This window comes from Phalacrocorax carbo, chromosome 5 (genome assembly GCF_963921805.1).
Source record: "Phalacrocorax carbo chromosome 5, bPhaCar2.1, whole genome shotgun sequence".
Taxonomy (NCBI): domain Eukaryota; kingdom Metazoa; phylum Chordata; class Aves; order Suliformes; family Phalacrocoracidae; genus Phalacrocorax; species Phalacrocorax carbo.
In genome coordinates, this window is record NC_087517.1 from 64,507,659 (window position 1) to 64,796,016 (window position 288,358).

Below are 288,358 nucleotides of genomic sequence, written 5' to 3' on the forward strand. Positions count from 1 at the left end.
GTACAGATATGTTTCAATTTTATTTAAAGATTTGTGTATTGGTGTATGCTCTACTTTGAAAAGTAGAAAAATAACAAGACTGTGGTCTACTGTGCTGAAAGACTTAGCCACAAGTTGTTCCAATATCTCACTAAAACATAACAAAATTGTAATTCCCGAAACATGTATGTAGGGCATTAGTGGTTTAAAGTAAGTGGTGTTTATTGACTTTAAAAGACCTCTCCTTTCTGCACATAGCACTTGGCATATTCACCCACAATCCATTTTACCCCCAATAACTTCCCTGAAGAAAAGTGACCACCTCCAAATTCATACTATTATCATTACTAAATTAAAAAGAATATTATTAAAGGCTTGAAGATATGTACCTGCATGCAGATGGCTTTGAACAGAATGTTTTGCTACATTGCAAATCTATACATTCTATTTGGCTTTATTGCGATACACATGCCATTAAACTCCTCAGCATATTTCTTAGTGTTGTGTGCTAATTTCAATTCTGTTCACATGTCTTCTCAGTAAACTGCATAAAATCAGATTTGCCTTTGTTTTATTACAATGTAAAATACCATTTGTAGCTTAATAAAAGTGACGCATACATTAAAAAAAAAAAAAAAGAAAAAACCCAAAGAATAAAATAGCACAGAAGTCTCCACTCTCTCCTCACTGCAAATTAAAACTGCAGTTGAGGAGGAAAAAAGAAGAGAAAAATCTTATTAAGGGTAATGCTATACACATTTATGTAATAAAAGTATGTCTGACCTTTTTGCAGTCCCCAAAATTGCCAGCTACTGTGAGGCTTTCCATAAACTGCCTGCCAAATTGACAGAAAAACTGGCCACTTTCCTACAGTTCACATCTGTGTTCAGTTTGCACGCAGTAAGAACAACGTAAGACATCAACGATATTTGATTTGCGCCAATCTGTGACATTATTTCCAATGAGAAAGCTACTTTATCAAGGGAAACCAATAAAAGAGGTGACCAGTACTCTTGATAAGGAGTATTTTATTAATAATACAGAGCTTACTTCTCCATATTTAAGTCAGTTAAATCACTTTGCAATGTCTGATACAAACTTTTCCACTGCAGCGACATTAGAGAGAAAGCACCATCTCTGTCTTTATATTGTCCAGAGGCTTCAATCCCAGTCCAAATGTGGAAAACATTTGCAAGGCTTGGTTTCACTATTAATGAGCATTTAACGACACCAGCAAACCACAACATGAGCTCGCAAAAGCAGCAGACTTTTCTAAGGAAAGGAACAACACTACGGTAGTCTACTTTGGAGCCTGAACTTTGCGATTTGTGTAGGTGCAAGATCTTCATTACGTGACATGATCTTGCAAAAATCCTCATTATTTAATGAGTGCATTTAATGAGTGCATTTGTGTTAGCTCACCAGACCTTTTTCTATAGCTACACAGCAGCAAAGAAGCAGCTCAACTCATCCTCTGAGGCTGCCATGATATTCCTCATTTTTTTCTGGGACGCGGCTGCTTGAAACAACCACCACCGCAGCGTTTTATGCCCTCTCAGCGTTCCCAATTCAAATCTAACCACTTGAGCAGTCTCATGACTCTCTAATCCTCAGCACATCTAGCATTAAATATGAGCTTATGATCTTCTGCAGGTAGAAACACTTGCTAAATTTTGGTAACCGCTGACTCGGAACTAAGAAGTTGTGTCATGTGTGTCACAAAGAGGTAAATGGTCTAGACATGATTCAAAAACCTTCACATAGCCAAAAGAGCCATGTAAAAATGTTTAAAACATTCCTGTAATGTTTTAGCTTATGACCTTAACCATTTCCATCTCTACAAACACCACTTTTACTCTAAAACATTTTCCAAATCTAGCACAGTGCTCAAAGACTGACCGGCAGAAATACAAATTTAGTGCAGAGCTGCACTGCAAAGTGCTGCCGCCATGTGCAGGCAGAATGCAACCTGATGTTTACTAATGTCAAAATTGCCAAAGAATTGGCAATTACTTTTAAGATATAAAGAATAAATTAGTTGGAAAAAACGCTGCACGTGAAGCCCTTACCTTCTCTGTTCTAGAGACATGCCATTCGATACCACGTGCAATGGCAAGCCTCTGCTCCCAGATCTCTTTGGCAAAGCTGATAAAGTTGCACTCTTCCTCTTGGGTGGCCAAGGTCTCTGCCACCTGCAGAGATGAACACAAAACAGAAAAGTATTTGTGGTTGTGGGCATTCCACCTGGGGCATCCTGAACAAAACTTCCTATTAACACGTAGGAAATCACCACTTTCTGAAAAATGAATGCCTTTTTCCATTTACTAAACTGATTAATTTACAATCACTAATTCCATTTGGAGGCTAGCCACCGCTATCAATTATAGTATCTAAAAAACAGTACCAAACTGAAAGGTTAATTGAGATAATTTTTTATTTATTTTTAGCAAAGTGGTTGAAATATAAAAGGTGCAACTGCATTAAACATACAAACATGAAATTAAAACAACACAAGTCTATCTTGAGGCCAGCCTTGAAAATTGAAAACTCAGAAGATTTGTTTCAGTGATAATTCCTAGCCTTCTATTCACAAAACTAGAACAGAATACATCCTGTCCTTGATACATATTCTTAAAAGATATAACAGCAACAAATGCCAAAGCACTGAATTACAGACAAAATGCTTTCTTGAAAAATGTGGGGTTTGTTATCGCATCAAATATAAACTAAGGGTAGCTCTTTCCTAAGGAAAGCAAAAAGTATTTTCCAGTAATTTTTACTGGAAGATAATTCAAACATCAACATGTCTGTAAACAATGGCCTTCAGTAAATACTTTTTAAAAAAATCATATTTCTGTCTTTAATAGTTTGAGTGTTCTTGAATAAACTTTGGCAGAGAACAATGGGAATGTCCACATTTGCCCCTAATTCAAACAATATCTGTATATTCTCTTTCCCATCATTTTAATGCTATTCCAGGCTACTGTTTAATTTAGGAGAGAGTATCTCATATGAGAACGTAGTCAGGATATCACTAAAAAAAGTGCAAGTTTTTCTGTGTGTTTTAAATGAAGAAATTATAAGAAACATAGTTAGGATTTAGAGTTTGAAGATTTTATGCTCAACGTGAATGTTAGGCCACAAATGTTTTCACAGCAATTTAAATATTCCAAGGTAGGCTTAATTTCCATCCCCGTTTATTTTCTATAAGTTTAGCCTCTACTGTTATTACTTTGAAAAAGATTTTTTTTCTTTCCCTTCCATATTAGAAAAAACAACATCTCTGAAAGAGAAGTGGGAATATCCATTTGTCTTTTGGGGATTTATAATTAGGCAGAGGATAAAATCAAAGCATGTTAGTGACAGCAAACTTAATGCAGCAGACCAAGAAGCCAGACATGAAGTCTCTGCCACACATTTAAACAAAAGGAAGAGAACAGCCATGGTTATTTTACCATTTAAGCAAGTACAGATATTTTCCAACTTATATTTCTCCAATAGAATTGTCCTGTTCCCACAATAAACCTAATTAACTATCAAGGAAATATGAATCAGCTCACATTTTCTGTGAGCCTCAAATAGATTGCAACATGAAACTGTCTGAACGTAAGCTTTTTTCCTCTCGGTGGTGTACATCTCTACATATCCTTGTTCTGTTCCAGTGCTGAAGCACAAATGGCGTGAAAACAGAATGAGTTAATTTCTGGCTCTGTCATTTTAGTCTGCACTTGGGAGAAGTTTGAGGGTTTCTCTTTGTCTGGTTGGGGGATCTTACCCTCTATAAAGAAAAAGCTACTGCCAGTTAATAACCAGGACAAAACTTCACAAAAGCAGGTGGGTCAAAGAAAACTTTTCATTTCACGTCAATTGGTCTCATCTCCTTCAGGTAACTCTAAGATCTTACAGGGCACTCCAGACTCAAATATTTGGCTTAGGAGGACAAGGAAAGAATTGAATTTGACCTACCAGCACTTTCCAAACTCAGTCCTGTCCTCACTCTTGACTCATTGCTCTCCATGTATTACAGTATTCTCATCTAGTTTTCACATAAACTATTGCACATAGTTGCACCTGCAAGCTGGTCAGTGAGGAATTTAGAAAGCCACAGAAAAGGAGACTAGTGCCAACATTTGTGACAGGTTTTAAGTGCCAAAGCGGTACTAGACAAGAGGGGTAGATTGGCATGTTAAGCAGGAAAGAAAATAAGTCTCAGGAGTATCTGACAAATATTAACCTTGGTGAGTTGGACTACTGAAATGTACTTTTAAAGATGCTATTCATTGTTTCACTGGAGATTTGCATTTATAACATGGTTAGTATATTATACACTACTCAGTCCATACCTAAACCAGCTAAAAAGTAATTAGCAAGACTATAACCAATAAATAAAATACAAATTAAAACTCAAGTGATTTCTGGCATGCGAACAGACTGTAAAAAAGGCTGATGCAGTAGAAACAGCAGCACTGGCTTCTCAACACAGCCAGCAAAGTGCTCTGGAGTTATTTGTTGCCAGTATGGGACAGGGTCCGTCTCTGCGTTCGTTCATGCTGTAGTCCTCTCTACTGACATAACCTGCGAGGCGAATCTAGGGACAGTAAGGCTTCCAGATGCACAGAGGCCCTTCATGGACTGTGGATAAAATGTGAACTTAGGAAAGAATAAAGGCATTTTTGAAAAGGTTTCCCCGCATGAATTTGGTTCAGTTGCGTTCACTCAGCCGGGGCTGCTTCACAAAAGAAGCATTTGCAAAAAGTGAACCTGAAATTTCTCTTTGCAACATCTACTGTGTCAGCTGAATTGTCAGATGTTCAGCTTATACCAACGAGGAGAATAACAGCACTTTCTGGCTTAGGCTATTAGTGAACACAGCATGAGCATAAATACTTCCAAACAAAGTGGAAAGTCATCCTTACCCCTAAACAAATAAAATACAGCCCTCCCCTCACACATATTCAATTAACAAACTTAGAAGCAATTTATATTTCTTTGCCTTAAAATCTACTTTATTAGTAACCACCATGCCCACTTTTTAAGAATCTTTTTCAGATCTGCCTTTTTTTGGTTTAGTAAACCTCAGCTGAACTTCACATTTCAGATGTCGCTTTGTCTGTCCCTTAAAACAACTTCTAAGGTATTACACACAGTTAACTTCAGCCTGCCTGATCTGCTATTCCTGAGTCTGTCTCAGGTCCATACTGATAAATGTTACATTTATTTTCCGGGTCCTCAGGTGGTTTATTTTGACCTAAAATAAACCACAGAAAGGTTCACAAAAACCTCTTCATTTTCCAGCATTTTCATTTCCTTCTGTACACTAGAGTGCACAACATTTGGGTTGCAAAGATATCTGCTCAATAAATTAAATGCTTTTCCTAAGATTGCCTGAAGGATTATTTTTAAAGCCTCCTCAGTTCATCCCCTTCTGATAGGGATAACTTGCTGCTTAAACCGGGTAAAATACCTGGCTTCATAAAAGTAGCACTCAATGATTTTCTACCTCTCATTCATTTTGCATTGTGTTTTCAATCTTGTGAAATGGGCATATAATTTTTTTTCATAGCCTACATCAGAAATAATCGCGCATCAGTAAAACGCATCTATGCCATTTTGCCAGTAGTTACTTCTCTCTACTTAAATTTCTTCAAACACATACAACACAACAGATCCTACTACACATCAACTAGAACCAGTCTCTTCCACCTTTTTTCACATGTTAGCAGGCATATAGCTGTTTAGACTTTTTATACCCAGAAAACACACCGTGATCCACGTGCTGGGGTCAAAATGCAATATTTAGAATTTGAATTAAGATGTGTAACATAGGTATTTTTCCCATGAACTGTGGTTCTATCCCTACCTTTTAAATGTGGTCACTGCAGTCACCTGGAATGGTCTCTAGGCTAGGTTTTGTACAGTATGAGCAATGATAAGAAAATACAGCCTACTCCCAATCCCCACTCAGCCTACAGCATGACAGAATCTTAGTCTCAAATGATCATGGGAAAAAGGTTACTACCAACTACCTCAGTTCTTCCTAATTTGTAATGCCTAGAACAAGTAAGGAATTCTGTTTCTCTAGCACAGAAAAATGTAATTCCAGAAAAGAGCAGAGATTACACAGACAGCAAAAAATAACCACTCTGCAGAGCCTTTTTTGGGGCTGTGGTTTTTTCCTTCCCCCTGCGAAGACCCTTTTTGCCTGATAGGATAGCCGTTGTGTTGGTGGCGTACAAAGGACGTCTCCGAAATTCAGCTCACTCTCAATATTGTACCTGTGGATTCATGTGACATGAATGCTCCTGCTTCTCTACTCCAGCTCCATGTGACATTGACTGTAGTATGGAACACTAAGCTCTAGAGTAAATCCACCAAGATCAATAGGCCTATATGAATATAATATTAAAGTGGTATGGGGATAAGTGACAAAAGGACCAAATCTCATATTCTTACTAAATCAACTTTTATGTTTATTTTAATCTAGACGTATATAAAATATAGTATATAAACCTTATATATAATTACACAGTAATGACAGCTGCCACATTTTTAAGGAAAATGTTTAAATATTATATTAGTGTCAGATGAAGACTATGAAATTTGATGTTCCCATGGTCTTCACCACACTGAACTTTCATCAAATTACTTCACAGTGCTCCTTGAAAGCTCTGCAGTATTCTGAGCTGCAACAGGAGAAAAGAATTCATAATTAGTAAAACCTCCCCCACACCCACACTTCCTCACAATAATCTCCAGAGCAAGGCCCAGAAAAAAACTTTCAAATGCAAATGTTCTCCAATGGGAAGTCCAAAAAAGATACAAATGAAGCTAGACAGTGGCAGAACATATTTTTAAGTGACAAAAAAAAGTTAAAAAAGAACGATCAAAAACATGTAAAATGAAGCCTTACAAGATTAAAATCTGGTGTCTAAATGACCCACCTAAATACAAAGGAGAAAGGCCTAACACCCTTTTAAGCAGCTTTCATGTGTTTTTGAAATAATAGTGGTTAAATGACACCTTATATTATCATTAGTTTAGGAAGAAGAATTACAGTTCAAATGTATATGTTTAGGAGCAACTAGCTTTCATACAAAAGCAGTGGGCAGACATTTTCCCTAGTCATTTGGTAAAAATTAAAAAATTAGGTAGTTTCTATCAGGGCGCATCATTAAAATAGGTTCAGCCACCATTGATTGGGAGGGAGTCATCGTTTCCACTGAAAGTGTGTATTAATAAAGGTTGTGTCCACTTCACATAGTCCAAGACCAGACACTGAGAAGACCAGTGGGTACACTGAGCCTCTGTGACTGTGCCACAAATCCAAGAAAGGATACAGAAAATTATCCCATTCACCAAAACTCACTTTAAAAAAAATGAATTCTGCATAATTAGGTGGAAACAGAAGGTTAAAACGCTCAACATGCTTTCTCTGCTCTTATCTACCCCTCTTGCTAATAAGCTTAAGAAAGCATACACTGGAGAATAAGTATTACCTCAAAGTGAAGCTACTGAATGAAGATTCTGGAGACCTTCAGCCATTTCCCAGGTAGGCCACAAAACTTTTGAGTGTTCCTAAGTCAGTCACTTCATTTCCATTGACTTCAGGCAAAGGTATTTATCTTATTTTTGGCTCACTACCTGGTATAGACTTGACATGCTCCCGCTTCAATTTCTTTGCTTTTTCTCTGGTTTGCTGTTTCTAGAACCAAAATTAAGGATGGTTCCAGTATTGTCCTTTAGGATGTTTTCTAGTACAAACACTTAATAGTATTGCTGGCTAGTGGTGTCACAGTATAACCCAAGGCCCCAGTTGCCAAAAACCCTCTTCTGGTAGGCATTGTACACACCATAAATGGTGTTTGACACACTGTAAAAGGTCAGCAAAAAAGCTAGAAATAACTCAGAGGATTAACAGAGGTTTCTCATATTAACCACAAATATATTATAAAAACATTATATGGTGCATGTCTTACACAGGGGGTGGCACATGCCAGCAAGTGACTGCTCATCTTTACCACTTGCAGAGATATTGTTGATAGGCTTGGCACTAAGTCGACTAAAATTTCATTTGGAAAGATAATTATTTGACTTTTCTGGACATGTTATAGAAAGTTTCCAAGGTTTTGGTTGGTCTAATCTGGGAACTTCACTCTTATCCATGTTCAGCAAGAAGGTTCATCAGCTGAAGAGCATGCTTGAAACAAGTCATGTGCTTACCATGTTGTATCATCATCTTTACACATTTGCATCACATTTATGTTTTTAGCCTTACCCTAACATACGCATTTCAAATCAGTTGCAATCTTTTCAAACATAATTTTATTCATGTGCATAATTATTTAGAGGATCAGGTCCCTGAAGTCCTCAATGCATTTCTCATCAACTTCCACAAGGTTTGGTTTGTTGTTTTGTAAATTCTTTTATTTTATATGTACTAAAAGGCACAGAGAAGAAATCAAACTTTTTTAATGAATATTTATTACTTTTATACTGAAAAATATCTCTTACTAGAGAAACTCACTTAACCAAACTCATTGCATACTAACTTCTTATGAGGAAGCACTTTGCTTCATTTTCTGTATGTATTTACACACATATTGGTCAGAAAGCTCATACAGAAATGAACAATCATCTATCTACAGGATGAATACTTAACATACGATAAAATTGACTTATTTACTATTAATTACCATAGAAGAAATATGCAAACACATTCAGAGGGACTGGAACACGTAGTGCCACCAAAATGGATAAATCAGTGCTTAGGTAATTATTTTAACAGTGACGCTCTTGCAGAAGCATTTGTCAGAAAAAATGCAACATGCAATTCCATTCTATGAAAGCCGAGCGTAATGGCTACTTAAAGAAGATAAATGGAAGGTGGCTTAAGAGAAGTCACGTTGGGTCCAAGACTAAATCTTGCAGAAGTTATTCTCTATGACTAAATGTGAAGCACTATGAGGTTTCTAGGAGATTTCAAATTCCTCCTGTTTGTGAGAATCACCAGCTATTTCAAGCCAGCTGAAACTGGATGTTGCACAGGAGGTTTGGATTGTAACTCCCTGGTTTACTTTCGCTATGTAAAAACCGTGCACTGCCTGAGTGTCGATCCCCTGGTCACCTTGAAGCAATGTGTTTCTTTTGGTCTCTCTTAAGTTTTAGAAACACCTTTGACACAAATGTTAATGAGAGATAGGGGAAGTATTTCTGAGGCAGAGTGCCTTTCAGCAGGCCTGTTTGCAATTCCAAAAGGTGTCTGCACTTAAATAGTTTGCTATGTTAAGGCCTGTATCAGAATCATGTATCTAATTGCTGTTGCTTCACAATCAGTTCTGTCACAAACCCAGCAGAGCAAGCACTGCCTCCAGTCTATTAATCTACCTGCTACCATAACATTTTTGTGCAAGATGCTGAGGTAGGATTTATATCTAGAGATGGGTCTAGCTCCCTCATAATTTTAAGATTTAGCTTTTCAGATACCTGTCAGGAGAGATGTTGCTTAGCCAGTGAAGTATACCTGTCCTGAAAAGCTATGAAATGTATTGCCCAGTGGGGTCTTTGCCAAGAGTTTCATTCTTTTTTCTCTTAATTCAAAGAGTTCTTATTACTAGATATGCAGGATGTGCCCAAATGAGTACAAACAGAAGCCAGATATAGAAGATTATTTTCTTGATAAGCCATTGAATGTTAATTAGATCCTTGGTTCTGTCTTACTCTCCTTTGTAACCCTAGATGCAGAGCTTGAGTAACTTGCGTGTAAAATAGAACAATACGTCCCTGTCTCAGCACGTAGTGTGTGCACGTTCACTTCAAAGAAGGAACTGTCTTCTTTTCAGAGCCCTCTTCTCCCTGTATTCATACGGAACTAACAGTCTTAAAGAAAGTATGTCAACAACATTCACTAGGCATATTGCATTACACAGCACCAAAGTGAGGTTCAAACCTCAATCACTAGTGCATATATAACTTTAATGAGCTTTTCTTCAGTAGGTCAGAATTATTATCCTCATGTCACAGATGGAAAACCAAGGTAAGGAAAGGGAATGTCATCTCCTTTACAAGTCACCCCATGTGTCACTGGCAAACTTGGGTACAAACTTAGGAGTTTTTTGGGTAGCACTCAGTGCTCTATTGTAAGCAGCACTGATTCCAATCACTTGAAGAACAGCCATAGCCAAACCCATCAAAAGCAAGACTCAGTGCTTCCCTAACACAGGATTCTAGCAAGGGGCACTTAACGTCACAGGATAAGGGTGACTAATAATGAAAATACTGAAATGGCAAAAATAGACTTTGTAGTAGTAAAGAAAGTCAATCTATTTTTTTAACATTTATGCATTCTACTTGAGACATTTCTCAAAATAATCTCCTTCTTGCTGTTGGCATTGCTTTTCTTGACTCATGGGATGCCGAGGTGGAAATAAAGAATAGCTAACTGAAGCTTCAGCTGTGATGGTGCCTAGAATTATTGACACATGGTTCTTACTTCTGAAAGCTCACAGCCAAAATTAGCCACAACAGAATATATCTTTAACAATAGATAAAGTACAGGAATGGCACTGGCACATTAGGATTGCTTTATATCCAGAAGAGTCAAACTCAAAATGCTTAAAATTAAGAACTTCACTGTCACAATATTTGTTTGTTTCCTGGTATTCCTCTTACAAAGATACAAACACATGGGAACATTCATGATTTCTCAATTCTACCATCAAATGCTTTGCAGAGACCTTTGACTATAAGCTTGAGTGGGAGTAAACTGAAGAGCTACTTAAATAGCAATACCGAACTTAACAGCTCAGCAACGTGTGAACATTCTTTAATCTTGATCCAATAGTCAAATCGCGGCCAAGATAATAGCACCATGGGTTTATTTTGTATTCATTTAAGGTTCTACACCAGTACTGGAAAAAAGCCACTTACACTACTCTATCATAAACACATTCTTTTTCCCTTAATCTCAGTGTTCACCTCTCCCAGCTCTCTAAATTTCCAGAGAGAAAGGCAGAACTTTCATTAGACGCCAAGGATAAGGCCCCACGAATCTCCATCTTGTCCACCAGTTTCCTGAGAAAGACGCAGTGAGGCTGTGGTTGTAAACAACAATGCTAAAAGAGCTGATCCACAGAAAATAATGTATTGAGAAGGAAAGCAAGGAAAAAAGAAAAATAAAGAAAAAAGGAAAGCAAAAACCTTGTCTTTACTCAGGTAAAGACTGAGTGCCCACTAGCTTGGTATGCAAACAGTAAAGACAGCTTTCCTTTGAAGTCAAGCCTCTGGTGGCTGTCTGTAAATTGCCATTTCACAGCAGGATTCCAGGCACATAACCACTAAGCACATACCACATGGTAAACTATAAACACGTATTTATATAGGGCACAAATAGCGATTTGGAGCACAGTATGATTAAAAGTATTCAGCTGAACATTGATAGTCTACTTAAGAAAAAGAAAAAAAAAATTTTACAGAGGTCCTGATGAAAGTATTTGCCAAACATCAGCCTTCACGTGAATCAATTATATTACGACACTAAGATGATAAATAAAGCAAACACTTTTTCTTGTTCTATTACAAACTTGATACATAGCAACAAGTTCATTACCTTTCTCATGAGAAAATGGTGAAAACATCAGGCCATAAAAAATTCAAAATTGTGTCACATTTTTCGCCTTCATAACTCAGCACATTCGTGTACTGTTCTATTACATAACAGCTTCCTTTAACAGTATTGGTGTGTCCAGCCTTATGAGAAAGAAAATACATTCCTTTATAGACCCATGGAATACCAATGATTAATTCATACCAAAACCAAAAGACCCTCTGTTGGAAAAAAAAGCATGTGTAATTATTTTTGTATTGCATATACACAAGATTACAATAGATCAAATGAAAAAGAAAGCCTTCATTTGTTCAGGATATACTATCCTAGCTCTATTTAATGAATTCTTAGAAAAATGCAGTGTTACGTTTTCGTATTTCAGACTGGATAATCAATATTTCAGAGTATGCACAAGACGTGATGTAATATTACAATACAAACATCCTGAATATATGTGAATACTAAATACTCATTCATTTTTACATTATTTCCTTCAATTCCTTCACACGTCTTTCTCCACAGTATAAGAACAGTATCAGATCTATGTTCAAGTTTTTCTTACGCAGAATATTCATTTATGGGATCACAATTCTTTCCATAGCAACCATGTGAGAGACTCAGGATGTGTGAGCTTAATGACAGGTGAATAGGCACAGAAAATGTTAGCGGGGTTGAGATGGAGAGGATGGTGTAGATCCGTCCAGTCCTCTAACTGAAAATTGTTGTAAAATTCTGTAAAATAGAGGCTTTGACAAACTGAGAAATAAAAGATACTTTTCTCATGTTCATTATTGACATAATAATAAGTCAAAGCATGATACATGAAAACAGAAAACATTGCCCAGTTCATATAAATAGTATAAATAAACTTTTCACCTCGTATATCTTTGTGTGGTGTCATTTTAGTCAGCATTAAAAAACAGGCCCCCTGTAGAACCACTTTACACACAGGGAGGTCACACGGGCGTTTCAGGTGAGGCCACCTTGGGCGAGCACAGCGGCTTGTCAGCGCTCAGCGCCCTGGCTGCGTATGACGCCCACCTGCCTCCCACAGGACACACCGAAAACAGGGAAAAGGGGCGTCTTCCACCTACTTCTGAAACCTGCACTGCTCCTTTCGTCACTTTTATTTATCCGGGCCTGCCTGGGCACGTAAATGCTAGAAGCCCAGGGCAAACCATGGGCACCCCTGACAACACCTCGAGCACACGGGGGATCTTCTGGAAAGAGCAGTAATGCTAAAAGCTAAAATACTCCTGGAGGAAAGCCTCTAAATCAGTATCACTGATGAAACAGATCTGTAAAATGGTGATATTCATAGTCACTAAATAGAAAGGTGGGTGCTAAACTGTTAGATATCTAAAGAAATTAATTTACCCTTAACATGCTTGTAATGGTGCGCAATCACTGCTCCACACAGTGATAAGCTTTTCCAAAGAAAATAAAACTATAATAATAATATTAATGAAATAAAAAATATTGGTTTGTCTTCAAAGCCAGAAGCCTGGGATAAGCACCACAAAACAGGGAAACTCTTTCAAGAACTAAATGTTGAACTGAATTATTATACTTTTGCAATTGTCCTTTTTCTTTGTAATGGACTGAAAAGCAAAAAAGCCCTGATACAAACAGCCCCAGTCTCAGTTCAGTTGCCAACAGCACCCTGTTACAAGTCCACACCCAATATATTGAACTCTCTTACAAGAAGCTGGGAGAAGCTGAGCTCAAATTATAGTCCCTCGGTTTAATAAAGATTAAGTTTTCAAAAGCCTGGGTTGACTCTAACCCTAGTCTCAAACTGGACAGCATCAACTGTTAGGGAGTGTGAAAGTTGTGCCACAAAGCTGTTGCCAAATATTCATGAAGTTTTCCCAGATACACAAACACAATTTTCATTCTGGTGGCACAAACCAGAAGTATTCACTTTCCCACATATATACAAGGAAAAAAAAATCCTTATAATCGTTCCCTTTAAGTAAGCAACCAAACCCTAAAATGAAATCACTGTTTTCCTTCAGCTTTTGCCATCCAGAGACACAGCTACCAACGCATTTCATTAGACAGAAGGTGAAGAGGATAAGGAGACAAATAAAATCAAATGAACAGTTTTCAATTTTTAAAAAAAACTTTGCTCATCTCATGCCTGGAGAAGGTGAAAATAAAAGATATGTAAAAAGAAAGAAGCTGCTTAGCATCCTCCCCAACAATATGGGAAAATTACATGTTTCTCCTGTAAGAGGTATTTTAGCACAGTAGGATGTTCTTATGTTGTGACAAGATAATGTGTGTGTAAAGCACTCCTATAATTTAGCTGTCACACAGATGCGCCTACTCAAGTGCATGTGTGTCAATGGAGAATTAGCTTTGATCTGTAAAATACATCAGATGGTTTCTATTCCTTACGCTGAATCAACTCAGTTTGATAAGAAATTAACCACCTGACCATCTTTCTTACAGCCATTGTCAGAGTGTTTAATCTCTGGAACTGAGGCTGTGACTGCATGGAGCTGTTTACAGGGTAAAAAACTAATGTCAACATGGATAAAAATCACATTTTATTAGTTTTTATCTCAGCACTTCCCCTTTAAGGCATCCTAGACATCTAAGGGCCATCAGGGTAACACACTGTCCAGCAAATTTTTCTGGGAAGAAAAAGAAATACAGTATTTAATCCTGATTAGACACTAAACTCTGGAACAGAGAAATACATTTTCTGTAGCTTTTGTAATTTCAGCATTAAAGATCCAGGTGTAAAAACAGAATTATTTTTACTGCTCTGCTTGCCAACACTAAAAGACTGACTTAAACTCACAGTAGTTTAAGCTGGTACTAAGTTTTTTTCACTAAAATCATTCTTCCAAATAAAATTTGACTTCATCCTGGACTCTAAATTCTTCAGTATGTGATTCTTCAGACAATTAAGACACAAAAACTAGGAAGCAAAAATGACTCCGATCTCCAGGAATCAGATCATGAAGAAAGGAAAATAATATGTGCACACTGTAAACCTGGGGTGAAAATTTTGATCTGTTTTGAGGAGATGCTTTGAATCTGATGCTTGCTTTGAGGGACTGAGATCTGGGAGCTGTCTCCTACCTTGCTCCGTTACCTCCTGCATGTGCTTACTTGGATGCACATTACACTAAAAAATTCCAACATTCCTTCTACACTGAGAATGTTTCTCAGTCTCTAAAGTTTAGCTGCTGCTGCAATTCTTCTGTAACTTTTCATTTATCATGTGGGAGAAAAGATTAAGCATCAGATCAGAAAAAAATACTCAGCTTAAATAAGGCCTTAATCTCAAATATTCCTCTCTGCCATATTCATTGTAGTGCTCCGAAGACTTACCTGTAGGCACAGACAAGTCTTTAATTAAGAATCTCATGGCAGAGATTGCCTACAGTTATTTAATGCAGCACAAAATAGAGGATCCAACCTGACAAATGAAAATCACACCCATACTTGTTCTTAAGTTAAGCACATTACATGTTTGGCTCTTCCCATCTCTGACCATTTTACTGTTTCCAAATACTACTTTTATAGAGTGAAAACATCTATTTTGAGGAACCGGGAAGTCTTTACTGCCAGTACTCCACTTTTGTAAAGAAATATGCCTCTATGCTACCATAATAGATATGGTAATACAAGTGAAGGAAAAGAAACAAAAAAGAATACCTGCACACGGGTGGGATATTTCAGCATCCAGGGAAATTCAGGTGATAGGGCAGACAAAGACGAAGTGGTGGTATTATTTTTTAAACCTCTCAACTGATGGAGTAGGACTCTAGAGAAGAATGGGAACTGTGGTGAACAACCAGAACCAAGCCATTGGGCCAGGAGATAGGGAAGAGAACAACCGAGTCTCCTCTGTGTCTACCCGTGGCTGTATATATATGTGTGGCTATTAGTTGTACTACTAAACAACAGTTACATCTCTGAGCGATAGTTACCCCTCTGAATATCAAAATAAATCTAATTGCCATATTTGCACTACCTTCCAAAAACTATTCTTGTATGTGAAGAGGTCAGACTTAGTTAGTTACACACATGAGTTAATTATGCTTGTAGATTCAGCCAGACCAGAGAAGGTAGAGCAATATTTCACAATCCAGCCTGTAAAGACTTTTTACAAAGCCACAGGAATCGACAGCTTTGTCACCAACCCTTCACTCAGAGAATCAGCTCTCCTCTGGTCTTCCCAAGGCAGCTCACCTCTATTTTCCTGGTGATACCAGCTTCAGTTAACTGCTTATCTGCTTTCCCTCAAGCACCTGTGTACTGTCTTCCTCACTTGGCAGTAGGAACACTCTCCCTCCCTGCAGAAAACAACCTCCTAGGCCTCTTTCAAGTCCCCTTTCACCACTACGTCCCACTTCGAAGCCAGTACTATCAGCTGACGATGATCGGGCAGGTGGCAAACCGCAGAGGCTGTTAGTGGTTGGTTGACCGCGGTCCTCTCCCTCCTGGGAGGAAACATCTATTTCAGTTTTCCTCTCTTTGCCTGTAACTCCCACCCCCTTGCCCTGCAAATATGAGGGAGGAAATAACAAACCAAACCAGAACAAAAATCCTGACCTACTTTATTCTTCCCCAAGTTCCAGAGAAAATATTCCTGTCTTGCTCAGATATTTAGGTTTTGGGGTTGGATTTTTGTTGTTTATTTTTTTTTTACTATCATCATGCTTCAGTGGTCTGCCTTCATGGCCTTCTCTAATGATTCTTCTGATATCCTGGACTTCAGACACGCACTACCATTTTACTATGTACTTATGTAAAATAGAGTAGATGGGATTTCATCTTGATCTGTATTCTTGGCTGCAATTGTTGGACTGCAAAAGGACTAATAGTAACAGGTGTACATAGAACTAAACTCAAGTAGGATGAGATTTGCTGTGAGAAAGTACCAAAGTGGAATGCAAACCTGGTAAAGACAGCATTTTTTTCTTAAGTCTGAACAAAAAAAGAGGTGGCCAAAAAAGTGCGTATGCACTTTTGGGTCCATTAAAAATGTAGCATTTATATCTGCAAAACTTTATTATATACAAGCTGTAGGTTTGTTTCTGGCTTGAAAAATAGAAATTTGCAGAGCCAGAATGTGAGTAGGCAGAAAAACTTAATAAATCTGTCCTCAGAATACATTCAGAAAGAAACTTGTATACCTTATCTTATAAAGAGTTTAAAGGCTTCCAGATACACAGTGTTGTCCAATAATCAAACAGAATTAAAGTGTAATTAATTACACAGTTTGAAATTAATATATTAGTTACTTGATGGTACCATTTCTATCCCTAATAGACCTCAAGCTGTACAACCAAATTACAAACTGGAACCACAGCACAGCATGATTTGCTGTACGCACAGATAACAGACAGTGGCCATTAACTGCCTTTAATGGTCTGCACGCCAAGAATTCACTGCGGAAAGGTCTACAACAAGTATCCAAACAATATATACTACAGCGAAGACGAAAACAGGCTTTCCCTACTCCCTGACGGAAAGGTACTTGCAGTAGCTGAAGAAGCAATAATTCATAGGGCAAGAAAACCTGGGCTAACTACTGAAGTACAGAAGACATCGAATATCCAGTGTTTATTTGATGAAGGTTTTAAGTGACCTGCCACAAAAGGAATCAGTCACGATTTGCTCCAAAATGCCAAGTTTGTTGATTCATTTTTCTTCTCTTTAGTAAAATATCACACACACACACACACAGCTGTTTTAGTCAGTAGTGAGTAAAGCATTTTTTGAAATTTCCAAACATTTCACAGCATCTGAAGTGCAGAGAAGTGATATGGTGTCTCCCTCCAGCTTCCTTAAAGTAACACGTACAGACTACACAGAAAATCTCTGCAGGACAAGGGAAAGGAATGAACTTCTGGCCACCGTTTGAGAGCCTTTCAATAGGCTGCCAATTCTGTGCAACCAGGAAGCAACATTCTGTTACTCATCACACGATTTATTTATTACTGTCATAAAATAGGATTCGAAGGGTTTAGGATTTGATGGAGATACATAGCACGAATCTTTTACAAGCAGCAATATGGTCTATAAATTTGCTTTACTTATACAGCTTTTCTAAAAATAACACACAAACCCATCTCAATATAAGCCACTTGTCTTTGCCTTCAAAACAGAAGTTTTCTGGACAGTAAGTGCATTAGAAATGCAAATTTGTTGTTTTAGACACAGGGTAGACCTGTATCAAATGAGCAAAAATGTGAATCAACTACATCAAAGTATATTTCTGTTCCTAAAATTTACATAGACAACAGGGCAGATATCACAATATTGTCATAGTACCACAAATTATATGTAAATTAATGACAACACAACCATCCATTCCCAAAAGCTGATACTTGGAAATGCACAAAGAAATCCTCATTAATCTTCTAGGCAAATTATTGAGCAATCAGTTAGGCAGTCTGAAGCCATTCTTCATTAAGCGTAATTAATTGCAAATTTTATGATACTCATAAGCAGCATTAGCTAGTAAAATAAAACTGCTATGAAAGAAACTTCTCTGCAGTGTCTAGTGTTATGCTAGACATACCTGCAGTGACAGCTACCTTAATAAGCATAATCTGACCTTAATTCATCACATCATTACAGAATTTTTGCTCTAACATTAAAACCTAGAGGATTCCTTCTGAGAATTACCTTAATAAAATTACCTACGGTTTTATCCGCTATACACACCATATACAAACGTGTCGTACACATGGCTTGTACTCACATTGTATGCCATGTCTTTGTGTAAATAGGGTTTAATTATGTCAGTTATCACTAGACATATCAGTTCTTAGACTGAAAAAATAAATTAAAAAAAAAACCATCAATCCACAAAGTCAAACTGATGGAGTCACACAAGATGGAGAACCAAGGACAGCCATTCTTCCCCCTCAGCCTCTGCTTGGCAGAAGTGCACGCTGTCCTGTGGGAGCTACTGCCTGGATTTGATCATACAACCAACAGAAATTGCAACTTAAACTTTAGATTTAAGCTTTGTAGATGTTAAGACATTGGGCCACCTTGGTAGGATCTGCCATTGCCGTGCATGCTTCTGTGCGGCAAGCAGAGCTTGCTTGCCTCTCCCCCTCGGCATGAAAATACAGAATTGACTCATAGCAGTGTTGCTTTCTGGGTAAGAGCGCTGCTGGTTCTTTCATTACGAAGGGATTTCCTAAATGACCTTTGTGACTACCTTGGTTTGAAGGCTCACCCGTGAAAAGTTAAATTTTGTACCTTCTGGTAATTCAACACAAAATATTCTCTATACAGACAAATGAGCTCTTGATGCATAACTTTAGCTCTTCCCTATCAGCCTTACATAAAATTCAGATATAAATTAAATACTGTTAGCATTGTTTACACTTACATTATATATTAGCTATAGAGTTAAGAGCTGAAATAGCAATGTATTTTTCAATTTCACTGGAAAGAAAAAAAAAAGAAAACAAAATCAGCGTGAAATGCTGTGTATATGTGCATCTACAGGACCCTGAGCTTTCCAGGGAAAAAATGGAGGGGGGGGGGGGAAAGAAAACCAAGCCATTTCACCCATTAAACCACTTCAAATTAACAGCATACTTTTCTTATTTTGTGATAGTTCTCTTTAAAATAGAGGATGGGCGATCCCCAATTCAGTCCCCATATGTACAGATGTCCATCTGTCATTTCTTTCTCCAAAAAGCCATAATAATGTACACAGGTGATGTGTCTTTGCCGCACCAAGGTAACATCAAGGCAATAAGAATGCTGGGAAGAAGAAAAGAAAACTCACTCACTGGACCGATGAGGTGGTCATGGTGGCCTCTAAGATGACCACAAACACAGGCTTGCTCTGTGCTCCCTTAGTGAAGGAGGAAGGACAAACGGAAAGGCAAGTCTCCCTTCTGCAAATCTTGCCTTCACTTTCCTTCAGCTAGCTCCACTAATCCTGCACCTTAAGCACCAGAGTTCAGGACACTTCTCAAGCAGTAATGCTGGTGTGGTGCAGCGCAGGGGGACATGGAGGGGATACAAAGTTTTTATAATTGCACATCAAAAAAGATATATTGCTCTTTGGTTTCAGCAAGAATACCAGGAAGTAACAAAAATTTCTTCTAATTTTAAACATGTCTCAGGCTTTATGCCCTGTACAGCCTTTCTTTTCTGCGTATGGAATGTCCTAGGTCTATGGCTTTCGCACCCAACTGCCTATGAATCTGTGTTATTCAGTGCATTGGACAAGCGCACTATTGGGTCTAGCGTTTGTGAAGTTAAAACTGTCTGTTTTGCAAGGTTTCTTTTGAACAGGGTTTTTGTCATGAAAAAAGAAGGGCAACTATACTCTTATGCAGGATTATTAAAAGACCCTCATATTATACCTTAGACCTAAACTTTATGTGCAAAATTATATGTTGCTGTAAAGCCCTAGTGAATCAACTGGCAAATTAATATAACCACTGTAGTTTCAACAGTTTGCATTTACCACATTTTTTCTCACCACGTTTTAAAATCAGACCTGAAGTGATAAATACAGATTTCAAAATACCGGCAGGATATTGTTTTAGCAATTTACCGTAAACTGAAGCAGTAAGAAAGAATGACTTTTAAGCAAAACAGCGATACAGACAGTCAGTGTCCCCCTTACCATCTTAGGATTCAGTGTCTACTGAAGTTAGCAACAACTTGTCCTTGGATTTCAGTTGGCATCAATAGGTTCTTCGCAACTTCGTGACTTTGTTCCCAGCTGGTGACTGTTAATTTTTAATAAAACAGTAAGATATAACAAAATGAATCACACTGACAGTAAGATGCAAGAAATAAGTTGGAAATATTTCTTTTATTCATTGCCTCATTTTAAATTGTTTTTATCTTCCCTGGAGCACCTGGACTTCAGAAGGGTCATATTTTATCAACGTCTTTATGGTGAGTCAGTGAATAGCAGGATTCCCAGCCGGACTCTTGCTTCTGCTCTTCCGCTGGATTTGATCTGACTCTCATGAGCTCAAGACTTACATCGTTCAGAAAAATTATTCAAATAACTCCAGCGTCAAAGTTGTTCATTGAGAAGTTGTTTTTTTCCCTCTTTACACAGAGAACAAGCTGTGTTCTTATTAGCATACTGTTCAGCCAGCTTCCCACCCCGCTTTTAAATTCAGGGCCAAGGTAATTTTTACATTATCTGCTACAGACAGATTTTAAACACACCAGCCAGATGTTAATTCCATTTTAAAAACACAGTTATGGAAAGTGTTTTAAGTCATAACAAAAGAAATCTGAGGATTTTTGAACAGTTGTAAAGTAACTCGAACTAGGAAGGGAGCCCACATGATGTTGCAAAGAAGCATTTAACAATATATTGCCCTGAAAGTCCAGAACACTAGAGAAATCAGCAATCCTGAGAATTCTGTAAAAGCATATTAAAACCTTGGGAATAAAAGAAATGTGATGACTCAATATTAACAATGTTATTAACGACATCCTAAAATGTCTGTCCTAACAACAACATCAGAAGCAGCACCGACTCTTGCAAGAAAAATTCTGCCACAAGTTTGTAGTAAAACCTCTCTCAGTACAGTGAAAATCTTCTATTGCTCAACAATGACAGCTTGGTGTTCGCTTGGGAGATCACTAATGTACACTACATATTTACAGCTCACTTGAACTATCCTGGGAAATTCTGTGCAGCTAATCACATATACCAACTCATACTTATTTAACCAACTACTTAAATACAGAATTTGAGTTCACATTTTCATCTTCTGCCACAGGCAGCCCACATCAGTGGTGCCCTGGTGAAACCATCCACACATCAGTCTACTGAGTAAGAACAGCTCTTGCTTTCTTGAACCATGCAGACACAACCACACATAAATCTTTTCTTAAACTCACATCTTTTGACCTTAAAAAGCCCACCCCTAAAGAATCATCAGGCTGTGGCTGCGATCTGTTTATCCAAATCACAAAGGACCAAAGAATTTTCAGTCCTTTTTCCTCTGCTTTTTTTCAGAGGCTCCCAGAATGCTCAAGCTAATGCTGTGTGTTGAAACCTCAGCATCTTGGAAAATGTTGTTTTTCTCTTCAAGCTAGGAGGACTGATTTTCTCATTTCTTCCTTCCTATCGCTTACCCTCCCTCCCTATTTGATTAAGTATATTTCAGTGTATTGATTTTAAATTGTATTTTAAAGTGTATTGATTGTATTGTATTTATTTTAGCATCTTTTCCATGATACAGTCAGGAAAACTTTGCAATTCTGCACTTTGTAAATGATACCAATTCTAGTACACTTGCATTCCCTGTTTGACAAAATTGTCCAGTCCTAGGAAGCGCAGAGAGCATTTACCTCTACTTAAAAAGGGGACTTAAGAGTTTTCCATAATGAAACTAAACATTATCAGGGCTTGTTCTCTGTCCCCATGGCCAATGAAAAAGTCTTTCTGCTTTTATAAGATTAAATTATCTTTTTCTAAAAAATGGATTGTTTCCAGCCGTCAGCTGGGAGAGATCCCTGGCCTGTGCCAGCTACTTTTTGTCCAAGAAACTATGGGGGAAAACACTGTCTGAACAGGCCAAACAAAAGAGGCAAGGACTGCTCTAACAAGAAACAGCACAGGCAATCAAGTTTCAGTGCTGGGAAATATTCACTGTTACTGTTGGACAGGAATTACATCTTGGCACTGCCTATAAACCATAAAACCCTGCTTTGTGAAATGCTGGCTATACACTAAATATTTGAGACCCAGATAAAAGCTCTTGTAAAAAGGTTACGTGTAATGCTCTCTCCATTCATTAACATAGCAATAAACAAATATGCAGGAAAAATATTATTACCTTCTTTTAAAATATACTTTTCTCTTGAGTCTAGAACTCGTGAAAGATCTGAAACAACTTCAGTTGTGCTGTTGGCAGCCTTATGCTATTCTTCGGGAGGATACAGCAGGGCAGGTTGTTCCAGCTCATCCTTCGGTTCCAAGTCCTCCAAAAAGATCAGCAACGTTGGGATTCATGATGGAGCCAGTGGGGACTGAACAGCCACTCTACCAGCCCCTTCAGTACAGTAACAACGTCAGTTCCCTTCACTGAAGAAGTTAAAGACTAAATAGGTAGGTAGGTAGGTAGGTAGGTAGGTAGGTAGGTAGGTAGGTAGGTAGGTAGATAGATAGATAGATAGATAGATAGATAGATAGATAGATAGATAGATAGATAGATAGATAGATAGATAGATAGATAGATATAAATACATCATGCAAAGCCATGTCTTAGCACCAATGAGATTTTTTTAACACATTGTGCAGGCATGCACCTGGTTGTGAGGCCCACATTACATGTTCAATGTTTGGGATTGCCATTATTCCAGCATATAGCCTAGCCAAAATTTCATTTCTGAAAGCCCTAATAAAAAGTCAGGAGGCTGCTTCTCTGAATCAGCTGTTCTACCTTTTAGCCTTTCATTTTTCCTTTCACTGTAATCCAAATACAAAGAACCATGATTTTATGGGTTACCACCTGTTTTGCAGCTGGTGGGTCTCTTTCTTTGCATAAAGCAGTTTTCAGACCAGACCTTCATTCTGGCACCATGGGGCAAATTGTAGTCCCACCAAAACTTACTATCCGATTGTCGTCACATAATCACAGCCACAACCCCAAGCACTGCTGTAACGATTCCAAAAAGACAAAAATGTGTAGCAGTTTGAAAATATGCTTTATTCATCCAAGATTTAATGGTCTGTTTGCTTCTTCCAGAAGACTACATATTGTGACATTTTGTTCAGTCTAACAGATACTACAAACAACTCTTCTTAAAGCTGTGACCCTTCTTTTTATTTGCTGGTTTTGCATAATATGAAAAGACATATTAACAGTCTCTCCAGTAACAGCGAGAATTACTGCAATGGATTTATTCTTTGCCTAAGTATTCTTCCCACATACATAAATGTCAGTGAATCTCAGCTCTTTTGTAATGAAAACTCAGACTTATGCCCTCATATTCTTCCTGACTGGTGTTTGATTTCACTTTTAGTCTTATTCCTGTCCTATGATAGCAAATGTCTTTTATTTAAGAACCTGAGAAGGAAGCGGATATCGCTTCAGGACAAAAGGACAGAAGCATTTCAGGGATGATTTTTGTGAGGAAACCATTGTTACCATGAATTAACTTTCATTCAACAATTAATTGCTATGCCAGCAGGCCAAGTTGAGACACGATGACATATACTGAGACAATAGATTTCACTGTATTAAAGGAATGTATATAATAAAGGTTTGCAGGTTTGCTGTCCAGCTAAGTGTGGAGGGCATTTATTTAGGTTTTTATACATGATTTCTAAAGTTTGCTGTTAAGCTTTTCTTCTTCGAAACAAAACACAATGGTAGCACCTTTTGGATTTCCCCACCAAAGACATTTTTGACATGTTAGGATGGCAAATATTGATCCTTACATAAATGCAATACATTATGATGTGAGAGTTGTACTTGTTAAAAGTGCTTTGTAACAATTATACGCTCTGCCTTGTTCATTGTCTTTCATACTTGTTGCTACTTAAGTACTTTAACCAACGTCTTCAGAGTTTTGTTGCTACGGCATGCTGACAAATGAAGAGAGGTGCTCACGCAATCTGTGTGGTCATCTTCCTCTCCACTGCAAGCTACATGCACCATGCAGCAACCACGCTAGCCACGTGCACTTCTATGTGACAAGAAACAACAGTCTAGACAGATGTAATGAAGTGGAAGAAGAGTTCATTCTGTATTGAGCGAGCAGAGCAAACAGCAAAACCCAACACCAAGGCTTTTCCTGAAGATATGTATTCTCTCTACATCTAGAAATGCATCGCTCCCCCTCTTTACCTCTCAGTTCCTTTCTTCTGATGCTGCTATTTCTAAAGAGCATTGTTTTGGAGCGCTTTCTGTATAAGTTGCATTGTGCTCAGAGGAATAGATCGCTGACCCACAAAGGCTTTTGTACGGTTACCAATCTGCCTTTTGTGCACACTTAGGGATTCTCCAAAGTTATCTAGGCTGAAGAAATCTTATCAAAGCCTTTTGTATTATATCAACTGCAGAAGCTTCAAGGGGAATTTTATGCTAATGATTCTCTTTAATCTCCTTATAATTCAGGCCAACTAAAAATAGATCTTTTACAAACAATGAATCATCATGACTTTAAGTGGATGCAGTTCTGCCACAATAAAGTTGAAATCTCTGTTCCATAGCACCTTTCTTTCCTCTCTTCACGTAACAACCACCCAACAAGCCAGCTGACAAAAATTAATACAGTTGGTTTTTCTTCTCCCTTCTTACTTCAGCTATCAATAGTACGACCAGTGTCAAATAAAGAAATAATTCCAAGTACCTTATTCATTTGAAGGGTAACTCCAGGAGAGAAATAGAATTTACGAATTTTTTCAAATTAAGAAAATTAGACATGAGATTGTCAAATCTCATGGCAGTAGCAAAAGCCAAGGTAATTTCTTTTCTGAAAGAAAAAAAAAATACTAAGTCCCAGAGCAGGCTGCAGACCTACTTTTACTGCTGTTCCACCCTCCTGGAACGTGTGAGAAATCAGAGATACATGCAGTGACTGAACCGATTTGTATGATTAATTAGCATCCACGTTACCTTGCAGATCAGATCTGTCTCACAAGACTTCACACAGTGGTATTCCACATGCAAAGATTTCTCCTGGTATGTTGCTGCTAGGAGACAAATAGCTTTGGACATGTATCTCTAAGACAAAGCAGGTCTGTGCAGTAAGGAGCTAGTTTTGTACCTCTCCTTAGTCCATTTTACTCAAAACTACCACCACTGAAGGGAAGCAGAAACAGTCACGTTTAAATCTTAAACAGTAATTCATTTGGCAATTGAGAAACTACTCATCTCTCAGTGACAATATAATTGGTTTCCTAACACAATTCTTGTGGATTCCTTGAATTTTACCAACACCCTTCTGAAATTCCCTTAAGACTAGTACATAAGATAAAGGCTTGTATGCATTTTTCTTAGACAGCAGGTGGAATAAATGAAAACCAGAGAGCAAAGGCCAACTATTAATATCAAAGAGGTTTAGGGCTAAGGGAGATCCAGGTGTTGGCTGATGAAAAGCAACCGTAAGACAAGCTGAAAGATTGTTTCCTGGACTTTTAAAAGCCTTCAGTGCTTGAACTTCTCTGACATTTACTATTGGATCTCATTACCTTTTATTTTACACTTTTTCACTGGAAGTTAACAGTATGATCCCAGGGTTAAGTTATGTGCCTTACAGACATATCTCTCAATTTACCCAAATCTCAACCAAGGAACTTCACGGATCTGATGTGGTAGGGTCCTATAAATGAATGTGGACGCTAATATTTCGTAGCATGATGGAAGCAAATCCCCATAAGTAGAAATGCCCCTGCTGCTATGCAATGCTGTGCGACCTCTCTGACCTGGTGCACAGTGAGGAATTACAGACATTTTTAAGACTTCTCGAGTTTAAAAAGTGCTGTTTAAAGTTACCATAATATATACGCCAATAAAATCAATGGGTACAGATGCAAAATACCAACCAGGAGACAATGAAGAGCAGCGTGATGCCTGTAAGCAGACAATCCAGGCAAAGAAGCAGATCCTGTAGGACACCTGGAAGAGTGAACCCTCCTCGACAGTGCGCTTTGCTGAGCTGACCTCTCCATAATCCTTCCTGGGCGGTGGAAGAGGCTGCTAGTTAAGAATATCCCATTCTCTGGTCTGCCACCTTTCCCAGTACAGAGTATGAAGAGTTTAATGAAAGTATCTGAACTTCGTATCAGGATGATAATGAGTGGGTTTATTTCAGACAGCAACATTTCTCTAGGACTCTGAATTATATCTGAGCAAAGCTTAAATTTAACATTTTGTTATTTGCTTTCCAAATGAATGTCTAAATCTCTGCGTCTTGCTGATTTTTTAAAAGTATGACTAAGAAAATTGCTTTCTCCTCTAGAAACAGTTCTCACTTAGTTTGCAGGTGCTCTGAATGTTTGAGGTGTAAGTTACATTGAAGTTGTGCATTTATGAGGATTCAGATTTTTATATTTTCTGCAGGAAAGCATTGGAAGCTCTTCATTCTGGGCTAGTAGTAGCAGATCCAGATACACTAAAATCAGTGCAGTACTTTTAGATATGAAGGAACATTTTCTGTAACACCATATGTACAGAGGTACACATTTCCAGGAGAGAGATATTAAAACATGAATAGTAATACACACTGATACAGTAATTCACTTCTGTCATCACAGACCCCAATGATGAAGGTGGCAGAGGGTTCAGCTACAGGGAGACTGTTCAATTCAAAGTTTCCTACCATTGGAAAAAGGAAAGCATAGGAAAGAGTTACGCAAAGTTAGGACCCCGAGAAAGCATTAAATATAAATGAAAATAGTATTAAGTGGTATTTGACAGACTGTGTTAAAAATAAGATGTTGACAATGAAGCTGCAAGAAAGTATCGTCTAAAATTCAAACACAAAAATCTTCTAAGAGGGAATAGGCGCACACGAGCAGAAATAAAAAGTAATACAGACCTAGGGCCATCTTTTCATGTGTTGAGTAGTACCTTACCCCACAAGTAAGTGACTTAAGTTTTCCATTATTTTCACTGTACTCAGGGGAGGAGCAAACTCATGAGAAAGTATACCGAAATCTATTTATGTCATGGGTCAGAAGACTTGTAACAAGATTTCCTTTAAGTATCTATGTTATTTTTCACCTAACTGCTGACTTTTTAATGCCTCCCAGGCTATAATTTATACTTTGATCTGTACTAGGGACACACAGGGGAAAAAAGGAGAAAATTTTTTAAAGCACTCGTTGCTCAGCATTGATACAGGGGTGAATTACTTGAACAGCTACTACATAATAGGCAAAAGAATCCAGATTCCACACAAAATATTTGAAAGCTCTTATCTTTCTTCCCCTTTTGTAATTATTTTGGCTTTTATACTTAATTTCTTCCTCTTTAAGTGTCTTCTAGCTTCCCCTTTCTGCTTACAGTAATCACCTTCTTACTACCAAGCTCTCCCTCTCCCAAATTGCTACAGCAATCGTCAAATTGCTATATTTGTAGAAGAATGAACATTAAAGTTTGACTCCACTTTTTGAGAGGACATCCAAACAAGTACAATTACATAACATACCCTAAAGGCAATTAATAGACATGAAGTAAGCTGGCCAAGATGCACTGAAAAATATTTATTGGAGTTTACTATGCCTCAGAATAGCCCGTTCAGGAAGGCTATTCCTGCATGAAATGGTACACACATGTACGTATTCTTTAAGGTTAAATTGCAACTGCAGGTGAAGAAGGGTGATAGGGAGTTTGTTCCACATTTCTGAAGGAGCCCTTGATGAGTGCTCCTCATTAAGGAAAAACATCTGGGGTTCACTCTGCTCTGCAGCGGCTGAAATAAATTCTTTCACATCTCTTAGAATACTTAAGGGCCATCTAGTGCATTATGCCTCCCTGCTTAGAACCTTCTTTGTAATTCTGAGGATCAAGAAATCCTCAGAAGGGCGGAAATTTTGACACCTTGTTATTGTGTAAGAAATCTGAATAACAATTTACACAGCATGACTGTATGAATTATTCTTTAGACACTCTTGGCTCAGAGTAAGCATGAGATTTTTTGAAACTTTCAGGCCTTTTTGCCCAAATGAGCCAGAAATAGCCTACGTCAGGTAAGTTACCTCCCATGTGTTGCACATCAAGCATATAAGCATGGGGAACTAACATAGAAAATTCCGGTACACTGCCACGTGACTTCACGTTCCTTATGCATACATATTGTTGTTCCTTGGAGTTTTCTTTCTCAGCAATAAAACATACAAATCATTTATTCCTTTACATTACTTAAACTTCCTTACAAAGGTAAAGTTATACTGGGGAAAGTCTTTCCTGAGAGTTTGCCAAAACCTTTCCAGATTTGTATATTTCATTATATTCATACCATGACGTCCGTTGTCCATGGAGCACGTTTGTAAAGACTAGGGCTGCAACACTTTAAAATTTTGTGTTTACTGATTACTTTCTAGGAAAATGAACACTATCTTCACCATAGCCCTTTAGTTAAATGATGTTCCATCGGGGTTTTTCAGTAGCATACCTACCCCACACATACACTAGAACACAACAGCCGTCTATTTCTTTCTCTTCTTGCTTCCTATGCTTCTTTCACAGCATTTCTTCTGTGCTGCCGAAAAAAAATGATTTATTTTCCAGACTAAAAACTGTTTTTCAAGTTCTCTCTTCACAGAACGCCCCATTGTGCAACGAGCTACACACAAGATTACTGCTATCCCAGGAGAGAAAGCGGGGGGGGCAAATCCTACAGAACCTTTGTCTCCTAGCTCAATTATTTATAATTGTGAAATCTGTGAACAAACTCCCTTAGGAAATATTAAAAATTGATCCACTTTGATAAATTACTATTAATGCCTTCAACGAAATTAAATTACAGAAAACAGTCATACTTGTACATTGCTTGCCTGATGGGCAAGTGATAACAACAACATCCTTCTGTCGTCGTCATCTTCATTTTTCAGTTGCTGAAACCTCTCCACTCTAAACAGAAAAACATGCTGAAAAATCAGAAGAAAAAGAATTAGCCTGCCTCGTAGTTCTTTGATTCTTCTCTGCCTTGCCTTGTTCTCCATCGTTGCATACACCGGACAAACATTCTGATATTGAAGGAACAGCAGGTTCCTTTCCCCCCCTCTCCAGAGGGATAGCACAGTAACTCTGCTGAAGAAGGGACCGTATTAACGTGTTCCCCCATTCTCACACAGGTCATTTGTAAATTTCTTTGAATCAGCTGAAGTGACTGTGGGAGCTCCTGGGCTTTGTATTTTTAAGCAAAAGGCCCTGGCACTTAATATTTTGGAAATTATTTATCAAGACATTTCTCAATTTATACATTTCTGTGGCTAAAAATGTTACCAAAATGAAAACACCTCCCCATAGAAATTTTTGCCAGAAATTGTCAGTGATTCCATGTTTTGTTGTCAAAATAAATCATACCGAATCTGCTATTAGGGCACTTCCGGTATGCATGCTGTGAATCGCATCGGTCCAGGGGCTGTAAAGAATATACCCTAGCACACATTTCCTAGGGCTCACCAGAAATAATTGCCAGGACATAACAACTCTGTGACAACGCACAATTGCACCAACACAATTAGGTGCCTGAAATTTGTGCTTCTAGTGGTGTCACTGGTGTGCGTCTGTTTCTATAGCTGGTATCTGTGCGAAGCTATCAAGTTTAGAGTGATTTTACTTTTTCCCTCCAAAGCACGTTCCCAACTTTTTGTTACTGTGGAATAAGACACTTTTAAACAATCAGATAGCAATATTTAAAACTGCACCCTTCAGAAATCTGTAGTATAAAACCAACTTACATAACATTAATGAAGTTTTTAAGCACCTGACCAAAATCTAATAACTTGATTCTCTCTTGGAGATGTTCTTACTCTGTCAACACGGTGAAGAAACTAATATCACCTTTCTGATTAAAAATCAGATTTTTTTTCTTTTTGGAGTATTCTGATGTTAACAACTCAAGGTGTGCTGAGAAATATATTCCTTGAGAAGATGGTCAAAATGCCACCTTTTTCCTTCTCTCTCTCCCCCACAAAATAGTAAATTCAACTTTTCCATTATGAGTGTCCACATTGGTGTGGGGATCCGAGGCACGCCAGTTACTAGTATTATTTCATATCAAGATACTACCACTGGATGTTTCAGACAGTCCTGTACAAAGAGTTCTATACATCAACTTTATCTCACTGGCCTGCTAGAACAATGCGCTTTTTTGGGGGGAAAAAAAAAGCAATCTATTTTTCAAGTGACAGATGGATAAACAGATGGGTGGAAAAGTCCACTGAATAGTGTGTTGGCTGCCTGTCATTGCCTGTATGACAGCCAATAAATATCATATGGACTAAACCTGTAAACTAACATGTCCCTATTTAATGAATTTTTTCAGAATGGTTAAAAATTTTAAAAAATATTAAAAAATAAAAATTTTCAGAATTGGTTTGCTGGCCAATACCTACATAGATGAAATGCCACCTTGGATAAGGAGACCAAACACCTAAGCACAAGCTTGTTTTAAGATTAATAACGAAGAGCAAGCAGGGAAGGAAGCCCCACGGTAAAGTGGGTACATTTTTACAGATTGTCTATGAGAATTCCTTTTGCACACCTGGAACAAATTCCTGGAAATAACTTAACCCTCAGCATGTTTAGACTTAGGATGATGTTTTCCTACTACTTTCTGTGGGAATTTTATAATTTTGGTTTTCAGGCTTGCATAAAGGAATAGTGCTTCATTCAGTAGCCAGTCATGAGATACCTCAGACCAACAGGAGACTACATATTTTATCCCCTTTTGAGAGAATCTCTCTATTTTGGGCTAATATAAAATTAATGATAAAAATACCGACATGACATGAAATTCCATATTTACTGGCACTTAGGCCTTTCTGTCACACGCATCTTGCATTACAAATGTTGGCAATTTGCCTGTCTGCCAAAGCCAGCATGGTTGTGAGGAATGGAAGGGTCCTGCTTACTTTAGGGCGCTCATCAGCACAGAGCTCATTATGTGTAAAAGGGTAGCGCTGCTTTACTTTTCTTCCAGCCTTTTTGTCTAGTACTCACTGAGTAATTCCTAGCTTGTCTACTGAGACAGAGTAGATCATTTTTTCCTTATTCAACAAACCGTCACTGATTTTACAGACAGAGGTAAAACTCTTACAGACTCGGTTCCACAGGCTGCAACGAGATGGAGAGAGATGAAAGAGTTTCCCCACGCTGCAGAGAAAAATTTGCCTTGAAAAGGAGTTCAGTTCTCCGGAGCAATGCTCCAATGCCTTCATCACACGGGAACCTCATTCCTGAATTGTTGAAGAAGATACAAAAGCGAATATTCAGGCTGACTAATGACATGTGCATTTAATTATTAAAATTGTTTCACTTTTAATAATTTTTTTCACAGGTAATAAAAATAGATTTGCTGATTTTAAAAAAATTCTTCAAAAACAGCGTTCCTGAAAGGAAAATGCAACACTTGTTGATGTCATAAATCAACCATAAAATAATTAGGTGTGCCAAGATGGAAAATAATACAAAAAGAATACAGAAAATAATTTCATTATGAAAATACAATCTATTAGCTCAATACCAATCGGTGGGGTAAATTTCAGTAAAAGTTTCTGAAAATGTATAGACAGTTACAAAACACTGAGAACAATATTTTGCAACACTTAGACATATGAATATGGATGTGTCCAGCAGAATGGTGTGTGACATGAAAATGATTATAATTTGATAAGGTAATTAAAAATTAGTAGAAAAACCCTGAATTGGTTAGAAAAAAGGTGTGACGTACGGAAGACACAATGAAGATTAACTTTGTAATTTAAAAATAAATTCTGTCATATGAAAGTCTTAGTATGAAGAGGTCTTTGCCTTTGCAGAACGCCTTTTCCCTGAGGAGCTCCAAACCCTGTAAAGAGGTTAACAACTTCACCACATATTTTTTTTTCTCTCATTTATATGAAATGTGGCTAATGTGACATAATAGGAAAGAAACTAGCAAACACTTGAGACATTCATTTTGAAAAGGAAAAATAAACAAAAAAAAGAACCTGATCAGTTTAGTCCCCAAAGCGCCCGAAGAGGAGGCCTGCAAAGCGTTCAGGGAAAGATCCAGGCTCGGCTGTGTGCCCTGCGCACCGCGCTGGAGAGCCTCGGCGAAGCCGGGCGCTCGATGGCACCCCTGGGAGGCTGGGCAGGCGCGGAGCCCCAGCGCCGGTGTGGCTGTGCGAGGGCTGCCGAGGACCAGCAATAGCTTTTAGTGGTGGCACCTTCCGTGTGGGAGCAATCGCTGGACGTTTTCAATTTCAGAGCTGGGCTCTGGTGAGAGTGAGAGGGCGTTGGGAGCCCTGGAAGGAGTATAGCAGCAGACTAAAGGCATAAACCACTCAGAGGACAGCACGTGCCTGTTATCTACAGAACATGATGCAAGAAAACAAAACACGGAGGTGATGTAATGAGCAAAGCACATGCAAGAGATCTCTGATTAGCAGGGCTCCTACTCTGCCACAGGGGTCCGTCCTAAGCAGAGACAGGGGACGTTACAAAATCGGGCAATCCACTGGTGCAGGATTAGACAAACGTACGTGGTGCTGAGTCCTTAGTGTAATGCAATTGGTTGATGCCTTCTTTAAGAGCTTCACAGAAGCCTCTGAATATCCTTTTTATCTCCAGAGTTTTCCTTACGAGGCTCTAGTACAGCCACAGCAAGACTGTAACGCTGAGCAGCCCCCAATCCATGCTGACACTGCTCCTCAGCTTACCCAGAAACAGATAACCTCAGTTTTTTTAAAAAACCGCTATCATTTTTCCAGCCACTTTGGGCATGTGAGGCATGTGTTTGTGAAGACATTACCTGGATTCAGTCTTGCCTAGGGCTGGAGAGTTCCTGAACTGTTGGTTCAATTTTCTTATGCACTACAACAGCCTTGTGAGTGACTGCATACCTCTAGATCTGACTGAAGCGGTGAATTAAAAGTGGAATATTCTTTTTTGGTGTAATATTACATGTCTATGCATCTTGCTGTACACTTAGTCATCCCTCCATGTGTGAATAAGGTCTCCTGTGAAAGACATTCTCTACTCTGGGCATACTATTATGATTGACAGAATCTGTCAGAAACCATAGTGAGATTTTTGGCCTCTTTTCCTCAATTTATGTATAGCAGAGAGTAAAACTTTTAAAGTAGTAGAAAAGTTAATAAAATTACTAGAAATGTAATTGACAAAGAATTCCAGGCATTTTATTTTTACACCTCAAAACTGGAGTGTTTCAAATTTTGCCAAATGAATTTTTGTCCGATTTTTTTTCTTTAACACAAGTCCTACATTCCAAAAATAGCTAAATAATTCCATAGGTGCTTAGATTAAAATTAAATGAAGCTTAGGTGTGTATCTGAACTAATTTTTACTCCTAGGCTGGTTAGAATTTGGAGGCTTATGAATGCCTGTGTGCCAGTTATTTACAGCAATTCAAAGTCCCAAAATTCTGTCAGGATCCGAGATTTCAAAACACCTTCACAGAGTACAAATTTACTCTACTGAATATGAGCAACGCAAATCAACCACGTGTTCTCAACCTTCTGGGTACGTACAGATTTAAAGCTACTGCTGGCTTGATATTTTCGCATCCCAGCAGGGATGGGTTATCCCATGGAATAACAGCCAAAGCAATAGATGAAGTAATTGTTCACACAAAAGTTAAGTACAAGCAGTGCAGATTATTGCTAGCCTTTTCATACCCTTCTCCTCCTGCTCTCCTTTTTGACTGATTTGTTCTCAATATCCATGTCATAATCAGCCTTTGTTTTCTCCATCATCTAGAGGATTTTAGTCACTACATACTTGACTACATCAGTCTTGCTTTTTCAACATAGAGTGCACACATTTTGCAGTTAGGTGCACACATTTTCTTCACCTCTTCAGCTTTCAGCCTTATGCACCTGCCTCCAACATTTTAGACTGAGATCCCCGGCAACTCCAGATATATTCCTCTGACAGGCGATATTAGATTATTCTACAGGCTGATGCCACCTTCAGCTGAGCTGATCTGTGAGATGGGTTAACCAGACACATAGAGAGTCCCTCTGAAACACAGCCATAGAAAATACAGCTAAAACACAACTGCCCCCGATACTGCCAACAGAGGAACATCTCCAGGGGTTCCACATACGGCATTACTCCCCAGGTGGATGCTCTATGTATATACATCTATCACCACCAGACTACAGCTGAGTAGTTCTGGAAGTAGTCTGGAGGACACCCAGAATGACTTAAGTCTCTATGGCCGCATTGTCCTCACAGACGCCTCCAACTCCAAACTGCCTACAGCGCCTAGGAAGGGCTCTGGGTCATCTTGTCTGTGGAGACAGGTACAGGCAGGTTACGAGGCAGCAGCTAGATGATGTGCAGCCTCATCACAGGCTACTTTCACTTCCAAAACAGAGTCTACTCATGTGTTTGATCCTGAAACATCAAAGCTGAGTTGCTACAGAGATGGTCTTGACAGTAAGACAGGTGGCAAAACCTGGAAACCTGGAAAAATTGGCTTTTCAGGTCTACTGTAAATACACTGTAGTGCTAGCTCTATCAGTTCCTCACAAAGGTGTAAGAGGGTCTTTTGATTTGCATGATCATAACAAATCTTTATTACAAATGTGTGTAATCATTTGAAAAAAATCATTTCATACAAATCATTTGAAAAAATAATAAATTAAAAAAAGCCATAGAAGAATGAGGCTGTGTGCATTTTATTACTAAAGTTGCAACATTAATGTTTTAAATCCTGAAGCTGTGAGTCTCCTAACAGCAATAGTCACACTGGATAAAATACCGAACCTGCTCAGTATCCTCTTCGTAAATGCCTTCGTTAAAGGGTTCAGCATCGAAAGTGGCAGTAGCCCCCAATATTGCTGCTTGGCCTTTCTTTGCCTCCCCACCCCTCCTTACGCCAAGCCACTAAAACTTTCTTTCTAGGCCAAGATGACAAGGACCTTCAGGAAAATAGTTTGTAACATATAAGCAATGTAAGCTGATATAAGTTTCATATCTCTTATTTAAAAGTCTTGGTGATTCACATTAAATTACTTTCTAAATTTATTTGTTATTAGAATAAAAACAAAAGCTAACAAAACTTTAGAAAAGTCTCCGCTATTCAAACACTTAAAAATGAAGATAAGAGCATGTGGGGATTTTCAGTGTGTTTAATTCCCGCTAATTTTTTTCAACTTCTGTAAATTAAAAAGAAAAAGCCCAAACCACTTCAAAAACCCAGCTCCTCCTTTATTTTGCTTAATCTTATCGATTCTAATTAGAAATGCTGTGAAATAATGAACGGAAGGCTTAATACATAGTGCTTCTGGACTCACTCAAATTAAATATAGAGGAAAAGGTCTTACATAAGTCTCAAACTTACTTTGGGGTTCCAAGAGGTTCAACAGCAACTTTGAGCTTCGGTGTGTATTTTAAGCTGAATCCCTGAAACTTTCCAGATTAACCTTTCCATGTATTAATAACAAAGCTGTTTAAGCAAAGCTGCCATTTTAAGAATTGAACCTAATATTACAAGTAGCATGCAATTTGGTCTTCCCAAACATCTCCCCTAATAAATCCCTTTCCAAGCCTCCAAGCTGTGATTCAGAAAGAGAAGAATAATTCAGGGGTAACAGCACGGTGAAGCCTTGAGTCATGCACACTTTGTGGAAAGAGTTACTGTATCATTAAGTAATACAGGAGGAAAGAATAATTGATACGAGCCTAGTCAGCCAAGAGAGGACAAAGCCCGCATTTGTGATGTGTGACTCAACGCGCTCTTCGGCAGCGGCATTACAGACAAACAGCTCTCTGCAGGTCCAAAAGAAGTGGGGTCTTTTGAGAGGAGAACATGGAACTTTTCTTTGGCAATTTTCTACAGCCCAGAATGTCTCTCTGCAGCCTCACTGACGTGTAAATATGAGTTACGCATTATGGGAGAAAATTCAAAAACAACTAGTGCCTCCTTGTTACTTCTGCTATGCTATACATACTGCAAAAATAGCACTGTATAAACCAAAACACCCTCACAGAGATAAAAGAAACACATTTTAAGCATCAGCGATGAAGAAACCTGAGTTCAGTAACGTCATTTGAGATCTTCATTGTCATTTTAGCTGCAGAAGTCCATCTGTTTCTCCACATCCCTCTTCATACATGACTTGCAAACAAAGGTCATGTCACACAGCAATAGAAATACTGACATTAACTGATGATGTTTTTAATTAAACATTAACAGAGATGGGAAATACTTGGCTTTCTGGGAAGAAAATGGGTATGGCGGTTACATAATTGCTAGGGAAAGACAGAACAGAGCAGGGAGAAAGTAGGTAACTCTACCGACATTTTCTGTCTCCAACTACTCATATATCAAACGTAAGTACCAGAGCTCCATTAAGTAGCACCCACGTAATCAAGCGGCCTAAAGTGAGAAATGGACTTCTTTTAGTTCATTCCCCTGCCAGTACAGAATAATTCCTTGCATGATAGTTGTCATTTCTTCATCAAGTCTGGTTTTAAATATCCTGGCAAAGCCACCTCCACATTTTCTTTGGAAAAAATCTGTGCGTTACCATAAAGTATTCCATGAAATTCACCCTTATTTTAAGATCTGTTTATTCCACTTTTTTCCCTTCAAACCACCCCAGATTCTCCCCCCTCCTTGCTCTTTCCATCTTCCAAGTACTTATACTCAGATAGCACAACTGTTTGCAATGCCCACTTGTGAGCCAAACACTTAGACGTCAGACGTGTACAGATGCAAGGCGGTGTTGCAATACCCGGATTAGCAAGTGCAGTCCATTACCGGCGTTCACGTTTGAGAGTTTACAACCTGGCATCTGGCGGCTGAACCTGCAGAAGTGGCTCTTATACCAATAGCCTTCACCTTTTCAGGTATGGTTTTTGACCCTCTTTCAGGTTATGCTTTCAACTAAAAATTTTCTATAATTTAGTAGCCTAAAGCAGTAGGATACAAGGATGGGATTTTGGTGAGATACAGAACAAGAAAACATAACTGGAAAATGTGTGATAAATGGTAGGGATAAGATTGCGATATATTTCTGCCAGCATCTTGACAACATATGTAGGAAACCCATGATTTGTTCACCAGCTGCTGAACTTACCTACATATGAACTGCCCTTCATTTGCCTGCCTTCTTCCTATTGAAGTAACAGGACTTATTCTCTCAAATACCCTAAGGATGCTCATGCCAATTAATGATGCATGATTTCTTCATGTATGTGTATATATATACACACACATACACACAGATATATATAGGTATGTACGCATATCTAGATATACACCTGAATACGTACAATTAATTTGGTTAGAACAGATTGTGCAGCTATATAAACTTTGTGCTGCGGTAAATGAGGAAGTGTAGAACTCATCCAGAATCCTACAGTGTAAGACCTTCAATGCAAAAAACTCATAGCCTTCAGAAGTCGCTTGCCATTTTAGCGCTTTTTATATTGTCATTAATACCTCTGTAAAATGGAAATTTGATCTAAATTCCAGCCGAGCTGCTCCAAATTTTAAAGAAAAATAAAACTGAGGTGAAAAAATGGCCAAAAACTCAGTCACTTTTTTCTACACCTTCATTTTGGGGTAAAAAAAGAAAAGGACAATTTGCTTTGCCTCTACTTAAAAACTGAAAAAACTATGGTTGTTCTCAAGATACACAAGCTATTCTATTTCCTTCAGCATTTCCAATGGTCATCATTTTGAAGAGGTGTCATATCTGCACCAGGAGTAAGGTAGTTTACAACAGGCTGTGCAATATTTCAGTAACATGAAGAGAAGAGAGGGATAGGATTTACACAGGGGAAAGGCAGAATTTGAGAAGAAATGCTTTGACTCTTGGTAAGCAGCAACTGAAAGATACTACCACGTGAAAGCTGAGCTGTGTAACATGAGGTGTTTATCCCTTCAGTCTACATCTAAAGACTTCAGCATCAATAAAGGCCTTACAGTGGTAATTAGCACCATTTCAAACAAATTACATGAGTTTGCAATTCATTGCTTAATTGTTACTTCACTCAACAGAAGGTATTTAATACTCACATAAACCAGAATTTTATTAGAAATGTGGTGAGTGTTTTATTTTATAGACAAAGTAGCATGCTAATAAAGATCAAGTTAGAACTATGATCCCATTTTGAGGCTACGTTGGTGCAGTGACAATTTTGCAGCAGGACCGATATTGTAATTATACTAATAAAAGCCTTCTTGTTAGTCAGTTCTCTCTATGCATGCCATTTATAAATAGCTACATTAAATATGTAAATCTATACGTATTTATGATCCACTTTTTCGTGGTCAGAAGTTACTAAAAACTATGACTATCATTTAATTAAGAAGTTGAAGTGAAACAGAAGCCGCCTCTTCCCCCTAACAAGCACTGGAAAGAGAGGGAATTCAAAACTACTGTATTTGCTATTTCAGATTAGCTGAAGCTCTGATGTGCAGCATTTCCACAAAGCCAAGCAACTTACAAAATATGGATTTAGGCATCTAACTTTTAGCATTCCCACCAGAATATCCCAGTTTGATTGACCTGCCACGGGCCAGCCAGGGAGGCAGGCACCGAGCTGGGAACAGAACCCAGAGCCCCGTGCGGTTGTTGTCCTACCCCCTCTACCTCTGCGGTCTGGTTAGCAATAAACTTGCCGTCATATTAATCAATACACAAGTTAATAGCAATTTCATGATACTCTACAATACTGTATTCCCAGTTTAGGTCTTTCGTAATGTCAAGCAACTGGTGAACTGTGTAGCACAACAATTTACATAACTTTTCTGCTAACTTTAGCTCTACGGCATAAACTGTGCCACTTTTAGCCATGGCTTGCCTTCCTATAGGTCCTTCCCCAACTCGAGAACTGCACTTCCCTTTTGGTAAGAGGAGGAGCCTCATTACAGCGCACTGGAAATATCTACAGCAGATGAATTGTTATTAATGGGAAGAAATGGAAATGTTTATGTAGGCAGGGGAACCACAACTCTATTTTAAATACAGACTTAATTCATTTCAGTAAGGATACCTGGAACTTTATAGAAAGCAGACTGTCGAAACAGGTGATAACACTGTTATTTTTAAGTCTTGGAAAAGCTTAAATAGAGAAAATAAGATATAATTAATGAAACGCTGTGCTTTGTTCTCTGCCAAGATTATAAAAGAAAACAATAATATGTTTCTGAAAGAACATATTAAACCCACTCATGAACTAATCTTCAAGGAAAGGCATCTTTCCCAAAACAGGCACTTAGCTTAAATGGAAGGAAATTATGAAACTGAATCACAAAGCTGTAGGGTTTGGGTTCATGTTCATATTAAAAAGGAAAATAATAGGAATCAATCACCTACTCTTTGTCTTCTGCAGCTGTTGCTTTTTTTTTTTTTTTTAAAAGAAACTAAGCAGCAAAATGAAACTCTTCTATTAATGAGTATGCATTGACTCTTGTGAAAAGAATAGTGATGACTTCTCCACAGCTGTTCACATTAGCTATTTTTAATTTATTGCCTAGGCTTAAACATCCTCAATGACCAACTGAATGTCCAACAAAAACATTTAATCTGAAAATATTTTAAATAAGTTTAAGCTTTTGAGCATTTTTAATTCTTAGGTGAAGCTTGCTAAGAAATAAACATTCTTCCCGTTTCTGATTTATTGTTCACAAAATGCGTTTTTGTGGTTGGCAAGAATGGCTGTAGCCAGCTACATACAGGCAGCAAAGTTTATTTCATTAAAGCCACCCACAGCGTCGCACTGCACTTGAATACGAGCACCTACCTATCTACCCCTCTGGCTGTAAACAGCACTGAATATAATAAAAACGCTCCTAGAGATATCAGCATTTAACTTATTAATTTGTGCAGAGATGGAGAAAAACGAGGACTTTCTCACAGGTGCCTCTCAAAGACCTATGTTGGTTGTGACAAAGTTTTCTGTTTGTTTCCCTGCAGATAACTCAGATAAGGAGCAACCACAAACAAAGTATCCACCAGAGTTTGACTCGCGTTTTGCAAGAAAAATGGCAGAATTAGTTATTTCTGGAAGAATGCTGGTTTGTTCTCAAGGAAGACAGAGCTGTCCCTTCCCCCAGCGAAGCTCCCCACCTTCTCTTAGGTGAGGACAGAGCAGGGGGCTGGTGCCCCACCTCGGCTGCTCACCTGGGCTTGCCTTGCAGCCCCCTGCTGCTCCGGGCTCCGGAGGGCTGCGAGCGCCGCGCACTCCTGAGCTACAGCACAGCTCACCTCCTGCGCTGTTCAGTCTCTGACCACTCGCTCTCCAAACACGCCGACCTCGCGAGAGCAGCGCTTAGCACCGCTACACCTGTTTGCACAGAAACTTGGACTGTGGCAGAAAGCTGAGAATAGCAGCTCCCCCAACAGTTATGCCGGCAAAGGACGCCGGTGGTGACAGACGAGAGGAACAAGAGGACGCCCGGGTGAGCAGTGCGGTCACGGGCAGCCTGCAACGCAGAGAAGAGGTCGTAAAATAAAACTGCGCATGGTGAAATACATTAAATAATTTATCAAAATATTAAATAATACGCTCTTTTCTGCACGTGGACACTCAGTTACAGTTCATAAACTCCTCGTTGAACATCAGAAAGAATTTCATATGTGCATTTAATTAGATTCTGAACATTTTTTCATACACACCCTGATGATTTGGAACATTTCCAAAATATTAGGATTATGATCATATATATATATATATAAATGAAATTTTGGACATTTTTTGTAAATAGGATTTTCATCTTACCTTTTCTGCCGAGTGGGCATTGCCGTGGCCCACTGGCCGAACGACTTCTGGCAGGGAGCTGTACCGTTCGTTTATTATTGCAACTTGTGCAGCTCATTATAACGATAAAAAAACCACCGAAGCTGAGGGCTTTCATCCATCCATAACCTTATGTGTTTTTTGAAGCCAGAGGCTAAATCTTTTACTGAGATTTTGATATATCTTAAGGATCTGTACTTTGCCCCTTAGAAACAGCTTTTTAATTAACTTATTTATTTATTGATGAGTATAGATGATAGGAAAGAAGCCAGGGTAATAAGGAAAGCATACGTTCCCAGCCTATTAACCCCTGCTATTTAATAATGCACCAAAACCCCCTTAACTTTAATTTTTTCCCTCTCTAGACAGATAAGACAGCATATTTTACATTCAGCATGGAGGAGAAATAAACATCCTTGCCAGCTACATTTCTGCAGAAAATGAGCCCTAGATCACTGGATTTGTGTATTTACAGACATCTGCCACAGATGATGAATCCTCCAGCAGATTAAACTCAGAAGAAACAACAAAGGGTTGTTGGCATGCTGCTGGAGATTGGCTACGCTGCCATTTCCCATGAAAGAGTTCAGGCTTCTAACAGTCTTTTACCTCGTTGGACCAAAAAAACCCCAGACTAGACTATTTGCCAAAACTCTGCTTGTCAAACTTTTTCTGAATTAGTTTAATCTTGCTTTACTGGTGTGCGCCACTGCTGCTCGTCACATACTGCTGTAAATAATTCTAGAAAGAAGGACAGTGTAAAAAAATTGCTATGAAAAGATAATCACAGACATTGCAAAGAAACAGTTAAAGATATAACATGAATCGGCATTTAATGACAGTTTAGCATGCTTGCAAGTCAGCTGACGTGCTATTATATAGAACATCACTGATAAAAACCCGAGCTGCTACAGACTCAGGTTAGTATGTTCAAGAAAAGGGTGGTGTGATGGACATGGCTGCTCTGTCCCAAATGAAACACAGTCATTTTAACTCACCATCAAGCTAATAAATTTTGCTCAATAAAGATTAATAGCTCTGGTTTAACTAAACTGCTTTCATTTGCAGGAGTAACATGTCAACTGCACAGGTTTTACTGAATCAGTTATTAAAACAAATTCATACCAAGTAATTACAGATCGTGTGCATTTAAGCTTTTATTCTAAGTGAAATCACAGCCGAGTCCCCATTCCCTTTCGATGCAAGTCACGTGCTTTTCATGCAACATTCAGGCATCTAACAACTCTTCATGCCTGCGCACCTTACCTCGGCGCATTGCTGGGATAAGGAAAATGACATTTTACGCGGTTGCCCCTTCTTGCCGTAACGAGGTGTGACGGCACGCGCTGCCAAGGCAGGCAGTCAGCTACGACTCCCTTCGCCTTGGATTTTGGAGAGGAAGCTGTGGCTGCGGTGAATGCAAATAGAGCTAATAATGATTATTAAAGGCAGCAACTGGGTACTAGTCACACATTCTAACCTTTCTCAAGTTTTCTCACAGCAACACTTTAAAGCCTTGGAGCTTTTCAAGCTGCTGGATTTAACACCAGGTCAGACCCCATATAATTTCTAACTGCCCACCAGTGCAGCATAATTTCGGGAAAAAATGGAAGCATCACTCAGGTGATTTGAATTATATCTCGACTTTAATCACTGAAAGTGGTATTCCCAAAGAACAACCTTTCAAATTAAACACTTATCCCCATTGCAGAAGATTTACCCCTCCAATTTAACTTGCCCAAGAAAAGTCATGTGCAGTACCCTTTTTGAGAATGATAAAATGATTCTCCTACTCCAATAATAACCCTCCATCTTTATCATTACCCAAGGCAACTTTAAAATTACACAATCACCAATTATACTGTGTACCGCTAGAGGTACTCCTCAGTCCCTTAATATCACCGAACAGTCCTTGCAGGCTTCAGTCCACAGCCAGGCCCAGCCACATTCAAACATGCTACCACTTTGTCACACGGGATTGCTTTAGGGACGGGATGAGCAGCGGAGTAACCCACGGACCCCGAATCTCCAGCTCCCTGACGCATTGGCAGCCTCGCTCCGGCCAGGTGCCTCCCATTGCTCAGGGAGCTCTTCTGGAAAGCTGTTGACTCTGGCTATCAAGAGTAAGGAAATTGCTCATTGGGAAAGACTGTGTTTACAAAGCTGTATTTTTAAGTATTTTCATTCATGGATTTAATTCAACAATCTGTTACCATACTGGGATATAAAGCGTAAGAAATACTTTTAAGGATCCATTTGTAAAGGTTCAAGTTTAAGAGAGGCTTTTATGCTTCAGAGAGTGTAAAAATTTGTGTGTTGAAGATGGCAGCTGTCAACAAAAGCCAGATAATTGTGCAAATTGAAAAAAAAAAAAGGAAGAGCCCCTCAAATGGACTAGAGGAGTAACCTATGCAGGGATTCGCACAACAGCAAACCCAGATTTGTTCTATGCATCTGCTTCACTACATGGTTCCATAACAATTCCTCATAAACTGATAACTAACAGCATCCTACAGCAACAGACGGTACCTGTTGGTACCACAAAAGAACGACGGCACGCAAGCAAGGTGGTACGTATAGAGCTAGTCCTGAACACACACACACCTTCCTGAGCGGCAAACCGAGGCTGTGGGGGAAGGGAAAGGGCTGAAAATGTTAAAATACCAGAAGTAAGGCTCCAAAAATGACACGGCTATCCCCCCTCCCAGAAAAAAAGAAAAGAAAACATTACAAAAGATTACATTTGGTTATCGTGCATACTTTTGGAAAAGATAAGGGGCTCCAATTCACATGATTTCCTCTGCAGCCATGAAGGCTGGAAATCGACTTTAATGTTTCAGGAAAGCTGAGACACTCATGCCCACAGGAAAACTTGGAACATCATTAATTACAAAGGTGATGAGTGTTGTGAACACCGAATCTGATGTGGTGACTTGAACATGGAAACATTCCATAATTTTTATATGCAAAAATAAGTAAAATTACAGGTGTGGATTTCACTTCGAGAAAAGGAAACCTAACTTAAGCAAAAGTATTTAATAGATTAAGAGGAACAAGAGGTGAGGGCATGCTGTGGAGTGCCAGCTATTCTGCAGGCGACAGGAAGTGACTGGGAGTCAGGCCAGTTCACACGGCGTAACACTGTAAGAGGGAACGTGCTAGTAGTCAACAGCTCCATCCGGTAGCCAACACTAATTTTGTACTGCTAATACAAACGATGAGTTCAAAGGACAAATGATGGCAGAATTGATTAGTTCTATATTTTCTCATCAAAGTTAAAAACTAAAAAACAAAAAGAAAAAAAAAGCAGCACTGTTTTCTTAGCACAAGTTTATATTTAAAGAAAGGAATCAAATGCCTTTCTTGGGAAAACTAAGAACTTTAAAACTTTTCTTTTATTACAAAAAGCCTGCTCAAATGAAGCAGAATCCTGAAAACTAAGCCACGACTTGGAAAGGGTGAGTAAAATATTTGCCAACTTTAACTACGGAGGTGGCTAAACTGCAAAAGAATATTTTCAATATGTGGCTGAATTACTGAACCATTGGGAAATGTGGTATTTAAGGAGGACTGTGCTCCCATTGGGATATAATTGGATCTAATGGACACCGCAATTAATTTCATTCATTAACTATTTTTCGTCTCAAAGAAAAATGTTGGCTGCTGCCAGTTCCAGGAATGTCTCAATTTTAAAAGTACAATAGGTAGTTTGCCCTGAGTTAAAAAAAATTTATGAAAGTCAAGCAGCAACCAGAAAATACCCCCTAAGCTCAGTTTTAACACCTTGTTTCCAAAAAACTAGAGCTCTATTAATAAAGCATTAGCTAACAGGTCAATGTTCTAAAAAGTTAAGATATTGTAACATTTTCAGTGGAGGATCAGATTTTAATCTACGTGTCAGTCATCACACTATCAGCTAGAGGAGCGCTCCTGCCCAGGTGTGCAGGCTGCAGCCCAACGCTGCTGTGTTTACCTAAGGCACACACAAGAAAAACTGGCAGGGTCCTGGTGTGAAGCCTACCGTGAGACATCCCTGATCATCCCTTAATTACTTTAGTTTTAGACTACTGTTAAGTGCAGTACAACTATACAGCAGGGTATTTGCCAAGCTTATTTAATCTACTGTTTTATAATTTCACATCACCTGCCAGTTTTTAATAGACTGATTAATAGCGATAACTGCCGTATGTGTGCAGTTTAGGGCTTGAGCCCACGCTTTTTAAACCAATGGAAGCTTTTTATTACTTTTTATAGGGGCAGCAACAGTAGAGATTAAATGCTCTTTCCTCTCAAATAATTTTTGTCGCCCTCCCCAGGAGAGGCAGTAATAAATTATATACCAGCTTCAATTCCAAGGAAATTTTTTTTATCAGTTTCCTAACTTTAATCTTCCGCAACCCACTGCCACCATCGTTGAGCCATTGTGAAATGCAGTGTAATATACACCAGTGGACCTGCCTCCACATCAAGAACGTTGTTAGTTCAGCATAATTGTATTTAGTTACCATCAGATGAGCCCAGGCAGTTCGCCTGGGCTGCCCCATACTCAGCGGACCCTGTCTGACAGAGTGCCACATCCCTTCTGCTTCCAGAGACCCACCTACCAGCCAAGGGACTCACCTCTGCGCTGCCAGCTCTCATTGCCTGCCAAGACTTCAACCTCCCTTTCTATTACAACTTTGAGAAACGGTATTTTAGAAATAAAGTATACCAAAGCTGTACCCATAAGTAAATGTTGCAAGATTAGGCTCTCGGATTGCACGTCTATCAACAGGCATGCACGCGTCATTACTCTTGAGGATATAAGTTTTGCACTATATTACAAAACAGGTTTTATGATACCTTCATTTTCAGATGTTTATCAGCCAGGACTGTCAATACTTCTCGTTTCAGTTGTTTGCAGTCTATGAGAGATGTTCCTAAGCATGAAACTACTTCTGATTAAAAAGTGAAAAAATGTATAATTTACCGGAAAGGCATGTAGAAATGAGCTTAAAGTATAGTTTGAAATGAAATAGAAGCCTTGCTAGCCTGAATTGTTGACGATTAAGTTATCGCTAAGCTTCCACGCATTTTAGCGTACAAGTCATATCATGATGCTTCAAGATTTTTTTAATAGTTACTAACTTGTGATATAACCTTGTTAACGTTATGTTGCTACATTAATGTTATTGGCAAAATTAGAGCTAATATAAAATGCTAATAACATCATAAGCCTAGTAGAGACTTATTCTGAGCTCTAGTATACATTCAGTGCAAGTATAAACCACAGACAACCTAAAACTGAAAAGGAGATTACACTTTGTCAGAATCACATCCACAGACTCAAACTAACGTGGCATGTGAACAAACAACAATGGAGTACACTGAAACCTAAGTTTTTACTCAGGTATTCTAGCACCTATGAATTCTAAGATGTGATTTATAGAGCGTCATTTATTTTCATTCCGGTATCTGTCACAACCCCTAACGTTTAACTGTTTATGCAGATTCTTCTACCAGCACAGAAAATGTTTTCTTTAATGAATGTCGACAAAAACATGAAGTACATTTGCCACTGTTGTGTCTGTAAAAATTGTATGGCACTAAAGAATAGCTAGAGTTTATATATATATATTTTTATTTTTTTTTAAATTTCTAATAATAAATTATGTTTGAGAAACTTACTCTGAAAATTTGTTTTTCCTGTCTTTTGAATTAGGTATCTTGGTAGAAGCATTTTCAGAGAAGAAAATGACTCATGCTTTCTTCTTTTAAAATTTCAGTTAGCATAATTTAAAACAACTACTGACCTGTAAAAGAAGTTGTCCACATGTTTTTTATCTTGTATCTTCATGTTGACAATAAACATGCTGTTACTATAATCACTTGCAGGTGCACTCCAGAAAGAACAAAGCACAGGTATTCCCAGGACAGATAGAGGGAGCTGTATCTCCAGTTTTACTCTTTAAAGAGACAGCTATGAACAAGGTGTCAAGTTTAAATGTGCAAATATAAAAACAAATTTAAAAAAACTCCAGCTTGTGTTTGACTACTACAACCAATCAAATTAGACTTCAAAAGCATCAGGAAAGATATAATTTGCTTAAAGACCAAGGTACAATTTTTATTTTTTATAAAGATAGCTTTGTCAGTCCAGTAAGACATTCAGGCAACTGATCGCTTGCTCTATTTTTTCAGCTTAGATCTCCCATGAACAAATATTTGCCCCTTTTCCTGTCTTAGTGATGTAATAGCGGTATCAAAAAACATGGCATATCATCAGTAAAATATGTCAAAAATAAAAGCATTAAATAGCATTAATTTTAATACAGTTGGATGGACAGGTATTACAGTTTCCTGAAAAAGAAAATCCCTTCGGTCTCATTCATCCTGGGATAAACTTACAGAGGGTTCAGAAAGGTAAACACGGTTCTAACTGCAAAGGAAACAGAGGGAAAAAATACACAGAGCTGTATTTAGAAGCATATATACCTTCTCACTATTACCTTTGATTACGCACTAGAAACCATGCTTTGCCTCCACGTACAGAGATTGAGCTACCTCAGTGCTGCTGCTTATCCCCAGAGAGGTAAAATTAGGCAATGAATGGAAAAAGTTACAGAAGACTGCATATATGAAATTTAGTTTGAAATGGATGTCAACCTCATAAATTACTTTTTATTTTCTAAGAAGTCCAACTTTATTGCTTATTTCTTACTTTTAATTAAACATATTTTTCTCCTCTATTTTCTACAGGGGCTGGGAGAAAGGGAAGGGAAGAAGTTGTTCTACATTAATTTAAGTTATTTGCAAGATTCACCGTACCACTGCAGTCTTAATTAATCCACAAAATCCTGCTCTAATTCCAGTATACCTCAGGTGTAAAAAAGACTCCATATTTGATTATACTTCTGAAAGACTTATAAATATAAAGCCATAGTATTCTAAGTTACAGATTAGTTTTAAGCAACTGCTATATGAGAAAAAAAAAGTATGGATATAGAGAGACTCCCACACTCCACTGAACAGTGTACGCAATCCTGGTGTAAATGGTCCTAACTCTGTTGAAGGGCCCCTTCTGCAGAGATTTGGGAACACAAGAAAAGCAGATCTGAACCCTTTATTACTCTTGCTAGAGTTAAAGATGTTAAGTAAGATGAGCAGCAAGAAACTGCCTTATGAGTTCATTACTTCTCTGTTTATTCAAATCCCTCTCATTTTTCACCAGTACTTTCCTACAGTGATACTCCAAACAATGAGTCAAGACTGATATCTAAGTTATTTTAAAATTTAAATCAAATAAAATCACCAACAATCTCCATCTAAGACTGCTTACTGCAGTCATCCCACCCCTGCACGTCACCTTTCCTCACGCTTCTTCCCTCACAGTGCTGTTACACTACCTGGGAGCATAAACTCTCCAATTAATGCCATGTCTTCTCCAATACAAACAGCAGTGTTAGAGCAATTATATGAATCATTAATAATCATAGAAATGCTATTCTAGAAAGCAGCATGCAAAAAGCCTGATACAATACTTGCTACCAGAAGAGAGCCGCTTGCTAACCGTGTTTACTGAAGTCGGTATTTTCCCCGTTCGTCCTACGTTAGGAATCCTCTCCTTCTAACTTCCCGCTACCAAACACCTCAACAGACCTGTACAAAAGCTGACGTTGCAGACTGGGATTTTTCCAAGTCCAGTGGCAACCTCGGCAGATGTGACTATAAAAGACTACTGAGAAATTGCTCAACTATTGTCATTAAAAAAAACCAAAAACAACCTTAGGAAAGAAATTAATTCCTTACATTACTTGAAAACAGTATGATTAAGCCTTTGTATTCTGAAACAATGAAACTGGTTATTTTTCTTCAGGAAGTAACAGGGAAGTAATAAGTGTTGGTAGGGCCTCATAGGCTATACATACAGCTAATTGTGCTTATAATTTAAAATTCTATTTTTTAAAAAGTACTATATTTTTACTACAAAAGCCTTATTCACAGGATAACTGTGTCTAGCTGTCAAATAATTATTCCATGCAAATCTCTTCAGCAGGTAGATACTTTCAACAGCATATCAACACTTTACGTTCTCTTGGATTAACTGATTAAATCACACTTTCTAATAATTTCAACAGAAAGGATGTTTACAATACATACAAATAGTCTTATAGATGTTTTTTATCCTTTTTAAAATTTTTCCACACCCTTCTGAAGTACTAACACAAAAGGACACACTTCAGCAGCATGATCTGCATGCACATATTGTTTGGCAACATTGTCATCTCTCCACAACTACCGCTTGGTATTCTCCCAAAATATTCCACATAGTGGATGTTTCTACTCCTCCCATAGCGTACAGTACCATGGCATTGCCATATTCCTTGCAAACACGGTCTACAATCTTTTTTCTTTGTTCTTGATATATAACCTTGCATTTGGCTGTATCAAAATACACATTGCTCAGGTTGAGTAACAAGATTCCAGAGCATCCAGTCCTGGGCTTCCCTGTTCAAGAAAGACAGAAAACTACTGGAAAGAGTCCAGCAGAGAGCTACCAAGATGAACCAAGGGAGGGGCTGGAGCATCTCCCTTATGAGGAAAGGCTGAGACACCTGGGTATGTTCAGCCTGGAGAAACGAAGACGGGGGGGGATTTCATCAATACCTATGAATAGCTAAAGGGTGGGTGTCAGGATGACGGGACTGGGCTCTTTTCATTAGTGCCCAACGACAGGCCAAGGGGCAACGGGCACAAGCCAGAACATAGGAAATTCCACTTCAATACGAGAAAAAAAAACCTTCCCTGTGCGGGTGCCAGAGCAGGGGCACAGGCTGCCCAGGGAGGCTGTGGAGTCCCTTCCCATGGGACATTCACCCCCCGCCTGGACGCGTTCCTGTGCCCCTGCTCTGGGTGTGCCTGCTCAAGCAGGGGGTTGGACAAGGTGATCTCCAGAGGTCCCTTCCAACCCCTACTGTTCTGTGATTTTATAAATTATATACAATTTGTATCTTGACAGCATGATTTGGTTTTCAGTGACACTAATTTTCCACAACATACCATCTGGTGGAAAATACCTTTCTGATTATGGTAAGCAAATGTTCAGTTTTCCTAACATGTCACATATGCCATGTTAGGAAATTTAAGAAATGGTATGTAGACATGTGCCTTGGAAAGCACATAAAGACCTAATACCCTTCATATAATATAACTCCATCTACTAAATACAAATTAAATGCTTAAAGATACAAGAATACTTTGACTAAATATAACCAGAGTTTTTTCTGGGAAAACCAGAAAATTCTGTTTTCAAGGAAGCAGAGGTTAAAAATTCCAGGACTTTCCATACTAAAAGTTTAAAGCTGAAAGCGAGGAGACCCTGAGAGAAGAGGAATGCTGTAGATCCGCTGCAGAGAAGATCGCCACGACTGAGGCACTGCCATGGCTGTGCAACTCCAACCTGAAGGTAAAGAAAAGTCTCTTATTTTCCCCTAACTGAGGGATTGTATTTACAAAAACTAATACATGGTAGTTCAACTATCATAAGAAACTGTGCCTTTGAAATCAGGTGCGAGAAGAGTGTATTTGAAACATCATTTTAAGCATAAGGAATTTTAATGCTTTCATATAATTTCTGGATACAGATACTTCTGCGGTAACCGGCTGGCCTTTCCCTGAAGTGTGTTCCTGTACAACACGCAGCAGGGCACTACAACTCTTCTAAGCCTATGCTGGAGGCACAATTTTTCCAACCTACAACTGGAGTACATTTCAGTAGGGAATCTTAGCTAAAAATAACATTATTTATATTTAATGTTTGGATGAAAAAATGTCTATTTAAGGTACAGTCTGTTGTCTCTAAGATGTCAACAGTAAGTAATACTATTTGAAGTGGAATGTTTTATTTAATAGCATGTATAATGAAACTAGTGGAAAAATATAGAAATTTCAGAAAAGTATGAAATGCCCATCCTCAGTGAACTGTTATTTCAGATTAGTGATAGATGTTGTTACGTGTATACCTAAGAACATATTACATGACTTAGCTTTACCAAGGGTTTAAACAACATTCAGATAATTCAATATATTGTATCTTATAGACAGTGAACATAAATTTCAATTTGTTTGCTGTGAGGTAATCATATACATCAACATATGGAGGATGCTTGATGAAAATAAAGTCCAGAAAGATCGAGTCAGTTCTCTTTCAGAAGCTAGTGTAGCAATCATTTAGCTCAGAGTCTGAAATTGCTTTTTTTTTTTTCTACCAGCCAAGTTTCAGGTTCACCACAAAGGAAACCCTGCTACCAATTTGATTATACAAATAAGGACTTTTTTTTTTCCTGAAGAGAGAAGTCAGATGTCAAAGAAGTTGAAACTGACACTATTTTCTGATCATTTTTAACGTACAAAGACAGCAAAACAATGGTCTTTAATGATAAAATATAAAACCAAAGTTAAATCCAATTCATATTAACTTATTAAATAATAAATTGTTACATGTTCTAGTACCTAGTATAGCATCCAAATAGGAAACTGGTGCTACAGTGGGCCTTCTATAATATAATTCAGTACTTACCTAAGTAGCACCTCTTAATAAATGATCACCAGCAAAGAAGAATACTTCTTAAGACCCACAATACTCCTTTTTTTGATGGATTAATTATAATTCCATCAACACCTAAAAGTTGTACTGGATCTACACGCAGAAGTTAGGGTCACAGGAAAAAATTCCTCTGATCAAGTACAAATCTGACTGCTTGCCTGCAGTGTCCAAGTGCAAACAGTAGTCTTTTAAGTATCTTTTTTCCCCAAGACATTTATTATTTAGAATCCATAAACATTCAATAACCAGGCGATCACTGAGAAGTGTTCACTTATTTTAAAAAAAGGTAAGAGCCCATTTACAAACTCCTGGATAGACACTACATACCAATACCAACTTATTTAAGAACTAGCTTTTGTCCTACAGGCATTCATGCAACAAGTCAATTGAGATACAGAGACTAACATATCATGAATTCTTAGGTTAGTTTAAACCGACTCTAGACTAAAACAGCCATCTGACTTAGGGGTGTAAAACTCACCGCCATAAAAATGTGGCTGTCTCAACCAGCTACTGAATTTAGACTGTTAATGTCAGGGTTCTGAATTTAATCTAAGAAATACTGTCAATATATCAAGCCTGTAGTATTTATTAAAAAAGAGCATCAAAACCAAAGTTCATCTAATTAGTGACTCACGTTCACCTACATTTATTTTACCTTTTGATGCTCTGCACTACATTCTAGTTAAGAAGCACAAAGGTAAGAAAAAAATGTTGTCTATCAGCCTTCGTTTTATTTTTTCAGTTTGATACTATCTGCCCAGTTTGCCTTCCGGAAAACAAAATTTAAGGAAATCATACAATTATATAATCATGTTTTGTTTTAGACTTTAATAGCAGCTCGTAGCTTGGCCGACCTTCCTCTTGGGTTTGTTTGAATATCCTTGGCCTGGGGTGTGAGAACGTTTCTCTGTATAAAAATCCACTTTGGGTTGGATTTTCCAGGAGGAAATTCTTCTGTATCTTCTTCTTTGGAGCAATTTTTCAGAACCTGTCTTATCTTCTGCCTTGAGCCAAGATTGTACTTTTCTGTCATGTCTATTCCATGAAGAAAACGTTTGATAATACGATCTTCTAGTGAGTGAAAGGAGAGGGCTACAAGGCGACCTCCAGGTTTTAGAAACTTCTCAGCTGTCTTCAGCCCTATGAAGAGTTCATGGAGCTCATCATTTACAAATATTCGCAGGCCTTGAAAAGTTTTGGTAGCAACATGCGTAGGTCTCTGAAGCAAGTCTTTTCGCGCATACAGTGCTGACGCTGGAAAAGCACCTGTCATAAATTTTAAAATGTGTATGTTAATATCTTACTATTTCTACATTGCCATCCCGACATTAATCCACTCATGCATGATGACTTTAAAGGAAAGCTTACTTACAACCGACCCCTGAGTGGTGAGCTTCCTTCTTTATAACATACCTTTATATTCTGCTTTGAATTCATATTTCAGAAAGTAAACCCTATTAAGCTGAGCTGGCTTGCGGTTGAGTGTTGTTTTTTTCCCTAGAATCTTTCATCGAAATTCCTTCCCCAAACACTTCACAAAGTTAAAGTACAAAATGATGGCTGAAACCAAGATAGGGAAAAAATGAATATGGCTAGATAATTCTCACTTTACAGCTCAGTGTAGTCCGTATCAGCTCAGTATTTGTGGTGCTTTTAAAGCAAAAAAAAAAAAAAAAATTAATATACAGTGGACACAATTTTAACTGTTGCCTTCTAGATAATTATGCACTTCTTCCCAGGCACAGATAAGATGAAGAGGATGCCTACCTGGTGATAAGTATCTTTCAATGAATTACTTAAAGCTTAAATGAGGCATCCTCCTTCAGGGATAAAAATTGTTGACCACTAAACCCGTTTCTTCAAATGTTCAGAAAACTACCTTGAGACGTTTAGAAAATGTAGCTGATACTGTTCCTTTTTTCACGTGCCTGGACAGAAGAATGTGTCAAGGTATGAGTTTGCTGGACAAAAAAATGACCAAATTAAATAATTTTTACTAGATGCACAAAACTCCCTCTTCCTTTCTCCAAAATTCTTAGGAGTTATAAAAGGCTCTGTAGAGACTGAAATTTTAATAGAAACTTTAATATATCATTATTTAATGTATTTTAGGCTTGAATCTTCATTATCTGAGTATAGACCAAAAAGCTAGAGAAGCCAGATTTGACAGATCAAAGGTGCTAAAGTGCAGGACTTTTACAAGATCTGTGAAATGTGAGTAAACTTGTGATCTATTATGTAAGTGAGAGCAGGAGTCTGGTAAAGATAAATTGAATGAATAATGCTAGCACGTAACTGGAAAGCATTATTTTTCCAAACAAGAGGGCCCATTAGAGATAAGGCAGTACAGCTGGTATACGTGTATTAAAGTGCAAGTTAATTCCATGCCAGTGCTAATCTATAACATAATAAAGCAATGGATTTGAAGTAAATGCAGTTCATAATCACGTAACTGATATTCTGTGTAGTGGAGTAAAAGAAGGGAACGTGGTACCTCTGAAACAAGGTGACTAAATTCGTATTTACACAGGTGACTGAAAAAAATTGAATGGACATATAATCCAGTACGTTGGGACAAAATAATTTATTAGTGGAATTCCTGAGAGTTTTAAAGGTAAGATTTTACTTATGTCAGAAAACATAAGTGTTTGGCATCACAAACACAAAAGCGATCACCAGTGTTCAGCAAAGGGAGAGGCCAATAATAGGATTTAAAAATTCAGTCATTATTAACAAATTATCATCATGTATGCGATGTATCCAAGATGCATTTCTGCACACTCAATTTTCCCAACTACATTCCCCACCTCCTCTGACTCTAGTGCTACCTGCTCCTGAATTAACTGAAGAGACCCATCGTAGCTGTGGCTGTTTCCTACTCCTACAGTCTGAATCCTTCGAGACAGAAAGTGGCAACTCTCGGATCCTCTGAATCTGAAGGATCAACTCCTCCCAACACAAACTACTGCACAGGAATTTGTGCCTTTAAACTGTTTCACAAAACAGAGTAAACAGAACCAGCCTGCAGGAGCTAGGCTCCTCCATCACTTACAAACTCTACAAAAAGTTACACTAGCTACATAATATAATTTCTGTCTTTGAGAACTCCACGTTCTATACCTTCTATAAATCATAAAAAGAATACATACCCTCGTTGTAGGAGCCACAGAGCCTGTTTTGATGAAAGAGCTGAACTAAAAGGAGAACTCAATATTGCAGAAGGTAGGATGTCCCAAGAAACCGACTGACACCAAGCTGGTACTGCCTGGCACAGTGTATGTTTCAATATTTGTTTACATACCTAAAAATAGATTCTTTGAAAATGGAATCCTTAAAACAGCCATTGACTGCCATGTGCCTGTGAAGAAATCTCTTTATGCATAACAGAGGAATGTGGTGCTGAGCAAAATAAACAATTTTCTTTAAATGGTCAACTAACAGCAACAAACACTAGTATCATACTCAGAAATCTTGAATAGTTATTAAATGAAATGGCAGGGCTTAAAATCAGTATGTCATGTATCCAGAACCACCATAGGACATGCATGTTTCCATAGCATGCACTACATGACTAAACATACATAGAGCTGTATTCTCCGTCAGACCTGTCTAAGGTTTCAGTCACAATAGCATTTTTCATCAATGGAATTTGAAGTTGAAACATCAGATACCTGGGTATCTTTTGAATTCCGTTAAAGAAGCCATGGTCTCTTGAATAAGAAAATACTGGTTTTGTAAAAGATCTCACACAACAAATCTATCTCTTTTTCTAAGACTACTTTTAAAATCATTGAAAAGACACCTCACTCTTCCCCTCCCCCCTTCCAAAACCAAGCCCACAGCTGCCACATTCACTCTATGAGAACAGTGGTAACTGGAATGAAGAAGTGCTGTTCCCTTACAAAACATTAGCTGTAGACAAGCTAGTGGGTTAGAAAAAATGGTGCATTTTTTTCGATTCTACCTGCAATGTTCCTGCCCCTTGCTGAACAACTTTCAGCTGTGACTTGAAGAGCATCGGTTTTATATTTTCAGTTTTGGGCTGTTACTACCCAGAGCTGGTGTTCACCTCTCAAAGCAGATCCAGAATTTTTAACTAGCGTATTTCAGCAGTCGAAGTATTTTCTAAAAATACTGCTGGTTTTCTGGGGATGGTCCGTTTCTGATATTTTGAGAGTACTTCAGCTTCCAAAAGTATCACAGATAAAAATGAAGCCAACCCACAAGAGTACAGCATGTAATTTAGGTACAAACCTGATGTGCTTCTTGATCGTGACCTAACCATAAGAAGAGAAGCCTAGAATGAGATCTTTTGTTTAAATTCCCACAGCCAAACTCACTGGAATTTTAGTAAAATACTGGAATTTTTAACTCCTATGTCACCAAAATATCTTTTACTTATCTGAAAAAACAAGGATGATATAAAGATCTACTACAAAATTGGTTTCGTAAAAATCTAAATAAACATTTCATGCTGGTATGTGGCCAGATTTTTTAGTAGTCTGATCATGACCACTGCTATTGTCCAATTGCAATACTGAATAGATAAACAAAAGAAATTAGATACTCAGGCTACCAGCATGACTAGGACACTAACAGGTCTTTGGAAAGTTCTTCCATTTGTCCTGCTGCCGTTGTCGAGTGCAGTGTCTTCCTACAATAATCTTCTATGACGACTAACTATGACATTAACTTATTACTGTGTATTAATTTATGACACAATGAAGAAAACTAAATTAAGACCTAGATCTAGTCTGTAAGTATAATACAACCTTACATGCCTCAGTTGACAAACAGCACTGCAGGCCATATATAACAGTACAGAATACGATTATTCAGGAAACTGGTAAAGATATGCAGCTGCTTTGCAGCTTTATGCAACCAAAACCCCCCAAACTAAAACCAAAATCAAACCATTTCCAAGTTCAAAGACTAACTGGTCTATCTCCAGAGCCTGGGTTTAACTAATAAATGTAATCTGTGGTGGTGATTTCTGTCACACTGGCCTTCATCCTTTTAGAAAAGGCAGTAGATTTTGATCTATGTTCCAGGGGTGAAAAATTTTCCTACAGCACTCTTAGTCCTCTGGTATAGTTAAATACAAACCTATTTGTACTTTCTGCTAAAGCACAAATCTCTCACCCAGCCCCCTCCAATTACCATGACACTAAAAGAAAATCCTTCCTGGTAACAGGCTGTACAATGTACAAAAATATAAAAAAATCTGTATGGGAAGCTTGTAAAACGAATTTCATTCATAAAAACACCACGCGTCTGGCTGGATGACTGGTTTGAAATCCCAGGGAGAGAAATTATCATTTTTAGTTTTGGGATGCCCTGATGCTACTTACACTTTTAAAAATCTAATAGATTCACATGTTGAAATGTATTGAAATTTTAAAGCTTGTGAATGAAATTAGCAACGTGCTGTGCCTGTCAATATGAACTATTAAAATCCCCAGAGTGTATGAGAGTGGGAGAGTTTAAAAATTAATTCAGATCGTGCACCTGTTTGCAGGAATCCGTCTGTTGAATTAGCATTGCATTTAATAAGTTTCTGTGACGCAACTAATGTCCTTTTGTCTAGGCTCCCTCAGTACAGTGTTAATTCTACCCATCTGAAATTCAGGCAATATTGCAAATTCCAAACCGATAATTAAAGTCTATAAATGTGAACCAATCTGAATGAGACTGGCTTTACCCGTTAAAGTTCTTTTTAAATTTTTCAAAGTTCTTTAATATCTCACCATCAATTCCTTTCAAGTTAAGTCCAAATGATTACATGATCTCAAAATGATTTGGTAATAGCTTATGTACATACATAACACTAAGAAAAATTAAATTTTGAACAAAACCTAATAGATAACAAGGTATATTATCCACTGAAAAGAAATAAGAATAGATTATCAGTTGTAAGGAAAAAGCATATTAAAATTACATTCTAAAAAAATGCTATTTTTAACCAGTTTTCATGCACAATGAGGTAAACCTATTGTTTCCGAAGAGCTCAATGAGCTACAGCAAAGCCATCAGGAAGTGCTTCTTAATCGACTTCCACACATCTGTTCACAGACCTTCAGTTGAGAACTACTGATCTTTAGTATCTACAGAGCATTCATCTTTGCAGACAACTGGGTGAAAACTGTAAACAGTGAGCGGAGTGCGATTGCACTGCACAAACAGATGATGTTCACACGACCGAAGAGAAAACTCCTCCTTTATCCCATGTAAACTGCAGCCTCCATAGCTCACAAAGTTCTCCTTATTTAAATAGATGAGAAGCCTTTTGGACTATATTTAAAAAAAAATCCAAAAAGCCAAACTTTTTTTTAGGGATTTTTGTAAGACCTTATTCATTGGCATGGTATGCAGAGAGACAACTTTCAGGCTTTATGTCAAGAAACAGAAGGAATTACTTTCTTGAATTGGAACAAAGGAGAGCAATAAATCACTTGGCTACCTGAGTTAGCCCCAAGCTGTTGCAAGCAATCTTGACATACAAATCTATTTATATATTTTTTTCCAGCTATACCTTAAAATTATAACTCTTGCTAATACGAACTTCAGATATGTCTGATTGTTCTGTAACTGTTGTAGAGCCGTTTTGTTTGTTTGCTTGCTTTTTAATTGCCTCCTTCACTCTTATCTCCCAATAAATTAGCAATAGCAAAACACGTTGTAACTGTGTGGGGGGTGGTAGCAAAGACCAGAAGTCCAGCATTCTATAAACAGAAATGGCATTTTCCAGTTTCAGGCTAGTGCAAATCTAGATTCACCGGGATTCTGGTTATCAGCTGCACCCTAAGACAAAACTCCAGAGTTCCAGAAAATCTGAAGCCACAGTACTCTATAACACGTGAAAGAAATATGGACTATACATGAACTCTCAGATACTGACAGACAAAGAGACAAATATACCCAGCCTCATTAGCCAGATGTTTTTGCTTGTTTTCTGGCTCCTATACTAGTTAAAAAATTGATCCTGTTCTGGAGATAATCATGCTTGTATGGAGTTTGCAAAATCTAAAATGTAAGGTTTTATTATTCTAGTTAATATTTTATTTTTAAAGGACTTGACATTTAACCAATAGGTCATACATTTTACTCTGTTAAAGTCCCGAATTAGTCAGGGTTTTTTTCGTGCTCTACCACGAAGAGGATCCTGCAGCTGTGGTCTTTGGCACTTTAGCTCTGGCTTACCTCACTAATTTCACAGATACCATTTTGCATAACAATACATATTGATGATAGATGATAAATTAAACAAAATATATTACAGTTGCCAATAATTTTCTTACGGTATAATCAGTTCAAAACCTAGTAAGATCCACCACTATGCTCCTTTACTGGAGGAATCAAATTAAAATTGGAAGAAGTTCTACCCAAACAGGGATCAGCGTGACAGTCCTAAAATTGTTTTAACTACCTGCATACTTCAAAAAAAAAAAAGCACACAAAACACACATATTTACTGTCTTGGCAGATATGTGCCGGATTCATTGTCTTTGGCATGTATACTATCTGATGCATACCTGATCCATGTATCAAGGTGCTCTTCAAATATAGCAGAGAGTTTTAAGTGACAACAAAAAATCCTTCTCATTGTCAGCGAAAGTGACCATTAAATGATGACTCACATGCAACACATTAAACACGAAGGGATCTTCAATCGCTGTCTTATGCAGCAGTATTTTTATTTTCTTAGTTCAAGGTAGTGCACAAAATTATTTCAGAAGTTACCGAGTTGCTTGTTTACAGCCTATAAACACATTACACCTTCAGCACAGCTATATGGTTCCTTCAGTCTCAATAATGGTACTCTGTTTTAATCAACAGCTTTTTGAAAAGCATGAGATACACGTGACGAAAAACTAAATTATTAGTTTGTGATGCTGATGACAATGACTACATTAAAAATGTAACTCTTCAGAAGACTCATACTCTTTTACCTCTTTGTTTTTTTAAGGTTGGTTGCTCCTCACGTTCACGATACCTACAGCAGGGGCTTACAACAGCAAGCGGTGTCTTCAGGTCCTTTAATCATTATCAGCTAAACTTTGGGCCTTGGTTGACTGGACATTTTGCTCAAGTATCCTGACTTACACAAATCCAAACTTTTTAATTTGTTTGTCGGTCATTAAAAGTAAGTCCCTTAAACTTCCAGTTTGAGTAATCTAAATTTTTATAAATACAACATATTTTTAAAAGTCTTCAGGATACTGATACAACATTTAACACTGTTCTTTAGCAAATGTTAAATTTGGAGAGCCATTTTAAATGTCTATATTCAAAGGAGTCAGCAGTTTAGACTTATTTATGACAAGACACAGTAATTTTCCTTTCTTAGTTAAAAAAAAATAATCCAAATATTACATATTATAATGTTAATGAACAGAATTCATGTCTTACATTTTGCTTGAAAATTTTCCCTTGAGAGCACAAACATGAAGGTTCTTGATGTGAGCACAGTTCCTCCCTAACTACATTTTGTTCAGGTTGTTTACAGTGAAGAGCAAGTAAGATGAAGTGTTTCCATAGTCGCTTCAGGCTGATCTAGTTGGCATTCACAAGGTGAAGCAAGCTATGTATTGCTTTACTTTTTACTTCCTGGTTCTTTAAGCAGAAAGAAATGATCTGATTTCATTCGTAACTGGAAACTGCCATGGTACTTCCCCTCAAAGTATTAAAATGTAGAAATTTAAAACTAAGAGGGGTATATGACGTGTCTGATATTTGAAGGCTTATCAATAGCTGGGATAAAGAATTCCCTAGGCTGCTGTCATTCTGTGTTTCAACTTGGTTGGCAAAATGAAAAATCACTTCATGTAAAATCTATTATTAAACTAATGGTCAAAAAGTGGAAGCAAAAAAAAAAAGCGGGGGGAGCTGACATCAGAGCAGAATAGGCAGGATTAGATCCTGCATGATTTCAAGTACAAATAGATCCCTCTGGGACTTTGGGGATTAATATTTTTTCTCCTCAGCCACTGTGAAGAATTAATGAGGGTACCTGCAACAATGCTGGCAAGCTGCTGAGTTCTGGTGATGGGGTATATGCTGCGTGCCTGAACGATGGCTGAAGCGATTTTCTTGGCGTGCCTCTCCTCCCCGTATGTTCTCAGGATGGACGCAAGCGCCTGTTGATCTAAAGCATTCACAACATCAGCAGCAGTGGGCATGTCAGGGTACCTACGCACAAGAAGAGCCAATTAGTTCACTGACGTCAGTTTTCATTGACAAGAGGTGAAGCTTCATAGCATTGAGACAAAGTCAAACTCACACGCTGCATACAAGTGCCTTTGAGGTTTTCAAATAAGAGACAGCAACCCTCTGAAAACAGACATAGCTTGCGCCTTTTAAATCCTTTTTCTGGCTACTTTAAATGGAGTTTCTTCTTTAACATCAATTAGAACAGCTGAAACTTCCAAGTTTTATCATAAACTCCGCTTAATGAAATGACAAGAATACATACATTTCAGTATCATGTTAAAATGGAAACGCTGTGTGACTTTCTATTTAGCCAGCTTTAGAATGTGAACTTGCTCCTTATGGGTTCACTTTAAGTCACCCTGTGTTATATGTTGTTTTCCAGTCAGAACTGATTTCAAGGATCTTTTCTTTCACACCTCCTGCTATGAAAAAAAGTGTTCATGGAAATAATTTAGCTTTCTTTTCACTAAAAGGCATAAGAATTTGTATCCAAATACTGTTTTGGGAGACTAGAAATAACCTAATATGACATATGACAGGAATTATTACAATACAAGCAGCATAAGCCATATATATATATTTTTAAAAAAATCTCTGTCACTTTGCTATTGAAAGAGTTCAAGGTATTTTATGAACATCATATATGGGTTTACTAATAGGAGAAAACATAGAGCCTACTTAATTCTCTTCCACAATGACATGAATGTGCAGAATATTTTTCAGGCATCTATTACTCTCCTGCAGTATCTTACAAAAGATAACAAAACTTAGAAATCAGAGGCAAGTAGTATCATAGCAACAACCGTAGCGTAAGGCTTTTGTTATGCCACAGGTATCCTTTGTTCTTATGCTCCTGTTCCATGTATGCACTCTCATGATGCAAATATAAGCCTGGAGTTCAGATTCTTGAAATCTGAGGGCTGAATCCCAGGAGGATCACGTGAGCTTTTTACAGAAAACTGGAAAAAGCGAACATCATAAAATTTGCTTTGTGAAGACTTAACACTGAAGTGTTAAGATAATTCCTTAGGAACTGAGGCTTCCCATCAGCTCTGTGTGAGCAATGAAAAATCAAATGACATTTCTTAAGACTACGGGTTCATCAAAACACAAAGCAAAAATTTTCATTCTCCCAGTAATCCCTTATGCAATTACTGCCATCATCTATACAACACAGTTCTTTGGTTGTTCATGTAAAAAGCACAATGCTACAGAAATATATAAGCTGTCTGAAGATGAAAATTGATACGTAAGTAGAAATTATCATTCCACCATTAATTTTCAAGCTCTTGAAGGTACTAAACACCAATTCGAATCATTTAAATAGAGGTGATTGATTTAGTAATTGTTAATTTGACAGTTAAGCAAGCCTGGCGTGCCTCCTACATAATGTGAAAGGAAGCTTATAATATTGCTAAGGAAAGCTTACAATAAATCTAGGGGTATGGAAGAGAATATTATACTAGTGTGTTAAAAGCAATGTTGCCATCTGATTTCAATTGGCCAATATCATGAATGGGATTTTATTTATTTATTTTATATTATGTTCCTTCTAAAGAGAAGTAACTGGGTCAGATGGCCATTGCAGAAAAGAGGGAGGTTGCTCCTTTCCTGAGGGAGCAGCTGAACGTGCTCAAGTGAAGGTTCCACAAATAGTAAGTGTGGCAGAAAAGGAAAGAGACTGCAGTAAGGGGCTGTGAGCCTGCAGTTCAAGTTCAGCCTGAGGAACTACAGAAATGACAGGGAGAAGACAGGCCTCAAAGTGAGACGCCCCTGTGACTGTATACCTACCATACGCTCCAAACCCATAAAATCTTAATAGTATAGTTAGCGAAAATGTTACTGTTTTATTACTCATCGCTGGAGCTTTCCTCTTATTTCAAAGAGGGAAAGACAATAACCAGGGTTCTAAGTATTGAGATTAAAAAGAGCTTTGTGGCAAAAGAAAGACAGTATACTCGTTCAAAATTAGTTGTGGTTTGATGACGAGAATTCTTCAGTTTAAGGGGAAATGAAATGCACAGGGGTTGCTAAGCACAAAGTTCTTGAGTTTCAAAGAGAAATATTTTATTAACTGGTACCTGTCACTATCCATCCTCATGTCCAAAGGTCCGTCCTTCTGCAGGGAAAAACCTCTTTCAGGTGTATCAAATTGCATAGAAGAACAGCCAGCATCCAAGAGAACGCCATCTAGAGTCCCTGGCTCAACTCCAGAGGAGATTAACAAAGCCTCTGACTGGCTAAACTGTCCTAGAAGAGCTCGAATCTGTTTCCTGTAAGAAAATAACAAATAAATAGTCTCAATTTTAATTATAGCAGCGCAGTATCTTCCCCTTGTATAGTAGGAATTAGATAGCAGCACTCACTTGTCTCAGAAGCAATAGGGCTATTCCCAAAGTAATAGTTTAAGTACTTTTCATACGTCAGCATTGAAAACTGGTCCAACCCACCCATGAGCAGCTACTTAGGCTTCTTTAACTCTTTACTCCCTTCCTGCTTGATCTCAAAGAAACGGAAACCTGACAAAATTTTCATTTTTTCAACAGGCAGGAATTCAAAGGGACACCTTTCACATGCAGCAGGAATTCCCTGACCGCCGCGGTGCCTGCTGTGCTGAGCAGGGCCTTTAGACAAGCGAGGCCACAGGATGGGAAAGCATGAATGGTTCTTGGACCTAGAGGAGAAGCAGACAAGATGGAACACAACTGTGCAGCCCTGTAGTTAATACTCACCTGCCAGGAACAAAATCCTGGGTTCCTGCCATGGGAAAAACACCTTTCTTTTTAGTGGTATTTGCTGTTTCAAAAATAACTGGGGAAATGAGGGGCACTGGATCATAAGCACGTAAAATACTTCAGTGTAGTTTTGATCCAGGCACCTAATCACTGGAGAGAGTAGAGTTTTACACGCATATTTGTGCTTAGCATTCTTCTTTCTTACATTTAAGGTGCTTCTTGCTTAACATTCCCATACTGGGAAGGGAAAGTGGCATGGCAAGGGATAAGACGACATACCTCTGAGGTGCCCAACTCTTTCCTCGGTGTCTAAACCTGGAATTCTGATTCTTGTTTATATACAAAGTGGCCTAGAAGTAAATAATTTATTTTACCTATCTGTCAAAATCTCACTGAATTTCATAATGATTTAGAAAGACCAACCAACGTGTTGCTGCATTTTTAAGCAGTACCTGCAAAACACAAAATATAAAGAAGCCACTGCCTCCACATCTGAGTTGTTTCACACTGAGGACAGTCACCATTGGAATGATCTCCCCAGGGAAGGGGTTGACTTGGCCACGTCGGACACCTTCAAGAGTCGTCTGGACAGGGTGCTGGGCCATCTTGTCTAGGCTGTGCTCTTCCTAGAGAGGTTGGACTAGATGATCCCTGAGGTCCCTTCCAACCTGAGATTCTGTGTGATTACAATTTGGATAACTGCTCCTCAGCACCATGGATTAGCATTCAAATTATTACAAGGTCCACTAGATTAACTCATATCTTTGTGTCAAAGTTCCATGGGCAGCAGTGAATGGATGGAGAGAGCAAATCCCTTAACTGTTTCATCTACAAAAGGGCAGCTGCCTGTATATCTTTCGACACTTCAGCATTATAGTAATTTTGAAAACAAACAAATGGAAAAAAAAACCCAAACAAAAAACCACACAAAAACCAGCCCCACAACGACTCAAAACCTTTTTCAAAATATCAGCTAATCCTTCCTTCAGTTCAGTTTAACATCACGAAAACTGGCACTATGGCATAATTTAGTCAAGCCCAGTGTCTACAGTTTAAAATAATGTATGAACAGGGAATCAGAACCTTTTCTGCACCCATCCAATTGGAGTGAGAAAATGCTGCTGGGTTTGCGGGGCGGGAAGAGAGAGAAAAAGCTCTATTAGAAGGAAGAAGTTATGAATGCAACCATATGGAAGAACATTTAGCTACACAATGGTATCCTCATTAAAGCAGAATGAATCAACCTATTCAACAGCACAAAAACTGGGAAATACCTTGAATGAACATATTTCATGAGGGATATCATGATCACACATACGCATTTCTGAACTGATTACTGTCCAGCACATAATTAAATACAACTATTCAGCTTAACAAGAACTGACAGTTCCTGAAAAGCACAATGATCCATGGAGCGTATTTAAACCAATTTAAGCTATGTAGTTATAGCTCTGGAATTATATTTCCCCTCAATATAATGAGAGGAGTTTTCTTGAAAATCTGTACCACTTTGTCCAGCTGGGAAGTGTTTTTAACTTTACAACTTGCGCAAAGGAATGAACTTCAAAATTCTGTATGTGGGAGATGAAAATAAATGAGATCTGGAAAAAACTATAAATTGCCATTGTCTAACTCCTCCTACAGACAGTAACCCACACCATGAACTAGTGCTGCACTGTGCTACCAACCAACCTGAAGAGTATTTTGAACTATATTTATAACCCGCTTAATGAAACATAATCAAATTTCTAGCAAGTCCTAAGTATGCTGATGGCTAAGGTGTTTGGGACAGCAGCCTTTCATTTGTGGTCCGCCAACCCCTTGTGATTAGGAAAAGGTAATTAAAAAGAAGTATATTTGAAGTAAGTTGAAATTTACTCTTTGGCAGAGAGATGCTTCAGCTGGAAAATATTTTGGAGTTTGCAAATAAAAGAAGATTGAAAAAGAATTAGATTGACATTTTGATGTCAGCCTTTCAGCTGTGTGAAATTAGAGCCTCTGTATAACTGTTTGTTATACACTGCATTTTGTGTATCAATAGTGGATATAGGTGCCTTGGTGAATATAAATCTTTCTTAAAAATAGATGCATTTAATGAGATTACACTGACTATATTAAAACGTCCAGGCCAGTTCGCTGAAATCCTGTTTCTTTGTGGACTAGAAAAAACAATTTTAAGCATGTTGGGTATCTCATACATTTCAATTAATCAAACCAAGTACACAGCTATGAAACATTTGTTACCTTATGAAAAAAATACAAATATCAACTCCTTTTTTGATAGAATAGTAATGATGATGATAGTGATGACAAAGACTAATCTACTAGATTATGAGCTTGACACATTTATTTAACGAAAAATATTTTACCAAGCATTCAGAAGCATTTACCAGAACATAATAAAACTCTTCCCTTGTCTACTATTCTTTATGCGTATGTTCAAATAATAACTGCCTGTTACATGCATGATTTTCACTAAAAATGCTTAATTTAGCCTCAATTCCTTCTGCCTTCAGGGTTTCGTTTAGATAATCTGTAATTCCTGCTTCCCGATAAATAATACAAGCTGAGTACGCTAAGCTAAAAATGTTCATTTCCTATAGTCACATGCCTTCTGCTCTCCCCAGGTAAGTAAAAATTCTTTTTGCTTTCTTTTTCAGTATTCTGATGTTTTCTTTGGGCACTTGAAGATTTACGTTCCATGACTGTACTTAGCTAGTGTCAAAAGCTGTCTATTACCCTTTCTGTCTTAATACATTGCAAAATTAGTACTTAGTGGAAAAAGCAGGAAAGGTAAACCAGGGAACATCCCTAAATACCAAACAAAACAGCCAAGCTTATAGTTCAAAAGTGCCTGAGAAGAGAGCGCATATCAAAACGTTACAGACAAAGACTAAATGGGGGCTTTAGGCGGGTCTTGGGGACACCATCAAAAACTGTTAAGCCTATAAAGGGTCACACAGAGAACATTTTAATAGTTTTAGGTGGTCTTTGAAGGTGACAATGTAACTAAATCCAATTGTCTTGCTTAAGAGAAAATATTTAAACTTAGTAGTTGAACAGCACTTTATATATTCAGAATATTTTAGAAACGTAAAACAACTATGAAGAGCTTTTAGCCCCTCCCTTATAAATGGAGAAGTAAGATTGTCAGGATTTAATACTGAATGACTTGAAGATACCTATGTAGAAAGCAAAGACAGTTTCAGATATGGCTAGTATTTCAAAAAAGCAGACAATACCTGTCATGTGTTTAGCGCTCATTTGGCACGTGTGTGTGTGCGGTAACAGCATGGTAATTTTTGATAAATTCCCAACCACTACAGACAAGCAACCTCTAACTTCTCAAAATAATCGACATGCTCACTCCCTCTTTATTAATTTTGAGAGTCTCCAAGAAAAAAGTATTCAAGATTTTAAAAGAACACAGGGAACATGGACAATCTAGCCTATTTTAAAAATAATAAAAAGTTATTTCAGCTGCTACACATATTGTTGGGGCCTTAATAGATTTTTATTGCGCAACAACCTCAAGAGCTTGCAGAATTCTTGTACTGTTTGCTACAGTTGGAAAATAACACAGAAGCTTGGGTTCAGAACCCTTTGTTCAGGTCATAGCACAATATTTTATTATATTATACTATGACAAAATGCATAGTGATTCTGATAGATGGCATTGGATCCACACTTCTCAATTATATGAAAGAGCAGAATGAGAAAGAGTTTGAAGTCTCCTAATGTATTTCAGGCTCTTCTGCTTTCAGTTAACCTCTGGTATTCTACCACGCTTTACAAACATATTTCTTTTCTATTTTACTCAGCTGAGAGGGATGTGCACAGAAAAAGCAAAGCATGAATATAGCCTCTACAAAATAAACAGAGAAAATCTTTCCCTTATCTAGCTTCTCTCCGTTGTCACAGAGGTTGCTGTGACATCAATCATTCAAGTAATTTCACAGAAAAGTGCGATTATGCTTTCATGGTGCTTCAGCATCTTTTATGCGTGTATAACAATACTTACTCTTGATCTTTCACCATTGGTCCCTTAAGAATTCTATGTATGAACACATAGCAAGTTGGGAAGTGATGATCTCTTGTCAATAGTGAAAACTACCTTCTACTCAACCAGAATAAATGGTTTCTTTGAGAGAACTGGAAAAAAGAGTTTTCCAGTGACCTCTTGCCAATGCACATCAAGCAAGGAGTCTCATCTAGTGCTTTGTTTGATTCAGTAACTCCACTGAGACTGCCAATGTGTGCCAATTAGCACCAGCTGATAATGAGGATATTGGTGCAGTCCTGGTTTGATGCCATTACTCACTTCACCTAGGCCACTCAGCAGCTGTCAGATAGCTGTGACTTTCGCTCATGGCTACGCTGGGCTGGGCACACCTAGAAGCAAACCACAAAGTACTCCACTCAAATTCCTGGAACTTTCAGCATCCTACCTGTGGGTATTACTCTGCCTCAGTGCAACACCACTCTCAAAAAAATGTATCTAAATATTCTGTAAAAAATTTTAAATGACCTTTGACAAATGGGAAATTGGGATGGTTTTCATGGTAGCAAAAAGAAAAGCTAAAAATAAAAACTACATCATCTATCAACTTATAAATGAACCTTGTCATTACATTCCTAGCTTTATAAAAAATTAATTATAGCTCTAGAAAAAGCCCATTTATCTATTTGAGAACTGATGGTTCAGTCTAGGATAGGTTTTGTGCTACAAAATTACACAACTAAATCTCAGCCACTGATTAACAAAGACCTGAAAACAGGAAGAAACGTATGTGAAAAGCAACTTCCGTAGAACCAAATAAGGTCATATTTCCTAAGTTGAGAGCTTTAATAATAATTTTTTTCCATGTGTTAAGATCACAGAAATGTCATTGTAAGTATTGATGAATTGGTAAATATTTACGTACCACGTACTCCCACTTAAGAAGAGGGAACACTTAAACATATGCATACATTCTAAAAGTTAAATACTTCTTGCCATATAACTGACACATCACACCAAAAAAAGCCCCAACCCCCGCCCTTCTGTATTAACCTGTAGAACACTGAACATCTTACACTGTCAGGACTACTATCCCAAAATCAAAAATGCTCACCTTTCTCTGCCTCCTCTTGTCAACTGCCCGTCTTCTCTCTTACACAAACCCTTTCGAAACGTGTTATTTTCCTGCTTTAATTGTTCTGCAGCTTCCAGCAAAACTTCCTCTCCTTCCTACTCCGCTACAGATTCTGTAAAACGATGCTGTCCTTTGCTCCTTGTGTCTCATTGACTCCAAGCACCAAACACTAACAACCTCTCAAGCACACTTGTAAGAAGTTTCGGGATGCCTCAGAAGAGATTGCTCATTATTGTAAGGTTCATTTTTACTTATATAAAAAGCATTAATTCCATTATTCTGTCCACTAACACAAACGCAATTTCAGTAAAAAATTAGTGTTCTAAATTGAACGAACTATAAACACTGTTTCAATTAAAGGAAAATATATAATTATTTAATCAAAACCACAGATGTCAAAGATCACTTCCATAGAGTACATCAGAAATCTTACCATATTAAACATCTTTCATAGCAGGTATGCTCAACCCCATCATAAACAAATATGAAAATTTAAGTTCCTAATGAACAATGTTCCTCTCTGGCTAAATTAACAAGTTAAGGAGGTAATTTCTTCCTGGGCAAATGGAAGACTAATGGAGTAAGACTAGTGATTATTGTGGCAAATTTCAAAATTACCTGCCTCACCAAAATTTGTGAAAATGTATTTTTAAGTTTCCTAAGTAACACAAAGTTTTGCTGAGTAATAAGAGCAAATTATATTATTTTATGCAATTTGCAGCTAGCCAAAGTTAAAACCTTTGTTATAAAATACCTTACATTGTTATGTATGCCACCTTTATTACATAATATACATCAAATATGTAACATGCTGTCATCATTCAGCTGTGCCAAGAAAACCAAGCCATTAGAATGATTTGCTTTTCATTCATGAGACCTGACAGCTCAAAGGATAAGACACCACTCATCAGAAGAATCACAAATATTTGTCTGACTTTACGTTGCCCCAGCTGGGGATTTTAGTTTGAGGTATATGTTAGGTAGCATTCACAGCAAAAGGACAGTCTGGTTTTACAAGGTCCAGCAGACATAATGCAAGAACAGCCGAACACCTGTATCATCATCCCAGGTCTACCAAGCATTCTTTGTGACCCTCAGCTTTATTAACGCAGATCTTAACTTTAAGGCTGACCAGCTTCCTTTATACTTCTGGCTCTTTTTGTACTGGATTGCATTCCCCGTCCTGTTCTCACGCAACCTTCAGGGAACACAGTGCAAAGACAGACAACCGGAGCACAGAACAGTTTGCTGGGCAAACGGGCGAATCAAGTAGCAAAGCCACCAGATACACTTCCAAAAATGCTCACTTTTCCGTGGTCAGAGAAATGAAAGAGTTGAGGCTATAAAAAATGGAGGCAAGTCACAGAAGGATTATGGTCTCTATTAACGCAGGAATGCCCCGCTACAGCACTTGAGCATGCTTTTGGTTTTACAAGCACAGCCACTGTGGTTCTAGCGCCATTCAGCCACGAGGGGAAGCAGACGGGCTATCGCATAGTCCTAAAGCAAGAAGAGACTTACGCAGAATTTCCACAGCCAATGAAACCGCACCACCCTGTCAGACCCAGTATGTACACATACATCAGTGAATCTGCAGTATTTCAGATCTCCTAGGAACCAATATTACTTTGACAATTACTGCAAGAAGTTTTGATGGTCTTGCAGCCTTTCTGCTGAGAGTTTGCATGATCACTTTTTAAGGGTGAAGTTCACCTCATTATTCAAGTTCTATTTCTAAATTATTTTTCAGTATAAGGAAAGGTAGTAAAGCAACTTCCTTTGGAGTTGATAAATCTTATGCATTATTTCCTTATTCTTTCTATACTAGTGACTTAAAAGATATCTTTATACCTGATCTAGTTGAAGACGTTCCTGTTCATTGCAGGGAGGGCTGGACTGGATGACCTTTAAAAGGTCCCTTCCAAACGAACTATTCTATGATTCCCCAACAACCCACACATAAATTTATACTTTCATTAAAGATACAATTGTGCTTCATTGAACTCAAAATAAATGTTGCTACTGGCCTTAGAAGGAAGACCAGTTCTGTTTAATTCAGTTGCCAAAACTCTGTAGAATAGAGAAAGAAATTCTGGATATATACCAGCAAGTTGAAAAGTACAGATTGACATCAGAAATGGAACAGCTGTGTATAAACATCTTTCAGCCCATGAACATAAAAATACTAAAATCTGTAGCAGCAATCATTGCAGATATATTTTTCAACACGCATGGAGCAAGCGGATCACATCATCTTTTTCCCAGCGTTAATGCCCAATCTCAGAGAAATCTGAAATTTTATTCAGGGTTTCAGACTGGAGACAAGGCGCACAAACAAATTTATCAGTCAGTCAGATTTACTGATCACCTATGTAAAATGATCAAAATATCATACATGAAACTTTATGGAACTTGTCCCTCCTGTATGTGAAGTGAACAAAAACGTGTACTTTCTCTACTAACTGCTTTCCCTCCCTGCAACAGTTTGGTTTGTCCTGTCTAAATATGTTTTTACCTTATCTAAATCAGTAATTAACAATTCTCTGCATAACATGGATATTAATGAAGAAGGGATTTTTACACATAATAGAATCTCAGATCAAGTAAATGATTTTTCTAGCAAAGAAAGTTAAATCCTTAGTGTCGCGTACTTTCTTCTCTAAACCCATAATTTCAGAAATACATGATAATCTGTTCATAAACAGGGGATTATGAAGAAAGTCCAACACAATCTTGTAGTCAGTTTCCAAGATTAGAATATAGCTATCCAACTTCCAAGGGTACTCATTCATTAGCTGAATAAAAGGTTTAATTTATTGATATATTTATCTGCATATAAAGCATGAAGTTAACAGAATGTACGCTCATGATTTAAAAAGCAACATGCAATGAACTGTCAAAAGGCTACTCCTACCTACACCCACATGCTCAATTTTTAAAAAATGACTCCTATTACAATTTGATTTACATTTTGTAACTTTGTTATAAAAACGCAGACATACAGCATATAAAAAGTATCTCTTCTTCCTCCCTGCAGAACCGTGTAATGAATGTAGCTACTGTTAAATTTTCTTTAGCTAACAGAGCAAATTAACAAAATACTTTTCCACATCATAAATTCCGGCACTCTGAAGTGCTCTATTCATGGAGAGAGCTCGCTCAAGATTGTGCATAATTGTTGCTTTGACAGACCTGCTGCTACTGATACTTGGAATATATTTGCATAGCCTTTGCCATGTTAACAAAATCTGAGTCTAGCCCTCGAGACTCAGTGGCAATAGTATGACATAATAAATGGAAGAACAATTTGAGCCACAGAAGCTTTTTTTCTTTTCTTAATTATGCAGCAGCTGACAGTATTGGAGTGGCCTGATAAAGCCCTACAGGATTTTTATTTCCTTTGACAAACTATTTCTTTGTTTGACACAGTAGTTAAACCTTAGAACACTAAGGATGAATATACCTGGCATCAAGAATTTATTACAAATAAGTACCTTTGTCTTCCCTCCTGTCATTCTTATCTAAGCTATCTCATATAAGAGCATGTCTGCGTTCCTAATTGACTCCCACCTCACATGTTAAACTGTCTGCCCATCACTTGGACAGTGTCACTATATGCACTATATGCTCCTAATTGTTGGAAGGAGAAATATGAGGAGTAGAACACAAGAGGAATGCAAATAACAGCAGAAGTGAAGTAGGGGCATCACTCCGAAATTACAGAAGCCACAAAGCTTTGCTCTTCCACATCTTTGCTTGTACCAGGTCTTATGCTTTGTGACACAAGGGAACAAGAACTCTCTATAAAATTAGAAATACAAGCATATCATGGGTTTAAATAACATGCTAACATTCACTCTTCAATTCTCTATTCTTTTCCTAATAGTTTTTAGCGTGCTCTTCTAACCACCAGTGAACACCAAGCATTAAATTTTCATAGAACTGCGTATTATAAGCCCACTAATGACTGGTCAGCTTGTAGCCCATCACTACATAAGTAAACATATATGTTTTTTGCCACACGTCACTTTACACTTAATTACATGTCTTTTCACCCGCCTGCCCTGTAAGGTTTTGCATTCTTCATAATGAGCTTTCATTTTTGCCGCATTAGGTAACTTAGCCTAAACAACAATCATCAGTGATTATGCCACCAAATCACTGCCTTATTTAGATCGTTTACGAACAAACAGGTTGTGTACCCTACTCACATATCCTTATGGCACTTCACTGGTGAGCTCGTCGCATTGAGATGAGATCAGTGTGACCCTTATAGCTCGGCAGAAAAAGCTACACCAGAAGACCTCTTTGCTTCTACCCATTCTTTACACAAAATGGTTACTTTACCTTGTTAAATTGTACTTGTCACTTCTGAATTTACAAACTCTCTGAAAATATACACTCTTCTGTCCTAAATTACAAAGCACTTAAAACCAAAATTAAATCTGTGTTTACTTCTCATAACATTGCTCTCCATTTTTGGAAAGAAAATAATGTAATTAATCCTACTAAACATTATAAGGTTTATATGTATATTTATAAGGGAGTATCTTACTGGTTTGTCAAATCAAAACCTTAAAGTCAGGATTTGCAAATACGTTATCTGAAAAGTTAGGAACATCCCCCCAAAATAACAGACTCTTAGTTACACTGGTAAGTGTTAAATTATGAAGACCTACTGAAGTTATACAAAAGAATGGAAGATTCACAACTGTAAGAATGCTTCTGATTTAAAATGCTGTCTTAAAACACAGTTTGGCAGCAATTCACTTTCCCAGTGACCTTGACCTTTTTGCTAATTTAAAAATTTAAATTCGAGAACACAATCATAAAAATAAAACTAGTTTGTTTAGGAACCATTAACATCTTGTGGCTCTGTAGACACCACCTGGTTAGCATCTACGTAGAATCTTAGAGGCAATTCCACATCAAATTCTAATTCTGTTATCTCATTTATGAAATATCGTGTAATAAAATCTGGCGAATTTAGCTGCATTTCACTAGTGTCCATCATTTCTGACAATCAATGTTTCGGTATTGACATTTTTACTTCATACAACTCATGAGATGCTGCATTCAGATGGACTTCCCTCCTACACAATGAACATCCAGAAACTGCACAAATTATCTTTTAAATACAGAAAACAAGAATAATTAAAGTTTTTGGTGAAACACCCTAATTTCAACCAGTTATATGTTTTTTATGTACAGAGAGTACAAGCACAGTCTAGTTACTTGCCACCGCAGAGGACAACATAAAGTCTGCAGTTGTAAGTATTTGGAAAAATAAGATAATATTTAATTGAATAATGTTCGGTCCTGAAAGTACACACGCAGTTTTAAATTACTGTTCACTTTCTCTCTACTGGGAAAAATATATCCAATCGAGATTCATTAAAAAAAATAAAAAAAGCCCCACTTGTGAAACCAAAAGACATCTAGAGGTAAAACAAAACAGTGAGTCACCTCCACCAAGTGTAAAAGGTAACTGAACTGCTACACATAATCAACACAATCTGATTTTTTCAAACAGCCAAAAAGAACAGCTTAAGTTAAAAAGATACCACATAGAAGAAATAATGTGGAAGTATACAAATGTGACTGCCAGGCTACCCGAACAGAAGCTGTTGCGTAAGTCCATTTAAACTGTCATGAAACACGATCATTAAACACCCATAAGCAAAAAAGCATTTGTAGTCAAGTTTCTATTAACCTAGAAGAGGCGATGTCAATCTAGTTAAATCTGTTGCAAGTACCCCGGTAAAGGATGACAAAGCTCCTAAAGAAATGGCCAAAGACAAATGCTATGAGTTGAACAGCGTCACACGTGAAATCATTTTCTGAGGTGCCAGAAAAACACCCTTGCATGAGCTGGAAGCTCATCGTCTGGGCATAACCATGAGGAAAAGGAACACAAAGTTTTATTTGACCATTAAATGAACCATAAACAGTAGCGAGAACACAGCCATGAAAAAGGAAATAAAATCCTAGGACATACAAAAGTCAGAAGTCTTTTCGTTAGGAACAGAACAGTATTAACGCCAAGACTTCATCCGGAGTATTGTATGCTGTTACGGGACCCTCATCTAAGAGAGAGCAACTCAAAGTGGAACTGGCACAGACAGGCTCTAACAGGATGACTAGAAGAAATGAGAGCTATTATTATGAGATGAAAGTATTAAAAAAACCCCAAACTTGTTTCGCATACAAAAAGGAAGGCCAAGAATAGATGTTAATATTCTCCACCAAGTATTTTAAATGCCAGGGAGAGAAAAGAGCTAATAGATATTAATCAACTATTAGTTAATTTTATTCAACTAAAATTAAATTAGGTAACTACTTTAACCGGAAATTTAAAGAAAGTTTCATATAATGAAAAATTAGACTCTAGAATAGCTGGTGCACTGTATATAGAACTCCTAATTACTTTTAAGATAGAGCATAGTGAAGGAGATTAAATTATGCAATGGCTTGTAATATCAGGCAATTGGATTCAATGATCTAGAAGTCTCTCACAGCATATTTATATTTGAACAGCTATTGTAATTCTCCATTGTAAAGTTCACACCAGAAAATGTTTACTTAAACTTATCCTGACATATACGCATTACACTTTTTACATGCATATAAACATACTCCAACCGAAGAATAACTAACCCTTAGATATAAACGATTCACTTTATTTTTAGAAGAACCTAAACTGAATGCATAAATACAACATTGGCACTGAAAAGGCTTCTTTCCCATAGTCATTACTTGGGATTTTTGAAGCAAATATAACACCAGTATTGACTGAAAATTGCTATTTTCTGACAACAAACTCTAAAAAGACAGTGCTCTCAGATAAAATGATTTTCAGCCTTTTTAAATTCAGAAGAAGAGAAAGCAACTCCCAAACGCATTTGCTGCTAGAAAGGAATGATTAGGATCCCAAGGTCAACAAGGTTTGATCATTACTGAAGGAAAAGTTCAGTATTTTTCCATAGAGAGTGATAAAATAGCCTGAAGGCATTAATGTAATGTGGTATAAAAGGAGAGTTCTGCAATACTTAAAAAAAATATCCAAAGCCCAAACCCAACTTACTCCAATGGTATTTTAACTATATTTCTTTCTCTCCAAAGGAGAACTGGCTTAATCTGAAAAGAACATTTTAACATTCTGCTCCATAGCTTGGGACTTTGTAGGCTGTATTTCTCTATGTTTAGGAGCAAGTTCTCCACCTGTTTTGCTTAGTAGCCGATTCCCTAGTTAAACTAGTACTTTCTTTTGTACTACCTGCTTTATTAGAGGCTGAGACCTTATAAGTAAAATAATCACCGGTAGTTTCCACGTGAAGCTGAACCACCCCTTTGATTGCTAGAAAATAGAGAGCACCATGATCTTGACAGGCTTCGTAAGGCAAGTACAGTCTGCTTAGGCATTTATTTAAACTGAAGTTTTCCAACAGTGGAATTATGCAAGAATCCATTTGGCCCACAAATGTCTAGACTCTTATGTAGAACCTTTTTCTGGGGCGTCATCTTTTTACCTGAGAATCTCAGAATCAGAGAATAATTTGTCAAAAGAGACCTCCAGAGGTCTTCTAGTCCAAGTCCCTGCTCAATGCAGGTCTAATTGGACGAGGTTGCTCAAGGCCAGGTCTAGTTGAGCCTTGAACACCTCCAAAGATAGAGATTCCACCAGCTCTCCAGGCAACCTGTTCCAGTACTACTACCCTATGGCAATTTTCTTTCCCCCCTAATATCTAATTGGAATTTCCTGCCTTTTAACTTGTGTCCCAGAAACTCCAAAGGACTCCAGCTATATGGCAGCCCTTCGGGCAGGCGAAAAGCTTTAGTGCAAATTGTTCATAAAGTTGGTAAAGGGTTCTAAATTATTTAAGTCTCCAAGAACACTACAGATCACTGATCCTGTTTTAAATTTTTTTTTCCAGCATTATAAACTTCAAAGTAAGATAAAGCAACCATGTCTTTAGTCCAATTGATCCAGTCCATTCTATGATTCAATTATGATAAAAGGGTAGTTTGACACACCTCCAGAACATCAATCCTTGGTGTGTTTTGTCAAAGTTAAACGATTAGTCCTGAATCATTTACATATTTACTTCAAGCAGGTTCATTTTCCATTCCACATCAGGGAAAAAGAGTTAAAGTTTTTGATGTTGGATCCTTGGCAAGATATTACATAGTCGCTCATCATTACCTGATGACATGAAAAATTTAAGAATTGAACTGCAAATACAGGCCGGTTTACAGCTCAGTATTTTTGCACATTCTCAGAATAACTGATTTTTCACTTATGATATAGTTTCTCTTTGGAAATGTCAGTAAATGGAGTTTCATTGCTCTCCATTTGCTACAATACTCTTTTAGCAGAAACAATTCATTACCGAGTACAATAATCCTCACTAGAAGAAAGCTTCATTTTTGTTACTATACAAATATAATTGTGCTCCTGTTCACAAGGTGGACCACTGACACCAATACAAATACCAATACCAGCACTTCAGGTGAAAAAATTACCATTTTAATTTGAATAAGTTTTTCTTTGTCGCGGCAAAACCGTAATTAATCCTTTAAATTCTTCAAGAGACACTAGATGGCTCCACCGGTGTTCCTACAACATGCTCTGGTAATGTTTCAAATCTCCCATGGGAAATACTAAAGAAATACCATACGATTTCATTTCAGCAGTATAATGTATTACCTAGAGTATACGCTTCCCTAAGGTGGCATAGCATAACACTAAGTATAACTCCATTTGAAAACACTGACAGGCTTGGGGCATCAACCACCTCTCTTTTGAGGCTACTAAAGAACCAATATATAAGGGGATAAAAAAAAAAGAAAACCTATGTAGGAAATTTGCAAGAAAGTATGAAGCCCATATTTTGGTTAAGATAAATAATTTCTTTTCCCCCCACAAAAATTATGGATTGTGGGTAGTGAGTATAGAGCACAGTTAGTGCTAGACCTTGACTATTCCACATAACATTATAGCAAACTAGGAAGTTCTGGTGGAAGCTCCTGTAGTTTAAAAAACATCAAACCAGTAATTATAAGTGGTCTGTAGCCAAACAGGATGGTAACCCAACAGGATTTTTCAGGCACCAATCCTGGGGCTTGTACAACTCATTCTTTTCTACCCTGATGGAATATTAATACTTATTTAAAGTTCAAGATAGCTTTGAGCTTAAAACCCACAGATGGCAAAATGAGCATAATTCTGCAAAAAAAAAAAAAAGCCATAACCAAAAACTCCACACCAAAATTGGAGAATTCCATCGTGCAACAGACTACCCTACATTAGAAGATGACGTTATTAGGAAAAAATTGAAATATTTTCACAGTATAATTAGCAAAAGTCTGATAAACAAAATTAAGAGTCAATTTTTCCATGCAACACAGAACTAATTTGGTCTCACCTGAAGTACTGGGCCAAGTGTTACAGACAGTTTTAAAAAAAACAAAACCAAAAGAAGTAGTCAACAAACTGAAAGAGATCCAGGAACCAACAAAAAAGGTGGTTAGAAAACATGACTTACATGGAAACACTGAATGGTGTGCTTTGTTTTGTTTTGCTTTCTGGATAAAAGAAGGCCGGAGGGGATCAGGATGCTTATCTATAAGACGTTGTGAAAAAGACGTCAGTATTCAGTCATTCTGCATGCCAAGCGAGAGCAAGTCAAGGAGTACTTGGCTAAAGTGGCAGCAAAGCAGTTCTGAACTAGACTTATACGTAAAGAATTTCCCCTAAAACCAGACAAAATCACCAAGACAAATTATTTATGCAACTCCTCTTACCTAAGACTGTTTCTAACAACAGATAAGGAAAACACTGTTTAGGAACTCCAGAAGTATACCTGATTTTGCTGCAGATCAAGAAAAAACAGCAAGGAAATTTCTTGACATTGGTTAAACCCCATGTTTCCAACATCCACGATATATTTTCTTTCAATTTCTTTTTGGAAATCATTCAGGGTTGAAGTTGTTTTATTCCTATGTTTGCTCAGGAAATCTGTGGTTAAAGTTGGTAACATATGATGTCATGTATTAGAAAAAGTGACTGATCAGATTTTTGCCTATACCATTACTTTCTCTCTTCTGTCTCATTTCCCAAAACTTCTCAGACTCCATGGGGTGGGGGGGTGGGTGTTCATTCTTTTATCATGGATTTATTTCTTTGTGCTGGAAATATAGGCAGAATAGCCCCCTTCATGGTCTTGTCATCTCCTGTCCCTGCAGTCAACAGCTTCCCAAGTATGATTTCTGAAAGGTAGAGATCATAGTGTCTACTTTTCCTATTTATTAATAAGGTAGTATACTGCATTGATAAACCAGATTTTGGATGTATAGAAAACTTCCTGCTTGAGTCTCAAAAAGTCATCTTTGACTTCTCCTTCCTTCAGTATCATCAATGCCCAAGTATCCTTGGTCCCTCTTATAAACTGCAGTTTATATAAAACATGTATAAAAACCTCCTCAGAAAAGTTACAAAAAGCATGTAGATTCTTATTAGGGTTTTCTTTTTAAACATATAACACATAGAGCCCACATTTTTGTTTGTGTGTGTGTGTGTGTTATAATACATATTGCAAGACTGCTTCCAGAGAACCAAAAGCCATTACCCACAGGACTTAAATCAGCCTTGTTTCCTTTCCTGCATGCACAAAACGCACATAGAATTTTTTTCAGAAAATCTTGGCTGGCCAAATATGACAGGAAATGTTACAACAGTTCCTGTAAATTAAAATAATGGTAAGAAAATCTCTAATGTAATCAGACATAGGCAACTATTGCCCATTTCAAATGAGAAATTGAAAATTTCAGCTCAAAGCTGAACACAGATGTTACCTTAAAAAAAAAAAGTGGGTAATTTCCAGGAGTGTCCAGACTGCAGAGAAGAGCCAAGTCTGAAGGGACCAGTATGTTCAGAAGCTTTTTCACTGATCGATTTTGTGCTGAAGTGGACAGAGGTGTGAAGCCACAGTACTTTCCATGGCAACTGTAAGGGATGGCATATATACTTTTGCTGTAGAGCAAAGAATGAAGCGAGACAGAAATGCACAATCATGCAAACAGTTCTGGGTTTTTGCCTATAAATAAAAAGAAACAAATCTGTCTTCCACTCAGTATTTCCACCTAGAGCTAGATACCCTGAAGACACACCCTGAGGACGCCTCCAAAGCTTTTTCTTGGCTATCCCCAAGTTCCCCCAAAATTTTAACTACTGGCATTGAATGGTCAAACTTCTCTTCTTTGCCATTTTGCCTGTCACGTCCCACATTTATATCTTTTGCATTAATTTCACCTCTGACTCATATTATTCCTCTTAAAAATGTCCTATCCCTTTCAATTGTGAATTATTCAACTCACTTGGCCTTTTTGGTATTTTTCCAACTCTCCATTTTTCTCAGCAAAACTTGCTTTTTATCCTTTGATTGCCATATTTTCTCAGTTGTCCTTATGTTTCTGAATTTCCTGCTCTCTTCCATATTCTTCCCCACTGCTGCTCTTCAAAGAGTCAATGCAATCTCATTGGTGTTCTCAAGACATAATTTCCATGCTTCCTCAACAACGAATGGGTGTTCACCACAGAAAATATCACTTAAAAAGCTTTTCCTATTTTCTAGGGGAAAGAAGTCTTGTCTTTTCTTAGGATGCTTATTTCTTGCTATTATTTCTCATTTACCGATGTATTACCCAAATAGTTACGAGCCATGCTTCTTTTCTACTACATCAATACAGAGATCAAATGCAATATATTCATGTTCACTACAAACCAATCCTATCTAAGTGATATGAAACCACCGAAGTTCCACAATTCTGCACAAATGAAGATCACCCTCTGAAGCTAATTACACTTACATCACAGTTTTCCCAAACTGCCATTGAAGTTAGAGGCCTGAAACACTGAGTTGTGGATATGACTCAGTTCTCCACAAAAAGCTTTCCATTACAATACCTCACCAATTAGACTTTAAATAAATAATTACTTGTGTACTTTGCTTCTCTAGTTTAATCTAGTTCCTGATGAAATGGTGAATGTTAGAGAAAATAAAAAACATCTGAAATTAATTTGTGGACCATCACTCTTCTGTTACACACTTTGTTTATTCCCATGACAATGAGAAGAATAGACTGTGTCTGAATTACAGAGATTCAGTTATAAAGGTTAATGTAGCATATTGAAGGAGATGAATATTCTCAAGCAGATTCATCTAAAAAGCCAGCACTTGTGATAAACGTACCTGATGGTTTTTGGGAAAGGAATGTTGAGAAAAAAAGTAATTACAGCTACAGTGAAACCATGCAACTACTGCCTGTAAAACAGCAGCATCTGAGCAAGGAAATTACTGTTTGGGGCCTTACACACGCATTGTACTCAAAGGCAGTTCCTGCACTGAAAATTTATCCATTCAAGAATCTCTTCTAACAATTAAATAAAGACTGCATACCAGGGGTTTCCACTTTGCACGTATCTAATTTTTGCACGTTGTAACAGCCTAAATATGAATTAATTTTGAACAGTTACTTCGGAACTTTTCAATATGTTACTCTGATTTCCTTTTTCACAGGAAGTTCTCCAACAGACGATCTTTTCCCTGAATCTTGCATGTGCAGGAGCAAAAGAAAGTCTACAATCACTATTCAGATTTCCAAAACTGATTGTTCCACGTATCGCCTAAATATCTGTATATTATTAGCACTCAGGAAAGGCAGGAAAATATTTAATTGTAATTTCATTGTAAATTTAAAGCTGGATTAACATTAGAGTGTAATTCTTAAATTTGAGATTTAAAGTCATTTTCTATCTTTCAGAAGTTGCCAACTTTGTACTCACATTCGCAGCTAGGCATCTGTAGAGGAACAACTAGCTAACAAATAGCTTCAAAATGTGCATATTCCAATGAAAAGATCATGTTAATGATCTTCCTCATGAAGCACAAAAGCATAAGCAAGTGACCTGACCCCTGCAAAATTTCTTCAAAAATAATATTGAAAGGATCATACAGGAAAACAACCATGATTTTTGACGTTTCAAACTTCAAGGTGTGGGCTCTTGTACGTTGTGGCAGTGTGCACACAGTTCAGAGCGAACATTCAGAGAGATGCAAACAAATTTGCACACAGGAGTAACCGAAAAGGCCACTCTCGCTTTCTGGAAGACTTGATGTCTCCTCCATGCAGTTGCTTAGGCAATAAAATCCCTTCTTCCCCTCTAACTGCCTACTTGCATTTCCCAAAGAAACTGAAAACATCTCATGCAGTTTACCTTCTCTTCCAGAATCACGTATAGCTCCTCTTTGTTTTTTTCACTGGTCTCCAAACCCTGTCATCTCTTAGACAGTCTTTCTGTTCAGTCCCTTGGGCAAACAAACCCCTTCTTTGTCAGTCCTCACAACTACTTTTTTCCACCCCATGTTTCAACAGTTTTCTCAGTCACTACCCTGCAAAAGGCAAATGCTTGTCTCTATGAACTTAGTAAGGTCACTAAACCGGAGGCTGGTAAAAGACAGCAGAGCCTCTGACATGCTGTGCCTGCTGTCAGATCCTCCAGCACCCAGAACAAACGTCCAAGTTACAGCAGAGAGCAGTGAGGGCTGTCAAAGGCTCCACACGTGGCCCATACAAGAACTAGAAGCAGAATATGCAACATCCTTTTCCCCCCTCACGGCTACCCATATAATGGCTGTTCACCTAGAATTACTGGAAAACCATACTGTAACTGTATGACACAAATAATGAGTAAAAAATACAGATGCTTGGTACTTCAAGATCAAGCAGCTTTTATTCACTTGGAAAATTGGAATGCGGCTGCCAAAGTTGGGGAACTTTAATATATTGCATAAGTGGTTGTAAACTAAAGTTAGCCTATTATAAGAAAGATCCGAGACTTCAAGAGAACCATTTTTGCAGGAAACGGCCTATGGCAAAAGCTGACAATATTTCCACCACTTATCTAAAGAACACAGAACATTAATAACGTGCAGGAACAGAAAAATCTTCTCATATAAAAGAGCATTCCCTTCAAAACAAATCTACAGTAAAGCAACATGTACAAACAAGTGTTTTGTAACTTTTATAGGCAAGCGACTTCAACATCATATGCAAATACACAGTGCATCCGAGCAAGCCCCCAGGAAAAGATCATCAAAATGACACAGAAGGAAAACGTGTCTGTTGTAGGCTCTGTTTGTACACAGTGGCTTTTCTTATTGCCGGAACACAGACACTATCAGATCCTATAGCACCCTCTTATGCAGCTGTTCATCACACTCTGTATGTAGCGCACGCAAACACTCTGAAGCCTCAGTGTTGCTGAGGTTTAAATCTTCAGGGGAAAAGGCAGCAGCAGAAACCTCTCCTGAAACTTCTCTAAAAGACGTTGGTTTTTGCCAAGCTCACCACCCCCCTCAATTTCCCTCCACACCCCCCATATCTCCCTAGTTCTCTCTACCTTAAGCCTTCAGCCCCGTCCTACATCCTGCTGAAGCTACCAGGCTGACCTGCAAGCATGACTCAGCTGTAATTACATTAAATTCTAATAAAGGCTCATGCATTTGACAAGGCAGCCTAGCTTAACCCCTGCCTCTCAAACACATGTGTACAGCAAGCAGTCAATCTGCAGTGTGGCTCAATAGTATGTTTTGTGAACTCTGACTGCAATAATTCACAGTTATGCTTTTGTTTTTGGGAAGTTACAGTTAGTAGTTATAAAAAAAGACCTCTTCCCTTATTCCTATATTGAGAAAGAATCCTAATTGGCCAGAACCAGTCATAAAAATTTAACCATGTTTCTGAAAACACGAGTGCCAAAGGGTAATGCATCACTAATGGTTGCCAGTGGAATAAATAGCAGTTCTGACGTCAAAACTTTGTTACACTCCAATAACTGGCTCACTTGGGGTTTCAGGTACAGCAAGTTACATGTCAGTTTTAAATAAAGTTATAAAAATAGAATACATGGTGAACCATATTGTCACTATGCAACCTGAAACTACATGATTTATGTCTAATAAAATGTTAAAAAGGTGATAGGTAGTATAAAAATAGTATTTTCTACCTCATAATATCCTCTTAGTTGGACTGGAGAGGGCAAAACAAGGCAGATATTTCTCTTTTGCTTTTCAAAACATATGGCCAAAACCCAAGTAAGCAATTTCAAGTGAAAGTGACATTTTTTAAACATTTATAGTACCTTTAGCCAAAAGAGAGTCTACTAAAATTCATGTTGCAAAATTCTGCATTACAATAGATCTTTGATTCCGTAACACACACATTAAGTAGCAATTGGCTTTCCATTGCCTTTCAACTCCTCCTACAGCAACAATTTAACAAAATACTCTCTTTACATTTAATTTTGTAAAAAGATGCGAATCGTGGGCCATGCTTGTATAACTGTTTACAGGTTCAGTGATGCAGACGGACAAAACTACGGTGCACGTGTGGAGCTTACTACTTGAATCCTTCCAGCTATGCCTACACACAAATGTAGGTTTAATTGTAGCTTATGAAGGGCTTAAACTAGGGGAAGGGGTGGGAGAACTGACCTTCCCTGAGCATACTCTGAACTAGAAGTGAAAAGGCTGTTTCCTGCCACCATGACTCCTCCCAGAGGTCGGGGGTGCATGGTGCCACCTAAACAGAGCAAGGAGGCTGGTCCTGAGATGGTGCTCCCCCTCTTCCCGTCAGCAGGCAGCTTGGGCAGAGCCTGTCAACTGCTCTCAGAGTCACTAATACATGTCTTTCACTTGAATAGCAAGTCTTGTTCATCTCGAATTACTTCTGTCTTGAGCGCCTGTTAAGTAGTCCTGGGAGAACATGCATTATTTCCATTTCAGTGATCAGAACGAGAGCTAAGTAATTTAAATTTTTGTACCATGTTTTGCATGTCTGCAAATATACACAAAAACTTTTGTTCACAATTAAAAAAAACGCCCAAGATGTTGCTCCAAGAAAATCCAGTTCGTCCATAGCCCCTGTAGAGCTTACAGGGGCTTGTAATCTTTAATCTTGTATTATAAAGTTTAAGAAACTCAGTTTTAGACTTGGCATATGTGATCATTTACTCACATTATTCAGATGATACTGAATAATAATTGAAACTGTAACAATATTACCATTTAACACCTGTTCCTTTCAAAATGAAAAAGCATTAGGAGAGTTAGCACCAATCTGACAAATAAAAGAAAGTAATGGGAAAAAAACCTCCTAAAAGAAATTCTTACATATAGATTATCATGAATATCCAAGGTGTGACAAAAAACAGCTTGCTACATATACTTCAAAGTTTTCATTGCTGAGTTGTCTACTCCATTTTCAGGACTCGATCCTGACTAGAAGAAAGGTACTGGAAGCAAAAACTGTCTGCAAGTACCTTTCAAATAGTAAATTATATCCTATTTATATATTGCAAGCATGTTTTTTTCAGCTGCAAAACAGCCCTAATTTTCCAGTAGGTTTTTCCCTCCAGTGAGTAGCAGCAAATGTTAAAAAGAAAAAAAGAACAAAAAGCAACATGCAACAACTGCCCTTTGGAAGTACAATGGACTCCGAACACTAGATTTTTTTATAAAGACAGGGCAGCTTTTAATCCTTTCTATAAAGGTGACTTTTTTTACTTGCCATGTTCATTTAAATTGCAGCGCACATAGCTTTCTAATGTTGTTTTATTTTCTGACGCTGCAAAATAATCATTACATTTTAAATACACCATTATTCAGAAACACAGACCTAGTTTTGTTTGTTTTGCTTTGGCTTCCCCTGTTTCCCCCCGCCCCACAATACCAGCTGGTGTTCTTGTCTAGGCTGGCCAAAGGAAATTCACATCAAGAGGGAACAAGTGTTTCAGCCACAGGTTTTTATGAAGAACAATCAGCTAGACAGGTGACAGGGCCATCTAAGACTGAGCTTGCCGGGGGCAATGGTGAAGCAATGCACATTTGCTGCCTTCGCTATGTCCTCATTTTTATCAGGATCTCTAATCTTGTGCTGCATTGAGATTTCTACCTTTTGTCTTCCCACTGGGGAAATACAACTTTAAACCCTTTCCTATATGACAGAAGCGGCAAAATATCGCATCGCTATGAATATCATTCAAAATTCTTCATTTGTTTAAAAGCCATTAAACAAACACCGTTAGAGAGGGCAGAGGAAAGAGCTCTAGAGCAGTACCTGGGCAGGAAAGGCACTGGTCCTCACAGCCCGGACGGCTTCCCTCCTTGCAAAGGACTGAGTGGGCAGCTCTACACAGTGCATGTCCTTCCACTGCCAAATTACTTGCATCTTTCATGCCTTCTTGCCATCACCTGCTGTAGCCCAGCAAGGGAGCAGTACTGTCACTTCTTGCAGACAACACGTGACTCAAGAGTCAGAGTTTGGCAATTTCAATCAATTCTTTCAACTCTGAGTACTTTCCAGCAAAAGCTGAAGAAAGCGTGTAACAACCTGAGACAATCTTGCATTCATTAGTGCAAGACAAACACTCAATCCAAAATAAAAGTGTATCTTAATACTCTAGATGACTCCACAAATCAGAAAATAAACCAACATGAACTGTACAAAAGTTGACAGAACATCAACCTGCCAAACTAAGAGACATTCCCTCGCCAAGCTGCTCCACTTCAGTCTAAGTTCAAGCAAAGACCTTATACGAGTCCATTTTCTGCTCAGTACATAAACGTCTTCAAAATAAGGCAAGTTTATTTTGAATATATTAAGGAAGAAAACCTTCCTGGTAGCGTCTCCAGGGGGTTACAACATTCTGTGGACAACTTCCAGACTTTTCCATGTGATGCATACCCTTAGCCTTCTAACATACGAGTTCTTTCACTCAGGCTAGTGGGTCATCCCGCATGTATAACTAGTTTTAACTATAATTAGCAACTATAGTACTGTAGTACCGTTTTGATGGATGGGAGGCATTCCTCCTATCATTTCCTTTCTCTTTAATGGAAATCAAAATTTAAGTGAACATCACAGGTGCCAATCGTAAGATTTTCAAAAAGAAACAAAAAATGCCATCTATCAGTTTTGAGACCTTCACTTTGCTTTCAAAGTTCTTTAATTTTTAATACTTACAATACTTAAGAATAATTTTAATGTAATTTTATTTTTTAAAATTTTAAATACAAGAATTTTCCCTAAGTAGGGAGAAAAACCCTATTAAATTTGTTAATAAGGCGTCCACATTTCACTATGCTATTTTATCATGTTAGCTTTAAGATGAAAGTTCTTACATTTTACAAAGTACATCCCACATCAACAATTCCCCTGATGTTTCTAATATTCTCAGTTAAAAGCAAATACCTTTTAAAGAAAATATTGACCAAGTTTTCCAATACATCAACACATTCTATCAATGTAGATAATTGTGTTTTCCAATATTAAAAGTCAAACATAATGGAGATGTACAAATTTTTGGATGTATATTAGAGTCTCTACTTTTAGGACGAAATAGGAAAAACCACTACTGTATACTCACAAATAAAAAGATAAAATGAAAAGTTTTCAGTGTTAATTTTAGAAGCAATCCTTTAATTTAAATCCGTACTTGTCCAGGCAACCTATTCCATGTTTCAACGGTTCAGTTTTTATTTTGGTTGATCTTTATGTGATGCTCTGAGCAAAAACAGCATTACAGTCTTAGTTAAATGGTTATAAGCTAATTATTTTCCCAACCATAGAATTTATAAAGTTTTAGCCCCAAATCTTCAGAAGAATTTAAAGAGGAAAATAAAAGAAATTAAAAGACAGTATCTACAGCATGCAAAGTTTTTTTACAATCAATAAACATTAGGAAAACCAGAAAAAGTTTCTTTTTTCCTGCTTTACTACTCTGAATGCCAGTGCCCAGACATAAAGAATAATGAGCAATTCCTTATAATGCAAACAAGAAGGGAGTTCGGAAGTTGGTGAAGAGATGAAGACTTGTAGCACCCTGTCTCCTTGCACTGTTGTCATGGCTTATACAGAAAGGACAAAAAACTTGGAACATCAAATTGAAAGACCAAGTTTAAAGAAAAGTGAGGAAGGTTAACTTTGGATTCAGATGAAGTAATCAAGAGGCCAGATGCAAAGGACAGATGAAGTACTCAGGCAATGAAGGAAGATCTTGATTAATAAGTTTAACATAAATTTCAGTTTTCTGCATCCTGCTTTCCTTTCATAATTGCTTGTGTTGTTGGAAATCTCTATTATACCCTAACTTTCTAAGATGTAATTTTCTGAGACAAGTAAAGAAGTCTAGCTGTTCCATTTTTAAGTGGCAACCCTAAATGTCTTGCAATTATTGTCAAAGCAACACGCTCCCCAAACAAGTTCAGGCCCTCAAGGTCTAAAAGTCTGACTTGAGTTTGCTAATTTGAGCACTGGGTTTGTGGGAAGAATGGTTTCTTCGCAAGGAAAAGGAAAATGGGGAAGATGCTCTTGATTTGTTAAACCTAGAAGACTCCTAAAGCTCTTGAACAAAAGCCATGATTGACAACAGAATTATCATCCTGCAAAAAAGCCTAATAAAGTTATGATTTTGCCCATGCTGAAGATTAGTGCTTGATTCTGGTGTAAATTTATCTAGGACCACTGAAACTGCATAAACACACAGTAATAAGCCCATGTTTAATGCTCCTTTCCCAACCTCCAACAAACATATAGTGCAACAGAATACTCTACAATAGAAGTTTATCTGTGAGGGATAAAGACAAAGCAACTATGAAAGCTTCTAGAGCAAACTGCTGGGAAGCATTCATATTACAATTACGAGCCATAGCGTAAGTGAAGAACAGACAAAACCTTGCGACCAAAGCCCCTGTTGACCTTTCTCAAACAGAAACAGGATGAGCCAATCTAGCCAAGAAAAACCCCTTTTACTCCTAACTATAGTCAGTATTTTTGCATAACACTGTGAGAACGGACCTTTACTTTGCTACATGTTACCTTAATACAAAACCACACTCTTCAGTATATTGAAAATATACTATTTGAAATGCATTTTTTACTAGAAAGTCATACCATGTATTATCATGATACATTCAGAAGATGGTGTGACGTGATCATATAAACTGCATACCCAAACTCTTCTAAATACTAATTGTAGCATGCAAACTTTAATACACATTTTCAATTTATTTAGTGCACTGCACAACATGCATCCCATTAACAATTTGAGCCACAAGAGCAATTTTAGAAAAATAATGATTGCAACCAGAGGACATTTAACTGCTATAGTTTCAGCTTCTTTCCTTCTCTTAACTAAAAATAAAACCAAAATACCTAATGATTTAGCACTTAAATCATCCAGTTTCACAATAACTGTATAGCCTTCTAGAATCTTTAAAATTAACCAGAAATAGATTACTCATTTCCAGAGAAATGTGTGAAGAAATCACATTAACTTCAGTCGAGTTTAGGAATAATAGTTGTCACTTTGACCTGTAGGCTCTCTCCAATGTTTAGCTCAAGAATGTTAAGACATTCATGCCATTACATGTACCTCCCAAAGCAAAGAAAATTCAAATAGCTTGCAGCGCTGTGGATCAAAGTTCACATACATGAAATCCCACTCTTATGAAAGGCTAGTGATAGGCTTACCAGTATTTCTATGCCATCTAAACTTTCAGCAGAAATGACTTAAGCATTATAAGAGCCTGTAGAAGCACAGGAGTAGACTCAGCACCAACTGCAAAACCATCAATATTTGTAATTAATTTATGTAAGTACTACTATATGAAACCTGTAAGGAAAGTTTTGGAGTGAGAAATTAGTGTCTGTCAAAGTTTTTTTTCAGAAAAACAGGAATTGCCTGTATATAAGTGAATGCCATCAACTACCCTGGAGGGTGGTACAGTTTAAAAAAAACTTAAAATATATGCCATCATTTCACATTCAACAAAGTTTTGTCTCTTTAGAAGGCATTAGCTGTTAGCTGTCATTAGTTAAATGTTTATAAAAGATTTAACCTTATTTGTAAGGATCTTGAGGTTTAAAAGGAACATATGAACAGCACACAAAACTATACTCTCTTAGACAGAAACCAACATGATCACAGAAATGGCTGGGTTTGTTGTTCTTCTAGTCCTGCAATATTTTGAGATATAATGCCTTCCTGCTCTAATGGCAACCTCCAGAGAGACTTATAACAGAAAAAGAAAAAAAAAAAAACTTAAAAAAAATTATATGTTTAGACTGATATCCATTGAATGTTCTTGAGAAAAAGCCATAGAGGAACTTTTGATAAATTGAGTAATCACTGCATTAAATATAAGGAGGGAAGCTTAGGTTCTACATAAAATTACAACAGAAAAATCATTATTTGAATTGGTTCTTTGTACTTCTTACAATAAAAACAAATTTTTATACTATCAAGTGCAACCAATAAAATAATACTTATTTTGACTTCTATAATTTATTTTCTTTGTTCATCAGCATCAATTGCACTACAGGCTCCTGCTGTTTATTGTCCTGGTCGATTTTAAGCCCTTAGGTGACTTGTTAGCAAATGATTTGGAAATAAAAAGTGACGCAAAAAGCTGCGTAAATCCTTATTAATCGTTAGCTCACTCTACCTTCAAGCCACCTGCAGTACCTCTTAAAGTTGATTATGGGACAGAAAGACGTCAGAAAGGCAAAACACTGAGAACATTCTGGTTCTAGTTAAAGGGTGTGTGTTTCTTCATAAAAAGCTCTATTGAAATTGTCATTCAAGCTTAAAATATTCAAAGAGTTTGACTAAAGCATTTTAGAGATGTGTTAAATTTATAATAGGTTGTGACTCGATTGAGCATTGCAGCAGGGAAGAACAAACAAAATATCTTTATAAGAGATTTTTTAAAAATCCAAAAATGAAGAAAACCCCACTAGTTTAAGAAGTGCCCTCCTCATCCTGACCGTTGTTGACTTAGAGTATGACCCAAACCAATAAAGGTCTACTTCACTTTTTTCTTTAAATCACCTAACTGTAAAATAAAGTAAAATGTAGATACCCAGTCCCCTCTTACCTGCACAGAAACCTTCCCAGACCACATGCCACTTTAAAGAGGGGCTTTGCTTCCCAGTACAACAACACTTACTAACCAGCACTAAACCTTGAACCACAATTCTCTTCCTCCAAGTCTTATAGGTAGTAAAAAAAAAAAGTCCCAAGCTGTCATTCACTTGCAATTTTACTTTTACACAGAAACCTTAAAAAAAAAATCTCCTGCCAAAATCTGAAAGTAAAAGCTCTCAGGATTTGCTGTTTGAAAAAATAATTTTCGACTTATCATAAAGTTGCTTAATATTTACAGCATAGATTTAGGGTTTGTTTTTTTTTTTTTCTTTTTAAACGTGGGCATACTCAAAATAGCTCCAAGTCAATCATAATGATTTGAGGATCTCCCAGCATTTAAGATCAGAATACAGCCATTATTTTTAAAGGAAACAGAATAATTCATCTGAGTCCGGCTTCACCTCTAACAAGTATAATGCTCTCCGCTGAGTTTAAGCAAAGTTGTCAATGACACAGTTGACTTTAATTAATCTTATGAGATCATTCTAGTAATTGATGTGTTATGCAGGTTATAAGCGCTTCTCCTCTGCAATAGCTTTTTAAGACAAAAATATAAATTATAACTCAGTTGTCAAAGGCAATTTAAAATTTTCGGTATTAAGAGAAAGTGAATTCCTCTTACAAATGAAAAATGGAATCAAACTTAATGAAATTTATCTTTCATATATTTATTAAGATACTATCTGCATCCTCACATTTAACTGCTTTCTGGGAATCTGTACTCTTACAGTAAATTTTCCTGTAATGAGAAAAAAAATTTAGAACAAATGTAGAAGTATATTAAAATTGGACAAAGGCTGTATGTTTATGTAGTAAGACAGCTCCTGGACAGTTTCATATACAGAGCCAAGAGGAATACTTGTAGTAAACTATGCAATACCCATGCTAACAAAAATATGGAATTGGTAAAGACCTTTTGGTATAAGCAGCAAGAATTCCAACAGGTGCCTCAGTTCCTGAGACCGCCTCAACAGATTTTGGAGGAATGACAGCGAATGCCGCATTAACAGGTTACTCTTCATGGAAGGAATAAAACTGTCTAAAAATACTTTTTAACATCGACATCCTAGATCAATGGCTAGACAGTGCCATTCTCCAATCTAAGACTAGGTAAAACTGCCAATGATCCTGATGGAAGCGAGGAAGACAAGTAGCAGATGAGCAATCCCAGGATTCAGGAAAGACCTCAGCCTGTTTAGGGAATGGGTAAGTAGCAGGCCTTGGGACCTGGCACGTGAAGGACCTCAGGGCAATGGGTCAATTCCCATGAACAATCTCCACAAAGCACAGAGGAATCCATCCCCATCTGAAGGAGAGGGGGAAAAAAAAGGAAAAAAAAAAGCAGCCATCTTGGTTAAGCAGGGAAATCCTGACAATGCCAAAACAAGGACGGACAAGAAAGAGAAGCAGGACAAGCTACCAGGGAGTGTAAAAGCAAAAATCCTGAGCTGGATTGCACCGGGCTGCAATTAGGAACACCTAAATCTGTCTGAAGCGAAAACTGGGAAGGGATATGTCATGAAGACACGGAAGACTGGAGAAGGGCACAGGCGACCTAGTAATAAATTTCACTGAAAAGGCTGAGGTAGTAAAAGCTTTTGCCTAAGAATTTACTGGCAAAACCTGCTCCAAGTGCCCCCTATCAAAGACTACGAGGGACATGTGCTAACACCGCAGTAGAGCAGGACTAAGCAAGACGGTCACATACAGCAGCTGGACATGTACAAGGCCCAGGGATCAGATGACATATCTGAAAGTGTTGAGAGAGCTGGCCGATGTTATCATGAGGCCACTCTATCAGCTTTAAGACATTGTGGTGGTCAGGTCCCTGATGACTGGAAAAAGGTCAGCGCTGTGATAGCTTCAAAAAACTGACAGGCAGGATTGTCTGGAGACCTACAGGATGGCAGACCTCACCTTCATCGCTGTGGGTATCATACAGTAAGTCCTCATGGAAACTACTCACCAGCACATGAAGAGCAAGATGAGAAAGGCCAACAGATTTATTGAAGGCAAAACACTCCTGACCAGCCTAACTGCTTCCTAAGACAAAGTAACTGATTAACAGGTAAACAGCAGATTTAATTTGATCTTAATACAGCTTTTGATTGTTTTGTCTATTACCTCGGTAGCCAACATGAAAGGCACAAACTGAAGGTACAGGCAAAAAGCTGGATTTGACAGCTATTGCTACAATGGATCAATGTGTGACTTGCACCCAGAAGTCTAACAGGAGAGAAGAGCTTCCTTCAGGAAGGAAACGCCTGTCAGACCTGCAAGAAGAATGTATTTTTGAGTTGAAAACTTAAGTAAAGTTCAATAATTGAAGTGCGTACACCACATATGTGGCTGCAGAATGAAGGGATAAAATGCATTTTTGTGAACCGGAATTTTATTACATATTAATCTATTTCCAATAAACCTGCAACACTGACTCATTGAGCAACTTCCAGATTGGCATTCAAATATTGACTTTTCTTTCTGTAGTTCTGGTGACAGATAAGAGAGGACAAGACACTTTTAGTTCTGCACACTTCTACTTCTCAACGTTCAACTTCTTACAAACGATGAGACTTAAAAATGGAGAAACATCCCTTTGAAAACAAATTCCCCTGATTATACAATGATGCTCCGTTCTTGTTTCTAGCCTTACTAAGATAAAGATCTTTGAGCAATGAAATTGTTGCACAAAGTAGTATCGAATTTTTAAGTTCTTAAAATTCAGTAGAATTTTGTTTTATTCATATTACTTGCTGCAGTAGATCTGAATTTATAATATACTAGTGTCTCAAGAAAACAGCTATGAAAAAGGACATCAAATTAATATTAAAAACCTACAGCAGCAGCTTTTTCAGTCCATTTGTTATCTGCAAAATATCCAAAGAAACAGAATTCAAGGTTTCCTTGATGCCCTGTTCACCAGCATCTTCCATACCTGCTGCTTGCCCACAAACCTGTGGTATTCCAAATACCTGGGAACAGCAATATGGAAACTCTCTATCACAAGAACGATGTGAGACCTCTCATCTACTTTGACTGTAAAGATATATTAAAGGCAGCTCCAAGACTGGTCAACAGTCTCATGATTGGTCATATTTCTCATTTTAGTTAATGCTACTGTTAATCTATTTGAATGTTGATAAAAAGGTTATTCTGAAGGCAAAAAGATAAAATTTTTTAAATTATGTGTTTTATTTTCAGAAACCTAATTTTTTTCCATGGAACAGCGTGCTTTCCAAACATGCAGAAATAAGATCACTCATACACAAATCTAACATCTACTACTTTTGACAAAGGCAGACAGTGGGAAGGGTTGAATTCGCTCCATACTTGAGCAGTCAAACATCACTCCATCTTAGCCTAGACTGCATTGCAAGGAATCAAAACTCATTCTGATGCTCAGTCAACTGAATGAAACTTTTCCCTTGTCTTTTGTGGCAAAACACTCTGTTCATTAGGAACAGCCAGTAGTCATGAATGAGATGAAGGAGGATGAACTACTACCTTAAACTTATGGAAAATATGATAACATGCAGCACATGTCTTTGAAGAGGGTGGAAAGAGACAACACAGAGGTGGATTAAGGCTCCCCCAGCAACAGAAGAATTGGCTTTTTAACAATTGCTCTCCTAGTTTCACAGGAATTGGTTCCTACTTTCTTTCGAGGGACAAAGGTACAAGTTTTCAGGTCCCCATGTAACCACTGGAATAACAACAAACAAAAAAAAAAGGAAAACCAAAACAAACAAACCAGTGCTTTCCCAGAGATAAAGACACAATGGCTTGGGGGAAGGGAGTGTTTCTTATCATCCTCTTTACCTTCCCAGCCTAGCAGGTGGCACAGATCACCTTGAAGATGAATGGCCAATATGGATCTCATTATCAAAGAGTTTGGTTCTGTTTTCCTGACTCTCATTTAAAAATTTAAGTTCCAGCAGCCTCTAATTTCTCTTGATCAATGTAACACTGAATAGTAAACGATACCAATATTACAGATTGTTTCTGCTGTTGAGACATCACATTTGTATTATTCATCATAGATCTGTGTGCTTCAAGAGCGAAGGCAACTTACTAGTCAATATTGGTCTCAAACACTTGCACCATTCAGTGGTGGCACAGTCACGGGTAACTTCCATTCCAAGTTACATGTTTCCTCCACCAAGATTTTACACAGAAATTATCTGAAATCTCTCTGTTCAAATCTTTGCTGCTTGATCAAGCTAAGTTTCTGTATTTTTCAGGCATCCAAATATAAAGCCAGCAATTAACTGTCTGATTTTACTTCCAGACCTTTAAATATTCTGCACAACACTTCGCACAGCTGAGTCACAAAGGCGAAAATCAAATTAAAATGCAAATTATGTTTATTATTATGACAGGAAAAAAATAGTTACGTAGTCAAACTCAAGGTAATACATTTTTATGGTCTATGCACTTATACACATAATCCTAATGTATCTAAGATAAGAATAATAGGATTTGAACTACAACTCAATCAGAAAAATAATCTGAACTCCAAATAACTTCTGTTTGTATATTTCATACTTCGCTAATGTGAAGAAGCTCACTACTGACACAAACCTGAGTTGACCAATATTTTAATTTAGTTACCTGTTTTCCTTTTTATCAAATTTGAAGAAATAAAATTATGAATCAGAGACTATCAGCTTTTTTTTGTTTTAGTTACTTAGTAAATGACATGTTTATCTTAAATGCTGATCAGTCTTGACCTTCTCTTAGTAAGTGACAAGCACCTTTTTGTCCATACATTTATATATATCCATCTTCATATGAAAATGTTGGGATATTCTACTCTCAAAAATTATAATCCATATAGTGATGAAATATACTTTTGCCTTTACTGTATGATGCAAGGAGGGGATATTTCAATACAGTTTATATCCTCTTGTTTTGTACAGAATGACTCCATGCTTCCTATTGTAAATGTGAATGAAAATAGCTATAAAACACAGCTTTTGAGAAATACCAGGCTAAAAATACTAACTGTTGCTGAGAAATAAGAAGATACAGTCTTCTCAACAGGACAAAAAGATCTGCAGACAACTAACTACCAGGTGCAAAAAAATTCAGATTGGAACCTATGTTCTCTTCTTTTCCTCCCTCTCATTGAAAAAAGCAGAATCTTTGAGTTTTGCTGATATTAAAAAAAAATACATATATATATATTAAAAAGTACTGTATCGGTTTTCTTCATAAAACATTAATTGTTTTTATAGGCATCAAACTATTTTGTTACTCTAACGAAAATATACCTGGAACTCAACTGTTCAGCCACAAACTAATAAATGCTTTAAATGTTTATAAAAGATCTCTAAATATATCTTTTTGACACATACATTTGGAAATGTTTTTAATTAGAATTTAAGTTCAACAATCAGAAATTTTTTTACATGTATTTTAGTAATCAAATGGTTACAAAATAGTATAAAAGTACCTAACTCATCTAAATACCTGGAAACTGGCTGAAAGGAAAAGTCTGTGTCTCCTTTATGGATCATGTAAGTTCAAAGATTATTATTTACTTTATTTTTAAAAGACAATTGTTCCTTTTAGAAAAAAAACCTATATGCCAAATTAAGATTCACAGAACTGTCCTCAGAAACACTCTGCATGTAAGAGCTATAACATTAAACTTTAAAGATGTTCTGAGCACTCTTATGCACACTGATATAGATGAATTTAAAAAAAATATAACAGGCATGTGTGAAACTACTGCTGGTTAAAGTAACACTTGGCCCTGCATTCCAGAAGAAGTTGAGCTAGCAGGTATATACAATGTCCTGAAAAATAAATTCAGGATGTGGACATTTGTGCCAAAGAGAAATTCAAATCACCCACATTCAACTCCACGTCCTTAAACAATACCTAGACAGGATTTTTGCTCATTTGTTTTAAACTATTTCAGAAGCTTATCCCTCCTCATCAACTTAAGAAATAAAGGTCCTCTCATTCTGTAAGAACAGTGAGCATTTTATAGTATTCCTAGAAACACTGATGAAAAACTGTAATGGAAGAAAACTGACATTCAACACAATGTTTTTTCGTTACTTGATCACTACCTGTGGTCTAAAAGCTGTAATTTGTCAGGCTGGAAAATAATTAAGCTGCTTGGCCTATACTCCTGTTGTCCAAAGATGTCTAAGATGGTTCGGATACATGTGTAGATTATCATATTGACTGCCCTCCCCTAGCATTATCTAGAAGAGAGAGTAGGAAAAGGAATAAAGGGAAGCAGGAATAACTCACAGAAGAATCACCTCCTGTATGCTTTGGATGAGGATCCACTCAACAGAAAGTCCGAAGGAGATGACCATATGATGCATCTCTCAATTTTAATTTAAATTCTGTAAACAATATAAACCAATATAAAACACTATCACGTGGGATATGACTCCGGGGGCCACCCTGGGATACTCACTACTGCCTGCTAGAGAATGGTGCTGCACAAATTTACCATTTAAGGCTACAGCACTTTAGCACAATAAGATCAGAAAGTGAACGTATTTTAGAATCCTGTTGTGCCTTAGAAAAATTCGAGGCCATACAGTCACATCAGGTTACAATCTACAGCCTAGAATTGTTCCTACTGAACCTGCCTGAAGCATGAGGCTGGTCTAGACGACATCCAAAGACCCCTTCCAATGCAAATGATCATCATAGTATCATCCAAATTGATAAACACCAATTATTCACAAAACTCTAATTTTCACTTAATATTGAAATGTAAAATGCCTCAATAACTGTAACAAAACCCATTGAAATAAAAGTTTATTGTTTGAAACATAATGCTTGCAAATCTTCCTTTAGAGCTTCAAATTGGCCAACATCTCTTCTAAGATTTTCCTACTAAAATAATATGAAGGCGCAGCTTCTCTCAAGACTACTCAGATCAAAACAGCAGCCGCTTTTCTTAAACCAGTAACACAGAAAAGAGCTGTCCTGACTCATTTGACTGGAAATTACATTAAATCTAGCACTGGCACATGAGATGTTATATATGAAAATAAAGACAAACCCCCAAATTTATGACATGACATCGAAAATAATTTTAGTAGTTAACATAGCTATCAGATAATTTTGCCAAAATAAAACAAATATATTGCATTAAAAAGATTAATAGAATCTTGTAAATAGAATGAGTCTTAGTAGACTGATTAGTGTTTAATCATTCTCCAACTGTTTCTACTGCTAAATAAAAGCTTGAAGTAGGAATGTCAACATAACCACACGCCTCGAAACTAGTGCTGTTGTATATATAGAGGCAGTATTTGGGCATAGCTATGTACTTAAAAGACACCTTACTCCTTTAATATGTAAACAGTGCAAATAAGGTCTTCTCTTATGTAACCAGGATATGAAACTTAAACTCAGCTACTAATGTTGGAAATGGCCTGTAGCCATCCCACCTCAATGTATGAGCTAGACAGATCTCGCAAGTTAAGTCAGTCAGGTCAGGACAGCATTTGGTTGCAACCGAGGCAGAAAAAATTAGAGCTCTGAAGTGATTTCAACAAAGTTACAGTGTTTAAATTCAGCAGATAGAGAGCTTTTCCTTGTCATTCAGTATTAAAATTCTGGTATGATACAGTGCTAGAAGAATTCTGGGATGGAGAGGTACAAGATATTGATACCACATTCATCAGTTCATCAATCCTTAACATCCTATACCCTGAGCATAAAAAGCTCTGTTCCAGCCTTCCAAACATACATATTAACCTGCTTCTGTCAATACAAAGTACAATCTTTCCTACTCTTACTGACTATGTAATATAAGCAAGAGCTGTTTTCTGGCTTCCCATGCATACAGTAGTTAACAACTCCCACTGTTGGAACTAAACACCAGTTTTAAGACCCACTGCATGGCCAATATTGGCACTGAGAAAAAAAATCTCAGTTTAGGACCCCATTCAGCCTTTCTTGTACATATGGGTGCAGTAGCAACTCATACTTTGACACAACGCCCACTCTGGAAGGTGCGGTGTATGAGCTTTTTTCATATCCACCTCTGAGGAGAAGAATAAACATGTTGGAAGCCGAATCCGACCAGAGAGCCACAGTAAAACACCACTGCATCAGAGGAATGCTTAGTACAGCCTGCCAGACAACTCGCTGCTCCTAGAAAAATATTTTAAAGACTGTGGATAAATATACTTTTATACAGAAACTACTGAAATTGCAGGGGGGAGATCTTAATATATTTAGACAAACTGTTGCATTCAACTCATTCAACCTACTCAAGCTTCAGTCTACTCAACTAGTATACGCAGATTTGTATATCTTTCTGTTACCATCTTGATGCCTTTCTCCTAGCTACATCTTCCCAAGCTTACTTCTAATACTGAGCTACATATTGCTTTAAAGAAACACTTGGATTTATGCATCATTTCTCTTCCATCTCCTTTTTTAAGAAGGTACTGTTTGTCTACCTGGTCTTAAATTATACTACATTTTGAGGATGCTTAGGAGGTGTTCATCTATCTATGACTATTTCCACATGAAATGTGCATTCTGCTAATACAAAAAGACATCCAGTTTGAATAGAGGTAAGGTATTCTCTAGATTGTGCCATGTGTTATTTTTCCGTGGGTGACAATCTTGTTAAGACTTCTGTTTTTCAAATATCCTATATAGAAAAATATCAATGAAACACAGACGAGTAAGATAAAAAGGCTGACTGTACTACACAGAAAACACTGCTCTGCTCAGCAACTAACTTGAATCTGCACCTTTACGCAAAAACATGTTATGCACACTCCGGAGGATGGTAACTTTCCCTGTCCACAGAAAGCACCATGAACACTTTTGATGCTCATGTAGGCATTACATAGCACCTTCCTGTTTTAAACCATTACTCATTACTCATCTCTATAATTGATTGTACAAAAAGCTTATTAATTTGAAAAATAATTTTTGTTTCTTAGTTATAGGAGTTTCTCAAATTAACTTTTTTCAGAGCCAGTCAACAATGTATAAATGGACTCCTATGGCTAAGGATTAGCCAACCCTGCCTCTTGGCTTAACTGGCCGCGCTGCACTGTGTGACCAAGAGTCCATATATAGTCCACATTGCATTTGTTCTCTACAAAATCACATTTATCAGATTTTTTCAAAAGTAAATATATCAATATATTGTACTATATATTTATATCTACTATGCACTTTTACATTAGAATTTGGTTTTCCCATCTTTTTGCTGTTGTCTCTCAATCAACATACATAAAAAGAGTTGTTGGTAACTCTGGGGACAGTGGCATGGGCACCCAGGCAATTGAAGTTGCTCAGTGTATATGTCCATGCATAGAAACTGGTTTGAGTATACAAATACAAATATAAATTGTTACAAGTTTTACAAACTACTTATATTCGGAGCAAATAATAAATTATTCTGCTAAAAGACCAATTAAAGAATCTCATCTTGATGAAGAGGCATCCGTATTTGTTCCCATTATCTCTTGATTCAGCCAGGAAATACCCAACAAAATATTAATGAACCAGTCTTAGCATAGCACTGCATGTTAGTCACTCCACGGCAGCTCCCTCATCTAAAATCCCTAACCAAAACAATAAACTTGTCCTTCACAATTCCTTGGCAGAGATGTATTACTGGCAACCCTGAGTATACGACTGCAATAACAAGTCAGAGTATAACCAGAGGAACGTTAAGCAAATTAAGAAAACGAGCCGGTAATGTTTTGTTCAGGTAGCTAACACCGTCAGTTATGTAAGAACTTGATGCTGAGCTTAAAATACAGAAACACACACGTATGTTGTGAAGAACAAGTTAAAAAGAGAGTGAACATTGTCTTATGCGCTTTTTATGGAAATGGTTATAAAAGTGATTTTCATGAGCTGATTTTTTTTTTTTTTTAATACCAAAACTTTCAGGAAAAGAAGAGTTCCCCAATTCTCTTTTTCAGTATCATTTACTACTGGGTATTGCGTACCTCAAAATAAAGAGATATTGTCTTTGTAAAGCTTACAAGGAACATAAGTTCCTTTCTCTGCCAAGAAGTTTTCCTTTCAATCAGGCAACCTGATTTTCCTCCTTTACTTGAATTGAGGGAATATTTACAGCAAGAAGAAAAACTAGCATTTTTCTTTTTAAAAAGTGGGTTTACACAATTCTGGCTTCTACCAGTTTAGTTTCATTTTTGCCATGGTACATCCCAATGTCACTGGCCAGTTTTGGGTACAGGGTTTGTGTGATACTTAATATTGAGCTCTTGTAAGACCACTGAGGAGGAGGTTATCTGTCCCAGCAATACTTACATAATAGAAACACTTTTTGAACTTGAAATTATTAGCCTGCAGTCTGTACATGGTAAAGATTTTGCAGCCCATACAATGAATAAAAATGCAATCATCAGGTCTGCAAAGAAAGGAAAATTAAGTAGTACACACTGAAAAGATTTAATTGCAGTTTCAAGAGATGTGATGTTGGTAGTGAAACATCTATAGTTACGATACATCAGAGAAGACTGACACTCAAACTGACAAGGTTTTAAGAAAGCCCTAAAAGGGCCAAGTAATAAAACACTCAAACAGAAAAAGGGAAGAAAAAAAAAACTGTTAAAAGTAGACTGTTCATGTGTTTTATATGCCAGAGTAACTTTGAATTGGGCCCAAATTTGAACCAGGAACTCGTTGTGTTGAAGGACCACATTGTACATACGAAAACAAGCAAAGGTTTCTAGTCATTCTGAAACCTGCACAGCTGGTACTTCAGCAACACGAGAAAGAATTTTTATTCCTTTTGTTTTTATAATGAAATGCATTTGGGTTTGTTAACCAATTAAACCTTTTGGGGAACAAAATAAATGACAGAGAACTATTTTAATATAATGGCATTTAAAGGTCTTTTTAGTGCTCTCAATTGCATTTTTCCACCTCATATTTAAGGCAACTCACTTATCTATGCTGCTACCATTTGAGAGGCAGCCAGATGTTGAGATACACAGAGAATTCTTTAGAAAGAAATAAAGCTGCAGGTAACTAATTATCTTGCTTATATATAGTCAGGGCATCATTATAATGAATATGGCTTGATTGCACACTGTTCATTGTATCCCTTGTGCGCTACAATCAAAAGTTAAATAGTAGCCTATATAAATAACATATAACAACAAAATCATGAATATATTATCCACTCGGCTACAATTCACGAGCACTTAAAATAGACTTACTGCAACTGAAAAAAGGAGTTCTGTTTTCCCTAGAACTGAACAAAATACGTTGTATTTTCCCCAACATACAACACAGCTGATGGTTCCATCCCACTTTTTCTGTAAAATTAATGTAACCCTGAAAGCAAAACCCACAAGCACCACCACATTAAAATTACTTTAGAACTACTATAAAATGGTAGTTCAATTGTATGAGGAATTTTATACTATTTATCCCTACTTTTGGGGCATAATTTCTTATTCTGCTCAGAGAATTACAAAGAACATATTGTCTCCTCTGCGTAGGCTTTGCGTAGGTTTCTCATACTTAAAAGCCTGCAATGATATTGGTTAATTGCCAGATTTAAGACACCTCTCCAACCTCTTCCTTTCAGTGGGTGTGAAAGGGTTTACTTGTAATATATTTCGCTACTGACTGAATTTTATCTTGTTCTCCTGGAATCTCAGCAGCAATTCCCAAGTTAGAGGCTTCCCCAGAAAGCACGTCAAAGGATTCCCACCCACACACTGAATATCTAACAGGCCCTGACCCATTTTCTCCTCATTAAAGCAGCACTACATATTTTAAAAAAATAAAAATAATAAACAGAGAGGCTAAATGAATGCAAGAATTGAAGTTGGAACTCTGCTTTCTTCGGAGTTTAGTTCTGACAAAATCATTACCAAGAAGCAAAGAGGCACATTTAAAATACAAACATCAAATGTATTTTTCCTCAGTGTTCTCATTCAGTGACTTACTACTCCAGCTGTCTTTCGGCTAAGTACAAGGATAACTTAATTTATTAGTTCTGAATATAGAAAAAAACCCTAATTTAGCCATACTTATCTCCTCTTCCAACCATATCTTTGGGCGTATTTCTGCAACTTGCGCTTTAATAATCTTATAACTCAGTGATTTAAGATATTGGATGCTTAAAAAAAAAATGAAGCCTCATAGTGAGTAACAGTTGGAACTACATGGTTTTACTAAGATTATTAATGTTACCTAACCAGAATAAGCAATAGCAATTAACACTGAATATTTAGAGTTGAAGTTTTTTATGGTAGGATGGACTACTGCAAAAAGTACTGCAAGACTTAAGATCCACCATGTAGGTGATATTCTGCAATTTATTAACATCCCCAATTAAACACGCACAACATTCTATTTTAAGTAGAAGCAAAAGAGCAACAGAAAAGTCAATTGATGTATGACTTTCAGTTTGCCCATTGCGTTCACAATTTCAGACATAGTGGGAATCAGATTATACTGGTTACAGTTGCACAATAGCCTTTTCCCCTCCTTTGCCGTCACCTCCAAAGGAAGTAAAGCACTTCGGCAAGTCAAATAACCTCTCCCAAAATGGCAACGTTAAGCAGAAGAGGTGAAAAAAAAAAAAAGTAGAACAGAAAAAAAATAATTTATAGGTTCATACTTCTGTGCTGCAGTTCTTCAGTCAGTTACATCTACGGCTGTGCTGCTTACAGAAGGGACAGCCCTACATTTCTCTCAGCTTGCAACTGCATGCTGCCATTGCCGTTTTTAAGATGGCACAACTATTTCTGTGGCTCCCTGGTGAACCAGGGAACTATTTTACCTGACAGTAGACCTGATCAGATAAAGATGTCAAGTGGATTAATTCCCTGAGCTTTTAATGCCAACACGGATTTGAATTAAATGGGTAAAATGATGATAAAAGATTTCTTTCCAACACAGTGCAGAAAACGGACAATAAAACCCCGTAATATTAGATCAACCATCTCTTAATGAATACTGAAAGAAAAAATTCCATTTATGAAAGCTCCGTATCTCATAAGTAAATCCTTTATACTTAAAACTGATTTGTAAGCAAACCCTAGCTTTATATAAATATATATAAATGATATATTTGTACCTGCTCCTGCTGCCTTTTATTTCAATAGTACTTTATGCAACTGACTTCCCAGAGAAAGCAGATTAAGAATGAGCACATACACCATATAGGAACATTCTTTAACTTTTAACATAAACTGTTATGAAAAATTATATATTTACCTTCTGTAAAAGGACCCACCTGTTCTGTCCAATAGGAAAGGTGGGAGATGAGGGAAAACACCAAAACAAATAAGAATACAGCTTTGTATCTTACTATACATATGCAAGTGGCATGCAGTCATCTTTCAGTGATTAAGACTTTATTAATTTAACACTATGTTATTTAAGATTCCACTTCATTCTAACCACAACTTGCGTCTGTAAAGGTGGACAACACTATGTGGGGAGTCCAAGTAACCAAGTTTAAAGTTTATATGATTTTACGAACAAAAACAGGAACTAGGAGGCCTCTTTTGTTTATGAAGCCTCAGTAAGTTACATCAACTGTAACACTATATTGATGAAAGCTCATCTTTTCACAAACATAAGCAAGCAGAGAATTAACAATGTTGATTATTGGCAGAACAACATCCAACACTTGTAATATCTCTTCATCTACCTGGAAAATAAACTTCCTTCACACCGAGGTTGCATAGGATACTTTACAGATAAACATACACTGAATCAGAGGACTGCTCATCATTGTCTTGTGTTGCGTGAATGTTTCTGAAAACTTTTATTAGATATAAGATTAGCTTTAATTTGGACTAGATAATTTTTTTCCTATGACATGAAGAACAGAAGACTTTTCAGCTCCAATGACATCTGGTGGAGTTTGTGGGCTTAGTTTAAAAGAAGATTAACTTTCCTTGCTAATATTCTCCACGCTATTCTGTCAAAAAAAGCATTCTCTGGAGAAATTAACAGTTGAGAGAGGAATTCTACAAATTTGTAAGTATACACTGCACGTCTCTTCAGCCCACTAAGAAGTGAAAAATTAGAGAAATATATTTAAAGTGATCTTACAGAGTAGGACGACTAGAAACCAGGCTACGCTTGCTTGTCACATACTTGCATTTTTCCCACTGGGCCTCTGACAATGGCACTTGAAAAGAACGCACATTTTAGCCTTTTCTCTTAGGAAAAAGTGAGGAATACCTTCTGCATTGCTTGAATCCTATTGCTGTCTGAGAGCTCCTTTTTATGTGGGGAAACATGACTGAACAACCAGGTGTTTCTTTATCCACCTCTTCCCAGTTTTCTTCTTATTGGAAAGATTTGCTTTTCCTCATGTAAAACCTCTTTTGAAATAAATACTCTGATATTTTCAACATGACAGTAAGTGTCCTATTCTTCCTACTTTCCCTGAATTTCCTAAGTATTAATTATTTCATATTGTTTAATTTTGTATCTACATATTTTTACTTCTTGGTCAAATCTAAACAATAGCACTTTCTGAAAAGCTCATATCCAACTCAACATATTGCTCACTTTTGCATGAAGGTACTCATGCTCTGACTGGGCTGTTTCTTGAATAAAATAAAGGAACAAGAACATTGTATAAGTAAAAAAAATCTAACAATTTGCATTTAGCAATTGTTCATTTAGCAAATTCAGCACTCTATTTAAAAAGAAAACTGAAGCATGAGCTTTACGTAGAAACAGTAGCATATTAAATTAAATAGTAGTTTCTGAAGCCAGTGGCAAAACATTTAGCAAACCTAATAATGAATTATAGTTAATTTTTGTTTTTTTAAAAATTAAAATTTTCATAAGCCATATTTAAATTACCTAATTATTTAAAGCACATTATTCTATCTTTTTTTGTGAAATATTTACCACAAAGTGTATGATTTTGAACAAATCCACCAGAATCATCTCAAAGCAGGCAGAGAGCACACGAATCATTCTAAAATCAATTTTTAAATATAAAATTGGCTACTTGATGCATACTTAAAATTAACAAAGTACAGAATATGCATTTAACTCCAAAAAACTCAGAAGAACTTGCATGCAATTACTCATAAATTGAAATGGATCTCCTATTTAGTGGGGTACGTACAGCATATGCTGCTATTCTACAGTAAGCCATTAAAAACTGTATATTAAAACTATAAAATTATATTACGTATATAACACCACAGTATCAACCTTATCTTGACCATGTTTAAGACAGGAGAAGACAACTTACGGGTACAATTCTGAGAGCTGCTGAGCTATTTTATAAGCTGCGGGATCCCTGTCCAGTGCATATATCGTAATGTCGCTGGCTTTCTCTAGCAGAGCTGTAGTATGACCTCCAGCTCCAAACGTCATATCAAGGAAACACTGTTGAGTAAGAAAAACATCATTACCTTAGAACAGGAAAGTGATGAACCAACTGTTGATTTAAAGGTTCTTTTTCTAATCTCTCTCATACACTGGAGGAAACCCACACCATTCAACGTAGTCACAATGCCTTTTTGGAAATATTTTGTGCAGAATTGCAATTGTGTCAAGAGTAATTTTTTTAGGGGTTGTGACTCCCCTGCCAATCCTTCCAGAACAAAAGGACAGTCATTTGGTAAAACTAACTGCAGCTTCATACTCCTCCCATTCCTTTGTTTAGAGTTTCTTTCTGAGTTTAGAGGAAAGCCGCCTGTTTGCTTTGTTTAGACTTGCTCAATTTGAGGCATACAAAGATATATAGGACATGGGACTACAGGAAGCAATCAGTACCACCTTTGTAAGAATGTGCCTAGAAGGACGGCTGATGGATTTGTGTATCAATTAAAAAAGAAAAAAAAGAGACACTATCATAGTTTTATAACACAGATCAAAGTATGATGGCAGCACAGGCACGTATATATCCAGCTGGGACTAATCTAACTAGCACAGAAACCCTAAGTTTTCAAGATATAGTACCACTGATTTTGGGTTCACTGTACAAGGACAAAGCTCTTTATTTAGGTTACCAAGATACGCTGAAGCCCAATCCTGCTGTATCTTCTCTATCATCATTACATGTGTTATTTAGATGCAGAATAAGTATAGGAATAGCCACCTTGATAACAATCCCATTTCAATTGCTGCCGTGACGTATTCTACGGGCTTAAGTTCCACCTTATGATAAACAGGCAGACACAGCCATCCCCTCCAGTTTTCTGGATTAAAACTGAAGACACTGTCAAGGACCTTTGAATGCACTCTCACTAAAACATACACAGGTACAGATTCAACACAAGTTGAGTAAAATTTAGCATTGAAATTCCTCTAGCGAGCCTCTCAGAACTCAAAGGTCCGGAAAATAAATGGAAATTTCACATAAAAAACTTCACAAAAAAAAAGCAACCCATCAAAGGAAAACCAACTTTCTATTTCATACTTGAGAAGTGTGATGGGGTCATCAAGTTTCACACAGAGATAAGGTGACTTCAAAAGGCTGGTTAACTCCCAGCTACATCACAGAGGAGAACATCTGGAGCAAATGGTTTGCTGGCAAAGATGGGAGATTGAGCAACTGGTGTGCAGCAGTTCCCAGCACAAGAAAGGAAGGAAGAAGCAGAAAAGCAGCCGAGATAAGACTCTGGAAAGGTGAACACTGCTCTCCTGATGGTTCTGCAGCTTCCGTAGGCTCATTCTAGCGAGGCTTCTGTAGTCAGAGTCCATGTGACCAACAGGCTGACCAGGAAGCTTTGCTCCTGAGACTTGCCTAAGAAACACTGACTTGGGACACAGTCAACCACCTTCAACCAAGGCAGCTTGGCCTATATGATTCCACTAACAGGAGAAACACAGAAAATTAGCTAGAACTTAATGATGTTTTAAGTATTTTTTTAATCTGTAAAACAGCAGTACTGTTTCTAAAAGCTGCCCCATGCGCTTTCCTCCTTTGGCCCGACACACTGGCACGTAGCTGCTTAAACATCAAAAACTATTTTGTTGACAGAAGTAACTGGCTCTCCACTTACAACGCAGAGGTTGCATGACTGCAATTCTACTTGGGAAATATTTCCTTTTCAAATTATTAAGAAAGTATCTATAATTCTATACTCCACGGAAAACATACTGATGCTGAGAAAGACAGTTTGTTTTGTTTTATGACAGTGTATTTAAACCAAGGTAGAAATGCATCTGAACAACATCATCTCTAGTTTCTGCACCTCTGAAATCCCATAACTCTTTCCGCTCAGTTGATTTAACTGACCTCTGTTGATTGGGAGGAAATTAGCTACACTAAACTAGAAATACAGATTCTCCATATCTTGCAATATGAATACTTGGGGTTTTGGTTTTTGTTTGTTGTTGTTTTTTTTTCCACTTCTCGAATTTTTTGGATATGAACAGCTTTTGAAGACATCAAGTGCAATCATATTCAATAAAAATGAATGTGATCTCAACTGATTTACAAAAATTATAAACTCAAAAGCCAAGCACCTTTTAAGGGAAATTATTTAACACATCCCTTGAAAGAATTAAGACTCAACCACAAAGTCCCTTTGGATAAAAATGGAAATTCAAAAGCAGTGAAGAACAGGTTGAAGAAACACCCAATCATTTTTCCAGATACAGTTTCTGGAAAACATAAATAAAGGCTTTTTTAATGTGAATCCCATAAAACTGGTTATTTATGAAACTAATAACCCAACTGTACTGCGGCTAAAAGTTAATGAAAATTATGATCCTTTATGATCTTTACGTTCTCATGATTTAATTTCTTTGTATTATACCACGTTTCCTAAGCCTATGCTCCGGAAGCACAACTTTCCTGTAATATTTTACAAAGTTCATGAGCCAAAAAAAATTCAGTTGGATCATCTTCCAGTATTAAATTGCACCATTTATATGAAGAAATACAGAACTGACACAATATTTTTGTTTAATTTGGTAAGGAGCATGTATAAGACAAAGTTATGTTACAGAGGATATATCACTGAAACTATATCAATGCTCCCACAAACTATTTAAACATTCTGATTAATCTTCTGCCATAACAAAACCAAAAGTATATTCACTGAAACCAATTTGATAAGGACAAAAGTGAAACAGTCAGAAAAGTGTGGGTATTCTTTAAAACACAACTAGCCACAAGAATTTAGCTAGGTTTTGAAATACTTGCATGCATTAAAAACTCCAAGCTACTAAAAACATTTATTTTCTCGATAAGCTCTCCCATTATCACTGTTATCAGAGAACCTCTTGTATGATAGAGGATCCATTTAGTATGGTGGTGGGAGCGGTTTTTTGAGGTGTGTTGTTTTTGTTTATTTTCATTTTGTTTGTTTTTACACTGTACTGATAGTTGTACTATCCTTGTAAAAATTCAATACTGGCTATTGAATGGGATATTAAAGTAGCAAAATTTGTATTACCTCTCTTAAATTAAAATGAATATCAAAGTGTAATTGTTAAATCTGCGTTCAGCTTAGAGAACTGCAGTAATTCACATGAATTCTAGAAAATATAAAAGTCCTTTTAAATTACTTCTACAATTTCTAAGAGATATCTGATATTCTTTGATTTCCACTCAAGTTATTTCCATTTAATCCTTACCAGAGGTAATGTACATAAACAATAAACAGATCTTTCACTTTTATCTTCTATTGTTGTAGAAAAAACCCTTTAGAAACATGTGAAGGAACAACAGAAAAATCAAACCCACCTTTTCATTTCTTGCACAGGATTAACCCACTCTGGAATGCACTCAAACTTGGTCACAAGAGGCTCAAGTGTCATTTAGGATTACATTTATTATGCAGCAACTCAAAACAATCAAAACCAATCTAAATTACATCACAATTCGTCTTGGAAAAAATAGTTTTAATCAACATAAGTAGCATCTTCCAGGTTGTGTTTGATTGTTTGAAAAAAGAACATGCTCTTCCTTGATATCATAGCTAGAAACCTAGCACTAAAATTTCTGAAAACCTCAACACTGCCTTTCCTGAAACAGACCTACAATGTTGGCAGGGAGAGTCAAGGAAGGCACAGAAAGTTCTAGATGCAAGCAGCTACTTACTTTAAAACAAAAAAAGTTTAGAATAATGATTTTATTCCACTGAAACTCACTAGTAATGCGAAGTTGCAGAAAATATTCTTTCTTCACCAATGGGTTTAGCAATTTGCTTATTTCTCATACATCTGTTCTTTTTCTAAACATCTAATTCTCATTTAGTGATCTCTAGAAAAGATTACACAGATTTGATCCTTTCTGCCTTTCTCTTACCAACACTTATGTACTATGGAGAAGGTGCTTTGTTTCATCAAGTTGGAATAGCAGAAAGTGAAAAGATAAGTCAGGGGCCTTTTTTGGCCAAGCATGTATCCAGACAAATTTGCTATTTAAGCAGTATTTAATACTCTCTGGGTTTTTCCCCCCCAAATGAATTTTTGAAGATCTCGTGGCTCATTCAAGAATATTTATATTCGTTATTTTGCTTAACAGTCTCACCTTTCCTCACACACATCTGCCACCATTAATATTAATGAACCATGCCGAAGACCTTATAAATAAACCAAAAATTAATACTAGCAGTCCAAAGGAGAGAAAAAGAGAAAGGGTAAGGATCATTGTACCCTGACACAGTGACAAGCTCTCAATACTGTGACAGCACCTAAAAGCTTTAGTTAAGAATTCATGCAAGTGTTCACTGCGAATAAACACAGGCTTACCAAATTATAATGCCGTTTATGAAAAAAAAAACCAACACAAACCAACCAAACCTTTAAGCAACAGTAGATGACACTAACATAACCTTTATATTGGGAGCACTACGTAAGAGAGGATATACAGCACTGATTCAAGCGGAAGTGACTGCAGGACTGAACAGACAGTGCTGGATAAAATACTGCATCATCAGCATTAATGGAATAGGCTAAAGCATTTTTGGCATCCTAACAAACCTAATGAAGGCTACATTAAGTACATTTAAGCAGCGTAACTTTTTAAGGCAAATAAACACCTTACATGGATAATCTTTGAACTGCACAGATACATATGCCTGAACTAGCAAGCAAGAACTCATACAGATGCCTCATAATCTAGCTTTTGCACTCAAAAGCAACATTTTGCATCTAGAACCTAGAAAGTATATCACCTTAAGTTATCAAATAAAATAATTTTATTATTAACACAACTTTTTATATATTCCATTCATCTTTCATGCCTGAAATAAAAGAAAGATGCTTCATTTTTTCTTTCTCTTTCTCTCTTACCTAGTAGTTTTTAATCAAATAAAATTAAATGACATTTTATCCTTCTGGTCCTATAAATACCGGAAAAGATTATTACATGAATTCCTCCTGCAGTGACTCACCTTCCATTCTTAAGTTATGATAGCCCCATCAGAGTTCCCCTCGGGAATTTTATAATCAGTTTGTGACTGTACGTTTTGGAAACCATTTGGCTCTTTCATGACATACAGATAGCAACAAACAAAAACTTTATAGCCTTCATTTTACAACTAGCTCTAAGATAGTTACAGAGACACAAAGAGTTCATCATCTTCATTTTTGTATACAAGACTCTCCACTGACAAGCTATCACCTAATAAATACCTTTTAAGCACTTCACTTTACTATGACTGAAGTCATCTATAATTCCTATTATTATTATGTTCCACATCTAATAAAGTTTACCCCACAATACCTGACCGCCTTTGCAATTATTTTCCTTCACTGTGTAACGAAATGAAACTGCACAACTGATACAAAATTGAAACTCAAACATGACATAAATTGAAACTACATGAAACTTATTTTTAAAATGTGTGAAATACAAGTTTTCTCACTAGTTCCAGTAATTTCTAGTCTCTGCTGTCTTTCTTCTTCTAAAAGCAAGAACTTTGTCATGTTCTGAAAGCCATTTGCTCCTTCAGATGTACAGCTTTATTTTCCGCTACTATCCTTAATTCTTTCAAGCACTTCATGGCAATCAGCTGATCTTTCACAAAATGCCTTTTCTTTCTTTTGCAACCTGACACATTCTTAAAAGAGACTTTGACAAACTGTACTAAACACCCAAGACAGCCTGAACTGGAATATAGTACACGAAGTACCACGCCAGGCTTCTGTCCCAGGTATCAGATCTTCATGAGCAATCTCTCTTTGCCCTCGTTGACCACGTAACAGCCTTCTGCTGTTTACCTCTCGGTCTAGACAAACTTGGGTCTCATTTTGTTCACACTTACACAATACCAAAAGATGCCTATTATCCTATAATTAACTAGTACAGATAAGTCATTCTCCACTGGTCTTTGCAACAGATAAGACTTTCTTCTAAAGAACTGAAATCCTTTTGTTCCCAAAAAAATTGCCTTGCACTGCATAAGTTTTTCTTTAACCCCCAGACCTGTTTATCCACTTTTTTCCTATTAAAAAAAAAAGTCTATCCTCTATTGATAAGTGACCGTCCTCTATGCCTTCAGCATTATGACTTGAACCATCTTAACACCAAGTTCACTGATAGAAGAAAAAAATATTTAAAAAAAAAAAAATCAATCTGAAATCAACCTTCCTGAGAAAACACAGTTCCTTCCTCCAGCCCTCTGTTTTGCATTTCCTCCAAAGACTTACACACACTCCCAGAAGGGACCATACAATTATTTCCCTCTGATGCGCTTGTATCATAATGTTGGCATTTTTCCCTTCTTGTCTGAAGAAATTCTTCTTTAAGCAGCAGTTATTCAAGCCTAGCAGGATAATGCACTGAGCAGACCATTTTGCAGCACCCTTCAGAGTATATTTTCTGGGAGCATCCTCCTCAGAAATTAAATGCTCATAAGGCCCAGACAGCACGAGCAAATCACTTGGAAGATAATGAAGACAGCTATCACATCAGTCAAACTGAAGGATAGGCCAGTCGTGGAAAGACAAACTGGTATTACATGTATAACAACGCACGACCTCTACACAATGTAGAAGTAACTCACCTTTGCCATTTGCAATGTATGCATCAAAAATGGCTTGGATGTAGTTTTGAGAGGAAAATGTTACTCGCTAGCAATGCAAAAGGGAGAAGAACCCTACTTAGTCACACCTTCTAGCTAATAGGTAGCTAATAGGAAGGACACGCTTCCTGATGTGCAGAAAAGCAAGTCAAGAGCGTTGCTGTTTTCAGAATAAAAAACAGTATGAATGCAAAGTTTAAAAATATGAGCAGAAGAAAGATTAACTTGGAAAAAATATATGCTTCGCCAGTACCATATCAATATTATAGATGAATATATTTTAACAGTGATGCATGCCTGCTGGAAGTCCTTCCACCCAAAACTGGGCTTCACAAACAATAAACTAAAATCATAAAACTTTCCTGTGGGCGGTAGAAAAAGGAAATACATCCCCAATTTCTGCTGCCACAGCTGAGAACACAGCTCCAGTCCCAACAGTCCTTCACCCTCCATGCTCCACCTTCCAGAAGAAAAATCAGGAATTAGAAAGAATAATTACAAAATTAGTATATTTTCAGTGCTTACAGAACGTATTTGTTTTGAAAGTAAATGGCACTCTTTCTACTTTTTACAGGCTTGAAACAAAAAAATACCAGAATACTGATTTATTTGAAACAAACTCTGCAAAGAAAAGGGGAAAAACAACTATCTAGCATCCAAGCTACACTACCTAACTTTTCAGCTCATTAGAAGAAAAGAAAATGCCTGGTATCCACTGCTTGAAGAAAAAAAAATAAAATGGAGAAAGACTCTTCCATGCAATTGAGACAAACGTCAAAATAACAGTAATTTTTCTTGACATACTGTTATACGGGTTATTCTAACAAAATAAGTTCACAAAAATAAACGGTTATGTGATAAGAGTAATGACATGTTTGTACGATACTAGAGCCACCATCCACTAGGGTATTCTAAGCCAAACATGACAAGGTCACGGCACTTCTCTTTGTTTTCACTGATCTTCCTTAGCAAGATGACAAGCCAACATTTGTCGCAGTAATACAGTTGCCACATTTGAAATGCGTGCTAGTGTCTTCTTGTAAACGCAAAGAAGGTCAAACTACTAGTATGCTTGTATTTTGAACCAAGATACTTGTTAAGGCTAACAATAAATATATAATTTATTACTGCATTGCCAGGCACTGTTGGTAAGTATCTAAGTACTTATTTTATTTGTATCTATTCAATTGCTTTGTGGGGAAAAAAACCAACATAGGAACAGAAACAAGTATCATAAACAAAATAATCAACACATTGCAAGACATTTTTTGCCTCTTCATTCTCCTGGTGTTTCTATGAGTCATGTTCTCTAAACCTGTCTGAATTTTCTTGTTATTTACAACAGAAATTGTTCATTGTCACAACATAACTTGTTTTCCATTCTGCTTTATTTTTCAAATATCAACTCCAAGTGTATTAAAGTATAAATATATCTGACCTCCTGTTCATACATCTTGAATTTGCCACAGCTTACCATTTCAATACACTGAACTATTTCGTATACACGTAAGGAGGGTAACAAACAGAGTTAAAGTGGGGGGCAGGGACAAGGAATACTATAGGAATCTTTTTCTAGCAGTGACCTTTTTAAAGGAATAGCTGATCTGCTGTATGCTTTTATTAACGCGTTTTTCACAACTACTCACCGCAAACGTATTTATTAATACAGACATTTTGAAAATAATTACTGGAGTAAATGCTTCTTGAATAAAGCCTACAGACTATTGTATGGGCACATATTTTAAGGGCCACAGTTGGAAAAGGCAGAGTCTCTTCTCAGTTCCTTAGTCTTTTCCTTCCCTCTGCAAAGCTGAGAATCCACCAGCTCAAAATTGAAAGTTACTGCCTAGCGCTGGCCCTTGTTAACACCAACCTCACTGATCCTACAGTTTCACAGACAGAAAATTAATCAGAGTAAAAACCTAAAAAGTGATATTAAGAGGAAGGAAAATTATATCAAACTTACCGTATTTCCTTTCAATCTTCTAAAAGTAAGGATTCCGTTAAACCACAACACGAAACAGAACTTACTCATACTATGGAAGAGGTTGGTGATCCACCAAAGAGACTTCCAATCCTATTCCAGCCAACAGGCCGGACTGAGAATGCCCCAGACCCTAAATGGTCTTGTTAGGAGTTAGTGGCAAACACTGCTTTGAGAAGGCAACCCCCCCCCAAAACCACACCTCACTCTACATCTACCCTCTACACAGAATTATAACAAATGTTCAGATTAGTGTGCATGGAGAGTGAAAGGGAGCCTCTGGGTGCAAATATATCAGTTCTGACCCCCCAGAGACTATCAATACAAGAATATAAAGAATACAGCTAGTGCATGCATAAATACGCATACAGATACAGATTTCTAATAGCAGGAAGAACTACCATTTGAAAAATTAGTGGTTAATGAAACAACTTAATATTCATCTTGGAACTGTTCTGATTTGCAGTCTCCTTCTTCCCAGCTAGTAGCAGTAGATGATGAGAACAAACAAATATGGCTCATCCTATTCCAACTCTGAATTTCAATTACATCTGGTCAACATGACAAAAGATGGGAGAAAAGGCTCTGTTGCTCTGAAATCTGGAATACTTACCAGAATTAAGTTACAAATATTTTGTTCAGGTCTTTGACATTCTTTGGGATACAATAAAAAAGTATCAGCATTTGTATACTGTTGAGGTTTTTTTTCAGTTCCACTTCATTTTTACTTCATCAAAATGCTTTACAACAGGAGATTACCACGCACCTTAGACAACAAGGAACATTTGGGCATATTCAAGTGCCTTAAGATAACTGTCAAGCGAATCGAGAAACAAAAATGTCTTCAGAAAATACAGAAAACACTATCCTAATCAAAAGAAACTTCCCATGCCGCAACATGCAGCAATATACTACACAATAATTTTAGGAACAGAAAGAAAAAATATTTTATTTTCTAATACTCTCTTTAACGTACAGGAGATATGTATGAATATAAAGTTAAGAAGGCCTTTACAGATCACCTTTCTCTGAAACAGGTACATGCAGAGCAATGAACAGTAAAAAAATGCCATTCAATAATTTTATATAATACATAGTACTGATGAAACCAGCTTTCTAAGCCAATAAAAATAATTATACTACTCCATTTTGTCCAAATTAATTTAGTCATCTCCAAAAACTGAAGTTGAAGCTTTAGTTTCACGAACATTGAACTCTGTGCATACACGCATTCTACACTGTACAGCGAAAACTAATTCAGGTAGCAGAAGCCAGACAACCATGTACTGCAGAGCTCTAAAATTCAGTTTGCCCCAGTGCATAACATGGCAAGGACTTAGCTCCATATAAAGCAGTTAAGCTATTTCTGGGACCAATGTGAAGTATTTGCACGCTACCAAAACCTCACACTTGTTACAGAATTTGATTTTTAATCAACAGAAAAGATAATTATTCTGTGATGACATTATGCTCTAACTCAAATGTTTTCCTAAGAAACTAAATGAACGGGAAGAAAACCTGTCCTGTGCAGCAAAGCATTTTAGAAGAAGGCAAAAAAAATTGTTGGGTTTTGGTTTTTGGTTGCTTGTTTGTTTGGGTTTTATTTCATACAAGTATCTGATCCATATCCCACTCGCTACTGAAATTGTTCACAAACAGAAGGGCATAAACAGTACATTTCTCCTACCCCCTTTCTCCACATCACCTCCTAAGCATGCACAACTTAAGCCTTCTATAAAGATTTCCACAAACTGTTGATTTTTAATCAAATTTTGGCAGTACAGATTATCCCATACAGCTCTCAAAAGACGATCATGTTAAATATGGTTTTGATAAGCTGAATACAGTAATTGAAAAGGCAAGCTAACCATATTTTGCTGCTATTCCGTAATTTTTTCTTACACTACAGGAAAAAAACCCCATTTCTCCCAAACATTTACCACACAGTCAACATTCACACGTGCCTTTAATCCATTTATCTTCCTTCCCACATGGGCTGTGTCCCATCTCAAAGAAATTTTAAGATTAGATTTTGTACAGTACAGCAAAACTTCTTACATAAGCTTAAAAGATGTTATCTGAGGTACACGCAGGAAATCTTCGTTCTGCAGCTCATCACTTGTGAAGCCACATGTCGGCATCTGTTGGAGTAGTTTTGACAGATCATGTTTATGACTAAGTCTAATGGAAACAAAAAATGAAATTTAGGACTGTCTTTTCTTAACACACATTCTGAACAACATGGTCCGGAAAGTGATAATAACCAGCAAGACGCTAAATTTTATTCCTGTAATAATTTTGCAAATAATTTGTAATCATTTTTTAAAAGGCACTATTAACATGTAACTTTGTCAGAGACGAAAAGGAAGTGATTTCAAATCTCTCTACACAGAGTTTATTTCAGGTATTATTTTGCATTTTAAGGTATTACAATTATTTCTGAACAAATCATGATGGTCATTGTGTCCAGCAAATAAAAGAATATAGTTCAAAAGGAACTTTGAACTATTTCCCGTAGGTCACTGTGAACATATTTATGCAAAAATACAAAATGAAAAGCATTTCTTTAATAAACTTATTTAAATTAACAATTACAAACAAAAAACCCCAAACCTATTAATTGCAGTGCCATTGCAAAGACATACACACAGGTAAAGTCACTTACACCAGCTCAGTTACACCAAACCATCCAAAAGGTCGGTGTTGACTTTGGAACATCTTATTATGGTAACAAACAATCCATTTAAGAGAGACTAATGGAAGTAGGATCACTTTTCGTCTGAAAGACATACGGAGTCTTTTTCCTGTCAACCGGAGTTCATGGCTGGACTCAATTTACAACTCTGATCAGACTAACATGCTTAAAAACAAAAAAATCTGCAGCATGTAGAAATCTCACCAGTGTCCTATCATTAGATAATTACATAACTTGGTAACATAATAAATAATAATTATTGCTAACAGTCCTTCTGCTAATTTTACTTTTATATGAAAATAAGTTAACATAAATAGATGCTCAATTTGCTTTTGAGTATACCACAGCACTTAACAGAAAACACCACCAAAAAACCCAACCAAACAAAAAAAAACCCAAACCAAAACCCATGGTGGCTTTCCCCACACAAAAAAAATCTCCTTGAAAAACAACGTATTTTTATTGTTCACCTTTGGCTGAAGTATAAATACAAGATCACAAATTGCACAGTGCTATCAATTCAGCTTCATTATGAATGAAAGTTGTAAAAAGTAACTTCCCTTCAACACTGAAAAATCTACTCATCTGAACTCTTTAAGCAGTTTCCTATTAGTAGTATTATTTCACGTAATATTCCCTACTGATTAAGCAATGGATATTTTTTTAAAAGTTACATATTTTCAAATACATTTCAAATGTATTATTCTTCTAGAAGTCATCAAAAGGCAGTGATCACAGAATAATCTCTCATTTGTTAACATTATTCATGCAATAAGTTCATAACGTTTTTTCTAATAACCAACTCAGCAAGTTCTCTTCTCTCTCTCTCTAAGCTACGGCTTAATTTCATTCCTTGTAACTCATATCTGAACATATTAAGAGTAGGCTTCTGAAACTCACCATCCAAACGGGAAAGTCTTAATTATATATGCAGAAACCCAAAGTAACATGTCATTTGTCATCTCTTAGGAAAGGTTGGCCCCCAAACATCATTAAGCACTGTTTTCTACAAACTATGCAATAGAAGTTCCATTTCATAGGAAAGGTTTAAAAAAAACAAAAAAAAAACCAAACAAACAAAAAAAAAAACAACCCAACCATAATCTTCCATATACTCCCTCCCCAGACAAATCCACACCACTACGGTGTTGGATAAAATTGCAAGCATGTGATGCACATTTAAACACTCTGAACAGTGTTATCATCTAATGGAAGTCTCTGTCATAGTTTGCATTCAGAAAGGACTGTGATGTTTGTCCTACCACTTTGGTCCTTTCATTTTTCATTTCCAATTATTTCTATTGTGCAAAGTTGAAGTGCTTTGGGGTGTTTTCATTTTTTAACACACACACTCTCCAAAGGAAATCAATGTGATTAACAGAATTAATTCTGTTCTTTAGGGTACTGAAGCTCAGCCGACTTACAAATGAAACATCATATACTCTGTAACTATTTCTCTTCACTTTAAGAATAAAAATGTTTGTAAAGCAAAATCAGGATATTGGTATTTCTTACTCGACAGGCTTAATACACAACATTGTCCTCCAGCTCCGCTGTGTTATCCTTTATCTCAAACACAGCACTGCTTAAGAACTGCGGGCTCAGGGCATGTTCAGTAAAGCATGACACATTACCAGCTCCCCTCTTGATATTATTGAACCCAGGCTACTTTACTTCAGCTCTAAGATCAGTATTTCTTTGAAAAGGTCACACCTGCCAACTGTTTGCTGCCTACTCAGGATATGAACAGTTCGGTCCAACACTGGAAAGGGATACAGTGCACAGAGTTACCAAAAGTAGCCTGTAATTCAGATACTTTTCTATTTGCAGATGGCTGGGTTGATAAGTAGACCTGATCATTAGAAGCAGAGCTGAGCAACTATGCAACAGATTTATACCCTTATCACGCCAGTTCACATCAACCTATCAAGTAGCATCTGCTTCTCTAACAGTCATGTCAAACACCACGCTGATAATGCCTCCTTTAGATACTGCGAGGTAGACTAAATGTTATAAAAAGGGATCTTCTGCTTAGAAGCACAGACCACTGCAGAGTATGTGCTGTCAAGGGACTGTCTGCAGCAACAAAACAGTGTGCTGTAGACTAGCATACCCTATGAGTCAAATGAATTCTGCTATCTCCAGACCTTGGTTGATGCCCCACGTCTTGCACTGGATGCTAATTATGTCTGCTAATATAGTGACTTAGTACAAGATTTGGCATGCCCTGATACTATGCTTTTTTTGCATATGTATTGCGTTGATCAACCAATCCTTGTTCTAGTTGTTTGAAGATTTCCTAGCATCTAAACAAATCACATAAATAGATACATGAGTAGACACCGAAGTTAAAATACCACCACAAATCACATTCTGCGATTAGACCATCAGCCTTGTTTATGATGCTTTTTGAAGAGGCAATTGCGCTGGCTCAAACTCCTACATTATATCACAGCAACTTTTGCACTACGGCAACAACATTAGTATTAGTATTAGCAAAGTCTATCCTTACAATTCATGACTGTAGTTACTGCTAAACAGCGGTAAGCTCTTGCACACCTAAGAGTTATGACCGTCAAACTCAAGTCAGTGGAAATATTTTCTGCAAATCGCTTGGTCCCAACACATCTCAGCATCCTTTCCAGAAATTTTATATTACTTCTGCAGAAATAATATCTGCCTGAAAAGGGAAAAGGTCAGGTGTAAAGTGGCAAAGGAAGAAGAGACACTGCTACTGAGAATGCAGGTTACACTAGTCATCTTTTCATGAAATTAATACAATATTTTTGGACCATGGTAGAATTCAGCCATTTATTTATGAAATACTAAAAAATGTTCTCAAATAATTGATACAATTTTTTATTTTACATTAAAATCTCAAGATTATTTACAATGAGATTTTTTTTAAAAATACTTTTGTGATTTTATAGTATGTTTTACAGCAATTGTTTTCCATATTGTAAAAAAATCCCTACAGTTACTTATACAGTGAGTGATTGTCTTACTGTAGCTAAACATAGCCACTCTAAAAACAAGCAATAAACACATCGCACATTTTTCAGTAATTAGAAATGCAGTGATACTAAACTTCATAGAGCGGAGAAGATTTAATGACCTCCAATACACCGTAACTGGAGATGCTCAAATTCTCATCTAATATGCAGGTACAATACACTAATACATAATTAAAGAACAGGCAGTTACTGATTTATATTTATGTGAGATCAGCTTTACAAAAAGCAACACGCTTCAGACTCACAGGCAATTAAAACCATATTAATTTCCTACCACAGATATGAGTTCAAACTTCTAGTGAGAACAGTATGACTTATCATTCACTTTAATACTCTTTATTACATTAATACAGCAATCAAAAACATAATACAGACCCTGAGAAAAATCCTGTCATTCACCACTGGCAAAAATAATGCACAGAAAAACCTTGTAGAACTATACAGTTTTCATATAACTCATTGATTACAGAAGGCACATACTCTACCCTTCGGAGCATATAACTGAACACCAGGAACTTCCAACCTCTTGTGGTAACTCTGCAACTGGTTCGATAGTAGTATAAGAAGTCTTAATCAGCAACATGTAATTGTAGTAATAAAACACATTTAAAGTGTCTGCAGTGTTGACGTGTCACCAAAAAAGAACATGCATCTACGGTCTGAACAAGTGTCCCTTTACTTCCTTTTTAAGGCGAAAAACATTCTCAGTTGTATTACTTGTGTATTTCAACACAACTTGCAATGCTGGAAATCACAGAATACAATGGCATGACTGAGTTAAGCAGATTTCGGGGGGCGGGGTGTTCTTATTTTGAAAAAAAAAAAAGATATTCAGCTGTTAATTACAAAAGGCATAAACAAGTGCGTTAGGAACATAATAAACTATATTTTAGATTGAAATTGTTGAAGTAATTCCTTGCATTTCAACATGACAGTACAGATACCATCATACACCAAAAGCTGGAAAGAGGCAGCATACCAAACTCCTCACTTTCTGACAACACTCCTTGTTTACAAAGTACGAGCTGTGGCAGCACATTACAAAACAAGGAGCCGATTTGGCTCACCTCTCAGTTATTATTGGCTGAAACAAGACGTACAGGGCGACTACATCTGACTTAATTACACAGATTAGATATACACACAGTAGTTGAATCAACCGGTTCTAACACAGCATTAGTTGAAAACACAACAAACAGAAGCAATGCTACTTAACATGCAACCGTCCACATAAAAAGTTGTTTTAAAAATCCCTACAAACACAGAGGAAATAAGACAGCTTTTATCATGAGAAGAAAGAGTAAATACAGAAGACTTTCTTGCTCCCTTTTGTCTATTATTGCCTGCAAACAAATTGTTTTACTCAGTTTTACTATAATGATGCTTGTATGCCATGACCATTTATTAGAGGCCAAAGGAATTACCATTAGTAAAACTCATTTGCTTTATGAACTGTACACACATACAATATAGTTCTTCTCAGACGAACTTCTTAGCTAACTTAAGACAAGATCAAACAAATGAGTGTGCCAGTAAGGAAGACCATGCAGATAACAGTAACAATTCCATGTAATTACACAGATTAGTAGTCATCTCCCTCGGAGCAAAGCAATTAAACACATGTTTATCTTCAGATGTAGTTTCATTTACCTCCAAAAGATTATTCATGGGTTTAATGTTACAAACATGCCTAGAGTGCTCAGCTGTCTTGGAATCAATGTGCACAACTAGATGGGTCTGTTAGTTTCAGTTGTTCACTTTATCCTGTATTTCCGTCCAAAAGTTAGTTGCGCATGGACAATTAAAAAGCAATTATACCTTGGAATCCTCCCTTCTACAAGCAGAATCTGAGCCACCAAGCCATCTTTTTGGATCTAGCTCTCAACACATTCAGCACTGCTGAGCTCCTCTAGCCATGAACATACGTAACGCCTGCTGTTGCATCCACAAGCTTGCACTGCCCTGTGTACAACCAACCTGATCTTCACTTTGCTGGTACTGCGACACTCCAGGCACATGCTGGGATGTAAAATTATCTGAAGAGTGTTTTTGCAAACTGTATCCACCTGTAGGTATTTCATCACACCCTTCTTCCTTTCGCTCTTCTGAGAAAAACTAGTTTGACATTTTAAATTGACTGCATCAGATTTATCATCAGAAAACTAACTTAAAATCAGCAGTTCCAGTTTGGAAATGTTTAAAAGTAGCAACTTCCTTTGTTCCACTTACCACATCCTCAAGTGTAGATTCATACGGCTAAATAAATAAAATCATCACCAAATACACATTACTTACCCCTACACCAGCTACATATGTTCAGAGGGAATGCAAGGGGTCAAATCCGTCTGCTGCTTAAAGAAAACCACAGTAGTAGCCCCGTTACAGTTTTAGCCCCAATACATCCAATGCATTATCAGAGAATATTTGTGTATATTTCCCAAAAATCCAACTTAACAATTACTTTTATTCCCTCTTTATAGCACATAGCAAGGTAGTACCACTTTGGATAAGCCTAAATAAATACAAGGAGAGCATGCCAAAGGAAGGGACTCATTCTTTAACAGAGACTATCCAGCTTGGCCTCACTTACTTGTTCTTTACCCAGAAAAGTGCCAAGCTTGTGTACATGCCTGATCGGAACACAACACCCTAGAAAGGCGGGGTCTGTTCCAACACTGTGGACCACATAAGTCAGGACAATGCAGGCAGGACAGAAGCAGAAAACTCTAGAAATCTTAACTGTTAAGTGAGAGAGGTTTTTCCGACAGCAAACAAATGTACAGCTCAGCATTCAGGCTACAAACACGGCAACAACCAGGGAAGATATAACACTAGTTACTGAAACAACTGGATGATTTTCATAATGGTTATTTTCTCCATTGTGTATCAGCATTCCAATTTTCTTTACACGACACTTGCACCAATTCACGCAGTGTGATCTAATCCATGTCTGCCATTCAATTGCTCAAACAGAATACAGAAGTAAAAACAGAAAATTATCTTACTGGTATATTTTTTTCAATAGGTCGCTTAACAAATTCTTAAATAATTCCTTATGCTATTAAGCTTATTTTAAACTCAGAGGATTCTTCTCTTTTGAGTATGTGCTATACTTAGCCATCCTCACCCAGGCTGATGCACCCAGTTCCTCTGCCTATACAAAGATACAAATGAGAGCACATAGGAGGCGTTGCTGGCCAATCTGAACTGTCTTCCAAAGAGTGGAATCATTCAAGAACAGCGATATCTACTCGAAATACCATAGCTGTGTCATCACCCTAAAAAGATCACTATATGGAAGAGTTAAATGCCTTAATGCAAACCCTAGCCCCATTATTTCCTTTCTGCCCAAGTCTATGATAAACCATTCGCTATCTTGCACGCCTCATTCAGTGGCAAGTAATAAGATGGCAACACACCAGAGTTATGCAGGAGGGCAACAGCACAACTTGGAATTACCACCATCTCAGAAATTATACTGAAATTCATGCAAAAAATAGCAAAGTCAAGTACTACTGGTAGAACAGAGGGGCAGGGGGTGGAGAGAACACAAAAATCACGTAAATGCAGTTGAACAAGTGCAACAGCAAACTAGAACTTTACCAAAGGTTCATTGATTAAAAGAAAAAAAAAAAAAGAAACTCCTAGTGCCTCAGCTGTGTGGGCTTTTCTAAAAGCAACACAAAAGACAGACGTGTTTGTCACTACAGCAGAGTCTTGACTGTCAATTTATACATGAAACTAATTTTCCATAAAATAATGTATATATCCACTTTTCCTAGCAGTATAATATTTTATATGCTATTTTGACAGTAGATCACATAAGGAAGATGGAAAATAATCCAGTTCTGAAACAGTGAGGAGTGGTATTATGTCCACAGGTACCTGAAGCATACACTTCATTGAGTCCATTTTGACAAGCTCTTACATTTCGGAAAGATCAGATAACCCCGTTAGTCAGCATTTTCTGTTAAAAGTAAGCATTTGTCAAAAATGACTGTGCAAGATTTTAAAATTCCAATAAAAATAACTTTTTAAAAAGAGCAAGTTTTTTCCATTCTCCAATCCCATTCTGCTTCTTTAAAAAAAAAGTGAAGTATAAATTCAGCAACAGAAAACAGTTTGAGGTTTAATTTTCATAAGATGCCTGCACTGTTGACATTTTCTCCAGAAAGTATTAAATAACATTTAATTTAAAAGGTGGCATAAAGACCAGAGGACCTGTTTCCTGTTTCTGTTTTAAATGGTCCTTGGGTTTAAAATGAAATGAACTAGAGAGTATCAGGTAAGAAAACTGGATCAAGTCTCACTATTAGGATTCTTTACAGGGCGCTACATGGAAGGGAAGTAGCTTGTCAGTGTCACATGTATGTCTACGCTACAAAGAATTATTACTGGTAATTCTTAAGAAGTCATTATCACACTACCAAAAAATCCATATTCCGTATCACCCCAAACTCTGCAAATTACTTTTGACAGCATCAGTGACCAGAGATTTTATTAAGTACCTGCATGAAAGCGGCTCAGTGAGAAGAGAACAGACAGAAGATTTCACCCTACTCTATCCAACAGACATCGTACTTCTGCTAAAAGTAGCGTGTCACAACACAGGATATGAAACTACAAAGATCCTCTAAAAAAGCCATGCAGTTTGATACAGCTTCTGTTGAAGAAACCAGGGAAAGTAACTGATTTTGAAACTTACATAAGAACAAAGACTGCAAATCTCCACACTACAATGACACAGAAGCACACCCCGCTTTGACGACGATACTGAAATTTTCAGTGTCTGTAAGTGCTGTATCTGTGTGGGACAAACCAGTAAACTCCCTTAACTAACAGGTAAGCACAAACACATTCTCCAAGTCTTCTGGGTCAAGATGTACAGGCATTTTATATTCTTTAAACTAAGAATATAAACAAAAAGGGACATCTCTAAACAGAACAATGTGAGCCTAAAATATCACTGCATACAGAACCCTTTCACAAAAAGGTTAACACACAAAAAACCCCAGACACTACACAACTGGTAATTACAACCAAAAGAAAATATTAATAAAATTCAGATACTGAAAGCACTGAATGCAATAGGTATTTACACCAAAACTTGTCAACGGAGAAACCTGTTGAATGTCATCAATCAAATTAAGAAACAAAAGACAGTGAAAGACATTTACAAAGTTAATTTGTTTGAAGGGAAACATTCTTTTTAGCCTTTCTGCTTTTTCAGCTTTAACATTTGCTCTAATTTAACCACAGCCATGAAAATCTAGTAGGTTTCACGACTGAGATTTAATGGTGGCTTCCAAAAGGAATCAAAAAGGACAGCATGTTCCATGAATGCCACGTACGCCACCAGTATTGCAAAGCAGCCATGGAGACTCCTAAACTTGCAAAATAAAAAACCCCACTCCATTTTCACGTTCACTGACATAAACAGAAAAATACAAACCCATGACTTGGAGGTGATCAATAGTTTCCTAGAACACACACTACAAGCATCCAGTTTGGATTCAAAAACAAGGGTTGCATTTGTCCCCAGCTGCACTGATCAAAGTAAAGGCAAACTGATGAAAATGTATTTAGTAGTAAAGTCAACGTACAGACGTAATCCAACCTGTCAGATCAACTGAGTACGTTCACTACCGTTATCTTTCACCCTACAACCTCCATAACCAGGACATGAATGCATATGCAACCCCCTCCAGAAGACACCACTTTTGAAGCACGACAGGTACATACTTTCAGGGATGGGATGCTCTCAGTGTCCGCTCCCAAGCGTGGCTGGCCATGACGTTCAAGCCTCAGATGCTTCACAGAACAGCAGTAATGCAGAATGCCCGACCAGAAAAAAGGGCATTACCACAATTTGTAATTGTTTACATCCTTTTACTCAAAATGTATTTCATCAAAATCATCCTACAAACATTTTAAAACTTACTTGGGTATGGTAACTAGTACCTTCAAGCTCTATCTCCTAAAATAACAGTATGGTTATACATTTCTTGTGATAAGAATCACTGTTTTGATAACTTGCCCCCTCTACTCCACTTTTTTGCTTTTAAGATTTCCATGTTTTAATACACTACAGAAAAAGAAAAATCCTAATGCAAACAATCTGACTTGCGGGGGGGGGGGCGGGGGGGGCGGGCGGAGGGGAGGAAAGATAAAGACTGTTTAGGAATGTTCGTTACAAAACCATAAAAATCATAGGGCCAAGAGTACTTATTGGACTGTTTGTTAAATTATTTTAATTATTATAGCCTCTGAAATTATTCTAGAATTGGTACTTTAACTGTTTCATTACTCAGGTGTTAAATTTTATCTTCTGGATTTTCTAAATGCCAGCTTTATCAGGTTCTGAACACTTACCCTTGCCCACACAATAGTCAGGTCAACAAGAGAGAATTTTTGCATAACATTTGCTGAAATTAAGTCTTAATTCTCTAATTATTCTCCCTCTCAGCAGCCAAAAGACTAACAAATATTTCAAGACTGGCATTTCTGATTCCACTTAATGATTTTTTTTTTTTCCTTACCCGCCTGGAAGAACTAACTAATCAAAAGGAACTTTTCTGCAATATCTGTAAGAGTAATCCATCTACCACAGCAAGGCAAAACCACTGTCTATAGCATGCAATATGTCAATGCACGCAGAAGGCAACCTCTAAACACTTCACTTAAATGTTCAATTACATTACAGAGGAAAAATCATAGCTATTATCCCCATTAGTTATTTGCTTGTGTTCTGAAGAAAGCACTGCATCCCACACAATTAAAAAGGCATTAATTTATTCATTAGTATAGGTAAACGTTCCTGAATATTTCATCTACCTCAAGCAAATGAAAAACCCACTACTGTTGGGATGTTCCAGACTTCTATACCCAGATGCAGAAATCCCATTAACAGGTCGGAAATCTTGTTTCTTCATCTTCAGTACACCAACTTAGAACAGGCTGATCCTGTCCAGCAATAACCTAGATTATGAGCAGCAATGCACTTGTCCAAAGAGCAGCCATTAATACTTTACAAAGGAATCACATCACATAACTAGATACTACTACTGCTGTTACAGTACAAAACAGAATATGATAGTTCCCAAATTACTTAGTTTAAAATCCAAGCTACAGGACTGCACAACAGAAATCTTTTCCTAAATCTTCACAGAGCAAGAAAAGTTTAGCTGAAACAGAAGATTTTTACCCTATTTTATTCAATCTAGAAATTTAATACCTCCAGTAGAAGTTTATTCACCTCAGCGACTGTAAGGCAGGTGGAAGCTTTGCTTGAAATCTTTACTGCTTCTTTCCAGTTGAGAAAGATGCTTTGAAATATGCTGCATTTTTCTCTTAAAGAATTAATTTTATTGCTAGTTTCTAGGATAAATGAATTTTGGTGACTATATTCAAAATACCTAAGCATCTGCACAAACTGATGAAATAGAACAAATACCTACATCAAAAAGTTACAGCCATAACTTTTTAAAGTAGCTTTTTAAGACACTGTTAATATAGGCAAAACCAAATTAGCAGAATCTTTGATGGAGAATACAAGTAAAACTGGGGAAACAGGAAGAACTGCAGAAAAGGAGGGGAACTGGGGAGACCTAATCGCTCTCTATGACTCCCTGAGAGGAGGTTGTAGTCAGGTGGGGGTTGGTCCCTTTTCCCAAGTAACTAGCAGTAGAGCAAGAGGAAACAGCTTCAAGCTGTGTCAGGGGAGGTTTCTTTTGGATATTAGGAAAAATTCCTTTACTGACAGAGTGGTCAGGCCCTGGCACAGGCTGCCCAGAGAGGTGGTGGAGTCACCATCCCTGGGGGTGTTTAAAAGACATGTAGAAGTGGCACTTCAGGGCATGGTTTAGGAGGCCTGGGGGGGAGTTGGGTTGACAGTTGGCCTTGATGATCCTAGAGGTCTTTTCCAACCTTAATGATTCTATGATTCTATAAAATCAAGGTAAAGAAAACAAAAGAAAAAAGCATGAAGGAAGAAATCCTATAGAAAGGGAGAAGGCTGAGAATGAACTGCATCAGTAATCTTTGCATTCCAAGGAGAAAGTTGATGTGAGGGAAATCTACAATCCAGAAAGAAAACAAGAAAATCACATTCAAAGAATGAATTTCAGAACTAACTGAATGATGGTTTCAGGAGAGAACAGAACGCCTTCCATCACTGTGCTTTATGTGAAACTGGCCTAAGCTGAGGACAAGAAGATAGGAAATGTGGAAAAGGAGTCCCTTAGGACACATCTTTCTGGTCCAATACAACATCTGAAGGCTCCAGCAATTTTCTGTGGAGGACTATTAACATTGCTTTTACACAGCTGTAGCAGATGGTATGATTCACTTATCTCAAAATACAAGAGCTTGGGGAACCTGGTGATATTATCAGGCATCAAGTTAGAACAAATAAAAGAAAGGGCCTTTCATGCAAATATTGAAACTATGGGTATCATGTTGTGGGGACAGGACTATTACTTAACATGTTTTTTTTAACGAGATCGATCAAACTTCACTATGCCAGTGATGTTACACAAATACAACCCGGAATTTTTTTTCCCCTTCTCCCCCTCAAGGATGTCTTTAAACTACTGTGGGAGCCATAAAGGTGATACAATGTAGAAAAAAAATAATTCTCTACCACCTTCTGTTAGGCTTCCATTAGCAGCTGCTGTTGGGCGCTGCCAGAGACTGGACACCTGGTCAGGTAGACTTCTGATGTGAACCGGTACTGTATTACTGATGGTCTTGTGATTTAGCAAGATCTTCTGATCTAAAGAGCTTAGGAGAGAGGAAAAACTGGTCAAGAGAAAAAGAATTAAAATGTAATTAAAACGTATTCTACCTCCTCAAGCCTCTAGAAAGATATCTCTTCTTCACCATTTATGTGTATTTATCACATACAGAATTAGCATAGACAATTTCTGAAAGTTCAAAAATGTTATCTCCAAGGTTTTAAAAATAAGAAACTCAGCTGCAAAGAGAGCCACCACCCATTCAAGTTTTCACTCCTCAGTTCTCAGCTGGAACAGGCAGGAGTCCTACACAAAGCCAGGAAGGTGTGGTTTTTTTTCTAATAATGCAAATAAATTACAAAAAAAACCAACCACCTTGCTCTTCTCCCAAGACCCTGAGGTGTTGGGTTTTTTTGGTTTTTTTCTTAATGAAAGGCAGAGAGCTTCAAGATATGTCCTGTTCCCTGCTGCCCCCCATACAGCTCTGCCTCCTCAAGCTGCATCATGGAAAGAAACACACACACAAAGGAAGTGAAGAACAGGAGGGAAAAAGGCTCTAATGATATTGGAAACCACTGCCATCATCTGGGGATGATGGGCTGGCACTGGGATAAAGAAAAGTCATTCATTATTATAAAACAAGGTATAACACAAGATGAACATTAGAAATGAAAACTAGCAAAATTGAACATGTAATCTGCAAGCAATAAAATATATCAATTTATGTTTAATTTAAGAAATTTTGCATAATGCTTATAGAAGTCCAGGATAAGTGAAAAAAATACACATCAGTGCTAATAGGACAGTTCTTAATGAAGAAAACATTTTAAAAATCCTCAAAGGACACTAAAGATCTGTAGATCCACAGGCATGGTAAAAGGCATAATTCTTGAGCATGTGACCTAATAGGGGGGAAAAAAATACTCAGAGTACTAGAAAAATCAAAGAGGATATGTAAAATATAATGGCAATGGCAGGCCTATTCAACAGGAACAAGATCTTAAAACACACAAATTTTAACAGCAAAAAACAATTAATGTAAGTTGCTAAAAACAAAATACTTCAGTGGGACGTCAATCAGTAACACAGAGCTGACAACTGTGCTTTAATTAAATTTGAGACTGTTACCAATTAGTTAGTCTAGAGCACTACAGGCTTCATGCTGCCTATGACTCAGTGCACTGACTCATCCAGTAAAACTTTCCTTACAGAAGAACTATCCAGGCACCCACAAGGATGCAAGATCAAAAGGAAAGTAGTTTCATTGACCTTCTTAGCAAAAGTCATGTTTTAAATTTAGATGACCAAAAGTATATACTGACACAACTGTTCAAATAGGTTTATGAAGGAGAGAATTTCAGGAACATTGGTTTAACTCCATTTCAGATAAACACAAATAAAAATGCAAGAAATGTTTTGTACAGTTTGAAGCTGAAGCAACCAGATTTTAAATCCACTTTTTTTTACAAGCCGCTCATGTAGGATTATTTATTAACAAAATATTTATCAATTTTCATTGAAAGATCATGTTTTCTGCCACCTAGAGTCCTGACTGACTTTAGCAATTGGAAGCTGAAATTTTTCCATGTCAGAAGGTCTTCAGCTGAAGGGGGTGTGGGAAAGAGAGTTATGAAGTCTTCAACTATTTCCCATTCAGGGAAAAATATGCCGGCTTCGATTTTAAAAACCCAACAGCAGTTCTACCATTGTAGTAAGCAGTACGGTCATTTTCAAGTTCTGAAATAAAAATAACAGGACAATAATCCTAGGTGAAAGTCTCTTGATATTCTCATGAACCTCCAAAAACATGTTCGACTTAAAAGCAAGACTGCTCTCCCAGCTGTTCTTTCCAAACGCTCAGGCTATGGTGTCTAAGCTGCCAAGCTCAGAAAAGGAAGGCTGTCGTCGCTCTTGCTCTCTCAGATCCTGCTCCGATAGTGCTGATACAGAGGAAGCAATCAAAAAGACGAGTGGGTAAGAGGAGTCCAACCCCAAGACAGGCAACCTGTTGAGGAGAAGCCCTACAGCGCATATGTACAAACTGATGTCAACATATCATTGTTTCTAAAAACAACCAGATGCTCACTGTCATCTTCAGCTCTAGCTGCACTCTGGCCCTGTAGCCGTGGCTGGACCAGCTTGCTTATCCACCTGCCAACCTATTGCCAGCAAAGCAACGGCTTCCGTGTGAGCTTACTCCAAGGCTGCACAAGCAGCAGAGCAAGCGAGGAAGCAAGAATGTATATCCAGATAGCAGCACGTGCAGTGCAGCCTGAGATCTGTTAAGCCATATGATAAGCAGGACCAAACTGTAAAAAAAACTTTTAGGTTTTTTTTAGCCCTGGAACACAGGGTGGAACAGGTAAGGTTTCTGAGGAATAAAATGAGCATGAATGTTGCAATTAAGACAGCCTTAAAGCTTGTTTTCCCCAGAACCTACACTAGGATCTACAAATCTCAGTACCGAAAGTTAATTTTTATCAACTGAAAAAAGCTCACTTGGAACAGACATACTTCATCTCCTTTTCACAGAGAAGTCCGAGAATGACAGCCTGCCACAGATGGGTACTAAAAGGGTATGGTTTCACAAGATGTTAAGTACTGGGGGAGAAGAAAAGAAAAAAAAACGGAGCAGTTCTGCACTATTTTCTCCTGTGCAAGTCTCCCAGCTTCCAGTTCATTTCTCCCTGCACCGGTGCTTACTAGGTACCTCCATAAGCCAATTTAACTTTCCAGCATAGTACAGAAAACTAACACAAGAAAAAGCTGTATTGTTTTCTGCCATATCAGTGTGTTTAAGTGATTTGCAGAACAGTCAGGGAGGGACAGGAGCATACGGAGGAGATGGAGATGCGTGGGGAGCAGGGCAGCCGGCCTTGCCCCCCGCAGTGGCAGTAAGCCACTTCACTGGCTTACCTGTTCAGCCTGGTTCTTCCAGCGAAACCCTCTAGGAATGAATCAACTGCTCCAATTTGAGTGTTATTTTCAAAAGCAAAGTGATACTGGAAATTGCAATACCCAACAACGTAATGAAAAAACGCACTCAGCTGACACTGGAACCTCTGCCACGCAGCTCCTGGGTAACTCTCAGGAGGTCACTGCACAAAGCAGGTAGATCACATTATCGGTTCTCATTTTTCTGGCTGTAACACTCAGGAACTCCACATCTGCTTCCCAGACACACTGTGACCTCACCGACTGCAAGCCGACGTCACTCCAATGTGTTTCAAAGCTCTAAACCAATGTTGATCTCAAACTGTTAACCTCTTTGAAAAAGCAGGGAAAGGGGTTTTTCCACCTGAGCACCCAAAGCATGATTTCGGTATTGATGCCTCTACGTTCTACAAAGCAGAAGTAAAATTACTGTGCTACCCTATGGGACAGCTGTAGAGAAAAATTCTGTGTAATGAATTTGAACAAATATGTGAGTTTATATAGGGGATAAACGTAGCGATAATCTGTGAAGAACTCAAATGTTGCAGGGATATTAATTCATGATACAAAACAAAAATAAATCTGAATTCAAAGCAGACTGCAAATAGTAAGCAGCAAATAAGACACGTGGCCATGTACAAAAACAACCAAAACAAACACCTGCTTGTTCACTCAGCACTCTCTGGCCGTGCCTACCTTAGCAGGCCAGTGGGAGGTGATTCTCAAAGGGCTGAACAACCATTTTGCCTGAGACGCATGCCACTGGGATCTACTAAAGAACCATTTCTACTTTGGTTCTTTAAGCTGAATATTTATTAGCAGTTGGAGCACAAGGTGCACTCTCAGAATACATTTCCTGGCTCAGTCTGAAGAAAACCAGTTTGTGCACTGCAATGTGAACCATCTGCTTCAAGCAGGGACAATCAATACATTCTCTCAAAAGCAGATTCTTTAGTAAAGAACTGAAAAGCTAACGCAGATGAACACTATACTTTGCTAAATCCAAAGTGTTTTGTTAAATTTAATTTTTAAATGTAAATACATTTTAAAATATATTTTTAAAATGTAATATAAAAGCATTTTCCAAAGGAAGCTCACAAAATACAGAAACAACTAATGCAATCTGGAAAACCTTTCGATGCCACAATTTTAAGTGACAAACAATTCAGTTATCCTCTACTGCATTTTTAAAACCCTACACACTGGAGAACAAAGGACATAAATGGTATTTGTCATGCCAAGATGTATTTTTCACATATTTAGTCTAGTCTTTTGAAATACTTATATGATGCTCTGGTCAACTTCCCTTGATAGAGTTAAGATTGGATATAAAATACTGTGTAATGCAACTTTTTAATGTCTGTATGTGTACAACCAATACGTGTTCAACAATAAACCAACAGTTAGACCAGTCGCTGTACAAATACAGTCTTGAGCGTAGAAGAAAAAAGTCGGCTTGGTTTTGTTTGTTTGGGGCTTTTTTCTTTTTTATGCATTTGCTGTAAAAAAAAAGATCATTGTTATTAACGCTTCCAGTATACCTACTACAGAAATCCAGAACACTGCAGAAAGTCATCTTAAGTGCTACTTTCCTTTCTTTAGGCCAAGAAAGCTGTTAGATATATTTGCTATAGAAATCTGGTATGTTTCGTGTTTCTTCATGATTTTATTATACCAGATCAAAACTGCCTGTAAGTAATTATAGTAATTACTAATTAAAGTAATTACTAAGTAGTAATTAAAAAAGCACAGCAGACCCTAATTACCTGACAGCACCTGCAAAATTCTTCAAAAAAAAGGAAATCCAACGAGATCGTGTCACCACGATAAAATAATCCAGATAAGTCTGCATATATTTTATAACTCCTTAAAACATTACAATAAATCACACCTTGGACATTTTCCCAAATAATCTCTGCAATACCAAGGAATCTTATTAGTGTTAGAAAATGTGTATACTAGAAAGCTCTCTAAAGAACATTAAAGTACTATAATGTTGAGGAAAAACACCCCACACAACTAACTAAGTGCTAGTTGTGGCCAAGTAAGAGTTTACTCCTCTTACTAAGTGGTTTACACTCTGCTAAGCAGGGCTTTTCCATAGGATACCATTTCCCACATATAAGAGGTCACCTTTGTCATTTTTATACTTTCCTACATAACTGTTTGCTTAAGAATTCAAGGCCAGCAAAGAGGTCTTTCAGTCCTGCTGAACAATTACCCATCTACAAAATTCTTCATTAAAAAAAGATAAATCCTCTCTACCCAAAATATACACCATGTGCGCTCACTTCAGACTTTGCAGTAGTAATCTTGCTAGTTTTAGAGAATGGCATCTTTCAAAACTTACAAAATGTTTTAATCAGGTCACATTTCTGGAACTATCCGAAATCTAGAACTATTTTTGCTAAAGCAAAAAAAAAAAATCATAAAAAGATTTATCCATTTGAGGTCATTTTTTTCATGATGTTAGCATTTCAGTTACCAAAATACTAGCAAATATTACTATCCATGAGAAATACAATTATCCATAAGAAAATGAAGTTTCTATGAATCTTTCTCCTCTTCTCCTCTGTCAGGGAGTGCACCTACTGCTCTGCTAGAAGAAGTAACATCTGTTGAAGAAGTAACATCTGTTGAAGGAACATACATCATGTAAGATGAAGGATGTCCAGCTTCTCAAAGCCATTTAACAAGAACTTTAGACTAATCTTAAAAAGCAAAGTCCCACTACCTACCCCTGATTAATTCCAAAGCATGTTTCTACACATTTTAATTATTATATTTCTCAGTTCTAAGCGTGCTTCTTTGGTTGACTCAAGATGCGGCTTACAATGAATAAGGTTTCTGCATCCTCCCAATTCATCCCAAATCTCTTTATCGTACCTATGTCCTACCCAACACATGCATAGATCAACAATGTTGAGAAAGGATTATCGTTGTATTTTTGCAGATATACCTAAGAATTTGTCTTTTATTTCCATTGAATATGCAAAAATTAAAAAGGCATACTTGTTTTATCTGCCTGCCAAAAGGCAGGGCTTTTAGAATTATTTTAAATAAAATAAATTGTTAAAGAACATTGGCACGGTGAGACATGCCATAAAAGTTGGTTATTTGTGGGATCGCAACAAAGACTTGTTAGTAGAGAAATACACTTTTAGATAAATGCTGGAAGGGTCTTAATATTTCTCTAAATAAATTAAACTGTACACACTCAGTCACAGCTGAAAAAAATTATTAAAACATACACTTTCCTGTTATTCACACGCAAGTAAGAAAAATTACCCTAGAAATAAGAAAATGACATGTCAAACATAGTCCAAGATATTATTGCATTTTTATCAGGGTATTTTTATACCATTGCAATTTAGTGAGAAGCATTGAGGTTTTAGCATACTAATTACCTTTCCTCCCTCTTAGGAGAATTTAAAATATTATGCAAAGATGTTCAGTTTCATAAGATAAATCAGACATATCTATTTCTTAACTAGGGAGGATCTATTTTGATTCTTAATAATTGTTTCAAAACTATTGCCACACAGAAGGGAAATTATTATTATTAAAATCCTAGAGAACCACACACTGTACACAGACACCTAGATACTCTGAAGGCCCTGCCTCCCATTCTGAAAAAGCTGCAATTTGTATTTGCATTCTGTTACTTCTATAAGGAACTCCTGAAATGAAAGATGACTTTTACTGTTTGAGTGTATTTTCTAATGTTACCTCAACTTCAACCAGTAACAAAATACTGCCATGTTATAATATAAAATTATTTAACAATGAAAAAGGAATAAAAAAGAAGGAACTTCTAGAAAATAAAAACATCTGTGGCAAAAAGCGGTCGAGGTTACCCTACAGAGCAAAGCAGTCATTTCAAGTTTCCCTGCAGCAAACTTCAAAACATCGAAAACATATGCAAGGTAAACAAGCTTTCAAAAACTCTGCACCTAATACCAAAAAGGTGATGTTGACAACACTGCTATGAAATGTATGAGCACCTACGCTGCACAGATTAAGCCACAGATCTACAGAGGCACAATTCCCATCCAAACCTTGTTCAAATACACAAGAGCTAAACTTGACAATTAAAATATTATAAAGGGATTAAAAGGTCTTATGTTTTATGGCATCACCTGCCAGAAAATAATGACCCCCCAAAAAAAAATCTTCTAGTTCTATAATTTTGCTAATGGCAATATGTTACACCATAGAAACCATTTTTTCTGCTATCTACTAGAGAGAAGAGAAAGAAGCAAATAAAGTACACAGCAAAAAGACTTTTAGCTGCAAGCAAAAAATACCTCCTATCAGTTTTATGCAGTACATGTATAATCTATGTAAAAAGTTATAACACATCATTTCAAAAAGTAAGGACTGATAGGTGGAACATAACTGGACAGTGTTTTTTTCCACAAGCACCTTTGAGAGACTATATGAAATGATAAAAAGGTTGTTTACACTCCAAGTCTAACAATTTACATTGCAAAAAAGAAATCTAAATAAGTATTTAGCATTTTGTAGGAAAACAACCTTCTCACATAATGTATTCTATTAAGTGTAATATAAGATGATTTTCCAGTACTGGTCTACTCAGCAATTCAACACAATGCAACCATTATTACCCTTTTTCACATTCATCTCGTTGGTACACTAACAGAGGATGCTACTAAATTATACTAGTACACAGCTGAAATATCTGTAAGATCACTGACTAGATCTGCATATTCAAGCACTTCACTAACTTGCGTTCTCTATCAACCATCTCTACATCATTCCACACAGAAGGGAGAAAAGATTGCTATGAATATTTTTTGAAGCTCCCATCAATCATGATCACTCAATAGCCTCAAAATTAATTTCAAATACATTTTCTTCACAAGGGCTCAATTTTCTGATTACAGCTAAATATGAAAGAGCAATTTTATAGGCAAGATCTCCCTTCTTTACTTATGAACATTTTATGTATTATAAAATAAAAAAGGCATATTACCTCTTTTTTGTCATTGCTTTGCCATCTTCACTTATTTTCTAAGACTGCATACCTTAAATTGTGATCTTGATTCTACAGAACATACTGGAATACTCCACCCGTAAATATCTACATTTTATATTAAAATACATGATGGCTTTCTCAGTCACCAAAGGTAGGTCCTTCACAGAAGCCTGGCAGAAGTCCACTCGCTGGTAAACCACTCTCATCCTCGCACATCCAGAAGCAAAGGGAGCCGTGACCCAGACCCTCTAGCATATGCCAAGCGGCATTCCTTGCCTAGTGCGAAAGCAGCCAGCCAAACACTGCATTTCACGTAACCGAGGGAGATGTCCAGAAAGATTACTGGGAGCAAATTTTTTCAATGCAACAGAACAGAGATGAGCCCCTTCCCCCTCAGATCAGAGGTAAGAGAAGCAAACAACACCACCACCACCTGCCTCTGTCACCTGCTTTTAGACAGCCCTGGCAGGCCTCGCTTCAGTATGCATTATTTACTTTATTCATTTTCCTAAGAGTAATGTTGTCTGGAATTAGATTTAATGACATTATGACTCAAGCACGCCATTATTAACATTTCCATAGGAAATTAAAATTTCAGTGTCTGAGTGACTTCAGCTAATCACTAGACTTAGCAAGACAGAGCTGATTTCCTCAGCTACCTCAGAAGAAACTTTTCTCAATTATAACTGAGGAGATATTTAAGATGCAATGAAAATTTTACAAAGGCTCAACTGAAAATCTAATCCAGTCTTTAATATTTATGGTTAACCAACCCAAAAAAGCCATGTACATGTTTTTGAGATGTCTTGGCTGCCAGGTACCTACAGCAATTTGATATTAGATAATACAACTTCTTACAAAGAAGAAGCCTGAAACAATATTTGTTGATTTCAGTGTTTAAAGCACAATTATTTAAAAGTATGTTTCCGAGCTGCTGAGCACCAGCAAACACCACTGGAATTAAGATGATGTGCTCAGAAACTCTGAGAAGAAAAATAAAATTTTAAAAAAAATCCAACCACACAGGTTCCTGAAGAGCATCGAGGACAACTTTTTGATGCAAGTGGTAGAGGAGCCAATGAGGCGGTATGTGCTGCTCAACCTTATCATAAGAAACAAGGAAGGGCTGGTTGAGGACGTGAGAGTTGGGGGTAGCCTTGGTAGCAGTGACCATGAGGTGGTCAAGGTAGAAGCAGGGCTATGAGTCGGGTTACAACCTTGGACTTCAAGAGGAACAACTTTGGCCTCTTCAAAGACCTGCTAGGAGTACCATGGGCTAGGGCTCTAGAAGGTAGGGGGGTCCAAGAGAGCTGGACAGTATTCAAGGACCACTTGCTCTGAGCTCAAGATTGGCACATCCCTAGGAGGAAGAAGTCAGGCAGAGGGGCCAGGAGACCCACAGGGATGAGCCAAGAACTTCCAGAGAAACCTCAAATGGAAGAGGGAGGTTCACAGTATGTGGGAAAAGGGACTGGCCACTTGGGAGGAATACAGGAATGTTGTCACGGTGTGCTGAGATGCAACAAGGAAGGCCAAGGCCCACTTGGAACCCAATCTGGCAAGGGAGGTCAAAGATAACAAGAAGAGCTTCTTTTAATACATCAGCAGCAAAAGGAAGACTGGGGACACAGTGGGCCCACTGCTGAACAAGGAAGGGGCCCTGGTGACGCAGGGTGCAGAGAAGGCGGAGTTACTGAATGCCTTCTTTGCCTTGGTCTTTACTGCTAAGGCTGGCCCTCAGGCATCCCAGCCCCTAGAGAAGAGAGGACAAATCTGGAGAAAGGAAGACTGTCAGTTGAGGAGGATTGGGTCAGAGATCACCTCTGCAAACTGGATCCTCACGAATCCATGGACCCCGATGGGATGAACCCACGACTGCTGAGGGAGCTGGTGGATGTTCTTGCTGAGCCACTCTCCATCATCTTTGAAAGGTCGTTGAGGACACGAGAGGTGCCCAAGGACTGGAGGAAAGCAAATGTCACTCCAAACTTCAAAAAGGGCAAGGAGGAGGACCTGGAGAACTATAGGCCAGTCAGCCTCACCTCCGTCCCTGGAAAGGTGATGGAACAATTCATCCTGGAGGTCATCTCCAAGCATGTAGAGGACAAGAAGGTTATCAGAAATAGTCAACATGGATTCACCAGGTGGAGATCATGCTTGAGCAACCTGATAGCCTTCTACGATGGCGTGACTGGCTGGGTCAATGAAGGGAGAGCAGTGGAGGCTGTCCATCTTGACTTCAGTAATGCATTCAACACTGTCTCCCATAGCAGCCTCACAGGCAAGCTAAGGAAGTGTGGGTTGGATGAGCGGACAGTGAGGTGGACAGAGATCTGGCTCAACAACAGAGCTCAGAGGACTGTGATCAATGGAGCAGAGTCTGGCTGGAGGCCTGTCACTAGTGGTGTTCCCCAGGGGTCTGTGCTGGCTCCAATCCTGTTCAACATATTCATCAGTGACCTGGACGAAGGGATAGAGTGTAACCTCAGCAAGTTCACTGATGATCCCAAGCTGGGAGGAGCAGCTGATACACCAGAAGGCTGTGCTGCCGTCCAGCGAGACCTGGACAGGCTGGAGGGCTGGGCCGAGAGGAACCTCATGAAATTCAACATGAGCAAGTGCAAGGTCCTGCCCCTGGGGAGGAACAAACCCCTGCACCAGTACAGGCTGGGGGCTGAACTACTGGAAAGCGGCTCTGTTGAGAAGGACCTGGGAGTGCTGGTGGGCAGCAAGCTGACCCTGAGCCAGCAACATGCCCTTGTGGCCAAGGAGGCCAATGGTATCCTGGGATGCATTAAAAGGAGTGTGGGCAGCAGGTCAAGAGAGGTTATCTGACACCGCTACTCAGCCCTAGTGAGACCACATTTGGAGTGCTGTGTCCAGTTTTAGGCCCCCCAGTTTAAGAAGGACACGGAACTGCTTGAGCAAGTCCAGCAGAGAGCTACCAGGATGATCAGGGGGCTGGAGCATCTCCCTTATGAGGAAAGGCTGAGACACCTGGGTATGTTCAGCCTGGAGAAACGAAGACTGAGGGGGGATTTCATCAACACCTATAAATAGCTAAAGGGTGGGTGTCAGGTTGGCGGGACTAGGCTCTTTTCAACAGTGCCCACCAACAGGCCAAGGGGCAACAGGCACAAGTTGGAACACAGGAAGTTCCAGCTAAACATGAGAAAAAACCCCTTCCCTGTGCGGGTGCCAGAGCAGCGGCACAGGCTGCCCAGGGAGGCTGTGGGGTCCCTTCCCTGGGGACATTCACACCCCGCCTGGACACGGTTCTGTGCCCCTGGTCTGGGTGTGCCTGCTCAAGCAGGGGGGTTGGACAAGATGATCTCCAGAGGTCCCTTCCAACCCCCACCAGTCTGGGATTCTGTGATTTGGGTGACTTCAGATACCCATTAATTTTAAACATCGTATTTGGTAGCTTAACCTTTTAGTTATCTCTTTACACAGAACACACCTGTGTTTTGCTACTCAAAACAGGATAACCTTAAGCAGAAAGACAAGAAAGTAAGGAAAAAACATGCAGCTATTTCCTGTACTCCAACTGTGATCTTAAACCCCTAGTAATATTTTTGTGTGGTAAAAAAAGCCTGCATTCCTGTTTGCAAACTCAAATTCAAATATTTAATAAAAAAGCATAGCCAAAAGGCTGACTAAATAAGACACACAGTACTAGATGGGGAGGAAATGAGTAGCTACATATATTAATTATCACACTTTCTGGGATCACAGGCTCACTCAAGCTAAAATTTAAAAGGCTTAGATTACTTTCTGGTGAATCTTATTAGTTCTTCCCAAGAGGTGCAAAGACTAATGCTGTCACAACAGAAAAGGAGAGCATATACAGCGTCATTACAAGCTGAGTCACCCAGAAGCAGTGAATCTTGCTTTATTATAACACAGCATCTTAAATAGTCTCCTGAAGCACTACCATTTGTTATGCGATAGAGTGACAACAGCAAGCTAACCCCATATTACAATAAAATGAAATCTGGCGCATCTGCCGAATGGTTCTCAGTAGGCAGACCAAGTTCCCTTGCTGGTCTCTTTGGAGATAGCAGCTGGAGGCTTCCCTTCCTCCACTGCTATAGAGAAAGATGCAGAACTAAGTTGGTGAGAGCTGTATGTTTGCTGATGATAACATTTAGATATGCCTGCTGAGAGCCATGCTGCAGGTGGAAAGAAGAGGTGGTCAGGCGGATGTCCAAGAATCACAACCAAAAGATTCTTCCCTGTGCAGCTGTAGCCATCAACTTATTCTTTCCCCACAGCACAAGTTTTCTTAGGTACTTTCTCTTTCTCTCTAAAGACCAAAATCTTTAAGTATAAAAAAGTAAAATCTGGAGACTCCTTCACCATACCTCATTTGTGTCTCTCCACATTGAGATCCAATACATGAATATTTTTCATTTCCTGGTACCACAACCTAAGCACACAGCAGTACCAGCTTCAAAACAGAGAACAGATGTACAGTGCTCTCAAATAAATCCTATATGCTTTGTCTGTCATTAGGGAATTTGATTCTTGTGGTTTTTGGGGACCTACTACAGATGACAGCAAAGCAAGAAACTTCAGACAATTAAAGAGCATGACTGGGCTTTCTCTGCCCCCTCAGCTGACAAACCGTTCATGAACACCGTCTCCTCTTTTTTCTTCCCTGTCCCTTTCTTTCTTTTCTCATCTTGCAACGGAATTCACCCAGATGCAGATACTGTAGAATTTGTATGACATTTGCTGGCATCACATTGTTAAATACTCCTCCTTCTGCCCTGTCACTTCTTTATTTAGACTGCTTGTCACAGCAGAGAGTAATCAGTTATAAATTAAGGAACTTAAGCAAGTGGGGTCTGGTTTTCCAAATCCCCATGTACACAATACTTTCATAAAGCCAGGTAATATCATTACTTTAATAATAGGTACCTGAGAGACTAGCTTGTATACACCTTAACTGCAACTTTTTTGAAAGTGTTATCCATTTTCATGCACTACCTTTAAATGCTAACTTCACCACAAAAAAAAAAAATCCCTTTTAACATATGATTTTAGCCAAATATTTTAAACAGTGCTCTCTATCTGATGAGATTCCATTTAACAAGTTTCCTATTACACACCACAGAAAATGAATACACTTGGCATACATATGCACTCTATGCACATCTCCCTACACAGCTGTGATCTGAAACCCGGCTAGTCTCCTTCATAAATTCACAATATATACAACCAGGAAATCAGGCAAGACAGGAATGACTGAAAGGGTACACAGGATCTATATGATCAGCTGAAAAAAATTGCCAGTAAAGCTGAAGTATCATGGAAAAAGCATGTTCTATAATTCCCAGAATATTTTCAGAATTTCTCTACATTAATTGATTGCCTCCTGCAATATCTTACTTCCTGTTTTACAATGGCTTATCTTTACCAATCACAATATAAATCACTGTGCTGCTGCCACAGAAAAATGAACCATACAATTTGCATATGGAAAGATATTTTCAGCATGCTTCCCACAAAACAACATATAGTTGTTTCTACAATAAATAACATTATATAAATCACTTCCTTTATGTCACTGGACCTACTTTCATTTTGCAAGTCCAGGGGAAAACAGGCTAAAATGATAAAAACCCGTTACTCTGTCCATGGAATGTGTTGTGCTTTTCCAAAACAAGTATTTCAGCATTTATCTCATGATATAATTAATATTCCATGCCAAACTTGGTATTTTGCTTGCACCCTACGAAAATCTCACACAACTTGAGAACTCAGAATTAATTTTGCCAGGTCCCTTTTCAATTCCTGTTTAACTCTGACACCCTGCAGAACACTTCAATTTTGAGAGCCTTTAGTGTAAATGGGTTGTTCCAGTTTTAAATTATTTGCAGATGGCTTTGGAAGTACTACAATAAGTACACCGGCCACCAGCATAGCCACATAACTATTTATACACCAAGATACTTGGAAACTCTTCTCACAAAACAGAAGTCCACCCTGTAGGGTGCTGTACAGAGAAAGGTTATTTTTGTCCTTAAGACCTTACATTCAGTATAAGGCAGAAAAAAAAAAAGCAATACTGACATATGGACAAGGATATAAAGAAACTAAGACAAAGCTTCAGAACAGTAGACTCTGGTTCTGCACACCAGCAGTCTATCTCAGCCTTCTTTGAGTGTCATCTATTACTTGAGTAACTAGCTCTGCGGAATCGGAAGGAAACAACCGCGCTTCAGGTCAACAACATCCAACAATGGCAACAGAACTTCAGGAGGTGAAAGGCTACTGTCTTCAAACTAATTGCAGAGCTCAAGCAGCACTTCAGTGACAAAAGACCAATGTTTGACTGTCAGCAATGTCTTACATTTCCTCTTGTTATTCTGGAAGGCCACGCTCATAACCTCTCTCAGCTGAAAAAGAATAATTTGATATCTGGATGCAAGAAAAGAGTAGCTATCCTGAGACCAACGCAATATATATCTGAAATACTGAAAGGAAAGCTCATGGCAAAGCTGGATGTTTTTAAGAAACACCTGTCTCTTTCTAGAAGCTAGGTATGACACATCATTTCCAAGACAAAAAGGATACCCCCTTCAGTGAAAGCTGGGGAGTGAAAATAATCTGAATAATTTTACGAAGAATCAAAGATACCTCCGCAAGAAGACCCAGCTAACTCAAGAAGACCTCAGACAAGATCTCTTTGGGGAAAATGAACTGTCTTATTTTTTAGACACAAATTAACCTAATGAGATTAAAAGATCATGTGATATTAACTCTGTTTCTGATGAAGTCACTTAAACACTGGAGAAAAGGGAATGGCCTCATTCATTCTTTCTCACCTCAAGTTTGACCACCTACCATTTACTTTACAGATATTAAAAAAAAAATTCCAGAACTATCATAACCCAAATAATACTCCTAGAGGTCACTGTATCTCCATTTTAGTCTATTCTAGATCATATTTAATGCAAAACCACAGATATCATCAGATTACAGGCTTCCCCATAAAATCTGGGTAGGGTATAATATTTCTTTTTGTTCTAGCTGGAGTTTAAATATTATATATAGAAGTGTGCTGTTTGTGCTGGAGCAGTATCAAAATAGTTTCCTAGAGCTTTGCAACGTGCAAGAACCTTTATTACAAGACCCCCACAAGAACAGCTGAAAAAAAAATTAAAGCTTCACCCTCTGGCATTCATACTAGAACCCACTGCTAATGAAATTCTTTTTCATATCTTTATAGCTATATGATGTCAAAGAGATCCACATCTCTAGTTAAAAGGCAAGTGACTATTGCAAAAGATTAAATAGGAAAACGTAGGGTGAAAATTGGGAAAACATGCTTCTGGATGCCCGAAGACGTTAATTCTGAAAATATGCTTGGTTCTTCGCTACCCTTTAAGTTTAAGAGAACAGAGAAAACTCAAGCTGCCCAGACAACTGCAGAAACACTGGTCCAGTACAAATAAAGAACGTTAGTGGACCAAGACGACTAAAATGTAGTTTAGTCAATACAGTAAACTTAAAGAGGAAATTACTTGTGTGTGGATTTACTGCAACAGACTTTTCATTGAGGAAAAGTGAGGTAGATCAGTAAAAACTAATTTGTTCAACGTGCTTCAAAAACAGGACTACTACAGGGACTTTGAAGAAACAAGCTCTAAGGCAATAAAAGAAGATTCAAAGATAAGTGGAAATACTATTGCTTAAACCCCCGACAACCAGATTCCACAAAGGAGACAGTCAACAAGAATATTCAATAGGAGGGTACTAACATCTTTATCTCAGCTGTGACTCACTCTTAAGTAACATTTATTTTCTTAGGAACCCCTATAAGTAAAATGAAAACCCCATTCACCGACCAAAACCCTAGGGAGAATGCTGCCTTTCTAATTGGATTTTCTTTATATTGGCAACTCCTTGTCTTAAGACACAACAAGAAATAGAGGCCCAAACCAGCTTTTCTGTAACAAAGATTATAACTATGTTAAAGCTGAGTAAAGGAAATCTTCGTGCGTGAAGGAGAGAAAAAAGCAGAAAAACAAAATCCAAGATCAGAAAGAGCATTACCATCCCTGCCCACAAAATAAAGCAAGCCTTCATGGACTTCCTAGTTATGACTATAACCTTAAAAATGTAAATTGATACAACAGTCCCAGTTCTATATCCATCTTAACAGAAACTGTGTCACCATTCATGCCAGCATGAAACAGTCTCAAGTCTTTGTTTAAAATTTCACTGATGCTTACTCAGCAAAACTCAGTTGTCGCACTGCACCTTTTTGCACGCAACTTATTTTCAAAATTTCAGGCCTCAGGAAGTGCTGCAAATATATAATTTACCCTATCTTAAAAAAAAAAAAGAAAAATGGAAGTGCTGTTTTAATTTTCAATTATGCTAAACAGGTTACCCATATTATGTATTGTTCTGTTCAAGATAACACACTTGTGCTCTTATGTCTGTCATTAGTGGTTCACCACCAGCTTAGGAATCTGCAAAACCATGTATACACAGACCTGAAAAAATCCCACCCCAGTAATAAGCTATTTTACATTAATAAATATTTAAATTCTCAGAAGGCCTTCAGGAACAATAGTTACTGTCCATAGTTTATAACCAGGAGTAGCTTCTTTTACAAATTCTGTCACCAAGTAGGGTTTTTTTTATATCGCCACAGTTTAATAAACAGCCCCCCCCATCAGCCTCCTCTTAATTTTCATTTAAGCAGAAGCTTAAACAACTGGAAAAATAATTTATGTACAGTGTCACAATTTATATGTTCATTTAATGTGTGAAAATTTTCTAATAGTTCTGACATCTAAATGAAATCTGAACTCCAAGTTCCTTATATATTTCACTAGTTTTCATTATCTTCAATGGTAGGACACCTGCAAGAGCAATGTGTATGTTATAATCATTATGCTATTCAGATTCCCTGATTTTCAAAATACTTCAAATGATACATTATCTTCCAAACTAAAGAAGTTCTCTCAAGCTCAACAAGATTGGAGCACAATTTTCTGACCCCTGAATCCACCCCGAACTTACTCTATCCCTCTGCCACTGTTGGACGATGCTGGTTTTGAGTAAAAGTAAACAAGCACGCAGATACAAACACTTTGAACTTTCTACTTCTTTAAGTACCATTTGAACTAAAACTACACATTGATAAGCCTAAATTAATAAGATTCTATGAAGCTAACATAAAAAGCACAAAAATCACAGATGACAGCATCTGAAATACAAAAATCATGTAAGCATTTAAGTTGTATAAGAAAACCTTTCAACTTAATACTGTATTTAAGACCTCTCGGATAGAAAATATTTTACTGTGTAACATTTTTGTAAGGGAGTATGTAACAGTATACCTATACCGCATACAGTACTACAATGTAGGTGTAACACTTCTGTGCAGAGACCAAGCGGAATCTACTCAAAGTACTGTACTCAAATAAGATGACTTGTAATACTGTCACATTATTGATGCTAAACCATTTCTAGTACCATACACAGTCATTTAATAACTAGAGTACCTCTACAGAGCACCACGTTATGCAGCGTAAGCATATCCTAAGGAAATATAGTGCCTCAAACCAAGTGAAACCATAGAAATAAATATCTTGGAACAAGGTATAATGATGACGATTTTTAAAGCCTACATACTTACTAGCTCTTATATAACAGGAAGAGAGCTCTTCACAAATTGATGACACAACCATACACGAGAACTCCCTGCTACCATCAGCAATTAACACAACCCTAGAAACACACAAGAGCAATCCAGAAAGGCAAGCACAAGAGATTAATCCAATACCACAGTTCTAACAAATGCTGCTTATTTGGGGATTCAGGCATACAGATGCCAGGTTTTTATTGTTTTAAATATAAAGCCTTAATCTGAATTGCAAAACAGTTTGGAAGATTATAAGGCGCAACAGAGACTTAAAAAACACCCCTTTATTCCTCTAAACAAGAGCTACCCTACACTGCAAGTTACCATAAACTTTTCTGCTGGACTGCTATTGAATCACAAATATTAATGAATCATTTAACTCACCTGGCCTGGCTGGGGGGATAAGCAATTAACAACCTCCTCCAGCATCACTGGTATGTGCAATCTTCCAGAATTATTGTTTTCTGTACTTCGAGGGCACTCTTCAGTTTCACATTTCTGGACGTTTTGTTCCTTTAACTCATAGTCAGAAAGCTTTTTTGGTGAAGAATGGACCCGTCTGGCCAAAGTAGGCACATTTATCAAACTCAGTTTTACATTACGCAGAAACAAACATTTGTAAACTTGGCACAGACACTGAGACAACATTTTGGAGTTGATCAACCTAGAAAAACAGTAGATGTTGGGAATTACTTGGAAACAAATAGTTAAAACAGTAGGTTTGTTTAAAGCATTACACAGCCCAAGACGGGTGGTTTTATAGATATGTCAGCAAAAAGTGAGAATCTCTTTGTTTTCAGTATTTTCAAGGTCATCTATCAATTAATCATATACACACCAGAATGGTTTTCTTTTCATAAGGAACACCTCTTTTCATTGCCAGGACTCTAACAGCGTTACAACATCCCAGAGATACTAACATTAAATGACTAACAAAATAAGAGCACAACCAGAACAGTGACTTTTTTTTTTTTCAGAAATTGAAATAAAATCTAAATTTTATTTTGATTTTACTTTCAAATTGTTCCCCTCTGTTTTGCCAAACACAATGAGATACTCGGTCCAAATAGCAGCACTCTAGCTGCCAGGTCCTCCACATTTCTAGTTAAACTGGGAATGGACAAATCAAATACTGTAACTGTATTTAAAATGGTGCTATAATTCAGTGTTACACATGCAGTAAATGTATGGTTGTCATCATGCATTACATCTTGTAATACCAAATATTTCGAGCACAGCCAGAGGCAAGAATTCTCCAGAGTATAACTAACTGAAATAATACTCTAAATCCTGGAAGTAATTAGCTACACAGTTTGTCCTTTAATTACATGGAAAGCTGATGAATCTTCCCTGTCTAAAACATCCAAAACCAAGTCAGTAAGCTACTAGCAGAAGGCTGCATGACTTCAGCAAATTTTCACCTTCCACAAAAAAATATATTGGAAGCTTAACATAGGTGATAGTAAGGCTTTATTTGTAAGATTATCTGCATTTCTTTATGGAGCTGAGGCCTTCTGTAATACTGTATCACATACACTCTCCTGTCAGGCAGGAGACTTGTAACATTTGACATAAAACCATTCAAAAAAACCAACACCCTAGATTAATGTCATTAACAGAAGGGCAACCTTATTTTAGCTATCAGTTATTTATTACATGCTGTGCTTGGATTTACCTAGCCAGAGGCTTCATGTATTTTGCCTGCACAGATAGAACACACCAAGTCCTGGAGCGTTATTCTCCTGATAATTTAGGCCTCCGATGGGCAGTATTTCCCCCACCTTAAATTTGGAAGCATGAGTAATTCTATAACCTTGCACAGACATACCATAGGCCTGAGGTTCTGCAACAAACCACAATGCCTCTACAGAAATTTTAAGAGCAAGGTGAAGACCATCATCATCCAAATCACACTGCCCTACGTCGGTACAAGCCCAGGAAATATTGTTAACATCAGAACGCTTTGCTTACAGCCATCCTGGTTCTATGTAATTGTGCATTTTTTTTTTTAGAAGCAAGCAGAACACGTAGCCTCTTGCACCATGTGTCTTAAGCGGCATTCGAGCAGTTTGATCCCAGCCGCCTGCAGAGCGGGACTTGGCGCTGAAGCGGATGGTAAAGGCAGCCAGGGAGCAAACACTCAACTCCACAACGCTCCTTCCCCAAAAGCGAGCGGAGAAGCGGCACGCCGGCCGCCCGCCCCCCCACTCCCCGCCCGGGCAAGGCCAGTGGGACAGGAGGCGCCGCCAGGAGCGAAAGGCCGCCCGCCCGCCCCGCCATAGCCGGGGGGATGAGTCCCTCACCGCAGGTTCTGCCACCGCTCCTCCACCCCCACTCCCCGCAGGGCCGCTCCCCCGCACACGCAACTCCCCCCCGCACCGGACCCCCCTCCACCCAGCCCTCCCGCTCTCCCCCTGAGAGGCTCAGAAAGGCGGGAAGCGCCGCGCCCACCCCCACGGCGCGGCTGTGAGGGAGACTCCACCGCGGCTTCGCTCCACCGGAACCGCCGCCCCGGGACTCCCCCCCCGCCCCGCCACCAGCAGCCGCCAAAGCCCCAGGAGCGGCACCCGCCCGCCAGGTGCGGCGGCGCGGACCCGGAGGGACCGTGCCGGCGGAGGCGACCAGGCCCGCCTCAGGCTGAGCCGCTCGTCCCCACGCGCTTACCCTCGGCGCCGTCGCACTGCTGGCGTCACGGCGGCGGTGGCCAATGAGGAGGCGGGGAGGGCAGGCCGCTTGTGTTTGAATTCGGCGGCCGGGACGGGCGGTGGTTTGCTCGGCCGCGGCGCTGAGGTGAGTAACGGCCCGGACGGGTGCGGGGGTCCCGGTGTCTGTTTGTCCGGCCCGTCTGCTATAGGCCTGTCTATGCCGCGGTGCTCGGCCTGGCAGCGGGCTCTGGCGGAGGCTTACCCACCCGTAGCGGGGCGAGGAGCGCGCCGGGTGGGGCTGGGCTAGGCCACCCCCCGCCTGCCTCCGGAGCTTCCGTCCGCGCCTCGGTCCCGCTTCGTGGCCGTGCCGCGGTCGGCCCAGCGGCCGTGGGGTGCCTCGGCCCGGCCTGGTTGAGAGAGGGCAAGCTTGTCCCGGCGCTGCAAAAGTGTCACTGAGAGCCTTCGCCGCGAAGGTCGCCGTCTGCGCTCCGGAGGGAGCAACCCCCAGCTCCCCGCAGGAATTCTGGTTGGACACCTATGGGACATGTTTGGGTATCCTGTGAAGTAACGTTAATGTGAATTCCACTTCAACTGCCACTTTAAACCTACGTGCGATGTGACTAAACCAGTAACCCTGAGACAGCAAGCCGGCGGCTGCTCTGCGTTTTGCTGAAAGACAAGAAAACCACCCGCTTTAGTCTGTTGAAGCCTGGTAGCTCATCTGCAAGCTTGCTCTGAAATAAGGGAAAGCTGGTACATGAATGAGTGGCTTAAATTGTTGAAATAAGCGTATGAACTTAGCTTTCTTAAAGCTATAGTGAACTAGGTCACCTTTTCAGGCCAGGTACAGTGCTTTCCAAAGTGTAGCCATCATTGTAGCAGCCCAGGGGGCTAACTAACAGGAGCGGGGTAGATGCAGCACAGGTGCAAAATGTTAGTCCCTGTTAAAGGTGTGAACTATTTGAAAGATTATATTTTAAACATAAGGCCTTCCACCTTTTTTTTTTTTTTTGTTAATTGCAGAAAAGATTTAGCTGCTTGATCTGAAAGAAACTTGGAAGTGAAGAAGGAAGACAAAAGGGACATTGTTATGTCTGCTGATAAGGAGGAAGATGTCTGTAATCATGTGAAAGTGGTGGTCCGTGTCCGTCCAGAGTCTCAGAAGGAAAAAGATGGCAACTTTAGCAAAGTTGTTCATGTTGTTGACCAGCATATATTGGTCTTTGATCCAAAGGAGGAAGAAGTTAGCTTCTTTCATGGAAAGAAACTGACCCATAGGGATATTAATAAAAGAACAAAAAAAGATCTTAAATTTGTGTTTGATGCTGTTTTTGCTGAAGATTCATCCCAGTTGGAAGTTTTTGAGCATACTACTAAAACTGTAATTGACGGCTTCTTAAATGGATACAACTGCACAGGTAACTGCTATTTATCTTCTTCAATTCAAAAACTTAACTAAATTCCTCGAAGTTTCTACCATTGTATCCAACTGCTGCAGAGGCCTTAAAAAAAGCTGAGATATAAATAAAGCATTTTCGTTTAATTTATTGATATGAGAGGCTGACTTCTTAGCTTAGGGAAGTTAGGAGAATGTTAGGACTTTGAAAATGAGTTCATGTTATGGTTACAATAGACTTAGGAATTTTAGCTGAAATAAGCATGCTTGTGAGGGTAGTCCTCTGGAAAGAGTTATTTAACCAGAAGTTGTGCCACTGTGTGTGGCAGCCGGCTTTATGACCTAGCTTTAGGAGCTTGGTTTCTTAATTGGCAAACAACATGAGGAAATCGAATACCTGCCTGCAATAAGTTGATGGCTTAGCTTTATGAGAGTAAGCAAATAATATTTTGATGCAAGTTGCCAGTGAATAAATTTTGAACTGAAAATTCAAAATTCAATATAATTTTGGAATAGTTTTCTGATTATAGCTTGTAAAAGGTAAAGCCTAAGTAAGAAGCTTGATCAGTTTATGAAAACAGCTGTGCAGAATGACGGGTGTGTGAACATCCATTTCACTTCCGCCTTTCTGATTAGCTTTCTGGTATAAAGTGTGTCTTTTTGCTTTGTTCTTTTTTGTGAAAATTTAGTGCTTGCATATGGTGCAACAGGAGCTGGAAAGACTCATACAATGTTAGGTTCCCCTGAAGATCCTGGAGTGATGTATTTAACTATGATGACACTTTATAGTTGCATGGATCAAATAAAAGAAGAAAAAGTATGCAATGTTGCTGTCTCTTATTTAGAGGTAAGCCTGTTCCTGTATTTGGTACGTTGCTTTTAATAAGGCATATTTTAATAAATAAAGACTAGCTGGTTTTGTCTTTCCCCGGCTGTTTCTGAGACTTTACAGTACGTGTCCCTGATAGGAATGGAACTGAACTGTGCTCTGCAAATATGGTGTTATTCATAGGCACCTGTTCCTATTTGGCAGAAGGCTGCCCAAAAAGGACAATCTCTTCTAGTATCTTCACTAAACATTCTAATGATGTCTGTCTTGCTGGTCAGTTACATGCCTCAGAACATCTCTTGATGTGTACAAGAAAGTATCTTTTCAGGCATGTATTTCAGGACTTCACAATAAAATAGTATACGTAATGTGAAATCACACCACAAAATGATATCTATCTATGAGGATATCATCATCACCTTTTTGATGATGGTTTTTGAAGGTTTTTATTTATCTGAGATACAGTAAAACTGCTTGAATTAGAGCTGCTATCCAGTGGTTAGCTGTTTACAAATATTCGTTTTGTTCCTTGTTGTCACCTCCTCCTCTCCAACTTTTTTGCATCACAGTTCTGGTTTTAGAAGTAGTTGTCTTAGCACGACTGTCAAGTAAAATTGTTACCTTCTAGCCCTGTCAAAGCCTTAACGGAAGGGTAGTTAGAGTTTGGGGAGGGGGAGAAGGAGGAAGGAAAAGTTGGCTTTGCCACATGTTATTTCAAGTGATTCCACAGACCAAGAAATAATGTATTTAAGAATTTTAACAGACGTACATTTGGATTAAGAAATCTCGCTGAAGTATGGATTGCAAAGTGTAATGGAGGACAATAAATGCTTTGGATTCATGCTTGCTGCAAAAGTTTTTGTGTAAAAAGAGTAAACTATTTCTTTTAATAAAAAATAAAGATTATTTACTATGAAAGAGTGACTCCCACTTGAAACGCTAAGAAAAATCCTGCAAATTGAATATTTCAAGCTCACTATAGGAAAGTTGTTTGGCAAAAATTCTGCAGCACGAATTTGTTACTTCGTCTTAAAGTATTAAAAAAGACAGCGATGATTTCTAGTTAGTTTAATCCTGTCAAGTATGGCAGGATGGTTTTAATAAAAGATTTTAAATTCTCTTTCAAAGGTCTATAATGAACAGATCCGTGATCTGCTGGTAAACTCGGGACCTCTGGCTGTTCGGGAAGATACCCAGAAAGGGGTGGTGGTCCAAGGGCTAACATTACATCAGGTATGTAGATAGACATTGAAATTCAGGAAGTCTTGCGATGTGTTTGAGAAAATGTTGAAGTTCCCATTGATTGGTGAGAGTTGTATGAAACTTGGTAATCTCCTAGTGGGCTTTTTTTCTGGCAATAATTGCCATACTTGTGAACCTAATTAATTATTCAAAAGCATATTGTGAAAAAAAACTTGCTAGTATTCTAACAAAAATGGATTAAATTGGCCAGCACTTATTATTGAAAGGGTGCCATTGGCTGGATGCTCATCTTCGGGTTTTGGAAGATTATTGTTTTTCTGGCTACTATATCTTAGGATTTCTTAAAGTTCAGTGCTTCCATTGCCATCTTGGAGTGATCTACACCTTTGCAAGTCTTGTGGCTGCATCTCAGGGTTGGTTTTGGTTTTAGGTAACCACGCTTGAACTTTAAAGTCATTCACTTTAAATGACTTTTCCAGGCCAGCAGAGCAATTCTTTGGCAAAGTCAGTGATAGAACTTTCTTTTCCAATCTGAAAATTAGCTCTTGTGGACCTTTTCTCTTGCAGCCTTTTGGTGTATGTTACATGCTAGGTATCTTCCAGCTTCTGTGTACGTGAGATAATGATTTAACAGGTCAGTTAACGGGACATTTAACAGTGTCTTTAATTTGGTTCACGCTGTGATCACCATACTCCCCAAAGCTTGGGTCCTGTGGGGAAAAAAATTAGTATATCATTGTTTAATACATTAGTACCAGAAAAATTAAGTCAGTCATTCTTAAATAAGACTTTTTCTGACTATGGAGAACCTTTGGAGATTTATCTAAGTTCCGTACTAAAAAAATTATCTGATTTAAATTTCTGCAGTTAAGTGCTTGCTTTTTGTGCCTTACTGCTCTTTAACTAAAAGTGTTTGTTTGAAGTGCCTCAATTCCAAAACAGGAAATATCTCTTATTTCTAGGTAACTAAAATTTTAAGTCCCTTTTTTTTTTTTTGAAGGTGAATGTTAATGTGTTTTAGAATTAGTGTAGAATCTCCTATAGTTGATGAAAAAGAAAAAATCCCTTGTATTTATCTTCTGCTCTACCCTTAGCCTAAATCAGCAGAGGAAATCCTTCAATTGTTGGATTATGGAAACAAAAATAGAACACAGCATCCCACAGATGTAAATGCCTCTTCTTCCCGGTCCCATGCCGTCTTTCAGGTAAGATGATATAGCAAACATACAGTGGTCATCTGTGAGGTGTGGTTGTTGTTTAAATTTGAATACAGTGGAAGCTTTTTTTTACTTTGAACCTTTTTTGGGTGAGAGGAGATTTAAGTTTTCCAGTTTACTGTTCCTGTTGACTTCATTCCTTGTATGTAAAGGTTCATAGTGATTATATTTAAAAACAAAAATTCAATGAAAAGCTCTTTAGTTCTGATAGTTTGAACTAATGCTCCTTAGAAGAAATATCTTTTCTATAAAACTGTAGTTTTAAGCTTTGAATATACTTCCATATTGACATTTTCTGAACTGAAAGTTGTTGGGTTTTTTGTTGTTGTGGATTCTTTTAATACTTGATTGCTTCATTATGTTGCTTAGCATTTTTCTAGGAAAAATATTTTACAGAATACAGTCATAGATCTGACTAAAACCAGGTTCTCAAGTAATACTTTCTCATCCTGCTTATTGTGGTTAATGTTGGTTTAGGGTTTTTTTGTTGTTTACAGAAAAGTGTTTTTTTAATATTCTGGTATATACCAAGTTTTAGAACAACAAAAGCAGTATATATCCTCTGAAAATATCTCCATACACATATTTGCATCATCAGAACGAAATGCTGATTTTTAGTTTTGTAGGTGAGAGTTTTGCACATGTTGTACAAATCTGCTAGAACTTAAGACTTCTCCAAAGGTTATTGCTGTTCGGTAGCCACCATCTTATACTCTGACTCCTCTTAGACACAAACTATGATGTTTAAAAAAAAATACCATTTAAAAATGAGTCTTGTTAGTTAAAACTTTGTTTTCTGTTTGCTCGTGCATACTGCAAAGCACATTATATTGTATTATCTATATGTTGTCATTCTATATTGCAAAATATTAAACTAAATTTGAATTCTCGTCCTTGCATTACAGCTAAACTATTTAACTCTTAGGCAGCTCTTAATTGTATCTGCAGACTTAGACAATGCTTAATAACTATAGTCAGAGGTTTGTAGTTTGCATAGATGATGGCAATGCAAGTAGCTGTAAAGTTAGCTCTCCAGAGCTCTACTGTCACTACTAATGAGAAAAAAGAGATTAATAATGGACAGTAGGTGTGTTAAATAATTCTAAAATATGTAACGGAGCAAAAGTCATTCCCATTCTAAAAGCTTGTATGTTTTCTTACATACCTTAGGCTTCTGTTTGAAATTGCCCTTCAAGGTTTTAATTTCCCCTTCACGGGTTGCCCATGGCTGTATGTTTAAGGCAAAGTCTTCTTAGAAAGTTGTTCAGTCTGAGAGCTACTCTGTTGCGTACATGTACTGCCTTTAATATGGCACAAAGCGCAGTGCCACAGGCTGAGATCAGAGAGCGAACTGCTGATCTCTGTTTCTTTACTTGCTGGGCTGGAGTGTCTTACCTCCCTCACCTTTACTCAACGGGAAAAAGATCTGGATTGTCTTATCTGGCAGGCTTTGCATTCTTCTCAGTTAGTTTCTAAAAGTGGCAAACAATTAAATAAAATAGGTAAATGTTGCAGACTCCTAGTATCTTCAACAAGAAGACAAACAATTCTGTGAACAGAGATGCTGGAGAGTTAGCCTTTTCCAGCCTACATTCTGTATTGATTCTGGGAAATTGATCTCACTGTAGATAAATCTACTTGTTAGTAGAAGTGCCGTATTCACCAAATAAACTACACTGACAAAATTAGTATACTTGTATCTTACCACAATTTTGTTTGAATGTATGACAAAAAAATGGATTGGTATACTTAATCAGATTTGCACTTCTTAAAATTGATCATTTCAAACTATTTCCAGCTTACAGGCAGCAAAAGTGAACCAAATATGAATGCTTGCAGTGAGAGGATTGTTTACTTTCTGCCAATATAAGTAAACCATAATGAAAACAAAGTTCCTCTCATATCTAAATATTGTAGGAACAGCAAATACATAATTTGTGTGTGTATGTGTATTTAGGATGCAGCTTGCTTGCAATGCGCTGAATGAAAAGAAAGTGTCATGCTCGGTGGTTTTGTAAATGCCTTTCATAAGTGATGCTTGTTCATTTTAGAACATATTATTTTTGTTGTGTGCATGTTACACACATCATAAACTGGTGTGATGCATGAAAAGTAGGAGCCGGTCCTTTGAATGTTTACCAAATATTGCTACAGTAAGCATCTGACTTTAAAAAGCAAACCGTATATGCTTTTGCAGCTCATGTATATTCAGCCCTGAATGACTTTTCTCTGAGATCATTATTGTTGATAATAGAACCCTTAAGTATGCTCATACTAGCGTGAATATTTTTGTCTTTGAGCTTAGCGGTAACTGACAAAGTCATTTCTGGACTAATCTCTCTGCATTCTTGCTTGCTTTCTTTTTGTGCCACCCAATAGCAGTAGCAGCCAGCAAAGTAGCCTTGATTGTGTAAAACGCACTCTCTTAGTTTCCATATGCAGCTGCAGTCAGTTAAGTGGCATGCTTGATTGATCTTGATATTCATGGACAAATGCTGGATGTTAGAACCTTTTCGTGGAAGAAAAGATCTTTCAATGTGAAGATCAGGCATTGCCAAGCCGTTGCTCAAAGCATGTTCCGCTCTGTACTCAGCGTTCATTCCTGGTGCGTAGGTCATTGACGAAAACCGTCAGCCTGATTCTGTGCAAGGATGCTGTAGTTAGCAAAAAGTTTCTCTGGGCCTCTTTGTGGTATTCCTAATCCAGTAAACTCTCGTAATGAGATAACCCTGAATGTTCGTTGTGTTTGTCTTTTGAGATGGTCTAGCTGTCAATCAAGATATTTAATTGCTTTTGCTTGTGCTATTTTCTGTTAAGTGCACAAATTATTGGTAAAAGTCATAGTTTGTTTTGTTGGACAATTGTAACTCGAATGTGTGATTTACATAAATATCTACTAATATCGTGTGTTCTCAAAGATAAACTTAGTGCATCCTTTGAATAACAGCGCGTTTAAGAGTGAATGAGTTTTAAGCCTTTTTCACAGAAGTGGCTATGCTTGGGAGGAGGGAGGATTATGTCACTTATAAATAAGAATCTGTGTGTAAATAAATGATTAATATAAATACTGCATCTGAATGTGGCACTTTAAAGGAATATTACTGTTGCTAAATAGATTGGTCCAATGAATGCAACTGAAAGTTTAACAGACTTTAATCAATGTATACTGGTTTAAGCTAAGCAAGTTCACAACCATACACTTTTTTTAAGGTATGTTCTTAAATAAAGTAGGTTCTCCGTCTCCTTGATGCACTTATTAGCTGTGTTGGCATCCCTATTGTTGTCTTGATTCCTCTTCATTTTTAAGGTTTCTGTTATTTTAAGACTTGGTCCTTTTTTGTAGTGATTGGTTATCTTTTATGCTGGCTTTGGGTTTTGTTGTTTACTTTATTTGAGCAGGATGTTTTCTGGAACTGACTCAAAGTAGTAAAAGTCTTGGCCCAGGATGTTCTGAGCCGATTTTAGAGGTGCAAGTTTTGCCTTAATGTACCATCTGTCTTAGGTTTGAATTTTCTATCTAGGTCAGGCAATTACTGTGTCTGAAAGTAAAATCCCAATTGCCACACTGTTCTACTGAAAGTGTTCTGCTGACGGACAAAGAAATAGAAAACAGTGTCTTTTGAATTTTTATAAAAGCTTGAGTCATACAATGTAGTTTGGCTCTCACTCCACCTCTCCCTACTTCACTAATGATAGTTTCTGGATTCTGGTAAAGTCCTACCAGCCTGAGATAGCTACTTTACCAAGATAAGTACAGGGAAGTGGCTTTTTGCTTCCTTTTTTTTATTTTAATATTGTACTAGAAATAGTACAACAGAATTTACTTGCATTGTTTGATATAGAAGCGTGTCTATTTGGTATAGACATACTTCCTGTGGCAAGTCATAAGAATTTTGTTCACTCCCAATACATGTCAATTTCTTTTCTGTTACAAATTGCTGTTAAGACTTAATTTCTCATGTGCAAAGGTTAAAGCTACAGAACTGGTGAGATATTGTCTTTATTAGACAATCACCTTCTATGTATGGCAGCTCTTTCCTAATTCACTGTCTAAAAGTGTGTTCATGAAAGTGTTAGTGACCATTAGCCTTACAAATGGCAAGGCACTCAACACAAAAGAAGGGGAAATTTGTAGAGAAACCTGAAAAAGTAAAACCTATCTAAGGATAACTAATTCTTCTTATTGATTGTATAATTATGCTGTGCCTACTTCCTCATAAACCAGGGGAAAGAATACCTTGACTATCAGAAGTCAGCAAAAGCATTTAGGTCCTTGTGTATGATGATTTTGGAAAAGAAGGGATGAGGGGGAGCAAGTGGCCTCAGGAGTTGCAGCTTTCCAAAAGACCCTGGAGTAGTATGTGTTTTCACAGCAGTAAATTAGTATTGTTCTCCTATTAATGGTAGTTACAGTTATGTCTAAGTCACTGAAAGTCCAGCCTTTTTCCTGGTTTATCCCAATATATATCTTTATGGCATACTCTTGAAGGTGCCTGTAAAATATTAGCCCCTCTTTCAGTTTAAAGTATAGTAGTGTGGTATACATCTTGAGTGTGGAAGGATCAAGAGTGATTTTAGCTATAAAATTAATACGAAGCTCACCAATCTTTGCCACTGTGGTAAGCCCCAGCTCACTTGGCTTGGTTAATTCTCTGCAGCAGGATAGGAGAGAGAATAAAAAGGGTGAGAGGGAGAGGTAAATACCTTGTGGTAACAAGTGAACGGGGTGGGGGGAAGCAATCACTTGCCACCAGCAGACCGATGCCCAGCCAGTCCTCAGGCAATGGCTACTTTGCAGAACGCCAGTTGGGATCAGCTGTTCCCTTGCAACCTCTTGCCTACCACCTTGACACGGTACAACTGCTGTTCAGCAAAAGCTAAACACTGGTGTATTATCAGCACTGGGTCACAAATCTGAAAGCACTATACGGGCTGCTCTATAGAAAATTTACTCCATCCCAGCCAAACCTAGTGCAACCATAAGCTCTGCTGCTTTTTTCTCTAATACCTGAAGCAGCTGAGCTTGAGGTAAGTGTCAGAAACAGATTCACTGTTTTCCATTAGGAAAACGCCAACTGCCTGTTGGTGTTAGATATGTGCTGAAAGGTTTAACTTGGATTCCAAGAAGGATTCCGGTAAGAATTTCTGATAACAGTTGTTACACTGTAAAATTCTTAACTGCTTAGAGTAACAACAGACTGGTTAGTCGTTACTTTTTAATTATTTCCTTTTTTCTTTCATTGTAGATTTATCTAAGGCAGCAAGATAAAACAGCTAGTATTAATCAAAATGTTCGCATCGCCAAAATGTCTCTCATTGACCTGGCAGGATCTGAACGTGCCAGCGTGACAAATGCCAAGGGGACTCGTTTTAGAGAAGGAACAAATATTAATCGCTCCCTGCTAGCTCTTGGAAATGTCATTAATGCTTTGGCAAATCCAAAGGTACGTGCTGCTTTCCCGTGCAATCTTCACCTCCTAGTGCTGTGCAAACATTTTTAAGAATGGTAAGTATTAAATGTGGCACTACCTCTTTGTATCATATCTGGTTTGACTCTTACTGTATCTTTGGAATTTATTCCTGGGATTCCCTATTGGAATGTAGGAAAAGATGTATGTTTAAGGTATGTGTAGAGTCGTTATAATTTTTAAAAAATTTAAAAGCCTTTGTAAACTTTGGAGAGAGGGGAAAAAAGAAATTGCCTTGTCTTTTCAGTTGCTGAATCGTCTGATGAAACTTCACTTTTGCCACATTACCACCCATGCTCAAATTAACTTCTACTTGAAAGGGAAACAACTTTAAGAATATTGGAGGAAAGCATTTTGGGTTTTGTTGCTTACACTCAGAATAGAAATGCTAAGGCTTTAAACAGTTTCACCTGCTTCTGATTTTGCCTTATTATAGGCTAGTCATAGAGGTGAATAAGTTTTGTTTCTGTCCTACGATCAGAAAGCCTAAGAGTCGTATAGTTTTAATTAGAAAGGTTCTTGCCCTCCAGTTAAGTGTATGCTGCTCCTGGTCTTACAGGGGTTTTGCATATTAACAGAAAACATTTTTTCAGTGTTAATGAAGGGAGTTGTTTTATGGTTCATTCATTTAAGAAAACAGAATCTTTTTAATTTCCTGCAACAACTAAAATTAAAATACCAGAGCTTATGTACAGCATTGAAAACAATGGTCTTTTTCTGTAAAGAAAGACTTGTAAACTCTTCTTGCTGCCTGAAGAGTGAGAAAGGGCGTAGTGGCTGTGGATGATAGGGAAAGTGGATATCCTACCACAGATTCCGTCTGTAGTGCTGTAGGTGGCTACTTCAGTATCTTATTATCTGGTGAGAATTTTGCTACATTTACCAATTTGTTTGAAGAATATTTAATATCTTTTTAAGTAACTCCAAACTACATATTACTCACTTGTGAAATATAACCCTGCTAAAACCTGGGGCCTGGGAAAGCTCTCCTTGAGTTATGGGTTACATCATTGACACTTCTTACATCATCATTTTCCTTTCAAGGTTTTCATATGGGTTTTCACCATCATCTCGGTGATAGCTGAATGAGACAGTCCTAATGGGAAAGAGTTCTCAGAAATAGCGTGCAGCTACCTCAGGATAGTGTCAAATATGAACATATCTGCTTTTCTTACCCACCTTTTTTAAAATCAAGCCCATGTAGAAAAACTTGCGTGAGTAAATAAATAGCATGACAAAGACAAAGATTTTTTTTCAGAGGTTTATGCCCTTTAATCTTGGGGAAGAGGCTTTTATAGGAGAAAACAGCACCTATCCAAAGTTGGTCTTTTGAGCTTTTCCACACACACACCCACGCCCTGCTCACAGTAGTGAATTAGTCTCCTCATCTGGCTCACCAGCTCAAGGGAAGGAGCGGGGGCAGTTGTGTGGGAGAATGCTAAAACCTCGTGACCTTCTGCCAAAGCCAAGTCTGTTGTCTACAGCTACACCCTTTTCTCCTTCTGGTCAGCTAGCAGTTTCCCCCTTCAAATATACCAGGAGAAAATGATCAGAGCTTTTGAATTCCTTTCCTGGTGCCTCACATTGTTATCACCATCTTGTTGGCGTGGCAGGCAGAATTTAGAATCTGTACCGCTGACATAAGTAAAATTGTTTGTTATTTGGTGTAGGATTGGGGTTCCAGTGACCCAACTTTGTACTGTGAGATGAAGATTCTGTAGATGTGATTGGAAAAAAAAACTTCCCAAAGCAGGCTTTGGGTTGGCTGGAAAGGTTGTGGAGTCTCCATCCTTAGAAATACTGAAAACCCAGCTGGGCATAGTCCTTGGCAGATTGCTCTAGCTAACCCTGCTTTGAGTAGAGGCATCCTGAGAGGTTGATCCCAATCTCGATTATTCTGTAACCTGAAAGTAGTTGAATGTCATCTACCTCTTCTGTTTCCTGCATCACGCAAACACTTGTTACACATCCGGACATCAGAAAGTAACCTGGCTAATACACGTGTTATAAAGGTATTAAACAGTTCCAAGAGACTTAAAACTGTTTGAGATGTATATGTAATTTTGAGGAAAACTATTTATGTCAAATAAAAGCTCCAAGGCTATTTACTGTGTTTATAGATAAACATGCATATAACTCTCTCTCTAGAGCAAGAAACAGCACATTCCATATAGAAACAGCAAGCTTACTCGTTTATTGAAAGATTCGCTTGGAGGAAATTGCCGAACAATAATGATAGCTGCTGTTAGTCCATCTTCTATGTTCTATGATGATACATATAATACTCTTAAGTATGCAAACCGAGCAAAGGATATCAAGTCTTCTGTGAGTATGCTGGCATTTATTGATCTTTTGCCAAAGTATAATAATATAGTGTTAAGAGAAGATTTTAATTTCCTTTGGTTTTGTCTCAAAATTTTGTTCAGTTACCTCTTCTTTCTTACAGACAACTTTTCATCATCTGTGTGATAGGTGTAGTAGATACAGAGACAGGAGAGCTGACTAGTTCTGGCCTAAAGGCAACATAGCTTCATTAATGAGATTGTGCTGCCAGTTTGAAAGAGTTTTTGTGAGCCTCAAATTTTGAAATAATCTTCAGCTGGTAGAATTCACAGCCAGTTTCAGTATTTTACTAGTACATTGTCAGAGAACTGTAAAGCATACTGAAGAAATGTCTGAGCAGTTGTACGAGAGCCAGTCCAGGTTTGATACAGGTAGAATTCAGCTGGAGCCAAGAAGCTCAATGAGATTATATTGATAAATGGAAAAGGTACTGGGATAGCCTGTCTTCTGCTCTCTATACAGATTACTCTGGTATTGTTTTCATAATCCTTTGTATTGCAGCTCCTCATTTCTTTTATGTGCTATGGGATTGATTGTAGTTTGCGTTGTTGCACACTTAAAGATAGGTTTTTATAAAAAAATGTACTATATAATATTTATACTATTCATAATGAAATGTACTATATAATAAAATGTACATTAAAATAACAAAACTAGTCTGAATAAATGGAAAATGTGCTTGCACATGTAAATGATAATTTTTTATTGTTCTGTTGAGGAAAATGACGTGGCCATGGGTATGCAACAGAGTAGCAAAAGCTGGGAGTCATTTTTGTTGTGCAAGTCAGGATTGTATGCATCCCTTTCTTCGTAATATGGTGCAAGTGTAATTATCTAGTACTTACACACAGTGTATTTATTAAGCAGGAAAACATGAAGGAGCCTTCTTAAATTCTAACTTGTTTCTCTTCTTTACAGTTGAAGAGCAATGTTGTTAGCTTGGACAGTCACATAAGCCAGTATGTTACAATTTGTAATGAACAAAAGAAAGAGGTATGTCAAAATCTATTACAAGTTTGAAAGATGAATTGTTATAACTTTTAATTAAAAAAGAGTTCATGGGACTGAACCTATAAGGCAATATTGTCCTAATTCTCCCATATAGTCTTTTGAAGTAAGAAAAAAGTTTTGTATTCTAAGAGGAATATCACCTGCTGCCATTAGTGAAGCTTTTCAAGACAGAAGCACAGAATGATAGGATAAAAAAAACCAAAACCAAACGAAACTATATTCCATCTAAAAGGTACCTCCTTTGCTTTAGATCCTAATGTTGAAAGAGAAACTGAGAGAATATGAAGAAAAGCAAGCAAGCATTCCTGAAAATCATAGTGCAGCAGTACTTTCAAACAACCAGCAAGTGGAAATACAAAGGTAAATTCATCATGTTACAATCTTGCTTCAAAACTGGAGTTTCTGTAACTTGTAAAAGCATTTGTAAAACAAACGGACTCTTTTCAATATTGGTTTCCTCGTTTACAACATTGCTTTACTTAGACTGCATGTGGCTTTGCATAACTTATCGCTTCTTTTCAGAACAACTTGGTGGTGGATTTAAAACAAAACAAATATTGTGTACTTGAGGAAGTATCCTGATATTAACCTTCTAGGGAAATTATTCAGTAAGACACTGCAAAATAACCATGAAGCTGATGTAACTCACTCTGACATCACAGTTTACAACAGTGGTGAAGGTCTTGCATCTATAGTTACTTTCTTGTGAAGTATTTATGAAATTGGCAGAATTTAATAGATGTCAGTTTTCTGTTGATTTATATTTATTCCCATGAAAATGTGTTATGTTATAGATTTTTATGGTATTTAATTTTATGATCTTTAATACTGAACATTGTATAATGACCTCAAACATTGCATGTGTCTAGAATAGTTGCATGGTAAACCGTGCCTTTATTCTTATGTAAAGTTCTAAGAGTCAATAGGATGTTATGAAATGGCTTGTATATGAGGTTGCTCATTATCAAGATATACAGTAACTTTTGAGCTATTCTGTACTGCGTTTTCAGTATTCAGGAGTGAAGTGAAAAAGTACCACCACTGAAAATTCTATTGCAACATGGTAATGCTTACAGGCTTTCTCCTTATCCTTGTTATTCTGATTTGCATTGCAGAATTTGAGGCCATTTGAACGCTGGTCTCCTTGGAATAACTCTTAAGTACCTTCTATCACTAGTTTGGTGTTTTCCCCCCCTATTAGTCTAGTATGTGTGAAAACATGATTCATGTTCTGTTTTTTTTAATCGTCCGTTAGTGATTAAAATTGTACAACAGAACTTCAGAGAAAGTGAGCAACTAAAGACACTTTTTTGTGGTTTTCCTTTTTTGTGATAGCTAGCAGGTCTTTATGAAGGAGACCTCTTGTGTCTATGGCAACAGTAGTCTGATCTGTTTAACAAATTGGTATAAGTAGCAGAGAGCAGGTATTTAGCATCTTTTGGAGGTAGAGGTTAGACTTAGACATCTGGAACTTCTTCACATTTCTTTTGAATCCCAGTGTCATCTTCATAAATACAAGCTTTATTTTTAGTGACCCCTTCAAAATTTCACCATCCCATTTCTAGTTCGAGTACATAAAATCTTCACTGATGTACTGACGCTTTTAGTGCTCATCTATAACAGGCTTTACTTTTTTCCCTCTTATTTTAAGTTAATTTTATTAATCTGCAATTGAAGATTCCCCTTGTAAAGAAGATGGTCACAAAAAAGTCTTCAGTAAGTAATCTGTTACTTATTTTTATCCTTTGGTTCTAATAGATACAAAGAAATCCTTAAAAATGTGTTCGCAAACCGTGAGGAAATCAGAAAAGAATACCTCAAGTTGGAAATGCGACTGAAAGAAAACGCACTGAAGACATATTACCAGAAACAATGTCATGAACAAATTCAATTGATGTGCTCTGAAGAAAGAATAGAAAAGGTGAGTTATCTATAATGTAATACAAGCTATCACCTCTCTTCATTTTGCTATACTAATGTATGAATTTTGCTTAAGTAATTATCTAATTAATTAATGCTAAAATATTTCATTAAAATGGGAAACACTGATTATAACTCAGATAATAATTTTCTGACATTAATACAGAAAATGTAGTAGTAGACCAGGGGTGTTACGTTTTTTCCACACTCCACAGAAAACTGTTGATGTGCTTATTGTTGCTAATAGTGAAAACTTTTCAATTTGTCCTAATGTAGGCTTGATTGTCATAGTTAATTAAGGCCTGACTAGTCTTGGGAGACTTCACGGTGCTCTTGTCCAAAACTAAAGTATATTAATGTATGTATGGCACAACCATTGAAGTTGTTACCAAGCCGAGAAATCCATTTCTCTTTCATAAGGAAAAGTGGGGACCTTGTGCTAAACAAGATGGATTCTTATCACCGATGTTTTCAGTTGTCACCAGGAAAATGTTTGGACAGCTGCTTAAGGACCGAGTCATGTGAACTGAAATAATTACATTTAGTAGCCTTGAATTTTAAGAGAAGAATTTGGGGCTAAGTATGAAAAATTGCTGCCGTACAGCATTAAATGCTCGTGTCTTTCTAGAAGAATCAAAGTATAAATAAGCAAGCATGGTTAGCTAGTATCTTAATTTTTCTGATAAAAGTCAGCTTAAGGAAATATATGGTTTATGTAGATATGAAGTTGAGGGTGGGGCTGATTTTGCTTAGTCACAGCAACAGTCTGTGTTTGGCCAAAAATGATAGTTTACCATATGACTATTTTTTCCCAGTGATTCACATGAAATTTGGTCCTTAGATAAATGTCAAAGTGAAAATATATCACACGTTTTGGTTGTCATTAGTGAAGATATTTCAAGTGACTAATGTGCTCTAGAATTCTCTTTCATGTCGTAGAAATGCTGAAGTAATATTTTCTATCTGTGCCATACTTTTAAATGCTGCTTACAATGGAGCATAGCTGCGTCTCTGCTTGTAATGAGGAGTTAGGCCTTCATACTCTCTATTTCATATGAATGTTTTTTGTGAGCTGATTTAGCTTTTATTTTGAATGTTAGCAGTGCTGCATTCAAATGTTGGTTTTGCCATTAGTTACCTTAAAGATGTGATTTACTAAAGGTCAAGAGTCACTGTCCTATAAGTATGATGCCTTATGTATTAATAAGAGTAAGTCATTGTAACAGTAAAATTAAAGTCGTTTTGCAACTGCTTTGGAACAAATTGGATTTTAATTTGGAATCCAGTCATTTGATTACCAAAGTGACTGCTCACGTTTCCCCTGTGCACCATAATGTTTCTGTTCTTCCTTGTGTTTTTACACATTCACTATTTTCCTAAATGACTCTGGGTTTTCTCTCTGTAAAATACACTGTTAGACCACAGGGGTAATTCTGAAATGTTACTTTTTAAGGGAGAAGTTTTACTTGTAAAATGAGAAAATACTCTATACTTCATTGTCCATGTTCAGTAACTGGATAGAATAATGATTTTAGGTAAGTTAACACAAAGCCAATGGTATCTTATCTATACTTGAACAACCCCAGTTTGAACACTATAATTCAAAACAATTTCAGAAGGAAGGAGGAAACTTACATATGAGTTCAGGTTATCTTAATATCTATTCCTCCAAATGCATTCTTGCTGCAAAAATTTTGTCACAATTTATCTTGCTAAATTCAGTCCACCCTGGGCCAGTAATAAAATGTTTCCATTTTCCACATAACAGCCCATTTCCAGCTGTTTTAGAACTTGGATGCTGTCTGTTTAAAAGGCCTGTTTATGTTCTCCTGCCTAATGCCTGTTCCTCCACTCTTGTTCCCTGCATTTCTGCATCTGTGTTGTTTTCCTGGTGCATGCTAGGTGTCAGCTACAGCAGCGTTAGGCAGAAAACCTCTGTGCCAATATGAGAACATGTATAGCGCATTCCTCTGTATTGGAAACAAAAAGTAGTACCCCTGTGTTACAGTTGCTTCTATCTATCTTACTGAGTTTGAAGAAGTCAACTCAGTTTTGACCTGTTTTATCTTGAAGGTTTCTGCATCAGTCATGGAATCTGTTTTACAATTATTTTTTTTTTGTTGCTGTTTTTAAAGATATGGCAAAAACCGCTGGTACTCTGATAGGCTTTAACATTATTTTACTGCCTGGAAAAGGAGCATATTCCTAGAAAGCAGTCAGTCCATCTTGGTTTCCGTTTTTCTGCTTACTGCAGTTGCCCATGCTGGATCCAACGCTTGTTGAATATATCCTAGTTCTTCAGCCCAGGAGGGACAATTTCTTCTATATCTCTTGTGATTTTATTTTCCAATTACAAAACAGAGTAGCAACCAAGTATACTGCCTACGACTACCTGTGTTCCAGAGGTTGTGTACAGCTAGAAAGCATAACTACTTTTTTCTGTTGTAGCACATCAATGTAACATGTCCTTTATTCCTGGGCACCTGTGGGATGGGTTCATCAAATGGTGGGATATTGTCAGTACCACCTTCAATCCTAATACTTCTGCACTGTGTGAAAGCTGGAGTATGCAAAACAATCCATTTGGATCTTTCTGCTTGAGCAGTCCTGAAAGCTCTTCCCTAGTCTCACTGGTCAGAGGGAACCAGGGGTCACTGAGAGCTTTAGTCTGACTCCTGGTGTTTTCCCTGAAGAGCTGGTCCTTTATGAAGTGACTGTCTTCTCTGGATCCTCTGTCATCTTAGCAGATAAGCCAGTCTAAAGAGGAAGCAAACTGAAGTTCTGGTCAGAATCCAGGCTTTGACCTGGTAAGTTGCCTGGAGCACACAGGTAGCTTAGGTGTCTTTACCATGCTGGTTCTATGTGCCACACGCCATGTGCTGAAGTAAGTCTTTTGAAAAGTCAGCTTAAGGAATATATTCTGCATCTCTCCACGTACTGTCCCTGTTTTCTACAGTATGTTCAGAAGGGCACCAGTTAGAGTAATTTCTGCTTTGTGCAACATTAGGGAGGTACATTCAACATTTCTTATGACATTTTGTAATAGAACTAAATTGGCCTGCCATTCTAAATTTGTAGATTTATTCTAGTTAACAAAGTTTTCATTTAGAGCATTAATTTTGGAACACATGGACATAGAGATTTAGGTTATCTAATTTATAAAAACGGTGTTCCGTACGTTAGTTTTTGTTGAGTATAGCAATATACCTCAATGTTTGTGGGGGGAAGGGGGGGTTGTTTTTTAGTTTGTTTGTTTTTTTTTAAACTAAAGTTTAGGCATAGCTGAACCCTGTGAACTCTGTCTAAAGTTAATGTTCTCTATGACTAGTTGAGTTAGCAACCTAATTTTTAAAGTATACGGCAAACTATAGCTGTCCTCTGAATAGAGTCTCCTTTGCCTTGTTAGGACACTCTCTCATTCATATCCAGCTTGCTGTCGCTGGTTTTGTGCCCTTTTCTTGTCAGATTTCAGAGAAGCATCAGAAGAATTTTGATGCTTGAAGACAGGGTTTTTCTTTTGCCAAATACTTTAGTGGGCTATTTCTAGGGCATACTGCATTAGGAAAACAAAGCAGATTAAATTCCTTCTTTGTAGTCATGCTTAAGTTAATAGAAATTATTAGGTTATGTTGTATGTTTGTATGTGCACGTGTAGCTTTTCCAGTCTGTCCAACTTAACATAATTATGGCCTGGAACAGAAATTGGTCAAATCCAGTGTATTATTCTTTAAAGGAATAATCAAATTACTATATTCTCTGTTATACCGACTTCCAGGGGAAAAAAAAAATTGAAAATGTTTAAATGTAACTTAGTAATGCCTGTGAGAAGAATGTGCTACTTCACTTTTATTAAACTGGTCAAAAATGCAAAATGTTTGTTATGCCCAGTTGCGTATAAAAGTATGGAAAAAAATTTATTTTATATAAAGATATTTGTGAACATCATTTGAAAGTTTTCCCCTTAAATGCTGATTTTTAGGCCACTTGCAAGCGGGATCAAAGGCTTGCAATGCTTAGAACCAACCGCGTACACATACAGAAGAGGAAAGAGGAGGAGGTTGAGCATTTTGAGGAAAATACCAGTTGGCTGCATCGTGTTGAAAATGAAATGCGCCTCCTGGGTCAAGATGGATGTATTCCAAAGGTAAAATGTCTTTCACTTCAAGGGCAGATTTTAGGCATTGTAGGCAACGCTCAGATGACTACAGTTAGGAATAGATTTCCCCCCCTCGTGCCCCTTCATCTTGCTTCTACTTATGGCTTCTGCTTTGATTCTTTCAGGGTGGTTTTAAATTCTAGTGTTAGCTGTTTCTGTTCTTCTGCCCTAAAAGTACTTCATTATTTGTGCAAGTATTCCTTGTTCATAAAAGTATACAGTTACATACAAAAATGCATGCTGATGGGGGCTAAGTATGATATGGCTGCCAGAGAGTTGATCCTGCTCCTGGCCTTATGCTTCTGTTCTTGCCTTTACAGTAGCTGCTGATGCTCATCTAACCTTGTGACAACCTAATTCTTAGCCTGGCCAAAAAACCCTTCTTTTTTGGAGGGTGCTAGGGGAGGAGTGGGAAGGGGAGGAAAAAAGTGGGAAGTTGTGCTCTCTGCCAAGTTTTAGCAAGTAGTCAGCTCAGTGCAGCCTCAGACAAGCACCAGAGCTGGCAGAAGGGAAGCGACGAAGGCCTGTACAGGAAGAAGAGGAAGAGAAAGGTGGGGGGTTGTTCCTCCCAGCCTTATAGTTTCAGCCAGCAGTTGGAGTGGCTTAAATGATAGTATAATGAGCACTTACGTGACTCGTGTAATAGAATATATTTCAATACCTGTATTTTTATTGGGATGACTAAAATTTATTGATACCTTAAAATAAATTAACTTTAAGGTATTTCAAACAAGATGTTGGCATCTCAGGAAGATGACTGAATACAGTGAAGACTTGTCCTAGACAATGTCACTGAAATTCAGATACGGAGCAAGTGCACAGGAAGAGAGGCAAGCATATTTTGGGGCACGTGTAGATAAGCATACATGTGTGCCTGTTGGACTCTTAATGCTAGTACAGCACACCCACTATTGGTCAAAGAAAATCTACAACGCAATATTTATGTATGTAAATAAGAATCGAACAATTCATACTTTTATACCATAAAACTTTATTGTAATAAATATAGACCCACTCCATCTTGAGTTTTCGATATAGGATTAATTAGTATTATTTTTTAGTTTAGATTTTAATTTCTCACTTCTGGTATGATGTCCACTTCTGTGTTTTGTTTTGTTTTTTTCTTGCTAATTTCCCAAGGAACTCTGTAAAGATCTGCAGTGTTACCGTTTAAACCTGGAAGTGAAGGACCTGAAAGCCCAGATTGAGCATATGTTATCCCTGGTGTCCCTTCAAGATCAGCATTATAAGCAAACAGAAAAGTAAGTATGGTTTCATAGCAGGCCTGATAAGACTTCTATTCTGACATTTGTAACATGAGAAGATATACCTATAAAATTTAGTTTTAGTTGAAATAGAAGCAAGACTTTTTTTCTCAAACATTTTTCTAGATTAGAATAGTGTTTCTCATGCAAAAAGATAACATAAAATAATAATCACTTAAATATTAGTCTTTATTCACCGTTGTTTAACAGAAACTGCAAGGATACTCTGGTGCTTCTTATTTCTATTTAATATTCTTTGCGTAGTGTTTATAAACTGTTTGATAGATCACGGTGTCTTGTTTTCCTCTTCTGTGTTGAATAGCAGTATTGGGTTTTTATAAGTGTTTGTTATCTTTTAATTCCTTGCACTGTAGACGTTAATTAATTTACCTGTATTAAAAATTGTTACCATTAAACTCTTATATAGCTAGTCAGACTGAGAAAAGCTGAATTTGCAGGTAAGCATCCGTTCTTTTTCTATTATCAGTCTCTCAAAAATGTTGGAGACTACTTTGAGAGTGTGACATAAGGAATAGGAAGTAATCACAAATCTGTTAAGTAAATAAGTATATTAAATTTGTAATTAAATCATTCCAAAATGAAGTAACCAGCTTTTCTTCCTCCATTGGAGAAAAGGCTTGTTACCATGAACATTACCACAAAAATACATAAACCTGCAAAACTGAAAGCAGCAGTTTTAAAGATACATAGTTAATAGTTACAAAGTTGCTTCTTTGGGTTTTTATAAACATATCCCTTTCCCTTTTGCTTGAACCTACTGTTTAGTCTTGTAACTGACTCCACAGTTAGTGAATTCCTGTGTTCAGAAGGAATTCCTAAACTTTTGTCACTTTATTTAGGTTTGCAGTTGTGTGTGGATCTTAATGTATTCCCTTCGTTAATTAAAGATCGAGTATCTAAATTTATTTGGACTAGGCTTCATACACATCTAATTAAGATGTGCTTGGTTTAAAACTCATTATTTGGTTTATACTCTTCTTTTGTCTAATACTTAGTTTTAGAAAGTCAGGACTCGATCAGGGCATACTGGCTGTTTTTCTGTGGTGTTTGAGGGACCGAAGATCTTGGACATTGAGGAAAAACTATAATTAGTAAATGTTTAGAGTGAGATACAAGGTTTTGCAAAAGAGAAAAAACATGCTACTTAGTCATGAAAGTTTTCTCTCAGTGTTATGGTATTCCCTGAAAATAAATAAAAATAAATTACACAACAGAACTTGGGGGGAAAGAAGGGCAAAAAAAAAAATCATTCGTATTCGAATAGTGGCAGTGCTAGTAAGGATCAGATTAGTTACAATTTAGTCACGTTTGCGTTGCCTTTTGTTGTTTTACAGAGTACTAAATACTTTGCTTCCAGTTCTTCGCAAGCAATACCTGACTTTGAAAGAAGCTGGGTTGACAAATAATGTAACTGAGACTGAATTTGGGGAGGTTGAGCAGCTGATTCAAAGACAGAAATCAGTAGTTTGGGCTGACCAGACTGAAGAAAAGGAACAGAATCAAACCCATGAACTAGAGTTGTCAGCTATCTTTGCGTTCCCACAACTTCTGAGCAGACCAAACACCCCATGCCGTAAGTATGTAATTAATTTCTTCTCTGTTGGAAATACTTGACAATGTCTCCCACAAAAGCTGCGTGTCATCCTTAAACACGGTGGGTGCATGCTTCTGCAAGTATTGAAGCCAAATGTAAAACTGAGCCTCAGACACAATTCCCAGGAATTATATACCATCCATAACTAGATATAGGAAATAAGTTTACTTTTTCAATTGCTAGACACAGTCTGCCAACAAGTAGCTTCCTTATTCTCATGTTGTAACATACCCCATACATCAATGTTCTTAGATCCTATGAGTGTTTTTAACAATTCCATTTAAATCTTTCATGTGATATTGATGGAAAAGGCATCATAGTGTCAGTAATGATTATGTTAGTGATCTGAAAAGTTGAGCAGCTACTACAGTGTTGCACAGTTTGAAGTAATAGCCTTGAGGAGGATGAGATTTCCCATCAATTACAGGCTGACCTGGAATCAGTTTAGTACAACATTTTATAAGTTTATTTTTCCAAGAACCAAAAAATTCACCATTTCTACCATGGGAATTGACTGCTTTGCTGTATCCTGATGGTCCCGTTTCTTCCCCATAACTGTCATGTTCCAGTAGCACACCAGAGCAGGCTTCCTAGAGAGGTGGTCGATGCTCTGAGCCTGTCAGTGTTTGAGGCAGTTGGACTTAGATGATCGTTGCGGGTCCTTTCTAACAGAAGTAGTCTGTTCTAGTCTAGCCTATTCTGTGTAGCTGTCTTTAGCTGTAAAGGGTGTTACCCTGGAGAATAGCCTGGGTAAAAAGGGATGAAGAATCCTTACAGGAGGTGCTGTTCTGAGGGATGACAGGCAAAATCTCCGCCTGATTGCACAGCTGTTGGGGGTTAATGCTTGTATCTTGTGCTGTGGATAGGCAGCGCTCAACACACTAGGGCTTTCTGATTACAGCTAATAATCCATAAAGAAGACAGACATCCATAGGTAACAAGGAAAAAGCAGATAAACAATACTTCAGCTTCCCAAAATCCTGGTAGTCATGCAAGAGCATTGACCCCTGGAGCACTATGAAATTAGTTCCCTGCTTACTTTAGTTTTCTTCCTCTACACAGCTCACTCTGGGTTTGAGAATTATTCTGACAAAACCATTTATTACCTCTGTTCTCATTAAGTGTGTGTGTGATTTTTTTTGGCATATGTTTGTATCGCTGTTGATCATACCAGATAGTTGATTCCCAGCATTTAACTGTCGGCAATGTAAAGGTCAGACTGTGTTGAAGATGGGATGGGATGGGGCCAGGGGGAGTGAGAAGGAGGTAGGAAAGACAGGTGCTTGATGTTGGGTTGGTTTTGGTTTGGAGGTGGGTTTGTTTTTTGTTTCTGAGAGAAGGAAGGGAAAGTTTGCAGAGTACTTCCTATTCTGCCCATGCTAGTCAGGGGTTCGAGGTTCAAAGCAGTGGTTGGCTTGCCCCTTCCTGCTAGGAGTGAGGGCAGTGGACCTCAGCGGGTGGCAGCATTCTTCCACTCTGCTCCATTCTCATTTCCCATGTAGAAGGAAATTGGATATGATCTTGGATTGCTGACAGCTTTTTGGAAAATCATGGTAGTGATAAGTCTCTGCATTTTGTGGGGCTGTGTTCATTAGGAACCATGATGCTACTGCGTGTCAAAGCTTTGCAGAAAATATTTCCATTATGAAAGGCATTATACTAAAAGGTAGTGGCTTTCTTCTTTGTTTTATCTCTGTTTTTAAACAAAAAGAATAATACAGTTTTTAAAACTGATTTTCTAGTCTGTTTATTCTGTCATGGCAAAGCAGATTAGTGAAGGGTTTGGAGGTGGGCGTTGTTTCCTGTCATAACTCATCTGAGAATTCAGATACTGTAACATTTTATTTTCAGTGCTAGAACACTGGAATCTTAAGTGCAGGCAGTTCTGATTGCAAAAATCACCCATTCTTGTTTCGGATCATGTTTCGTGTGTGTATATATATGCCTATATTTTCATTTATAGTTTAGACTGTGATTATCTGCCAGAAACTTGAAAATTTTTTATTATATAAAAAACCCAAACCCCTAAAAAATTGTATTTATGACATATTAGGACCGGATTTGTGGAAGTATAAGTCTGACTCAAAAAGGAAAGAAATACAAACTTCTCTAAACCACTTGTAAAGTAAGAATTCGAGACTCATGTGCAATGGGGGTTTTTACATGGAGATCAGTATTGTAGGTGTGCCAGACAAACATGAAGCCATGCTCCTAGCTCGTATTTATTTTATCATAGGCATATTTTTTACATGCTTTTAGAGGGACTTTTTTTTTTCCTGGCAAAGTGTAGGGATATGTATCCAAATACAGATCCAGTAAACTGTATAATATACTTTATAACTAAATATTGATTGTAGAGATTCTGTCTTGCCATGTGTGGGTTATCATTGCTGTGATTTCTAATCCCCGTTGCCAGTAAGCTTCACTAGAGTTCTTGATTAACCTACTTCTGTTCTACCTTTCTTGAAGTCCTGTGTTGTAAGAAGTCAGATCTGCTCTTAGTGAAATTAACACTAAAATAACAATGAATTAAATTTGCACATGAACTTTTCAGGTATGAACATTTTGCTCCATTAAAATCATTACACATTATCTGAGGGGTTGAAAGATTCGAACTTTCAAGACTTGTAGAGATTTTCCAGTTGTTCTCTTCTTCTAAATACTGCTGAACTGCCTGTTAGCCTAAGTAAACGAACACCATATTTTTTCAGTTAAGATGGACTTTTGTGAGACGTAAATGATGTCTTTGCCTGAAGATGTCCATAGAAATCTCTTTGTGGTATTTTCATTTCTGTTTACTTGTTGTTCTTTGGAAAAGGAAATAGGGCCCTTTACTTTCACTCCTTTTCCCCTCTTATTAGATGCAGGAGAAAACATGGTAGAAACATCTGTCCTCCAAATTTTGTAGCCTTTATAGTAGTGGTTATGATAATTTTTAACAAGACACTTCTCAACTATTTTTATGCTCTTAATCTGATTGTGTGCATTTTCATGTGCTTTTGGCGGCAATACCTTTAGGGGATGTTGCCAGGATCTCTTTTTTCTGAATTACTGAAGATTTTTAATATTTACAAAGAATCTACCTCTCTCATTGGCAGCTTAAGTTGGTGAGCTAACATAAAATAAGTTTTCCTCAGCAGCTTCCCCCCCCCACTACTGCTTGTTACTATAAGACTTACTGTTCAGCAGGTAGCCACTGTTGTAAACAAAAAAAAAAAAAAAATTCTAAACATAAGTCACCGTACCGAGTAAGACATGTTGCTATTGCGTACTGAAGTACTGAGAACTTGACATTAGACATCTGAATTTGAAATTGAGTTGGAATTGAACTGAGAATTGGCTTTGCACACTGGAAGAAGTTAAAATAAAATTATAAAATTATTAATAGGACATTCAAATATTGCATTTTAAAACTTTGAGAAACAAGTAAACATGAAGAGTAGCAGCTCTGTTCAGAAAAAAAACTCTCTTCAAACAATATTTTTACAACATGATTTTAATATTAATGGTGTCCTTACCTACAATGCTATTGGTGTTGACACAATCTTTGCCATATATCTTAGGATGTTTAGTGGTGGAAAAGTAATCCACTTACCAGGGCTTCAAAATTTTTTTCTGTTGAACACAAAATAAATGCAATGAAACAGCTCTTCCTCAATTGCTTGTTCGATTTAACATTTAAAGTATTTTGAACTATTAGCTGATATTGTATTATGGAAATGCATTTCTCTTATGCAGAATGTATGTAACAAACTGTTAAGATAAAACCTGTAAATCAAAAAAAATACATTAGCATGGGAAAACGTGTAGTAATACAAGGGCAACATCGTAATCAGAAATAGGAAGGATGTAGTAATTTATTTTTTCCTTTAAAGATTAAATAAATTATTCAAGAATCCAATTCCTTCTCCCTAAAGTCATCTCAGAAGTATGCTTGGCAAATGTTAGCAAGAGCTGACCTAAGAACTTAGTGAACAAATAAAAAGGAAGATTTATACAGATCCCCTCGCACCTTTGAGGCAATGATATTTTATTATTTATAATTTGTTCAAGATGTTGGGAAGGAAATAGTGTTTTGCACCAAGATGGGGGAAAAAAAAAAACCACATTAGCCACGTGCTACACAGCGGTCATTATTCCTTATATAAAAGTCCCTATTTCACAAAGCACATAAGTGCGTGGACTTCAACTTGTCAGCAGGAGAGCAATGCAGTTCACTTCTTGTGATTTGGTTTTTATTTTTATGTTATAATTTGAGAGTAATTTTTTAAATCTCCCGATTAATATAAATATATGTTGCCATATGTTAGTGTCTCCGGAAGCTTCTTTTCTAAATAATCTGGGGGAGAGGGTAGAAAAGTTAATTGGTGGCAATGTAATGTTTCTTTCATATGAAATGTAAGCCTAGAGGATGTAAGAGGAATAAGAGCGTACTAGGTCTGCTGGTAACAAATGCGATGTATTGCTTTTGAACCTATGCTAACACATATTTGAAAGAATATCTTTTTTGAGATAAAATCCCTCTGCAAAAACGAGATGCCACTCATGTAGGAAACAGTAAGATTTATAAGGAAAATATAAATTCCTCTCTACTTGTAAGCTTATGAACGTAATTGCATATATTTTGTTGAACTCAAAAGTATCTAAGGATGTTTGCAGTATCTGTGTGTTATCCATATTTGCAAATTTCAAATTCATTAACAGATGACAAGTTACTGTTTAGTCACTATGTGTTTAAAATGGTAGTGGTGCAGAAAAACACCTGTACTTAAAGGAAACTGCTGATTTCTGCATGTTGTAAAACATGAGGCACTAATTGCTGCAGAAACTTTTTTAATGACACTATAGCCTTTTGCTTGCAGCCCGTTTAGAGGGAGCCATGACATTGTTGAAATGCAAATGAATTGTTTTTTGAGTGTTTTCACAAAAATTAAAATGCTTTAAGTCATAACTTCTCTGATTATAAGTACTGTCCCTAAAAGGCTGAAGCGGCTGAATCATTTCTGCAGAACAGGAGAAGCTGTGAAAGCAGGGCCTTAACCTCTCATGGTTTTCTTTAGAATTATCTACATTCGATTATCTGATCCTGAAGAAGGAAGTCAAACTAGTAATTGATATGGGGGAAAAAAATATAAGAGTAAAGGGAATGACAACAAAGGTGAAAGGGTAGGGATTTTTATTCGCAGTTTTGCTGAAAGTCTCTTACAGAAATAAGTTTTGAAAAATATATTCTGAATGTGCTTAGTTTATTGTATTAAGTGGCTTTGATATTTCCTTGTTACAAAATCGTTTCTATCAGGAGTGTCGAAATACCACAGGATTCAGTTGAATTCCACTCTGTTTTTAATGAAGATTTCTTCCTTGGAAAGGGTCTCTTATGTATGAAATAATATAAAGCGGGAGAGGGAAGGATTGAGATACTCTCTGGCCATTTGTTCAATATTTGTTTCTCTGGTCAAGTTATTGAGACAGTAAGTTCTTGTGCTTAAAAACTGAGTTTTAGAGGAAGCTAATCAAATCTCGTAAGCTTTGCCAAAGCACGTGTAGCACTTCACTACAGAATAGACCTCTTTCTATCCGGTTTTTTTCCCTTAACCTTTGAAACTTTGAAACACAATCTGCAAAATGTCTTGCCTTGAGAGTCAGAGATGTACGTTACTGGCTTACTGTGTTAACCAGCAACCTTGTCCAACCAAGTAATATTGCTTAGTCATCTGTATCTGCAGTGGCACTGCCGTGGGTACCAGAAATAGCTGACAGAAAATTCAGTTTGTCCGAAGCTAATGTTCCTTGCTCTTCTGGTTTGTTTAGACAGTGCCTTATGAGCACAGCTATGCATAAGAAGTAATTTGATCTAACAAACACTTGTTTTGCGTGCATGCTAACATGCTTTACATGTAATGATTCAAGGAGTATTTTGTAAAGAACAGAGTATCTGAGTGTTAAATTTCTGATTGCACTTGTTTGATTTGGTTCTTCTGTCTCTATCTCTTCAGGATTTTTAAATTAAAATTAAATACCCTGAAGTCTAATCTAAAATGAAACATTTGAATTATCTTTTAATTTCAAGTTGTTCAGCTAAAAATAATTTTAAAAGATCAACACAACATTAATTTATCCCACTGAGTGTATTCACATTATACTTTTCAAATTTTTTTTCCTTGGTAATTTAATTTTTGTTTCTTAAAGTATGACTGAAAACACATTATTTCCAGAACCTGTACTCTTGCTCACTTTCATTATGAAGCCTTAACACGGGGTTTCCATAACATGTCTTAACCATACTTTCTTCTCTATATTAATAGGACAGATAGCTTTTAAACAACAGTTTCATCAATGTATACTCCTAGTTTTTAAGCATCCACCCACACTATTTATTCTGACCTTAAGTAAACATTAGAATTGTTTTCTAGAGGAAATGCTAGTTTTCATCTATAATTTTTGTTCACAAATATGTTGAAAAATTAGATCAAGTTTGTGTATGCTTCATGAAACTGTAAATGTGCAACCTCATGAACAACTAAACTATTTGTATCCAGTAAAGCACAAGCTAAGAAAACAACATGAGATCGTTTACAAATGTATTCGGGCCCCCATTCTTGGGTGTTGGTTAATGGAGAGCCATACAGTATTCATTGAGTATGGACTGATGGGAGGAGAGCTATGACTGGTATTTGCAAGTATTTCTGTGAATGGGGAAGTTCTTGGCATTGTTTCAGGCATCCCATTTCCAGAAGCCTTACTGTACATTACCATTGAGAGAATGGAATTGATTTACAGGAAAAAAAAAAAAACACGGCATCCATTACCTCCTTCAGCACAAACATCCGAAAGTAAAGTGAATTTATTGCTATTTTGCATGGCAGGAGGAAAATGGGGCGTAGCTGTATGTAGTAAAAGATGTGATGAAAAGTAGGAAAAGCACGTGTCTTGTATATAGGTAAGATTTGTCTTATAATGAGCAGCTTTCTCACGCTGTCCTATATGGCTTTTTTTCCTCATGCTGTGTAAAATAGTACACCTGACCACTGGGACCCACAAGAATGCAGCCTGGATTTTAGCCTTTTTCAGTTCACAGCTGTTTGCAAAACTGTTGTGAAACTGGCCATCGCAGTGATGCCTTTGGGTCACATGAATATTAAATAATTGAAATACATTCACTAGGCCTCATTTGCAATTTGGAATTCCATGAGTCAGTTGTTAGAAGAATCAAAATGTATGATTAGTATTGTAATTGGATCAATCATTGGTAGACCAGAAATGTTTATTGAAATGAATACATTAATATTTGATTTCACTTTAGCAGATCAACCTGGTAGACTTAATTTAGCACAGTTTCCAGAAATAATCCCCTTATGCATGTATTAACATGAGTTCCAGAAGAAAAGAAGTCTTGGCCATTATTTTGTCCCAAATGTCAATTAGAACTAACCCAGTTTGTCAGAGCTGTCTTGTCATGAACTCTACTCGCTTTTGCTGTGACTCACATTTCACAAATACTGCATTCTGCTTTTCATATTAACTCACAGGGCTGTAAATATCTAATATTGCTGTGTTTCTCTCCTGATAAATCAGTTCTTCTGAGTAGTCTTTTGGGACAGATAATACAACAAACTAATGACCAAAACCACCTCATACCGTCGGGTGGGGGTGGTTGGTCAGTGGAGGATGACTTTTATTTTTAATTTCCAAGTGAATCTCTTAAGAAAAATAAGATCTAAAATAATTCTGACAATTTTTTTTCATAATCATCGGCCTGAAATTAAAGATCACCAAAAATGTGATCTATTGTCTAAAATTATATTTGGAATAATGCATATTTTTCAAAGAGAAGCATTATGGCTGAAAGCACTAGCTAAGGAAATATACCTTCTAAATTTCTCTTTTAAGCTACTCCATCAGGTTAACTGCAGATGTTTCTGTAAAGTATATAGTGATTCATTTTTGTGTATGAAATAAGAAGCAAACAATATCACTGAATCATGATGATAATTCTGATGCAAAAGATTGAACTGGCCATAAAATGGGAAGCAAATACAAACCATAAACATTATAATTTCCCTGCCTTGTGAAACAGGTTTGGAGATTTCTGCTGGAGTTGGAATGTGTTGTTTGTCTTTCAGTAGAAAAGTAATGACAACACTTAATGATTAGCATTAGACATCCATTCAGGAACTACTGATATCTGTTCTTTAAGAAAATATGAATAGCTGTACTTGGTCCATGACTAAGTTGTCTTCAGCACCCTCTATTTAGTAGCTGCTGGTAACACACTCCGAAGACTGACAGCGATAACAGGATAAATGTTCTGTTTTCGCTGTCCTAAACGTGCATTATAAGCCACATAGTGACAGATGACCATGTTTTCTAAAATGGCTAAAATATTCAGTGCGTGTTTAGACAAAACTATTTTAGCCTTGTATGAATTTAGTATTTAGGAAAGACAAGGTATGGTATTTCAGTTTGAGGCATATTACTTTTGTGTCAGCTTGTGGTACTAAATTTTCTCTTTCAATAAGAATTTATAAATATATAAAAATCTTTATGCCTCTGAATATTGATGGTTTTAATAATATTGAATAGCCTTTGAAAATAAGTTCTTGCAAAAAAATATTTTTTTTTCTAAGGAGAAACTTTTGACATCGTGACCATTTGAAGTCATCTGAAATCTATAGGAGTAGTGTTTTCTTAGCAGCTATTTTTCTCTGGGCCAATTTTATTTAAACTTCTCAATGGCAGCTATTAAAAGCACCTGCAAAAGATTAGCGACTGGCTTCAGTCTCTTGCTTTCTTATTAAGGTAGAAATGAAAACACTGGCATTCCTTTATTTGGTGGGTTGAAATGTTTTTCTGGCTGTATGTGTTCCCTTTATAGCTCCAAACAGTTATGATCTACCCTGTGTAATAGCAACGTAACGTGAAATGGGGGTGTTGGGGGTTTGGGGTTTTTTTGTCTCATCACGTTTGGTTTCTGTTATTTAGTGAAACCAAGTTAAATATGATGTTGCTGGTGATGTTTTTGTTTACTGTATTAGGAGCAGCTTAATGCTTGCACAAAAAGCTTTGAGAAGGGACATTTCCTGAATATTTTATATGCTTTCCAATACTTCACTGGCAAGAAAAGCTAGTTTTGTTTTAACTTCATTTTACAATGAGTTTCATTCCAGAAATAAATAGACTTTAAAAATAGGTTTGGGTTTTTACTAACAGCTTATATTTGCCCTATATAGAATTGCTGCAACTGTCTTTTTATTAATGCACTTGTATTACAGTATGAAAAACTGTTCATTATGATGAAATTCAACAAATTATTAATGCTGGCAATACTTCTGTGTTCTTTACCTATCTAGTTCATGGTTTAAATGCTTGCATTTACAGTTAATTTTAAAATGCTTCCAGTATTTAGTCCTGGAGAAGCTTCTAAAACTTGGCACTCTCACCAAAACGTTTCTTCATCAGGCTTCCTTCCTAGTAACTTTAGGACATTAGCAAAACCTCAGTGTCTTACAGTAAACAAACTTTCTGAAACTGGAACCTTCCTGTCCTAATGTAACAACAGACAAATAGAATTCTAACCGTTATTTTTCCCGAAACACACACTTTCAGATGCATATAAGCAGGAGGAGAGCCTAATAAATTAATATTTAAGAATTGGTCTTGAAATGTTTAATGGATAGTTATTTCAAACATTAGATTGGAATCCATAGATGAAGCTTATTCTTGTACTTAAGAATATAAGCTGTCAAGTCTTTAATAAAAAAAATTGGGGTGTCGAATTTTTTCTTGTGATGACTAGAAATATTTTTTTGGAAGAAACAAATGTTAGACATTTGCATACAAGAATAATATTGTACTAATGAATCCAAAATTAAAGAGCAAGCATGTTAATGAAGCATAGCATTGTTGATAGTGTCACAGAGTACATACTGAAAACAGTTCATAAATGAGTTTCTTTCTTATTACCAACAAAACCCTACCAAGTCTTGGAGAAAGATATCTTCATTGAAGTAGGCATATATTTCTCGTGGGGGTAAAAATTATTTGGGGAACACACAGGCCCTGTTTTACTACTCTTTCCATTTCATTGTTCATTAAGAATATTCTGAATTAGCTTAATGTTCAGATTACAGTCAAGGTACTGTGTCTCAACAACCTGCTGCACTCCACCTGGTGAATGCTGACCAAGAATTAGACTGAGATTAGGTATGAGAAAATGATGTAGTTTGCATTTTAACAACAATGAAAAAATCTTTTTGTGAAGTGAACTGTACATGGGCGCACCCATGTACACAAATTAACAATTCAGTTATTTCATGTCAAGAAGTCCTCTCAGGCCTGAGTTTTCTGTTTTTGTGTTTCTTCAAAGCTGAAAACAGCATAAGAGAATTGTAATTGTCCAGGCATCTTTTCCCATAAACAGTTCAGCTTAAATTAACCTGCTTTTATTGTTTATGCATTGCTAGATAAAATGTTGCATATTCGACCATAGTAGTTTAAACGTTGTTCTTTCTGAAACTGAGCTTTTGAGTGAGGAATAAATGTTTGCTTTGTCTTTTCAATGGTTTCATTATTGAATTAAGTTCTGGCAGCATAGAATAGATCTGTGGCCTATGTATAAGCATCTAATTTACTTGCTACTTGTACACACTTTGATACTACCCGTTTCATCCTCCCACGACAGGTCTAGGTCTCATGGTAGACTTCAAATCCCTTCCTGTCTCCTCTCAGTTCTAATTTGTATCTTCTAATTGGGCATCACCTTGTGTAGCTGGGCATTAGGGAATCTTTCAGATGGTATGTCTAGTTCCAAAGAGTGTACAAAAAACTGGTGCTAAGATCATCCTTTGAAGGCTTTCTTTCGGTGAGGCTCTTCTTTGGGCCTTTTTCCTAAGACGTCCGATTTCTGAGTGTACTTGGAATTCGCATTATTAGAGCTTCTTGCTTATGGCAAACTGGGTTGCAACTGGGCAACAAGGTCAAAATTAAAATGGAGCTGAGAAGTGGTAACTGGTCAGAGAAAAGACTACAATCATTTAAGCTTTGCTTTTTGAAAGAAATCAAACTGGGTGGGGGGGAATGATGCAATACATATTTTTAATCCATTTTCCTCCTCTTCAAAGAATTTGTATGGAATGGCTGAAATGCTGGAAGTGCTCACGCATGAGAGAGAACTAAAGCATTCAGACTGAAGAGTTCAAACTGAGTTTCTTATTCTGATGCAAAAATAGAATGGAATTGTAGAAGAAATAAATATTTATCAACACTGTTACATGAACACCATAGTTAATTCCTGAGTAACTGTCAGCAATTTAAAAGCATGAGCTCTTGTTACAGTTGCTCATAGAAATGGAGTAGGCGATGCAGAAGGGGGAGGTATGATGCTGTGGCTACCAGCTGAAGTGAGCCAATCCATAAACATTTTAAGGGATAGTAACCTTTACTTCATCACTTAAATCTGCAATGAAAGTTAAATATAGAAGCACTTGGGGTTTTGAAATCCCTCTCCTACTCCTGACTTGTTTAAAAAGAAAACAATACTTAATTTTTCGTTGCAAGCTACTAGTTGTAGACTTGAGTGAGCCATTTGAACAGTGGTCTGTCTTTAAATTATCTTCCTTTACTAAGAACTTGAATAAAAGAGAGGTATTTTCTCTTATTTTATAGACTGCCTTTATTGCCACCTACTTGAAAATAATATGATGCTTCAAGAAAAATAGTGTGAATCCAGATGAATGGGAATGACCAATTACTGCTGCATTGGTTACTTTGTTATTTTTAAGGGTGGGGGTTTTAATAAAGAGCTGCTTTTTTTTGCAAGAGTTGATGACGAGATCCAAATAACTTCTTTCCCCTTTCCCGAAACACTACTTTCTTACTTGCAATGTCAGAGAATTTTGTTCCCTGTAAGTGATTCTGTGTCCCTCCTTTTACAACAGCCTCTCTCATTCTGCCACGTGGTACTTGCTAGGGAAAAAATGGCCATGATCAGGAGGCAGCTGTAGATTACAGTAATAGTACCTTCTTAAATTAAGTTTAGAGTTGTGTTAAGATAATGCGATCACTTTCAATACTCTTACTCTTCCAATCCCTGTTGTCGTGTGTCATATCTTACTTGTGATTACTTGTAATATCTCTGGGATTAACTATATCAGTCTATGCATATTTATAATACTTTGAGTGCCACAGAACAAACGCTACCATCTGGACAATGCTGCAATAGAAATTATTTCAGTTATATGATCAAATTAATATGTAGATGAAATAGTGTTTGTAATAATTTCTACTAATACAAATATTTCAGCAGGAAATAGGAGGAAAAGCCACAATATTTAAGTAGAAAATATAGGCAAATGTGCTAACCAGTGTTGCCTATGTTGCACAGGTACAACTTTTGGTACACCATCACAAGAAATGGCCAAAAATACAGAACAAATAGTAGAATATGCAGCACCACCACAGAAAAGAACTAGGCGGAAGCTAATGGACTCTCCAGTTACAGCTCAAAGTCCTGCTGCACCTGAACACTCCAGTCTCCATCATCTGGAGGATTCTTTTACCAAGGAAGTCCGCCCCATTGTGTATACACCAGAATTTTGCAGAAAGCCAGTACAAAGCTGCTGTACGCAGACCGTGGTAAAGAAAGCTTTGCAACTTGTAGGCCTTCAGGAAACCGATGCATGTAATATGGACATGCCAGTGAAGAAGGCGAGTATTATGGACTCTACATGTGACATAATCCCAGAGTGCGATGAAGCTGATACAGACTCAACAGTAGTTCTCTATGAAGGGACAGGTGAAACAACTGAAACATCTACTGACTCGTCTGTGGGGGACTCACAGCTGTGCACCAATAGTATTCTGCGAAGGTATTTTTCAATTTATATGAGAGAAATGTTACTGAATATTTTTGTTTTGAGAGTTGAGTCTTTCCATTGATGGCAATTTAATTTGTAAGCCCAACATTTTGAAAAATCAAACCCTCAATGTTGTTCAGCATCAAATTCAGTTCTGCTGTTAATTGAAATGAATGATACGGTAGTGATAACAGATGAAGTTGAAAGCTTATCCTATTTTATAAGATACGTACCAAAAAGAAAATACAGCACTTCTCAAATTGTTTGTGATGCTTCAGGCAAGTTACTATCTCTAAGCCTTACTTTTCTGTCTGTAAAATGGATACCTTAACCTTTTTGATGCTGAGAGACACCATTGTTAAAATTGACATGTATGTGTGAAGTTGTCGCAAGTAATACTATTGAAATTAATTTCTGGTATTGTTTTCCATCTTAACACATATTTATTTACAGCTGAGAACCATTTAATTTGATTTCTAATCAGAATAGATTGTACAAAAGTATAATTCTTTGATTTCAGACTTGGTCTCCCTTCATTAAAAAGCAAAAATCCTACTTCAGTACTTGAGAAGCCTTCGTATATGGCAATGACTTCTGCTGCTGAGAGAAAAAGGAAGGTATTAAGGTGAGATAAAGCTACATCTTCTCGTTCTATACAAATGAGTGTGTATTCATTTCTTACATTCTCACTTCAGTTTCGGTATTGTATTTCAAATCTGAAAACTTCTTATACAAATGATGTGGACCTACATATGAGATGTTCTGACTCAAACGTGTTTGACAATTCAATTATTATCTTTTTTTTTTTCCTGGCAAGTTGGGTAGAATCTTTTGGTTTTTTACTCTTGGTTTAGGATCTACTGTTGTTTTAATAGAAAAGTACAAACTAATATCATGTCTTCTGTAGCTGCCATCTACTCGAAGTAGAAAGATGATACACAACTGAAAACAGAAATTCCGTCATCAATTAAAAATCTAATTTGGTTGAAAATGTTACACCTTTGCTGGAACACATTAGAAACTACCAAAATAGAAAGTGGAGAAAATGCTTAGCAATACTTATGTGGCCGGTGACTTTGTTTTTTCTGATAATTCATTTCCAGTCTCAGTTGTTATGACTTCGTTCTTGTGGTCTGCTCTGGGAACAACTCCCATTTTGTCACTTCTGTTTTATGATCCTCAAGGAGGCTTGTCAGTAGGAGCAGCAGAAATCCTGAAACTGAATAGACACTAAATGCGATAGGACTTTTTTGTTTTTGTTAATGTATTTAAGGACTAGCTATTGAGTCAGTACTGGTGAAATAGCTCTCTTTTTTCCTTTTTTCTTTTTTTTTTCTTTTCCAAAAGCAAAATTTGATAAACCTTTTTTTTAAAACATGAGTCACCTGCTGCTACACAGTGAGTGGAACTGCCGCCTCATAAGCCTTCTAAAGAATGTCTCGAGACGGTCGGAACAAGTTCTATAGATAGGAAGAAACTTCAAGCACTTTTTTTGTTTGTTAACATCTTTGAGGTACAAAAATCTTAAGAAGATCACAGATTTACCAATTTCATTTTCCTGTCCTAGTTGTTGTTAATTATTGTCCTAAACTCTTTTGCTCCAGGATGAGAAGAGGCACATCTTGCACTTTGGATTTTTCAAATTGTTGATTATGATTTTAGCAAAATAGATCACTTGCTCTCTGAAACTGAGCTAGTTTTCTAGATTCTGTTTAGGGATAAGTATGGGAACTTTTGGAGCCTGATTTACCTTAAGGTAAATGTTCTAAGATAGACTTCAGGAGTTCTTTTTTTTTGTAATAGCTGTGTAATGATTTCCAAACTTATATGTGCTTATTTCTTCTCAAAACACTGGCTCTTTCTGCTCTTGTCTCATTTCTTCTGCCTCAAACATGTATTTCCCAGTTTCTAAGTTAGAATAACACTACAGGAAAATCCCACAACTTTTATTCCTTTGGGGATTATTTCTTCTGCCTCAGATTGTAAACTGCCTGTAAACCAGAATTCTTTATGGCTTTGTCTAACAATTGGTGATGAAGAGAAGGAATGAGAGCCTCTTATTTGTGGAGGAGGAAAGGAATATGCATCGACTTTTCAGATAGGGCCTCCTTTCCTTTCTCTTTACTTTTCCCCCCTTTTCTTGCCCATGTTTTTCCCGTTTGAAGTAGTTCACTCCAGTTATTTATCTCCTACTAACATTAGAGTAAAAATATAAATGTCAGACACTTTCTCTACATTAGATATATGATTTGAAACAGTTGTATTGCTAGGACGAGGGATAAGAGACAGGTCAGCCATAATACAGAGGTTGCTTTTACTAAATAGCATTACATTATTACTGGCATATGTTCTCTTCCAAGAAGTACACATTAATAGATCTTAGGATTGGCACAAGGCAGGTCTTAGTCTTTACTGCTTGCTATATATTTTCATTTAGGCAGAAAATTGCTATTAAGAACACTAGTGCAAGTTAGGGGGCTATAAAGTGGGAATAATACAAGATCATTAGAGGAATGGGAAAAGCATAGAAACTTCAGACATAAATAGAATTAGCTTGTTTGTGAGGCTCTCTTACAGAGTGGAACCAGGGAAGTTAGCAAGGCAAGCATAAAAGGGTGAGATCAGAGAGGTTCATAATTTTCACTGTAGATCTTAAGTCCATCACATAAAAGGCTGTAAAATATAGAGGTTTTGTCATAGCTTCGAATTCATTAAGACAGCTTTTTTGCAGCTTAGCTACAAAGTATTGTCTGCTATGAAGCCTCCCCCTCCAACTGTGTTGGAGGGTGTAGAAAAATTATTGTAGCAATAAAAGATGTGATTTGTTCAATAAACACAGCTTGGTCATTTCGAAGATTTTGTATGTGCGTTAAGATTGTGTCTTAGTATAATTTGTGTGCAATGACCATCAAATTGCCTTCTGTGGTTTCCAAAGGAACTGTGGCATATTGGTCTGCATTTTAACATTAAGTGGCAACATCAGTTCTTATTTTCAGAGTTGAAACATTCTTGTGAAGTTTTAAAAGGAAAAAGGGGAATAATATCCGTATGTATGCATCGTAAATAAATTAGTTTATTCTTTGCATTCTGTTATGAACTAGCAATGCTTGATAATATCATTTATTCTATTCTACATTGCTTTCAGTCAAGTGATTAAGCTACATTACAGTAGTTTAGACCTTACAAACTCTTTCCTGGCTATCTTTCCAGCTCTGCATCAAACACTGGGTTAGGCAGCCTGCAAGACCCTGTTTCTGCAAAACGCATTCGACAAGAGGTCTTGTTAAGCCATAGAGCTTTGCGAGTACCCAAAATGGCAGGTAAGTGTTAAAATTTGAATGCATGACGCTGCACTGGTAACTGTGTTTGTACAGGAGGTCCAAAATTAAGGTGATACTCAAGGTTCTGTCAATTTAACAGCATGCGTTGCTGTGACCGGTACACTAAGCCATTGGTTTGAATAGTATATCCATTCATTAAAACAAAAAAAATATCTGAATGTCTAACCAGTTATCATCTATCTGTCTAATCAAAACTCAGTAGTACTACAGGCTTGTTGGGAAAACCTTTTCCCAGGAGTTAAGGTCTTCCACCAAAAATTGTTTGTGCGCTTTTTGAGAAATTTGGTGAACTTTACCAATTTTATCTTTGCCATGTGTGGTTTATCAAGAAATAAAATCGTCTAATAATTTCTATGCCTGTTTTTAATAGCTTGCTTTGTTTTATAAGACCACGCTGATTGTTTGGTTTTTTAACAAGTATAAATTTCTCAGATATTTATTACTTAAACGTTGGACTATTTTGGGCCAAGACAATAGCTGAGGAAAAAAAATTTTAAAGCAATATTTAGGAATTATTTTGCTTCTAACAGATTGCTGATAATACTGTCTGGTGGTATTCCGTGAAAATCTGCGATAATTACATAGCTTCTCTCCGAGGTGTATAAAACTTCAATGTAACAAAATCAGTTACAAATAAGTTTTTCGGTAGATGTGAACAAAAGACCTTTGTGCACAACTTTCCAAAAACTTCTGCCTTTCCTAGTGCATGGCACTAAGTTGCTTGGTACCTGCAGCATATTTTAATGCACTAAATCCTTACAGTTTTCCTTTCACCTGTGCCCACTTGTCTCCTTTTCCTCTGTATCTTCAGAAACACACTTAATGATCTTTCTTAGTGCAACTTCTTGGGAAATTTAGAGGAGATCAAAGATTGTTTAAAGTTTCAGACTGCCGTTCTCTTGAAATGGTCCAGTCGTGTAGCTTTGCCCAGTGGCATAGGCAATACACCGGTTCTACAGCACACAGACACATATGTAAGAATTGATGTGAGGGAGCAAGTACATATGCTGAGGTTCTATTACAATAAACTTTCTGAAAAGCGTAAATCTGAGGCTAAACATTATCTGACCAGTAGTTACTTGGCAAAGTATTACATCGGTATCAATTTATACTACTAAAGACTGGGTTGTGAAGTTAGCAAAAATCAATTGCTACTCTGGTATTATTAAGAAACTATGTCATGAAGCACCACATGCTGAAATAGGGAATGGAGTTCTGATTCTTCATAGTTTAACTGAACTTAAAATACAGTTTGTCTTCAAAAGCATGGGTTACAGGAGAAGAATGAAATATGACCAAATCCCGAAGAGAAAGACCTTTCTTAAAGGTTAGACAAAACCATCGTTAGGTTTGATTAAACAGACAAAACTTTCTCTAATGACATAGTGTTCATTTTTCAATACTGTTCTAAAACAATGAAGATTAATAAAATTTTCACATATTTCCACATTTTTATGTAGACCTCTGTGCCTTTTTAATAGCATCTCATGTCAGTTGAGGGTCTAATCATTGGACTTTGTAGACAATTAGCACATGGGATTAATGAGCTGAGAGTGATTACATTTTTGCATATCAAAATCAGGCTTTCAACAAGGACAAGAAATATGTATAAAGTTCTTACACATGCTCTGAAAAGGATATCCAGATAGGCCAAGTTCTGCTTGTGTTTATTGAACTAATGTCTCCTGTTTGTAATAACATTTCTTTCTTCACTAGGAATTAAAACAAGGAGCTGGAAGCAAGAACAGAGTGTGCCAAGAAACCTAGTTAGAAGCCTTTCTGACGGAAACGTAGCATTGGGTGTTAAATCAAGGACATCAAAAAATGTCTTACTTCAAGTTTGTAAGGAAAAAAATAGGATTTAGCTTTGAGTTCATCCATATTTCAAGCAGGATTGAGGGATAGCAAATGAGAACAGGGTGACTTTCTTTTCCCTCTTGTGAATTATTTTGTATTGAAGATGTGTCTCTCAGTAATGTACTATTCAGAAAGAACCACTTTTTGGAAACAGGAGGATTTTGTTTAGGTCTAAAATAAAATAAGTTTTTTTTTTTGTCTACCATTAAAGCTTACAAATGTCTTTTGTATATTAACAAATGAATGAGAATTGTCATTTGGACTTGGGAATGGAGGAGTGCACAGTACCTTTTCCCATAATCTTTGTGAGCATTTCCCTGTATTTATGACTAACAGATTAATACTTCAGTCAATGCAAGTCTTTTAGGGGATCAGTGGTGCTCTCATTTTTAGATGCTATTTTAAATTCCTTACCTACAGTCAGTCTTAATTTTCTAATGAGAACTTTAATACAAAAGTTAGAAAAATTGTTTTGACCTGCTAAATTATTTTCACTGAAACTTCCTAATGTTAAAATTGCTTACCATTTGGAAACAAGTCAAACAGATATATTAATATTAAAATTAGTTCATTATTAGCATTAGGATGCCAGTTCATTCTTAGATATGTTATCATGGATAGATGCTACCAAAGTAGTACCAGCAGACAGAAAAATATTTACAAAAGTGTTTTCAATGAAGTATTATATCTAAGTTTCTTTAGCCTTTTTATTTCTTAGTCTGTTACTTGGTTGTAAATGTTCCTGATTTGTTTTTCAGGTTTTTAATTAAGTTGTAAATAACACAATTATGTTAATTACCTTGAATAAAATTTTAGTTTTAATAAGAGCAATATAATGTGAATTGAACTTCTAGGAAAAAAATTACTTTTGCCTCTTCCATCTATTCTGAAAAAATGTCTGAATTTTTACAAGTAATGTTTTAAGTACACATAGTTCCTATTTTATCTTCTGATAAATGATGAATATTCAGAGACAAAGTAGTTATACAGTTGTATTATAGCCTTGACAGCCTGCCTACCCTTAGGAACATCGTTCTAGTGTGTTTGGTCTGTGCAAATGTAAGTGTACACATGAATTTCCCCAAACTAAGGAGAACTAGAGGAACAAGTCCAGTAACTAGTTCCAGTGGTGTCAAACAACCGTCTGAAGCAAGGAGCTTATAACCCAGTTGGTTGTGACATGATGTGTGCTGCAGAAGAGTGTTCTGGCTTTTCAGCAATAGTAATGGGCTCAAAAGAGCTTTCCAGGTTGTTGTTGTTGTTATTCTGTCACAAGCTTTCCTGTGATAGCAGAGAACTGGACTCCATGGTCTAATAACTTTTATCAAATTTGTTCCTAAAATTGTTTGTGTTCCGTATGTTTATAGATATATATTTTTTTATTTTTGTTCTCGATAGTCTCTGATATTTAGACAAACTAATATAAACCTTATTCCCAGTTAGATCTCCCCCTAGCTATCGAATGTTGACATGTTTATTCTTGACACACTGGAGGGGCATTTTTCAGAAGGCTCCAGAAGAAGGGAATAACTGCCTGTGCAAGCTCGCCTGTCCGCTTGTGGGAGGAGCAGACAACGTTGCAGAGGCTGACTTCACTAGGGAACTTGAAAAAGGAAGGAATGATTCCTTGAGTAACAGGCATTGCTAGTTAAAAATAATGAGAATTGAATCTTCCTATTTGTGTCCTAAAGGGAGTATAGGTGATACAGTCCTGGTGAGCGTTGGGTCATGCTGAAAGCATAAACAAGGCTGAGAAAATGCTATGGAAGAAGCTTTTATGAACAAAATTCCAAACATCAGAAAAGCCTAAAAACTAGAATTTGGGACTTAACCTCATCTCATCCAGGTGATTGAAGTAATTTTGGGGGATGGGGGGATAATTTTAATATTTCACTACTATGATGAACAACAAGATTTTGGAATTAATTTTAACTTCCTGTGATTTTTGCACCTGGTACAGCTAAAACTGTAGAGACCATACATTTTTTGATTTATGAGTTTTCTTTCAAATTCTTAGTGTTTAATATAAAATGTGCACAGGGAGCTTCTTTAGTTCATACTGCTTCACATCTGCAAGAGGCATGTTGGGCTTTGCATATAAATATAGTTGCATTGTTCTTGTGGCATGTAAGACTTACATGTAAATGTTCCATAGCAATTTTGAAAGGTTTTTAGACGAGCTTGTGCATGCAACATTTTGATACTCGGTCAAAACATAGAACTGATAAGATGAGGCTTTTTCTTAATGTGTTTTGCATACCCCTGAGTGGAATTGGTTCGACTGACTTGCAACACTTCCAGTGACTTCAAAAAAAAAAAAAAAAAAGTTGAGAACATTAGCACACAGAGATGGGATGTGACTCCCATTCCTATCTGCTAACTAGATATGCTGATTACAGGTTTGTTAGCTGGGTATGTATTTACCATTTATAACGAGCATAAATGAAATACTTCCAGAAATCATAGCAGATTGAAGCAGGATTTTCATATTTCAGATTGCTATGGATCAATATTCTGCCCTATTAATGGTACTTTTTTGTTGTTACATACAATAGACACACGTAGACTTCATAAGCAGAAGGTGCTTCAGAGCACATTTCACACACGGTTCCGGTACAGAACTTTTCAGTGCCTAGTAAGTTTTTTGTTAGATTGCCTGTTTCTTCTTGGGTAGAAAGCACAGAGTATTTGGGAAGCAGAGGAGGTATGATATAACTCATTTCGTTTTCTTGCCAGTCTACATTGCCTGTTACCTGTTGGCCCGCCTTTACAAACTAATTTAAGTAATAGCATTTATCTGAAGTATACATTTAATTAATTGCACGCTGTTGTACCATGCAGTGTTAAATCATGCCAGATGGGATGTAACGGAGTATTGCACAACATGACATGACTCAGGCTGAATCAAGAATTCAAATGATTTGGGTCAATATAATCTTGTTTAGTGTTTAAAAAAAAATAGCAGTTTTAAAATAAATTCACTTGAAAACGTTGTGCTCCTTAACTATTCTAGAGTCTGACGTCTTGGATACAAAATACTTCAGAGGTACCAAGTGAATCATACTTGCTGTGTGAGATGCACAACAACTTTAATATGTTTGGGCATATACATGGCAACAGAAGTACTGATCTTGGCTCATCTTGCTTATTTAAGACAGATACGTAGTTTATTTAAAGCAAATATTAGCCTGAGTAAAAAATTTAGATCTAATACTCATGGGCTTTGTCTAATAGAACATTCATGAGTACAGTGCTGCTTATCAGCGTTGTGGAAAGCAGTCCCTCATATACAAATGCCTTATTTTAGTGTTTTGAAAAGTTCATACGCAAAATTATTGAAGTGTAAAACAGCCAGAAAATCTGTAGATAGGTAAACTTCAGTGATGTGGTATGTAGTATTTTTTGGACAGCAGTAAGAGGGAAATATTCAGTAGCATTAATTCTTTGTAAAAGCTTCTTTCTCTTTAGAATATTTCTGAGTATATTATTCAGTACAAACCTCAAGCCTCTTATAAAAAGGGGAGGTACATATGTCATTGCCATAATAGTCGCTGCGTGCATGTGACTGGGTGTGAATAGTATTGGCTTTAATACGGCAGACTTCATGTTACTGTTATAAATGCCCTTGCAAAGCTCAAAGGGGAGTATCAGAACACTCTGCCTGTAAAATATTCAGTATTGAAATTGTCATTGCTCTTTCCATCAAACTAAAGCGGTCATTAAACCCTCAATACATAAAAACATTGGTGTACCCCCAGAGGTATGTTGTCCAGGTTTCCTTTTCCTATGGCCTGCATCAGGAATATGTCATACTCCAATATACCGTATTTTTTCTTCTGAAAGTGATTGCAGTCAACAGGGACCCCTATGTTTTAGGTCTGGCTGCTGTCTGTGTGTGTTTGAACCCGTTAGTACAAGCCCAGAGCCCTAATAACCTCTTCCTGGTCCCTGGCCAAGGTTTCAGGACAGCTTGCTATTATCAGCTTTTCAAAAAAGCTCACTGCAGACTGTTTTACCAAGAGGTCGACATTTCCCATGACCAAATGGGCAGAGATTTTTCTGAAAAGCAATTTGTTGCAAGTGTGAAGGGGATGTGAAAGATCTTGTCCCACTGGGAAGTTCTTAGAAAAACATACAAAGGGTAGAGTTTGTACTGTGAGTCATTTACTTGCTTATTGTCACTGCAGGAAAGTGAATTTATAGAGGCTATCTGAAGCATAGGCTTGGGAGGCTATGAATATTTGTTTCTGGGGATGGTGTTGGATACAGAAGGAAGAAATGTACAGAAGAACAATATTGTTAGTGAGGCTATAGAGATTGAGCCATTTCTAATGGACTCATTACAACTTCATACCCATTTTGCAAAACACGGTTTTCATGACTAAGTCCACACAAATAGCAAATATTTCACTCGCTCCTTTTGAGTAACTACCTTTGATCACGCGCACGAGCCTGCGCTGCTACGCTTCAGCATATTTGTGCCAAGTGCCTAGGCGTGTCGAAAGGCAATCCTGTCCATTGATTTTTGTAGAACTGTAACAAGCTTTGTTACCCTGATAGTAGGCAAAGACTTATGCAAACTTATATCCAGACACACCTGTAGATTTCTACAGGTTATATGGAATATTAGGATTACACACCAAAATAAAAAAATCATATCTGTAGTGTTGTCAAACTGGTGAAGCACAAGAACTTGACTGGGTTATTAGGACAAGTGATTTGTGGTGGTGGGAGAAGTTTCCATAGGAGCCTGAAGGTGATGAGGCATCTGCTTATTGGGACAAATATTTTGAGATATCCTCTGTTGAGGCAGCCAAGTCTCTTGCACCCTCAAGTTTCGGTACTCTAGCTGCAGGAGACAGCAAGTATGACTTAGAAGCCTGATGATATAATGAGAGAATAAAGATTTAAGTTAGCAAAGTGGTCCACCTTGAAAATCATTTGGACTCCTAAGTGTAGTTTTATTTTGCTTTGATTGGCTTTTAAAAAATGTATGTCTGTAAATAGGCATGAGGAAATGAGTTTTAACAACTATAGAAAAGTAAATGTTCTTAGAAAATTCATCCACTAGAAGTGTAAACTATGTAGTCTTTCCTGCAGGAAATTCCAAGAGCTGCCTTTAATAGAGTAGGTGTGTAACGGTAAATGGCCCGTTTTATTTCTTTGCTATGTAGGGCTCTTGGGAAAACTATTCCTGATTACCCTATTGCTTTGAGTTTAATTGTGCTATACATATTAGGTTTTAAGGTTTTATGTAGCACGACTATTGTAGCTCTACGTTCTACAGGGGAGTGATTGAATCTAACGTTAGAAGTTACAGTAGAGTAAATCAAGCTTTAAAAGTGTTTAACTGAAACAGTTTTCATTTTGTGGTTTAAATTTTAGCCTACCATCATTGCTGGCGTTGTTTTTAACTGTAGTTATGTAATACCTGTAGTTATATTTCAAAGTGTTACAGTAAGATGATGAAAACACCATTTTTACAGCTAGCTAGCAAATGCGCTTAGAGGCTACTGTACTTTGCATTTCATTGAAGCAGTTGGTACATTTACTTAAAGATGTCTTCAAAAAGAAAAGATACCCAGATAAACTAACTTCGAATACTGTAGTGGCTCTGTGTTCTGAAAGAGGTTGGAAAACCAGTGAATGAGTTAACCAACTGTATGATTACCATATGAAACATATTTGCCTTGAAATTCAATAAGTAAATCCCTGTGCTTCATCCCAGCCTGCATCGGGACAATGACATAAGAGAAAACAGTCTGTGAAGAGCAGAAAACACTATAGTAATTAAGGACTGAACTGTGTGTAGGTAAAATAGAGTCAGGAGGGACGGTGATGCAGGTTACGCTTCTAGACACCAAAAACAGTGCCTGCCCTACCGAGGCCTGAGCAGCACACACGTGATGCCTCGAAGTTTATCCATCGCTCTAGTATGCTCACGTTCAACATCCTTTGTAAGAGGAAAAAAGCTCAGAATAGTCACTAGAATGTTCAACTGGGGAAGGGAAAACTAGAACTGAAGTAAATGTTTAAAAATAAACCGGAAGGGGCAGATTAATGCTGAAGCTGTTCACCTGAGGTATGTATCAAAACAGCCTTTGAGGAGAAGGGAGGGAAAAGAGAGATACTTAAAAAGCCAAATAAAGGAGACCATTAGAAGTCAAAAACCATGTCTTTCAATATTGGAAATAAAAATGTGGAAGCTATATTTATATGTGGAAAAACAAAGAGGATTTTGAATATAAAAGTTTTAAACTCATTGGCTAAATGTGAAAGTTAATAGTTAAATACTTTCCATCTGTATAAAGGTTGACTCATAGTGGTTCAGTAAAAAAAGTAGTCAAAGAGGAAAGGCCACGGAGGAGATCTTAAAGGAGGTAGAAATCTTAAAGGAGTTCCTGATATGTTAAATGAGACTTGCTTGTCAGACCTTTTCTTGACAAGAAATAGATAAATTGTCATTTGAGGTTGAAGAGATGAAAAGCACCCTTATCAAGTTTGCAGGGGTCACTGAGCTGAGGGGGGTGCAGCTGACATGCCTGAGGGCAGAACCGCCATTCGGAGCTGAAGAAAATGACCAACAGGAGCCCTGGCAGCCAATGCGGTGCGGGGTTGGAGTACAAGACAAAGGCTGAAGGAGTAGGGTTTGCTTTTAGCTTGGCAAAGAGAAGGCCTAATAGCAGATTTGCGTACATCAGAGGAGGCGGAAAGGACAGGGTAAGACTGCTGAGGTATGTGGTGGAAGAACAAGAAGCAGTGGTCCTGAATTGAACTGGAGATGTCTAATGGTGAGGGATGATAAGTGCTGGAACAAGTTGCCCATGTGCCTGTGGAATCTCTGTCCTTGGAGGTTGCAAGAAAGAACTGGACAAAGCCCTGGGTGGCTTGGTCTGAAATCAGTGTTGACCCTGCTTTGAGCAGGAGGCTGGATTAGATGACCTTCCAAGGTCTCTTCCAACCTGAATGATCCTACAATTCAAAGGAATGGGGTGAATTGTCTCAAACTGAAGAGACAATGGAAGGCACTTTATAAATGAGTATTTGAAGGAGTACTAATAGATCTGTCTTACTAGCCAAAAACACTGCAGTTCAAATATAAAACAGCTGAGTAACTTGGGTTTTGTTAGGGTGTTGGTTTGTTTTTGTGGAAGCTCTAGGGTTCTACACAAATTTAAAGAATGTAATAAGCAATCTGTTAGGAAACATAGTCAAGATGTGGGATAAATAAACCTTTGGGCAGATATAATGCTACTGTCTTTCTGTAGAGGGAAGTCATGCCTCACAAATCTATTAGGTTACGGACTCTGAGCTTATAATTAAAGACAGGACTGCTTACTGTTGTCCACTTAAACATGCAAAAGGCTGTCAGAAGGTACCTCATGGTACCTATTAAAGAAACAAAGTTCCCTTTGGGCAAAGGGGGAGATCTGTATAAGGGTTAGCAAGTGCTTTAAAGGTGAAAAACACAGGGTGGGACTGAATGGTCGGTTTTCAGAGTAGAGGAGAGATTACTGGTGCAGTCCAGGTAGCTGTGCTGCATCTGTAGGGTTTAATGTATTCACAATTAATTTCAAGAAGGGGTTTTAAAGTAAACTGACAAAATTATTTATGCTGAATTATTCAGGTAGTTGAAACAAAAGCTAACTATGAAGAGTTGCAGGAGTATCTCAGCTACTGAGTGACCGGGCAATAAAATAACAGCTGAAACTGAATGTCAATGAATGCAAAATAATGCATCAGAGGAAAACAGCCCAAACTGTACATACATGACGGTGGGTTCTTAAATAGATATTATGACTCAGGAAAGAGACCTTGGAGTTATTGTAAAAATACCATGAAAACATCAGCTCTGTGGTCAAAATAGCAAGAAAACAAATAGAGAACAAATCATTGTGTAGATCCTTGGCATGCTTGCATCTTAAAGTGTTGTCCTACACATTTCGTATAAATATAGTAGAGCTACAAAAGGTATAAAGAAGGATGAGAGGAGTGATTAAAGTACTGAACAGCCTGAACACAAGGAATGATTAAATAGATTGGGACACTTCAGCCTGGAAAGTAGGTGATTGAGGAGTTGTGATAAAGGCGTACCAAGTAATGAGTCATGGAAAAAGGGACTAGGCAACAATTATTCACTGTTTCTTACTGTATGAGAACTAAAGGGCAGGCTCAAAACACATGAAAGTTCTTCCCTGCATAGCATATTTGATGACAGCGAGCTCTATAATTTAAAATACGATGGGTGCCAAAAGCTTTGAGTTCAAAAGTGATTAGGCAAAGCCGTGGAAGCAGTGGTTGTGGGGAGCTATTGAACACAGAGAGAGACTGGTTCAGCAGATGCTGAGAGCAGCGAGCAGATGGGGAGGCAGGAGGGCGAGTTCAGTGTCAGGATGTTTGGTTCTGATATTTCCATTAATATCTGCTAAGGATTCTACTAGTAGAAAGAGGAGACTGGGCTCACTGGAACAGTACTAGAACTCTAGTATGGCTGTTCTGGGTTTTTCCTTAATATCTTAGGTGCTTAATACTAAGAGACCAGTTTTCCCGACACCCTGTGTAGTCAACAGAAAGAAAGGGTGGAAAAGACTCTCTCCCAGAAGGCAATTCAAAAGGGGAACCTGGCTTGAATTCCTTTGGCAATACAGTCGCCTGGCAGGTAAGTCTTGTTCCTTAAGGACCTTCCGGTTTGGCACCCTGGATACCTCCTGCCAAGGGACGTTTGCGTTTACTCTCCAGATACTGTGTAAATTTATAAGATTGCATGCTAATGAAGAACCATAATGAAGAAAGCTTGTGATCTTTTACCCCAAGTTTTGGCAATCTCTCTGAAATTTGAGGTCCTAAGGTGAAAGTCTACCCTAGTTGTGGTGCAGAGGTCCAGGAACCACGGTGGATGCCAAGTGAGCTAGCTTCTGATCTCAACACTGTAATGGTTTCATGTGAATTAGGATGTCCCATTTTGGAGGGAGAGAAGAAAAACTCAAAATACCAAATCCAAAACGAAAGAGCAGAACCCACAATTATTCCAATATTGCCACAAAACTTAGTGATTTTTGTGCAATCTTATTGCATAGTCTGGCTGTGCCTTTTTCATCTGGTTCACAGAGTTGTTCTTCCCTCCTGTTGACCTTTAAATCATGCATTTCTTAGTCTTCCCAACATTCTGTGACACTTCTGCTCTTGTTCACATATTAGAGAAAATGAGAAGTAAATGTGTATGTTGGACATTCTGAAAGATACAGGGAGATTAATTTTGTGATTGCTTTAGGATATTTAATCTGAGACTCACTGAGACACTGAAGATTAAGAAATTAAGAATTAATTACACAGTAAATATTTTTAAGCACTGAAGATTTCACTGGAAATCTCCAAGAGCTGTATTGCCTTCACGCAGCGCTCGCATCCATAAATTGGAGGTGTTATGGCAATTTACTGAAATATACACTGAACATGATAAAATATTTTCTTAATAAACCAGTTCCCTGTTACAGGGAAACTGTCTTATACGTAGGGAAAGTTTTGTCTTTGGAATTAGTCTGACATATTTTAAGGTATAATTCTATCTGAATACTCTCCCACAGCTTCATGTGCTTTATACTTTTCTCCCTTCTCAAAAGGGGTCATTTCTACCAGATCTTAGATTTGTCTGCAAAACCACTTAAAGACCATTCAGTCATCTTGGCTATGTTTAAGTTCATGGGCAATTATTTTTTTTCTGCTAGTTCTTAATTTTTTTTTCTCTTGACCCTCCCATGCTTCTGCTACTAACAGCTCTGCACCACCACGCTTGTTCAGTTCTTCACTAGGAATTGCAAAAGCTTGAAAAATCGGCACAGGAAGCAAGATTTTATAATTTCAAATCAATACAGTCCTGCTATTAAGTTTTATAATGAGCAAAATGCTTTGTCAGAAACCATAGAAGTTTGACAAGCTGATTTTGTCAGAATGACATGATGTTGTGACTTGTTAAAAGCCTTTTAACGGCCTCCTACGTCATTGTATGCCATACCTTCATTTACATGCATGCAGTTGGACTAGGTGGTTGTTGTATGTCCCTTCCAACTGAACTATTCTATTCTCTTCAGCTGAAAATACAGAATAGCCCCATTTTGTTCTTCTAACTGCCCTGTTGTGCGTTAACCTGTCCTGCAACGTGTTTATGATGCCTTTCCACTGGGCATGTGCTGACTCTGTGCTTCCTAGGATTGCTTTCTAGAAGGGGATAAAAAGGGTTTTCTAATTTTTCATAATAAGGTGACTTTGAAAAAAAAAAAAAGGTATTAAAAAAACCCCATCTATATCTTCTAAACACATTGTAACTTAGTGCTGTTACTTTGCATTCTGGATATAGTAATTATAAGACTATATACAAAGCAGAAAATAAACTTTGGGTAGATAAACTGCTGGACCAAAAAAATGGTCATTGCGAAAGTTACCCTCCAAATATTTGGCTGAACAGCACTGGACCTCAGATTGCCCAGTTCCTCACTTCTCTTCTGGTGGTAGGGACTGGGCTGATTTAAAATCCTATTGAATTTCTTTGCAAAAAAACCAAAATTGTGTAAAAATAGAAACCATCCAAGAACTGAAGTATCTGATCCCATTGCTGTTACCATACACAGCACAACTCCTCTGTGTCTATTATATCAACGCTTTGTGTGCAAGTCGCGGTTTTCTGAGCTGTTTCTTTTGGGCCTCTTGTGCTCAGTCATGATGCACCTATGCAGAATGCAAATCAGCGCTCTGCTTTGCTGCCTAACCAGATTTGCTTTTCTTCCCTCACCAAGTTCAGCTCTTCCCTTTCCATTTCCCAGTGGTGTAGGGTGAGGGCATGGCTGTCAGCATCAGGCCTTTTGATGATGCGATTTGTTTCTGTGATCAAAATAGAAGTATATCATTTTTCTGCAGTATTTAATTTATTGGAAAACACACTTTGGGGCTGTTTGAGATGACTAATTGCGGGCTTGGATTTAATGGGGATAGTTACAGCAGGGCACAGAGTAAAAATTACAAATCTGAACAAAACATACAACTTTACAGCTTTTGATGGTGGAGCAGGGAAGAGCCTCTCTGAGCGTGAAGTATTTCTTCTTGTATCTAAAGATCTCTGATAAAGCAAATTGTCCAGTTTCACATTTTGGGGGGTGGGAGGGAAAGGAGGGGAGACACACAGACCGCTTGCCTTGGGTTGAGAAATGCGCTCTTTACCTTTTATTTTAGCCAATGAATAAAAAATTGATTGGCCCCCCTTTTGAATCCTGCATATTTTTAAACTTGTGTCCTGGACTGACGTAAAACTCAGTACTGTGGAGGGATGCATATGAGTATCTTTCCATTTACAGATAGGAAAAATCATGCCGAGACAAGTGAGGTAAAGCGCACAAAGCAAGTTGGTATTTTGGTGACAGGCCAAAGATTAGAACTAAACTCTCTGGGCTCTCCCCTTTCTTTTATCTGATAGGCACCTCTGAATGCTCTGTGTCTGACTTCATGTTTTGAATAGAGAAATCTCCTCTAGTATTTCTTGAGGAATCCAGCTGCTCAGGCCAGTGAAAATGCTGTTCCATTGTCTTGTGTTCAGAGAGAAATTATTAACTGTGTTTTGCTAAATGCTTGCTGAACTGGAATTAAAAAAAAAAGTTTAAGTTACTCCAGCCTGAAAACATAGCAGTTCTAGATTCTTTATACCAACGTTATCAAAAAGATACCTAAAAATATCTAACAATTTCCCAGCCACAGATCTTTCTCTTGGTACATTAATCCAGAAGGCGTTCTCTCTTGGGAAAATGTTTATAAGGGAAGGTGTAACAGCCGAGCAGAGTTGCAAAGAGAATTTCAGGAAGAAGTCTCAGCAAGGGGAATTTGGGCAGCTTCCCTCTGGTAAGATGACAGGGAAAATGAAGGAGAGGTTGGACAGACTGTTTCCATCTCTGCCAGAGAGCGGCAGAGATATGTGACATGGAGGACAGGCTGGAAGCTGCGTGGGAGGAGAAAATCAGCAAATGCATGAGCTTCAGTACTGTATGAAACTTGAGGCAATGCAACATCTCAGGCAAGTGCAACTGGCTCCATAAAAAGAAGCTAGCAAAGAAGGAAGTGGGGGAAAAATAATCTTTAGATCCAGAGCATGAGATAATGAAGTAGGATGAGAATTAGTGAATGCCTCTTTGACTACTTAGCTAGCTAGAACCTTGTGTCCAAAGGCAGAGAAGAGTATCTGATGTGCATTTCTTGCAGTAGGAAATAAGAGAATACAAATGTATGTTCTTAAACATCTTATCAGGCAAGCAGTTAACGTGGAGTTACTGGTATGAGAAAGGAAGACGTGGTAAGGAGGGGAGAGATTAACAAAAGGGCTATATGCTATTTCTCCCTAGTAAAAATGGGACTTACTCTTAGCGTGGATAAGGCATGTGACTTATTTTTGATGTTGAAAAACCACCAGATATTAAGCTAGACTCTTAAAAGTAAATAAAGTATTAAAACCCGACCTATCACCTCTATCCCAAATGGTCATGACAGGGAAGTGATCATGGCATGAGGGTTTTTCCAGTAAGGTTCAATTTCTGTCTGTTGTATGGAGAGAAATATAAATCTACTGTGACAAACTTTGTGCAGAGGTTGGCAAAATGGTGAATTAAGGAAAGGAACTTCGCTCAGGTGCAGAAGAAAGCTGAACTGCTTGGTAACCTGGACCCGCTCACTAAAAATGTAACAAAATTTTGCAGAGAAGGAAGACGACCATTCCTGCAGGGGAAGACAAGCAACAGCTCTGGAAAAGCTCAAGGGCAAGGCAAGCTGAGAGGAGTTCCCAATAATGTCTTTAATAAGGTTACCGCAGCTTTATTGATGAATGATAGATGAAAAGCAGCAATTTTGCATCTCTTCGTGGCCTTGGTGAGCCCAAAACTAGAATGCTGTATCTGTTTGTAATACCCAAGGATATAACTGCTAACAAATGGAAATTACATTGAAAGAACAAAACCCGTCATCCTAGGACAGGGAAAGTGCCTGGCGGTAAGAGATACAAAAAGACTTCTTTGCATTAGATAACAAAAAAACAAATTTTATGAGGAACTCTTGTTTTCTTATAGGTACCATCAGGATGGATGTCAAAGAGGTTATTTCAATCTAGTTTAGGAATATATAGAAGGACTAACAATGGTTGGTCAAAACCAGGTAGATATAGCTTGTAAATGAGGCCATGCACTTTGCAGGAATAGGAAATAACAAACATTTGAGGGAAATCGTGAATTTTTTCTCTTACTGTTTTCAAACAAAAAATTATTTTTTAAAGATATACGTTAGACAAATACATGTTATTGGTATCAATGAGATAATAAGAAGGTAAAGTTTAATAACCTATTTTACATGGGAAGTTGGACTGAACAATCTCCAGATCTTTCCTGGTCTTAAATTCTGTGATTCCAAGAAACCAGGCACCTGTGACACCACCAAAAAAAAATGCTATGATGTAATTATAAATCATAAAGTATAATCATAAGGAGATGTAAATTCAGCTTTTTTAACATCTTTTCTCTCATTGTTACTGTCCATGTAATACTGATATCAATGGAAAATTAGGTGTCACTGAACCCATTGGAAAAACTCTCATGTATTTCTCAGGGACTGATTTTTTTCACTCCCTGCTTTTAGGTGGTGGCTTTTTCGTTTGACACATTCATTTGATTTTCATGGCTTAATGAACGTGTCTATTACCTGCTGCTGATTACTATGATCAGCCACAGGAGGCTATGCCAAAAAGGTGTTTTTCACTTGTGCCTGGCAGCGGTGTTTTGCTCTGTTGGTATGTTGTCTGTGCATGTGGCACGAGCCCTGTGAGCACGGTATCATGTTTTACTTCATTTTCCCTGTTAACATCATAGCCTAGTTTCCTCTAGTGAGGTCTCTGAGGCATTGGTGACAAAACACTGAAGTGACAACTGAAACCAGACCTAAAACGTTAGCTTGCAGGAAGAAAAATGAATATTCACTTCAAATAAAAATATTCACTTTGAATATTTTTAAATACATGTTGTTTAGCAATTGGATTGCAATAGACTGAAGAGGTAGCCTGGTTTTCTGAGGTTGCCCTTAATTCCTTCCCTCTGCATCTGAGGATGTATGAGGTTTTGTCATGTAGTACTCATGCTGTATGCAGAAAGACAATTGCAAATGGTGGTGTTCATAATGATTTTAATGCATCTGTGTAGGTGTACTGCTGCAGGTAACGCACCTGCCTGTCTGAGTGGCCATAGTTCCTCGGTAAGGTTTCCTGTGCATAAGACCTTGCCAGCAGAGAATGGAAATGCTAAGCTTGAAGTTTAAGCATCTGGGAAGTCTTCTGCAGTGGAATAGCTTTCCAAATTTGGTTATAGTGAAAGAATTGGGGGGGGAGAGAGGGGGAATCAGTAATCAGTTTTTTAAAAAAAAAAGTCAGTTGTTTGCAGTTAAACCTAATTCTGTCTCACAGCATCTCTCTGACACTGACCTGTCTGTATCTTTTCTGCAGTCCTTGGTCTAAGGCTTCTCAGTGATGGTCAGAACACTCCTGAATGACAATTTATGTGTCAATGTAACTCTTACCCTTTGCACACAGGCATCTTATACAGTCTTTAATTAAAACAAATTATATGTATTTTGTTCTTCAGTATCTAGCCCTTTTGGGGCACAGGATGGGGTTGCTTTAGTCATGGCCTGGAGTCATTCACTGAAGAGGACAGAGCTCTACAGGAAATCTTATTTCATGCGTAAGGTGGAAGTCATCTTGTGAATGACACAAAGACAGAGAGCACTTTTTGAATTTCTTTTTCTTTTTTTTTTTGCCTGAAAAGTATTTTATCTGAGCCTCATGGTTTGTTTAAGGTCATGGGCAGGTCATTCAAAACCTTTTCAAGCCTTCTGATTTGCTGAGTGGTCAGTTTGAGACCACTGAGGCTTGATCTCAAAAAATGTTGAACATGCGCAGCACTGCGTTCACAGTGACAGCTGATGTAATCTGGCTCTTTGCTCTGAACATATAAAAATGCTTTAAAAAAACCTTAGCTTTTGGAAAACTCAAGTCCTTTGACTTTCAAAATGGGCAAACAAAATCAGCTGACTCTTCTGAACATTTTGGCTTTTATCTTAAATATTCCATTTCCCTTGTGTAAAATAGTGATAAAAATATCCTCTTACTTCAAAAGGGTGTTGAGAGGATCAGTTCATTAATGTTTTCAAAGAATTCAGATGCTGTAGTGAAAGAACTATACAAAATCCCATAAGGAAATTAATAATTCTGTATTCATTGTAGGCTTTGGGTGATGGTAAGTCAATAAGACATAAGATTATATACTGCATGAGAAGCGTATTGAAAGATTTTTTTCAGTAGCCTTCCCTTCAGTGACTGCTGTCCACCCGAGGCACCCAGTATGCCAGGAGCTGTGCAGAAAGCAGTGTTGAAGCTGTGAGGGAAAGGCATCTGTACTGTAGGGAATGGGCACTCGGAGACAAGGCTGCCTGTGTAACACGGATTTAAAAATGTAATTTCCCGACTTTTGAGTTGACCTTCAAACCTTCTCTTAGTATAAAATTTAGTTAATGCTGCTAATGCATGTTGTCAAGCAATTGAAATAGAGATGCATCTGTTTAATGATCCTCTGAGAGAATCCTGTTGACTTTCATGATCTTAAGAGCAGCACTACACTTTTTGAACCTAACAGGTTGTATTTCAAGTACCTGGCAGAGAGCTTTACATGGCGCACAGCAATTGTGGGGAAAAAGAAAGCCCGAAAACAACATGACAAATGCATTATAATTGCTATCGTGAACCTGAGGATCCTATTAAATCAGCTAATCTGGGGATTTAGTGATTTAGGAAAAACAAATTCCTTTGTTTCATGGAGTAAAAAAAAAAAAAAAGCTTCTCAGAATTGATCAAACTATTCAAAGCTTTAAGAGCTGTAAACATTTATGCAGGAGCTCCAGGTAATAACTACTGTGCTGAAATCAAAGTTGCTAAAATGCAGGATGAAATCAGAAGGCTGATAGAAATCTAGAGTTGGATGAAGCAAAGCTACACAGTTTCTGTAACCTTATTCAACATCTCCTCTAACGGTGTAAATTTGAGTAATAAGGAACAGAAGACGACGTTAAAATGAATGGAAAATAGCAGGTGTTGCAGCTCCATGCGGCCAGTACGTTCCCTGGTTGAAGGAGCAGAGCTGCGGAAGCTGATGCTATGGGAGCTCAGTCTGGCACAAAGTAGAGGCAGGACGAGCAGGTGGGTGAACACAACCCTCTCTGGGAAGCATGGCACATTCAAGCCAACGGGGACAACCATGCAGCAAGTTGAGAGTTGTTAAGAAAGTGTGTTTGCTAGTGGGAAGGCAGATGATGAAACATGTGCCACAATAACTGGCACTTCAGGGGACCTGCTGGGATATGGATAGGTAAAGACTGAATAAGACAGTACAGGGACTGATAACCAATCTCAGACCAAAATCAAAACAAACAAACAAACTGACCCAAAACACCAACTCATTTGGCAGTGAAATGAAGATATCAAATCAGGCATTCATGGAGAAATTTAATGTTGATTTCTTGAACTGTTACATTTACACAATCTAGCCAATTAGATGCTCAAAACTGACTTGAGAAATTAGGAAATATGCATTGACTGGGCACATTCTGAGACATTCAAGTACTGCTGTGTGTTCACAAACACTGGGAGCTGTCAGATGAAAGAAGAGATGATCTTGGGTGGATGATGTTATGTTGTGGGCAGAACAAATGGGTTTATCTGTAAGGCAGGCGCTAAGGATGGTGAAGGATGATATTTGCATCTGCCAATTTCCAGTAACAGACATGTTAAACAAAAAAAAAAAAAAGAGATATTTGAAACCAGGGGAATATTTTTGTTGTTGCAATATTTATTTTTCATAGATTAAGTTTTTTTTCTTGTGAAGACAAAGTATGCGTTCTTTTAAATTGTACACTCAACAAGGATATCTGTATTATCTGCCAAAAACCACCACTGACTGCAGAGCTGAATGAGTAAAATTAAGAGTCAAAATGAGTTGTTAATTGAAATTCTTTGTTGGGGGCTTACATTTTTATTTAATTTAATTTTTAGTAAACTATCTTACAAAAAGCCTAGCCAAAAAAAAAAGCTCTTAACTTTTGTAGTCACTAATGGGAACGCAGAGGAAAAAAGGGAACAAGATTTTTAGATGCTGTTCACTTTTACAAAGAGAATTTGATCATGAAGGCTCTACCCCTACAGACTCATGTTCAAGTAGTCTTTTTGCTCTCATCATCATCATCTCTAAAAGTGGTTTAGTGGGGGTTTTTTCCACAATAGACAATTTCTTAGTTACCCAGAGACTATTTTTAAGATAGCCCTTACATAATGCACGTAAAGTCACATTAACTAACAAATAAGCACCAAAATATAACACCCAATAAATTAACTGAAAAAGATCATGAAATTGGTAGTAAAAGATAACAATCAGAGAATGAAATTGTATTGTTTAAAACTATATGGAATAAATGAGGGGGCTATCCATAGCTTGGCACTACTGAAAATGTTTAGGTATAATTTTAAGAGTAGACTTGGAACAACGACTGTCTGCTTCTGAAATTCATTGGGGGGAAAAATAAATATATCATTAATTGATTCAATTATATCCACAAGGTAATGAAGCAAGAGATTAAAAAAGACTGCCAGACTGTCGCTGATTTTTTTTTTTTTCAACACATAATTTTTAAAAAGCTTGGGTGGTAAAACAAAGAAATAACGCAAACAGTTGGATGGGGCTTCTGGGAAGAATGGAGGTGATAAACTGCACAACTGTTCCTACAGCCGCACAGTGTACACTGACGCCAACAATGTTACTGCTGTTGACAGATACTACTCCGAGAAGGTGTTAATGCTTTCAGGCATATGCTAAGCTATTAACCCATGCTCCTGCCTGTTTTTTTATCCTTAGAAATTCACAGGAAACTCTGGCATATTATGGCAGCAGAATCTGCTTTCTTCTTTAATTAGACTTTTGTTGTTGTTGTTGTTTGAAAATATATTCATTGTTACTGGGAAAAAACATCTTAAATTCCTGTTCTTGCTTAATAAATCAAAGGCGTACTGTCAAATCTTCATTTTGGTCTCTAGGAGGAAGCTTCTTCATGCAAGCAATTAGGAGTCCTCAGCTGCTCTGCTGCTCACTCGGTTTCCTCTGTAGATGCGAGCTAACAAAGGTTAGTTAAGGCCACTGTGCAGCTTTTTGCTTGCTGCAGTGTCTGTTGGACCATGAGCAATGCTGTATTCTGATCTCTCTTACGTCTAGACAGATATTCATAATGAAATAGATGTCTGGATAATGAAGTAGACTATCGCAGTCCTAATGGGATTGAAGCCTACAGAGGCTGGAAAAAGAGCAACTTGCACCCTCCAGGGCTGCTGAATTTCACATGTAAGATGAGCGCGGGCAGTCAGGATGGTTTTGCCTTATAACCCTACCTTCTCTCCACATGCTCAGCCCTGCTTGACCTGACTTGTACTCTCAACGCTCAGTTTTGTGGAGGGCTGCCCAAGCATGTTGACTGAGACAATGGAGAGAAGCTTATATAATACCTAATCTCATCCAAAGTCCTCTGAAATACAGGGGGTGTCTTTCAGAATCAAATTTCAGTCTTTAAATATTGTGCACAGCCATGATCATCCAATGAATGATGAAACATGTCTTTACTTGCCTATTTTTATGCTTCTTGGTGTGCAGAAATCCTTCCCAACTAAAGCAAGAGTAGCTGTAGCTCCCAAAGGCTATCTTATGTTTCAAGAGTTTTTTGGAATAGTAAATCAAATTGGAAGATGGTCATGGGAGTGCTGGCAGTCGCAAGAAGCACGGGGTAGAGCATGGGCATAGGCAATTGCTTTTTGTTCTTAAAATTGGACAGTTAAAGCGAGTACATTACTAGTGTCAGAAACAACCTACAAGGTGGCTGCCGTCTTCAAGATTCTTGTAGTCAGAGTATGATCAAATCACTGCAGCACAGAATTGCAGTGAGACAATAGAAGTCATGGGCTTTCATCCTCATTCTCATTTATATGTGAAATTGTTGGTTTGTTCTATTTTAAGAAAACTGGAAAGCTTTAGGAGTTGGGAAATTTTAAAAATAATTATGGAAAACTTTAGGCTTTTCTCTGGTGGTCTTTTCAGGATGTAGCGTGAGGGTACCTGGGGTTTTTTTTCATGGGGTCTTGTTGAGCAGAGCCCAGATGCACGCTGTGCCTAACCCTGCCTGTGCTGAATGGGACCTCCAAGTCAACAGACCTCCAAGTAACTCGGCAAAGTTAAATAATGTTCGTAGGTCGCTTATGGTCAAAGCTTCACTGCTCAGTGTTGCCCAAGCAGCTGCTCGGTACGAGTGTAGAAAACTTGCAGACATATTCAGCAAGCATACATTATGCATTTTCCCTTGTAACTGATGACCTTTCATAACATACCTGTGTGTTGGGCATTCATCAGTTGTAATGTGATCTATAACTCATGTAAATGTATCTCTACAAAACCCATTAAATAATATATGGAGCTATTCAAAAAAGTACAACAAAAGGAGGGGTTACAGATTAATGGCTGCCTTTTCCTTCTTTTATGAAGGTAGAATTCTAATTTGTCAAGATTTCAAATATTCATTTCTAACATTCTTTTTCAACTGAAAATCATTTTTTAAATTAATTTGCAAAAAAACCCAATTTCAATATGTCATTTTATAAAAATATTTTATAATATTCACAAATATAGGTGTAGCTTTAAAAAAGTGTAAAATTAAGGCAACAACAGAATAGAATGCAAAAATTTCAGATGCTTTGAATTTAAATCATTTTTCAGAGATTACTTTTTTGGTTCTTTTGATGAGCTCGTAATGTACGCATATAAAAGAATATACATTGCACATTGCCCACGGCATTTACTATAAGCATGTGCATAAAGGCAGGAACCTTTTTGAAATCTTCAGCTTTCCTAATAGCCTTTCAGTCAATAGAACTGTTTACACTGCCTGAGATATTTCCTATGATTAATAGGGCATACAGTGACATGAATTTTCTGATAAGATATATCACTGAAAACATACAAAATATTTACATTTTGGGCTACTTTTAGAGGCAAGAAAATATTTCACCTTAGACAGGTAGGCATGAATAGCATGCATTCAGCTTCAGGGAAGAATGTAGCAGTGAAACTTAGGTATTTGTATTAACAGTATTTTAATCCTTTATGCTGAATTGCCCTGCTCTTTGGTATGCGTATAGAATAACTGTTACGGGCTTTTATGATCTGCTTTTTTTTTTCTGAAATTGTACATATATTGTTACGGGATACTTGTATAATAAATTGAATAGTATGTATTTAGGCTTTAGCAATGTGTAATTAGTTTGAAGAAATTACACACCTGTAAAATCATATGCTAACATTCTTGGCAGAATGTTAATTCATTAACATTTACTAAAAGCAGGAATGCATTTAGGTCATTTTGTGGAGAATAAAAGAAGTTGAAGGAAGTCTATCGGTTAAAATTGCTAATTGTTTTTAAATTCAGAACTGTGCTTTGCAATGCACAACAGAAGGACAAAAGGATAAGCCAAGCAGGAAGCATCACCTATGGGAGAAGAACAAATGTCAATTGCTGCATAGCGGTACAGGTGGAAACGGTGGCAAAATGAACTGACGTAAGCTCAGCTCTAGCTGGACTGATGTTCCCAGCCGCCATAATGGTAAAAGTAGTTGTCTTTGTGTTAACAATATTTGTACATCTACAATGTTGTATAGGACTCCATGCAGCAGCTTTCTACCTCCGACACAGTCCTACAGTGCTGCAGGACCTATGGGTGACCAGGGCCTATTGCTCCCCTTTTTCTGGTAGTTTATTATACAGTGGGGCACACATCACCTCCTCTGGCGATATTCCGAAATCCTTGCCTTCTGTCCAGTCCATGAGCACTTCCAAGATTCCTGGACGATAAAATGGCAGGCACTGTGGCTACTCCAACCCCAGCTGGCAACTCAGCCTCCCCCATCCACTCACTCGCTCGCTCCCCCACAGTGGGATGGGGGAGAGAATTGGAAGAGTAAAAGTGAGAAATCTCGTGGGTTGAAATACAGTATAACAGGTAAAGCAAAAGCCGTGCACTCAAGCAAAGCAAAACAAGGAATTCATTCCCTCCTTCCCATGGGCAGGCAGGAGTTCAGCCATCTCCAGGCAAGCCGGGCTCCGTCACACGTAACGGTGACTTGGGGAGACAAACGCCATCACTCTGAATGTCCCCTCATTCCTCCTTCTTCCCCCACCTTTATATGCTGAGCATGCCGCCATACGGTGTGGGACACCCCTGGGGTCAGTTGGAGCCAGCTGTCCCAGCTGTGTCCCCTCCCAGCTCCTTGTGCCCCCCCAGCCCGCTCGCTGGTGGGGTGGGGTGAGGGGCAGGAAAGGCCTTGACTCTGTGTCAGCCCTGCTCAGCAGTGACTGAAACATCAGCACGTTACCAACATTATTCTCATCTTAAATCCAAAGCACAACACAACGCTATACCAGCCAAAACCAGGATGGGTTCGCAGGCTTATCTTCCTGTAAATTAACTGTATTTAATAGCATTAATTTAATTGTGACTCAATGGTTCATCGTACTCCACAAAAACTTCTATGGCCTTATTTGTCTCTTAATTTTGATGGGAGAAAATAATATCCAGACACAACTGGGGCCATTTTTTCAATTGTGTGGAATAGCTGCAATGCAGAGAGTTAAAGGGAACATGGAAAAACTTTCAGAAGTGCAACATGTGAATGGTCCCCTCTTGGTTTTTGTTGCCTCCTGGATTTCTGTAATGAAAGTATTTCTCATTTTTACAATGGCTTTGCTTAATGATACAGAGCCTAAAAGTAGGTATCTCTTTCAGAATCTTTTTAAATGTCAGAATCTAATTTTTCATTACTACTGCAACATCTTCTTTTTGACCATAATGAATAAATATTTTTTAAAACAGCTATATTTTTCTTAATTTTTGATGAGGGCTGCTTAACCTCTGCTTTGTCTCCTTGTCTGGTACTGGGACATATTTCAGAGGGTGCCCCAGTTTTCTAATCTTCAGTAATACAAACAGAGTGTTTCTTAAATTTGTGTTAAAATTCCAAATCAAGAATTTTAACATCTTAGTGTACTGGGTTTTTTGTTTCTTCTTAGGAGAGGAAAAAAAGGACTAATTTCTTGACTTCTTGGCTGCTAGCCTGGGAACCTTACAGCATGTTTGTATGCGAATAAATGGCTGATACTGCCTAAGTATGCTGCTTCTACCTGGCTAATAGTATTCCTTGCCTACTTTAATCAGACTATTTTATAATCATCAATAAATACTTAATAGTGTGTCAATAAAATTGATACCTCCCTGTATCTGTACTCTAATAAATAGTCTTTCAGAGAAACGCTAATTTTTGACAGTGTATTGGGTGAGCCCTAGTTGTTTTTAACTTGGGGGTGGATTCTAGACCTAATGTAAGAATAACAAGGGATTTTATAATAGTTGCTGTTTGCAGCTGGCAGATGGGCAGTCGGTGCAGTTGCGTGTAGGGTAATACCCTTTCTTCCTATCTGAGGGATACAGCACATGCACTGCTTCCTCAGTAATTTCACTTTGTGGAAATTAGTATGTCACAGACAGCTATAATGTGCAAACTGCAGTGGTTCTGCAGATGTTTCTCTTCTGAATCTTACTGAGAAACAAATTTTTACATTCAGGTTTTTAAACGATTGTCCGATTCAGTCCCTGGTCAGTGGGTAGAGCAGCAGCCGTGAACTTTGGTCTATGTGATTTTGGGACAAATAACAACACTTGGTTTTGCCATACCTTTGCCTATGGCTTGGGGTTTTTTTGTTGTTGTTTTTGAAAGGAAGAGGAGGAGAATATTGTCTGCCTATTTCTGAGGCTGATATGTTCTAAGCCCCAAATTATATTATGTTCTGAAAAATTATACTAAAATGAAATAAGAACAACTTTTTGTCCCCCTCGTGTGGAGCCCTTATTAATGCAAGTAAAATACACGTTATTTCTGGAAGTGAAATACGGTCTGGCTAAGCTAATGATGACCCATAGACGACTGGATCTTTAACGTAGCAACAATGAATTTTTGTGATTTATTTAGTTTAAAAAACAACAACAACAACAACAAAACCCAAACTATTCTTCTGATGCTTTTATTTCTATGTAGAGGGTTTGACAGAAGTTGCGTGGCTGCGAGGTACCGTTATTCCCTTACTGACGTCCCCTCGCAGTGGCGTTATGGCACAAGCGCTACCAGTCACCTGTCCCCCAGCAGCAGGGAAGCCCTGTGGGAAGGAGCTCTTTAAAAACGACCATATTTATGTAGGGTTTTCTATTACCTTTTATAACGCCAAGGTAGGAATATGGGACATATTACGGCAAAACAGGTACTTGATAGACGGAAACTGAAACGTGCGGTAGGGTTCCTGCCATTTCAAAAGGTGTGATGAATACCAGGAGGAGGAAAAGGCTTTCTAGACAATGCATTTATTGTGCCTTTTACCACCGTAATCTCTTTACTTGTACTCAACTTTAGGATACATTCCAGAATAGGAAATGTATAAATTTGGTGTTTTAAACAATCTTTTATCTGTAAATAGTGCCAAGTGTAGTGGATGGATAACTGAACTAACTTTAAATAAACTATACTGGCCATCTTTGTAATTCAGTGCTCATCAGAATTCAATTTACTCTCTTAGCTGTTGTATGTTTATTTTTTTCTTTATGCCAATATTCTACATAAGTATTAATTTCCTATATTGCTTTTCAGAATAAAAACAAAAATTAGTGCATCTTAGTTCAAAATTAGAAGACAAAAATGAGAAACATCTGAGCTGAGGAAAACTTGCTCTTTTCTTCTTGTGATGCCTTTTAATGCTGAGAAAGGTATATTTAGCTTTGCTTGGGGACATGAGGTACAAATTCAGTCTTTCTAACCTAGGTAAGGCAGGTCTGCTTACCCTCAATTTATCATGCACCTTAGAGATGTGTAAAACCCAAGTCCTTGTCTCAAGCAGTATGTGTAGAAGCATAATGCAGGTGTACCTTCATTTCCAGTAGCCCAATTAATAATTAAATAACTTGAAGTGCTAATCCAGTATATTATTTGTTTACGGTTAACTTAGATTCAATAGCCAAATAAAGACTCGTTCTTCATTTGAAGGAAGATGTCTCAACTCCCAGATTTGGAGGCTGATTTTCCCAAATTCTGGGATGTTCATTTTATATTATCATTAAATGGCCAAAGGAAGGACAGTTGCAGCATTTAAAGTTCTTTACTTGCCAGCAGAATGACAAACAGAAATAAAAAAAATCCTCAGAGGTGCCAACTGAAACCATGCACAAATAATTAACGTAGTTTATCAAATAGAGAAAAACAAATGCATAATGATTACTAAAATCCTTTGTGGCTTTCAATTACTGTATACGTTCCTTCTGAAATTTAAACAATGCAAGCCGTCCAAGTTAGCATTACTGTCACTAAGTGGCATCTTCTGTCAAGCAATTTACTTTCTTGCTTTCTTTGTGTAAGAAGATGTTATTCTGTAATAAATAGACACAACCAAAGATTATTATTATTGTTGTTATTATTTAGTTGACATTCTTAGACTGGCCATGTGCTATTGCAAAAATAACTGTTGTTTCTTTTCTAGAATTTGACTTTTCACAAGGCCCGAGGACACGCAGTTCTCATTGTGCAGGTGGCCGTCGCTCCTCTGGGTGCTGTCTGCCACGTGTTATTATTCAAATTTTGTCACAAGTTCAGATTTTTAATGTTACCTGAAAGATGTGTCAGGTCAATGTTTACACCTGAATATTCGGCTGTAATTATTTGAGTAGGCATTAACAATTTCAGTGGGTTTTCAGCATAATTATATCTTAAGGTAGAAATCTGGTCCTTCCACAAGTCACTACTTGGTATTGTTAGATGACATAATATTATGACTAAATGATGGCAGTGATATGGCATATGCAAAAAGACTTTCTGGTCTTTATCTAACAGCCTTCAGTGGCCGCCAGACTTGCCCCTTCCTTCCCTGCCAGGGTAGTTATTGCTGACCAGTTCTGCTGTTATCCAGAAAAGGAAGAGAGCGAAGAAAAAGCTTGTGGTTGCTGAGTTGGCAGACATCTGCATAGCTATGCATCTGAGCTTATATCTGAACTAAAATCCGCCTGCTTTATTGTGATAGCAAGTGAATTTGCTGACACTTCATCTGTAAACAGGAATTCTGGCTTGTAGGGCCGTTCTTTTCAGAAATCCAGGAAGATGGGAGAGGGACAAATGATTTCCACCAAGGACTTAATATCTAGACTTCTGGTGACAGCTTTAGGACATCTGAGAGGGTAAGATTTAGTGGGTTTTACTCTGCACAGAAAGCCTTCCTCTCACTTTGTTTTTGGGGTTATTTTTTTGGTTGGTTGGTTGGTTTTCTGAGTGGAAAAATGGTGTCTCTGTAGATTTTGAGTTTTCTTCACTTTCATTGAAAATATTTTTCCCTCTGTTTGAACCTGCTTTGGACCTCAAAGCTTCCCCCCCTAAAATGAACAGGAGCACTGTACAAGGTAGGGATGTATTATTTCGCTTTTAAAGGTGGGAAAACTGATGCACAATGAGAAGCTGAAGTATCAGATGCCTTGGCTAAAATCTCAAAGTGGATCTGGCAACATCCAAAATACAACTGAAATATTACATGTTGAAAACACAAAACCTTGTTTCTAACAGTACATCATCGTTTTTACTCTTTCCTAGTGCTCTGGCATGGGTAATGAAAGCATGCTCCTTGAAGATGGGAGCTGTTTGTAAAGGCTTGCTAGAACTAATGAAGAGTGTGTGTATATATATATCTCTTTGGGAGTTTATACGTCCCTGAAATCATCCAAGTTTTTTCCTTACTTTACAAATATATCTAGTTTACGAAAGCATTATTCTGAAAGCAATTGTTGATGTCTAAATGCTGTTCAGAGCTTTTAAAGTTTGCTTTTTGTTAATTCATATTGAAAAATAATTGATCAGATTCAGGTTAGTGGATTTAGTTTCACTCTCATCAAATGACAGGTATTGGTTGCTAGTTACAACACCTTAGCATCTGATACTCTCAAGGTGGCTAAAGAGGCACTATCTCATTTCTTTTAGGATTAGTATTCAAACAGCAAATATACTTTCTATTTTAATCCAGTCAAGGTGAAGGTGTGCTAGCTAGCAACATTTAATAAGATACTAGAGCCAGGATTGAATCTTTAAAAGGTGGTGAACAAAATAATACTTAAATAACACTAATTTGAAGGTTTTGTGCACTGAATCACTCAGATAAACACTGGGTGATTATGCTTTCCCAATGTAGACACCCTAGCCTGTGAAAACCAGTTTTGCAGTGCCAACAGGGTGGCTCTCTGCTGTGTTGGACCAGTGTCTGATGGTACCTATTGCACACTTGGCTGGCCTCAGGAAAATGGTCTTCCTGGTGCTGTAAGGGAAGGTCTCTAGTCCTAATTTTCATGAAGTACAAGTGCTTCAGTCCAAGTTATCCTTATTCTCTTGAAGGAAAACCATGAAGAGCAGCATTGAGGTAGCCTTGATTAAGCTTGTGTGGGGCAGTGGGAAGTGTGGGCTTCTGTGCGGCTTGGAAGCATGGATAGGGTCCTGGCCCTGAGGACTGGCAGAGCCCCCACACACATGAGAGAAACATCAGGGAATTTCAGCCGTTGACACTAAATAACTCCTGTGCAAGTATGTGCTTTAAAAATGTGTTTGTCTTGTTTTCACGGCGACAAACCTGACTTCATGGCAAGGATTCTTTTTATCAGCACTGATCCATGCTGATAATGGCAGAGCATCACTGTGTAGGAGTCTGATGGTAGAGCAATTCTTTACAAAAGCAGAGGATGGAAATATTTCTCAACATTAGACTCTTGTTTATATGAGACGTTCAGTTCATGAAATACTTTCAGGTGACCTATAACCTGTCCGTCTGCTTCACACTCTGAAAATCCCCTTCCTCCCCCCGCCTCCCATTTCTGAGCTCAGATGTGTCTGTAATCGGAGCCCGGAGTCACCAGGACACAAGTGTTTCCAGGCTGTGTTGACCTTGGCAGTGGATGGAAGCTGCATGTTTGGCTGTGCGATAGCTTTTCTTACCAGCTTTCAGATGTTACCCTCGTCCAGCATGGGGGAAAGCGAGCCAAGATCCCCATTATTGGGAAGAGGCTGTGGTTATCTGTACAATGGCAGGCATGCCTACTTCTTGGTGTACTGTTTCCAAATAGCAAACGCTTTTTTGCTGCTCTCAGGCACAGCGCAGCTCAGTGCCAGCGCTCCAAATGCTCCTGTGATCCTTTTTCTTTGCACCATGTCCGGAGACAATAAATCTGTCAGACAGGAGGTATGTGTTTATACTGCACCTGCTGCTATCCCTGCTGGACTGACACTGTGACAGCATACCACTTTATTAACGTAGTTACCCTTTCCTGTGCACCAAGAAAAGTCCTTCCTAGAGAGTAATGGGCTGCAGTTCTGCTGCTGTTGCACCATTTGCCTTGGTTTACTTAGTTACAGAACATCAAAGGAATAATGAAATATTATCTATTTTCTGCTAACATCTCTCTGGCTCTCTCCTAGAGATGAGTCCGAAGGGACACTAAGATGAGGTGGGCCTCAGATTAGGTGCTACTAACACCCTCTTTCAGATTCAGGCCTTGGATTCCTCAAACAAATTTTGTGGGTTTTTTTTCCCTGCAGGTTGAACCTTTGTAAATAATGAAAGTGAGAGAAACCTGATCTGTTAAACTAATAATTTAATAAGTTAAGTAACATAACATGAAAGAAACTGTATGAGACAAAAGATTCCTTGTACTGCTCAATTATTAGGTGATTGTCTAGGGCAAGTTGTGCGTACACAAAAGTGTTTCAAAGTAGGTTTATGCTGTTGAAAGTGCCATAACAGGCTGTTTGGATGGTCTGTGTCATGATTTGACATGTGCCCGGTGCCCTGAGGCATGGAATAACTTGTTTGCAAGGTATTTAATCCTCTGACGAATCCCTAAACCCATGATTTGGGAAATGAGGTAATATGAATGTGCAGTAACAGTTATTCTAGGAAAGTATAGAATGTCTCTGCAAGTCTTGTGTGAGTGGAGGAAAAGGTCTCTGCAAGCAGAACTAAGGCTATTGGGAGGAAAGAGTATATGACAAAGGAGAAAAGGAATGGTTGTGGTTATAAAATCTCTCTGGAAATTGAGATAAAAGACGTGGTTTGATTAAAATAGATTACTCTTGCCATTTAGAGGTGCGATGCTATAGACTAGATGGGAGTGGGAACATAATTGCATATAGATGTAGGGGTTGAGTATCTGCATATGTGCACATATGTCTGCACATAAGGAACGAGGAATGTAAATAAAAGACATGAGGAACTAAAATGACTGCTGGTCTTTATTCTCATTTCTGATAACTTAGTGCTGTGTTTTACACAGAGTATTCATTTTAAGAAACACTTGCAGTTAATGACAATTGTAGACACGGGAGTTGTGGATATGCACTACTATGTGTCTGTTGTTCTGTGATTTATAAGTCTGATGTTCTCTTAGTAAGAAACTTCTGTAGCTTATTTCCTGGTGTGGGATTAATTTTTGTTCCTCAGCTGTAGGGGAGCATAGCTACGTATTAGCTGCCTTTGTCTGAAACATGACTGGCTCTTGTTTATCAGGAGCTGTGGTCTTACTCTGGCTTTCTGCCTAACATGCCTGATGGAGCTTCAAGCCGCCGGTCAGGATTGTGTTTTGTCTGCTGCATAATAGGCAGGTGCTGGCACACTCCGTAACTCGTTTGCAGGGTGTCCCCACTTAGCACGCTTGTGATGTCTGCACCTTCTCCGTCTCAAGCAGCCAGGATTTCCACAAGCCCACATACTTCAGGCTTCTGTCACCTTGCACGGCAGGGACGGGCTCCAAGCACTTCCATCTTATATCCACAAAGAGATTTCCAAAATCTGCTCCGACATGGGCACTCATGACTCGGAGGAGCTGGTTTAATACAGACAGGAATGTGCCACAATAGTTCTGCTCCATGAAATGAGTAAAAGCTATAGTTTTCTTACCTTACGCCCAACACAGCAGGCTGCTTTACCTGAGTGTGTGGAGGACGTAATGGCACATCCACGAAGACCAATCAAAGATTAGTATGCACCCATTTTTAACAGGTGCTTCATTTAGCTGCTCAGTGCCTCGAGCAAATTACTTGGCTCAGCATCCCACGGCGCTCTCCTTTCAAGTTTAATTTACCCTAACTGGATTTAAGTAAAGCATCATCTCAATATCATCATCACAGCGTTGCTTGAGTTCCAATTTGGCAAAGCTGAAGAAAGCAGCTCAACAAACAGTCCCATCCTAGAAGAAATCACACTACGAGGTAAATGTGTTTCAAAGGGAAATAATTCTCAGCCTTAGACCCTGCAGAATCTTAACTCACACTGTAATCCCAGAGTTCAAATATCTCAGAAATATGGTGAATGTTTGAAACCTAAATGTAAGCTAAGGAGCTAAAGACGAGCTTGAGTGCTCAGAATCTTAAGAACTTTGTAACTTCAACCTCTGCTTTTTGTAGCTTTGTGATGTGTTTTTTCTTCTTTTTTTCTTTTTTTTTTTTTTTTAAATGAACACTCGAAGTAATGGAGTCAATTTTATAAGCAACAGAGTATCAAAAAAGGGTAAAGTATTAAAACAATGTAAGATTATTTTCATCCCCTAGAAGGATAAGGAAGTCTAAGACCAAAGGGTTTTGCTGCAATTAAAACATTTAAAGCTTTGGTGCATGTTAGCTTTGTTCTAGACACAAAAACCTGCCCTTCTCTACCAATGTAAAGATTTTTATTTCCTTTTTTTGTGTTTATTTCTTAATAATGTTTATGAAAAATCCTGTAAGAAAAAAGTATCAGACACAACAGGCATACTTTAAGCATTAGAGGATAAGCACTAAATATACACTTAGAAAATACTTTGTCGAAACCTCATTATGGATTTGTAGGCACTATTATGATTTTTAAAGTACTATGTTTATTCATTTTGGCAAATTAGTATGTGCTGGACAGAAGCTACAGCTGTGCAGAGTTTGGCTACGTTTCAGGTGCCTGCATTTCCCAGGGAGAAGGCAGCCCAGTATATCCTGGTCTGGCATTCTGAATGGGTGGGTATTTCTAGACATAAAGCAAAAGACATAATAAAACGAATAATTTCCAACCTGTTCTTAATAAGCACCGAGCATTTTGTGCTTTTACAGAACCAGAGGATTTTAAAAGATTTACAAGCATTACTGCATAAAGCTGCTTATACTCACGATGGGTTAGAGTGATGGTATCAGAGTTGCATTCTGCGCTAGTCTCCAGTAAATGATAGAGCGTTACCTATTATCACATTACTGCATCAGTTTGTATTCTGGAAGTCTCCAGTTACTTAACAGTAGACTCCCTTAAATTATTTATTGTTATTACATATATTCTCTATGATGGTAGAGCCTGGGAGCTTTAAAAGTGGAACAGGACCCAAAACCAGTATAAATATACGACAGAGAGAAAGCCCCTGCCCCAAAATGCTTGCAAGGTGAGATGGCATGACGCATACACCAAGAAACAAGACAGTACTGGCCAGCGTAGCAGGCAGGGCTTAAGCACATCAGTAGCCTGCCTTCTGTTTTCGTAGGCATCGTGAAAAAGAATATACCTAGTGGTAAATGACAGCAGATACATCTTCAGTGAATGAAAGCTGATAGGCAAATAGAGCGTCCTTTAGAAGTGGAAGCGAGTAGTTCAGGTTTGATGCAATGCTGCAGGTAAGAGGAGTAGCCAGCACAACCAATGCAAAGGTGAAGCAACACGGGCAGGCGGGTCAGGAAGATTGTCCTGGTAGAGCTTATAGGTAGAGATCAGTGGGGCCAGGCTACATTTGTCAGGGTAGGATGTTGCAATATTTAAGATGGTAAGAGTTTGGATAAAAGGTCTGGCTGTGTGAGTAAAGCTCCGATTTCAGGGGTCTTATACAAAAAGAAATGACTGATTTTGGGACATAATCTGGACATCAGAGTTAGAATGAGGCAACGAGGCTGCCCTTCCCTTGTCAGGGGGAGCCGTTAACCTTTTTTTTTTTTTCCTGAATTAGGTTTTTTGTTTTCCAGCCTCAGACTGGAAAAACATGACTCCACGGTGGTAACATGTTCCAGTTGGGTTGACAAGAGTCAGTTTTATGGCAAATCTCAGAATATTTTTGTCTAAAGTTTAAAATAAGGTGCCAGAATCAAGGAACTCCATAGGAAAATCAGTTATAATTCTTTTAAAAGTTCTGGAACTCAGGGTTTCAGTAAGAGTTGAAAAACACTACTAAAATGTGCAGCAAACTAGATATGAATTAGATGGAACTGGGCATTTATTACTTGATAAAACTAGAATTTTTAAGTGACTTTTGACATTTCTTTTGCTGACTGATTAGAGATTTCTGAATACTTGAGACTAGCGCTGTATCTCATTGCACATATTTGTTTATATAGCCCTGTTAGCTGCATTTCTGTTGATAATATACCTTGTCACGATGCCACGGTTTTTAGTTTTACACAGCTCAGCGTACCAGTATCAATGCTTTCTAGCCAAGCATTTCACTGTTACTTTATACTACTTGTAGATACAAATTCCCCAAAAACTGTTTGGCATCGCCATGGCTGTGCTAGATGGCTACAGATGGTAATAGGAACATCTGTGTCTACACTTACTAAATGCAGGCTGCTTCCCAACCGATAGCATTTTTGTTACTTTACATCTGAAGAAATGGCATTACTAGAAGTTAGGGCACCTTAATCTCTGATGAAAAATCAAGCTATAGGTGACTTGCTGACCTCATGCTGAACCGACAACAAAGCCTGAAATAAACCTAGGTTTTTCCAGAGCTACCTTTATGCAAAACCCAAGTGCTTCTGTGGGCATTTGCATCTGGTTAAGAATATCTGGTTCAATCTCCAGAATTTAAAAATGAGAACAATTAATACTCATACAGATCCCTGCAGAACTTGTCTGCTTTCTTGTCTTCCACATGGAGTATTGTCTTCACTTTGAGAAAAAGCTGTGGGTTTTAACTTCAGGTACACAACATACTGACAATGAAGCATGATGTAATTTTTGTGTGATTTGCCAGGTCGAGTGAAAACCTCCCAGCAAAGGAAACTTCACTTCAGCCCGGTGATTCACAGGGAAGCTATGGACTGCCTTGTCTTTGCCAGGGTATTTACTCAATTTAACTAACTCCAGTTAAGACTTCACCTTCGTCAGACAGTGTAGACATGGCTTGAGCTCTGTAAACTAACTTCTTGACCTCTGGAAGCTGCTTGGGATTGTTTCCTGTCTTCAAAGGTTACAGGTTTACTTTATTAAACATTAAGCACTTTAATATACTTCACATATCTTGCTCTTATCTCGTTCTAAACAAATTTAATACAATCTTAATCTAGTACCATCTTCGATACTGTGCCTCCATCTGGCTCTGGCTTCAGCATGTGCTCCCTAACCTCTCATGACGTGGGCTGAAATTGCAGCCCATTGGGATAACTTCACAATTGTGTTGTTGAACACCTTCACCATCGTGCTCATGGTGTATGAGACTCCAGAGTGCCAGTAATCGTACGGGTCCTCCTGCTGCACTGTCTTAACTGCTCTATCTGTCAAAAGCTTGTGAACACAACCTTCCACTCTACAGAAACCTACCTTTTGCCTTGAGAGAGACCCTGTAGAGACCATTTTACTTGGCTTGGTTAGCAAACAAAGGGGTAGCAGAGGTGCAGGAAATTTCTCGCTTTCCAACATGACCAAATAGGAAAAATGTAGATTTCCTCCCTTTTTTTATCAGGCTTGCTTCAGTTTTTGTCAGCCATGCTTATATTTAGTTATTTGTGCTCTTATAATTCAAAATCAAATAAGAAAATTGACTATGTATAAGCTAAAGCCTGTGGAAGAGGGATTGGTTTAGTTGTTCAGACAGTTCTCACATGTAAACAATGGTGATTTATCTCTTGAACTTATGGAAACTAATTTAGCATTTCACCCTAACACCAACAGAGAATGCCTGTGTGCTGAACCTCATTCCGCGCGTAAGCATTGAAGCTGTTGTGCTTGTCCAGCACTGCTCGGCAGTAGAGATGCCCAGTTTTACAACCATTAAAATAAGAGGTTAATAAGTTTCCTATTCATAAAGCAGAAATAAACTTGATGACCTCACCCTGCTTCAGGTGGTTGACAGAGCGCGGGCTACGTAAGAGTTGATACGCAGGTATGTAATGGGCTAAACTCTGCTGCCTGAGGAATAGAAGTGAACTTCAGTGCCCTGCTGACATTGGGATTGGGGCAAATTCTGCCTGGGCAAGAAATGATGTGCCTGTCACCAAGGAGAAACTGGACCAGTAATTCTTACTACACTTTTTCTGGAAGATGCTTAAGCACAATCTTTCTGAATGGTCTGACTAGGCTACCAGTGCTTGCCAATAAATGGGAGAATGATATTTCTCTGCACTCCCAAGCCACCTATACGGGACACTGCAAGAGGATGAAGTCCAGCAGTCTGTGCTGGTGTGTCTGGGAGGGTTTCTTATGAAGTCTGTGCCTCTTTGTTGGTGCTGGGGTTGAGCATGTGGGTTTGTGACCCAATTTGTTGGTTAGATCCAGGAGGTCTTATACAAATCGAGTCTTACTCAGTGCTAACATGAAGAAGGAGGTAGGCTAAGTACAGATGAGCAAGAGAGAAGGAATTGCAGGAGCAAAAAGACCAAACATGGAGCTTGTTCTCCTTTCTTATCCTCATGGCTCAATAACAGTTACACTTTTCTCCATGAGAGAGAGTTTGAGCCTGTTGCCGTAAAAGCCTACTGTTTTCTTTTGAGCATGTAGGCAGTGAAAGAAAGCTGTATGCATAGATGTAGATGTCTCTTTCATCCCTTTGTGTTGAGTGTCATTGAGCAGTAACCTGTTAGTAAAATGGGGACAGTGGGCTCCCAAGCTGCAGTTGCACTGACAGCTGCCAACAGAAGGCCCTGTTCTGTACTGACCCCTGCCTGGGCAGTGTCTGGAAGAGTGTCACCTTCTTTTGGGTTAAAACGCTGCCAACTGCTATGGTTCGGTAACAATTTGACAATATCAAACCCAGGACTGTCCTGTGTTTGCTAGTATATAGTCTAAAAGTCTAAAACAATACTAGTATCAATAATGCATACTCCAAAGCTCATCTGAAGTGAGAAGTTCCTTTTTGATTATGGAATTATTACATAGTTGGTCTCCTAGTGGTAATCTGTTGCAGTGTGTCAATTTTATGTTAAAGTCCATTACTGCTGGATTTCTTTTTTAACAATCCCTCTAGGTAAACCTCTTCCTGGCAAGTCTCTGTCAGTGCTAATGGGGTGACAGGAGCCCTTGATAATATTCCATACTCAGTCAGGGAGGGGAGGCATCTCTTCTGTAAGTGCTTTTGCATCCAAAATACATAATGCGTTACAAATGGCAGAGATTGGAGAAGCTGAATATATCTTATATAGTTTCTTCAGGTTCAGAAATCTAATTCTTTATACTATTGCCCTACCCCATGTAAAACATAGCTGTCAGGAAATCTCTCCTGTGCAGAGTTTCAGAATGTTACTATGTTATTTGGAAGATGGAGTTACAGATGTAGCTACATTAACCAAATGCTCTATATCTGCAGAAAAATGTTTAAAGTTTGGATTAGTTTTGCGTTAAGACAAATGTAATCTTCCAACGTGAATATCCATTCTCTCTTTAACAAGGAAGATCCTGTTATCTATAAAATCAAGGGCTCCTCCTATGAGGTTTTTAAAAGATCTTTTGTGATTATGAAAAAAATTTAGTCTTGCTCTGTGGTACAGCCATGCATTGGGAAGGAACAAAACGCAAACAATGTAGAAAGTGGACACAAGGATCTGAAAGGCAAAGGAAACCAGTCATTTAACATATTATCTTTATGTTTCAAATTGTTGCTTTTGAATTCCCTGAATCTTAATTTAAGGAGTCCCTTCACATTATTTTGGCTGTAAATTATTTATATGTTTCCCCATCTTCTGCAGTACTCTGTTTCTGGACTTCCTGTGAGACCTCATCAGCTTCTAGCAACATGCTGAGGCACTGCTGTAATCTGTCAAAAAGAAGGGGAGATGGGGCTAACAAAGTAATGCTCTGGGATTTATACTAGCATGAATTGTCAAAGATGAATAACTAATGGTGTGTTTTCTCATTTCTGAAAAGCTGTGGAAAATCCCTGGTAGTTTTGTTAGAATAATTCATTAACCAGCATTTTTACCCTTCATTGTTAAATCTTACGTATCTCTCTTGTTTTCATCAATCTTAGTGGAGAACTCCAGCATTTGTACATCTTCCTGCTCGAAGAAGGCTATTTCCCAGAGCATCTTTGCTGGTATTTTGTTCCATTCAATTTAAAATATCTCAAGTAAGAGCGATGCTTCTGTATCCTTCAGAGATGAGGATACAGTCCAGAACATCTCACTGTCAGGTATTTTTTCCCTGTGAAAGTAGCCAAAATAGTCCTCTCCTCTTTGCATCCTATTACTGCTAGGGCTGTATATATCTTAGTTCTTCTCCCTGCACTGTATTTCTCCTTTCAGACACTTAGAGATTGCTATTTGGCACCTGTAATTTTGCCAAACTGCAGCAAAGATAAGCTTTTGCGGCATCCTCATCAGCGAGCACAGGCTGAGCAAACCTTCACGGGAACTGTAGTGTGCCCAGATGCTGCGTGGAGCCCATGGTCCCCTGGAGCACGCCTTGGTGGCGGTGAGTACAAGCATGGTTTCTCCATTCCCTTAGCCACATACCATCGTAAACTCCTACTCCATTAGCTCTCCATGTTTCTTTTAGGTTTATTTCAGTGTTACTGTTTTCCAGTTTCCCCCATCATACTGATAAAAATGCTAGCTCTTGACTGTTTTGGACCCATTCATAGTCATAAAATCCACTCAGGTTCTCCTTCAGTTTCTGGAGATGATCTTCATTTTTAAATTGAGATAACTAAGGCAGAAGAACATTTTGTCTTTTATGACCAAGAGGATATAAAATGTCATTGATGGAGATGGAAAGCCTTTTACAGTTCTCGGGACAGTTGGGATCTAGTTCCTCCTGTGCAAGACGTATATCTAGAGCCACACAGGCATAAACAACCATATGTAAGGGCTTGGGAGTGGCTACCTATTAAATGGAAATTGTTCTTCTCATGGACTTCTTCAGGCCCACAGCTGCATTGTTCACTGCTGTGGGAGATCCCAAGCTGAGTCCCAAATTTTCTGTGGCTGACTTGCAGTCAGATTTATCGACTAGAGTAGGCTGACTTTCAGAAAGTGTAAAAGACAAAACAGAAACTGTGGGAATAAAAAGAACATTTTTTTCGTTACCGGCAACTTCCTTGTTCTGACTTTTTGACCTCATCCCAAGGTCAATTAAATGCCTCAGAGGAACTGGAGTGATTACAGATCAACTTTGTCATTGTCCGTTAGGTGGATGGAGAACATTTCATAAAAATGAAGAAAAGGTTTCCAGGGAGACCACCTCAGTAAGTCACTTGTCCACGACTTGAAGATCAGACCTTTTCACAGGGCAATTTACTGGTTTGCTCAAGTGTTCTCACACAAATTTGGTGCCCCCAGATGTCCTCCTTGGCACAGTGGTGTCAAGTCAACCATCAACACACTCAGCTGGAGACCACCTCCTTCTTTGGCTTCCCATCCTCTGGTCCAGTACGTTATCTGCTAAGTACCTTGCTCAGTCCAGACTGGAGAGGTAAGACATTATTGGGGAAAAATACTTTTTGACTGTGGTTGATAGCGAAAGGAAAAAGCAACAAAAAATGAGCACTAAATGAAGATGATCCTGTTGACTGCAAGAACTATCTTTGAAGACTTCTAAACAATCAGAAACTTCAGTTTGTTTTCAGCATATGCTCCCAGGGGAAGGTCATCTGATTCATATCCGTCAAATGTTGAAGGGATGAGTCACAGTCAAACAAATCACACTTTTCTAACTTGTCTTTACACATACGGGAAGGAATAATCTCTCTTCATTTAAAAGGACTTTTTCTTTTTTTTAGTAGGCAACACTCAATAACTTAGCCCCATGTTATCTGTTTTCCTTGAATTATGAATATTTATTCCTCTCCATATCCATAAATAATACATAATCTACAGTTGCCTCATTTTTCTCTTACGACCTTTATACACATCCTGATCTTTAAATCAAACTCTTTCGTAGTTACAAAAAGCTCTAATTTCCAGTTGAAACTTAATTCAACACCCACAAAAAAAATATCTTGTCTTCAAATAATAGGTAATATCAGATCTTATATTCTTTACTTCTAGTCAACCAACATTGGACACCAGCAGAAATACTTTACTCCAGAAGTCATCAGTTTATGCCACAACATTTAAGATGTGATAAAATGCGTATGTTCCTGTGTCCTGTGATACTAATCCCATGGCTGCAGTATTAGTGTGGAGGTGTGAAAAGTGCCCGCTGCATGCAATACTCCCCGACCGCTGACAGGATGCCGTGCAGATGCAGCACCTGTTTTTTTTGCTTCGGGAAAATCTTAGAAAGAGCCGTGATTGCCCTTTTGCTCTTTCATGGGGGCTTTCTCCTTGTATGCCACCCACTCCAAGCTGCGCAGCCCCCCTGGGTGAGGTTTCACTTTGGCATTTGCATTTGCTTTGCTTTATAAGTTCTAGTGATTGAATATGCTTCAAGAACGGCACTTGTTATGGCTATGTGGTTTGTGGCAGCATTGTGTATTTCAGCACACAAAGGTGCTCGCTCCTGCTCCGCGCTACCTTCCAGAATGTGTGGGCACAAGAGGTGGAATGGCTTCCCGTTGGATCAGGGAGCTTTGTGAAAAGGAACCCAGTAAAACAGCGCTCTCCAGCCAAATCCACCTCTGGCTTGGAGTTTAGTTCGCAGCCACCTGCATGCTTCCACCCCCCACGGGGAGGGGGCGGCTCAGCCTGGGGTACGTGTGCGAGGGTGGAGGTCCAGGGGTGGCTGTTAGGCAGTGACGGCTTGAGCCAGATGAAAAGCTATTAAAGAAAAGCTTTCAGAAAGGTGTGCTCTGAACTGTGACCTGAATGTAAAGTAGATGCGCTTGCAAGGCATGGTCAGGAAATCAAATTAACATCTCTGTTTGCAGAGAACCGAAACTATATTTTTTTCCTTCCCCTCCTCTAACGTATACTAAAATGCCTGAAGAGTGAATCTGAATGGGACAACTATTTTAACAGCTATCATATCACACTATTTAAAAAATGCACTGATTTAGAATTTATCACTGTGCACCCCAAACAATGCTCAGTGAACATCTACAGGTGTTGTCTCAGCTACTACACAGTAAGAATCTGAACAGCTGTCCAAAACCTAAACTCTTCAGAGTTAGGTAAATATTCCCATTTTAGAGAAAAAGAACCTTGATACACAGAGAGTGCATCCAGGACAATTAATCACAGGATGTATCTGGGGCTGGAGCCAGACCTTCTGACTCAGAGTGCTTCCTTTTTGTTGAGAAAAAAACATACTTATTCTTCATATAATTAAATCATAGAATTAGTGTAAAAAAAAAAGTTTAAAAAATTGAAACAAACTTTCAGGTAATCTTGTTTATTAATTCCAGTATGACAAGCATGATTTTTAAAACATTATTTTTAAAATCACATATTTGTGTATTAAACAAATGTTTCTCTCTAATTTTTCGGTTTGGACATCTAGATGAAATATTTCAAAATAATCTTAAAACGATCTTTGAAACTTATGGGAAACACTGACATTTCATATTTTATGCTGAATTCTAAACTTTTATATTTCTAGAAGAGTGGCCCTGCCTGTGAAGGGATGCCAATCTCTTTCCAGCTCCTCTGATTTCAAATGGCCATTTGCCAAGACAAAAAGTAGTTGAAAAGAGATCCACTGAACATTGAAATGGAACTTAGAGGAATATAAAATGTAAAGGGGAAAAAAGGAACCCCCTCAAAGCTGCATTTGACCATGAGGTTAATTTTCCAAATGTGCAAAATGTTTTTTGCTTTTTGTTGCAAATAGGCAGGTTTTCCAAGGTAATTACAGAGCAGTTTTCCTGACTACTCTTATATAGGTCCTTTGGTCACTTCGTATGAAATAAATGATGCCATTTAGACACAAAATTAATTTTGAAATTACATTTTTTCTAGGGGGAAAAAAAATTGGTCTTTGCATATCTCATAAGATGTCATCATTTTGTATATTGTGACACTTCTGTCTTATCCTGTATGTTTCTCTACTCTCCAACCAGCTATAAATGTGTATTTTCTGCCATAAAAATCCCTGTGCTTGTAGGTCTCAAACCTCACTTTTGTCTCTTGCCCCATTTTACATTTTCAACCCCAGTCTTAAAATGTGCATTATTTCGTACTGATAAATAGTGAGCTAAACACAGCTTTATTCAACTCTGCGGTTGCCCCGACTTTATCTTTTTTTCACAGTACGCAGGTCCAAAAGTATTTGTTACTGGGCATTACACTCCTGAGCATTCAGTATCCCAAATATATACCAAAAACCCAGTACCAAGGGCCAGGATTTAAAAACCCATCTGAAAAAGGAGGGAGGGTAAAAAAGAAAGAGTAATCTATGCATGCAGGGGGAGAACGGAGTTATTTTGAGAATTTAACCCCAACTGTGGATGCTGTGCTCTTGACAATATAACCCTGTTTGTTATAAGATATAAATTATCATAGTATCAAAACCCTTATTCTTTGGTTGCGATATACCATGTGAATGTAAATTTCTCTGAAGCAGTTCTATTTTAGAAAGACTTAAATGTTGCTTCACCCAAAAAAGGTAATAAAACCCACCCCAGTATCACTAAAAATTACCAGTGTGTAATATGAGAACATACAGGGAACCTCAGAGATGTAATACCCACAATCCAAATTGCTGGAATGGTGTCATCCAGAGAAAAGGACCTTGTCCCAAGTTTTCTGTCTGACTGCATAAGTGATCTAGATGCAGTGGATCAATATCTCATTATGTGAGAAAGGTCTCCAAGATAAATTCTGAAGCACAGAGAAATTAGCGTTAAAAATAACATTTCTTCCTTCTTCTTTTTCTTACATTTCATTTAGAGTTATATGTTGAAACAGCACAAGGTGATGTAGTAAGTAGAGTGAATAGAATGTCACATTGCTTTAAAACACTGGATGACTTGCCTTAATGTCTTAATACTGCTGTATCTGTAACGAACACTCCTGGAACCCCACTTGAGAGCTGCTTTAGTATCAAGTTAATTCATGTTGATGGCTACTGCCTGTTAGTCACCACTTCCAAAAGGAATGACAGTGACTGGATACTTGAAAAGAAATACTGCGGTTGATGATTTGCATTATGAAAGATGCCAACATCAGATCTATTTTGGTGTCCTTGAGAAGCTGAGCTTTGAGAAAACGACATGTAGTGCTCAGCACCGTGGGTGCATGCCTGGGCGCAAGGAGCCCAGGGTCTGCTTGAGGGTCCCAGCAGCCCTCCTCTATTTCATAGTAGACCATCCCTGACAGACAAAAGCCTGACTGACTGAGATGTTTGGAAAGAAAGCCATGAACTCCTCACCCTGATGCGGCTGGAGTTATGACACCGCATGGGTTTTTGCTCCATGCTGTTCCTGCATTCCTTGTTTCCCAGGTAATCTTCCTTATTTAAGAGAAAGCTTCAAAGAAAGGGCTGGAGAGTGGATGTCTCTTCTACAAGGAGTCTGTAAGCTAACACATCGTGCCTAGAGGGTAGAATTCATAGGTTGAAATCTCCTACACACATCCCACCCCATCTGCTGACTGCTCTGGGCATGGGGATTTGTAGGAAAGCATGGCAGGTCCCCCACTCATCTCCTCCTCAGCTGGTGCTGCTCAGCTCCAGACAGAAGAGGGTCTGGGGAAAGGCAGAAGCAGAGCTGTGGGTCACAAACGAGTTGAAAGGACAAAAGCTGAATGGGCAAGGATTGACAGGATAAAATGAGACTTTTGAGAATTGTCATCTTAGATTTAGCAATTGCAACAATACTGAAGTTGGACTAAGATCAGAGAATGACAGACTGGTGGGGGTTGGAAGGCACCTCTGGAGATCACCTCATCCAACCCCCCTGCTTGAGCAGGCACAGCCAGAGCAGGGGCACAGGAACACGTCCAGGCGGGGTGTGAATGGCTCCAGGGAAGGAGACTCAAAGGTGTCCAAGTGAAGATTTTTTTTTTTTTTAATTTTAATTATCACCCCTTGGCATTTTTACTGAACTTACTCTTTGTGTATGGGTGAGGCATAGGGCAATGAATTATCCTAGGCAACTATTTTTCCTAGGGTACCAGAACTTACTAAAGATGGTAGAATACCAGTCTTCTAATGTATATACATATATAAAATATTGCAAAATAGCAAATATCTGGCAATGCCTTATTATTAATGTTAAAATATTCATTTATTTCATCCTCTGGTCTTCCAATAAAGTTACTGCTTGAATTTATTGAAACCTTTTCATATGGCTTATTAGAAGCAGTGCATTGAATTAATCGGTTCAATAATTCTTAAATAGTGGTTGAATAAATTTTGTCGTGGAATGAGGTATGAAGGTGATTTACTGCCTATGCCATTTGATTAGGAGGTGACACTTCACCAGAGAAGTTGAATTAAGAGATGTCAAGCAATATGTAGGGGTTAATTTAGGAAGGTCCCCTGGAACCAGATGGAAGAAAAAAAGGTTTAGGTATGGAGTACAAGTAGTTAAAAAATTTAGAACACTGCCTTTGTAGACTCAACAATTTGCTAAATTTAAAATAAGGTTTAAACTCATATTCATGTTATGATTCCACTAAAACCTGAGAAGATCAATATGGGAGGAAAATATTTTCACAAGATCAGTGCTCTTTTATGGAATTTGGACATTAAAAGTTTCTGTAGTTTTGAAAGATATCACTTAAAATATGTTACAGAACAAAATGAGTCATCCTCCTCTCTCAAGGGAATGGTTGCTTAGACTGGTAACATGGGAGGGTTAAGAGAAGGAATAAGGTTTGCAGAGGAAGAAGTTTGTAATAACCCTGGAAAACAGTAAACAAAAGTCAATCCCTTTTCCCCATCATCCTTTTCTCCCCCTCACTCACCCACTCCCGTTTAGCACACGTGACAGCTGTAGAAATGTGATTTCAATATGCAAAATTCATTTTGATTAGACAAACGAAAGTATCTTAGAACCTGATTTTGGTATTAGTGCTTAGGTATGCAGAAAGTATCACGCTATTTTAAGCATGGCACTTTAAGGTAAATAATTTGAGCCCATCGTGCAAGATACTGAGTGCTGCTGAGGAGGTCCCGAGCAAGCGCTCTTCCTCCTCTTCTCCCTGCGCCCACACAAATGTTGCGTCTGTACAGTGCCGTGCTCACTGCGGTTGTGCATTGATAAGGGAGTCTAAGCCACTGTGACATAAACAATGAGAGCAGACTCTAAATTCTCTCCCGGCTTTCACACCGATAATGAGATGTAGTTACTTCTTTTTGTCGCTCTTGTACTTTTTGTAACACTTTCTTAGAGAACTCCCTCAGAGAATTTCCCCCAGGAGAAAAAAAAAGTGGTTTGCTTCTGCCCTGTGCATCAGTTGTCAAATTCAAGGATGCCTGCCAACGCAGCTCAGCCTTTTGTAGTCAGAAATTCATTTTCAAACAATACTTTCCAATTCCTAGCTAATCTGATGTATGTTATTCAAACCTCCAATGTATGTAATTTTGCAAGGATTGACGTAGCCAAGTACACAGAAGCCTTGAGCTGGCATGTCAGACAAAATGTTCTCTGTTGGAAGTGAACATGATTTCATAGTGATTGAATAATTCGTGTTTTGAGTGTTCACATCTGAGGTTTTGCAGTGTATTCCAAAGCCTAATTTTACAAATGCGTCCTAACGCTTCTTGATTATGACTATAGAACAGCTGTTTTGTGTAAATTAACAGCAAGTGTAAAAGCCTAGCCCTGGTTTAAGTCAGCTGCATAAATTGCTTGAGTTTCTCTGGTTTGGGAATTTCTCTCCTCTCCTTCAGGATAGAACAGGACTGACTTTCCCATTGATTCCAATAACAAATTACGTTTTAAACCTGCAGTGAGGTCGGTGGCTACTTAGGGCGTCTTGACATTTTCTTCTTTGCTAAACCTGGGCCGAGGTCACACGGATGTTCTGCGGTCTGCCAATTTCTTGTAACATCAATGAAATCCAGCAGTCTTTCAAGAAAATCTCCTAAAAAAAGCACATGACAGAGTTGGCTGGGGAGCCGGTAGCTTTTCTCTCTTACAGTAGCTGGTGAGTCAAAACAAGATCAGAGAAGTTATAGCATTATTCATTATCTGGTCTTGGAGCTTAAATTCATAACTGCCTACTCGTCACTTAGACATTTTATTTCAGGAGGCTTAGCTGCTCTGGGTACAAGGCTAACACGACTAAACCCCTTACGTGCTAGACAGCTGAAAGTCTCACAATCAAAGAAATTATAAAGCTGAGTAAGAGCAGGCTGTTGTCCCAAACTCTGCTTCTTTTGCTCTGTAAAGCATTACTGTGCTCTATGACATTCTATGCAGATTTTTCTCAGGCCAGCCACCCAACCCTCCCTTTTGCAAAAGAGCAAACGGAGGCTACGTCTCTCCCTTTCTGTATTAGGGAAGGGCAGGCATGAGGGAAGCAGAGAGGGACAAGACTCCTTTAATGAGCTTTAATATCAGTATTTTATCCTCTTTGCATTTCAGCCACTAACCTGCAAAAGCGTTATTCCCTCATCAAGCTAAGCTGGTATGTGTAGTGCCCAAGTTTGTCTCATTTCAAACAGTGGGGCTTCTTAGATGATGCAGGGAAGCAGGATTTGGTGTTGAATTTATGATCATTATAAATGGATTATGCACCTTGGGCTAGTCTAACGAAAATTCATAAAAAGGATTTAGAAGCCCCTATTATGTACCAAGCACTTCTTTTCCTTTACCTCCTTAAAGAAATGGATAGATTATTAATAGGTATACTGATAGATGGGATAGTGTCAACAGTAAGGTTTTCTCCATCAGTAACACAACAAATTTCTAGGGAAACCAGTGAAATAGCTTGTGCAGTGAAAATGCTGGTCCTAGACCACCTGAAAGAAAGTTTCCAGCAGCCCTTTGTTCAGCTGTATGACATTTTAATAAATACCTGTTAAATATTACACTTCATGCAATTAAATTTCAAAGCTTTGAAACTTGTGCAAGACATTGAGGTTGATAATGTCAGGCATTTTGTTTCATCAGGAGAAAAACCTGTGCATCAAACTCAATAGGTCTTACATCCCAGCACAGACTTTCCTTGCTGGAGAGCACCGAGGTTTGCTCCCTGGTGCTCCACGCGGATGCTGCGACCAGCCAGCCTCGCTGTGATCGGGGCAGCGTGGAAGCCCCATCTGTGCCCAGACGGCTGCCTCCAAGGGCTGCTGCAAGGTGAGGGTCCCTGCCTTTCTCCATATGCATCTTCAGGGTGATAGCATATGGGGCACAACTTAATTTCTCTGGCTGTTATGACAGCCCTCTCCTTTGATTATTTGTGTTACAGTAGCACCTAGAGGAACTGGGGATAGAGGGGCCCCATTAGCCAACCTGGTGCTTCCTATGGCTGAGCTATAATGTAACGCAATCTCTTGGGCATGAGAACCATTTTTTTAATTAAGCAGTTAGAATACTGCATTATTTGAGGATCATTCAGCTTCTTCTAATCCTTATTTGATTTAGCTTTATTTCGCTAATGTACATTTCGCTGCTTGTTGTTATCTTTCTCTTTGACTCTGCTTAGAAATCCATTTAGTCTGGGTAATTGCTCCTTCACAAGGCACTTCTCAGTAATGTTCAGCACAATGATCTCATGTCAAAAGATGATGTTAAAATAAAGCGACTGTCATGATAAAGTCTTCTTTTTTTAAAAAAAAAAAAAAGAAGGATTAAAATCTACTATTCCTGTTTCTGATTATCCTCCATTACAGGTAATGAAATAATGTGAATAAAAGTTATAAGTATCATACTAAAGGGAACTCAGACACTCATCAATAATATCAGAAATGACAAACATAATCTTATTTAGTTGCACATATTGCTGCTGTCGGAACTCAGTTGTCTGATTACAAGAAGGAAAAGGAAGCATTAATATTGCTACTGAAGTCTGAAAGTCATTTTATTCCCAAATTAACAACGTTGCTGATGTACCTGCGTATATTGAGTGTACACTTCCTTTACCAAAATAATTCCTCTGCAGTGAGCAGAAGGAATTTGAAGGCAATGTCTCAGACTTTTTATACCTGTATACCTTTTATATTGTTAAAAAATAAAAACCTAAAAGAAAAAAATACTCTTATTAGACTGATGGTTTCACTGCTTATCATATGGGTCCAGAATACGGAGCCTTGCTCTGCAGACTTACACTCCGATGGCCAGTAAATGCACTGGCATGTACTGCAGGGTGACTTCCACTCACAGTAAATGAATGGGCAGCTCCTGACTCAGCTGAACTCTTGGATTCAGGGTTGAGGATACCAGCCCGCGTCATATTTTCATTAGCACGTTAACCTCTAATTTTAGAGAGGTGTCGCTGGTCTTGAGCAAAGGTGCGTAGAAAAGGGGGCACAATCTGTTTTATACAATTTGGTTTGACTGGCATTCATTTAATCCTGTGTTTCTGCACAGCTATGTAGAATTTTATGTTGGGGGAAAAAAAATTTAAAGCCATGAATAATACGGTTTGCTTTACAAGATTTTGCTAACTAGTAGCTTAAATAAACCACATTTTAACAGAACATCTTAGTCCTGATTTGGAAAATAGTGATTTCTTTAAGCTCATCCACGGATCCAGGTTTCTGTGGTTGAGATAAGAAGGTCTTACTCTGAACTAAAGTATTATTTTAAAGGAATCTGGGTAGATTGAGAGTAGCAGACTAATTGATTAAGTCATTTGCCGAGTGTCCCTAGTTTTAAGATGTCTGCAATTTCTTTACAGTAAATGTGACAATGCAGTATGTCACAGGAAACCTCCAGGAGTGAGAGCGAGGATGAGTAATAGAGATGGGTGCCTGTTATCGAAGGTGGTGGCTCGCCAAGTTCAACTCCTATCAGTTGCGTCTGCGATACCGTATGTATCCCTTGCTTTTAAAAATCTGTTAACTGCCACTGTGGGTCGATAAAGATTCAAAGGATTCCAGGCTGGCCACAGAGACCTGACAGGCTGACTTTATAGGGACTGCTCAGGAGGGGAATAATGGCACATGCCACAACCGACCGCCTGGAAAACCCCTTTTTTGTTGCTGCACTGGAGATGCAACTCTAGCTCTGCTCTGGTACATGAAGGGTAAATAAACCGAACATTAATGGCCCAAAATAATTTAACATTAAACAGTACTGGCACAAACTTTTGATCTATGCTTGTGACAACATACCGTGGGGTGAGGAGGGAGGACTGTTTTTTTTCTGTTTCCCCTTTTTTTGTGTGTGTGGTTTTTTTGCTTGTTTGTTTTTTGCTACAGTATTACTCATGACTCATTCTGGGAGGAGAAGCAGACGACTACCCTTAAATAAGAGAGGTTTGTTAATATAGCCATCATCTGATGCTAACAAGCCTGACAGGAAGTGTTCCTAGCTGGGAAAAATGATGGCAAAGGTGTCGTGATTCAGACCTCGGTTGAATTTCTTAGGTCATTATCAGCTTAGTTTCAGGACATTTTACAATACAGAGCAAGGTAGATATTAATGCCTGTGGCCAATGATCTGCTTGTAATAGGCAAAGTGCTACATGATAGTTTCATGGGAAGATTGATGCTGCCGTCTCTGAGATGTTGCTGACTCACCAATGGCATCTAATGGATGCACTTCCCTGAATTAATTCCTGCTTCCAGTTCCATAAATATGGCTAAACTAAAAGATGCCTCTTAGGAAACATCCTGTCTTCTTCTTAATGTCACTTACTCCAGTGTTTAATTACTCTTACTGTTAAACATTTGCATCTTATTTCTAGCCTAAAAGTGTCTACCGTTAGATTCCAGTTACAGCTTATTATCCTTGTGGTGTTTTTTTAAACAAACTTTTATTTTTTTCAGTAAGATTTTCATCATAGCATCACCAATCTTTTCACCAGAACATTTTTTCCCCATTCAGTGTGTTTCTTTTTACGGTAAGGAAGCGTTTTGGAATTGTTAAAGCATTATGAAATGATTGTCTTTTTTAAATAGCGGTGATGTTTTAGCTTTGGTGTTCCAAAGGTATAAGGGAGACAAGGATAGCAGGGTATGGTCATACGTTTTATTAGACCAACTGATACAGATTGGGGGGAAAAAAAAAAAAAAGATTGGACACACAAGCATTCCCTGAGAGGTTTTTGTGACCAGCAACATACCTGTTTATCAGTCAGTTTAATAAGAGATATTACTTCCTCCTACAAGTCTTCCTTCTTTGCAATATTTCATAAAACAAGGGCAGAAAATGTTATGTAAAGAACATTTAAGTATCTTCTAGTAAAAAGAAAGTTTTTTGAGAAAAATAATCTGCACAAAAGTTATGCACAGTGTTGTTCAGCTCAAAAATAAATAAATCAAAAAGGTGATATATTTTCTGTCAGACTAGAAGTGTTGAGCTAGAGAAGTTTCTGTTACAGTTGTCTCTCTTGTCTTTCATCACCTCAAGGTTTATTAAGGGAAATAAATACTACTAAATGTATTCAGCAATAAAGTATTCTATAAAAGCACATAAAAACTCAATGACGGGGTGGGGGTGGGGAATTAGTAGCCACTTATTATAGTGTTCTCTAAACATTTTGAAAAGTACTTTGGTCCCCTCCCCGTCATCACCTTTGCCAATGTTGGGGGAGGCAGGAAATTGCACTGGGCGATCAAATAACATAATTACTCTAAAAAAAATACTAACTGTTTTTGTTTAAAATAAGGCAAAGAGGTGTTGATTCTTTCTCATTCACAACATTTACTACATGTTTGACATTTGAGCTGCTATAACTGGGAAGAGATGACTCCATCCTGAGGGGAAGGATGTTATTTCTACGACTAATTGGCTGGCTGATACCTTAACTCATAAATCCATGTGCCTGTTCTCATTTACCACAGCTAAAGATCCCAGCCATTTATAGTCGGCAGTGAGGACAAAAATACATATTTTTCCTAGCTTCTTTGAAGTCTGTTCTTAAAAATCACCAAAATGTAAAATTCCCTTTCAATAGATTTAAAAAAACCAAAACAAACAAACAACAAACCAAACCACCATTAAAAATATAGATAATATCAAACCTTCCCTAAGAAATGTGTCACACAGTGACTGAGAACAACTTCAATTAAATCTTCTTATTAAGTGAAGAAGTAATTTACACTCAGATTTCACCAGATAAGGTTAATGTAATTATACTAGGGATGTTCCAGCAATTGACAGCTCCCCATAGCCTTATAATCACCTGCAAATTAGAAGAGGAAGAGCTCTGAGTTCCCATTTCTCCTGTGCATGATGCACACAGAAAGCTAAATAAGGATGTTTCCAGAGGAGGCAACACCTCTCTGGTTGGGTTTTTTCCTTGAAATTTCTTTCATGCTGATAAGTCTCCTCATTTTTACTTTTTTCAAATGCACCTTCTCTGCTCAGTTTGACCCTATTGTTAATGTTTAGTGTTACGAGTTAAAAGGGATTTAAATTTTAAAGAAAAAAAAATCCAACTGGCGAGCACTGAACTGTAAATTACAAAACAATGGCCAATTAAATTATCTCTGCTTTATAAGATTTAACTCAGAGTGCATATTTCTTCTAGATAAAAGATTCTTTAATTTCTCTTAATTAGAAGATCCTTTCAGGATCCTTCCCTCCACATCTGATACTTTATGTTACAAACTTACACAAAGATTTTCTGAGCTTTACGTATAAGAAACCAAACAAAACCTCCAAAAATTATTGGCTTATGATTATTGAAAAAACCTCTCTCTAGTGGAAAAAAAAGTTTTATATGAGCAATTCATGGTTTAGATATCTAAAATGAGCCAATTGTTCTACCCTTTAGTGTTTAGAGCAAATCTACTGTATCCAAGACTGTCCCAAAGAATAAACTACATGAAAAATTTGTCTGGTCCATTCAAGAAATTCCCTTTAAAATTCTGCATATGGCACTGTGTAAAATGTTCTGGGTCATATATGCACTAATAGTGCTCATACAGACCAGATAATTCTGTGTTAAAATAGGCAGGCAGGTGTACAACTGGCCAAATATTGCCTTGAGTCAATTTGTGGCAATGGTGCATGAACATCTTTAATATTACATATTGCATTCATGAAAGTGGAAAAGAGAGAGAAAGTGTTTTGAAGTCTTCAAATATGAACCTTGGGGTAAATAAATATTATTTTTATATTTATATTTTATACTAAAAGTCATTTACTTCTAGTCCATATGTTACTGGCTGTATATTTGCTGCATAAGGAAAAATCTAGGCTGAAAAGAGGTCTTTGAGGTACTGACTTTCTCCTTGATTTCCCTGATGCACCACAGCAGGAATTTTCTTAGTGATATTTTATTCATTTTTCTCCTTCTAATTATCTTTGATTTTTCTTTTCCCGTCCTTCCTTCCATGCTATACCACAGAAAGTGCCTTTGTGTTGAGCAGAGGGGAATTCCTTCAGCATATTTCAGGGAGCATGAAATTCAACCTGGGATTTTGCTGCAAAGGCTAGAGATGAAAAGTGCTAACTAACAAAATCTGCTCAAGGGGATAGCATTTTCTCACTTTCATAATGAAATATTCATGGCGTAACACTTTTCCCCCCTATGACAGTCACAGGTGAACCCCAGACTGAACTCTTGTGATCTCTAGAAATGGGATTTCGGCAATATCCCTTTTGCCAGGCTTATTCATCTCAGCGCTGGATACAAAACACGCTCAGCCAGCTGTGTTGCTACAAACTCCTACATGTATTCTTTCTGTATTTCGTGATCCTTCTGCCACAGGCCTAATTGTCTAGGAACACCCCCTGGAAGGGAACCGAACCTGAGCGCTTTAGCCCACGCGTGCCTTCGTACCGCTGAGGGTAGGGGCTGAGCTCCTCCGAGCATCGCTGAGCAGTGCCGGGAGCTACCTGCTGAGCACTGCTCTCGCTGTATTTTCATTGTCACCCAGAGCAGCCTGATTTAAAGGCAATCTCCCTGCAAAGGCAGATGACTAGAAGGTCTAAGTGGATTTTTGTTTACTTTGCATTTGTTTGGTAGTTTTGGCTTTGCTTTGTAAAGGCAACCTGGGGAGAAAAACAACTTTTTCTTTTGAACCAATGCCAACACAAAACAAAACCATCAAAATCGAATCTCACCTTTTTCGTATCGTTATGTCCAAACAAAAAGCTTAAAGAACATCTTCAGTTATGGTTTCAGGGTATTTGTAAAGCCTGTATTTCTCTGACACATGCATTAATCATTTTATTAACGTCATATAATCCATGTGTGGGGTGTATGGACGTCCCACACGGCACGTCTTTGAGGTGCTGCAGCCCAGCAGAGCAGAAGGTAAGCTTACAATACTGTAAGGCCTGCCTTAATTTAATTTTCTGCAATTGAAACAGAAATAAAGCTACAGGGTTGGAAAAACAGACACGTTAGCAAAAAGACACAAATGATACTCTGAATGTTAAAAAAATTATTTATCAGTCTCACGCAGTATTAGACTATGTGTTTTATTGGACTGCTACGCGGTGTATAACGTGTGGCACACATATTTCACGCAATTAACAAATGATCGGAATTTCAAAGCTATCCCAAAGGGGCACCATGAATATATTCATTAGCAACCATCAGATACATAATAAATATATTAATCATCAAAAATTGTTCCATTATAAACTACATTTTGTATAGATTTGTTTATAGATGTGGAATAAAGGCGAACACACAAAACGTTTTCAATTTCCTAGGTGATATGAGACTTCTAAGTAGAAAATTCTCTCACGTGGATAATCTCAAGCATTGAACAAGAAATGGGAATATATAAAACTAAATGCTTGGTCTGATCCATGGTTCATTGAATTCCACTTAAGCAATGAAAATTAAATGCTCCACACTTGCACTTTGAAATACTCTTTTTATCTGACCTCAAGGAAACAAGTCAACTAATTTTTTGTGGCTTAATTTACGTGAGTGAAATTCCACCTCTATTGAAATCAATGACAAAGCCCCTGTGCTTTCAGTGGGGCTGTAATTCCACATCCATGTGTACACTGTGACTGATAGTCTCTGCCACATGTAGCTCCAGGAAGTGTCATTTATATATATTTGTGCAGTCCCCTGCACAGTAAAGGTTGGGCTTGGTTGAAGGGAACCAATGAGCTGGTAACATAATATAAATAATAAATGACACCTGCTAAACAACTTTGTATAGGGGGTTGTGATTGTGTGGAAAGGAGATTTATACAGTAGGAAAAAATATTTTTTAACGGCTTTCCTGTTCATTATTTTTAGCCTGCTTGCAGATTAAACTGACAGTTCAACATACAACATAACTGATTTTCTTGATTGCTCAAGGAACTTACAAGAGCTGAGCATAAATTATTTTAGTTTGGATGTTATCAATTTAACTGATCAAAAAAAATGGACTTAAACTTTCCAGATCATTTCTTCCTGAAAACGCTGCTATGGTCTTGGATTGTGTTCACTTCTTGCTCCTGTAAATGTGTTGCTATTCATCTTTCCTAGAAGTAGCAGGTAAAATAAACCATCTTTAGAAAACATAACGACCAGGCCAAAGTCAGGGGTGAAATGTCTTAGTCTTATCTCTCAACCTTCTGACCTGTCAATGGAAAAGAATCCCAAACACAGTTGGGGTGTAACCACCAAAGGAAACCATTAAATACCCTGGAGCTATTCAAAAGACTTGTAGATGTGGTGCTTAGGGCCATGGTTTAGTGGCGGACTTGGCAGTGTTGGGTTAATGGTCGGACTCTATCATCTGAAAGGTCTTTTCCAACCTGAATGATTCTATGATTCTTTGGGTGACTGTCACACCAGCACAGCACAGCGAGAAAGAGCCCCCTCTCCTCCGCTCTGCTTTTTTAATCAAACTGCCAAACTTGAAAGGAAATTGTAGAAATAAGAAAAACAATGTGTACGTATAAAAAGCAAAACCCAACCAAAGGAACAAACCGAACCAAAAAGCCTAGAGTTCTTTCTTTGTCCAATCCAGTCAGGCTATATTCAAGGGCAAAAGTCCAGTGTGTTCAATTCTAGATCATTTCACATTTTACTTATTCAGCAAAAAGTCAGGCGGAAATGGAGAATGCCCAGAAAAGAGCCCCACTTTGCAGCGCAGTAAAATCATCACTTGGAATTCAAGTAGCCAAAACAGAAGGAAGCATTGCAGAGAGCGTCTAGTTGTTGGTCAGTTATAAAGTGAGATAACATTTGGGTGTACTTTCTTTGGATTATAGGGAAATTAATTTACCTGCAGAAATTTATCCTTAAATGTTTATTTTTATTATCTAGCTGGGACGCTGTTGTGTAAGCTTGCAGAAATAGACACAGAGGCTGACTCTGAGAGCTCCCTATGCCTTGTAGAGGAATAAAATGTTTGTTACTGTTCATCGCTTTTGACTAATATAGGGAAAAGTATTCTTTGAGCAGACCTGGATGCTTCATGTTGCGCTTAGAGAGAAGGATACGTGGTGGTGTTGCTTTTCTGCAGTAACTAGCTGTGTGACATGACTCTTTTATCGTACATACCAGCTACACGTGAGATAGCAACTCCTCTTGGCACAGTAGTTTTGCTTTAGGGAGTAAGAATTTTGGAACTTTTTTGTACAGACAAGAGGCTGCACATGCCAAACCCACATAATAATGGTGATTATAACGAAAACTATAAAAAAAATATCTGGTTTGAGAGCTCTTGCCTTCATACCTTAGTTTGCCTTGGGATTTGCCTTTGAGAAAATGCAGAACTTCTCTTTGGTACTATAAGCTGCATGCATACTTCAATATTTGGTGCTATAGGGTCATAAATTACCATTTTCTGTAAAGGTAAAGAAGTCCATACTTCAATAGTACCATCCAAATGCATTGAACTACTTTCAAATTCCCAAGTAGAAATAGGAAACTATATGTGTGTAGGTAAAAGGAGTTCCAGCGCCCTTCTCCTCTGCAGACAGACGATCTGACATTGACATTTGCAAAAGGATGTTAAGGCCTCAGGGTCATGACTTGGAAATTAGATGAGAACATCAGGAGCTGGGGGGAGAACTTTGGACACTTGAAAAAAAGTTGCCAGCAGTATATTAATGTCCTTCCTCAAGGTAGGCTGTTGTTTTTTCAAGCACACCTATTAGCTGTTTCCAGCCTCTAGTTGTCACCTGTGGCAGCTTTAACCTTATTCTCTAAAACGATAATGCACTAAAATCAAACTGCGTATTAATGCGGCTAAAAACCTACACTGTGTTGTTTCTATCCAATTTAGTTATGTTTAAAGATTTGTCAGTTAAAACAACATCTCAAAAAGATAATATTTGGTTCTTGAAATTTAATATTGTAAGCATGTGGAGAGCCATTAGTGGCTGACTTGTGGTACCCTTCATCTCTCATTCCCGTCAGAACTGTGTTTTCCATCTGCACTTTCCCTCGGTGTCTCCCTGGGAATATTACTATTACTAGAGCAGCAGATTGCAGCTGCTGTTTCCCCCCAGTCAAGAGCATCCTCCAGACCACTCTAACCAGACAATAATGAAGAATAAATGCCTAATGCCCCAATCTAGTAAATTTAATTAAACAATTGAGCATATCCATAGAAATTAAATGTAGCCAAATAATGCTGAATGGCTTGGGAAACCGTAGAGGTGGGAAAACTATAGGTCCTAGGGTAAAATTTCAGTATATTCATTCACAGATGAATACTGCCTTAACCTGCTGACCTTCAGAGAAATTTTAAGGAGCAAGAATGTCAGAATCCAACTAACAGAGCATCGTCTACCCCTGCATTTCAGTGAGTGTTGTCCGTCATGCCATCGGTCACCTCCAACTGCTACCAAGGTGTTTATCCCCCACCCCACAGTGTAAAGGCTTGCTTGATGTCCATTGCAGTTAGAACCAGCTCAGAGGAAAAAGAGGGCCCAGATACTGGGCACCAACAGAGGGTCACCACTAGTTTTTGGCTCAGTGTACCCAAGCCTTACAAATGCAAGTCTGAGCCCCAGCACGCTGCCGTGAGCTCAGGTCACCCCTGTGGCACCCGTGGCTTTGTGGGGAAAGGGAGGGAGAAGCGGTGGCCGCTGGCTGGGTGTATGTGCCTGTGTGTCGGGCAGGGGGTGACAGTGCTCTGCTTCCAAACCACTAAGCCTCTCCGTGCTTGGGCTTACAAGAGGATATTTGGAGCTGAAAAGTGTTCTCCTCCTTAGCTTCCTCTTTTCGATGCTTACTGGAGGTTTTTGGATGGTGTTTGCAAATCTTTCATCCCCTCTGCTCCTAAGGGGTTATTTAGTCCTAACTGCCTGACATTTACTTGGCTTCGGGTCTTTGAATGAACATGAAGCCAGGCAGGGAAAAATCTTCTGGCATGATTTCATCATAGACATGGTGATGTTATAGATTATCCTATTTATTTTCTTTTTCATGCGAATAATAGAGCAGCAAGAGTTTAGAAAAACAGTTCTGGCAAGAAAACTCTCTTTATGTTAAATAATTTTTTTAATTCAACAAACAAACAAACAAACCAAAAAAACCCCACAGCAGAGACCCCCGACTTTAGGAGCTGGGTTGAAAAGGCTCTTCATTTACCAGTTGTCCCCTGTGTCAGCTGCTAAGCAATTAGGCAGGAAGTAGAAAGAGCCAGCTCCTCAGAAATGGAAGCACCTAGCAAAACCGTGAGGGTCTTTCACCATTTGAGAATGAAAAGAAATGATATGTGAAATTCTGTAACATTATATTTTTTCTTTTACTTCCTCTCAGCTGGCTGGGTGCGTCACGTTTTTCTGTTCGCAGCTGATCCACAGGGATTATAAGAATTTAGTACAATGATGCAACACAAAGCTGTTCCTCAACCTGCTGTGTTACAGGGGGTCTGTAATGAAGACGGTGGGTTTTGAGCTGTTTCAATGGTAAATTTTCCATGGACATTACTGGATATGCACATTACAAACATTTGAAATACTTGAGTCTGTGCTCTCCTGGGGAACATCTATTTGGCCCAATATGGCTTAGTGTAGAAGTTCCCCAAATTAGCTCCAAGTGCATATAAAGTCTCATTCATATCCTGGAGACTAAGTGCATAGGGTATTAAGCACTCTGTCCAGACCAATTCTCATTCCAGTGTTAGTTTATGGATCTGTACTCTGATTTCCATTGGCTGAGGCAGATACATAGTCGATTTCTGCCCAGCAATAGAAGGTACCGGAAATTTCAGAATAGTCTTGTTTTCTTTGGAAAAAAATAATGTAGCCTATGTTTGTGGGTGCGAATATTTTCATTTGCTTTTCTAGGTGATGCAAATCTTGCTGGCGGTTTGAATGTTTAACTCTATTAACCCAGTCTCTTTGCCTTTTAAAGTTTATCCATTTGACTGGGATGGGAATAGATAGGAGGTGGGAAAAGAACTTTTATACATGCATTTTTCTGCTAAAAATGCTGCATTTGCAATTTTACCTGCAACCAGATGTCCCAGACCTGTGTCACCAGCACATCTGGCTCTGGTTTTTTGTGCAAATCTAATAGCAACATATCAGCTTCAGTAGGTTTCTTTGACATACTGCTAACGAAATGAAGAATGTGGTGATTGTAATTACTTTTTTTGGAAACAAATAAATCATAAATACTGATGGATCTAAGTTTGATTAACCACAGAGTCTTCCTTTAAAAAAAGATTTCTTGATCTCTTGGCTAACTTACGAAGGCAGAAGCCTCTAGAGCTGATATGGTGACTAAAAAAAGTATCCCCTGGTAAATTGTACCAATCAATGGTATAATCAGCACTTTAAAGTTCATAGTAGGCTACCGTGACTGAAACTTCCTTTTTTTGTTAGTGCTTCCAATGTATTATTTTAGGTGTACAGCTAAAATCTTGCTAATTTAAAAATTCTGTCAGTTTTCCTTCTTCAGAAACATTAGAAATCCGTTTCTTCAATAGGTCAGGTAGTCATCTGATTGTCCTATTTCAGAGACTTTGTCTTTACTTAGCAGCTCAGTTTACAGGCTTTGTTCACCTCTGGAAGTATGAAAGGGTGTTGTTTGGGACCACATGGCAAAAGAACAGGCTCCTCAGAGCCCGGAGTGAGCTAAATCCTCCAATAGGTCAGAGGCATTTATGGCTTATTATATAAACAGTGACAAGGATCAAATAATTTGCACTGTGGGCTTTCACACGCTCTAGGGAAATTGCTGAAATTATTAAAAAATATAGGAAATCCTAGCAAGTAATCCGTCACCTTCACAAATATTTTTCTCTTTGCATCTAATTCCATGCAGATGTGGGAGAGCTGTGGCAAAGATGCTTATGTATGAATCTCTGCTAAAAGGTGAGTTCAAATTTTTTTTCTTTTTTAATATTCTGCCACCTATTGGTAGCTGGAGTTGCTTTAGGTGTTGTACACGGCACAGTGATATACACAACAGCCAATGTAATTCATATTCCCGTCTATCTTAATTAACACGATCATTTACTCTTCTTCCCATGCCATTTACTCTGCAAAAGCTCCTATGGATCAAATTATGTCAGGGGAAACCACCAGAGTATTAAAACGATTCCACTGCTTTTTGATTGGCCTAATGACAAAACAAACTTTCAGATTTTGGACTGTCTTTCATCGTAGCAACACATCTTAAATTCTGGGGCCTCTACTACCAGGTCTAATATGAACACTTTTGGTAAATCCTGTGTGGTAAAAACATTTATGAAACCAACAGCGTTTCTGTCTATATGTAACTGGAGACATTAATTTCTTTTGTTTATGATGTACATTGACTAGAATTGGATATCCATTATGCCTGGAACGTATTTTGAGAGCTCCCTAATTCTCTGGAAATTATATCAATCTTGGTTAGCTCTTTATGTTCAGAAGCAGAGAAAGTTTTACTTCACCTTGACAGAACCCTGAATGAGCTTAGTATTTGCTTGTATTTTTTGAAGATGAATGGGAAGACCTCAGTGATTTTGATTTTTGTGTAATATATCCCATATGTCTACTCTTTGCTCAGAAATCCACTCAACCAAGCCGTACACAATGTTATCTTTATCTCATTTTTGACTCCTAATGTGTACGGTTAGCATCACTTTAAAGATTTCATTACTATGGAGGAGAGAGGGATCAAAGACTGGGACTGGTCAGCTCCTCAAAATTTGTTATTTGGAGTTAATCTCCCTTTAAAGATTTTTATCTGTGGATGTGAAACTCAAATCTCTAAGACAGCAGATGTAGAAGGATTTGGACTATCTGGTATATGTTGGATGTTGAGTATCTTTGGGAAACAGGAAGGGAAGAATCAGTGTGAAAAGAAACAGAGTATTGGGGCAGGTCAAATTTTGTATTTTTGGGTGTCAACCAGGAATTCCAGTCTAGGAGTAAGTTGAAGATGTCAGAAATAGAGTCACAAAGAATGGGAAAGATGAAAAATAATCAGAAAAGATGGGAGAGTAAAGCAGAGTGGCCAACACAAAGGTTTACCCGCTAATTGACCCTCAAATGTATTTGGGCACACAAAAAGAAAGCAAGAAAAGCTGTGTGGTGGTTAAATCACAAAGGCACTTCAGCCAGACTGGAGTGAAAAAAAAAAGTCCAAATTATGACTGACAAGGGCAAATGTGGAAAGTAGGAGGCCAACGAGTGAAAACAAACAAGAAACCCTTTAAATACCTTGGAGGAGAAAAACAAAGGTTATAGTGTGACAAGGGGGTTACCAGAAAATAAAGGTGAGAGGCAATTAAGGAACACTGCTGAGGAGCTCACAGATGTACTTCTCTCAGTCCTCTCTGGGGAGGCTGTGGGGAGACACCCATTTTTTTCTCAGGGAACAAAGATGGCACAGTCTGGGACTGAGATGCTGCTTTAATACATTTTGCAAGATATGGATCAGCTGAGGGATAACATGACACCAAAGCTAGACGATGAAAAAGCTGAGGGATTGGGGTTTGACTCTAGAAGAGCTTAGGTATAAAGCTTTAAAATATTCCCATGTAAGTAGCCAATATGTACTAGGTACAGTGCCTATAGTAGACACATTCGTAATGGAAATTAAAGCGGTGTTTCTCAATATCCTCCAAAACGAATGATGACCCCAATGAATTACAAATTAGTGTTCATTACTTCTAGGAAAACCTGTAAAAACGATCATTATAAGTGGATGTCCAAAACTCTTGGCAGTGGACATGAACTGAAAGAGGAAAAACAGCCTCTTTCTGAAAGAAAGATGTACCTCTTTAATCTCTTTATTTTTTTGTATTCACAAATGAATACACTCTCAAGGACATAGAGAAAACATGAAATGAGAGGTAAAGTGCTACTAAGTTTAAAGAGGTTAGTGGCCAGAAAATAGAAACTGCTCTAAACCTAAACATGACAAAGCTTCAGCGATGGGATGATCCTTGAAGTGACTGATTGATTGATGGGGAGATGTGGTGGGGCCCTGGCTCTATCCAGCCTTCCTGAGCAAACCAGTGAGCCAGCACAGGCACGGCGTCCCTGGGAGGGCAAGCTCCATGGTGTCTTCAACTCCCGGACTATATTCCCCATTGACCCTTCCAGATAGCTGCACTCAAAAGGAGGACTTTATTTCCATGGAAAGGCTTTATTCCCCCATCATGGAAGGGCCTTTGGCTCATGTGGCCAAGCTAGACTTTGCACAGAAAGAACAAATTCCTTTGTAAGTGCCCAATAAACGTTGGTTTCTGGTGCTAGGAAGACTCCTAACCTCCTCTTTTGCTCAGTTGTAATCAAATTAACTGCACTGATCTCAGACCAAGGCCTGTAGTTACCTGTAGGTGCCGGGAGTTGGAGTTTGGTGCTTAGGTTTCATCTGTGTTAATTTAGGTGCCCGTTCCCAGGTGGCCACCATTGCATGTTCTGCATGGATCGTTTCCTTATAGGATTGTGGAGAAACAGTCACCTTGCTCCTAAGGATCTGTGGGAACTCTGCACTCCTGTCAGACCCAGTGCTCCCTAGCAGGCTAGAGAAGGTGGATTGGAAATGCAGGACCTCCACAAGACAAAAGAAGAGGTAGAAAACAGTGTTGGGAAGGTGCTGTTGGTAAATGCACATCACTGTGCACAGGAGGTGGCTTCTTAATTAATGAGCTGACACTACTCCGAAGGAAGACTTGTGTGTCAGTGTAGTATCAATTCAGGTATCAACATAGCCTCAGTTCAGTGAAATTCTGTTCAGTATTGAATAGCAACCAAAAGGGATGAGAAAATCGGGGGACATAAATCATGCAGGGGGAAAAAGTATAAATATATGATTCTATTTTAGAAATTAGTCATCCCTTTTTTTTGAAAGTGCCATTTTTATTCCTTGTCACCGAATGTGAAAGGAGACAGCTGAGGTAGAAGTGATTTAGGTATGAAGGAGGGAAATGATGGACTTTCACACAGAAACAAATTCATCTAGAACTGACATAGCAACAGCTTTGGGTACCTTATAACGCATTTAGCAAGGCAATTGGTGCAGCACTGGGCTATCTTGGTGGTATGTAGTTCTGAAGTTGGAAGAGAAGAATTAACAAAAAAAAAAAAAGGATGTAATAAATTTCTTACCAACTTTCCATTAATTAGAAGCTGAAAAACTAGAGGAAAAAATGAAATAAGGGAAATGTGCCCTTCCAGAGCATACACACTGGCAGATAAACAGAGCACAGACAAGAAAATAGGTTCCATATGCACTCTGAAAAAGTGGTGTATGGTTTTTTAGATTTTAGTCCTAGTCAGCCCATCCAGGTTGATGTATTTTTAATAAAGTGGAGAACGATGTCATCAGCTGGCACTTTTTTGATCAGCTGCTATTGAGCTCTTCGGTCACTTCGTTACATCCTTTAAGCAGCTACTAGACAAATTTCAGCTGAACACGACACCCTGTGAGCAAGGTATCTGGGATACTTTGAAAGCCACTAAGGACCTGGGCTTGGCTTTATACATGGATGATGCTTGCAGAACCTACAAATCTTTCAATCTCCTGGCTACTGGCAACTAAAAATATAACCGCCGTGATGGCTTCGACACTGGATTCAGTCTGCTGTGACAGAAGTTTACTTACTGCTGTTAGTTTTAGTACTGTAAGCACACCAGTTTGTGAATCCACTTAAAAATGTAGATCCACACGCAGTAAATGTAAACTCATGCCCTGTTTTATGCAGAACGTCCATGGCAGAAAGTGCCTCTGCTGACCCATCTGCTGAACAGACCACACAGCAACTCATTTATTTCGCTAGGGAGGGAGAGAGAGATCATGGAAATTAAAGACTGCAGCACATGTTTTCCTTCTTTCTGCTTTACTTTTATCCATTTTCTCCTGTAGTTCAAAAGAGTTTGTCGTGGGAGTAATTGATATAGCCCTTGACACAGATTAACAAGGCCAGTACAGCTTTCATTTAGTGATGGTGGAGGGGCTGATGCTAAGCTCATGTATTACCATTTTGGTGTAGAGACTGCAAGAAATACTGCAAAAAACCTATTTTCCTTATAGAAAAAGTTTCATGGGAATTGATGCACTTAATGGGGAGTGAGGTTATTGGGGCGGACCCTTGATGGGCAGTGCAGTGGTGCCAGGCTGTGGCTGTACGTCACCAGCCAAGACCTGCTCGGGGAGGGGCTGCCAAACTAGCCCAGGTTGGCTGCTGTGCCAGTCACTCCTAGCCATGGGGTATAGGTGGAGAGCTGGGAGAATAAAAGCATGTGTGGGAGCAAACACCCTCAAGGATGGCGCTCACCAGATACAAAGCAGGCTCCAACCATCTCTGATTGCAGGAGGGGCCAAGGAAGCTGAGGAAAAGGATTGGGTAAATCTCTCCTCATAGGCTTTCTAATCCTCCCATGAAAGGAGGCACAAAGAGAAAAGAAAATCAAATAGTCTCTCTATTGAATTTCAAAGCCAGTCTGTGCAATTGGCTTGCACAAAGAGTGACTAATTGCCTGCTCCTGAGTGAAATGGATGCACTTGTGAAAGCCTGTGGCTGAGTCCCTTCGCACACCAGCTAGTTCTCCTGCATGCTGTGCCACCCGCAACCTTCTGCAGGTCATTGCGGGCTGTGGGCCTCCGCTACGCCAGCAAACCAGATGGAGATGGGCACGGGGATGAGCTCTAGCGCTCAGAAACCCTTCTGGTGCCCTCCCCAGATGTGCCAGGGCACAGCTGGAGGGACAGCAAGACACCACCTCTGACCGGCAGTATGGTCGGGCCCTCTCTTCTGGGGTATGAGTTAGCACCTTGCCGTTTTCTCTTAGCATCCCCAAACGGCCTCTTTTACCACTGAACATAGGTGCTGCTCTGACGGCCGAGCGGGCGGTGCATCGCTGCTGGCTTCGAGACAGAGATTGTGATGAGGGCAAACCTCTTCTCATATTCGGTCCACACAGCTGGGCGAAAGATGTGCCTCTGTGAATCAGCTGCAGGAAAATGTCACATAGTTTGGTTTTAGTGAAATTTGTTTTTATGAGCAAGTTCCTTGCCATTGTGCTTTGCTGTGGTGCGTGTGCTGATGCGGAATCAGTCACCAAGCTTTCGCAGCACATGGATTGGACTTCTGAAATTGTATTTTTCTTATGTAATAATCCACCAGACGTTAACTTTGTGACTGTCTTTGTAAGAATTAGCTGAAATTACTGTGTACGGCGCTTCAGCATGTCTCGGTTAGCTACATAAGTAGTGTGCATACAAAGCAGTCACCTATTTTCAGTTAGACGAGGTGGGCAGCATGGGCATGGTAGCTGCTTGCAGATTCCTGTATCACAAAAGACTCTGAGAGTGACGCTTTAAACTGTGTTCATTCCAGAGAAGTTAACTCATAAGAAGAAGCATATGTGGATTAAAAAAAAGAAAAGAAAGGTATGATTATACCAAACATCATTCACCCCACACCTTACTTTTCAGAGCCAAAGCTCTTCGCAATCCTGTCTTGTTCAAATCTCACCTCCAGACTTGTCTCAGATACATTTCTCCTCCTAGTTGTCTCTTACACTCTTTAAACGTACAAATATTTTTGGCTCAGCTTGGAGCACCACCATGAAAGCTGCCTGGCATAGCCCAGTAAAGACCATCTTTATCTGGTTTTTAACTTTGGCAGGGTTTCGTTACCGAGAATGACATTTTCCCTGCTGAAGATTGCGTCAAGCTGATTTGTGTGTGTGTGTGTGTGTGTGTGAAAGAAACACAGGGTAACCTGTGGAGTAAAGCTAGTGGGAAATATATTGTTTTAGTACTTTATTTTTGTTCTAGGAAAACTTGTTTCATTTATAGTATCTTCATGCTTGAGAACAGGAATTCAAAAATTGGCTAAGCGTTATCTGGGTGAAGTAAGCAGGTCTGTCAGCCTGATGTTGGCGATGTGCTTTTAGCAATCCTCATGAAAATGTGCTGAAACTTGGCCAACTTGTAAATCCCAGGGGAAGAAAAAAAGAAATCTGTTTGCTTGCGCTCAGCAGCGTGTGTGAGCAGTGGCGACGTTCTCTGCGGCGCCTGCCAGCACCGGGCAGGGGGGGCTCCAGTTGTCCCTGCTGGCTGCTGGGCAATACACCCCTACCAAATTCTCGTCCTCCTGGTGCTTCTCCTTTTGTAGGTTCAGAATAACAGTTATGGTCACTTTTTATGCTTCCTGTACTGCACTTCCCACAGTGGTGTCTCAACCTGATGAAAGGTTGTGGGTTGCTATGGTGCTATTTTTTTTTTATTACTATTATCATCATCATCACATTCATTATTGTTATTATAATTTTGAGCTAGGCTTTGACAGTTTGCCGTTTAAAATATTGTCATGAGGCCATAATGCTGTCATAAGCCATTGGCAAATGCATGGTACCAGTCATTGCCTGAGCCAGTTTGACATGCTACAGGTAGAGTGAGATGAGTTTTGGATATTGAGCTCTCATCCTTTAATTGTCCATAAGAAAATATCCTAAATTTTTGTTTCTTTCTGGGTGCTTACCATGCAGGTGATCTTTATAAGGTAGTTGAATATGCCAATGGATGTTTTTCACAGAGGAGAGCAGTTTAATATTTATTGCCTCTACTATAATTTTTAACTGGGATTAATTTTTTTAATAGGCTTGAGGAATTAGAGTCAAAAGTCATCAACAATAACTACATATTGCACTAATATCTTATTTATATTAACTATCAACGTGAAAACTAAACGCTGCGAGCAGTTCAAATGCATAAGAGGACACACACACCATTAAAAAGTCTGAAAATCACTGAATAGAAGAGATCTTATTTTTTGGTTTTCATCACTAACAGCTAGTGTGATTTGCAGGTAATGCAGTTACAGGGACTTGCAGGCGTGTGTAGTTTGCAAGACAGCTGAATATTACAGGGCTTCTAATTGATCTGAAAAGTGTCACCACAAATGTTCCCTGCTCTATATTTTACATACGAATGATGTAGATCAGCGCACCACTTCAGGGGAGGAAAATTTGACAGCGAGTACCAGAAACAGACTGGAATAATAGCACTTGTTCTGTAATATGATGTAATAATCCACAGAGTATTTGATATAAATATAATCGTATATAAAATATAAAGTCTGGCTAGATTTTTTACCTGCAAAGTAAGAGGTGGAGAGCCAAGACGAAGCTCTGCACCTTAGATCCAGCCTCCCAAGTAAGCCTCTGTTAAAGCACTGACATCCCAGTTACCAGTAAATAGTGCTTTTCTTTTGTGGACACAATAAAGGGCAGTGAAGAGGCTCAGAGTGTAATCATGAGTTAAACCAGGCAGGTTCGTTTTTGCGTGGGAGCCATTGATTTTTACCCTTCTAGCTATGATGCCACGTAGATGCAGAGGTGACAGCTCCAGCTCTCTGGTATGTCCCTAGTATTTCCACCAGCACCGACTGCGACTGGTGCTCGGTTGGGTGTAATCTCCCCACACTGTAATTATCCCCTGTACAATAGGGATGAGAACAATCGTTGCCTGCTGTCACCTCTGTGTCTCTATCTGTACCGGCCCTCCCTGTAGGATCCCAAGCCTGGCTGAGCTTCTAAGCAATTTGGTAACACAAACAAAGATGCAGCCGTTATTTACTAAAGATGACGGGGAAGAGCCACCTCACAGACATTTTAAATCCTCTTAATATTTGCATTTATTTGTTTTTAATCCTCAGTGCCATAGAGTTCATGAAATGGATGTGGAACATAAAAGACGGGGAGTTTCAGTCCTTTCAACTGAAGGGGAGAAATCCAGAAAACCAGGTTTACCGCTCGGATTCCTGAGTGCGTCCCTATTGCTGTACATTTTCAAAGCACATACGTTCTCTCTTAAATCAAGGCTACTGTTTGCTTGCCGAGCCGTGTCCAATAACACGTCAATATGGAGAAATCAAGGGAGGTCTTCTGCTGCTCATATATCTTCTTGCCATCCTTTGAGAAATGGCAGAAGGGTTGCTGGTGGTTGAGTCAGTGGGATAAAACAGAATTTTGTGGTCTGGTTCCTTCCTTACCATTGGTGTCAGCACTGGGAGTTCTCTATTTCTTTCAGCTGATCCTGGACATTTTGGGGTCCTTTCTGAGCGATTTACTTTCAGGCATCTCTGCTGAAAAGTAACAGTTTGTTTTCTTTTTATCTTCTCAAGTCTTTACAGAGAGTCCTGTCGCAAGGAGGTACTACCTTTATTTGATGTAAAATACAGAATATGAAGTAAAACTGACCAGGTGTCTTGAATGAATGGATAACTGTGCAGTACCTGAAAGTGTGAAGATTCCCAAGCCCCAAGGAATTATTGCTATTATGCTATTTCTTATATAGGGCTACATCCTGCCTTCCTCATTAATTGAACACAACTGCTAAAACATCCTTTACAATAAGCACTTCTTCATACCAGACATATTTCCTGGATCTATAAAACAGCTTTTAGAAAGGGAGAACTGTATTTAAGGAAGACATTAATATAGTTCCACAAAATGATGCTTGCTGACATATGGAGCACTTTTTGAATAATTCACTTTGAAATTAACACTATAATACCATTTACCTTTTAAGTCCTATTTACTGGAGCTACAAAGAATTGTTCTCTGGAGATGAGGATAACGGCAAACACCAGACTTTCAGACCTTCTTTGGTTTAATAAAAATGGTCAGATGATTTCATGCAAAGAAAACCACCAGTGAAAACGGTAAAAATCAGAGATGACTAGTGCCAACCTCTCCTTTGCCATCAGGCTGTGCATGTCCGGGTTGCTGGTTTTGGCAGCAGAGGAGGCTCGCAGAGGTCCTGCCCTCAGACGTGTGCTCCCGTGCCAGAGTTTGCTTCCCCCTGGGCTGCAGTGACATGACTGTGTGGGGGACTGAGCCGTAAACCAGCTCACTGGAGCGATCTGGGTTAAGTTTAATCCTTAGGAAAACAGAGATTATTACAAATGCAGATAAATTGCACGCTGTGATTTGCAGGGCTGCCCCTGCCAGCCAGCCAAACCCTGCTGCAGCTCGGAGGTGGCCACCAGGCACCCTGGACCTGGTGTGGCTCAGCAGGCATCTACTGCTCCCACCACAAATACTGCAGAGAGGAGCATCCTGGACCTCCTCCATCAACCCTGAGAAAATGTACTTGGTTTAATACGTTTGTCTTTCTTTTCTCTCCTTCCCTCCTGCCTTTCTGCCATGGCTGGAGTTGGTGACATGTTTCAGGCAGAAGGAAAGAAGGGGCTGCTGGAACTTCTGCCCATTAAAATCAGTCGCAAATTTCTTAGTCAAACATATGCAGCAATGTGTGATCATAACTTCATACCTGCAACTTGATTTTCATGTGGTTCGTTAATTACTTGCTCTTTAGTCAACTTCAGGTGTAAATAATGAGGAAAAATGGGATCTTGGTAAAGCGCTTTTCTACTGATTTTAAATGACCTTTAATGTGAGTGTCTCTGATTGACAGCAGTTACTATGGATGATGACTTCTGGAGGTAGAATGTTTGGTTTTTTTATTAATTCAACACCTGTTTAACACTACTAACAAAAATGTTTTCAGTACAGTCATTTGCTGCTGTTCTTTGACTGAGCTGACTCTGTTAATGAGGATACCCTAAGCTGCAGCTGAATTTTTTGCTGAGATAACAGTACAGAACAGAAGTGTGTACCCATTTCCCGTTATGGTTCACGCTGACATTTTTTATTTCCCATTTTGGTTAGCTTCAGCATCGCCAGCCTCAAACACTAAAAATTGTGAGTCACCTTATGAAAATATTGAGATTGGCTTCGCTTCGTGTACCTGTGGGGGTTTATTTTCTTTAGTAAACCCTGAGATATAAAAGCATAAGATGTAAAAGTTATTTAGAAACATGTAGACTGAGCTATTTGCCTAGTCAAAAGACTGCAGGAACTGGGACCTTACCACTCCCTGCCACTGTCACCCGAGGCTGCCCATAATCTGGGAAAGCAGGCACCGCTGCCATACTCAGGCCAGAATTGCCTGTACAGAATACCTTACATTTTCGTTTAGCTGGAGCGTTGTAAACCCGCTCTATCTGCGCTCCCTCTCAGGTGTAGCAGTCACAGCGCACCTTGGCAAGAGTAAGAAATTGTCTGGTTCAGACCACTAATGGGCTTTCTTTCAGAAAGTCTGTCTTCAGTGGGAATCACAAATTCTGCGTCCCTGTATGAGTGGAGAAATGGATAATAACGTCTAGATTTGTCTGATTTCTCTATATCCCAGAGGGATCAAGTTTGATTCCCTCCCTTATTTACACTGATACAAGGAAAGCATTTCAATTCTCCAAATGCTCCCTCATGTGGCTTCTTAGTACTAATACTGAAACATTTATGTGTTCTCGGAGATTACAACTCTATGCCAGGAAATAGGCTGAGACAACATAAGAGGTATTTCATGTGACCTTTGACACTGGAAAATGATGGTTCCGGATCCTACATGTAAAATGTTTTGCTTTTATGTTTTTAAATTAGCTGGAAAGCAGTTATATGTGCTTGTGCCCCTGTGTTGGGGGAAGGGAAAAACCTGTGCTTTGATCAGGTTTGCCCAATAGATTACCTCTCCAGATGTCATGGCGATAGGTGAGGGGTAAAAATCTCAAAATAATGGAACTACTTTGGTGTAAAATTCAAAGGACTGGAAGTCCTGTGTACACAGCATCCAAGGAGAAGTATATTCACTTAATGCACAGCCTCACTTCCACACTATTTGCCAGGAAATAAATACAGAAGGTGAAGAGAGAAAAGGAGACGGAGGGAGGCTGTTGCTTTGAAACTGCAGTGGAGAGAAGGATGTCGTTCTCCTTCACCATAGTTTGGGAGCTGGTCCTTTGAGCTCTGACACTTCCCGTTTGGTTACAACATGGAAAGCAACTGCCGAACCTCCTTAAGCAGGTGGCAAAGAATTTGTGTAAGAAATAGGCTTATTTCCATTCATATTAACAGCCTAGTCATCTAACTACCTGGGACAGCCATGGCTTCTTTTCTTTTCTTTTCTTTTCTTTTCTTTTCTTTTCTTTTCTTTTCTTTTCTTTTCTTTTCTTTTCTTTTCTTTTCTTTTCTTTTCTTTTCTTTTCTTTTCTTTTCTTTTCTTTTCTTTTCTTTTCTTTTCTTTTCTTTTCTTTTCTTTTCTTTTCTTTTCTTTTCTTTTCTTTTCTTTTCTTTTCTTTTCTTTTCTTTTCTTTTCTTTTCTTTTCTTTTCTTTTCTTTTTCTTCTCTTCTCTTCTCTTCTCTTCTCTTCTCTTCTCTTCTCTTCTCTTCTCTTCTCTTCTCTTCTCTTCTCTTCTCTTCTCTTCTTTTTTCTTGATTGCTCTGTGTCAGGGCTATGACTGGCTCTGCCTTTTCCTGGCGCTACTGCTGGCGCTGCGTGGGGAGCGGGGACTCCGCCTCTGGGCAGCTTAACCCTGGGAGGTGGGAGTGAACATGGGCACCAGGCTGCAGGTGCCGCGTGGCCTGGGGGGGTTCTCCCCTGCGCTGTTATTCCCATGCTGAACTGTAACATTAATGAGCAAGGAGTGACTAAGGCTTGGCAGTCTTCTGAAAACCTCTGGAATCAGAAGGTACGTTTTCCCCTTATACTTGAACACCGGAGGGACATGGCAATGTATCTCCTAAATTTAATGACAGAACAGATTGCCCAAGAGGATTCCAGGTTCCGCAAGACTGTGCCAAAGAGAGACACGCTTCGGGAAAATGTTGTGGTGTCCATTTTCAGAGCCCTCACCTGACCCTAAAGCCTTTGCATGGTATGCAAAGGCACATATGCAGGTGTTTTGGTGTGTATTTTTGCCTCAGGTAAAGAAAAATATTATTGCTTTTAGGTCACTTAGACAATCTGGGAGCACTTGCTTTAAATCTTCTCTGCCTCGCACATCCTCTTGAAAAATGTTTTACCTTGAGGAGGTTGATTCTGGAGTTGCTGGCTTCCTAAAAAAAGAAAAAAAAAAAAAGATTAAAAATTGAAGGACTGCAAAGTTAATATGTTTCATACTGGACAAAATATTTCTGTGAACAAGAAACTTTTCATTTCGATTTTGAGCTTTTTAAAGCCTCTACAAATAAAATTCTCTGACCCTGGGATGGTTTCTTTTAAACTTGGATGAAAAATCTGGTGAAAGTGAGAGGCAACTGTGAGCATTTGGGAACGCAGCTCTGCAGTTTTCACTGATAGAAGCTTTAACCAGAAATGTCACCCAGCCTTTCTCAGGACGGTGTGGTAGGTGGCCATGTGGTCCGTATCCAGATGCTGTCATTGCAAATGTTACAGAAACATACAGTGATGAAACCTCCCCAGCAAAACTCTTTGCAGGATGATGCTGTGCCTGTAGGCACCCAGAAAAATATGTTCAACCCGCACTCACACAGTTTAGTATCGCCCCTAGCTCTTTGGAAACGTAAGCCAATGCCAAAAATGCAACTGTTTGGGGGTAGAAAAAAGTTTTGCACGTTGCGGGTGGGGGGGGGGAAATCAGTTACTAACTAAAATCTCCATGTTATTTAAAATACCGTTCATCAAAATACTTTGGTTTTGATCAAAGCAAGAAAATATCACAGGATCATTTCTTCAGCAGATCTCCATGTCTTTGTTTTCATCCAGTTTTCTGACCTGTTTTTCAGGTAACTGAAGTTTTAAACTGGTTGTTGAGGCAGATATCCAGCATATTTTGGGGAATCTATAAACCAGGGAAGACTGTTTTCCTTCACAAGAATACGTCAGATTCCGGGAGTTATTGCTGAACATAGAGAATGGAGCCTTTCCGAAAGAACAAAGTACGAAGTTGTTACATCTTTGTTTACAGGTATGTCCTACTCATTGTGACAAAATGTTTGTAATACGTCGAAGCTGAGAAGAAGTGTTGAGCCTGCCCCATCTTATGGGAAACTGTAAGCAAAGACCTAGCAGAGCATCTACTCCTAAAGCCAGAGGGCAAAAGGTTTCAGGCCCCGCCTCGCCTCACATGACACTCCTCAGGTTTGGACTGTAAAATGTAAACAGCTCAATGATTAATCACTAGGACTGACCTTTCCCAGGGGTAGTCCAGGTTGATTTATTATGGTAACTACAGGTCTTTTCTTTGGTGAAAACACAGTGATATGTATGAGGGGTCCAGGGCAAAAGACAGAGGTTAGTTTGACAGCCATTTCAGACACCTGCCAATCAAAATGTGAGGGGAATGGAAGCTAAACACTAACAATCAGTCAAACTCTTTCCACCTGTGCTAATTAACAATGGTATCTAATTTGGACTCGGTGTCCAGCACAGCTGGGTATGTATACACAAAATTGTTGTTCCTTCTCCTTTCTTGCCCATTCAAATATCATACTTTCAGTAACATTATGAGGTTTTGTTCTTATATCAGTTTGAAATCCAGAATTATTATTAAAAATAGCACCCAGCATAGTTACCTCCGAGCCACAAAGATCAGGGCTCTTACCCAGAGCATCATTCGGTCACAGGAGAATTAGGAGCAAAACCGTACCACTTGCTCTCAATTGCATGGACAGTTTGGTGGATAGAGAGTTTAGCAAGGTAAGAGAGTAAGAACCATATACCAAATACAGTGGTATTTACATTATTCACCTCTTCAATTAGTCATTTCACTTATGACTTTACCCAGCCTTCAGAGGTTGCGATAGTCGCTGCTTGCAGGTACCACATCGCAGTGGAGCAGGTGACAGAGTCAGCTTGTTGTCATCCCTTCGGCAATACTGAATTTTGCCCTTTCTAAATGAATGGCCTCTTCCTTCTGCTCTGCAGAGCCGCAGCAATATGGCAGTGCTAAAATGCAAATGGGAGGGACTAACTCCTGAGAACATGCTTCTGACTGAAACTCGCTGGGAGCTCCTGGTAAACAAAATGCAAATGAAATATTCAAACTCAAAGTTCTTTTGCAAAACAGCTAAAGCAATCTACTTTACTTTTTTGTTTAATTGGTCTTACAAGTCAGTATAGCATCCTCATAAATTCACTGCGCTCCATGACCTGAATTCATATGACTTGCATGTGAAGTATCCAGAAATTATATGATTCACTGTTTTGTGTTTATTTGGGTATTATTCACATAAGGTCCTTAAAGCGATGTGAAAAATGTATTCACATTGCAAGAATATTAAAAATAGGCAACAGGGATTCTAACACTGGGAATTAAGAGGGCTCAGGGACTCCTAATAAAGACACCAAGTACAATAGAAATTTTAATTACTAAAAAGGCATATGTAATTCTCCATTTCTGTAATCTCACATCCAGTGATGCCAGCATGTGTATACATGATTTAGACTACTTAGGCACCAATCCAAAGGGGCAAATACCACCAAATCTACCATTATTCACTGACCTACTCAGGTTTTGCACGCCGCTTACACACAGAAGAAACCAATGTGATTTAAACAAACAAACAAAACAGCCCAAAACAAAACTAGTTTTAAATTATATCTACTGTAAAAAATCCCCAAAACTCTGCCTTTTGGAAAGCTTTCACCTGAACGTTTATTCACAGGATTACCTCGTTTCATCTCTTCGAAAAGGTAAAAGGGCTTTACAATAGCCATAATTTCTATTCATAGCTACCTGAAGACCCCTGGATAGGGCTGGGCCTGTGTAAAAGGATGCTGGTTTAAATGACCACTAAGATCCAAAGGGCTGTGACTGATAAGCAGGGGTGACTTAATCTATGAGGAGCAGTGATTTCTCAGGCAGAGATCTGTGCTGCCCTTCTTCCCACCCATGCCAGGGTGGTGTCTCGCCTCTCTCAGTGGCAGCTACTGACATTCTGGAGTTTGTGCTCAGGTAAACCAGGACCAAGTGCAGGTTTCTTGCATTCACTGAACTGCAAATGGGCGACTCAGCCGCTATGTTGTGAATGGCTGAGACACCTCTGCAGAGAGGTGCATGAAGGACAACTGGAGGCAGCAGCCACAAAAGGCATCGCGAGATAAATCATTCCCGCTTGTCTTTCAGACCCCTAAGCGTATTTTAGGGAATATTTGTTGCGTGTACAAACAGGGCCACAAATATATTACAGTGCTTTAGGTACTAGCCCAAGCATGTGAAAAGGTTTTTTTGTTACGTAAGGCCATTAAAATGGGTAGAAGTTATGTGGTTGAAATTCTGCGTGTAAAAAAACTTTAAAAAGCAGCAACCACAGCCTATTACCTTGTGATTTTTCTTTTTCTTTTTTTACCAGCCTGCTGGATGGTCATCACCAAAAAGCCAGTACAATGCTGCACAACTTACTCTAATATCATCAAACACAGCAAAAATACTGCAAATTAAACATCTCTGAAAAGAGACACACTAATGAAAATGTAGAGCATTTAAATGTTGTAAGGGCCCTTACGCTGTTGGGATTGATCTGAAGCCATCGTGAGTCAGATAAAGAGCATTTATTTAAATTCTAGGTTTTGTAAGGTGTTGGGAGTGTGAAGGCAGTAGCAGTAAAACAGTCCATGTTTCAATTCAATCTAGTTCATTATTAAAGGTTAATTTTAAGTACCTGCGTAGAGGTCTCACTCAAAAGCATTTCTGTCACTGTGCTCAAGCTCCATGATAAAAGGAAGCTCCTTGCGGGATGCAGCATCCAGCTCTCCCTCCCGCTAACCACCGCTGGCGTGAGCTAGAAACACAGGCTGGCCCCTCTCGCCCACAGAAGTTTGTGGTCTCATTCCCCCAGGAGAGTGGCCAGCTGGTAGTTCTGCTGAAACCAGCAAGTTTAAGCAAAGAAGCACAAACAGAGGTTCTTCTTAGTAAGAAAGTAAATAAAACAGGGCTTGTGAAACAGAAGTGGGGTCTTGGCCAGAGGGCTAGCTGGTGTAAGCCACACCACGCTCCGGGAGTCGCTGGAGTGCCCTGCTGGCAAGCTCTCTGAACTTTTGTTTTTCTGCTTTAACTTTTTTGTGGAGGAATTTCAAACAGAGCTGGAACCATAACCCAGGGATCACAGCCCCTCGTTGCTTGCTGTAATCGTTAGACAAGTTCTTCTAAAGGTGAAGTGCTGCGGTGGGATCAGTCCTGTACATGGCGTACATGGCATACATGCAGAACGATGAAGTATCTGGTCTGAGGTATCAAGCTGAGTATTTTCTGCTCTGTTGGGTTTAACTGCAAAATAAACAAAGACCTGTGGATGTTTTTTGGGTTGCCTGTGGTGTGTGATGCTCCGTGACTGCTGCGGCCCTGGCTGGGCTGCAGTGCTGCCAGAGGGTCCTGCCTCCCACCTGGCCACTGACCTCCTGCAAAAGTGAAACACTCGGAAACCGCTGGGCCTAAAGCTGCTGCAGCTCAGCTTGCTTTTCTGCTAGCCGTGCCCTTATTTTCTTCTTATGTGCCTTTTATGGGTCTGTGGAAGAAAAAGCTGGCTCAGAGGTTAGAGACCGTTGTGTAAATCAGAGACGTGTTTTTTATTGGGGACACTATTGTATGTGCAAATAACAATAAAATCAGTGGCACAGACATCACTCTGGGACTTCGAGTCCAGATTTTTCTCTGTTACTGTGATGGAAATCTGGAATAATTGGGAACTGCTTGGTACCTTTGAATCTTTTGATCTTATACTGAACTTTAGGACAGAATGTTAAACATGAGAGGAATTGGGTCCCTGCAACAGGTAAAGTAAAAAGATGCTGAAATAGCAGTTTAAAGGCAAAACTTAAAAACAGGAATAGGAAACCTAGATTCTTTATCTAACTTGGACAGAAATGCTGAATGAATTTGAAAAAAATGCTTTTCTTTAATACTGGAGTTACTCTGCTGACTGGATGAAGGGGAGGAAGGGGTGGAGAATGGATAAAAGGAAAGAAAGGTATTTTTTAAGGTAAACTATTGCTGCAGACTTAGTTGGGCTTTTCAAAAGGAATGTGCTATGGGAGGAAAACAGAGCTGTTATGTGGATGGCGCAGAGAGAAAAGATGCTGGAATCCCAACATTGCCTATGTAAACAGAGAGTGGGTGACTCAGGTGAGTTCAAGAGATGATTTGAATCAAGAGGGAAACTAATATGCTTTTAAGGAAAAAAAAAAGGGTGGTGGAAGAATGGAAGAAAGTGGCATGTTTGTTAAGAAATCTCCTTTTGGCGAGGGTGAACTTGTGCTGCAAAAATCAGTCCTGAGTATGGATCCTCAAGAAAATGATGCTGACTGAGGTTCATTGACAGCTTCTGATGATTACTCCCTGGAACTGCAGTTGAAAGGGTAACATGGAGATGAAAGAGTGTGTATTTTATGGCCAGTCTTCTGAACTGCCTGCAATATGTATTTGTAGGAGTTAATAAAAAAAACAGCCAATCTGGAAGAGATTTTTTTTTTTTCTTTCAGACTCCTCTGAAGTTCATTCCTGAAACCCGTTAGTCACCAAGAGAGAAAGAAAGCAGGAGGGAGAGACTGGCTAAGACAAGTCTGAGGAAGGAGAAGTTATGACTAAGAAAAGAAGGAAGCGGATATTTTCAAGATGGAAAAGTTAACAGCTTTCAGTAAGAGATTGGTTTTCTCTTAAAAGATTCTATTTTATTTCCAATTACAAATAAAAAAAAAATAGGAAGAGTATAAGTCAGCATGTGCGTATGTGGGTGTGTATAGTGATGATAACAACATGCTCTTAAAAATTCTGATTTCTGGCTTCCACTTGCTCCAGTCATGGATTTGGATCCCTACAGGTCCTGGCCTTTGTCTTTAATCAGTGACTCACTTTCCAAACAGAAGACAGGTATGTATAACCTCACAAGATTTACAGTATATGCATTTCATATTAACTTAATAGGCAGGCATTTTTTGCTTGGTTTTGCCTTGTAAGTACCATAGCTAACACAGCTTGTAGTCATATCAGCAACCAGCTTCCACAGAGCTCAACTCTTAATTGTCCCCAACACCAGCTACAGAGATAAATATTATTTTTCTTCATCCTTCTCTTATAAAGCCATTTATAAGGATTGTTCTCATACATAACAGTATTCTGAAAAACACCTTTTCAAGGCTTCCCATAATGTGAGTTAAGCATGCTCCAGTTTATACCACACTTCATATATCTGCACTGATTGGGGAAGGAGATTAAAGTGGTCTTTCATGTGCCTGTCAGTCTCTTCTGTCTGGAGATGTTTGTTTTTAAGCAGGATAAATAGAAACACATTAAAACTTGAACATGTACCTGTATATGAATGGCTGGATGGTTTATTGGAGAACTTTACCCAGATAAATTCCCAGTGATAAAATTGCTGAAGTTTGTTATGGAACAAAATTTGGAATAATTGCATATAAACACATGAATATATAAATATATATCTAAATAAATCTGTCCCATTATGCAAAATACAAGCCACACAAGATAACTAGGAAAAAAAGTATTATCAAAACATGAGAAGGTTTGGGGTTTTTTTTTCTGGTTTTTAATACACTGTATTAAGGTACTTTATCATTTGCATAATGACACAAGGTTAGAGAGACAAATAAGCCAGTAGCCCAAACAAGAAAACAAGTAGATATACATGTACACACTGCGCCTGGGTCTATATGCTTTTTTTTTTTTAAATTGTGGTTTTATTTATTATCTTCCTGTTCTAGATCAAAATAGACCAGCCACTACATCTCATATCAGTGAAAGTGTGACGAGGCCAAATTCTGACGTGTACACAGGTGATTTAAGGTGTGAGAAACTCTGTTACACTCTCTGTCAGATTTTCAAAAGCCTAGAGTATTTCACCAGTGTAGACATGTTAGTTCACACCCTTTCACATATAGAGGTAAGATCCACTTTTTCAGTTTTGCTTAGAATTCTGTTAGATATTAACCTTTAAAAACATGATAATTATTTCAATAGGACAAGCTTATTTATTTTGCTAAATGGGTTATAAATTACGGCTAACTAGTATGTTGGCTTGCTTGACAGCATCCAGATTCACTCTACATGTACTGCAGAGTAGACGTGTGAAGGATACAGCATTGCTTCATTTGATACAGATTCATTGATAAAGATACAGCATTGATTCATTTTTCTATTCTAGCAAAAGTGAAGGATAACGTAATTTGATTAGTGGCTTTTCTTTTGAAGAACTATTTTATTTTGTTCCTATGATGTTTTATAGCTATCTTGTTTGATATGCGTGTTTGGCAACTCTTAAACAGACTTTTATCAACTTTTATTTAAAAAGAAGTTAAATTTTTAAACTATTCTTTCCATCAAAGTTAGTAGAACTTTGCTGTATATTTTGCTATAATTGGAGTAAAACCTTTACACTCTACCTTCAGAGAAACAAAGCTTCTAAACAGGATTAGGATTTTGCCTTTTTTTTTTTTTTGGTACAGTTCATGACATTTAATTTCTCCAGCAGCAATTTTCTGTACGGCATGTCATCTGAAGCTTCAGTCCTTCTCCTACAGATGCTGAACCCACACACGCATAGTGCTGCGTCTCTCCTCAAACAGTGGCAGTGGCTAGTGATAACCAGAAAAGCAGCAAACCAAAGATCTGCCCCTTTTTCTGCATACAAAATCAGATAAGGATCCTGAATGCTGATGGGACTGGGAGTGGCACTTGACCACAAGTGCCAGATCAGGCCATAAAAATACTACTGAGCAAAAGCTTTTAAATAAAAGCAAATTATACCTACTTTACCTCTGACAAGACTTGTGTGTCTTAGCAGCAGCCATAGCATGGCTGCTATCATCCATCAGCACCACGATTAATTAGAAAATCCTTGGGAAAAACATCAGATGAACAAAAATACTGTATCAAGAATGTATCCCTAGCGAATAAATGTGCTGCTGAACACCACAATCTGTTTCAGTTTTGACAGAAAGATGTTTCTTGAGAGTTTGCATCTGTAGAATGAAAAAAAAAAAAGTGTTTTACAGCTATTTTTATAACAGTCTTTTTTATGCATTTCCTTTGCAGTTTAATAATATATTTGTAGGTCTCCATATATTCCAACTGCTGTGCAAAGATTTCCGATGATATGCAGGGTGGGGGTGTGTGGGAAGGGGAAATTCCTGGTTTGATTTTTGCTTTCCCTTGATTCTTAAAAGAGAAGGGAGGCCTAAAAACTTTTCAGAAAGGATATTTTTAAGGGTGTATTCAACATTTGGCATTCAGGTTGTCTAGCCATTTTTTTTTTCCTGGAAGACTCTATGGATCACTGGAGAGCTATTAAGCTTATGACATCAAAGGTGCCATGGAAACAAAACCTGATTAAGAGTGATTTTGGTTAGACTGTTTTAAGCTTTTTTTTTTTTTTTTTTTAATGCTAACTCAAATGTTTGAATGAACATCTGGAAGAAAAAAAAACCTACAAGGATTTCCTCGTCTTGTTTGGATTCAGTTCTGTTTGTCGTCTTCATCAAAGGCTGCAAGTTCCATCGCTCTACGACGGTCTTACGAGGAACGCCTCCAGAAACCAAATGACATCAATCTTCCCCAGTATTTCTCAAATAAGGGAGAACAAGCACACAAAACGGTCTCATTGCTGTGGCCCAAAACTGGTGCTTTTTTTTCAGATTCAACCAGGAGGAAGGCCAGATTTGTTCTCTCTGACTCCCTAGAACGGATGGGCTAAATTAGCTCTAGGAAGAGATTCTCCGTTCATCACTCCCTGACATGAAACCCAAGTCCTGCTTCTTACATGGAATCTCAGGCTAAGACAAATAGCCTGAACTCCTACTCCACTGAAATCAGTGGGTGCTCTGCAAGTACCTTGGGAAAAGCATAGATTTAACTTGTAACGAAGTCTTCTTTTGCCTTCATATATCTTTTGATTTCCTAAACATTTTCAGCTATCCCCCATGCCCTTCCAGTTGAATAAAACACTGAGTTGGTTAAATTCCAGTTTGTTGTTCAAATATTTACTTTAAGCTCACGCTTGCCAAATGCAGTGTCCTCGTCCTCGTGCTCTGCCGGTGTCCTGTAGTCTCTCAGTAACACTCCTCCAGGTTGTTTAAACGGGTGGCTGAGTATTTGCACTTTTGCATACATTTCTGACTTCCTCGACATGAGACACACGCATTGAAAGGACTCTGTTTTGTGTTCCTTTTCTGTTAGAAACAGACAATCCTGTTCGGAGCCTTGCCCAAAGCACCAAACACAGCCAGTAAACAGCAATGAAAATCCAGTCCCAGTTCAGGTTTCACTGTCACTAAGGGTATAAGTCAGGAGTGGTCACACTGAGGTGAGAAGAGTTCTACCTGTTCAAATTCTGTATTTACCAGCATTTCACTCTGTTTTCCTGCTGCAGACAGAAGGACTCACTCCATAGGCCAAGATTAGCTCTGGAAATGCACCATCCAAGAAAGAGCCACCAAAAATCTGGCCTGAGAAACACATGCGATATGAAGGTTGAAAATTTAGACAAATCTGTTCCCTTGAGAAAGCACCCTAAAGCATTGCCCCAGCCGACCGTTACATTAGCTATATTTTAGCCACTTTGCTCTCAAATGCATGACAACAGTTTGCTTCATTAGTTTTGCCAACTTGACCACATTTACCCCTGAGCTTTGTGTTCACCTACCACTGCATCTCCTGTAGTATCTAGCAAAGAGCAAACAGGTTCATTTGGACTCACAGTTACAATCCATTTTCTTCTCTCCCTTCTCAGCCAAAAATGTTGTGTTGCTTTTTTTTTTTAATATGAGGAACAGAAGGGGTTGTGTGACTTCAACCCTGTTAGCAACCATGGGGCTGGAGCCTGGAGCGGGCAGCTGACCCTGAAGAGGTGGAAACAAGAGTGAGGTGATGGTGTTAACGTGCTACTCATTTCCTTGCTACGCTCTTAGATGGACACTGGCTAGTCAGAGTGATGTCTGAAGCATAACAAGTGAGGTTCTGAGGATGCGAGGACTATTCCTAGGTATGGCTCATATAGGGCCAGCTGATTTCTAACCTACTTGACAATAGGAGAAGTGTGTGAGCACAGACACCGGCTTTACAGGAAACAGGTGTAAGCGCTTACAGGGAAAAGGCTCAAGTGTGTGCTGTTGACAAGAGTAAATGAGTGCTGGTGGTGGGAGCTTTCATGGGTATAAGCAGATGGAGAAGTAGTCTACCAAGAATGCTCTTTTCTGCAGGAGATGAACCTTCAGGCTTTTAGCATAACTACCAGCAGGTATGTTGAGTGTTCTCCTACCTCCTCATCTCTGTCAGTACAAGACTTCCTTAAGCATTGGCTTAAGCAATGAGCCAAAATGGCAGCTTCCCTTTCACTGCTGGGACCCTTTCACTTTGACTCCACTCTATTTTATCCACTCTATTTTACACCCTTATGATTTATTTTTTTAAAACTACTTTAATTTTCTCTGCATTTCTGTGTTCAGCTGTTGCTTGCGTGTGCTTCCCTCAGCTTAGCATTGCAAACCAGTCCTGGCTCTTCTGAAAGCTGTCACTTCTGAAATGGCAGCAGCAGCGTGAGCTGAGTGGTTGGACTAGCCGATAAGGAGGAAGGATATTTTTCTCCCTAAACTTCATTCAAGCTAATCTTTCCTCTATCCATATTGATTATTCCAAAAAAGTCTGACTGTCCTATTTTTTTTTCCTGCTTTTTTTTATTTTTTGAGGTTTCAGCTGTTAAGTAGTGCTTTGACTGGAAGGCAACAAACAAATAACTCTTCCTTTTTCTGTGTCTAGTGCCTTTTCACTGAATACAATGAGAAATTAAGGTGTTACCTGTCTTCTACATTCTTCTCCATTCATAGGCCTAAAGTACATATTGGTTATGACCCTAGTCTGCAGTACAGGATTGCAAAATGAGGCAGGCAGAAAAAGGAAATCTGTGAAGCCTATTGCTTATCTCTTATTGGTCTGGTCCCTGAAGAAAATGAATGTAGGGGAAGGTGCAAAGTGACTGAGGCAGTATGTGCTGAATCTGTGGCTCGACTCTGAAGATCTTGGAGACGTGATGTCTATAATAACAATTTGTGCTTGCGTGATTTTTTTTGTGAAATCTCTTCACCTTTTTCCGGTGTACTTTTGTAATGGTCTTTACAATTCATGAGAAACAATGAAGCCATGCTGTTATATGCTCCTCATGCATGTTTCCCTGAGACTGGGCTATCAAAGGATGTGAGCAGAAAAGGGAAGGAGAAGCAGCAGGTAGAGAATTAAGCTCAGCTCCCAACCACAGGTAGTTTAAGTCACTAGCACTGCTTGAGGTTCAAGGATGTAGGGGCTGTTTTTCTTGACTCTGGTTCAACTTTGATTAAGAAGACTTCCTGTGATGTTAGAGATGTGAGGCCAGACTCTTTCTTGTATAAACTGCTTGCGTAATCCACACACAAAGCTTGTGTGAGGCTTTCTTGGGTAAAGCAGGAGTTGCTTTAAATGGCACTTAAACCCATCTGTTTCACTGGAAGGGCCTTTCTTTTATAGGTTATAAGATACATAAGTACATCTGTTTCCACTACCTTTAGCTAATTTGTTTCCCTCCCTTCTCTAAGAAGAAGCAGAGAAGACCTCTGTGCTCTGGTGCCCTTATGCCCACATTTTCCTCCCCGCACAGTGCTATCCAAGTGCCAACATCCCCGGAGAGTCTGGCTGGTTGCATGTAGCCCCCATGCTTGGTATGCTCCAGGTTGCTCTTGTGAAGCCAGGCAGGTTATGAGTGGCAGAGGGGCTTTACCCGTGTGTGCATCTTGAACACACGCACAGGGGCTTGCCTTAATTTTGACCACACGCACGCAAGTGCTCGGGTGAGCTGCGTGCCAGCAGCGCCCTTCCCACACTAGCCAGCACCGGAGGAGGAGCTCCTGCAGACATGCAGTGCAGCTGAGATATTTGGCTTCGTGATTTGTGGTGGGAGAAAGAGCCTCAGCACAGTCGCCTACTCATTCAGAGGCTCTAAAAACTGCCAGTTCTGATGCCCAAAAAGCGTCTGCCCCCACACCCTCTGCTACTGGTGTGACTCTTTATTTTCTGCTGGGGGGACAAACAGCCCACTCTGGGGAGTCGCATATTTGGGGGGTGGGGGGGTGGGGGGGGAGGGACAGGGAAAGAAAGCCTTCTTGGTGACCATAAAACACAAAAAAGTAATACATAAAAAAACAGGGGGACTGGGTGGCTGTTCAGTCCAGGTCTTGGTCTGGGTTTCCAAGGATGTGGGCACAACTCCTCTTCCAGCTGCAGGCTTTCAGCTTGAACCCAAACCTGGATGCAGTCCTGAGCCACTAACTCAAGCCTGGATTAACCCCACTTAACACCTCTAAATCAGGAGGGCCGTTGCTGTAAGGAGTTGTATAGGCTCATCTGGAGTTGGCTGGATGGTCGTACTCAAAGAGTCAATTGACTCGATGTCCAAGTAGAGACCAGTGACAAGTGGTGTTCCTCAGGGGTCGGTATTGGGGTTGGTGCTATTTTAACACCTTTGGCGACATGGACAGTGGGATTCAGTGCGCCCTCAGCAAGACACCAAGCAGCGTGGGGAGGTTGACACGCTGGAGGGAAGGGATGCAGAGGGACCTTGACAGGCTTGAGAGGTGGGTCTGTGTGAACCTTATGAAGTTCAAGGCCAAATGCAAGGTTGGGGCAATCCCAAGCACAAATACAGGCTGGACGGAGAACAGATTGAGAGCAGCCCTGAGGAGGACCTGGAGGCATTGGTTGATGAGAAGCTCAACGTGACATGGCAATGTGTGCTTGCAGCCACAAAGCAAATCATATCCTGGGCTGCATCAAAAGAAATGTGACCAGCAGCTGAAGGGAGGTGATTCTGCCCCTCTACTCTGCTCTAGTAAGACCCCACCCAGAGTGATGCATCCAGCTCTGGGGCCCCAGCATAAGAAGGACATGGAACTGTTGGAGTGGGTCCAGAGGAGGGCCACAAAGATGACCAGAGAGCTGGAGCACCTCTCCTAGGACAACAGGCTGAAGGAGTTGGGGTTGTTTAGCCTGGAGGAGAGAAGGCTCCAGGGAGACCTTATAGCAGCCTTCCAGTACTTGAAGGGGGTCTACAAGAAAGCTGGAGAGGGGCTTTGGACAAGGGTATGTAGTGATGGGACAAGGGGAAATGGCTTTAAACTGAAAGATAGATAGTTTAGATAAAAGGAATAAATTTTTTGCTGTGATTGTGGTGAGGCACTGGAACAGGTTGCCCACAGAGGTGGTAGATGCCCCATCTCTGGAAGTGCTTGAGGCCAGGTTGGATGGGGCTTTGAGCAACCTGGTCTAGTGGAAGGTGACCCTGGCCATGGCAGGGGTTTGGAACTAGATGATCTTTAAGGTTGCTTCCCACCCAAATGATTCTATGATCTCCAGGGCATTTAGTCTATCTTGGTTTGGATCACCCCTGGAGGTGTCTGTCTTTCCCTATCAACCAAAATGAGCTTAAGCAATTAAATAAAATTGATCAGGATCTTAACCTCCCTACATAATGAGGACATGAATATTTTCTTTGCCTGGCTTGTCTCCCCAGGCTATGAACTCTTTGGGTTGTTGCTGTCCTTCACTATGTACTTGTGGGGGTGTAGCATGAGGCAGTCCCCAGCAAGCCAGAGTGTCTCAGTGCTATGGCAGCGTAACTGCAACCACTTAGCCTGCCCTTCCAGAGACACTCATCTAAGATCAAAATTAATAAACACAGCAGAGTTTTTAGCTTAGAAAACTGTAAAACAAACAATGTAAATAGGAAAAATGGAATATGAAAAATAGGTTAGTTTTCCTAGACATGGGGAAGGGGCCCAGGGGAGGTGAGGAGACACAGCCTGGTCCCAGCCTGAGCTCAGTGTTATGGGAGCAAAGAGACGCTGCTGACAACATGGGCTCGGGGCTTGCTGCCATCCATGCGTACCTGTTCGCTTGGGTTCCTCTGACCATAGTCTTGTAAGGTGTCTCTGGCTCCGTCTGCTCTTCGTTGTGCCTATGCCCCAAACAGAATAGAAAGAATACTTTTTTTTTTATTGGGGTACAGTAATTTTGCAGGAAGCAAACAACTCTTCTACCTGCACTGATGCTTTTTCTCCACCAGGCTTCTGGCCTAAAATCCTTCCAGTAAAAATGCCTCATAGGTCCCTGGGACCCACTAGCCACTTGTCCCACCGTGTGGGCTGTGCTGGCAGCACCCCAGGGGCAGCGGGCTGGAGACCCAGGCTGCGAAGGCAGCAGACCTGTGCAGGAGCTATTTGCCAGGGCTGTGCACCTTTCTCGACCTCCCAAAAGATGTGGCAATTTTTTATTTCTTTCTTTTAGCCTTTTCCCACCCTCTGAAAGCTGGAGGTGATTGAGTTTGCATGACTGTTCAAAGCTTCTCGCAAAGCCCCGGAGAAAGGGGCAGGGGTAAGAGGAATTAAAAGGATATATATTTCTTTGGGTTTTTTTGACATCAGTCATATATTTTCTGAATGAAAACTGCTGTATGGTGACATTTATGGCATCGGCATTATGTGTCTGACATCCTACGGGGTAGCAATTCCCTTGGAAAAGGCTTGTGTGTCTGGAAAGCATTTCCTCCCCTTAAACTCTTTAATAGGCAGTGTTTGTTCGACACTTGGGCACACACATTGAATCCTTTACACTGTCATTCACCAGGGAGCTCTCAGAGGCACCAAATCACCTCGAGCAGTGCCTCCTAAGCTCCTGGCACACCGGGTCTCGTGTGCTTTCCCGCTAAACGGAGAGATCAGCAAAGCCCAAGCAGGGCTGGCTCTTACTCCCTGGAAGAGGGGTGTTTTGTAGCAGGGAAACCAAATCTTTCTGAATCCGTGAGTTTTGAAGGCTTGAAGAGGAAGCTGTGACTCTGAGCTGTCTCTTTGCAGCAGAAACTCCTCCTTGCACAGCACACCTCCTTTCATTGTGTAATGCTGGTAGACTAGTCTAGATGTGACTCCTCTCTGGCAGAATGTGTCTTAGCCCCCAGTATCTGGGGTGAAGGGACAAGTGGAGACTCAGCCCTAATTAGAGGAGCCTCAGCTTCACTCCACCTGGATAGACTTCAGGAGGAATTTGGCATTTCAGGGAGGGGGAGCTGTAGAAATCTGAATTTCTAGAGGACTGTCAAGCATAATTAGAAGTTGGCATATATTTGCGGATGTCAAATGGATGTTGAGACAGCTTGTGAGCAGTGTTCTGGGCCTGACTGCTGTGAGGGCAAGTACTGGGAGGAGCAGAGCTGCTCAACAGGAGTCTGTTTGCCAGCTCTTGGGAGTCCTGTTTGTGTTTAAATGATCCCTCTCGGGATATATGAGCAGCAAGGATTGCAGCCGGGTGAAAATTTTAATGATAGAGGTTTCTTAGAGAAAAATGCCAGTCTAGCAAAAATCAAAATGTCTGATAAATTCTTAGCGATTTTGCTGCCAGGGTCAGTTTATGGGGTTGTGAACTAGGGAAGAAAATAAATCTCTAAATGTTTCATTCAGACAATTCAAAATAAATGTCAGGTTTATTTTAAAATAAATGTGTCATTGTTCTTCTATACTTTTTTAAAAAAAAAATAGTCACAGCCAGCTGAAGTTTTTATTATTGAGCTGAAATATGCACTATAGGTCCATTTAGCGCTGATTATGTGGGGCTAACCTGATCTGCAACCCGTATCTTGGGTCACTCCTTGATAAAGAAAGAATTTGAGTCTCATGTACCACTTCAGTTAGTTGTATATTCCTGCTGGTTTCTGATTAAGCAAATGTGTGAAATTCAAAACAGGAGTGCTGACAGCTATTGTACCGATTGGGGAATAGTGAAACACACAGGCTCTGAAAATAACAATATAACGTCTTTCTGCACTTGTTTAGGTGGAGGCTGCCAATGACAGCCTGCGGCCCAGACGCAGCCTGTTCCTGAACGTTTTTCTGCTATTATATCATAGTATAAGGGGTTTTTTTGTCCATTAAAGTACTTAAAAAGTTGAGCATCCTGGCTTGGCTAGTTAGAAGTGAATCCAAACTTCTGTATACTGTTTGGTACGTAACACAGCTTCTATAAGTATCTGAATATGTCAGTGCTTTCTGGCAACTGGTGTTTTCCAATGGAAGTCATTCTTGCAGTGGCAGTAAAAACCTCTGAATACAGAAAAACATAAAACTGTAGAAGATTAAAAAATACTGTGCATAAAGTATTTCTTCTTACAAAGGAAAACCCAAGAAACTTGGAAAAAACAGGAATGTAAAGGATTTAAAGAAGAGGTCTGCTCCACCTCTGGTTCTGGGCGGTAGGACCCTGCCTCAGCCAGAGGGGCTCGTTACCTGCGCCTCCAGGAGCAGTGGTCCCCATCACCGGCCATCTGCTTGTTTGTGCCCACAGACGTGACGTCTGTCCCACCCTTGCGCTGCTGCCCACCTGCCAGCATTTTTGACCTTTTCTTAAATCTTTTTAGAACTATCCAACAGATCTAAAGTGCTAATGTGTAAAATCTGCCGCTGCATCATCTCATCTCCCAGGGAGAGCATGGTCTCTCCCTGTCCCCCTCCCTGGCATTGCCCTGATGTACCTGGGCAGCAGGAGGGGTGGTAGTGGCTACCTTTTCGTTGGCTGATACCTTTCCTGGGTGCTGATAGCTCCCAGAAGTCCCAGAACAGATATTGTCCAATATTTTGCATAAGGTAAAAGCCCAAGAAGGTGACTGTATTTACTGATTGGTTATCCCTTGTAGAAGGCACCTGGAGCCGTGAAGTGACTTCTTGATCCTGGCCTCTCCAAATGCTATTTTGGAAAAGATCCCTAAATTTTAGAGGTGCCTCAGCCTGAGTGCTCTGCTGGGCTCCTCATTTGCCCTTTGCAGATGGTTGTGCATGTCACACAGCAGGCAAACCATGGGCACGTCAGTCAGCGTCAATAAACTAAATAAATTGCTGTTGGGGTGAGTTTGCAGTGTCATAGGGCTCAGGACACAGCCTACCCCATCGGGGTCTGGATCCTGGACAGGGTGTGCCAGGCCCCCAAAGGTGTTCAAAGCACGTGACCCCTGCAAGGCGTCTCTGCCACAGGTAACCCCCAGAGGGAGCGGGGTGGCCAGGCAGGCGCTGCCTCGCCTCCTTGGAGGCCTCTGTCTGGGAGGTCTCTTCTCCCCCCAGGTTAGGGACACCCCTCCCAACATACCCACTGAGTCTGGGAAGAAACTCCAGTCCTCTGCACTGGGGTGAGCTGAGCTGGCCCAGAGGGAGGAGTAAAGCTTTAAACATGGGACTTTCCAACCTCCAGTCTGCCTTAAGTACTGGGAGGATGATCAAATAAGGAATTGCTTTCTTTTTTAAAAAAAAAAAAAAGTGTAAAATATGCCAATGTCTAGAATTACATTTTATAGACATTAAAAAGCAATGCTGCCAAATCCTGTAATTTGCCTTTGAGACAAACAGTGCACCTTCCTATCTGAGAGTTACTACTTTTTGCTTTTACTACAGACACCTGAGCCTCTGTGTTTGTAAACCGTGCCCCTTTATTTTCTGGCATCCTGTTTCCCTTCCCCACTAGCCAGCTAACCCCTCTCCCCTTGCCTGTGTTCCAGCTGTGGTGGGTGCCCTCGCACAGGGCACCCATGCCCAGCTCCTGTTCCTCTACTTTTCTGTCGTGCTCAAGGAGGTCAACCCCACTCTACTGCAGAGAGAGGAACCTTTGGGAAACCTGGTTTCACTGAATTAAAACACTGTGAACAAAGCATGCTTTAAGAAGGAGGGCACTCTGTAAATCTAAGATTTTCTAATATGTAAAAACCCTTTTAAGGTGTCCTATGTGCTAAAACTTGTATGGAACTTGAAGATACTAGGTGTACTAGCTTCTCGGCTGATCCTAGATGGCTGCACTGCACCGACATGGCTGAAGATAAACTGGTGTTCATCAGCTGAAGGTCTGGGAGGTTTCTGTGTGGAAACGTAATGGCTTCACCTAGAGCCCCATGTGGAAAGGCAGCCCTCTCCAGCAGAAGTGGGAAGGGGAGCCTGACTGATGTAGCTGCAGCGATGAGCAGCCCTTCCCTCCTGAAAGGCTGCCTCGTACCCTTAATTACAAGCAGTTGGAGCTCATACTACAAAGTTGTTAGAAGCAAACTTTGTAAATGTGCATTGTCATGGAGACAGTATAGATCAGCTGAAGGAGCATATGGTTCTTTACTCCTTCGAGCTATCACTGGAAGGAGTAGACTGAGGAATATATTTAGTGTTTTCTTTTCAACAGATGACTAAAGATAAGGAAATAAAATTAGTTTGAGAAAATCCTCCTCCTTTTCTATGGGAAGTTGGCTGCTCTTCGCTCTGCATTAGAAAAATATTACTGAGATCTCTTGTTTTATAGCTGATCATAGACAGGCATTTTGGAAAGGTCATATCTGAAAGCCTCTCTTCACAAGCATGCAGAGGAAAACCCGAGTATTTTTTTCTTTAAAACTATATTAATTTGCTGCTCTTAGAAGAAGGGTCTGTGTGTGATTTTTTTTCTTTTTTCAGAGATAGGAGACAATTTTTCCTTAAAAGAAGACTCTCTTGATCATAACTACATGCTCACATCCACTTTAAGACCACTTCATTGCCTCAGGCCAATGACAGCCTGGCTCAAAAGTCCTTCAGCAACCACAGACAAGCTAATGCTGGCATCGGTGGAAGGAGTAGTTCCCTGCAGCCCTGTGGACTTGCCTCTTCCCTGGCCTGGAAAAGCCCTCAGCTGCCCCTCCACCCTTCTATCGAGAAAGCAAGTTGCCTTAATAGCGGGGTTTGTAACGTGATGTATTAGAACTGTGGTAGAAATAAGGACGCCCTTTGTCTCGCAGGGTTGCAGAGAGATGCACTCGTCTAAAAAAAGAGTGAAATTGTTGATGATATCACCATTTCTCAAGAAAAGCTTTGTTTTAGGGGGAAAAAGACACTTTTGTTCAAGAAACAAACAAAAAAATAATGCAAAAACATTTGACCGGCTTTATGGACCCCATTCACTAGCAACTGGACCACTGCAGTTCATATGGGTTGGACAACAGATGTGAAAAACTAATTATACTTCTTTAGCAGCCAGTCTTTAAACAGGAACAGCACTAGTATAATTCCTTCATTAAGAGTTCAAGCAAACAGTGGATTGTTCTGTGCCTTTATGATACTTGTGCTCACAAAGGGCAGCCTGACTGCAGTGTCCCAGCTGGAATTACTTGAAGGAAAATGTTCCCCTTGCCACGCTGAACCTCATGTCTCTTCCCACAGTGCAGGTGGAAGAGGAAGATAGGAAATTCTTTCCACCTGGTTGTGGTCTGCTTGGAAATAGTTATAATCTTCCCCATAATGTATTGGTTAACATGGTATCTTAGGAATTTCAGGGTGGATGCTTTTGGGTGTCCCTGGAGGCAAGAGCAGAGGCAAAGATGAAAGGGACGTCAGCTGGGTGAGCAGCCTGGTGGGAACACAGGAGGTATCGCGTTGCTCGGGCCCCTTGATCCCCTGCTGCCATGGCCAAGGATGGCCTCGCTGAAAAGGCTTCAACTTTTGGTTCTTAGGTGACAGAACTGCCTTTTAACTTCTTCCATGTTATGTTCAGCAAGACAGCAAGTTGTCTCCTAAAAGGAGCAGTGCTGGTCATGTGGCGGTAGGAGATTGTGTGAATATTTGGGAATGTCGTTGGCGGCTGCGCCAGGCAGTGTACACGGACAGGGGGTTGCGGGAATAGGAAAGGGGTTTGGCTGCAGCTTTTCAGCCATTGGGGTGCTTTGTTTCTTGATGTTTCTGCTGTTTTACTGGCAGATATGTGACCTGGGGTCCAGGGGAAGGAGACCAGAACAAAGTTGCCCAGACCTGCTTTCTGCTTCCCTCTTCTAGATCCATGGTACTGAGTGTGCCGCTTCTCAGGGCGAGATCTTGTTTCTCTGTCTGAGCATTGGCCTGTCAGACTGGAGGGGGGAAAAGACGACGCACACCCCTTGCCTTCCCCCCACCAGCACCCCCCCCAAAAAAGTGGCCATGATTGAGCACGTGTATATTTGACTTCACTGGTACTAAATGTTGGGGTGAATTGTGACCGCCTTCTGCCTCAAAACTGTACCCATTTTGCACTTGGAAGAGGTATTTTTTTTAACATAAAACTATCTGTTTTGGTTTAGATTGTGCTATGGAGTGCTAAACCAGAATGCTAAATAGGACATTCATAAGCCTGCAAAGTTGAGCAACCAAAAGAGGGGAGATGCTTGAATTAAGAAGGCTGAACTGTTGCCGTTTGGCAAAATTTCCAGCATCTGAAAACCAGTGTTTTTAATGGGATGTACTGAACAGCTGCATAACGGGGGATGCTATACACCAAACAAAAAGCACATACTATGCGACGTATAATGTAACTTGACAGTTTTAACCATGTGTATAATTAGTGATATTGACTCGGTAATGCCGAGAATTACTTTTTGCTGGCGTTTCATCCCATTAAATTGAATCTTTCCCAAGGAGGAAAATCTAGGAGGCACTAGTCAGTCACTGACTCACTATCAGCTGCCTCCTTGCTAAAGCCTGAATGTATTCCATAGTAAGTTATTTGTCACAGTGACTCAGCATTGTAGGCTCCTTTTTAATTTCTCTCTCTCACCACAGAGCCAAGAAAATCTCCCACCTCCCCATGCCGTATGCTACTGAGATAGCAGTTTGTATCATCGGCCAAAGGATAACACATTTAAATGTGTGCGAGGAGCCTTATAAGGGCATTAACACTTGCCTCCAGGTTGGACGTCACGACGACGAGCCAAGGAGAGGCGCCAATAATAGATTCCTTGTGTTTGTACATGCCGCGGTGACTATTTGCGCCGTTCGTGGGAAATGGAGTGGTATGCCAGACGGCAACGTGTTTCATTTATCCAGAGTCACGGGGGTTGATCCTGAGTGAGTCTTTGCTCAGACATGCAGCCCCGTTCCTGGAAAGGTCAGTGAGTGGATTCTGCCAGCCCAGGGGGTGGCTGCGGGAGGGGAACTGGGGATCCATCCCGTAGACTCTCCCTTCAGTGGGTAGCGTGCCTTCAGCCCAGAAAAATCAAGATTAAATGATAGTAACTCTGAGCTGCATCAATATGTGTGCCTCGATTTGCACATCTATACCTTGGTTTCCCCTGTGCAAAGTGGGGATGACGAGATTTGCTGTTCCCTGCAAACTGCATTGTGTTCTCTGTTTCAAAGTGCTGGTCCTGTTAATTGCAGGTGTTCCCCAGCTGGTGCCTCAAACCAGTGGGGAAAAAGCTGTTGAGCCCAAATTCCTGCTCTGATTATGTCATTCCCTAAAACACTGCTTCCCTCATAGGGGATGGGGGAGGACAGTTGTATGGTGTGAAAAATGGCTGGTGGTGCCCGCCTTGACGAAGAACCAGGGAAAAGCGGACTAACGCCGCTGTTTCTCCCTGCCACCTGGTGAGCCAAATACTTCCTCGTGGCATCATCTCATGTTTACTCAAATAATGACCTGCTTTCATAGTGCTTTATCCCTCAGGCCCTATTGGCCACAGGTGTAATCCGTGGAGAATTTATAATTCAGGCAAAAAAACCCACATGCTTTTGTACTAAGAAACACTGTTTCGCTAGGAATTGGCCTGTGTTTAGCCAGCATGAGCAGTGTGGGAACCAGACCAAGTAACCAAGAGCTTCAGGGGGGGAAAGGTGGGTCTTATCTGCAAAGTTCCCCAAACAAACTGACTGGGGAGTGCATTGCATAGGTCACTTTTCTTATTTTAGTCTAAACTAATATAAAGTACTCAAAGCTCAGTCAAAGGATGCTTGAGTGAAGTTTGAATTAAATCCATCTGGCTTCTTGGTGTAAGAGTGTGGCTTTCAATTAAAAATTAACGCTGCTGAGAACCAAACAAAGGCAGAAAAAACCATTTGCCGTTTGTACCCTATGTGATGGGTGACAGTCAAAAGGGGGGGAAAAAAGATGAATTGGGTTGCAATAGTATTTGAATGCCTACAAATGGAAGCCTAAACAACTCTGACCTCATTTTCAAGCTGTTTTATGAAAACAATCATTCTCACAGGTAGGAATGCACTGTACTCCCACGGCTGAGTAATCCCACCATAAGCAGCAGCATCTCCCCCTCTGACCGGTTTGCTGCCAGGGGGAAAAGCCCTGTGCACCAGGAGTTTGGGAGCCCCTGTATACAGACCTACTTGTCGGTACAAATAGGAGTGCCACACGGTAAGGCAGGCGCTGGCTGCTACTTCGTGGCCAAGAGTTTTGCACAAACAAAATGATTGTGATATGCTCATCATTTGGGCTCCTGCGCCGGCCAAGCGGGTGGGTGGATGGCTGTGTTCCTCTCCCTGACGGATGGCAGGGCTTCAGCTGCTGGAATTTTAAGGCCCTCTTTCTGTGCTGGCAACTACAGACAGAGCTCTTGCGAATGACATGTCATCCATCATGAAATCTCCCCAATCACCTTTGTATCAGGATGTAGCGACCAGACAGCTCAACCGAGTTTTGGATATGCTTTTTTTCCCTGAATCCTTCTGTCTCCTCCTTCCTTATTACTCAAGCACTTATTTATGAAGATATTTGCAATGGGTGCAAAGGTCAAGTGTAATACCCTAGGGGTTAAAAACCAGTGTTTAATTAACATCAGCTGGGAAGGGAGGTGAGCTGGAGGCTGTGGGAAGAGGCTCGTGGCAGGTGCCATCCCCAGCCAAAGCCCTATCAGAGGAGGGCAGGTTATGACCTCCAGGGAAAATCTTTCAAGGCCAGGAAAAGAGTAAATAACATGTCAGCCTGGAAAATCCAGGCCGCCTGTGCTTACCTGAATGGCAGTATGTGTGTATATATAGCTATAGATGCGTACGTGTCACTCCAGCATTTTTTCCATTGTATGTGCAGCACTGTTTTGGTGCCTGTCCGTGACGCTGCATATTGCAAGCGTCTGGCTATGTTGTACTGCCTTTGAGGTTAAGAAGTGAAGCAAAACATCTGAGGCATGTTACTGAAATACTAACCAAAACCAAAAAAAAATAATGTCTGGCTCTCAGGTCATTAAGATGTTAGAAATACCCTTACGGCAGACCTTGGAATCTGCTTTTTCTTAAAGCTGCTTACTCGTCCCCTTCTGGAGAGCAGGGAAATAAGTGAAAATTCAGACTTTCTCCAGAATGGAAGTGCTAAGCTGATAGGCGGTTTGGAGCATCACAGCCCACAGCATCATTGACTTCCTTGTATCTTTGCAAAACTCTCCTCAAGCCACCAAGTCACCAGGCAATACCTTGACAATATAAATTTTTCTCTGTCTTTCAAACGCTCAGCTGTCTTATCCCGGAACCATTGTCATTACTAAGAACCTTCTGTGATCAAAAATCCCAACTGAGGTGACATTTTATAACTTGTCCATTTCTGATCTTTCAGCTGTAAATGTATAGAGCTTAGAAACTAGCTGCATAAACAGTCATCTTGTGTATATAGAGGCAACGCTGCAGGAAATCCTTTTCCAAAGAAAACAATAGAATAGTGTTTCGCATTACGGTAGGAACTTCAAAGACACTGTTGGCTTGTTATTTTTACTTTCTAATTTCTAAGCATTTGTTTGATACTGTTCTATTTTATATAAGTGCCAAAATATCTCTAATGGTTTTTCTGTGATAACTGACTACAGCCACAGTAATGATTTGGAAGATAGTTCTCGTCTCTTCCGTCAGTGACAAGAAAAAATTGCACCCCTGGGGTAACAAAGTCAGAATTAACACTTGGTCTTGCTCACGTGTTACCCATTGCAGAATTGAAAGTAGTGAAAGTAGATGTTATGCCAATACCTTAAGCTCCAGTAATGCTCACGTCTGGGACTTTTCTCTGTGAGGATGCTTCCATACAGAAACTTCAGTGGTGGTTCTGCCTACTGATGCTGCCTCTCCAAAAGATGAGAGCTCAAGAAAAAATAGTGGTATTTCCTAATGAAATGGTAGGAGCATGTCATGAGGATTCAACAAAATCTCAAGTGGTTGATCAGTCCCTCAGAAGTCTCTCCCCTTCCCTGCCCCACCCCTCCCCCGCTACATCTCTGGTCACCCTTTAAAGCAAATGGAGACTAGTAGGAGAGTGTTATTACAAATGACCCAAAAGCTCTGAGCTGGTTGCCCTTTCTCGGAAGGAGGCAGGCTTGTTGTTTGATCTTCTGCCAATTAATGATAGCCCTGTAAATTATCGCCGAGTGAGAAGCGGCAGCCTTCAGCAGCTCTGGAGCAGTGACCCTCCTCTTCTCAAGCATTCCTCAGAGACAGCAATGCAGACACCGCGGTAGCATAATGGGTTTCACGTAGTATTTCGCATCCTCTCATCTGAAGAGAAAATGTCTTGGTGTTGCCTTTGTAGCACTAGGTGACCCTTATCCTGTGTTGGCACTCAGCTCCACAGTCAGTGCCTCGAAGTTAAATGTGTTGTCCATGTGGTTTGTGATGACCAAATGGACATCGGCTTGTTAATGCAACTGTACTTTTGACTTTGTTTTCTCCAAAGAACTGCAGGACTTGCAGTCAGAAAGTGAGTATTTGAGCTTTTCCCCACCCCACCTTTGATTATTTGTGCTGGTTTTAGAGCTACTGAAATAAAACATACAAATCAACCAGCCCTAAACTACCCTGATGGGACACTGTAATGCCCACCTCAGCAGCCGTGTGGGTCAGTCCTTGCAGCAGTATGAGTTGACACATCTTGATTAATCAAGTGTTTGTGGGCTGGAAAAGCTTGCAGCTTTAAGCAATTCCTGCAGAAATTTCTCTGAGGCTAGAAGGCAGGTATTATCTTTGCTGGAGCAGTTCAGTCTGGGAGTGGGCTCTGCATAAGCCGCAGGGCACGTCCCTCCTCTAAATAAAGTGCATTTCTTGTGTTTTACAGAAGGTTGTGTGGTAGGTGATATGAAAGCATGCAGTATGTGCCTCTCTTGGTTTTTTCTCTTTATTTCTGGGTGTAAACAGGCCACAGCTGCTGCACATACTAGTGCTCTGCACTTTTATGTCTTCACCCACCTGAAAGCCTCAAATCCCTTTTTGTGAATAAACACTCCAGAAAGGCAGCTTTTCCATTTCAGCGATGGAGAAACTGAGTCACGTAGATAAGGAAACTATTCACCTGCACCTGTGAGTGTTGTAAGGCACGACAGAGCCAGTGTCTCCTAATTTCTAGTTATCTGCTTCAACTGCAAGTTCTGAAGGGAAGCTTTCATCTTTCCATGACCCGCAGGGATTGCTACTTTCAGACAGGACCCAGCTGTCTGTGGTAGAGGAGAAGTGCAGCTGTGGAGGGAGCATCGGTCTGTTACATAAAACATGATGTGGACACTGAACTGTTCATCTAAAACAGCAGAGTGAGTGTAAAAGGTCTCTGTGAAGGTGGAGCAGTGAAACACAGTGGCCAGGCAGGAATGCCAGCAGGGCTGGGGGATGCTGTGCAGCTAATCGTTGCTTACAAGGTACTGGCACTAAACTCTACGCTTCTTCATGTCTGTGATAACACGGGCAGCCCAACGCTCCGAAAGGCAAGATTACCTTAGCTGGAGATAAGCTTACAGATTGATCCTGCGACCATTGAAAAGCTTTCATTTCCAATTGATTTTTCTGTGGGTGAAGCAGGGTTGCGTTCTCACATGGCAGTTTTGTTCTGGGGGGCAGTCGGTTTCTCAACCCTTCACCATTAATGCTGACACTTTCTAATAAAAGCATTGATTTGTAGATTTGGGTTGTAATGCTGGGGACAGCTGTCACTCTGCCCCAAAGTCATAAATCCTCATGGTCTTCCTCATCTGCCAGTCCTCTGTGATTAAAGCAAGAGCTCCTTGGAGTGATGAATCACTGAGACTCATAGGTATTCGCTTGGCGTGTTACCGCTGCAGCCCACTCTGTGTGTTGTCCAGGCACTGTTTGCCTGACAGAAACATTAGATAAGATGTCAAACATGCAGAATTGCTCTGGAAGGAAACAGCAATGATCTCCAGAGCTCCAGGTTTCGTATTTTATTTTAAGCCTGGAAATTAAATGTGGAGGTTCTCTAAAACTAACACAAACACTGGGGTGGTTGGCCGTCCCCTTTAGTTGTGCATATAAAATACGTTTCGGTGCAGCAGGGAGAGAGATGCCATTAATACTGAATACCAAGCACGCAAATTACTACTGGATTTTGTGTGAGTAATTTAGATCCCCTTGGTTTTTTTCCACAGCGTTCTCTTCTATTTATCAATTTCTTCCCTGTATCTCCTGGTTTGCCTGCGTCTTCATTCATCATTCATTTACAAAGCCATTCAGAGCATCAGAAACCAATTTCCTCCCTGAACCTGGTCCTGTAACAAAACAAGGCTACCCTGCATGCAAGTGATGTTATGAAGATGTGTGCTGTTTTGAACAGAGGAGTGCGTAGCAGGAGGTGGATAAAGACTAAAAAGAAGCCACAACTGGGTTTCACGAACTAAGTCTTGTCTTCAGCTCAGCATCCCTCTGCAACACAAAAATATATGTTTTCCACTTTGTTCTCTTGCACAGGTCTGTAAACCGCCATGAAATTACACATCAAGCTAACAGATGCTGAAGTTTGGCTCCCACTTTTGTTCCCTTCTTGCTCCTGAATCCTTGATTCCTTTCTCCAATCAGACAGCTTAATCAGCCCAAGCCCACCCAACAAGTAGCTGGCTAGCAGCTACCCATCCCGCGCGTGCTGCTCTGCCTCTGAATCACCGCCTTGACTGAGATCCAAGGGCTCTGCTTTACTCTCCCTCTGGGGTGTGCGTGTACGAGCGTGCAAGTGCACTGCAGGCAACCCGCGTTTCATCCCCATCTGCAGATAGCAAATGTAAATCACCGGGGCTGTTACACAACTGCTACCATACATCTGTACAAATTTGTTGGTCTGTTCACTCATGCAAGTGTTTGCTCCGGTGCCTCTGCCTGGTGAAGCCCCACAGCAGCAGGACCCGCGTGCCCTGAGAACAGAGGCTTGCATCCTCCCAACGCCTCCGGGAGGTAAGGCGGCTCATGTGGTTCTTCATGTCTTCTCAGAGGTAGGACTGGGTGGCGCATGGCATGCCCAGGAGGGCATGGGGAACCGTGAAGTAGGCTGGGTTTAGAGGAGAGTTTTCCGAGGGTGACCAGGCTTGCATTGCATGCTCTTGCCTATCTCACCAATACCCGTGTCCTCCATAGACCATGTGTATGTAGGAGGCAAATGTGAGGGAGTCTGAGATTTGCACAGCTACAATGACTCTACAATGGCACCCTGCACTGCTCTGAGTTTATCGGGAGAAGCATTGTAACTTCTTAGTACCTCGCCATTGAACTGCATATTGTCCATGAGAGTGGTTTAGTAAGAATGCTTTTGCCAATCTAGATATAAATTGTGTGTGGGAAATACTAATTACGTATTAAAATTATTTCTGTCAGCTTCAGTATTTTGATGTTGCTTCACTTTTGATAAGACTGAGGAAAAATACTGCCCACTCATTTCAGACCCTGCTCTCACAGTCTCACTCCTGTAAACCAAGGACAGCCATGCACGTGAAAGGGTCATATCTGTAGGACAGCATGGCACAGAAAGGAAGTCCTCCTGACTTTTTTCACCCAATCTCATACAAATAATCTTCCCAGCCATGTTCTCTCCGTAGCACCCCTGCTGGCACCCTTTCTCCAGTGTACCTCTAGGGAAAAGGCTTCAGATAGCTCATTCCAACTTACAGGGCCTGAGGAGATAAGGAAGACCATTTCTTGTGCTGTTGCTCTCAGTCATTCTCTAATCTCTAGTTTTTTATTCTAGAAATCACCATATTTCCATTGTGGTTCATAGTGAGTCTTTGTGTGCATGTAAATATGCATTACTCATATATGTGTATGTGTATAGGAATGTTGGGAAGCTGTAGGCCAATATGATGCCCAACCTTTCACTCCGGGACACAACCTCCCTCCTTTATGTAGCCACAGTCCTCAGATAAAGGAAAGCCTTTTCACTTGCCAGAGCTCCTTTGCAATCTCTGCAGATGTTAGCCCACCCTCTCCTCTGCCCAGTGTCCCTGGGGATGCACAGTGGCGAAGGGTGGCCATGCCCTGCCTGCCTCCCCTCCCACGAGCAGGCTGTAGGACTCACCAGCACATGGTGCGTGACCACCAGCTGCATCTCCCTAAGGTAAACTTAGAAAGTCTTGTCTGAACCCCAGCCTTGACTGCTTTGGGAGGAGACACAGGTTGCAAGGGCTGAGATCCAAGTGAGAGGTTCTGATTTTAATCTCTTCCTAAGAATTTCAGTCCGGACTGGAGGCAACACCTGGAGATGCCTCCTCTTGCCTGCAGTCCAGATGCATCTGAGATACCTGAGCTCTGGTGCCGTTCTGGCACCAGCATCTCCCCAGGTGCTGCTGTACTGGGCCAGCATGGCACTTCCCACCAGGCCCTTCTTGCTATCGTCTCTCCCAGGCCCCATTGTTGCCCTCTCTACTGCTGAACCCCAACAAACACCACCTCGCCTATGAGCAGTTCCTGCCTTCCAGTCAGAAACCTGCAGAGCAGGTGCCGCCTGCATCTAATCCCTCCTGGATCCATGTGCTCCAACCCTACGCTGCTTCCTCTGGAGGAGCTGTTAGAGAGCCCGTGTGCTCCCGCCAGCATCTCTGACTGACCCAGGAAGAGCAGGTTTCCCACCTTTCTCCATAAAACACAGCAGAATAAAAGACAGCATTTCCACTGCCAGCCCATGCCTCCAGGAGAGGCACTGCCTCCTGGGGCGCAGCACGTGCCCTGGTGTCAAGGCACACTTGCCACTGCCTACTTATCTCAGCTGCTTCTTGGTTTTGATGGCGCCTATGTAGCTGCAATGGGAAGAATCACTTCAGACATCAAATGTATAAAACAGCACATATAAGGACGGGGGAAGTCAGTGACAGAGGTTAGAATATCATAGTTATTTACTGCACGTGACTACAAGCATAGACCTCTTCATGCTGCTGGATTTCAGAGTCAGTGGGTTATTCATCAGCACTTTTTGGCTATTTATATTGCTAAATGTAAATGACAGGGAATAAGCTGTACTAATGAGTTTGCACAACAAAAATCCTTTATCATAATAAAGAATTAGGTGGGAAAAAAAGGCTCTAATTAGCTTCATTTAGTTATCAATATAGACAAGCAATTGTTAGAGTGATTTGCACAGGTTTTGGTTGGTTTTCTTCTTTACTGTTTCTGTAAGAGGCCCAAGGCATGGGAGACACATCCTGCTCTGATGCAGGGTGGCTCAGCTCCACAAAACCAGGGACCTATATCAATTTAAGCAGTTAAGAATCCAGCCTGCACTTTTCAAATCACATTCAAGGGTTTTTAGGTAGCTTTATGTTCCTAATTAACTATATAACTTGTTTCAATCAATTCATCTTATCATCGCTTTTGCTTGTGTTGTTCTACTGTCAGAGAACACCTTAGTCCAATATCCAAAATATATTTTTTTAGAGAGGCTTAGCAGTACAGGAGGGTGCCATGTTAAAATACAGTGATTTATATCCTGCTGATTAAGTGTAAATAATTGAGAAGTACTGGTATTCTATGACTTTCTTCTTGCCTACTTACTCGTGATTAATCATTTGTTTTTCAGCCTATGGTTTTCCTTCTAGATTTTATGCCCAGATTTTTTTCTTCAGAGTACAGCCACATACTTTAGATTTAGTGGGGATTACTCCCGAGCAAGGAATGTTGAAAGATTTGTGAGAACCCTGAGAATAAGATAAATGTGAGATTGTAAGAGACAGCATCTTCACAGCAACTGCATCTTTAAGCCGATAATCAAACCCACTGAAAGGCAGGGAAACCTTAGGCCAAGTTTTATTTCTGTACATAGCTGTACAGACCACAGAGACTGAAATTATTAATAGTGATAGCCATCTTGAGTTTTCCCGACAAATAATTTGGAATTATCTTTATTGTAGTTATCTGAATCTTCAC

General features: G+C 38.7%; 2 protein-coding genes across 5 annotated transcripts; one reads left to right on the forward strand and one right to left on the reverse strand.

The window, feature by feature from the left end:
* Positions 1 to 51,775: 51,775 nt before the first annotated feature.
* Positions 51,776 to 149,280, reverse strand: METTL15 (methyltransferase 15, mitochondrial 12S rRNA N4-cytidine). Of its 2 annotated transcripts, none has more exons than XM_064452830.1 (6): positions 149,165 to 149,280; positions 147,098 to 147,377; positions 105,950 to 106,086; positions 62,884 to 63,075; positions 60,603 to 60,781; positions 51,776 to 52,858 (listed from the first exon to the last, which is right to left on the reverse strand). In XM_064452830.1, the coding sequence occupies exons 2-6, from the start codon at positions 147,359 to 147,361 to the stop codon at positions 52,413 to 52,415; spliced, it is 1,218 nt and encodes a 405-aa protein (XP_064308900.1). In that variant the 5' UTR covers positions 147,362 to 147,377; positions 149,165 to 149,280; the 3' UTR covers positions 51,776 to 52,412. The 2 variants fall into 2 exon arrangements, with proteins under 2 accessions (XP_064308900.1, XP_064308899.1); XM_064452829.1 differs by lacking the exon at positions 149,165 to 149,280 and adding an exon at positions 148,685 to 148,889.
* Positions 149,281 to 149,412: 132 nt separating this feature from the next.
* Positions 149,413 to 190,660, forward strand: KIF18A (kinesin family member 18A). 3 transcript variants are annotated; one of them, XM_064452826.1, is made up of 17 exons: positions 149,413 to 149,503; positions 150,382 to 150,776; positions 151,444 to 151,601; positions 152,712 to 152,816; positions 153,881 to 153,991; positions 159,250 to 159,447; positions 161,620 to 161,796; positions 162,733 to 162,807; positions 163,076 to 163,185; positions 164,584 to 164,746; positions 168,725 to 168,889; positions 170,042 to 170,163; positions 171,522 to 171,760; positions 184,164 to 184,647; positions 185,156 to 185,260; positions 187,846 to 187,955; positions 189,693 to 190,660. In XM_064452826.1, the coding sequence occupies exons 2-17, from the start codon at positions 150,449 to 150,451 to the stop codon at positions 189,839 to 189,841; spliced, it is 2,799 nt and encodes a 932-aa protein (XP_064308896.1). In that variant the 5' UTR covers positions 149,413 to 149,503; positions 150,382 to 150,448; the 3' UTR covers positions 189,842 to 190,660. The 3 variants fall into 3 exon arrangements, with proteins under 3 accessions (XP_064308896.1, XP_064308897.1, XP_064308898.1); XM_064452827.1 differs by lacking the exon at positions 149,413 to 149,503 and adding an exon at positions 149,564 to 149,884; XM_064452828.1 differs by lacking the exon at positions 149,413 to 149,503 and adding an exon at positions 149,894 to 150,111.
* The last annotated feature ends 97,698 nt before the right edge of the window (positions 190,661 to 288,358 follow it).

Coding starts and splice junctions, on each gene's coding strand:
- METTL15 (XM_064452829.1), bottom strand. CDS start 148,773: ATGCCGCTTAAGACACATGGTGCAAGAGGCTACGTGTTCTGCTTGCTT. Junction 106,087..147,097: donor TATCCCCCCAGCCAGGCCAG/GTGAGTTAAATG, acceptor CTTACTCAACAG/TGTTTCCTTGATATGACGTT. Junction 52,859..60,602: donor GCTTGCCAGCATTGTTGCAG/GTACCCTCATTA, acceptor AATTTATGACAG/GTGCTTTTCCAGCGTCAGCA.
- KIF18A (XM_064452826.1), top strand. CDS start 150,449: ATGTCTGCTGATAAGGAGGAAGATGTCTGTAATCATGTGAAAGTGGTG. Junction 150,777..151,443: donor AAATGGATACAACTGCACAG/GTAACTGCTATT, acceptor GTGAAAATTTAG/TGCTTGCATATGGTGCAACA. Junction 171,761..184,163: donor CAGACCAAACACCCCATGCC/GTAAGTATGTAA, acceptor TATGTTGCACAG/GTACAACTTTTGGTACACCA.